A 274,593-nucleotide genomic window follows, 5' to 3' on the forward strand; every position below is an offset into this window, starting at 1 on the left:
TGAAAGCCCCTGTAGAAAGATAAAGGATATGGATGGGATATTAAAACAGCAATCTTTACTTTATCTGGGATTTAAAGTTAATATGTCGCTTTTATTAATTCAGCGGGAGCTATTAGTTAGTATGTCAAATAAGGGATTTACAATTAAAATACTATATAATAGAGGTATCTTTAGTAAACAGTGAAGCAGCAATTCTTCATTAATCTTCCAAGCGTGAGGTATACCCCTGCAAAGAATAAATCCTGCATTTACAGTTTCTTTATTGCCTAGCTTGCTACATAGAAACAATAAAAGTCAGAGCTGATAACACCCCTGATTATCATCAGCAGTTTCCACTGCTGTGGGGTAATGGTGAATCAGATCTTAGCCAGCCACCATATCTTATTTCCAAAGACTCAATTGAACAACCTTTGGAAGATGTTGCTGAATGTAACGTGTTTGTAATATTTAAAAATTACATGGAAATATAATTTCCTTTCTTGACTTTAAACTACTCAGTGCTTTTCATGGTGTTCTGATTTCTAACACATTTAGGACAAATTTCCCTTGTCTCTTTTAATTTGGAATAACAGGAAACATTTAGGAGAAATGAATATTGAGGAGGAACAATCTTAATAATGATCCTATTAGAAAAACAAATGGAATGAACTTTAAAGCAGCAATTTGCATGGGTGCATTCTTCAGTTTTGCTTTCTTTTCAAAAGGGAAACAGAGGTTGTGTTAGAAGGAAGACCATCTTGGGAACTTTGTCAAACACAGCATTTAAGGTGAAATCCCTTAGGTAAACTTGCAAAGAAATTCAAGTTGATGAAATTATATTGATGAAACTATTGCAGATTCAGAGACCAAGGGAGTGTGACAAAGCATAATAGCAGTCAATATGGAGATTAAAAGAAATAGCCTGATCAGGAAAGTGACAAGCCAGACATAGTAGAAGAGCACCCAGCTGGTAATAGAAGCCACTGCTTATTTATTCTGGATTTCAAATGTCTGAAGATTAAAAAAAATATAGGTAGCAAAGCCCAGGTATGAATTAGGTTAAATAGAAATTAAGTGTAATGCAAACTGAAGAAGGATATTGCCTACTACATGGACATGATACAAGGACAGTAAATTTTTTTTCAACATTCTGTATTGTTATGACGGAAAGGAAGATTAGCTTTTAACTCAGCCTAAGGATGTGTTGTCATCTTATTGCAAAGCTCCCATAGTTTCTCTGTGATTTCTCACGTGCAGCTCCTCACAGCACTAACAACTTCTTCTTCACAGCTCAGCCAACAAACCCCAACCCTCTCCTCACCCAGCTGACCCACTCTTTTGTGGCACTCATCCTCTTATTGGACACAGCTGTGGCCTATTCAGGGCAGGTCTGTTCCTACTCTTTGGTGATTAGTACAACTGCAACTCCTCAGGTTGTGCTATTTTCTTACATTCTATCCCTCCACAAGGACAAACACTAGTTCTTGAACTGAGGAAAGCTGGAGAGGAAAATGGAAAGGTTGTAAAGAATTAAAGGATTAAAGATTCTGTAAGACGAGACAATATTCCTATGGATTGGTGGTTCAAACTTTCATATCAGGTCTGGGGCCTGGAAAACAAGATGTAATAGAAAACTACAGGGATATTATCACACGACTCATAATTCAGTGAATAATTTAGATTGCTAGACAAATAGCAGGAAATTCTCTCATCAAGAAACTTCTGGAATTTTGGTCTCTGGGTTTGCCAGTCAGTCTAGAAATTCCTTACATTTTGCATTAAATAATACATATTGAAAATTTTAGATTTATTTAATAAATGGTAGTTGTAATGATTAACTCAATAGGATGCATTTTACACATCAAAACAAAATTGACTTTGCTGAAATGATAAATATTGATGTTAAGCCAGTCAAAAATCTATATGTTCTATGAATAATTTTAATTCTTCAGACCATGATTTCCTGGCAGAAAGCACAACTATGCTAATAAATATTCCACCACTTCAAGTAACTACATGAAAAAAAAGTTATTTATAAAGAAGAAACATTGATTCCTGAGTGACAAAAGCCATAGTAGAAATATCAAAAATATAAACATGTAATTTTGAATATACTTACAATAAAACTCCTTAAAAGTTCACCCTCAATTATCATTCAGTGTTCTTAACTTTTGAAATATTTAACTGCTTTTATCTACCATCAATAACCAAACTTTCATTTGTGAGCAAACACAGGTTACCTACAATCTTCACCCTCTGGTGTATTTGTGATTCAGAAGTTTGGAGGATGATGAGGAGGATGAAAATGAAGAAAAATTACCACAAGTCTTTTGAGAATAATCAAAGTAAGAGGAAAAGCCAGTTACAAATTCCCTAGGCAAATAAAATGACAGCCTTATGATGTCATGTATCTAAAAAAAATAAATCCTTAACCTTCTATATTTTACATTTAAAAGTCTGTTGTTTAAGATTTGATAATTTCAGAGTTGTGTTATATACATGTACTGGTTATAACTGAGTTAAAAAGATCCCTGCACAGAAAGACAGCTACATGCATAAGCATCGATGCAGGCAACCCCCAAATGTGCAATGACTCCAATGATTTCAGAAGGCTGTCCAATTGCTTTATTAAGCTATGTATATATTACACTACATACTATACTAATACTAAAGAAAAAACCCATGACATTTTTCAGACAGTCATGATATAGCTTTGACCTAATTGGTCAATCAGTGAAAACAGCCATCACCAGTGTCCAATTAAGAAATCCCTTCTTTGGTAAACAATCTCCATAACACATTCCGCACGTGCCAAACAACAGGAGCAGCAAATAGAGATAAGAATTGTTTATTATTCCCTTCTCTGAGCTTTCTCACTGCCTTCCCCAGGAAAAATCTGGGAAGATCGTGTCTGCTGCTTTCTGTGAAGAGAGCTGCAGCCACACATAAGTTTTCACTTGGTAATGTGGGAATGTAGATTTATAGAATTTTTGCTATACTCTAACAACAGTCTGAGTGCTTGCTCTCATTTTGCAGTAAAAGTAAGACAGCTTATTCCACACTGAAGAAGAAAACTACCTATGTTTACCATAGCATAAGTACAGGCAGTTATTGCAGAGTACCTGATATCATAAATTCAAACTATAACTTAGACCTTATTGACCTGTTGAAAGATTGGGAGTCCAGTACGCTAACCACTGGACAAACACACAGGAATAAGTATCTTTTGTCAGGCAGAAAAAAGAAAACAAATGACTGAATCATAGAAATCAGATGACTTGCTCAAGGACAAGATGTGAAATCACAGACCTAGGACTTGGATATTTATCTTTGAAATTTCAGTCATAAGACCGTCTTTCCTAACCTCAGTAGTAAAAATTTTCTTCTGCAAACAAAGTGTGCATTTAAAATATACACATGTTCTTTTAATTCAGCACTTCCATTGTTTGCTGAAGTCACATCCCTACCTAGATCTGAAAAAGAAAGTGTTGGAAAAGAACCCATTCAGTGTAGTCACCCAAGGGTCACTGTAACAACCCTGAGGGATGTTCTCTTGCTATGCTGCTCTACAAGACTTAAGAGCTTCTTGGTCAGGTCCCAGATGCACTACTTACCTGAGGCACTGCTTAGGAATGTGAAATTCATCTTTTTTTTTAGTTTTTTTTTGAAGAGCAGGATTCTTAAACTGGTCTAATGCATACATATACAGCACGAGGTATTGCTCTACAGCATGCTGCAAAAAAATACCTCGAAGTCCAAATAATTACAAGAGCCACTACATTAATGCATTGCCTTTATGACAGAGATCTGTGAGGTTTTTCTGTTATGCCATAGACTATAACAGTGATTTTGCAGATTTGTGCTCCCTTTCCTGTATTGTATTAATCTTATGGCTTCCTGGACATAGAGATGGATCTGGGTCTTCCAAAATTATGGCAAAAAGGGATAATTCTACTTTTTTCTTTTTGCTGTTTAGTATGCTTATACAATCGTCCTAATAGCAGCCTCTATTTTTATTGAAAACTGGCATGAAAGCCTAATTTCAGACATACATTGGACATTCAACAGAAACTTCACTTTGGCATTACAAAGCAAATCAGCATCCTCTTGTAATTAAAATAATAACCTAGTGCTGACTCTTGGCAGTTCTTAATGGCTCTCTCTATTTTTCTCAAATTTTTTCCCCTGCAGTTACCATAGTGAAGGTATGGTCATATATACAATACACCTGGCAGCTTCGAATGTCCAGATGTCAAGTTTACCTTTCCACTGTTGGCATTAGTTTATAAATCTGAAGTGATTTGAAGTGTGAGCTGTGCTAGAAAATATGTTCCAAGCAAGAATTGTCAGAGAGGAGAAGCTGAGCAGCAATAATTAATTTCCCATTTTAAATTTATTTTGGGTGATCACAGGTATCACAATTAAAAGTACAAATGAATTACAGCAGTAGAAGAATATTTTTCTACTTGAAATTAATGAATGAAGGATTTAATAGTTAATGTTGAACATTTAGGTAAATCCTCAACTGAGCTTTTCATGCACCTCCCTTTGCAAGTGCTAAGGCCTCTGATCCCATCTTCACTGATGGCTGATAGATAGAAGTGGGCTAAAAGGTAATAAGATTTGCTTTTCTAGAGCACTCAATTTCATCTAAAAGTGCCAGAAGGTACCCTTCTGACACCTTTGCGAGACAGACTGTATCATTTTCCCCCCAGTTTCCTGCAAAATAAATTGAGGATCAAAAAGGTTAACCTACTTGCCCATGGATTCATACAGAAGCCTGGGGCACAGCCAGGATTAGAATATGAACTTCCTCACTCCCACGCTCTGTTTTGCTACAAGACCATTCTACACTTGGTAAACATCAGATTTGTAACTCAGCCATGGAGAAAATACTGCAGTAAAGTGATTTGTGCTTTTCCATCTCACAGTATGAGCAAGGAAGCTCTCAAGTCAAAGAAATGGCAGTACTTCATACAAGGAAGGAATGCAAATCTTAAATTTTTCTAAAGTTCTTCAGTGCTCTGGGACTATCAAGTGCTGCTCATTTATAGATCATATAAAATTATATATGTTGGATGATTAAATAATTGAAAAATTCGTAAACTCCAACAGTAGGGCTCACAGTGTTTAAAATAGCAAAGTCTATGCCTAAATTATTGCAAAATGGAAATATTAAGTCTAAAAATATTAGCTTCTTTGCTGTATTTTTTTTCCTGTGGCCTATTAATCTCTGATATTTTCTTTTAATATGTCAAAAATTTTTTTAATTCATTCCCTTCTTTAAATTATACATTTTCCCCTGTAAACTACGGCATTGCTTCTCTCTCCTTGTCAAGGTAGAAAGAGGCTATGCATATCCTTTTCCACCTATGGCATAAAGAAATTGTTTTGCATTGTTTAATTTATTTTAATGTGCCATCTTAACCAACATCAAAATCCAGAAGAACACAATATATAACCAGTATGCTCCAGATTTCCCAAACTGCAATGAAATAAAATATTTGCTCTAAAAATGAAAAGCCCAAGTCATTCTTTTCATTGGAAAGTCAATATTTTATGGAAAATTGAGATGCTAAGAAATGCATTTCACAAATTCAAATTATTTCCCCATTGTTTTTTTTGTATGTTTTATCTGAATTGTAATGAAAGTAATCTGGATCCTAATTCTGTACTGTCCTTTAGTTTTTTCTTTGTGAATTCAAAGAAAAGAATACTAGAAAACTCACTAAAGAAAATATAAACAAATTTTAGCAATTAGAATCTACAAATAATATTTAAGAAAGTGAAGTGCATATTACTTGTTTTCATTTTAAGTTCAATTTCAGAATCTTGGTTATCCTCCAGTGACTTCCTTTGCCAGTGTTTATTGTGAGTTGCTGCAGCTGCATGCTGTGAGAGAAGTACTAAATCACAAACTGGGAACTTCATCTAGATGCATAGTCCCAGGCATTCTGTTTCACTTATTCATCATTTTGGGGCATGGAGTAAAAATTATGAAGTATAGTGGAGAGGATTTTTTTTTCCAGGCAAATAATGGCCTACTCATGAGCTCCCAATAATAAGCAAGTATTATTGCAAGAATTGAATGAAAACTTTTGAAATATTTCTTAGTGGAGGTGCAAAATTATCAAAGGCATAAAATGTCACAAAACAAGGCAGAACCTTATGAAACAGAATATGCAAAACTGATTTGCTAATTTACCTTGGAAATGCAAGGAATTTCTCTGAGATACTCTTTTAAACATTTCCTATGGTCCTTTGGGAGAACAAATTGGTTAAACATGGACATGTTTAGAACTAGTATAGAAGTTAGACAAAGAGTAAGAGAAAGGGAGAAAATAGTTGAAGATGCTGAAGGAAGCTTACCAGTAACACATCATTTCTGGAAACTAGATAACACTTCTTTCAGGGACCTTGTTGCAAAAGGATAGCTTGTTTAAATGGAATTTACTGATGTCATGACATTGGGAAAACACCCCCAATACAAAAGAGGTTTGGAAGACCTGATGACCTTAGAGACTTGCATTATAGTAATGAGATAAAAATTCAATCAAGCAAAGGGCAATGCCATACACTTAAGGGCTATCATTAAGAACTTATAAGATCAAAAGATTAGAAAAGAAGAGAATCTATGTTTACCAATAATGCCTATGAACCATAGTGATACTCTTAAAAAGGCAAAGGTAATTCATACTTGTATCAGGCAAGGCATTTCCAGAAGGATCCATGGCAACTAAGTGTTTTTACACAAGGTACTGCTGGTTGCTTTTGGAGAACTGTGCAATATTTAGGATCGCTCAGCAAAGAACAGGGGAAGAAAATGGCTCTTGGAGTATCAGAGAACTATGAGTCTTAGAAGAAGAATAAAACTGGGTTTGTTTGAGGTAATCTAATAAAACAGAAGCTGGATGATATTGAATTACTTTCTATAAATACACAGACAGGGAAACACCAGGGCAAGAAAGGATCTGCTTAGACTAAAGGACAGCATTGGCACAAAATCAAATGGATGGAAACTGGCCATAAATAATTCTAGTGTGGAAATCAGAAGAAGGTTTCTAGTTGTTAGGAGAATGATATTCCATGTAATATATTTCCAGTAGACTTTTTGCTTCGCCCACTCCATAAGTTTGTAGAAGGGATTGCAAAGAGCAAATCTCTGCAGCAGCAAAGATCCAAGAATTTCCACACTAGGTTAAATGCCCATTCCCTTCTTGCTAAAGAAAGGAAACATGTCACACATTAAATGTCATGCCACAAACCAAAATACATTCAATCTCTTAATGGGCAAAAATGGGTTAATGGGTCAAAATGGGTTAATGGGTCAAAATGTGAAGGGGAGGTACTAAGTAAAAACCAAATATTTAGCAAAAAGGTAAAGATGCCCAGCTGCAAAATGCTTTTTTAATTCCCTTCTTAATTAAAGAGATTGTGCAGAAGGGCAAATCCTGCTGTGTAACCTGTTTAAAAAATACCCAATGATGTAAAGTTCCTACATGGCTCCTTTAAACTTTATTAGAGAGTTATGTCAGACTGGAAAAGGATGCTGCCTGAACCTTTAGATCATTATTTATTTATTTGTATTTGGATTTATGTCAAAGTTAGACAGGAAGAAACACTAAACTTTTTACTGTAATGAACCTTGGCGTTTGACTTCCATTATAAACAATGTGAACTAAAAATGCCTGGAGGCACAATACCTTGTGCATCTGGCATTTATACAGCAGATTACCAGCACTCTCACTGACCTTGGCAGCTCTGCAGGGGACACAGTGTATATTCATTGAGCTGAGTTGATTTAAAAAAATCTCTTGCCTATGCACATCCGTATCAGGGTGAGGCACAACTTCTCTCCATCATTGTGTCAAAGGGATTCATGTGAAGTTCATCATGCTTTCAGCAAAGCACATTTGTGAAGGTGTGAAATCAGATGGTGAGTGTATTTAAAAGCCCTCAGTTCCAAGACCCTTCAGCTCTTACATGTGTGTGCAACCCACTGTGTTCAGTGCAAATAAAAAATGTATTCGTTACATACGTTCAAGGGCCTACGAGATCAGAGGGTCTAAACCTTAAGGGCCAAGATTTCCATAGACTGTTTGCAATTGTGTGCAATAGCTGTACACAAGGAGTTTTCTACTTACATGTTCTTTGGAAAAGTCATCTCCAGCACTTCAAAGGAATAAAGTTTGAAAAGCAGGCCACTGCCATCAGACATGCTGGATGGTAATCAAAGGCTAACTAACATGAAAGGTTTGGAAGAACAGATGTAGCACTCAAAAGCAAACAGAGACTGTGCTCACTTTCTTTACTCATCATTTCGCTGCACATTTAGGAACCAAGTCTCCAAAAATTTCTAGCATATTAGGCACAACCAAGCCATCTAATCTCAGAAACACTTTAAAACCAGAGTTTGGGCTTTCCTGAAATGCATTACTTTACCTGAAGTTATAATAGTGGTAGCTGTAGCAATTCTTAGTCTCAATTTCCCTCACTCTTAAGTCCTACTTATAAGAAGACTTCAAATAATAAAAATGCAAAGAGTGAAAATTAGTTCTTCTGGCAATCCATTTTCTGCATGTTTACTTCCAGAAAGGTTTAAAATGGAAAATTAATGGGTGCTTAGAATCCAAACTCTTTGAATTACTGTGAAGTAAAACACTTATTTCTGAGAAATAAAGGGCCAAAGTTATCCATACTGTTCTAAGTATGAAATTATTTATGACCAATGCATATTACTACATATAAATATATTCATATATATGTAAGCCATTTGATATATATTAACTTTCAAAGCCTCTCAGAAGATATTTTTCATTACACATTAAAAGGAATATCTGCCAAAACACGTTATTTAGACATAATGGAGTCTATAACATTTCTTTTGAGTTTCCCATTCTTAAAACAGATCTGGTCACTGCACATACTGAATTTCTGAAGAGCTTTATTTCATGAATTTAAAGAATAGAAGAATCTTTTTACAGAATAATCTTTTCTTTCATTGAATAATGCAGTAGTCCAAAGTGTTTGCTAAATAGGTATAGCTATCTAAAGTGTCTTCTAAAAATGGCTAAAAGAATTACATATCCACATTTTGAAGTAGTATGTCAGGTGAAAAATGAACACATTTTCTGAGAAGTGTTTACCAATCAATTATTCTTACTTTTTTCTATTTTTTTCAGAATTTGTCATAAATATTTTGTCACAAGCAGAAATACCCAAACCCAACATTCTGTAGCTATATTCTTGCAGTAGAAAAATACAAACTAACCTCTCTTCCAGTCCTAACAAGAGAAAAAATGAGAAAATGTTGGCTTTTCATTTACAACATCATTTCAGCAGTCAAAAATTTATCAAAATATTCCCTAAAACTAATTAACCAATTGAAATTAATAGCAGTCCTTAGTATTTCACTAATTTAAGCAGGCTTTGTTCATTTGACACGTTTAATTTTGGCTGCCAACCACAAAATGAGCTTCCTAGTCATTTAATTACCTGAAATTATGAATATCTTCCTGATAGAGAATGCCAGTTAGATAGTCAGGACTTTATTCCAGACAGGCTTTTATTCCAGAATTTTTGTGTTGTTGATGTGACACAAAGCTGACCCACTTGCTTCAGTTCCCAGTGCTCAGACTTTCTAAAAAGTATTCTTGAGGGGAAAAGCATAGGAGCAAAATGGGGATTGGAAAAGATAGAATGCCATATGCAATGACCCAGTTGATCCTTGTCCATGAGTGAAACATTGTAAATTAGTGTATCCTAAAAATAATCCTAAATTACGGAGCAGATTTTCTTCACTAAACAGGAATTATAAAATCATAGGAAAATGGCAGAAAAAACCCGCCCCCTAGACTTTTTTCAGATACTTTGAAAGAATTAATTCTCTGCTGACACCAGTATAAGCATTTAAAATATCAGATTACCCACATATTTAAAAGCGTGAAAAAAATGAATGCCTCTTTTTAAAAAATTATTTCCTATTTAATGGCAAGAAGGGCAGGGTTATTTGAAGAAAGGTTATATTTCAGTTCTCCCTTTGGAGTAATATTTTCTACAAAGTTAACAATTCAAATAGTCTCCTATTTTTCTACAAAAACCAGGCCTGTCATGCTTATTGACACGAAGGGATTAGAGCCCGGGTAGGGGAGGTATTGTAGAGTATAGCAATGTCAATTAGCATGTATATTAACACTTAAAGGGCCTGTAGAAGAAACGAGGCATTCTTTGCTGTATTCGTGTTCTTTCTGTACTGCAACAGCTCCTTCAGGTCACACAGTGAGGCAGCATCCTGTATAAAATGCAAGGACAAACAAGGAGACATTGTTTCCTTCTGTCTTGTTATTTCAAATAAAATGTTAGTTCTTGGAAGAACATTTATACCATTTCATTTCTCTCTCCAACCTAGGAAATTTTAAAAGATGCTTATTCATTTTTCCTACATATTTCTGAGTGTATTCACTCTAGGTGCTTTGAACTTGAGCACTTTTGCAAGTTCAAAACACCTGTCTCATGCAGCTTGATATGTAATTAATCACACTAGAGTAGGATTGTATGTTTAACACTTTCTCTGTATTTTGGAAAAAATCACACTCTCCAGAGGTTTCTCCAATTTCAATGTAGTAATGTATATAAGGAACTTTCCATCAGCAAACATGTTTAAGCAGATATAAATTGCTTTACAGCATTTCATTGACTTCAGAATACAGAAAAAAAAACCCCAGCCAAATGATAAAAACCCCTACAAATTGTTTCCACTAATGAAATAGAGTAACTTGCTTTATAGAAGTTTTTGAGGGGTAAAAATTAATGAATGTGTGCTAAAATATATTCATGGTAAAGCTCTGATTTAGTTTAGGATGGCTGATATGTGATACACATTCACAGCAGAGAGAAAAAAAATGTAATGAATTTTAGCAGGAAAAAAACAGCAAGTGAAACCCTTGAAGATTATTCCTTTTTTTCTGCAGAAAATCCAAGCACCAGCTACTGCTCAGCAAATCAGGATGAAGATACCCTTCAATGCTCTGCCATAGCAGACACTCTGCATGAGATTCATCTGAACAAAAAGGCTTTTAGTCCCACAAAAAAATAGGCATTTCTGTGCTGAAAATCCTATCTTTTGAACTAAGCAGCTACATTTGGCCAGATGAATCAGTCTCTCTCCACTGTGCTGCTCTCTCCCAGAGTCTATGCAGATGCCCGTGCTGTACTTTCTGACTTTCTGTGATAAAAGTCCCATCCTAGTTACCACCTCAGCATTGGTGGCTGAGCACACCTGCAGCTGCTTGCAATGATCCCTTACCGTGGTAGTAATTTAGCTCTATATTCTTGGGCAGCTGTGCACAAAAAACTCTCTCTGATGACCTTTCTGAGCCCATGGGTACTGTAGCTGTGGTCTCTGTTGTCAGGCAAATTCTGCTAGATAGTGGTACATCATTTCCAGTATAGAAGAATAAGAAAAATTACAAGCTAAGATCTTCATGATAAACAGAAGAGGGAATTCAGTAAAAAAAAAAAAAACAACAAAAAAACAAAAAAAACCACCACATTTAAAAGGCTCAGAAAATGCTTCAGTTCAGTCCATAGCAAATAACAGAAAATTACAGTGTAAGGTGGAAAACTATAAATAATTTTGGTGACTTTTATAAGCCATAGACCTTCTCTTTTGTACTCTGAGAAGAAATCATCACAAGGCTGACATGTACAATCCTTCTATGGGTACCCTGAGCTCTCACTAATCACCATTTCTCTGTAGGTATTAACTGCATTTCTCATATTCTCCTTTGAACTCTGTGTTCAAGAGGATACTACTCAGCCTGGTGTTTTAATTATTTTTCACATACTTCACTCAATCTTCTTCCTCTCTCATTCCTCACAGAAATTGATAAAAATGATAAATTGACCTTTTTCTTTGACTCAAATATAGGAACTTCCTGATACTGCTGATGCAGCCCTTTGTCTTCTCTCCTGTTTTCAGTTCCACTTGTGCTATGGACACTAATTGAGATGGAAGAGCACAGCTGTTCATTAAAACACAATGTGTACAGCAGCTAAGTCTCCTAAAGGAGTCATTCCTTCAATCTGTTTCAATATGCATTGTTCTGTATATATTTATAGAGAGAAAAAAAAATAATAAAGTGAGACCACTAGTCTAAAGGTACTACATTTTGCTAGGAAAAATAAATTAATTTATAATTTCCATATGGTAATTTCTATCAAAATTACACTGGAAGGTACTCTCCTAGATAACAATGGCATTTCAGAGAGAAATATACAACAAATGAAATATGCAACAACAGCTGCAAGCAGTTTATACATCAAACATGCATTTTGCTGGAGTATCTTTTCAAGAATTTCTTGCTTTGGTAGCACCAGCTGAGTATGCTCTCTCCAGCAGCAACCCAAACCAGAGGGGCAGAGGGGAATTAAGAACTAGTAACCATTGTTTCTCCCAACTGATCCCCTAGACTTCAAAAGTTTTTGGCTCAGGCCATTTCCTGAATCATAGAGAGTTTGTCTGTTTAGTAGCCTACAATGGATATTTCTTCAAATTTTCTAGTATCCCATGAAACCAGGCATCCACAACATCTTTTGGTGAGGAGCTTGTCATGTCCGCTACCTAAAAATCAGGCAACTGTGAATGCACCACTTGGAAGGTAGAATCAGGACAGAATAGTAAGGCAAAATTAACTAAGAGCCATCCATCTTTAATTCTCATACCATATACCATATACCACAATAAGAAAAATTATTGAGTTTTTTTACAAAACTGTTGCACTTTCAGATACAACGTATTTATAAAGTATTTATTATGCAGCAGTGTACAGATTGCTGAAAATTTTCTGCTTCTCTCTCCAAATGGCTCCTTTGCATTACTACTAACAGTCATTCTGTAAAGCTTTGTCTCTTTTTGGATAGATGTAATCATTTGATGTTAGAGTCAATGTCATTTGTCCAGGACTTTACAACCACTGCAACACTTCTCAATTTGTCTGCTTAGTTTTGGCAGAATACCATAGGTGGAACTTTAATTTTGCTGCCTCATCCCTGTAAACTACTTCTTGCATCCTTTATCAAGACTTTTCCATTGAGACTATTTCTTTTCCTCTGAAGAGCAACCAAATTGTGTTTTAACAATTTGTAACCTGTATGAGGGGCGACCTACCAAATCAAAGTTTTAGGCCTGAACTGTACCTTTTTAGGTCAGTTTTGTTATTTGCTGTGATCTTTTTTCATTTTGAATCCTTTTACTTGCAAGAGAATCCGCAGCTTATAAATCACTCTTCAGAAATATCCACAACAGTATCTAACAGAAAAGTAGAGATCTTTGTGTTTCAATTTTAAAAGGAATCCTTTTCAGAAGGATACTATAAGAGCTAGTAGAAGAAATGATGAATCACTTGAAATTATTTTTTTTAAGAATAACAACTTAATAAAGACATTTTTAAGAAGCAGTGAAAGCATAATGCTCTAATTTCCTGAATGAGCTGTAAATTGTCAACAGCTTTCACTTTAATAAATATTATTTTTTACTCACATGAAGTTTAAGTCTCAGATGCCTAGCCTTCAAGGACTATAGTGTGAGGAAGAACACAGAGGCAGTGCCTTTGCATCTTAATTATAGCAGCCCTATTCTTTCCAGCACTGAGCCAAGCTACACCCAGAGGATGGGGAGATAAATGTGGGAGCTGTGAGGTTGACGTCTAATATCTGCTACTGAAGATTTGGGATTTGATTTAGTGCCTCTATTGGAAGGTTTGAAAAAAACAGGTCTTCCATCTTCTTTTAATAAATTCATTTTCAGACCTGCAATTTACCTTTTTGGCAGTTTTACGATTCAGAACAATGGGCCTTTTTTCAGTCGTGTAATTTTTTTGGGCTGTTTTCTCTCACATTTATAAACAGAAAAACAGTGTTCACTAATTTGCAGAATAGGGAAGAAGGAGACATTCATAGTTTCCTAGCTGGAGAAACTTTACCATGATTCCTGACTGCAAAAAGGCTTGGAGAGTATTTGCCAATTTTTATCAGTGATAAAATGATGCTTGTAAATTACCAGATCACATTATATTAGCTCCATGTAAACCTGCTCTACTGGAATATCTGAAAAGTAAAAATTCTGAGGTGACCTAATAACTCCTAGCAGAAGGGGAAAGAGATTTTCTTCAAGAAGGAAAAGAATACCATGATAATGCAACTTTGCTTTTATTTCCTATTAATCTTAAAATAAAAGGCTATGAGGGCAGGAAGGGAGGTAGTGGGCAGGAAATGCTTAAAAGGACATATATAAGTTTGGAGTCTAGTGTTCCTGATGAATCTGAGACCTGACAAATTTATAAAAAACCAACACACACCTGAACAACAGATTGTGCGATGGCAGACCACATGGAAGAGTGTGGTGGCTGCTATGGGCAAAGACAACAGGATTACATGTTCATCACACCTTAGGGGACTTTCTGAGCTTGCACCAAGAGACCACTGGTGCTTCAGTGTGACCTTCTGCTTCTCTTGGCCTCACTTTTCATTGGCCTCCTCCTTGTGGCTTCCACTGGGTGACTGTGGGTGACTGTGAACTGTGATGAAACAAGTAAATGTACCGTGCAAACAGCTATCTGATGTCAATGCCAACAGCAAGGTTATTTTAATAACAAAATCTTAATAAAAAATGGCTGTTCTGATAAATCTTGGTTATGATCTGCCCCTCTGTCTCAAGAACTAGTTGGGGAAAAAGGAGGTGACAATAGCAGCTTAACCCCTCTGCATACATGCACTGCATCCTGCCTAGTGGTTGTTTTGAGTAACATATATACTGTAATTGCATATTCTTGAAGAAACCTACAATCTAACTCAGAAAATTAAAAAGAGTGACTGAGATTTTGGTCAAACACAACAGTTTCTGTATTGTACTGACCTGTCACAAACCTGGATGTCTTGAACACCTGGGTCAACCAGCTTTTAGATAAATTTTTAATTGCTTTTAAATAATCTATAAAGGAGGAAGAAGATAATCTGTATCCTATACAGATATAGATAGAATCACACAATCTGTCCTCTGTCGACCAAAAGAAAATAAACTGCCAAGATAGATGCAGTGATTCACTTGCTTGTATCACCACAAAACTGAAATAGCATCCTAGTAAATCAGTCCTGCTATCTATGCAAACCAAAGTAGATATTCTGTGCTCCAAGTTCCATTTATTTGGTAGGAAGTAGCTGCTGGAAATGTCTCTTGGTGAGAAACCAATTCCAGCTCCACAATGCTTTTGGTCCCTGCTTGGACGTAGATCTAGACAGGGTCACAGGGTGTGACTGATCCATTACACATACCTGCTCTGACTTCACTCTTTCTTGCCATTCGTACTTCAGATAGAATGAGTAGGGCAACGGCATAACAGAGGCTTATAGGCTTTTTCATCAGGGAAAATAGCTTCCATGCATGTAGGACTAGTGACAAGAAAAAAGACTGATAAGTCCTTATTCAGGTTGCTCACAGGTCAATAAAAAGAATGTGGTTTTAGCTACATTATACCTTTATTTTTATTTATATCCTTTTCTGCAGACTGTTAAAAAGATTTTGGAATGATGTTGTGTTAAACATTTATTTAAGTAATTAAATGACAGCATTATTCATATAATAAAACATTTGTATTCACTTGCTTCAAATTTCCTCTGAATTAACCACATTAAGGGAAGCACAACTGCTTTTGTATTTGCATTAAATTTTGTTGATTCACAGTTAGAATCAGGGTTGTATTCTTGTTCTTTCGATTCTTGCTGTCAACATCCTTTTCAGTAAGTGAAAGTCCCATAGGGCGCCATTGCCCTTCCTTTTTATACATTTGTCTAAATCCAGTAAGAATGGAAGAAACACTTAGGCTTTTAAAAGAAAAAAACCCCACAAAATAAGAAAATAAAATTAAAAAAAACAGAAAGCACCAAAATACCTCACTACAAACAGTATCATTAGGACAATTAAGGTTTTAGCCTCCACTCAGCATGCATACATTACTCTGATTAACGTTATCAGGAAATACAGGCTCACAGACTGGAGAATAGGTCCCTTAGCTCAGAAGAGAGCATTACTCTTGTATCTGAATGTGTCCTTTTAAAAAATGACCCTTAAGTTTATCCCACAGCAACTATTTTCCCTTTTACTGTATATTTGAAACTATTTTAGTTTGAAGTGCTGTCAGGAAACTAAAATCTTGTTATAGAATTCCCTACAGAGTTTGAACCGCATGTTTAAAGAAGCACTTGGTATTAATTGCAAGATATGTGGAAATAAATTCTGTGATACCCGTCTCACAGATGGAAAGGGCCCTATATGGATGTAACAGGGAACAGAGTCTATCCAATTTATTCTACTTAATGCAATACCATATAGGAGAGTTTTTGGAGAGAGAAAAAAAAAAAGAGGAAGAGGAATTGTAAACTCATTTTGTCCCCTTGTATCTTTTAAAGGTCATTATGACTAATGGTCTATGGATAATTTCCAGGTCTACATTATGCAGTAATAATAAGAAAAATGGAAACTTCTATGTGCAGATATGGTATCTAGTTTAAAAAAAAAAAAAAAAAAAAAAAAAAAAAAAAAAAAAAACACCAAAAAACCCCCAAAACCAAACAACTCAAATCTCACAGAAGCTTTACAGAACCTTACTCCTGTTCCAATTTTTCATATTGTATATGGGAGGAAACCTGTTTTAGCAAGCTGTTTACTGAAGCAATCTCGAGACTTATTTCATTATCTCATGTTCCTCATATCAGCTGACAAGGAAAATATTCAAGGTTTTGCTTTCTCAGCTGTTTTGATGGGCAAAATATTATACCTCCCTCACAGTTGTGCCATCATGCAGAGCTACTTTCCAAACAAGTTTAAAGAAGATATCTTGGACTGGCAATTAAAATTAATTACTCTGTTTAGCTAACAGATACTGAACCACAATGTCTTTTTCCAGCAGAATTCAGACTTGTTTCTGACTTACTGTACAACTAACTTGAAGGCCATCAATTCATTTCCTCCTGTGTATGCTAGAGATTGTCCATTGATTGGATACAGATGCTGTAATTCACTTGTGTATATATACAGTTCAATATCTCTTGTATTCCTCTCTGTGAAATCTCTTATCTCTTCACTAAAAAATAGATGTGTTTAATCCTGGTAGAATGTGTTTCTTCTGGAAAGTTTACTGAGAATAGAAAGCAATTAAATAATTGGTGTGTGGCCTAAGAAGGTTAATGCTCTTCATTATTCTTACAGAAAAAAAAATCTACTTAGGTCAACTAGAGTATTTTAGTTGGCTTCACAGACTTTTATGGCCAAAATGAATCATTATAGCTTCTACTCTGAATGCCTTCATATTACATTTCATCCAATTAGCTTTCCAGTGTCTTCACTAACCTGTTTTGGCTAAAGCTTATCTTTCAAAAAGGCATCCAACCTTGATTTTATAACCTTAGAAGTTGGAGGACTAGTCACATTGATATGGGTGTTGTTTCAGAGAATAAAATCTGTGAGAAAATGACATTTGCAAATTTACGCTTTTCAAGCATCAATTCCCTTGATTTATGTTTCTAGAAACTGGCTGGTTATTTTCCTTTTTTCTTATCATTGATAAGTTTTAGGCTTTTACAATCCATTATCTCCCTCGGAAACTTATTCATGAAAACACCTAATTTTTCAGTCCTCCTTTTAACAAACAAAACATCTTTCTCTGTCTTCATTGATCCCCAGCTAATTCTAGTTAATTAGAAGCTACTTTAAACTACTTTCTCTAGTTTAGAATCACATAGCTGTAGAAGACAAAAAATATCTAATTCTTTTTCCTCCACAGTTTTTAACATAGATTTAGAAACCATGGCAAAAGAGCAGATTGCAGCTGACACTCACATTCAGATGTAGATTTACCTAAATGTATCCTGAATATGAGTCATTCTTTCCGAATCTATACATCTAAAATTAATTTTTCCCTTTTAATATACCACCACACAGGACAGTTTCTTGCCTGCCATAACCACCTCTTGGAACTGTTACTTTCCAGAGTTGCAGCCCCTCCTGTACTAATAGGGACATACTTCAGTTTTGGATTCCGTGATTTAGACCTATGCAAATATGATTCTAACTTATGATACTGCTGTGGATTTCAAGCTTTTTCTACTGATCTTCAGCTGTCTCTCTCCTTCATTTAATAATGAACTGCTGCACAGGGTACTAGCAAGGCACTAGTACCTAACACTAGCTCCTTTTCACTCTGCACAGAGTTAAATAGAAGATAAGGGCTAGTGACTGGCACGGGTGAGCTCCAAGCTAGTAAGCCTGTACATTTGACTGAAAAGAGTAGGAAGTGCTGCAATAGAAGATGTATTACATCATTCTCAAATGCAACTATGCCAGCAACAGCAGCTGGGAAGAGTATGGAGTTCTAATTACAGATTGCATCAATCTCTGTGAACAGAAGCAAATCTCCTTCCTAAGTTTCAGGGTTGCAGCTTGCTTGGAGAGGCATAATGAGTTAGGATTAAATGTTCACTTACAATAGGATGACATTATAGGATGTAAGCAGATGTTGCATGCAAGAGCTTTAATGATGTATATTTCAGTGCATCAAAACTTCAAACTTCTAAAATTAAGTCTTTATAAACCCAACTCTAAGTGTAAGGATGCCTGCATTTATTTTGGGATGCAGAATCAGTGATTGGAAGGTGTTCTCTGTGCATGTTAAGTAAGATTATAAACCAGCTAGAAACTTCTTAAAAGAAATATTGAGAGAAAGCGACAGTAAATATTTAAATATGAACAGAAATAGTGGCTTTACAATGCTAAAAGTCAAAGATTACCAGACAATACAGAGGAGCAAACATATTATATTGTATTATTTCTCCCATCACAACATTAATCCCCAAAGTTTCCAAATTATGATGGCACTGTACTAGTCTGTTCAACTGGGACTGTTACTAACAATGCAATTGTAGTTTTGGGATATTAATGACACAATATTATATAAATCTGACTTCAAAGTGTACATATTAAAGGCCAAGAGTTGGTTTCAACCACATCTTCATTTTGTTTTTTATTGCTGTTACTATGACTTCATCACTGCTTCTGGCTTCAGAAAAAAGAATATATTTTTTACTTTATCAGGAAGATTATTAAGCAAAAAAGGACCCACTGAAAACCCCTTTAAAGGTTTAGTCAGAAATAGGTGCTAGATAGATTACCTCTGCATCATCTGTACCGTGAAACCAGGTATATTGACGCACTTGTTCTCCCCTCTGGTGCTTGAAAACTTACATCAAAACACAGGACTTTTCAGGTATGGGGAAATCTAAGCAGAATTACAATAAATGGTGACAAGGGAATTATTTAGAGGCAGAAGACTAGACACCTAGGCCAGGCTTCTTCTTCAACTAGACGGCAAACCTGAGGGACCCTTACACCAGAAAATCATTAGAGTCAATGCATCTGAGCTTCCTTTGATGCCCAGGTATCAATTCTTCCTCTCATAGCAGGACACACTGCTACACCAGCCTGGAAAGGACATCTGAGACTTGGAACTGCCTGGCACTAAGTGTGGCCTTCAGAACCAGGAGCTGCAATCAGACACTGACAAACCCTTCCTCTTATGATAAGAAAAGGTCTAGTGCAAGACTACTGACAGTGTCAACTGCTTGAAAAAACATTGTTTGGATTTTCAAATGAGATGGTTCTAGAAGACAAATGAAATGCAAGGACTAGAAGGCCAAAATAAATCCCTTTCTCCTGTTTGATGAAAAGGAGTTAAAAAGGGATCTGAAACCATGTTTGTTTGATATTCCTATTCATTCCTCATGGAGCAGATATCTATGAGCAGAAAATAGCATCTTGCTTAATAAGTTTTTTTTTGTTGCTAACAATAAAGGGAATCATGAATCTACAAAATTTTAAAATGGCAAATAAAGCTTATAAAATATTCTTTATGGAACTATTTAGCAAAGTTTTGTGGTAAAACCCATGGTGCTCTATAGAAACATGTCCAAAATAAAAGAAGCGCAGATAAATCATGAGTGCTATCAACAACTGCTGCTTTCTTCAGCAATTACAGTGCTTCAGAACAGACTTTTGCTTCCACATTGCTCTACTAGTGAGATAACACCCATATATTCATCCTTATGAATGCACTGCCTTGAGTACCATTCAGGTCGATAAGGAGTTTTAAGGAGTGTTGGTGTCAGGGAGCAGCAGGAGCTGCTCTGTGAAGGAGGAGGATGAGCAGGATGTGAGGGGGACTCCAGGACAGGCTGAGCTCATCGACAGCCATCACCCTGGAACGAGCTGAGCAGGCCAGCAGGGCAGGGCTGTCACTGCAGTGCATCCTACCAACAGTCCAGTGGCAATGAGGCAAACATGACGTGACGAGTCGGGTGACTCCAAGGTCAAGTCAGCACAGCCAACATCAGCTGGGGACAAGGCTCAGACTCATCTAAATCTTAGCTCAGCAACAACTGCAGGCTGAGCAGAAAAGAGGTGCCCAGGCCCATGTGTACAGTGTGGGAGAGGGTGCCAGAGGGTCCCAGGTGAGGCTAGTCAGAAACACCATGCACCACTCATGTCCTTGCGGCATTGACACAGAGATCCTCTTTTCTTTTTTCTTTTTTTTTTTTTTTTTTTAATGCTAAGTAAGCTGCTTCTGGCATGTGCTTATAATTACTTTTCTTATATTTTGACAGACATGTACAGCTGTGCTCTTCAAGTACTTAAAATTCTTATTAACACGGGTTTTTTCATTTCAAAAAGAGCAATATGCAATACCTATTCATAAATAAATATGAAATTGGGTCATATTAGTTCAGTGACAGCAGTTTAATTGTGCTTCAAACCTTCCTACACAAAATTAGCTGGAAAATAAGAAGGAAAATTCTCTAAGCGGCTTCCTAAGATCTATGTACAGAAGGTGGAGGGTTTCTTAGCCACCCACAACAAAGACCAAATTACTGACCCACAAAGTCTCCAGGAACTACAAAAAAGTCCAATGCTTTCTGAGGGTTCCTCTCTCCCTGCTTGCCATTTGTATGCACACACCTGCTTCCAGCAGCATGGCTCCATCCCTACAGGCACTTCCCAGGCACAGTATGTTATTTTCATTGCTGTGGCATGGAGAGCTTGAATTTAACACTGAGATTACTTTTATTTAAACACTGCACAACTCAAGCAGTGAGAGTTTGGCTTCAACTGCCGACCAGAGCCTTGGGCTTCGAAAATAGAAGCCAAACTTTTTCTCTGTAGCTTCAACCCACTTCCTGGCTGAAAAATAGCAACTACTACATGCAGAACCTGTGCAGAAGTTGTACAGCTTCACAAAGATAAATTTTATTGAGAAAAGTCACTGCACAGAAAAAAAATCTTATTATTACTGAATAAACAGGGTGACAAAGAGCAAGGACAATTAACTAAATTTAGAGCACAGATTCAAATCCCTTCACCTTACATTGCTGATTATATCTATTTTAGGACCATAGTTGTCAACAGAGAAAGACATTTCCACAGATAAATTAGAACATTAGTGGCCTTGAGGTGCTGTGTTTTTTGTCTGTTGTCCATGCAAAAATCTAAGCAACTAAGAGGTCTATGCTAGGTGATTTAACCAGAGTCTAGAATAGCAACTGGTAGAAATATAATTTCTGCAAATGTTTCCTTTTTTTCACCCATGTGTGCTGAGTTTAGAATAAGATACTCCTTTTTTACCTATATTTCACTTGGATTAATTATTATTCTTTCCCATATTAAGGCTGCTCAGGAGTTTTTCATCTGACAAGCATAGGTTTCTCTATGGCTGGGAACGGTACTGGGAAGAGATGCAGCTGGTGGGATAGGGATCATTTGGGTAGTCTAGCCCTGTTGTGAACCCAAGAGCTTGGAGGGATCTGCATTGTCATGTATTTATTCTTCATTTTACATTTCCTTTGCATAGTAGTAACAAAATGCATAATACCGCCTCAAAAGAAAATTTTTTACTTCTTCTCCTAGACAAGTAATTTATCTAACAAACACTGCTTTTCTTTGTTCTCCCTCTTAATTAGCCCTCTTGGAGTCTTATTTCCTATTTTGTTTCACAGGCATGCCCACCTTCCTTTGATGTTTTCTGCTCCATGGTCACCCTTCTTGAAGAGCACTTTTTCCCCTGCCACCCATTTATTCTTATCTCACCAACCAGAATATGTATTTTTCTTTGTGTTTGCTTTGGCATACTTGCTTTTTAGTTTTATATCTAAATACCATTTTTCTTACTTCCTGTCTTTAAGGATTCAGGTGACACAGAGAAAGCACAAGTTTCATTATACCAGATTTCTTCTTTTGGATTACTTATGTCAGACCTTTGAAATCAGTTAATCCAATACCCCTCAAGTCAAGTAGGTTTACTCTTCTCCTGACTGATTTTATCATCTTGTCAGTATAGTAAATGTACTGCCTGGTTGCTCAGTCAACATCTCAATTGGAAATACTATTCTTATATCCCAATCATTTCAAATTAAAATTGCACCAAAAGCTGGCCTATAAGTACTGGCCCACCTACACTGCTTTGTTCTTGTCTGAAAAGGAAAAACAAGGACCATGTGAAAGCTCTTACTTTTCTGAATTAAAGTGAAATACTGACATGGTAATGGCCAGACAAAAGCTACTGCTATGCTGCTTTCCTTTCCCATTCCAAGGTAATATTGCTTCAAAAAACCAGTGCTGTTCTGGTACTTCATCTTTAATTTAGACTTCCCTAGAATTTGTCAGCTTAAACCAGAGACTTAATACTATTTTCATGCAGCTTTTTTGTACTTAATGACAGACAATCCATTCTGCTGTGGAGCAGTAAACAAGCTCACTGCAAGATGCCAATTGGGAATCACAATGGGAAATAACTGATCTCCTGAGTGATATCAGCTAAAACGGTGTGTCCTACAGCCAACCTTGAGACTTGGTAAAGCATTGTTGTGTGAGGGTTTAACTCACACTTAATGCATGATGGAACAAACACCATACATTATCAGATAATACAGAGGCATTTTTAAACAATTTTAGTTTGTTGAGAGGCGATTAAAACTAGCAATCATATATACCTGTCAAGAGATATCTGTGTATTAATAGTTCACATGTGCACGTATGTGTGAGTATGAAGCTTAAAGGAAGTTAAAAGCAACTTGACATCTCACCTCTACTTTTTTTTTTTTTTTTTTTTGCTACTAATACTGAAATAGTACTGAAGTTGGTTATTTTAGATAAAAATACACAGGGTCAAATTCACCTGTTTTCTCACATGTCTATGGGGCTCTATAGCTCAAGCCAAAACAAAAAAATTGTAAATCTGAAATAGCTAGCAAGGGATTGGGGTTAGTGGTGGTGTTGAGTTTCTGACTATTTTGATTTATAGAAATAGTTTAAAGAATTTAAAAAGTGCTGATGATATTTGAAAGTAACTTTAGTGAAACACTTTCATTACACAGCAGTAAGATTTAAGAAGAGTAACTTTAGGAAAAGCCATCTCTTTACAACTACAAAATACTCGACTTCTCCCAAAAAACAACAACAACAACAACAACCAAAAAAACCCATAAAAAACAAAGAAAGAAAAAAACCCCACAAAAAAAAAAAAAAAAAAAAAAAAAAAAAAAACCAAATCAACCCCCACCATGGCATTGTAATATAAGCTCAGATCTAAGTCTAACTGTGGTTCTGATTTTGTTTAGTGGTGAAAAAGTATGAGATAGAGGACTTATTTTAAGCTTAACAGCTAAGAAACTAAGGATAATGCACCAACCATAAGTTATTTTTAACTTATTCAGGTCATGGAGAAGGTAAAAGAAATTGTGACAAAGAGAAAATTATATAAAAAGGGAACCATGACTCAGGATGCCTGAAAAATACCTTCTTCCTTTAAGCAGATTAGTTGGAGCCACATGTTCAGAATCTAATGATTGTTCTTTTGTGAGCAGATAAGGAAAAACTTGCTGTTCTCAGTTGCTTAAAGTTATCCCAAATGTTCCTGAGCAAAGTGTGATTGTATTCAGTGGGAAACAATAATGCAAGGAAAATAAAGGAACTCCAATAGGGAGAAAATAAAAATTATCAACATTAGCAATCCAAGTCTCTCCCAATGTCCTATTTCACACAGTCAGGATGCTGTAACTGGAGAGATATCAGCTTACACCAGTCAGCATTACTTCATTTTCTCTTGCTACCCTCTGGCTGAAAATTTCTATCTTGTACTGTTCAAGTTGCTCTGCCACCTGTCAGTGTTATCTTGATAAGTACCTTTCCTCTCCCAGTTAAAATGCATGGTGGGTCATGCATATGTAAAGCATTTCTATTTCTTGTAGGTGATCAGAGCCCACATTATGTCCTGGGGTTATCAAAAAACCCCTGCAAATATGTCCAGCTGTTCCACAGCTGAGGTGATGCTTAAAGTTGCACAGTATGGGCTTCAGTTATTGCTGTGTTAAATTTTTTCTTTGACTGGGAAACTTTTATCAGGGAAAGCTATTATCTACCTTACCTCCTGAACGCCACCTCCCAAAGCACAAGATTCTTTGCTGCTATTTTTACAAAGGACTTGCTACATTTTAGTTACTTGCTCTTCCCTTTGTGTGTGTGGATAGACATAGATACACATTAAGTTCCCCCATTCATTCTGCAAGTGAAAAATTAACAATAACAACTATCTCAATTTCTTACTTAATTGCCCTTATAGGCACAAATCCCTTTTTAAATAGCATTTAAACAAAATGTGCTATTTGAATATTGATATTATATATCTCCAAACCTCACTTGAGGGGAAAAATTATAGCAGAAATACTATTTCCAGACAACAAATTCACATGCAATATTCACTCTCCTAGTCCAGTTGGTTTGGAGACAACCTGTTTCCTAGACTTTCATGGTAGGTGGGACAGCAACTTCTGTGTAAGGTCAGTACTAACTCTTACATGTCTTGAGAAAGGAAAAGGCAAAGTCAGCCAAGGTAAGAAAGTCAACATATGATGGAAAAGCCCTTCCCTTCCCTTCCCTTCCCTTCCCTTCCCTTCCCTTCCCTTCCCTTCCCTTCCCTTCCCTTCCCTTCCCTTCCCTTCCCTTCCCTTCCCTTCCCTTCCCTTCCCTTCCCTTCCCTTCCCTTCCCTTCCCTTCCCTTCCCTTCCCTTCCCTTCCCTTCCCTTCCCTTCCCTTCCCTTCCCTTCCCTTCCCTTCCCTTCCCTTCCCTTCCCTTCCCTTCCCTTCCCTTCCCTTCCCTTCCCTTCCCTTCCCCTTTTTTGGTAATGCTAAGGCCATGGGAAGCTGCTTCACCAAGTGTTTCATGCTGGAGCTTCATGGTAATTGTGCAGTCTGGGACTCAGATGTGTTTCAAGGAGATCCCAAAATGCAGCAAATACTGACAGGCTGTGACCATCTCATATTTTCTCTGTCTAGTGTCAGACATGATTCACTGTGTTGTAAGATGAGTAAGCTTATAAAAATAATGATATTTCCTCCACAACACAGTTTTGTTAGGCTCTACATGCAGACTAACTGTGGGCAAGTGGGACAGTTTGCCCCAAGGCCACCACTAGGAAGGATCAGAGAGTCGGAACTTCTTACAGTAGGATATATCATCATACACGTAAGAGAGACACAGAGGCTAAATAGTTGTGAATATAGTGGAGAAAGTAAAATCTGGGCCTGTAACTTTGATCCTTTGTAAATCCTTACCTTCATGGAAATGCCTCACAAAGAAGAAAAACATGTCCTCAAACTGAAGTCTGTTGGAAGAAGATTATGGGTCAATTTAAACCAAATCAAACCAACAAACAAAAATGGAGCAAAATTAAAATCCACAACCATCACACTTTTTTTTAGCATACGTTGAATATTTGTAAGGGCCAGAGCAAGGGACTCTGCCTAATTTCCATAATTTCATCAGGAGTCAAGAGTGAGTTCATTGCTATCTCTCATATCTCCTATTCTGAAAAATGTATGCTTCAGAAGAAACAGCCTAAGGAATTTGTATTCTGTGTCTCTAATTTTCTAGAATATTAACAGTGAAGCCTAAAGCAACTTGGCTCATATTATGAACATGTTTAAAGTTAACCCAGGGCCCTAAGTGCCACCCAGAGGGGATTCTTTGAAGCCAGAAATTCTTAGCCAAAAATGCAGACTTACATTGTTCAAGCCAAGCAGTGTAGCAAAATGAGGTCAAATAATATGTACTGAGTTATTGACATTCCTGTGGTTTCTCTGTGAAAGCATCGGGTAGCATAGCCTGGCTGATAATTAAAGTTTGTACATTTTGTAGAGCTTTCCAATATCAATATGATTTTCTTTCAGATAAAGCTTGAATGAGAAGGTTAGAGGTTGTGTCCAACGTACGTTTGAACAAATCTGTCAATGTTTGCCCATGTGCAGATTAAAAGCCTTGTAACAGTGTGCTAGGTGTGTGTGGGGGGGGGTTGTTTATGTTTTTCTCTTCATTGACTACAAGTCACATATTTTATAGGGAAGCTGTCTAAACTAAATCTGATATCCAGTATGACTTTAGTTTGCTATGTGATTGAAAGAATTTTCTAACCCATGTGTTGCCTTAGCATTGGGCTTTCATAGTAACTATGGTAGAACTTTTAATTTTTCTGAACTCTCGGATGTGTGTATGAAACACTTTGTACTTGATTCTGCTCATCAGCACCCTAGCTGATTTCTCTTGAACTACTAAATAAAATGACACTCAAAAGTAGAGCAGCAAAACCATGTTTGTCATCCTCAGCAGCAAGAGGTGTTATCTCTTGCAGGTAATAAAACATAAAAGTTCTTATCAGAACAAATCAACAATCAAGTGCCAAGAGCTGTACCATAGGAAATAAAAGCCTCTTACATTTTAAGCGGCCTGGATGGAATCAAAAAAGAAAAAAAATAAGGCAGTGGAAAAATCCCACAAAAGAGAGAATTCAAGGCAAGAGGCACATCCAATATGATCAGTAGCAGTCATAGTACACTCATTATCTAACCAGGTATCTTTCACTGGAATCCCAAGTCATTACATGTGCAAATATTTTGCCTTTTGAAAAACTCTAAATGATCTGATAATGGGCACATGGCAGGGTATAATTGTCTCATGCTTTATTCCTGGCTTGTTTCACTGAATAGCTCAGGACAAATCACTTTTTACCCCTCACCATCATCTAAGTGTGAATAATTATAGCTATCCTACTTCACAAAAGTGGTATTAGGAACAATTTAATTGATGCCTGTGCAGTGCTTTAAGAAACTTGGGTGGGTAGATCAATGCTAAATTAGAGCAGGCAATTATATTCAGCCCGAGGGGGAGAAATCAATATCCATATGGCAAGGCAGGAGGAATACTTTCATGAGCCTCTTTTAAGTCTCCCTTATCCCACTCTCACATGCCTGTATTTTGTTTACTTCCTCGGAATTAGTTCTGGACAGCACTGGAAAAGGAGAGAGCACAGTTGGAATCCATGAGTCCATATCTGTGGGGAACCACAGCCAAAATGAGAGTTTGGAAGAGAAGGGAAACAGTAAAGGTGGTCAGAGCTGAGCTCTTCTGTATTATGCAAAATATTTAGACTTCTCCACTTTTACACACACATTTGGATTTTTAATCAAGTTTTATCTTTTAGGGCAGTATTATAGTTCTAGAGGAAATCTGAAAATGCTGACATTTTGGTTTTGCATTTTATGGCAGAATCTTTTTCTTCTCCTTTCTTTGGAATAATGACTGAAATTTTTTTCATATTTACATTTCTGTAAAATTATTTCTTACATGAAATGAGATAATAAATAATTCACTGGTTTTATCTTAACGGGTAAAAAAAATTTCTTAAGATAATTTTTATGTCTATAAACATAAATTCAACTAATAAATGTTTTCAAAATATCAGATTTATCTCAAAGCAATGCTGAAACATGAAAACATTGAAATAAAATTTTATAGTGTTTTTCTCATGAATGAGATGGGTAAAAATTCCAACAAATGTTATGAAAAAGCACACTTTCTGCAAAAAGAAACTAGTATATAGTTATATATGTGTATGTGTGTGTTTTCTTGTATATATAAACAAATTTATTACATTCACAGAATTTGAATCTTAATTTTGCTGTGATCTCTGCACCACTCCAAAGGGTTCAGAGCTCTGTTTTTCCAAGAGGTGAGAACTGTTCTGGGGAGAGGGTGAGAAATAGCAAATGCAGTAATCCATAGTTATTAGCACAATTCCTTTGGGTAAAAGGGAGGAGTTGGCAGCTGAAATCATGTTAGGCCAGCCCTGAAGCTTGAGTCTGCCTCCACTTCTCAGATCCAGGGCCAGAATTAAACAGCAGCTCAGATTTAGGCCTGGATAACACTTGATATGAATACAGGCAGATGTATTCTTGGAAAATGCATATACACTTGGTTGTTGCACTTTGTGTTCCTGGGGACCACTAGGGAGATTTTCAGTTCAAGACTGGATCATATTTGAACACTGGTCTTTTGGTCTATTTTTTTTTTCCTGACTTTTGTTGCTAATGAAATACATGTTTTGCAAACTTGGTGGAAAAACATCTTGAATTTCCACAAACTTATAAGGCTGAATCCTTTCACAAAAAAGTGTTTTTATCTGAAATCTTTCTCTTTACTGTTGTTAATGCTGCTGATGGTTTTGGGGACTTGCAATTAAAAGTTAAGTGGAAGTTTTTGTTTATTTTGCAATAGAATTCTTAAATATTTATGAAGGACCTTAAGTCTAACTCGCCTTGAGGAAATATAGATGAATTAATAATTTATGTGGTTGTTTTGCAGAAAATTAAAGGTTGGGAACAAGTGTTTAAAAATTAAATCATCCACAATATAAGAGAGCAGATGTTATTTTGTTAAAATCTTGCTAACAACAAAGTACAATGAGGTGCTATCTTCTCCTTGGTCCAACTGAAATCTTAACGATTCATTACAATTGAGCAGATTCTGGAGCCTGAGGCTAGCTAATGTCAGAATAATGAAGAGGAACTTCAATTATGTAGACCAGATTTTTTTATTTGTTTTTGTTTTATTTTATTGCCTTCAGTGAGAAAGAGTCTGTATCTCTGTATTGCATGGTGATTTGTAAGATGCTACACTCCCACAAAAATCACTGCATATTTCAATAGTAATCCTACAATGGAATCTCCTGCAACCAAAATGTGTGTGCATCTACCTGTGTTAATAATAATAATAGTCATCATCGTCGATATAATGAGATTTTAGATGGAAAAGAGACACTGAAATTGCATAGCTTAATAACTTCAAGGTTCTTACTCCTTTTGTCCCAAATTACTTAATTTTTCTTCTTTCTTTCTTATAAACGAAACAGTCTCACTTACTCAGGACAGTATAGTTAGCCAATTTCTGGCCATCATCAAGTCATACAGGTTCTATAATGAGTTTTCTTCTTGTTTTTGATTAGCTAAGGCCAAGCATGCAGTCTTTTGGCGCTAAAATTCTCTTCACAAGTACATTACCTGGATCCTAAGCACAGCCCAGCTGTTAATCCTACTTCTACATCTGTTTGCAGTGCAAGGCTTCTACTAAGATCAAGGCAAATCCCACAAAACAAACCAAACAATCAAACAAAAAGTGTATCAGATCAGAACTTGAACCAAGATTCATTCTGTAAATGCAAATTCTAAGAGGTCTGTATCTGCAGAAATATAAACCAGGATCTGGAAAATGCATGCATTATTTTCTCCTCTCATTTCCTTGCTGGTTTGAGAGTGACTGCAACTGCATATACAAAACTCTGTCATTTTGGCAAAGACATAAGCATATCAATCTGCAACCACAACTGCAAATATAAAAGAGATTTCTTTACCCTTCGAAGATCTGTACAGCACAGCAGATGAGAGAATTTTTTGTTTAGATTCCATCTAATAAGAACCCAAAGGATTTCATTGCTATTAAAAATGTAAGTTGAGACAACTTCAATTTAAATAAAAAGTATATGTAGGAAAAATATAGTCATAAAGGAGTTCTCTTTCAAGATACTCTGTGAAGATTTAGCAATGTGATTCTTGAGATGCAAATAAAGACAGAAAAACTGAAAAATTGTACATTGCTTGACAGTATAATTCAGCTCAGGAGTTGTGTATTTTTTACTCGGAGGAAGTCAAGTATTGGCAATTCATCTACACTGATGCTAAATTATGGTTGGTATATATATATATAAGACTGTAATTGCACAGTAATAATAAATGAAAAACTTTCACAAAAACTACATACATAGCAGTTCATAGACTCAGCCAGCTCCATTTTCCATCTAAATGTTTATCTTCAATCAGCATTGCAAAAAATCAATCTTTTTTTCTTTCATGTTTTTATTTTTCCTGTTCTGAATTGCTGTTCATGAGATTTACTATTCCGAGTGATTTCAGAGGAAGCTAGGTTTGCCTAGCACACATATCTAAATAAAATGGCAGCAGTCTGAATAAACTGAAATATTTAAAATTAGAGTTACTTTTCTAAATATTAAATGTAAGGGACATAATGAGCAGGTTGATTTGGTAGCATCAGAAGTTTTTTCCTAGGTGTATATTTCCATATATGTAACCTTTCAATTTTCAAGTGTTCTTTCTTCTGACCGAATGAATCTCATATTCCCATTGCTGGGGTTATTTTCATCATTTATCTTGTTAGTATCAATCAAAACAGCCAAAACATAAGTCCAGTGCCTAGTTCTTAAGGGTTCATTACCAACCATTTTGTTCCCCCTTAGCAGACAAAAAAAGTATGGATGTGATCAAGATTAGGGGTTTCCTGCATGAGGCAGTGTATTTATGTGATAAGGAGTATTGCTGCAAAGGTAAAATATTAAAAATGTTCGGACTTTGAAACTGCTGGTTTGACTTGCTGTGTGATATAGCTGAAACCCAGAATTATAGCACACAAACTCATTTCAGACCACAAACAGTGGTCTGAAATGAGTTCTTGTTTTCTAGTGGTTGAGTGGGGAAAAGAAAGAAAACCTTTTGTTATTTGTCATGGAACAGAGAACATCTAACGTGCCTCAGAATATCTGGCAACTCAATAGCTAGCATGCCTCACACGTTGAAGTTCAAGAGTCAGATTTTCATTCAGCTCGTTACTCAAAATAACTGGAAATTAAAATTTTCACTTTCCTTTTTCCTGATAAAATTTCTCTGAAGTCTTTTTATGAAGTATTTTAGTTTCAATTAAGCATCATCTCATAACATGGTAAAAATACTTTTGGAGAAAGATTGCTGACTGCTGCATTGCTAAGTATTGTGAAACTTTATGCCACTGAACCCTTAAAGCAGAGTAGATTTAAAGTTGTACAAATGTCTGAAGCTCTGCTGACATCAATAAAATAAACCCCCTTATGATTGATTCAATTGAAGTTCGGACCTAAAGGATGTAAGAAAACTGTCAAGTGTTAAATGAAGATAACTTATAATTATAGTTCTCAAAACCCTGTTGTTATCTAGAAACAAAAAGTAAGATACAGAAATATTTTGAGAAGCTGATAATGTATCTGACACTTCTTCCAATTTCCAAATGATCTGGAATTCACAAACAGCTGGTTTGCATAATATCTACAAGCATTGCAGATTAGATGTGAGCTATCACTTTCAACAGGACTAGCCAATCTGAAAGTGCATTCTCCTTTACATTTTAGCAGTCATGTCTCATTACACAGCTAATGTTCTATTACTCTGTCTAATGTAACATGGCATGACTGGTAAAATTTATGGAAGCAGACAATTTTTCATATTAGAAATCCCCTCTTCCTCTCTCTGAACTGGTTGTCAATTCCATTTGGAGTGCATCACACTGTAATCTTGCATAAACCACTAATATGGGAGAGCTGTAGATCTTAGCAGCTATCCTATTACCAGAGGAATGGAAAGCCAAATTTGAACAGCTTGGCATGTCATTAAAAAAGAAAAAAAATCATGACATATGATGTTTGTTTCTTTGAATTTGCTTTGAAAGCCTGTTATGATTGAATACAACGTTTTTCTCTTCTGTTTATGTTTTCATCTACCCACACACACAAAATATAATCAGGTTGTACTTTTTTAATTAAGAAAAACATCACTTAGATAGATATTAAGGAAGATATATTGCAAAGCTTGATAATTTTTTGAAAGTGAGTACTTAGGATTGAGAGGAGATGGAAACATCTTAGTCCTGCATATATCTTATGTATACAGTCCTCAGAAAAAAATGCAATTCCATTAACTTTGGTGAGTGATCTGTTTCAGTAATGATTTTGTACCAAAAGTAACAAATACTTCTTTGGCACATCTACCTGGAGTATGAGAAGGGCTGTGTCCCAACCTGAATGGCAGCTACACCATAATCCTAAAGTGGACAGATTGATTCTACCTGTGGTCTTCAGCAAAGCCAATATGGACACAAGAAGTTATGGTAGTTTTCAGGTTTGGGACCAATACACAGACTTAGGTCTGTGGGATGTCCATGTTTCCTGTGCTCTGTATGAGGACAACATTTAGGAAGAAAACTCCCAAACTTTATATCTGAACCTAATTAATTTGGTCATCAGAAACATTTTGAGGCAGTGAAACACATCATGATTTTACTTTAAGGAACATGGAAAATAACCAGATTCCTGTAGAATATTGCTAGTCATAACAATCATTAGTTAACACCTCAGGACATTTTCATTATTTCATTAGACCAGGCCTAACTAAGTCATTGACAATAATAGGAGAGGGATTACAGGAACAGAAATGCAAATTAGGCTAGGAAGGAGTAGCAACAGTCTTACAAAACCAAGTTGTCCCAAGATGATGGCAATCGGGTTGGCTAGATCTCAGGAATTCTAGTCTCTCTAATCAGTGGCGCCAACACCTTTACTTGTACATTATTGGAAACAAAACTATTAATAATATTGTTTAACAAAGCCCTATCACAGAAAAAAAGGCCTTAATGAAACAAGTTTCTGCTCTACTTTGTTGTCAGTTTCTTTCTTTCTCTACTTTTTCAAACAGTGTCTTTAGAGACAAATTTCTTGGCAGTAGTTGGGTTAGGTATGAATTGGGCAAAGGTATTTTACATGATAGAACTCATCCATGCTGCTTCAAAACTGCACAGTCACGAAGGAGGACAGTAACAGCTGTGTCTTTCTCTACAGAGATTTTGAAAAGCTTCTGAAAATCAGAAGAGGAAACATAGCAAAGAAATTCTTTTTATTCAATGGCTTTAGATATATAGTTAACATTTTTGATAGCCATAATATTTTCTTAATTTAAGTGGGCATAAACTATTTGCAGCATATATACTTGGCACCAGGAAATCATTAATTACTATTTTTTATTAAAAATCTGCTATTAAATTTAATTTTGGTCTATGGACCTTGTATAAAGAAAGACAGTTTATTCAGTTTATAAATGTTACTTTATAAAAAGGAACATTTCATGCTGTAGTACTAAATATTATGCAATTAATAACAATAACATAATGTTGATAAAATAAAAATGAACATATTGTATTGCAATAACCAAAATGTTAGGAATTTTAATAAAGTGTCAAGTTAAATATTCACCAAAATTATTACTTGCTATATTTTATTCAGGTAAAAATTCCCCCAAAAACCAGTGATTTATTATTAAATCTTCTACATGTAATTCGATGGGGTTTTTTCAGTTGCAGCACCATTTTGAAAGAGTGACATTAAAGAATACTCTTAAATTTTATCCCAGTGTAAATAAAATAGATTTTATGGCAAACTTCTCACTCAGGAAGAGTACATCCTTAAACTACATGTATTTTTCATACTTAGACAGTAAAAAAAGATGATGCAGGAGTGTGACAGAACTTTGTTTTTCTTAGTCATACTGCAACTAGAAACAAATAGAGGAAAAGAAAGAGAGCTACATTAAATATATGCAATAGCAATGCTTTCTTTACTAAGCACTAAGTTTTTTTGCATTTCTGAAAACTGTAGATTTGAGCTCATCAAAAGTGCATTGGCATTCCACCTGTTTTTTTCTGACCATTTTAATTTTTAGCTTCCCAGCTTTCTCTAGACTTCTTTTTAAATCATTTAAATCTCCTGTTTTGTTTTTTTTTTTTTAATAAGGTATGATAATGAAATATCTATACGTCATAATAATAACAAATATATATTTCAAGTCCTTTCTATTTCATTCTCAACCCATATCACTAATATGACATGGGTTTTTGTGGATAAAAAGCTGGACATGGGCCCACAGTGTGGGCTCACAGCTCAGAAGTACATCCTGGACTGCATCAAAAGAGGAGTGGCCAGCAGGTGGAGGGACATGGTTCTCCTCACCTACTCTGCCCTCGTGAAATCCCACCTGGAAAGCTGCATACAGCTCTGGAAGCCCTAGCACAAGAAAATTGACCTGTTAGAATCCAGAGGAAGCCAAAAGGATGATCAGAGTGCTGGGACATCTATCCTACAAAGACAGGCTGAGAGAGCGGGGGTTGTTCATCTCTGGAGAAGAGAAGGCTCTGGGGAGACCTCCAGTACCTTAAGGAGGCTTATAAAAAGGAGGGAGAGGGACTTTTTATACAGGCAGATCGTGAGAGGACAAGGGACAATGATTTTAAAATGAAGGAGAGCAGATTTAGATCAATTGTTAGGAGGAAATTCTTTAGTGTGAACATGGTGAACACTGGAACAGGTTGGGGATGCCCCATCTAGAGAAGCTGGGGATGCCCCACCTCTGGTAGAGTTCAAGGCCAGGTTGGAGGAGGCCCTGAGCAATCCCATCTAGTGAGGGACTTGGAACTAGATAATGTTTAAGGTCCCTTCCAACCCTATCCCTATTCTGTGACTCTATAATATGCACTCAGAATACAGTATTTATTGTGTAATGTACCTCTCTTGCATTGAGCAGACACTAAAACTATGGACAGGTCCTTGAGACATCCATACTCAAAAACCTATAGCCTTTACAAATGGCTATAAGGTGACTTTAGATAAACAGAGACATAAATATTGTATTGTTCTTAAATCAAAGTGGTTTTGATGAACAGTTTTCAGGTGTTTTTGCTTAGCAGCATGATCTCATAGGGAACTTTTTAAAAAAGGGGGAAAGACTATAACAAACCATTTAGCTTAACTACTTCCCAAAGCAGAATTAGCTGCACCTAAAAAATTCCTGACAAATATTTCTCCACACACGTCTCCAAATTTCAGTGAAAGTAACTGCCTATTCTTCACAAGAATTCTGTGTCCATATGTAACCACCATAACTACACCTTTTCTCTTCTGGGCTGTAAGCCTTACAAAGTGATAGTTCCTTGCAGAAGAGAAAAAGAAAAGGAAAATTGTCTTTTGAAAATGTGTGTTTAGGAGAAATGAAAAGCAATAGCGCAAGTGTTATCTGTTGTGGATTTCATCAGGAAGAAAAGTGTTCTCTTCTTCTGAACGACAGAGATTTGTCACTCAGTGAGGGGATAAGTTTATATTCTTCATTCTCCCAGAAATATTATTCTTAAAATAGACCATGTTTTTGATAGTCATCTCCTTTTCTACACCTCAAATTTACTAGCTTCCTAGCTATATGTACATATGTGCACATATGTGTCTGCATGTACACACACACACACACACATTCCAATCCCACACGTATTTTAACTCTGTGAAAGAATATACTCTTGCTCTCATGTCAGTGTGCCAGCTGAATTGGTATCTTTTTTACTTTGTTGCCAGGACTATTACAATGAAATTGTCTCCACTTTTGATCTCATATTATAAAGATTCCTGAATCTCTGACAACTCAAGGCGTTATGATATACTCTTCGTACCCTCTTAAAGCAGACACAGAGAGCAGAGTTCTCTGTAGAGCATAAGTAAAGATTTATAGACATGCTGAAAGAACACTTTGCCTGCTGCCTTCTTAAAATAATTATGACTTTCCATGAATCTCTTTATAAATCAAATGTAGAATGACAAAAGCATGAGGAAGTAAGCCACAAAAATACCATTTACAATAAGCTTGAGTGGACTTATTTAAGCAGCATATCACTTTGCTGATGAAAACTCTATATAATTATTTCAAGAAAACATACATGCCATAATATGAAAAATAAGAATTTATTGTGCCTGTCACTATGTTTCAAAACCTTGCTTTCTGCCTTGATTTTTGTCTTACTAAAATACTTTCATATGATGGTACTAAATATTAAAGGAATCAACAGATACATACTGAGAGACACATAAAAGGACACTATATGACACAAAATAAACATAATAGGTTGACAGTTTCTAACAGTCATGAAGAAATATTATTATTTAGAATGAAAGTGAACACCCTTGAAATTTTACTGAATTCAGGCTGCAAGAGAAAGCCCTCTGATTTGTTTGATCGAGCAGCAGTAGCTACCTGGCCTTATCGATAGGTGGGGTTAGGTATCTGCCGTGTGCTCAAGGGTATCAGTGACTTTCCAAGCCACCATTTCTGCCTGAGCTTCATAAGCATTGCAGTACCAGCACAGGACGCTGAATTTATACCCTTCATTCCTTGCGCTAATTACACAGAATAAACCTATTCAGTATTAGTTGTTAAATTGTCAAGAAACGGTGGGGACAAAACCACCCTTCTGTTATATGGATTGCAAATGCAGAATTTTGCTTCCGGGTGCTCTCTGGCAGCCTCTCTCAGCTGAGCAGTGCCTTGTCAGGCTGTAAAACCATCCTCACATCTGGCTGCTCAAGTGCCTCAGCTCACCTCCTCAGCCCTCACCCTGCTGGCAGGGTTTCCTCTCAGCCTCACAAGCAGGGGACAACACACACAACCCTCTCATAACAACAGGGTTTTTCCATTCAGTGAAGAGCATCCTACTCTTCAGGGTGAAGTGTCATCAGGAACCCTTTCAAATGAGCTGTCTTCATTCACAGCCACCCATAACCAACTCTTTCCCTCAGCACTCACATCTCCCTGACTGTGTGGCTCCACACAGGTAGGTGGGCTGGGTTATCCCAATCTCCTTGGGTTCATAACTTCCATTTTTCTGACCTTCAAACACTGGCTTGATTTCTTGATTTCAAATGCTGTCTGTGGTTTTCATGGCATGAATCTGATCCCTGCATTTTAGAGATTGCTAAAGCCATTCACACACACTCCTGCTGTTATGTAGTAGTACATTCACTTTAATATACTCAGATCCAGTTAAAATCATTAAACATAGGCACTAAAAGATGATATGGACACACAAAAGAAGGGAATTAGAACAAGCAATCAAAAGGATTTTTTTTATTAAATTGCATTAAGCCAAAATATACCAATTTGTGTGATGACTTCAAATAAAGTTATAACATAAATCCAAAAGATTTATGAACTACAGAGGGTCAGCACTCAGAACACAGTTCATATAGAAGATATGGATGACAAAGCACTTTAAATATAGAACCCTGAACAATAAAATAGAAAAAGGTTGCTTTCTGCAAAGAAAGTGAAGTAACTGCCAGAAGAAAGCAAGGGCTCTAGACCTATTAAATTGTTTTATTTTTGCTAAGCCAAACCTTTCACATTCTGATTAAGTTCTGTGCCAGTGGATCTTGATGGATAGTAAAGCTTTCTAACAGCTTGATTCTTTGAGAAGAGGTAATTTTATTCTCCAAAATAAAGCATTTCAGATGTTTGTACGTGCAAGACAGGCATCCAGGTAGTACTTAAAATCCTGTGCAAGCTTGTGCATGCAGGGAGTAAAAAAAGTATTTAAATGACACTTGCTTTGCAAATGTTGTCATGTTAGCTTCAGTTTCATTTAAGCTAACTAGTCTGTGAAGTAGTAGTGCCCTATAAACCTTACAATTATGAGAGTCTTTAAACAAGACAAAGCAGAGGGAAGAAACATGATGGAAAAGAAAATGCTTTCAGATACAAACAAGGCTGTTAGCAAGACCTGTGAACACATCTGTTTAGATTAAGGCAGCAATGAAAGTTGGGCTCTTATGTTGGTAATGTTGTCACTGCAATACAGCTGCTCCTCCCTTGTCAGTGAGGCAAAACATAATAGCTAGAAATAAACTCCTGAAAAAAGAATAAAAATCTCCTGAATATGGGGCAAAAATTCTCCATAAAAACAGTAGATTAATAGTGCTCTATGCATCCTACCAAAATTTCACTCTGCAACAAAATGGCCTAAGAGGATTGCAGACTCAGTGGCTCCCCAGTGATCTCACTAAGCCACAGGTAGGTGTGTGTCCTGAAGTCTCAGTGCCCTTTACAAAAACCTTAGCTTAGATAAAGAAGAAAACTAACCAATCATACAAGAAACAATTTTGTTTCCTTATTCCTTGACATATAAAGAAAAGCAAGGAAAAAAATTGAAGCATATTGAAATGCTGTCATACAGAGGTGTATAAACTGCAGATGAGGAGGACATTTAATTTATTTGTTGCTTTTTTTAAATACTGTATTTATTTCAAAGTTCATAGAAACTGAGCTTTGTTGCATTATGTATGGCAATTTTCACTCCCAGTTGGACATAACCACAATAAAAATTGTGCCATGCTCAATGAAATCAAATAAGAAAATGTTATATGTAACACTCCTAACTGTGCTTTAACTATTGAAATCTACCCTATATTTTGACTTTATTTCAACTTAGCTTGCTGATAAAAGATAGATATCAAATATCTGTAACTGCATGTAGCATAGAAAAACTGTGCTTTCCTTTTCTATATTTATTCATATGAGCCTGTTTTTTTACTGAACGAGCAATGCTAATGGCTGTCACTTTTCTTTAGAACAAGTAACATGGCAAATTATGAAGTTTCACAGTGAGCTTCTAGACAAGAATTAAAATAGGCAAGGATAAATTCATGTCCATTTTATTTTCTTCAAATTCAGTGAAGAATTGATGTATTTTACTATGTGTTTAAAAACAGATTGAATATTTTATATTCAAATTGAGAACAATGAACAGTCTAGATATATTATCAACAAAGTATCATTATATACTATTATATTACACAGAATATATCATTTAAAAATATTAGGTATGGATATTTCTGCACACCAGTCTCTAATTTGTAATGACAGCAAAATGTTAAATCCTACGGGATAGAAGAAAAGCTCAAGACAGAGTCTTTATATAATTTTTCCACCTTTTAGAAGAAAAAAAAATCTCAGTGCTTTCAAACACCAGAGAAGCTTCTTTTGAATTGTAGGCTCCTTTAACACTTTATTCCACAGTACTTTTCTCTTGCTCTTCATATTATATTCTCAACATATGACACATGGCTTTTATGTAATTAAATGGGTTACTCTGGATGGGATGCTCACACATCCAGAGTAAAAAATATTCACATTTTAATGGGAAGCGCTGTGCAGGTGAAAAAGAAAAGACCTATTTGTCATCCTTCATTATGTGAATTCACCATAATAAATTATCAGGGAAGAAATATTCTCCATATTTCCACAGCACATTCTATAACTCTTCCCCTTCAGAGTGTTAAGAGACCAATCTTTGTATGGAAATAGTGCAGAAGTACTTAAAAGCACTTTGCAATCTGGTGTCTGAATTTCTTTCTTATAAACTCTGTTTGGCACTGGATTAATATCTAATTTTGCTCTGACACGAATAAGCAAAACTTATGCCTGCTAAAAGGCTTATTTAGGCTGCATATGAGAACATTTGTTTCTCTGTGGGAAATATATATATATATATATATATAAAGCTAAAAAAGAGAGTTTGGGCTGTGGAAAAAAGACAGCACTTGAAGATTTGGTAATGCTGGCAGTTCACACAGCTGTGTACAAAAGAAATTATACAAAGTACATGAGTATTTTAATAATCCATCTCAAACTCTATGCAATATATATGAACACTCACAAATGAAATACAGTCATATGAATTATGTTGGCAGAAAACATAATGGAAACAGGTAGGAAACAACATATACCCTTTATTATATGGAAAGTATGTTCTGGGATGCAAAATTAACTGGGAAAAAGATCTTATGGGAACATTGTATAATGACTGTCTGCCATAGTGATGGTTCTTACATGACTTCAGAGAACATTTATGATGTTACTGCATATTGTAGACCAATTCTTGGACCTAATTCTATTACTTTTTTTTTATTTATTATTTTATTCTTTGTGTCACCACTCCTTTAGAGCTCTTACTGGTTTTTTATTAAATGCCTGTAGAAATTATTCTTTTCCTGTCTCATCATAAGACCACCTCTGTCTTAGGATGAGACATATTTTGATTTGGTCTCTTTTCAGAAGGTGCCTTACCTATCACTGCTAATTGATTTTGATTCTAATTTAACCAAAGAGAAAATCACCCTGGGATTTCAGTGAAAAACTTGGGGTCACCTAACTCATTGAAAAGTTCAGCTCAAAAGGTAAGTTTTTGAGAAAGCTACAGTCATTCGCAGAGAGAAAACTAGAAACAATCACCTTGATTTCATAAAATACCACATATCATTAAGTATTTACGTATTCTAGCATCCAGATTGTAGAGTTTTGTATGAAAATTTAAGCAGCCACAAATAGGTCTGGTGATTTATTTGTTGGGGTTTTTTTTCAAGTAGTTTAAAAAGCATTCTCTTGGCAATAAAAAAATATGACAACCATTCCTTCTCTCCTAAAGAATTATTATAAATTTTTTTCCTTATCTGTGTATTTATTTGATAAGATAGCATTTTTTTCCCCCGATGTTGTAGTGGATTTTTCTATTAAGTCATTGGTTAGATATATTTGGTATTGGACCACACGACATATTATTAATATATCTGGAAAAAAGGATTACAAGTAAGATAGACATTGTAAAATTGTCAAAGACATTTTTAAGGGAGAGCAGCATACAAAGGTTTCAGAAAATATTATCAAGGTGGTTCCTAGTTGAGTTCTGCAGAATGCATTCCAGGAACTCATCTGGTTTATTGCTTTGAATCAGGCACAGGTTTAGATCCATAATGATAGCCATGCACGAGGAAGGTAGGACAGAGGAGATCAGAAATGAATACCAAAAGATGTAGATGAACAGAAATAGGAGTAGATTGAAATGCAAGGTCATGCACATGGAGATAATAATAAAAAGTTCTCTGATATGCTGGAGGCTTATCAGATGGAAATGTTTTGTAGAAATGTGACAGTCAGTTTCTCAATGAATGAACTGACAGTGTGATGGAGCATAAAAATCTCAAACAGAAACTGAAAACTTGTTGCAAAAGGTGAATCTGTCAGAGACAGGCAAGCACTGGTATCATTGTACTAGGCCCTGGTTAAACCTCACTGCAATCCAGCATTGAGATTTCTAGTCAGGCAGGTAACCTTGAGAGAGAAAATGTAGAGAGAAGGTAAAGAGAAAGTAGGAGAAAAGGAACAGTTTTAATGGTGAACCTGAAAATGGTTTTCTGGTATGAAAATATATAGAAAAATGAAGCAGATAGGGAGGTGATTGAGCTCTATAAATATGTCAGTGAATAAAGAAGAAAGAGCTCATTAAATCATAATACTGAAACAGAGAACATTCTATGGACATTCACATGGACATAAATGTGCTGAAGTGGAAATTGAAAACTCTTCTAGCCATTACACCAAGCAAATTTTACAGTGTTTTTTTCGGTTATGTTAAATACAAAGAAAGTTTTTGAAAGAGTCATTTGTAGCCTCTTATGAATGGGATTATTTGGCATATGCTTGAGCATGAGGGAAGTGAGATACATGGCACATGTCCCTTCCACTCTCACCAGCAAGACTTCAGGTGCATCAGTGCTTCTAAATGACTCTCAAAGTGTAATAAACCGTCCCATATTACCTAAATATATTGAGACTGAACCCATTTATTTATGTGTTTCTCATAAAAAAAAATTGAGTAAAAGAAAAAATCAGATTACCAAAGCTGGACCTGAAAGATTAAAATTAATTTGTACATCAGCTTCTAAATATGGAATCTAGAAGGACTTTGCCCAATTTATATGATGTAACCTGCAATACAGTTGCCACTTATCTTTCTCTAGTTTTGCCAGCTACAATGTAAATTTACTAAGCATGTGGTTACAAGTGTTTATATTTGTTCCCTAAAAAAACTGTTCAATATGTCAGTAAACAGTCACGCTCACAGGCAATACTCAAAATATGTTATTCAACACATACTTGTATACATTTACTGTTTTTTCTTCTGGAAATTAGGGTCTGAGTTAAAGAAATTCAGCTGTTTCCATTGTCCAAAGCTTGTTGTGGATCAACAGTTCAAGGAGGAAAACACAGCAGCAAGGAGAGAGTGCCAAGATGTGCATGATGCATTTTCTGAATTCTGTGGAGAAGAGCAGAGGCCTCATCTCTGCAGCACCTCTCCACTGTGAAGGAGATGTGTGGATTCAGGCAGGCACCTGGATCAGTCAAAGTTCAGAGTAGCAGTCTGTAGTAAGGCTTCAAAAGAACTGGTAACTCAGAAAACTGCTGATGATTACAGACATGGTGAAAAAAACAGGGCTTTCAACTTTATTCTTCACAAGCCTGACCTTAAGTAACCTGGTTTTGGAGTACAGATTAATCAGATGATTTTTTATCTAGCAAAGCAATTCCTTGCCAAAAAAAAAAAAAAAAAAAAAAAAAACCAAAAAAAACCCAAAAAAAACCACAAAAAGATATCAATTCAGAGGAAATAGTCACTGGGTGATTTTTACAAATAGAAGTTCCCACATGAGGTTTTAAGCAAAGAAATTGACACCCCTCCCCCCTTCCTATTGTATATCAATCCTTGTTAAGGTAAAGGGATTTGGTTTCCAGGTGCCTTCAAAAATGGGTATGAAAATAACTGTAACATTTTATGTCCCATTAAAATCCCCATAAGACATAATTTAGCAAGAGAATTTTCTTGTTGTGGACAATAAAGAAAGAAATTGACAATTTTACTTTTTCTTCAGTGCTTCTTCCAAACCAGAAAACTGGAAAGGTAATCCTGGCATTGCTGTTAGAAAATGTCAAAAGAGAAGGAAATGCTTCCAGCCCCCACCAATTCTGAGCAATTTCCCTCTCCTCTAGCTCTGCTTGGATCCTTTCTCCTCCTATAAGTGCAATATCTTAAGTGTTCAAAAAAAATGAGATCACAGCACCAAAAGGGAAGTAAGCTGTCAATTTCAAAGCTGGAAAATTTACAGGCACTTCTAGACAGTAGACAAACTTTTCCAGTTTGGCTCAAAAATAAATGTTCAGCAAACTTTTCAGTAACACATTATTCTGGGACCTAGAGTTTCATTATGCTTGAAGAACCTACACTCAGTTATGACCTCAGTCTTAAGCATAAGTGGGTTCCAGGGTGGCTTGCATGCAGATTGTGAAAATATCTTATTTTTTTCTGCAAGACCTCTCATCCTCACCTCTGTGAAGAAAGTGGGATGAGTTTTGTAACAATGCTGTCATCTTTGTTCTCGCTGCCTTTTATTACTATTGCTATTTTTGGCCCATATACAGTGAAAGAAGTTTCAGTATGCATTTCAATTAATGTTTCATTCTTAAAGCATTTGAATTTTTATATGAAATGCAGGATATTATCCCCTTGAAGTGCTAGAAAATTCTAGTGATAAGCTTGAAAATTCACCAAAAATTAGCTGGTCACTTCTCAAAAGCTATTTTGATTTTGAATGCCCTACTTCAAAGCCTGTGTCTCATTTGTAGAAGTGGTCCCCTCTCAGCTGAAGCGAGTGCACAGTAACCTTTCAAAGAATAAAATGAAAATTTCTAGATAATTTACATTTACACTCAAAAGTGGTGGATACTCATTCTTTAATTGGTTATGTCTCAGTTTCATCTCTGCAATGGGAGTGGTGGAAGTGCTGTAAAGTAAATTAATAATTTGTGAAATATGCAGATGTCATATTGACTGGTTTCACAGAAAATCTTCTGAAAAGGCAATTAATACATTTTCTCAATAGAGTTTAAATAAATTGGTAAAAAGTGTCTGATTTGCCCAAAAGCCAATGAAAATAAAATAAAGGTGTTTAGCCATAAAGCAGGACTTATCTTTTGCAGTGATGTCCAGTGTTGATGAAAGATGAAACAGTATGTTTTTGCAATTTTAAACTGTGTTATAATGTATATCCACAAATAGGGAAGAAGTTGAGTAGAGTTAGTAAAGGCAATCTTAGTTCTAACGTGGCCTAGTACATGACAGCAGCATTTTACTGCAATAAGAATTAAGAGGTTCCATTCTTCCCTTTCATTTTTCTCCTTCTCTTTCTCTTCTTTTCCACTTTCTTTTCTACTTTTCAAAGAAGGATGAACACAAGTATCTCAACAAGTGGCCTGACACCAAGAAGATTCATCATTGAGGTTGGGAAGTTTAGACCTGCAGGGTATGTTTCTGCATGTCGAGCTGCTGTCAGGCCTGACAATGGCAACAGATGGTCACCTCTTGTGTGGAGCTTCACCAGAGGAGACTGAGGGGCACACTTTGCCAACAGCTCTCACAGATAGTTATTGATAACAGTAAAATGCTGAGGTTTGGGATGGCTGGTTAATTTCCAAGATCTGCATGGCAGTATGCTTCAGTACTACAGAATTTCTGTCTCTTGTTCTGCTTTTATGTCTTATTCTAGTTCTCTCTCTCTCTCTCTCTCCCCCACTTCTGTGACTTCATTCACATCTTCACATCTTCACTGGCTTTTTTCCACCTGACTTTTCACTTAGCCAGCTACGGTCTTCACTATTTTGATTTCTTCTTTTTCCTTGTCAGCATATCCAAAATTTTAAGCTTCTCACTTAGTTTTCCCATCTGAGTGCCACACAGGCAGATCCCTTGTCTCTTCCCATGCTCCTTCTCTGCACCTAGCAGTCAGTCATCTGAATTCAGCCTCTTCCTTACCACTTCCTCACAGGTCTCAGAACTTTCTCCCGTATTTTTTACCATTGAAGTCCCCGTCACTTTATCCTTGCCAGCTTCCTAGTCCCAAGAAATCCAGGGAAGAAGGCTTTTATTCCAGAAACACTGAAACAGCCTACTTCTCAGTGCATCTTGGGCTCTACACAAAATTAAGAGCGGAGGAAAAGCGGACCCTCTTGCTTAAGAGCAACAGCATAGGGAGACACAATTCAAGACCATTTCTGAATGTACCTTGGTGGAGAATAGCTAAACATATGCATTAAATTGCATATCCCTAACAAACCACTATTTCACCTGTGTCAACTAAGCTTCCAAATGTTCATGAACTGGAAAAATGTAAATGAATTTTCATGGAGATACCAAGTCATCCTCAACTAAATCCTGCCAACTGTAAGTCTCTTCTCTGTTACCTGAAGGTGCTAGAATTCTTTTAAAAATAGGCCTTGAAATGAATATATTAACAAGAAATATAACAAAATATTCTTCCTCAATCTCATTCTCAGGTATAGCTGAGCCGTTTTGGTTGGGTAGGCTAAAAACATGCAGCCTGAGACAGAACTTCAGTGCACAGAATTTCAGGTTGAATCACTGAAGTTTACCAAACTTACAGTAAGCTGGAAGAAGTGTAAGTGTCAGGCAGAAACATGGAGTGGACAGAAAAATAGTTGAGAATTATTCCTCTTATGTGCAAACCTCAGCTATTCTGTCAATACTTATCTGAATGGAAAACAAGAGTCAATAGGCCTTGTATGTTAGTTTTTACCTGAACAAAATAGAAAAAACATCATAAACCTCTGTGAAAATGATGCCTAGTGTGGGTGCCCAATGACCAAATAGCTCTGCACATACCCATAGATCTCCCACTAAAATTAATGCTATGTCTTTGTATATAATCTTTTTTTCCTCCTAAATGGAATCATGCATGGACATTTGAAGGCAGAATTTGATTCTAAGCCTAGTATTTTTGAATTTATTTTCCCCAAAATGAAAGTCTCTCCTTAACATGCTAGTCACATTTTAAATAAGCTGCCTCTCAGCCTATTATTGTTTAGTATGTTTTCCTATATATTCAGAAAGAGTTGTCAAAACTCTCAGGTGCTGAAGATAAGCCTGCAAAGCAGAGCTTCAACAAAATAAAGAAGGAGATTGTATAAATTCTGAAATATATCAAGGTTAGATTACCTTTGTTGCTTTGTATATCTAAGATTTGAATTGATTTTTCTGGTATGAAAACAAAGGGGGGGAAGGGATTTCTGAGGTAATGCTTTGCAGAAACCAGAAAAGTCAATAATATGCAGACAGCTCAACATATAGTATTTACTGATTCAGTGAAGCATGTTTTTAATGGGTTATGAAGGCAAATTCCAACCTAATAGATGTACATTGGTTATAAATTCTAAGAAATCTATTATTTTGATGCACAAGTTTACATAATCCTATGAGATTCTCAAAAACCTTAAGTTTTTAAAAAGTTCTGGAAAAGAACTTTTTTTTTCCAAAAAGTAAGTCAACCTGCCATAAGTTAAAAAAAAAAAAAAGTTGGCATATGAGACATTTCACATGGAACAGAATGCAAGTTTTAAAATTTGGGAGAAAATTACATAAAACATACATTTATGACAGACCAGATGTTTAAAAAGTAAAGAAACACTCTAGTCCAGTTCCCAGAACTATTAGTGAAACTTGTATTTTAGACTAAAAATCTTGGTGCCCTGGTGTTATATATAGAAGAGTAGACATCCTGTACCAATCTGTGCACTTTCTCTGACATTTTTGCTTTTTAGAAAATCCTCTTGAGTGTCAAAACCTTACTTGGTTTCAAGTTGTTAATGAGATTTCAAGCCAATGCAGCCATACAGAAAGTGTAATAAAGGGCATTTTAGTCTTGCCATTTTTATCTAATTTTGCAGAGAACAAATTTTGCTTATTATTTATTATCAATGTCTGTTTGTAAAAAAAGGTACATACTTCTTCAAGTTAGAGTAGTGAAAAGGAATACAATAAAGCTGTTGGATAATAGGCTTTGTAGTAGAAAAATATACAAAAGAAACAAACAGAGCCTTATTGAAGAATAGTGGTCTCAATTTTCTATTTCCTTAAAATTCTGGCTGCCGAATACCTGTTACTTCTATACCACATGAAAGTTGGGAATCTTGGATAGACAGAAACTTCACAGTTTTACATGAGCTAATGTCAATGTGATTATCCTACACAACATATGAGAAGATGGAGCAGTGTGTGTGATACCTTATTACTCTTCCCTGCCACATTAGATGGCTCTTAAGTAAGGAGAAAATACTGGATTTAGTGAAGAGAACTGAGAAAAAAAGCAAACAGAATACATGCTTTCAATAATTTGACATATTGTCTACAGTAGAAGTAATCATTCATTAATTTTAGGGCTATTTATGATTAGTCTTGCTGCAACAGGTGGAAATATAGCCTAAATTTGACACTACAGTGTAGATTTCCCTTTCTTTCCCATCCCTAACATCTGCTCTTGAGGCCAGGAAGTCTCATACACCCAAAACTTTATGCTAATGTACCAGTCACTTCTTAATTTTATTACTGATCTTAATGAAAATGGGATCAAGACTACCTTTTTGTGAATTAAATAAAGAGACTTGGGCCTTTCTCTCCTTGGGCTAGGATAGAATGGTGCCTGATGCCTATGTCTGAGGAGCTTGTTAAGGTGACAAAAAATACACCACTAAAACTTTCCTCAAGTGGGTGAGCCCTATTAACTTAGATCTTTTATAACTTCCCAGAATCTCACATTTGGTGTATTTGAGAGGACTCTTCCTAAACCACAGAGGATTTAGAAACAGTGTGTTGAGGTCTTGAGAAGGTGTAGGTGTTATCTTACACTCTGCATTTCTAATGAGCAGTAGGATGTGTTTTACAGCACAGCCTGACCATGGCAAAAGGAATAAAGGTCTTCTTTCCTGCTGCCTCCTCCATATGAGATTGCATTTGTTTGCAGGTCCAACCATGTCTGTAACATACAGAGGTATCTCTATAACATTCTTGAATTCACTCTTGTTACCCAGCTAGCCCTTCTCCCCATTCCCACCACATATCCCATTCTTTTTTCCCCAGGTCCTCATGTGATCAGTCATCCCTTTTGCTCATACTACCTATCCTCCTCCTTGATTTAGCAATGACAGATTCAACCTCTCTGAATGTAGACTTTCCAAAACAAATATTTTGGCTATTAGGACCACAGCCTAATGTCCTACACAAAAAAAAAGAGAAACACAGAAAACATTGTATACTTCCTTTTTATTTTTTTTCCACAGATGTATTTCTACTACTTAAGTTGTTTGTGTGAAAAATAAAGTGCAAGGTATAACTTTCATATTCTTTCTGTATCAGTGATTCTATGACTTCTCCTCCAAGTGGTAGCACTTTTTAATAGCACTCAGAAGGATGTTGAGAGCTGTGTTTTTAGCTTTACCTCTTTTTATTCTAATTTTTCAGTGATTTTGAAATATTTTATTTATATAATTGTTATATATAGAGCATGTATACATGCGCAAACATTTATGTATGAATATATAGCTTCACAAAGAATGTTTTTGATTAAAGGGCATATATGCATATATATATTTACCACACATGAAAGGGAGAAAAAGACCCTTTATATCCTCTTTTCATACTTTTATTTTGATTACATAGGGTTTTGCTTGGTTTCTCTCCATAAAGAGGACTGGAACTAAAACTCTGAATTCTAGACAGTCTAAGTAGTATTTAATCCAGTGATGAAGGTAAAAATTATCCAAAATCCTTCTTATAAAATAAGAATTTTTAATATGCCTCTGTCCACCTTTATGCATATTGCCTTAAGCATAGTACAATGTTTTTGCCCATAAAAATGAACACAAAGCAGCTAAAAACTCACAGTATTATTTCTTTCTCAAAATTTTTATTGTTGATACTCTATTTTTAATTGCAGCATAGAAGAGGGGAGTTTACTGTGAAAAGAAAATGGCTTGTCTTTAAAATGTAAGAATTTATTCGTGTGCTATTGTTGCCTGCCAACAATGAGCTAAAGAGGTTAATGGATCATAGGTCTGGCAAACAGCCACGCTGCCTCAAGCTCCATACATTTAACTGCATAATCTCGGTTAAGATTTGGTGCTATATTTTTTTAAATCAGAGCATGAACCGTTGATAAATAAAAATTAGGTTTTATCCAGTCTTTTAATTTTTTTTTTAATTTATTTTGCCCCCGAAAACAGAGCCACTTATCACTGATCTCGAATGGCACGGCGGGAGGAGCGAGGGGAAGCAGGCGGGGGCTCCCTGCCGCCCTGTGCCCCGGGATAGGGCGCTGCCCCCGTTGGCAGCCGCCGGGCACTCCCTGCATCCCTCCGGCCGGGCATCAGCGCCTGCTCCCCCCTCTCCCCGGGCTGCCAAACTCCAGGGCCCAAAGTCCCACAGGAGCACTTTCACGGGTCCTCTACACACTGCCCTTTCCCCAGGAAACTCCTTTTGGAGCTCCGAAACCACCACCGGCAGCCACCTCTCCATCAAAGGAGTGGGGCGTGCGGGATTGCGTTTTGGTTTGGGTCGGTTTTTTTTAAGAAAGAGATCACAGAAAAAGTACATAGCTCCCCCTCTCCCATATTGCATGTTCTTTGGGCACACTGGTGGAGGAGCCAAGCAGCAGCGGCAGCGTTATAATGCAAATCACTAAGCGAGCAACTTTCAATGCTGTTGTGGCTATTTTTGATTTCTCTCCCGAGAACGGGCTTTTTTTAGTGTGCGTGTTGCTTTTTTCCCCCCTTTCCATTCGATTCCTATAATCATGCCCTCCCTCCCTTCTCCGCTTGCTCCCCCCTCCTCCCCCAAAACATCCAGCAGCTATGATGCACCATCCTCGGTCCTCTGCAGCGGGTCACTCCGCTCGGGCGGGAGGTGAGCAGCCGAGCGAGGCAGCGGCGTTTGCAGAGATGCTCTGGGGCCCCGCACCGCTGCCCGGCAGAGGCGGGCCCTCGCCGCTGCTGCTTCATTCCTCCGCTTCTGGGCCCCGCCGGCAGCTCCTGGGGGCAGCCGTCTTCCCCTCCGCGCCCCTCGCTCTGCCCCTCCGGCCGCGTCCCGGCGGCGGCAGCCTCCCAGCGCCAGCCCGGTGCCTGCGGGAGCGCGGCCGCTTCCCGCGGAGGAGCCAGCGCCGGCGGAGGGCCCTGCCCGGCTCTTCCTCGGCCGCAGGGCGAGCCGGCAGCACCTGGCTGCGTCGCCCGCCGTAGCGGACTGGGAGAGGGCGAGGGAGGGAAGGATGGAAAAAAGGGAGGGAAGGAGGGAGGGAGGGAAAGAGGGAGGCTCCTGCGTGCGCGGGGAGCGGCTCTGGCTCTCAGCTGGGCGCTCCCGGCAGCGGCAGCCTCTGCCGTGCTGCGCCGCGGGCGGTGACGGCTCCGGCGCGGCGGGAGCGCTCCGCTGCCGCGGGACCGCAGCTCCAGGGCGGGGGGCTCAAACCTTGCCCGGGAAGTAGAGCCAGAGTTTTGCGGTTTTTTCTTTTTTTTTCCCCCCTAGTGATTGGGCTTTTTTTATTACCCTTTTTTTAAATCCCTCCCCCCGCTCCCCCCATTCACCCGGCGGTGCGTGTGGCGGCGGGGAGGATGCGCGCCTCCCCCGAGCCGTTCCCCGGCAGCTCCCGCCGCGGCTGCGGGGCGCTGGGGGCCGCGGGGCCGGGGGCGCGCTGGGCCGCACCTGGCGGCACCGCCATGCCCGGGCTGCGCCCCCTGATCGCCCCCGCCGCTCCCCGCCGCCCTTCCGTGCCTGAGTCTCCTTTCGCTTGTGTCCAGCATCGCGCACACACGCACACGCCGTCACGCACGGAGGCACTCACTCACTGACTCTGCCGAGCTGCCCAGGCTGCCGAACAGCACAGCGCAGCGCAGCGCCGCGCAGCCCGCCCGGAGCCCCCTCCCTCCCTCCTTCCTCCCTCCCTCCTTCAATCCCTCCCTCCCTCTCTCCTCCTCCTCCCTCGCTCCCGCCCGCCCGCCCGCCGCTCTGAAGGATGCCCGGTAAGTAGCGACGAGGACCGGCACCTCTGCCGGTGCGTGATGTGAGGGGTGAGGGACTGCTTACACTGCTGCCGCCCGCCGGGGGGGCGCAGGGCGGGGGGCGAGGGGCGGGGAGGTGACAGCGATCCGAGGCAGGAGGCGGCGGGGCTCGCTGTGTGCTCCTCAGAAGGACTTTTAGCTGCTCGACCGGGGCTTGGATGTGGGCGCCGAGGGACGGGGTCTGTGCACCGCAGCGGGCACCGGCCGGGGCGGGGGCGCTTCGCCTGCGCTGCGGGTTGCTGCCTGCAGCACCGCGGTGAGTACGGGGCTCCGCGCCTCGCCGGGGTCCCCCGGGGGCGGGTAAGGTGTGGAGGGTGCCCTGCCGCGCTTGGGGCTCCCTCCTTGGCGGCTCCGAGCTGGGACCGGGGCACGGAGGGCGCGGTGCCCCCCGTACGCCCCGGGCACTGCCCGCTGCTACTGCTCGGGTTTGGCCACGTCTGTAGGGGCTGCCAGCGCCGTCCGGTGTTTGGGGCGCCGCGGCGGCACCGGTCGGACGCGGAGACGGAGCTCCGCCGGGCGCCTCACCTGCGGAGAGGAGCAGCCAGGTGCCGCGCACCGGGGGAGCGGAGCGCAGCCCCGGCCGGTGCCCAGCAGCGCAGAGAGAGCGGGGCCGCCGCTCCTGCCCGCTCCCCGTCCTGCGCGCTCCGTCCTCCTGCGCTGCAGAGGGCTCCGGTGCGAAAACGCTCGTCCCTCAGGGAAGCGTAGTGTTTGTGAAATGTTTGCTATCAATTAGCGGGGGGCTCCGCTCTGCTCGGGTTTGCGCACGGCTAACTCCGCTCAGGCAGGGGCTCAGCTCCGGCTACCAAATGCTTGGAACACCGTGCAAGGGGCTTTTTGTTCTCCTACACTGCCTGGTGCGATTTGTGGGAAACACATAGGAAAGCGCACAGTTGCTGGCGATTTTTAGGTGGACTTTGGTAAATCATTGAAATCTTTTTACTCACTTCTACCGTGTGTACTTTGGCAACGATCTCACTCTGTTTTTCATCCTGGGTATGATAACTCCGCCATTGAAGTCAATGGCAAAACTCCCAATTGACTTCAGAGGAAGGCAATTATGGTCGATACGGAATGAAAGGGACTGGGCAGAAGATGGAGAGATGGCAAAGCAGAAGAGATGTATCAAAGAAACTTCCTCTTAGAAGCTAGCTCTCTAACCCAAGAGTTTTAGCAGTGTCAGGATTGTCTTCTAGAATTTCATTGCCATTTTTTGCACTGGAGAATACTGGAATGATTTCTTGGTATGTTGGAAATCAAGTGGGCTGAATCCCATTTTTTCACCCATAGACATAATAACATATTACTTAGTAACTGATACTTTTTCCAGTATATCGTTTTTCTCACTAAAAAGTTGAAAGCAGTTGGAGACAATTAGATGGGCTCTCATTGACTTCAGTGGCCTGTGGATCAGGCCCAGAAAGGCTCAATAGAGAAGTAACAAGAGAACTGTAGTACAGTTTGTAAGGAAAGGTGTTGCATAAGCATTTAACTCATGAACTCCCTCCCTCTAGAGAGGAGAAAAATCTAAATGTACATTAATTTTTTATCCCATTTTATCCAACTCTTTCACAGCACAGATACAAATAAGAAAGAATGCTTCTGATTAATAATTAAAATGCCCATATTCATATGGATTACAAAGAAGATTTTATGCAAAAAAAAAAATCCATTAGCAAATGGAAGTTCTAGTTCACAGAACGTCCTCTGTTCAGTGCAGTATTTAGATTGGGAGCAGTCAGATATATAATGAAGCACCAAATACAAATATTGATATTCAAATGGCAAAAGCTAGACTTATTCCTGTAACCTGACTAACCACTCTCAACTCCTTGGAATGTCTTAAAGATGAAAATGTGATTTTTAATTTTTTTTCCAAATCTGAGTGTTGAAAGAACCCCCAAGCATCCCTACATGCTGAATTTAGTCAAAAATCTTATCAAGTATCAGAAATATGTTCATGCTCATGAACAATGTAACTATTACAGTGATAGCTGTGCTGGGATGCCCTGGGTGGATGCCAGGAATTCACCAAAACTGTGTTATCACTGTCCTCCTCAGCCAAACAGGGAAGAGAAAATGTAACAAAAAGCTCATGGGTTGAGATAAGGACAGGGGAATCAATCAGCAGCTACTGTCACATGGAAAACAAATACGTATTGGGGAAATTTGTTTAATTTATTACCAGAGTAGAAAAACAAGAAATAAAAGCTAAATCTTAAACATCCATCCTTCCCCTTCCCCTCTCAGCCCCCTCTCTCAGCCCTCCATTCGTCTCAGGCTTGACTTGGCACCTTAATTATCTACCTCCTCCCTGCCAATGGTTCTGGGGGATAAGGAACGAGAGTTAGGGTCAGTTCATCACAGGTTGTCTCTGCCTCTCCTTCCTTCTCAGTAGGAGGACTCCTCACACTCTTCCCCTGCTTTGGTGTGGTGTTCATGGCGTGGGAGACGGTCTGCCATGAACTTTGCCAACAAGTGCTTCCATGGGCTGCAGTTCTTCATGAGCTGCTCCAGCGTGGGGCCCTTCCACAAGGTGCACTCCTTCAGGTGCAGGCTGTTCCCATGTGGGTCTCCTGAAGAGGGACACTACTCCAGTGTGGAATCCTCCCTCCACAGGGCCACAAGCCTGCTCCAGCATGAGCTTCTCAAGGGGTCACAGCCTCATCTGAGCATCCATCTGCTCTGGTGTGGGTTCCTCCAGGGGCTGCAGGTGGATCTCTGCTCCACCATGGAGCTCCATGGGCTGAAGGGGCACAGCTGCCTCCCCATGGTCTGCACCAGGGACTGAAGGGGAATCTCTGCTCTGGCACCTGGAGCAGCTCCTCTGTGGTATTGCACTAAACAGTTTATTTAGTTGTTTTGCACTGGGGTCAATCTTACACTCCTCCCACTCCCTATTCACTGACCTTGGTGTCTGCAGAACTGTTGCTTTCACATGTTCTCAGTCCTCTCTGTGAATGCAGTTTCTATTGCTCACTCCTCTCTCTGGCTGCAATTTCTGTTGCTCAGGGTCTTTTTTCTCCCTTCTTAAACCTGTTATCCCAGAGGTGCTGCCACCATTGCTGATGGTTCCCAGCCTTGGTCAGTGGCAAGTCCATCTTGGAGCTGGCTGACATCAGCTCTGTAGGACACGGGGAAGCTTCTGGCAGCTTCTCACAGAGCACCCTTGTAGCCTCCGCCACTTACACAATCCAAGAAGAAAAATTCTTTCTCATGGTCCAATAATGATGTTTCCCTTTTAAGTACAACTTTGTGATTAAGAGGCAAATATAAAAGCAAAGTTTGAAGTGCTGCATCTCTTGTGCAGCTTTTTTTTTGCAGGCATTTGGTAGAATTGTCATTGAAATGAACTGAATGTGTCACTAATACTTAACTGTGAAAAGATTAAGATGTTCATGCTACAGTGGGAAAAAAACCAGCAAAATGGACAAATGCTTCACTGATTATCTCTTCTCTCCTTGCAAATCCATAGGCAAGACAGACATCTCATTCTTAAAATGTCATATTGCAGGTTTCTTTCTAATTTTCCTGTGAATTCTAATGTTTCTTTTATCATGTGCCATATATGGAAGTGGAGGGTACATATTTTATGGGACTCTACACAGAGTAAAATTTTATTTGAGCTACTTTGTTGCTTCCTCTATTCTCCAATCTATCTGCTGTTTGCAAACATGTTGTAATGTCACAACATATTTTTGTTGACAAAACTTCTATTTCGAGTCAAATGTGAAAAATATGGTAATTACTTCAATATTAAGAGGTTTGGATTTTTTTTTTACTGAGGTGTATGGTGGGGTGTGATGATGGTGCTTTTTTTAAGATCCAAAGCAATGCTCCTCTTCTTTCTGTCAGCAGTTTCAAAAATGAAGATATTATTTGAATAAATATTTGGGTTTATCTGAGAGCCATTATTTGTAATTATTTGGTTTTTTTTCATTTTGATGTTGTAGTACTTATTCTTCAAAGATGTGTATGGACAATCAGACAGATCCTGTGGACAGCATCTCCAAAACAGAAGTTTAGGTTTTTTAGGCTCACCTGTAACTAAAGACTTTATAAGATCTGAGTATTTAAGGCAGAGTTGAATGAAGCCAGATAATGAAGTACCAGGAAGCTCCAGAACATGATTCTGAATAACCATTACTCACTTTCAGCAACAATATAAACCTAATCCTGTTTTGAGGAGTAAATGCTGTTCATCTTTATTCAGATGAATATATCAAGATTATTTTTGCTGTCCCTTGCCTGACTCTGAAACATGTTTATGCCCTTGTATTGCTATGGTTGTTAAGTGAATGGTAGCAAGCATTTACAGGTCTCTTGGTATTTGAATCTAAGAAACAACATTACTGGGATTCTTGAAAGTCACCTAAATTTTGTCATTACTCCACCTTTAAGAACACATTCAAAATAAATTTTATTGTTTGTTAGACTCAGAACACATTCATTGGATAATTTATTTAGGACTATATTCTTCTATTCAACAATTTAGGAACAAAAGCCTCCACTGTAGCTCAAATCATTCAAAATATTGGTTTTAGGTTATACATTGTACATATGGAACCTGGCATGTAAAGCAGATGGTATGTAAAATTATGCATAGCATGTCTGGAGAGCCATACAATATCTAAATGCAGTGCAATAGAACAAGGAAAGAGTATCATGTGCAACTTAAAATACCAATCACTGGACTATGTCTAGTCTCAGCTGTGCTTTGCTTTCACATGTGTGTGTGTATTTGTGTGTGTGTGTGTGTGTTCGATTTTTTCTTATGGCAACCAGGATATTTCCTTGATAGAATGATCTTCCTTAGAAAAGCATGCAGACTGAAATGATATGCTACTGGCTAAACTAAATAAAAAGATGGATATACAAGAAAAACTAGCTTAGTTCCATTTGGGTGCAGAGCACAAATGTATGGAAAAAAAAAAATAAAATCAAGAACAGAAATTTCAAACTTTTAATGCAAATGGCCAGACATCACTTACTACCAGGACTGTGTTTTTCTCTGTTATTTATGCTCTTGGTTTGCCCAGCACAGCAATAGCTCTTAAATGTACTTCTATCCTGTTGCATAAATGCTGTGTTAGATTCATCCCTCTCTCTCTCAAGTATTACAAGTCTGTATGCACAAATTTTTTTTCCTGAACAAACAAGCATTACTGTGTATTGTTAACACAATCAGATGAAATGGTAATTGCAGAAAGACTCACATCAGCAAAACCCTTAAATAAATATTAGTCTTTAAGCATGTGCTGACCTCAAGGGGACCTAATCACATTTTGTTGAACAGAGATGCTTTTGTGGTCAATGACCATGAAAGGTAATAGTTTTCCCAAGTTTATTCAAATATGTAAATCTGTGGTTATAAAATTTTGTCAGCACTAGACAACTTTAACTTTCAGGGGAAAATCTTCAAATATTGCTACTTTTTCTTTTAATGTTTTATATACTTTAGAAGTACTGGAAGCAATTAACTGTTTTAAAATGGGTTGCACAGCTGTACTCTTTCATATTTCTAGCCAAAATGAACTTTTGTAGATAAGATGTGAAGGATGAGGTTTATAATGAAGGACTACTGCAAAGTGAACTTTACATATAAAAATGAACTAACACTGCACAAGGTAGACTTTAATAGCTAATTCTGTTAGATTCAGACATTTTTCAAGGAGACAAATTGAAGGAATGTCTCCATGGGTAAACTGTTGAATATGCCCAAACAAAGAATTTTTAAGGTACTTGAGTTGATATACAACATTTCACGCTACAAAATAAGTAAATAAATAGATAATTCCTCTACTTTTTGTTCACTAATCCTCTTAGTCCTTAGGCATTTTATTTTTTGCAACAGGGTTGCTTGAGAAAAGACAGATCTGTGTCTAGGGGACTAAAGGAACACGTTTGTCCTCATACATTACAGAGCAGTGTCTAACAATTTATTTCCCTTTTGGAAATGAAAGAACTTTTATCCATTCAAATCACTGTAATACAATCTTGTATTATAATGGCTTGAACAATCTTGACTGCGCACAGTTGCTGGAGTCTCTAAAGGACTGTCATAAATAAAGCTATTAGACTCTATTATAGAAGACACATATTCAGAGTCTACCAAGGGATGACAGGATTTTACATTACAGCAGAAAATGGTAAAAAGTGTCTGCAAATTACCAAAAATTATTGGTAAAAGGACTTAATAAACTGATTTATAGCACATATATATGTGTTAGTTTTCTTTTAGAGTGTGAAAATGCAACATTAATATTAATGAATTAATTCTATGTAGAAGTAAGTGAAAAATGAGATGGCAAATAAGGGATTTGTCCTCTACAACAAGTGTTTAAGCTTGCTCAGCAGCGTGTGAACTTTCTGCACTAGCTGATGGACATTCAACTTACATCAAAACCTCCCTTTCCAACCTGACATTGCTGCTGTGATGACAGCCTGAGAAAACTGGCATCTCTTGGGAGATAAGTCACTTTACATCAAGGGAAATGGATTTACACTGCATCCTGCATTCTTTGCAGACAGGTTTGTTTTTATTTTTCCTCTTACTTTTATAGAAGGCATGACATTTGCCAGGTATGAAGACAAAAATGAGTTTGGCAAAACCCTGAATGAACTTAGAAACAAATTTGGAAATGGTGAAGACATAGCAAAATGAAGTAAAAATATATATATAAGGATGTGTTATGTTGTTGGTTTGGTTTTTTTTCAAGAGAGGGAAAAGTGCACTATTTAGTGAAAAGATTCCTAAGACAGAAGTAAGACATAAAAGGAGTGCAACTGAGGTTAAAAATAAAATTATGAAAGTTGAGTTACCTAACATGTTCTGGCCATGGGAGAAGTAACTAAAGCTGACATAACGACAGGATGGGAGCCTCAAAAGAAGACTAAAGCCAGAAAATAACCACTTCCCATGCTGCAAATCCAGATGGCCCTAACAGATTTTGTGTGCATTTGTATACCCATTTATCTGTGTGTATACATGTGCATACGTATATACTTTTTTAATATCCAAATCTGTATAATCTTTGTTACTGACTGACTTCCTCATCCCAGCAGGGATTTGCTGTTTCTTCTTTCTATCTGACCATGAAGTTACAGAGGAAGATTTGACAACACAGTAAATAGATGAGAGTGGTTAAATTGTTTCCTGAAGGTAGAACAGTAGGGTCCAATGGTTCTCCTGCAGAATGTTTTAAACCCAAGGCTATAAATAAGAGGCAATGCTGTCAAAGCAAAACTAAAAAACAAGCAAACACAAAACAACAACCAAAAAAAAAAAAAACTTCAGCAAAACCCCCCCCAACCAACCAAGCAACCAACCAAAGAAAAGAAAAAAAACCAAAATGTATTCAAATCCTGAAAAAAGAGAAAACAAAAAGAATCTTTACTTCAGTGTCTGAAGCCAGTGTTACATTTTGTCCTGAAAAACATGAATCTGAAAGATATTTTGCCAACTACAGGCTAGTGTCACCTACAATCACATTCAAGGTTTTCCTGTTTAAACTTGAAAAATCAACTACAGTCTCATACTGGAGAATTGGAAAAATATTTTCTCTGAATGTAATGTGGAGCTTTTGGGTAAACTGAAGATGACAGTGGAGCAGAGGAGTATTTCATACAGCATTTTATTTAATACAGTAAATAGATATACCATTTCTTCATATAAAATTTTGATGCTGAAAAGACTGTTGAATGGATTGAGTGGAGCTAACTTTGTCATGATGTCAAAGGAAGATCTGAGGAAAAATATTTTAGATAATTTGCTGCTGCATGTCCTTGCCTTTGTGAGTGCCATGTAAGTATAAATAGTGTCAGAAGTGGCAGCAAATCCTTCCTCTTTATAATTTCACATTCCTGCCTCTTGTAAAAGGATTAATCTCAAATCTAAAGTAAACCAGATTTGCAGCAGGAAAAAAATCTGCCAATGTAGAATCTATCAGTATAGTCAAACAACATGTCTTTATTTGTCTTCTGGTGGAAAATTACATTCCTGAATGATGATGCAGAATCTCCATATATTCTATTATGATCTTTTTGGCAAATAATTCTGAAAAAGAAAATATGACTGATAAGTTTTTACCAACCACAGAGTTTCACTCAGAAGTAGAAAACTTTTGAGGAGAACTAGTGAAAAATTTGTCCTGGTATCAGAAATTCTCAGTTCACATATGAAAAAATTCTGGTTACCAATGACATTGCTAGCTATTCTTTTGGGGCTTTCTGAACTGAGAACGAAATTCGCTTCCTTCAGGTATGGCAAAATACACGGGCTTCCAAAAGTCAAAGTGCAACTGCAGGAAATGGAACTCAGGCCTTTGTTCTGATGTGCCTGAAATCATATTTCATTTCTCTGGTTGCTTTCCCAGCAGCTCCTTCAGGACTGCTCCCTGGCTGCTAGTGAAGTGGATTTAGGTGAGCACGAAGCAACAGCTCTTTCCTCCCTTGTATATTGGATGTACAGTGCTGTAACTGCCCTTCCTCCCTCCTGGTGGCAAACAAAAGACAATTTATGGTGCAGATGCCTCAGAGATGTTTTTGTAAACCTCCACCTTCCACAACTTAATAGCAAGGAACAACAAAGGATGCATTTCATGACAGAAGCTTTACTTGTGAGCATTAACATTGAACAGAAATTATTTTCTTTAGCAAAAATGAGTTGCAAAGGTTTATCTGTCATTAAGATTCGTCATTTCTTCTTTTGTAACAAAACAAACTAGAAACTTTTGCTTTGTTTGTTTCAGAAACAGAGAGTATATAAGTAGTTTTAATGATAGTGTGTAATTTTCTTTTATTTTCCACTACTCTTTTTTTGTGGAAGCAGGAAAGTATTTCAATTAGAAAAAGAAGAGAAAGATGACAAAGGGATAAAAATATTTTCTAAACTTTCAAATGATTTCTCTTTTACACCAAGCAAACATATCTGAAAAATGCCTCTTTGTCATTCACCACTTTGAAAGAATCTGTATCCAGTTTTAAAAATCAATTTTTAAATGTCAATTCAGAATGGATCAAAACTTCTTATCACAAAAGTTTTGTCTTTGAAGATATTTAAGCCAGGTCTCAAGTAAAACTTGAAGCTGGCTCAAATTTCTTTGAAATGTAGGTTTTTCTGACATATAAGTTAATTTAAAATTAACCTGTCCATAAAAATGACATATTTTCCTATATTTCCTGTGCACTGTGATAATATATTAATTAAAAGGTATATTTTTCATTTTTCTTAATCTATAAGGTGATTTTCTTGTGAAAATAAGAAAAAATAAAAATCTGCAAGAAGTCCCCAAAATATTGCCACAAAGTTCTTGATCTGCCCCTAATAAAAATTCTTTTCTTCTGAGATTTTGAAGACTTTAAACTTACTTTTTCAACTTCAGAAAAAAGCATTTGAAAAGATCCAAATATTTTTCCGGATGGGGAGAATAATCCCTGCCCCATTTCTGAGCAGACACAATGTTGTGTAGATCATGGTTTTAGGCTAATGGACAAAGGAGAAGAATTAGGAAGGTAACTAGGGGATTTCTTTGAAAGGTACTTGTTTAGTGGAGGTTGATTATTTTATTCCTGGTAATACAGCTCATACATTAAGGAAGACTTCAGGTGAGATGAGAAAGAAAGAAAGAGAGGAAAGAAAGAGAGAAAGAGAGAAAGAGCGAAAGAGAGAGAAAGATGCGAAAGAGAGAGAAAGAGAGAAAGAGAGAAAGAGAGAAAGAAAGAGAGAGAGAGAGAGAGAGATAGAGAGAGAGAAAGAAAGAAAGAAAGAAAGAAAGAAAGAAAGAAAGAAAGAAAGAAAGAAAGAAAGAAAGAAAGAAAGAAAGAAAGAAAGAAAGAAAGAAAGAAAGAAAGAAAGAAAGAAAGAAAGAAAGAAAAAGAAAGAAAGAGAAAGAAAGAAATTGTCTCCTTGGCATAACTAAAGACAGCAGTGAGTGGGAAATTGTGTCTTTTTAAAAACTTCGATGAGGAAAATGCCCTGCAGCTGAACAATATATAGGCTCAGGATGTACATTCAAAATGTGGCTGAAAGCTTAGTGCGCAGCTGGGAGAAAGAAATCTGCCTTCCTTGGCGTGGTGTTTGAGCACCTGAAGCTGCATGGGTGTTGTTGATGTGAGCTGACACGTGTCAGTAAGGGGTGCTTAGGGGCCAGGCAGCCTGCAGAGCCGGCTGTGCACAGCACCAGCGTGCTGGGTCAGCGAGGGACGCGCAGCGCGGAGAGGCAGCGCAAATCCCCAGCTCGCTGGTGGGCAGGAGCCGGCCACTCGCGTCTGTTTATCCCCCAGGGACACGAGAGAACAGATTTGTCAGGGTTCGTCTCCTTTATTCCAGTAATTATGGGAGATTAATTGGGAATGTTTACTGTTGGGAGAATAATTGGGAATGCTTGTTGTTTACATGTTTGTTTGGTTGGGGCTTTTTCCTATTACAGCTGCGTTTCTGCTCCTTGCCTGTAATTTTTATGAATAAACTGAATGATGCAAGGCCTCCCTCTAGCCTGGAGGCCAGCTAGGCACGGCCAGTTCCATATGGTTAAGCTCCCTTAGCCTCCCAAGCACAGGCTGCATCCAGCCTGCCTCTTGGGAACAGCCCCAGAGCTGGGCTAGTGCCCTAGCTGTGCCCAGGAGGCCCTGGGGAGACAGCTGGTCAAGTAGCCAAGATCAAAAGAGTGTCAGGGCCTGCCCTGACATTTTATGTTCTAGGAAAAAAAGTAGTTTCAGGGCATGAATTCATGCCCTACTATAATTTAACTCATTTCCATAGATGTAATCTTAGTATTATTTAGGTCAGTGTGACTCCAAACGCATAGATGCTGTTTATTCACTTTGCTCGCTAGGAATGAATGAACTAGGTTGATTTAAATGGTGCTATTACAGCATAGCATAATATTTATACAAATAGTGTAACGGGGGTTTAATATTTATTTGTAACCAGCCATTAACTGTGAAATATATAATAATATTCTGGAAGTAGAGGAAGATTTGAATGTGGTAAAATATTTTAGATAATGGTTGCTACTCTTCTACATACTTTTCTGCATTAATTATAGTTAAATTTCTTATCAAATGCTGAGGTCATTTTATCCAGAAATTGTTGTTATAGGAAAGCTATTATCTATTTACAGTGAGTTTGTTTTCAGAAATTTATATAGTGCTGAAAAAATTTGTTTTTTTCAGAGGTACAAAAAATTGAGGGCACTAGCACTTCTTTTAAAAGATGCATTACTAATTTTTGTCAAGAAGGCAAACAGACACAAGAATCTTCATTTGGTGATTATCAGTATTCTTTGTGTCAAGAAAACAAAAATAATGACAAATTTAGGGCAGAGTCTCAGAAATCAAACTCCTTTAAGCTTTAAAATATACACTTTTTAGCTAGCTGTAAATTATGCTTTGGATATTTTAGACAGTTGTAATATGCAGTTGAATGACAGTGAGCTAATTTCATAACAAAAATAATATTTAATTTAGTTGGGGGAAAACACATTTAATTTAGAGTGACTTACAACAATTTTTTATTTCTTGATATTTAATGTCACTGCATTTTTTCCAACATCTATAAGTCATCTTCTCTAATCTTTTATTGGTGAGCTTTTGCAATGTTTTATTTTCTTTCTCTGATGCAAGATAGCAAAACTTCAAAACAGTGAATATTAGTCTGGGTATGGATACATTGAAATGCTGCCTGGAAGAGACTCTACTTCTCAGCATAGTCCTACAATATCAGTTTTGTGGTTCATGAGTTGCATATGTAAATTACAGTGCTCTTGGGGGAAAGGTACCTATCAGAGAGCTAATAATTTCCCATCAATGGTAAAATAATTGCTTTCAAATGCTGTGACCCCAGGTGTGTGGTAAGACTGAATCCCAGGGGGAAGGTCATGAGGTCCCAGTGCCTTCTCCGGACATTACTTCCAGTTAGGGTTTCAGCAAGCTGCATTTAATACCTCTGGAGGATTCAAATTAGGAGAAAGAACAAATCTAAATATTTTAGCCATTTCTTTCTCTAAGTGATGCTTTTAGTGGAATTTCAAGGAGTCTGATTTAATTATGGCACAAGCACATGTATAATGAACTTGATGTATCTAACTTAAGAAAAGCCCCTGTATCTGACTCTGATAAATGGGCAGTAGCCAAATATCAGTTTCATTATTCAGTAGGAGCTTTTAGGCTTGACCAACAAAGAAGTGAACATTATTTAGAAAATTGAAACTTAATGAAGCAGACCAGGATTTTTAGCTTAGCTTAGTTTGGAAGTTGAGATGATATATAAGTCACTTACTTTGTTTAGTGAAATCACTGAGTTCCCTAAAATTCTTCATACTTGAAAAATTATGTGTAGCTTGCAACTCCATTAATATATTTAGAAACAGTAGGGTAGGAGCAGAAATTGAAAGATCCCTTGTAAAATTTGAGAGAGGTACTGTATGATTATTCATGACATACATGTGCATATTGATTTCTGATTCATAATTTAATATATATTGTGCATACTCTCACCTAAATATAAATTACTTTTTTCTCTTTGTATGGCATATAATGATTAAGGAGATCTTAGAGTGTTCTAAAAAGTTTAAGTTATTTATCACTGATACTTAAAAAGGAATAGTTAAGTAAGTAGATCTAAAGCCGGCCTGGAGCTTCTTTGGTGTGTGTCTGAAGCACGTCTACTAACTACAACTGTAATTCATGATCTAAAGAGCATCCTGCTCCTTGCATCCTGCTGTAATGCCTCTGGTGCCTCTGCCTTTATCTCTTCCTTCCCTTCAGTTTGGTCTGCAGGGATGATAGCTCTCAGTGGATGAATGCAACTCATGCAGCCCAGAAAAAGAGGGATTCATACCAAGCAGTTGCTAATGGGGAGTGAAGTAGTAGCCAGCCTCAAATCTGGGTCAGACAAAGAATTTATCACAAGTTTGAGATTTCTTGAGGTGCCTTTCTTTCAAAGATGAAGCTTCTTTCTCCAGCCTGTTTCTTAGTAAAAGCTCCACATTAAGATCCAGCTTTGCAAATAATTTTGCAGATTGCTTCAATATCAAAAAATTGTATTTTTCAGCAATAAATTGTCTATTAAATATTTCAGTCCATTTGACAAAGGTCCTTTGAACAGATGTGAGCCTGAAACATTCAGGGAGAAAGATCATGACACATTTGGTGACAATGTGGTACCAGTGCCAATAGCTTCCTATAAGCTGTGAAAAAAACAGATGTTATTCTGGCCAAAATTGTGCCTTCCTCTTGACTGCTTTCAGCAGGGTGCAGGCCTGACTCTGACCCCCACTCCCTGAACTAACCTTGAAGCTGCTGTTGCAGTGATGGAGACCTCTCAATTAGCCTGATCCTGCGACTGTTTGACACATGCTACAGCAAAATTGTCCTTGCCTGCCTGTGGCAGCTGCCGCCTCCAAAGTGGCACTGTCTGCTTATAACTCAAAGTATAACTCTGTCATACATACACTTAGTGCAGAATGGCTCTTAAAAGGCATTTTAATCTGCTGGCATTTTAGTTCGTAGGCCTCTGGGGTCAGGTTGAAAAATTACACTAATGCTGAACTTACTCTGATATTCTGGGCAGCCTTCTGAATTTTAAATAACTATCCTCAGAAGGCTACCCTTTTCAAAAATTATCTTAAAGACTGCACACAGAATTTTAACTCTGTTCAGTAACCACACAGATATGCAGACTGAATTTTATAAAAATGTAGGGTAAGAATCTCTGAATTTATGGATAACAGCAGTTATTTTAGTTTTCATTATCAGAGTATCTGTTCCTACAGTGCTAACTATATGAGCTCTGTTTTACAGTAATTGTTAATATTTGCATCTGAATTAACTGTTCTGCATTGCTGGTTTTTGTCACTGACTGCCTATTCAAATACGTAGGATTATTTTGAAACCTACATAGGAACTGGTTCTTTTATAGTCTGGAAATGGGCAAGGCAAAAGATACTGGTCCATTTCTCAACCAATGGCTCTTCTTCATCCATTTCTTTTATGTATGTAGGGAAAAAAAAGTCTTTGGAAATATTTATGCAATTATTTAATATTTTACTTATTTAGCATTTGTTGCTTCTCCCAGTGATCTGCCTGGATTGTTGCTGACTCTCATCATACAGCTTCTTCTGCTGTGGCCTCTTCTGGTGCAAAATTGAGCTTGTCCAGCTCAACAATTTGGGCTCCTCTTCTGGTCCTCTACCACCCATCTCCTCTGATCTGACCCTGCCCTCAGACTCTTTCCAAAGTGCAGATTGCAGTGGGCACCCAGCCATGGAATGGGACCAGATTTTGGGCACAGAATAAACCCCACTGCTTCCAGGCAGGGACTGAAACCCGTTAGCCATCTGTTCTTCCTGATCATTAGGGATAAGGGCTGCCCAGAGGTAGATTTTAGCAAGGCTCTGAGCAAGTGTACCTTTCTGATTTATCCGAACCCTCTCTTGCTTGCAGCCTTAAAGACATGCTAAGTATTCTATATTCTCAGTATTGAAATTGGATTTTGAGAAGCTGTACGCTGTTCCCATTTCACAGCACATCTTCTTACTCAGCTTGACTGGAGCTGTTCTCCTTTGGGAGGAGGTCTTGCTGAGCCAGAGGGAAAGGAAGGATGAGCTCAATATATTCCTTGTTCTACCAGCTGCCACCAAACATATTCATCTTCCCTCCAAGGAGCTGTGAGTCCAGATCCATTCACACTGTGCACCCTGATGAGACAGAGTGACATCTTCCATGATAGGTGATGAGGCTGTGGTTCCAACCTCAGGGGGTTTTTTAGGTGGTTGGGTTTTTTTTGTCACATCTAATGAAGAATGCCAAAGCAGATGTGTTTCAGTGTTGTACTTTCAGGAGCAGAATGAAATAAAAAGCCTAGGATGGCAGCTACAGTGAACTTTTGCAGCATGCTGAATACCTGGATTGTGAGGAAAAGTAATTCTTTGGCTGCTCAAATAAGTCACAATCTTTTCTGAGTGCTCCAGCAAGCTGTAGGAAGAAGGTTTAATGACTTCTCATCTACACTGTGTTGGAAAAGCCTTTTTTTGCCATGTGTCCAGCCTTTTGCTAGTTAGCAAAGAGTTTCTAGAATGCTTCTTCAGCTCCTTTTAAGATCATGTATCTTATTTTTAGATTGACAGCAAACTGTGCCTGGCAGTGACATCTGCAAGCTATTCTTTCTGGGGCTGAATTGTGGCTTTTGTGTTAGATGTGTGATGCATAAACACACCAGTTCTGCTCTTTGAGTAGAAGGAGGGCACAGTTTGCTTCAGAGGGTTTATTTTTTCCTTGTCCTAGTCTAACATCATTGCCTCCATATGAACTGGGTGACTCTGATTGTTACTTGAGGTAGACAGTGGTTCTGATTATACACTGGAGACTTCTGGTACAAATACATCCCAAATAATACAAATAAGAAAGTAATGATAATGCTTCATATTATTTAAAAGTCAGGAGGAAATAAACTGTTACTTTAGTAAAAAAATTGTTCTGTTAATGTCTATAAGCACATGGTTGTATAGAAGATTTAAAGATATATCACAAAATCCCTGTCTTTTGATGCTTTGCAAGACTCCTCTTTCAAAAGTTTTGGTTGGGGTCCTTAGGAAGACAGAGTTTTGTTGTCAAAGTATTCTACTTGATTAGTAGTTAATTTTCTCATTTTGGGAAAATCTTTGCTGAAAAAAATATTTTAAAAAATGTAACTTCATCGCCCTTTGCTCCCTCTTGGGAAATACAATTACCTCCCTTTTTATGAACTGCAATTGTGATTTTTATCCAAAAGACTCAGGTCTTGAACAACACAATACTGTATTACTTGCTTTAATAATGCTAGTGAACCATGTCAATTTTTCATTAAAAGAGGAATGACCTATGCTTTCTTATCCTTTCCTCTCTCCCGGAATTTGACACAGAATTTCAATGTCACAGGAAACAAATAACATTAGATCTATGCAAAAATAATTTATTCCACCATATATCATTCTTAGCAGCATCACACTTTCACCTTTTTCAAAACTGGAAGGTGAATTAATAAATTGGTGTTTGTTTCAATCATAATGGAAAACTGTGACTACTTAAACAGGCTCATGCCCTCCCTGTAATTGAAATTTGCAAATATTAATGAGATTATGCCAGTGTTCTGTCAATAAATGTTATCAACTGAGTTCATTTGGGTGGAGGTCTTGGGATTTCTGCAGCATGATTTTGCATTGTCACTCTAAAGGTTTCATATTAAACCTAACAGATCATGACTACCTTTTTTAATTAACTCAAGCCCTCTCAAGCTTTATATAACATGTCAAGGGGTATAAAGTATACAGCCCTTGCACAGGTAAGCAAGCAGGAGGAATGCACACTGATGTGACTGCTGCTTATGAAGAGTTACAACTATTTGGAGAGGTGCAGTGGCATCCCTACCTGAAATAACCAAGTGACAGATAATCTAGGTCTGTCCCAAGAGTAATCTGTTCCTGAATGAAGGTATATATCTCTCCTGGCCAAAAAACATCCAGCACTGTCACTGGGAGGCACGGCTCTAAGCTCCTACCTCGTCCTTAGGTGGCAGCTTTGTGATAAAAAGTGACCCTGTAGTTATCCAACTCCTTGGATACTTGTAGGGAAAAGCTGCTGGAAGAGGCTGAATCCTTTTGCGCAGGGTCTGACGTTTGTGTACATGTGTGTACGTACACAGAGAGCAGGAACACTGTGACAGCACCACTTGGGTCACCTGCCATACAGATGTCACCACTGGGCAAGTTCCAACTACCTGAGCTATGTTTAATAACCCTGAGGAGTCAAAAGATGGGTTTCAAGGGGTTAGAATCTCTGAAAATGTCCCTGAACAGAAATTTCTGGGATCAGCCTACCTCAAAAGGTCAAGGAAAACAGTTTCTCTTTTTAACTCTGAGGAAAACTCCACAATCGTGCAAATCATAAAAAAGCATAATACTTGAATATTTTTAATGCCTGTGAAAACTGAAATTCCAGAGCTGAAAAACTGAAAAAGACAAATCCAAAATTGTCATACAAATAAGTATTTCTTAAAATGCATTTGTTCATTCCAGTGATATTTGACTGAACTCCAGGTTTTCAAAAAGTATATAGTGAAAAGATTTTTTTTTTCTAAATTTATTTATAAATGTAGCTCTCTCTGTATATTTTTTTGGTAATTGTTTGGAATGTTCTGAGCATTCAAAGGAATGAAAGAGATCACTTATCCTCTGTGTTTGGCATGAAGGGTGTCCTAATGCACATTTAAGCTTTTCATTGTAGAAGAATGCTATCCTGTGGCTTGCTTACACAAAATGGGAGAGGCTGTATCTGATACAAGCAGTCAAATGACATTGTGTAGTACACAGTCAGCACATTTCAAACTAAGAAATCCTTTTTTCTCTTGTTACCTTCAAGTTTTTCCTTGAAAATATTTCCAGATAAGTGTGGAAAAATCATACTAAAAGAACAACTACTGGGAGGAAACTTAAACTGTCACTGTGCAAAACTGTAAACTTAATAAAAATAACTTATTGCAGGTATTGCCTCCCAATTTTCTGTGTTCTGTGTTTTGAAAAAGGTCAGAATGAATTATCATATTTTTCCTCCTGACCTTAAAATCTATGTCAGCACGTTTTACTTTTTATTGGAACCTGGCACAGCATTTCTCTGGTGATTTTCTCAAAGTTATATCTTTTATTTTTAAATAAAAGCAGAAAATCAAGGTTGGGGTGAGGGCAAGGTGGAGGAGAGAAGCATAAATCTCTAGCTGTGACCATGACAAAGAAAACTTAATAAAACCCACAAAAAGTTAAGATTTTGCCTTTTTTTTTCTTTTTTTTTTTTAATGAAAGTGACTGGCATTGAATTTTACTATTTGATATAGTGTAATTTAAGGTGTGAATAGTCATATTGCAAAGCTCTTTGTATCTATGCTGGGCCTGAGATTGCCTTTGTGCTCTGCAAGGATTCTCAGACCATTTCTTACTGCATGAAGCCCACCACAAAACTAAGCCGCCCCATTTTTTTTCCAGTTAATTAAGAAAAAAATTCTATGCTGTAGGAGACTTTCTGAAGAAATATGACTTGAAGAGAATTTAAATAAGGAGAGATTCCAAAAATAATCAGTATCCCATCATTCATATACTTTTCCTAGTGATAGACATTCATGAACTCATGGCATGACTTTCAGTATCATCTCTGAATTTCTTTCACATGCAGGATACTTCCCTAGAATAATAATGTAATTTCCCAAAACTATATCTATGACTCCATAGTGTATTAGAAAAGAAACTAATACAAGAAAAATAATATTTGCCGCATTCATTTCAGAGAAATAGGTGTTATTAATTAATAAAATATATCAAAAAGTTATTGCAGAAACCATTACAGTTGATTTATCTGCCATATTCCAGAACCTCCCGTTTTTTTAATAAATTTTATATTTTAATTTAATTATTCTACAGATTACCAGATCTTATCACAGTGTTCAGTGTTGGATATGAAGAGGGTAAAGGGTGAAGCTCTCCAGACTGTATGTGCACAAGGTGCTTTTCACTGTGAACTTGGAAAAAACTTGGAAAAATACTTTTTTTTTTTTTTTTTTTTTTTTTTTTTTTTTTTTATTTGTCATGTATTCAGAAAATTATCACATCTGTTGATTTCATAAGATTTCACACTTGGCTATGTCAGTGTGAACATTCTTACATGAGATTAAATGCTTAGTCTCATATTTGAGTCTTTTCCTTTCTTTACATATATAAACCATATCATACAGGCATATATTCTATTTCAAAGGTGCAGAATTTTCAAAATATGCTGAACTATTGCTGCTTTAATATTTAATATTAGTCTACATATATATATGTTTATTTATTTATTTATTTATTTCAATTTAGACATTTCTAGTGTATAAATTTGAATAATTTTTTTTACACTTATCTATCAATAAAACTCATTATTGTTTACATTCCTGTAGATTGGGCAGCTGAGCAAATCAGGCTTTCATCTAGCTGAGTTATTGAATTTAACTTCCTTTTATATATTTGGTCATTTTCATTTTCCAAAATAAGGTGTTTACAACTATTTATAAGGAGAAAAAAGATAATGGGACTGAAAATGTTCAAATATCCAGTAAAAAAGCACACCATTCTACTAGTAAGATAGAGATATCTGTACTAGAAATGGCCAACACCTGTAATTTTTAATATGATTTAAACCACAGGCTTCTCTCTGACAAGATAGACTCTATTTTATAAAACTTTCTCATGAAACAAATTAATTTTATTGGAAATTATTAATAATTAAATGAAATTGCAATAATTTCCAAAGCAAGGAACTTGCTTTTCAGGATATTCTTTCGCAACATGAGCTTTAAAAAATATTTTAAAAGAAAACAAGAGGGACCCCCTTTCCACCCCAAGTTTTACTATATCCACCCTAAGGATTCTTCAGGTATTTCCTGCAATTAAAATAAGAGAACAAACTGTATACCTTTTCTATTATAGTGGTATTCCACAGTATTTTCTTGTTACAGCACAGGTAAACAAGAGTGTGCTGCAGATCCCATTCCCAGTGTGGTAAGAGGAGCGTGGTCCCATCATCAGACTATTGTTCTCACTAAACACAGAACCTCTGCCATGCTTTTGGAAGACCTTGAGATCTAAAGATTTGATTTATCATACAAACAGTTAATTGCAGCTTCTGCAGCGTCCATGACAGCAATTTCATATAGAAGCAAAGGTGAAGTCTAGGGCAATGTGTATAAGCTACTTTATAGGTTTTGGGCACAATCTGAACATTTGTGGTCAGGTGGGAGGACCTGCAGTGGACACCTTTCTCTGCAGCATTAATGTAAACATGTATAATCAAGGAAAAGTGTGGAAGGGCCCTGAGGATGCCAGAAAAAGGGCAGAGTGTCAACTCAAAGAAAAAGTAGTAATTCTTTTAATTCAAAATATCCTGTACGGCTGGCTGGACCTGTAGGTGCCAACTGACTAAGCATAATTTACCAAGCAGAGTTTGGGTCTGGATTGAAAGAGAGGCAGAGGAAAAGAAACCAGATCTGCAATCTGTTAGTGATAGCTGCATCATTCTTGCTGCCCAAGAGAGCCTGTGGCATTACAGGGGGGACTTTCAGCGTGTAACCAACAAGTGAACCCAGCTCGAGACTGTGGTATCCCCTGTACCAGTAAGGAAGCCAGCTCTGCTGCTGGGCCTCTCTCTGAGCACTGCCCTGGTGTCTGTGACCTGAGGTAGGTCCCACCTGGGGTGACGACACAGGAAGGCATCAGGCTCTCCAGGGTGACGACTCTCCTGCGTGTGATCCTGTGTGGGGCATGAGCTGGGCTCCCAGCACGGCTGAACTGCAGGAATCCCTTTGAGATGCTCAGGTAGGACAAATTTTCAACAGCTGCCTTGGTAGCTAATTAGCCCTATCCAGGCTTTGATATTTGGTTCAGTCAGTACATGATGAAAAGACTTATTTACATATTTTCCACCTGTCGCCTGTTTTTCTGTCATCCTAGGGTTTCTGAAAGTGTAATGTAATGCCAAGCTTTCCTGGAGTAATGGAGTGTTTAAAGGACTCCAAGTTCATACTAATATGACCCAAACTCGATGACTCTTAATTTTTAATTTTTTTAACTGTATTATATGTTCATCTTACTTTTTCATGAGTTTTCTTTCCTGGGAGGAATTCAAAGAAGTCCAGTGCAATAGCCGAAGAAATAAAAGCACATCATCCTAATGGAAGGGATTTTTTCTTTCAATTGATATTGAATGAGATATCCTGCCTTTGTTTAAAAAAAAATAGGACTAGGAAACTTAATATGTTTCTTATTCTTTTGGTGTCATTTGTACTAGACTGTTAATCTGATTTTAACCTCAGAAAAAGATCATGACAGCCAAGAACCCAGTTGCGTCCTTCTTTTCTTTACAAACTTTTGTACTTAGATTTCTTTTGCATATTTATAACTCTTCTGCAATTGTACACAAGTAACTGATATTCCTGCTAAATCTTGGCAGCAGATAAATTTGCATAGTGAGTTGGTACTTGAATTTGTGAAGGAAAAAATAAGAGGCAGGAAAGGACAGGAAATTGTTTTTGTGATGTATTAAAGTACTCTAAAATGACCCAAAACCAAATCATCCCCACAATGTGGAGCTTTCTTACAGTCAGCTACTAACTGTGTCACTTGACATGTCAGTGGACTGTAATTTACCACAGAAATGAAACCCACCATGCATTAATAAATAAAAATGCATAAAATATACTTTCTTTTCTGATTTTCTTCACCCTCTATAATAGTGCTGGGCTTCATTGTTTTGTGTACTGAATCTGCATACAGGGCTGATGGTTATGTCACTGGGAAGGAACTAAAGCTCTGCTTGTCCCTCCAGATGAATGCTGGATCTCTTCAGTATTTTGCACGTGTCTGCTCAGTTCATAATGTCATATGCCCCTGTGACTGACTGCAGCCTGCAGAGTGACTGTCACCATTATGTTATTGACATGTTCACCCTTTCTGGCACGGGAAGTGTGCACTAGCTGCATTTAAGGTGGGGAAGCTGGTAATTTTTCCAGCTCAGAAGCTAGTGGTGGAGGATCTCCTCCTATCTAAATATTGAGGGCAGACATAACTGCAGGGCAGCACAGGTCACCCAGCCCTGCAGCGCAGAATAACTTATCTCCCCAACTACCAGCAGCACATCTTCAGAGGGTGGCAGCAGAAACTCACCTGCTGTGGGTCTGTAGCAGGTCAGAATGGCCCATTTCCATGCAGTTGGTAGCATCTTCTGGGTGGAAAAGACTGTATTTTCTTGTCTGCCCTAGGAAATCCCAAACACTTCTTTTTAAGCTGTCAAGTCCTTCCCCACCAGTATGATGAGAAATGTGTGGGTTTGCCCTACAGAGCCCAGAAGCAGGGACTCCTGCTCACATCCAGGGACTCCTGCTCACATCCAGGGACTCCTGCTTCCACTTGTGTGGAAGTGCAGAGTGGGTGCACCAGGGGATGGGGGACGTTCCTGTCTCAGTGACTGGATGTGCATCAGACAAGAAACGCAAGAGAGCTAGTTAGCCAAAGAATCCCTAGGATGTTCCAAGTTTATGATTGAATTTGTAAGCCAGGAGTGGCTAATTTCTTAGTAACTAGTTTTCTAATTTTATGATTTCTATGGTAGACAATAGTTCCCCAATAAACCCATTAGTTGACCTTAAATGCCTAAATATGTATTTTAATAATTTCATTTCTTCTATAGATCTTCTTAGAAACAAGCAGAAGGGGTTTTTTTAGACATTAAGTTTTAATTTTTTAATTCATATATAACTTTCCATAATCATGTAAATGTAAGTTCTAATTAACAGTGTAGAAATCAAATTATTCTGTTAATCCATGACATACCATTAAATTTGATATTTTAACCATGATGAACTATAATTAGATGAAATATAATTAGATCAAAATACTGTCCTGAACATTTGATATAAAAAGAAAAATATATGGCTGTGTACATATGCTTTATCATACCATTATGATAAATTTATTGCAGAAAAAACAAAAGCTAGTTTATTCTAAGTTGGTTTAGTGGTCTTGTTCAGAATATGGCAGGAGTAATTTAAAAGAGTTCTCAGTTTTATCCACATTATACATAATGAAACTGTCAAATTGAATCATTAGTATACTATTTTTGGCTCTCTTAATAATCCTTTTTTGTATTGTATATTCTTACACAATCTTACAATGATGGGGAATGTATATAATTGTTGGGTGCACTAACAGCTTGTCTGTATAAAAGGAGAACAATTTTAAAAATAACCACTGCTTTCAGATGTGCAGTTTAAGAAACCTTATTTAGTCATCCAAAACGAGAAGAAATTAAAATCAAGGATCATGATGTCAAACCAGTAACCTACCTTTTTACCAAGCTGTAAAGAAAATAAGCATCCATATAACAAATGGCAAACTCTTAAAATTACTGGGAAGGCTTTGAAACCAAGAGCTCAAATGTTAGGAAATGTTACAACCAGAGCACTTTGTTTTCAGCCCTCTCACAAGGGTGCATTATGATTCAGACTTCAATAACATGAGTGTGCAGTAGTTTTTCTGAAGGAATCTTGACTCATCTGGCATGGTGATTAGAATGGGCTCTCCAGTGAGCAGTGCTTCAATTCTATTTTTTTTCTTTTTATTGTTTACCTAGTGCGCCCATGCCTTGTTCACTTCATGCTGTTATGGTCTTATTTTGAAGATAGAAATCCTGAGTTTCTCATTGGTTTTTTTCAGTGTTCATTGCTGATATTTGCAAAAGTCACTAATTTAATTATTAATTTTCATATATCCTGAAGAGTAAGCAGGTTATCATTAATACATTTTTGCAGTTCAGAACTGAAGTTCATGTAAATGTTAAGACATGAACTCACTTCTGCTGTTCAGCTTGAAATTCTACTATTCATACAGATATGAAGATCTCAGAGGGAAAACGAAAGAACAAGGTGGAGAAGATGCCTGGTTTCTTTCATATATATAAAAAAAATTCTCCTGAAGAAACATTCCAGCTGTTCAAATGTTTATTTCCAGAATATGACTCACTCAAACAAATTTCTTACTTTTAAAACCAGAACCAAAAAACTGATTTTCTTTTTAAAAAATACCCCAAATGAAAAAAATATTGAGATCTCTAGTTTATGAAAAGTGGGATTCTGGGATGGGGGAAGTTTGTGTATGTGTGTATGTTAGGAGAGTGCAATGGTACTTCTCCAGTCCTTGAGGAAGCAACAAACTCAGAAAATATGTGACAGCAGAAAATACGTGGAACCATGGCTGGGTGATATGCTAACACTACTGGAGTGGTGGTCTAAATTTTAAATACAGATTGGCTCATTTATTTGGGGTTTTTTGGTTTGTTTTCATTTTTTAATGCATTTCTATATGTCCATAAAAATACTAACAAATAACAAATATAGAGGTTTATATAAGATCTATATTGAAGATCTGTTATCAGTTCAAAATTTTTGGAATTAAAATGACAGGCCTTTTTTCTCTACATTTGAAGGGTGTATTTCATCAATAAGCTGGATATATGCAATACATGTTTGCAAAAATTGTTTGTGATTCCCTTGTTTCCACATATCACATATTAGAAATGGCTACTGTATAGGGGTTTTCTCCTACCAGAAGTTCTTAGTTTGAAAAGAGGCTTTTTTTTTATTATTATTATTTACAATATCAAAACCCATTTATTACTCAATTGGATGCAATTAAAGAACTTTTTTCAAATACAGTATCTTTGAGTACTATTGTTTCTAGTAGTTCATATTTGTGGTTTGGTTTGGTTTGTTTTGGTTTGGTTTGGTTTGGTTTGGTTTGGTTTGGTTTGGTTTGGTTTCCTACCACCATCCCCAAAAGGAACTAGTGAAACTAAGCCCCAGTATGGCACTTTGTTTTGTATTCATATGGACGTTCTTTTACAAGATCCTTAGCTTCCAGTGTCATAGGAAAAATATGCTTTGCTACTTTTTACAAGAGCAAGGGTGTTAAACTCTGGAGTCTTGGCTATGTTCCAGATTGACTAATTAATATTCTCCATAGTTTCTCTAAAATTTCAAATTAAAAGATTGTTTTTTTTAATTTAGACTAGTAGCAAGCAGAGTGTCATACATTGCCCTGCAGAAAACCTTGCATTTCTTACTGCAACTTAGTATCACAAAGCATCATCAACTCTGAAGAAAATTAATTGTGGAAGTGTTAGTGTGTTCCAAGAAGATAAGTTTGTCTATTCAGAGCAGTGCTTACCTGTTGCAGGATATCAGATCTTTGATTGCAAATTCTAATTCATGTAAAAAACAAGTTGTAAATGAATCACGTGTGGTACATATGGTACAGTAACACGACAATATTATTCCATAAAGATGAACCAAAATGGATGTGAAGATTCCTGCGACCTTACTGACCCCTAGGAGGACAGAAGTAATCAGAGTCCTTGGGAACAGATGTGCTCAGGGTTGTTAAGTGGCGCTCTTGACTTGAGGGGAGATGGGGTGATGCACACACTTGCCTTTCTATTGAATGTCACAGCTGGCCGGGGCAGATGAGAGCATCTGGTGCTCCCCCTGCCAGCCTGCTCTGCAGTCCCCTTACCACAAGCTCTGTGTTCTGCTTGATTCCCACACCTGTCACTTGCATAATAGAACTGAGAATGACCCCAGTGCAATACAGAAACTAAATTATGCAATCCGTAGCAGCAAATTTACAGTTTCAAAATCCAACCATATAATTGCATAAATAGAGATGGAACTAAAAATACAGTACTGCAGCTGTGTTTCATCTTGTGTTTTAGGAGACTACAAAGGATGAGTATGCCCTTAATGAACCAGCTCTCTCTTTTCCCACTCTCTTTTATCTCTCAACTATAAGTACTCAGTAATCTCACTGTGAAGGTGTTGAAAATCAATGTTATATTTGATTATATTCAATGTTATTGAGTCTTTTCCACTGGTATGAGTAAGATGAAGAAAATAGTGGCTCAAGGATCTTTATGGAAAGAAGTCTTGCAATGTGATTTTGGGAGAAGGTGTTTCTGATACATCTCAGGATCATAAAATGCTAACCAAGCCAACCTGTGGACATATCATGTGTTTCTAAATTACACAGTAACACACATCAGGAAACCAGGATCAAATTGAAGTCAGATACTGAGTACTGGCTTCTGAATTTGGGATGGAATGTGACTGGGAGATTTCAGATGATCTCTTTAGGACATCTGCTTCCTCCCTCTTATTGTGTTCTGTGCTTCCAAGAGGTTACTGTATCTTTCCTTGTCATACTTAAGCCAGAACAATCAATCATCCTGGATATATGTAAAAAATATTCCTGGCAGCTTGGGCTGCCAACCCATTGGCACCTGAATTTTCAGAGCTTTTGATATACTCATTTTATCTGAGCCAGTCTCCAAATGGCAAGGTCTAGTCTTAAATCAAAATCACATAATCCTGGGGAAACTGAGTGTCTCACCTGCTTTAGCACAACTAGATGGCTTGGTCCTTGTCTGTCACCTCCCCTTTAAAGAACACTGAGAAGACATTGATTTGAGGAGTGAATATCACTGGGAGAAAGAGTTTGAAAACAGCCTTGTAAGAAAAAGGGATAAGATAAGAAAGTCAGGAGGCCATTTCTTGTCTGGGCAACACAGCCTGCCATGAGCTAATTGCTTCTCTATTTGGAGAATGAAATGAAGTAGAAAATAACAAAACTTGGGTAAAATAGCACTTTTCTGGGCTTGTAGTGGTCTTTTGAGCAGGGCTAAAAACCTGATGGTGGAGGAAAAGCACAGGTACTGTTGCCACATTATACTGCAGCTGGCTCCTGTCCTAGCCTGCAGCAAGGCAGGATTATCAGCAGGATCAGTGAGGCAAGGACAGACCACTGCTCCTACACATTATCTCCCCAAATCCCAATGACTCTTGTCAAAAAGTTTCAGTAGCTTCAGGATTCCTGATGATACTGTGCCTTTTTAATATCAGGGTTTTGAGACACCCAGGTGCATTACCTTGTAGTTATTAGCCATTGGTCAGAGCTGCTGTCTGGAATTCATCAAAGCAATGTTCATGCTTGGAAAAGCCAAAAAAAAAAGTATCTACTACAGCATGTTGTCCTTTGGAAGGGTCATTTATTCAGTGCAAGTGTCACAGAACTCTCTCTAAATTCTGTCAGGATAGCAAGAGAGAGAACAATATATTCTTCCAGTGTAGACATAAGTACCTTGTGTCACCAAGTCCCCATATTGTTACTGAGTCTCTTAAAAACTCCAGCCTCTTGGAGTTTTAAAAATAATAAACAGGTTACAGGGAAGAGTCTGGTGTGGATGGCTGCTGGAGCCCTGCTGCAGAACGTGGTGCACAGGGAAGCTGGGATAGAGCCAGCCTGTGGTGGCTGCATGGGAGCCTGTCTTTTGGGTCACAGAGCCTGTGTAACTGATAGCAGGAATGATCTACCAGAGCAGGGCTCTGCCACTGGAATCAGACTGTGCCAGAGTCTCTGGTGGGTCTGGAGACAGATGCACAATTTAAGGATGCCTGTCACAAGGTATAAGGTTCAAAAGGATTGGCTCCAGTGCTCTGACACAACTCACTCCTCTCCTTTCTGTTTGGAAGAGTATAATTATCTGGGTCATATGCCACCATCATGTAGAGGAGATTTGCTGTGGTGGTTAGATTTTTTTCTGTTGTATACCCAGTATTTGACGTTATGTAGACTTTTGACTATTTTTCCTTTCATTTTTAATTCTTTTCTCTCGATCTAGAGGTTATGGTAGGTGAATGGTAGTGCTATGGGTCAGGCTATCTTTTCCAGGCCAGAACAGAAAAGGACAGACAGTCAACATTTTTTATGTGCCATAACTATTAGTTTTTAACTGTAAAACCAATTCATTTCAATTAGCCTTTTTAAAGTTTACAATAACAGATATATTTGCAAAAAACACAAAGGGTATCACTCTCTAGAACTTTTATGGGCTAACTTCACTCCTTTGACATCCCCTTCCATTGCCCCAGTTTCTAAAATACATGATATTTAGGTATGCTCATTAAGAAAAAAGAAAGATGCACTCATTGTCAATGAGGCAAATGATCTTACTGTAAAGAAAAAACAGATTTTCAAACCATAAGTCCTTACATAAAAGTATGTTTTTATCATAGTGAAAGTATTATGGGCTAATGTCTAATGAAAATGTAGTTAAAAAATCAATAAAATGTGTCTACAGTTTTGAAAGTTTCATAAAGTATTTCACATTCTTTTTTATATGATGCTAACTCCAAGAATTTTACAAGTTACTTTAGTGATAGCAGTGATCATTGTATTCCATTATGTATTCAGAAACAGTAGTAGAATTTTGTGTATTAGTCAGAATAACTGAAAGCTTGTAGAGACATTTATGCAGTCCACAAATGCATTATGAAAGTACTTAATCTGAGGCAAACACAATTGTATATGCTTTATTATGTACTCTTTTAAATTCAGGTATAACAGAATATCTTCCCAAGCATTTAAAGATATTAGACAAAATTGAATATATTGCCTTAGTTCATCCTAATTTAAAGTACCAGTGGGGTTTTTTTTTTAAGAAATAACATTGAAGGGGTTTTTTGTAAAAAATTACTGGATTTTTTTAATAAGAAAACTTTTGCCAGTGAATGCAGGAACTGTCATGAGGTGGTACATTAAGCCACAGCTTCTTTTAGCAAACAGCTATTTTCTGAATGGCAATTTATTTTTTCCCTCTGAGTTTGCTTAATGATGTTATTCATAGAGTGATAATTTGTCTCAGTGTGGGGCTGTCTGCTCCAGGGGAACTCAGCAGGGGCTGGGAGCTGCTGCCTCTCTCAGGTCACTCCACTGTGAGGCAGCAACTTCTTTGCCTATGGAAACTCAAAAACATCCAACACCTTCCCAAAAGGAATATCACCCCTCAGTTCCTGTTGTGTTGCTTGGTTGTTTGTTTTGTATTTCAATACCAGGTAGCATCTCGAAACAGTGCAAAAAAAAAAAATACAAAGAAAACTTCTATACATGGATATTTCCAGTTAAATATGGACTTTATGAGTGAAGAGAGTGTCTTCTGGCTTTTATGAATGCATTAAGTAGTTTTTTGACACTTCAATATAAATCTGTCAACAGGTAACTAAAATATTAAGGAAGAGGACATTTTTGTTGACCAAGGTGTGTAGAGGCCCAGAAGGCTGGTTCATCACAAGCTGACAGTACAAAAGTCAAAAGGGATTATGTTCATTATTGAACTAAAGAAGTCTGAATTGTGTCCGCAAAATAAAACAAGCAAAAGAATTAATAAATACAAAGCTTTAAATATCTTTTGACGTGTCTCTTCAAGGTCTGCCTTGTGTACCTGGAGGCAGTGATCACATGTATGTGACAGCTTCTTGATGCTGACACAAATATTACTTGAAGTGTTATGGCCAAACACGTCTTCACGTCTACAATTTCACTTCATTTCTCTGATTTTTAACCCTTGGAGCTTAATTTTTAGTGGCTATTATTAAAAAAAAATGTGGACTATGATTTCACTGTTCTATCAGTCCTAGTTATTACAAGATTATTAAGGGATAAATATTTTCCTCTGACATTATGGAATAATTTGTATGTGGCTCAGTGGTTCATCCTGTAAAGTGGACATTGTAATACAGCCATTGATTTTTTTCTAATGACTTTGAAGAGCCCACAAACATAATGCTTTATTAAGAGGATGTCCTGGTTTTGTCTGGGGTAGAGCTAATTTTTCTTCTTACTCAGATGGTAGAGTGCTGAGTTTTGGATTCAGTATGAGAATAATGTTGACAAAATATTGCTGCTTTGGTTGTTGTTCAGTAGTGCTTACCCCAAGTCCAGGACTTTTCCTGTGCTCTCTCAGTGAGCAGGTACACAAGAAGCCAGAAGGGAGCATGGATGGGACAGCTGAGGAGCTGAACTGAAAAAGCCAAAGGGATATTTCACACCATAGAACACTCTGATCAGTGTATAAACTGGAGAGATTTGGCCAGAAGCTGCTGATCACTGTCCTGGGATGGTTTAAGCCTTAGCCAGTGGGTGGTGAGAAATTATCTGTATTAATATTATTAATATATTTTACTTTATTTCAGTCATTGAACTGTTCTCACCTCAACCCACAAGTTTTACTTCTTTTCTTCTGTCTCTCCTCCACATCCCATCTTGTGGCAGGGCTTGAGTGACTGTGGCACGTAGCTGATGGTTGGGGTTAAACCATTACAGGGGAGCTGCAAGAAGATATGAAATACAAAACTGAATAGTCTTGTTGGGAGAATCAAAATTGTCTCTCAATCTCTTCTGCCTTGTAAGGCCCTTTGGAATTTACCATCTCCATGTATAATCCTCCTTCTTCTACTCTCTCATTTTTAACTATTACCTCTGTTTACCTACTGAAACCTTCAACAAAATAGTAGTACAGAGAATTTCACCAGTGTCTTAGCAATAGGCTTTAATTAATTTCTTTTTTTTTTAAATTACACTTCTGCATCATTGTTCCTTTGGATTTTCTAGAGCACAGATATCTGCTAATTTAGGTGGAAATGGCGTAGATATCCATAGAGATAGGGGCAGGGGGACTGGATCATAGACAGTTTTTTGAATGTAAATGTTTAGGAGACATCCTGGACCTATGGGTTTGCTTGCAGTTGCACCACGAAGATGAATGGGAGATGTATAGGTTCACTGACTTTGACAATGAGGTTATATAATCTCTGCAGGGGTCCTTGCTTTTGTTCGTGCTCTCATCCCCAGTGCCAAGCAGAAGCCACATGTGTCGAAGAGATTATAGTTTCCTTCTAATGCTTTGTGTCTTGCACCCTTTCTTGTTTTGAAATCTGGAGTTCACCCATTGCCTGGATTCTTCAGGCACTATGTTGATTATACAGTTACTTTTAGGCAGAAACAAATACATCTCTTGGGGGAGAAGAGTGACAGAAGTGTGAACTATAGCTTGTTCTGCTCAGCACTGAGGTTGTCTATAATGTTATCCAATGTAGCAATATTTTATAGAATCTCAGAAAGCTGCAGTTTTTCCTTATTTTCCTATGTAAGGAAAAAAAAGTCAAATTACATTATTTCTAGCATAGAATTGTTGGGAAAGGCATTTTTCCTTTTTTATTTATTGGTTTAGTTGAAAGCATTTCTGCAATAATTAATAATTTAGACTAATTTTAACTTGGTGCTTAAAACCGATTGTTAGTTTCTCTTTATCGCAATAATTGCTCAAATGAATGAAAATTTCACAATGAATCTTCAAGTTTATTATAGATCAAGGACATACAGATAAATAGATGCATTTGTTACTTCTGGAAAAGGAAATTCTTATAGAAAATTATTTCAATGTAGTTGTATAAAACGAAATTTAACAGTGGTAGTCCAATAAAGAAGCTTTAATAATTAAAGGAAATGTGAAGAGTTAAAATCAAGAATTATCTTTTTCCTGGTACTGCTGTAGACCAATTTAGGGAATATGGAGTGAGTTGATCTCCATTTTCTTCCCTACCAGAATTATATACTTAAGTTCCAGTCAATTATATCTATGTAATGTCATTGCAGTCTTTAAAAGACAGTGGGGTGGCTCAGAGTTGTCTTGGGGTTTAATTTTGCCTTTGGAATCTTTATTAGCAGTGATGATGTGAAAAGGAAAGAACACAGCTTGGCTTTTGGAAGCTAGGGTAAGTTTTTGGCTGATGCTTAGGAGCAATAACATGCAAAGCCTTTGTAAACTGATCACAGATGATGTGCAAATCCCTAGAAATCAATAAAATATATTTATTACATTTTAGAATCAAAACCCAGTTTAACTTGTAGGTACTGCAGAGTTTGTGTTGTGAAGTGATTCTAAAATATTTATTTACACTCCTTAAGCTAAAAAATTTATGGCTACAAAGAGCAAGATCATATTAAACAAAGCAACATGTTTCAAGTATTCTACTGTTCCTCACTGAACTCAGCAGTAAGAACTTTACCAAGAGCTAGATCCACAAAGAATAATTGGTGACAGGATATTTTCTAACAAAAGATTAATTAATTTTCCTAAGAAAATTAGAAGTCCTTAAAATAAAGCTGAAGATTTACTCTACTGAAATTGGACCAGTGTATTTTATGTGCACTTAAATAAACTCCTTAATTACTGAGAGGACACTGTAGTTGACAGTTGATAATGATATAATTAGACACTCATAAATCCTCTTAAAAAGTACCAAAAAAGTTGGTGTACTGTCCTGAAAACGAAAAGCCACACAGTTTGGATTGCCACCTGTCTTTGAAGAAATATATTAAGTGCACAGTGTCATTAACATTTTTTAAGATAAATATGCTAAAGCTAAATTATCTGCTTGATATTGAGCTAAAGATTTAACAGTAGACATGTCCTATGAAAACCCTGAGCCACGGCAGAAAAACGTGTCCTCTTCAAACTCTGTTTGGAAAGCATTTACGCTTGTGACTTCGTGTTTTGTCCCTAACAGATGTGAGCTCTGTGAACTGGTCAACATCCCCTTTCTGTTTCAGAGGCTCTGTAGTCCACTCATCACTTTTTGCTTGCTTGTCCCTATAGACATTGATCGCACTTTGCTTTTCATTGCTTCCCATCCTAGGTTTCCACTTTTGAACACTTGATGTGATTCCCCGTACATTCCACTCCCCTTTTTCTTCCCCAAGTTTTCTTTACCTTTACTAATATTCCCAGTGTCTCTGCTATCCTCACGCCAGGATTGGTCATACCGGTTCTCATGTACCCGCAGCTTTGCGTCCCCATGGACAGCCAGGGGACTGTTTTCCTTATTTCCATGGAAGCTTCAATTTCTAATAATACCTGAAAGTTACCCTCTCCACTGTGGCTCTTTCACCTTCTAGTCCCTCTTTCCTTTTCTTTTAAAACTTATTTTTGCCTCTGAGAGATGTATCATTTAGAGCATTAGCCAACAAATTCTGCAGGGAAGATGGTTAGACCCAAGGTGGGAGTAGTTTTGCTGCAAAGTATTAATTTGTTATTAGTTCTGTTTTTTGAGCTGAAAATAATTGGGAAGATGCTTCTAGCTGCTTAGGTAAATAGATGGCAAAGACTCAAATTTTTTTATTATTTTTATTTATTTCTTCTGAGAAATCAATAAATTTTTGCCCACTGATTCTAGAAAGGGATCTCATGGGATATGCAAAAGTGCATGGACAAAGAAATGCATTAGGTTCAACCAGATTTCTTATAAACATAGTTGGTCAGTAAGCAAAAGTAAATATTCCTGTCTACCTTCCTCCATTCATGAGTAAAGAAATAGGATGTAATTTAATTTCATTTTTATAGGTAGTTATGGTTATCTACTGAGGCTTAGCTCTCTACGATGGATTTATGAAGTTTACTCAGATTATTTTACTTTCTATGACCAGGTGTGTCTTTCATTTTTTGTTCTTTTATCTTGTCATGGTTATAGACAATAAGATTGAAATTGATTTAATGTAACTCTCAACAACTACAGTATTTTAGATGGTTTTTAGAGTTGAAGAAAGGAAAGAGGCATTTTTAGGGTATGATTCATTTCACCCTTTTCAGATGTCTACTTCAGGAATGGATGAAGCGTACCAAAGAAGGTCTTCCACCACAAAGAAAACCTAGAGGGACTAGATCAGATGTGAAACTCTCATTGTTGTCTTTGCACTAACTTAAATTAGGAATGTCAACTTTGTGATTAGAATTGAATAATGAAATCCACTTCTTTATAGAGATAATATACAAGTAATCACTGTCATCTAAGCCTTTAAACATATGTAGTCCAACACCCCTGCCAAGGGCTTGGACATCTTTCACTAGATTAGATTGCTCAAATCCTCATCCAGTCTGACTTGAACACTTTCAGGGATCATCCACAGTTTCTCTGAACAACTTGTTTCAGTATCTCATCACATTCATTGTAAAGATAGGTTTCCTTGCAGCCAATCTAAATCTACATTCCTTCAATTTAAAATTATGGTGTGCTGTCATGAGAGGCCTTAGTTAAAAGTTTTTCTCTTTCTTTCTTATAAGTCATCTTTAAATATTGAAAGGCCATAATAAGGTCTCCCTGGACCTTTCTCTTCTCCAGGCTGGACTCCAGCTCTCTCTTTTTTGTATTCCTAGGAGAGGTGCTCCAGCCCTCCGATCATCTTAGGGCTCTCCTCTGGACTCACTCCAGCAGGTCCATATCCTTCCTATGCTGGGGACTCCAGAGCTGGACACAGCACTCCAAATGGGGTTTCACAAGAGCAAATTAGAGGAGGAGAATCACCTCTCTCAGCCTGCTGGTCATGCTTTGTATGCAGCCCAGGAAGTAGATAGATTTCTTGTACAATCTTGAACATTATTTTTTGTGTCTTTTCCCAAAAATGAATGCTACTTCCAGTGACAGCATGTTATTGTCTAGGGGGAAAATGTTAGAAAAAGAATGAAGGATGAAGCAGAAAGAGACTAGTAGGAATCTTCTAAAATCCAAAATATTATTCATAAAGATACCTTGTAAATAAAATCTAATACAATAAATCCAAAATAATTTCCAACGTGTCTTACTAAAACAAGCAGAACTTTTCAAAAAATGGCCTATGACAGTTTCTTTACTTAGACCACATTTGCCCTTAAAACAATTTGCTGACAGAGCTGGGCTAGGAAGAAGTGAGATGTTTTCACCATGCAGAATGACATAAGTATGATAGCAACTTCCTGGCTGTAGAAATGTTTCTTAAAGAGCAAAAAAAGCCAATTTGCAAGTACAGCTTATTCTATTCCTGGAATTAAACTCCTTTTGCTGTTGCTCTATCTCCATGGTCAGGATTTACCAATATAAACAAATGTTAGGATCTGATCATTGTGAGATGCCTCTGCCTGAATTAAGGTGCAAGGGAGAACATATGCCAAAATCAACACTACAGATTTTATTTGACAGTAAATGTGAGGTAGAGAGAGAGATCAAAATAGGAAGGGGATGTGGAGAGAGGAGAGGGGGAGAGAAAGAGAGAGAGAGAGGGAGAGCTAGATTAAGCAAAGATGTCACCACCACATGGATTCCAATAGTGGCCTATTGGTCTTCTTCTGGTCTTCTTGAAAGTGGGGGGTCCTAAGTTGTTCTTCTGGAGGTTCAGCTCTATACAGTTCAAGCCCCAGGTATCCAAGGGGTGGTCACAGAAGTTCCCACAATTTGGGCTGGCATGGGTTTAAGTCGTTATTTCCTTTCTCACAGCTTCCCACAGCAGGAATTTTTGTCCAGATGCTACACAAAACTTCACCTCAATTAGGCCTGGAATTAGCTCCTTCCTGCTGTGCTGTCTGCACACATCTAAAATTCTGTTGTGGAGGCTTATCCTGTGGGGATAGTGTTTTGAGACATGTAACTTTGTTCTTTAGGTCCTCACAAGACAGTATAATGCTTTTCCAGAGAACCCTTGTAAATCGAGTGAATGCCTTCTGCCTTTCAGAACCATCAATCCTTAAATTCTTGCTTTTGATAACCTTATGAATCAGTTCCAATGAAAAACCCTTTTCTTAATTGACCACATAAAAATATCTCCAAGTCATATTTGGAACAAGTTCATTTGACCTTTTGTTGAGGACCTTTTCTGCTATACAGCCAATTTATACTGGTCTCTGGAGTGGTCACTTATCAGATATGTATATTCATTCAATAAAGATATGCTGTCTAGCTGAATGTGTGCCAAAATGTTATGACTCCCTTTCTTCATTTCTGCCAAACAGTAAGAAGATTACTTAGTAATCTTTGGCATATTGTGTTTTGTCACTATGCACGACCTGAATGTATCCAGACATATGTTATACAGAGCCTTTATCTCTTCCTTTTCAGTGGGTGGGAGAAAGTCAATTACTTATCAAGAAACTGCTATGTTTAATTCTTGAGGGTATTTAGTTCAAGAAGATAGAAAAATTTGCATATTCAAGACATTCTTTTCGTGCAATCCAGGCAATACCTGGTTCCATAATCTTCTGAAAAGTTCACAGAAATTATTCCTAGCACTGAGAGAGGAAGGTGCATGCTGCTTTGTGCACTGGAAAAGAGTGCAGCACCTTTCCCACATAATTTTGAGTACATCAGCTTTTGCTGGAGTCAGAGCACAGCTGGGTTGTTGAACAATATGATCTTGTCAGCTTTGGGAAAGCAAACTAGTATAAGCAAAGACGGGATTTTCAATGGTCTAAGTATACAGATCTAAATTCAATTTTTAAATTATCTCATTTTAATAACTTTAAATTTGGTTGAGTCTTTTATATTGCTGTTCAATTTAAACAGACATTATGAAACTATGTGAAAAAATAAACCAGAACCATTTTTAATGCGAACATTCATATGAGACAGTGTACCTATATGACTTATAAATAAAAACATCTGTGTCCAGACAAGCCCCTTCAGACAAGGAATATTTTATAGCTTACCAAGCCATCCCTCATCTTCTGAGTGTGTTAAAGCTGTGCTGCTGTGCTTGGGGGAATCCTGATTTATACTTGGTGTTAACAAAATGCCCACTGGAGATGTGGTTCCCCCAGAGTTTTCTGTGCATGAAATTGTCCTAATGACTACCTTTACTCTATCAAACCAACAAATATCTCTGCCAGTAAAACAATCTCTCTGCTTCTAGCTCATTTATGGGAGGTCTGTGAAAAAGAAAAAGCCTGCTTCCAACTGCCTGGACACTCTCTTCCACCAGATTACACTGTCTCCCCAGCTACTCCAGTATGACCATTTTATTATTCTTTATATCTATAAAAATGATCCAGTCTAAAGTCAGAGCGAGAGACATAGTTTGTGTGACAGAAACATGATACTATTCCATCTGAAGTGATATCTCCCTAGGATTCAGCACAGCAAACTCAGTGTGATGAGAGTGCCTCCTAGCAAAAAACAAGATCCCATTCAATTGAGTCTAATAGATATTTTTATGAGAGGTGTGAGAAAATCTCATCTTTTGCCAAGCCCTTAATGCTGTTTGCTCTTACAATTAAGTATTGCAAAATTTCTTTGGGAGGTTTCTAATACATAACTAACATAACGTCACATACATTATCCTGGAGATTCCTCATAACTTGCCACCTCTGTTCTTTCACTTTATGTGTTATCTCAGAGTTAACTCTTTCCATAGACAGGAGGGTATGAGGAAAAACAAATTTATTACACTCTTACCATGTTAGGTTATTGATGACTGTCAAGTTCTGTGTCATTTAAGTCACACAGTGTAATGCACACTATTAACTGTTACAAACCATGGTCTGAAGAGAGAAGTTCCTGCATGTATCGAAGGTTTCTTTAGGCAATGAAAATGGCAGGACCTAGAGATATTCCATGCCACTTATGCTGATTCAAATGGAAGGTTTAATTACCTCTAATTTTGTTATACTGTAGTACAGCAATGGAAAGAAGTATCTGTTGCTTTGCTGTTGGCTAGCAGAGCTGAGGAACTGACCAAAACATGATAAGTTATTGCAAACAAGGTTCTGTCTGGCACCTGGGGCTATTTAATTAGCCAGAGACTGAACTCCAATAAGAACAAATCACTAGAGGAGAGAGTTTTCTTTTTTTTCTTGTTTCCTTCTGAGCAAGGATAAAGCGAAAAGGTAAATGAGGTAAAAGTTCAGATAAGAGCTTATGATTTTTCCATAAGAATAGGAACAATCTTTTTTGCTTTCTTTCTTTTCCTGCTGTCTCTGTGGTGCTGAAACCTTTGGACCAGAAAGAAATGAGATGACAGCTGGGTTCTTCCTCATGCAGGGTGAACACTTTGCAGCACTCACTGCTCCGCACTTGTCACGGCCCTGCTGAGTGGCATGGGTATGAGAAGTCCCTCACCAGCTTCCAGCAGAATGAAAGAGGCTATTTAAACAGTTTAAACTGCTAGTCTGAACTAAGCTGATTTTATTGCCATTGGATTAGGGAAGCAATTGTATGAATAGTGCTGTTGGCTCTGCAGGAGGATCAGACTTTTCAGCTTTTCACCAAAGTTGAAAAATCAGCAAAAAGGAACAGGATGTTTGGGTGGCCCTACAGCGTCCATTAGGCATTTTTTTCCCAAGTATGCTTCAAGACTGAGTTATGGACTAGTTCTGTATCCTTTGGTAGTGCTTAGTAAACATGACAGATCCAAAATATCTGTTAACAGGAGAGTCAGTAGGAGGGGCAGCCAGTTGTTTTGGGAAGTATTAAACAAGAGCTAATTTAAGGCATGAGCAAACTGATCCACAGTCAGAGGAAGAGGGAGAACAGTCCTCCCACAGGTCCTCTGAGTTAGATTTCTAATCTGAGCCACCAACATAGGCAGTCACTTACCTAGGAATCCCAATGAATCAGACACTCATTCATACTGGTCTTTTTTGTGGGAGAAGATTATGGAAGGAGTGGGGCTGAAATGTCTTAGCAGCACAGATCAGACTCTGGTTAAGCTGGGTTTAAAACGATGTTGGTTCTGAGCTTGTTCTGGCTGCTGTAAATGCTCTTCTGTTTGATGACAATCAAGTGCTCATGCTGACATTAGGGTGTCTACTATTACTTTACTTAAAATTGGCACACTTCTTTTCTGAAAAGATCCAAATGTATCACTGAATGATTGCCCTTTATAGCTGCTGTACACATGTACACATAGAAATAAAATAGTTGGTGAGACTGTTGTTTCTCTATTCCTTTATAGAACATAAAGTTCATAGAACTTTATAGAACATTTAGTTCATAAAACACAAAAGTATTTGGAAAAAATGCACATTTGTTCCCCTTTCTGAATTCACTTCTTATTCAGACAGCAGTTCAAATTGCCAAAAATAAGAACAATATAGCTTTCAAAATACTGATGTAATAACAATACATTTTTCAGCCACTGTCCCAGTATAAAGAATTCTATGAAATACAGAGTAAGCACATAGAATGAGCCCAACAGTGAGTAGAAAAACCTACAGGTACTCTAGCTGCACATCCACTGTGTACATCCTGGACATATCAGTAAGGTAAAAAAGTTCATTTTGGATAATTTCTTCTCCGATACATACTTGCAACTCAGCTTTACAGAAGGCCTCTGTGCCTGAGCCAGCATAACTTCCATCTTTAAAATAGGATTTCAGTGCCTATGGCCAAGAAGGTTCCCTCTTGAAGCATCAGAAATCATTCAACTCCTTTACAAGTTCAAGAACTTCAGACTTAGCTCACTCCTTTGGAGACAAAAAAAATATTATAATTCCCTCAACATGCTTAGCTAAGAAATACATTCTCTGTGAAAAAAGCTAAAAGAATGATCTGGAATTGTGCTTCTGGGCTTAGTGTATCTGAGCAAGTTTTCCTTTTGCCTTGAGAATGATTCAACCCCAAGTGATTAGATACAGTTTGGCTTACTTTTCCATTTCAGAACTTTAGTCAGATGAGAAAAGTAACCTTACTGTTAGACAAGGACTAGACCCATTACACTGATGAATCACTTAATTAGATCTTTACATCAAGTAATATATCTGTAATATGGTTGGATTGATAGATAAAAATCCCATAAAAGGCTAATTTTTTTCTTATTTACATTATAAATACATTAGTACCAGAGTTCAGACATGGAAGCTTGATCTATCATTCTGTGCCTGAATTTCAAGTGCAAACAATATTTAGTTATTCTAGTATTTGTCTAACATTTCATTAATTAGATTTTTACATAAGGAGCAATGCATGAAAAGTATTTGTCTGAAACAGGCCAGCCTTCTTTTCCTTTTATCTGTAATTATCAGCTGAGAATCTTTTCAGGCTGGATGGCATGCAGTGTGCTAGTTATTCACTGCTTGAGGTTTGAGCTTAGTTCTGACTGAAACTATGAATAAAATTAGCTTAATTTATTTTGATTGTAGTAAGTATTTATCCGTATGACAAGGCTATCAAAGACCTAGGCATAATTTACAACATTTCCCAAGGTAGCACTTGTAAAACAACAAAGGTGTTGATAGACCCATTTTATGCCTTTTGGCAGGCTTTTGTGAGGAAACTTGCCATGTTGTGTCTGCATTATGTTGTTCTCACATCCAGTTAATGGGTTTCCTACCACTGCAACAAGAGACCTTGAAAATCTCCAAAATCACTCAGAAGTCCAAATTTAAACAGAATATTCAACTGGAAATATGGAAGGCCAAGTAAATAAACTTGTTTTTTCTTTTAAGTAAACTATAGTGTAACAATTTTAAATAAACTAGAAGAACTTATGTAGAGACTCCAGTACATTTCTTTTTTCCAAGTTTGTGTTTCCTTTTTTTTTACTCTCAATATTATTGTGGTCTCTTATATATTCTTTATTCTTATTGTCATTATTGACAACTTCATTTTACTACTACAGTGAAATGTCCAGTGGAGCTGCTAAGAAACTAAGCTTCTTTTGGCAGACTCTCTAGTCCCAGTTTCCAATTTAAATTTGAGTCATAACAAATTTTTTAACAATATCTCATATTAAAGGAATTCCACAAACTTGAGATGCACGAAAATCGTCCAGCTTGACACCAGACTAGTTTGCCTTTTGATAGTGTGAGTCAGCACTATATGTATTGATTCCAAACAACACAGGCATTGGAGAAGTATGGTGACCCAGTTTTAAAATGCATATTGTTGATTAGAATAGTCATTTCATTTTGGTGGTAGAATGAACAGTACTGGACCACATCCAGGCCCTTAAAACAGTTAATGGCTGCCCTTCTCCAACAGATGGCCACGGTGTTTGTTTTATGGGATGGTTTGGATCCATGCAGCTTTCTGCATCACCATCTTATTGCAACTAGTTGTGCTGCAATTGGAGGAGCCACTTCCACAAGCAGATATGATGGTGTAATTTATACAAATAATTATCAGCATGGAGTCAAACAACTGTAACAAAAGGATTAATTTCTAGTGATTTGAAGAAAGCGTTGGAGTTAAAGAAGGGAGGTTATTACCAGTTGTTCATTCACTGATGGACTAATTTGCTTTATATTATAATAAATTTGGTAAATTTTGATAGAAAAAAGTAATACACACATGCCTACTACTATTTATCTTAATGGTACTGTGACATTAGATTGCAGCATGAATGAAATGCTGATGTGTTTCAATGCCTTGGCAGCTTGCAGTGACCTTCAGGAGAAATGAAATGCTCTGTTGGCTGAGGAAACAATTGAGCTGAAACCAGTCAGGCGCAGTAAACTCTGAGATAGTCTTTCCAAATTAAAAGCTGCTACTAGCAGCTCAAAACAAGGCAAAAAGTCAGAATATAACATCTTGCTGCAAGGTGATTTTTTGCTCAGAATAAAGGGGAAGGAAAAAAAAAGCTAAGTTCAGATCTAAAGGAATTCCCATTAACTTGAAGAATCTGGAGATTAGAATGAGCATTAACATCCAAAGGTAGCTGATATATGAACACACTGTAGAAGCCATAATCTATTGGAAATCATAGAGATAAATTTAGGCACTGACCTTTTAGTGCATTAGGGCATGAAATAAATCACTGGCTGCAAGTAGTAAATTTGCTACAATCTAAATGCTTTCCAAGTACTTCTAGCTGTAGGATTCTGCAGTCGAGGGCACTACATATCAGGAATAACTTTTTAATATTTCAATTATGCCTGAGTATTCCTGACCCAATCTTGCCTGTTGTATACCCCAAATTTTTGTTACTATCAATGGGTATTTCAGGGAATCAGAAAGTCAGGCTTTAAATCAGTCAGCACTGCCCTCATAAATTAATGATTATTTACATACTGATAAAAATTTCAGCTGAATCTCTAATAAATTTCTACAGATTTCAGCTGCACTGCTTATAAATATATTCAGTATTAAAATTCACTTCATTGGATCCCTTTCTTTACTGGATGTGTGCTGCTTTACAGGTGGGTACCCTGAGGAAGTGAGCCCATAGTGTGAGAACTAACCAGCTGCAGCTGGAAGTTTCCAGTCCATGCTTCAAACACACATAACAGTGTTTCAGGAGCAGTTGTTGTAGTCCTACTTATTGTGCCCTGCTGACAGAGAAGAATTTTTCGTCTGTTCTAGCAACACCATTGTAAGTAGTCTCCTGAACTGCAGACAACATTGTCACCTTCTTTCTGTCCATTCCAGAGCCTTCACTTAAACACTTTTAAAGAAAAAGAGAGACTTGATGACTTATGTTTGGAGGAAAAAGTTATATCTTCTTCTGTTCTTCTGCATTTTCCTGACTCTAATGTCACTTACACATGTTTCTCTTTGCAGAAGAAATAATAACATAATCCACATAGCACACATCTATCTGTAAATGTTAAAGTGAATTCCTCAAGGTGTCAAAGCTTCATTCTTTCCCCTGATAATTGAGTTGGGTAGAGCATTGACTGGGGAAGCATGGGCTTTTTCTGAGGACCTTAGAAACCATTGTTGCCTTGAAAACTCAGAGGAGTTATTTGGGTTCAGCACTTTTCAGTATAAGATTTTGGAAAAGATAAAGACAAGTGCTGTATCTCTGCAGCATGACATAATGTTGGTTTTATTTTGCTAGGCCTCATTACCCTCTTTGTGAGGGGAACTGGAAAATTGTATGAAAGGAGAAAATTTTTTCTTTGTCTGCTGGAACTCAAAGCTCATTTACTTCACCAGGTCAGCAGCAGTTCCGTGGCTCCTACCTTGGCTGGGGTAGTGAATAGTTCCTCTTCTCTTCCAACTGACAAAGATTTTAGGAGGGTGGGGATGAGCTTTTAGTAAAACAAATTGATTTATGGAGTGTTATTCAGGGAAGGGTCCTGTATGTTAAAGATTTCAACAAATAACTGCAATTAGGTAATTATCAGATCATTTTTATAGGTTGGGTTTTTTTTCTCTTTAAAATCCAAGGGATTTAGCCAGTTATGCCTGCTTTGCCGTATTGCATACTTATGGCATCTCCCCTTCCCTGAAATGACTCTTCAAAGCATAAACTTTTATATTGTTCAGGGGAATAGAGCTTCCCAGACAACTCTCTTGTGAGACTTTCAGGGAATAACGTGGAGCAAGTTATTTCCTGCACAAATTTCTTAGCAAAACCAGAGACATGAAAATTCCAGGTTTCCTTCAATTCTGACATTTCCTTCAATTCTGACTAGCATCTAAAGAGACAAGAGAGGTCAGGCATCATAGACTGGTTGCTCCTTAAAAATGCATGCATACATACATGCATACATAAATATATACATAAAGCTACTCAGATTAACAACAGTAAGGATAATATGAATAGTCACATGTGCCCTATGATCTGCCCTTTATTCTTCATAATCTTGCTTGCAGTTGAGATGCCATCTTCTACTATGCCTATTGTCATCCAGACCTCTTAAATTTTACACTAAGATGGCATGCAATGAAGGGTTCTTTATTCCACAATGTCAATTCAGAAAAAAAGAAAGAAAAGAAAAAAAAACCCAACACCTTCATGTCTCTTATTCTTTAGTTGACTTCTAGTCTTTTTTTACCTCTCCAACTTTCAAAATCTGCTCATGAAGCTCTTATATTGGGCCTTTCTTCAGTGTTTGACTTACACTATGTCCACAGGAGTTTGGAATCTAAAACCATAATGCTCCTGCCCTCTCAGCATATTGCTGAGCTCTATACAGCTTACTTGGCTCTCTGCATAATGCCCTGTTTGGCAAAGATATCCAGATAGCATATCCTATTTGTACGGTGTTCTCAGAGTTTGGTGAAGTACAGAGTGGGAGGATCAGGAGCATGCTATTATATTAGTTGACCTTGCATGCAGCAATCAAGGCAATAAACAAGTTACAAGAATTGTAACTTACATAGAAATAGTAACACAAAAGAGGAGAGGGAAAGCTAAAAACTGAAAGAGGCTCTGAAACCCCAAAAGTTGAAGATCATTCTCATTGACAGCAATCACCAAATATGTATATACCTTTTATTTCATGCATATTTTTTCAAGGATAAAGAAGAGTTTTTTCATCTTAGCCTCCCTTGTTACTGATTTTTTGTTTGTTTCCAGTATGCTTCTCATCTTATATTTTGTTTCTTTATTTTTAATCCTCTTACTCCTCAACTTTTGGGGATATTTTTGAAACTATGTGTAACATAATCCTTTCATATGTGGCTGTCCAACTTGGTAAGCTGCACAACTATCAAAACTTTATCAAGGTTTGAGATTACCAGGTATTGATTCTAGGTGAGTATAACATTACAGGAAAGCAACTGGTTTATCTGCAATTTTTCAGAAATATATGTATCCTTATCTAGCAATGCATGAGAGACAAAGAAGTGATTGCCTGCTAAAGGATCATGTGCTAGTCTTCCTGGGGAAAATGTTTACATTTATATGACATTTAGAAAGTCATCATAAACAGGAGGATTGGTAGTCAGTATATTATTTATTGGACAAAAAATCACTACTAAGCATACAAGGTTTGCAATAGAAAAGAGACACATCACTCTCTGTGTTATTTAGTTTCTCTTAAGCAATTTTGCAAGCATTCTGTTTGAAAACACAGGATACAGCCAATAGAAGAAGGCCATAAACTGTGATACAGGTCAATACAAACTGAAAGTCCACTAAAGATTCAAAAGCATTTTTGTCCTAAAAAATTGTATCAATAATCTATAATTTTTTTCTGACATTGAAAATGTCAGAAACAACTATGCACAGCAGCTGGAAGAGCACAACTTGAATAATGACTGATTTTTTCTGTACGCCCAGCTTGACATAATCCTAAAACTCCAAATTTTGTGCAGTCCTGAACACAGGCCTTTTCAAATTGATATCTCAATGTGTGCCAGTTTGCATAAAGAAAAATTTAGGTATATAAATTTTGATGGGTTGAAAATCTTCATGTAGACGTTTCTGCTATATAAACTATGAAAGAACCTTATAAAGAACACTACTAACACAATCTTGAATAATTTTATAAAGAAGAACACCACTAACACAAATGCTGATGCTGTCTTTGTTCTTGCCCACAGACAGTAAGTGAGTCACATGAACGGTGTAGTCCATGCTCCAAGGGGACATCAAATGCATCCAGTATGCCTTTAAAATACTTGCTTTATTTATTGATGAAAATGCATTATTTTTATAACAGTGTTTATTAATTTAAATAAAAGTCCTTCCATGTATGCATTGCAAGTGTCCTTTTGAAATCACAGCAGAGGCTGCTGCACACTCCATTATTTAAACCTGTTCTACTTTTGCTTTGGGCTCTTTGTTGTCTTTCATGAATTCTTTCTCCATCTATCATTTGTTGTATTCACTTTCTTTTCTGGAGGAGACTTACACATTTGCTCTTACTGATCTGGAAATAAGGAATCAGTAATGCAAATTCAAAAAGCTCAATTAAAATCAAGGCATTTTGCTTCACTGTGTTGACTGCACACTGCTATTTGCTCTTCAATGTAAAGCATGGCTGGATTCATTTAGCGCTGAGAAGGGAAACAGGAGATTCCAGTTTTAATACAAGCCAAGGAATTGTGGTAAAGCAGTTGGCAGAAGTCAATCTACAAAAACTGGAGGAACAGAAAGGCTTAATTTAGTCCTTTTGTCACTATAAAAAAAATAGTGGGATTCCAAGAAAAACGCAGCCACCTTCAGCCAAAACCAATCTTTCATTTCAGAAGAAGAGAAAGAGAACAAGATGCTGTCTTTTTCTCTCCTGTCAGCCAGAACCCTTCCCGAAAACGTCACAAGTCCTTCCTGGAGTCACTCTTACCTACTGCCTTCATCAGTGACCCTTCTTTCCCATGCAGATAGTCCTTCTAGTCACTCTTTGAAGCTCAAATGTGACCTTTGAAGCTCCAGCTCATGACAACAGAGAGCTAATTTATTTATTTTTAATTTCCAGTTCTTTAAGCTCTGCCTCTGTTTTAGATGCAGTAGTTAAAAACCTACATTTCCTTGAATCCAAAATGAGCAGTGGGAAGCATCCAAAAGGGTTCTAAATATGAAAAGAAAATTGAATTCATCATTTAGCTGCACTAATTAAAATTTTTTATTTGTTCAAGTGCCTTCATTGTTTATTTTAATATCAATATTTTATTAGGCATTGAGAAAAGAAACTGCAGTTCTTGGAAAAATGCAAATTCACTTTTGTTGCTTTAAATAAAAATGCAAATTCCTTCTTCCCACTTATCGCTTCAAAAAGAGAACACAGCAAAAAAAAAAGAAAAAATTCTTTCTACCACATGCATTTCCTTCTGTAGCCTTGGCCACACAGAACAGCTACCTAGGTACAAACCAAAAGCATTAATTAAAATGACCTTGGTAAATAGGTGAAAATCTATCTGTCGATATTGTTTTCATCTTAGCTGTGTATTTTATGATCCAGCAGGGGTCAGATTTATGAATGAAATCACCCTTTCACTGATATAAAATGATGGACATATGAACACAGACACAGAGGTCAAGGCATATACTAAATCACTTTGACCTCATGAAAAAAATTCTTATATTAACCATTATTTAAGGCAGTGTTGGGGCCTATCTCTTCATGAAGCTGCTTTATAACTCTAAAGAATTTGAAGCTCTTCAGGGAAAAGCTGTCATCCCTTATCAGAAATTAATATATTCTTATGCTTGAAGCATAAAGGATATGACCATAGCGCAGCTACAGAGACAATTCCAGTGTACCATGTAGGCACAGATCTAGGATTAAACTTTATAGACTACTACTAAATTGCATTGGTAATGGCAACATAAACCTTGGGACAGGGTAATTTACCCTACTTGTGTGAAGCATTTAGGCATACTCTGTTTTAATGTCCATGCAGGTGCCTATCTCAATATAACTATCAGCTTTGACATATTAGCGAGTGGCCGGGTGACAATATGTTACCAGGCATCAGTGGCTCCATGATAACAGTGCATTGTGCATGCTCCATTTCCTCATGATAAATGGGAGGTATTTGATATGGGTTACCCTCCTTAAGGAGAGTAAGCTTCTTGACATGTTCGGAGGATGCTGCTGCTGCAGAGTAAGATAATGCGTAGGAACGCCGGAGCAGCTGATTCCCAGGACTTCATTTTTGTGTTAAAGGTTTATGTGAGATTTAAATCCAATTTAAGTTAAATCAGTGCAATTCTTCGCTGCAGGTGGAATGTTAAGATTACTGCATTAGTGCACACTAAAATCTGTATTGGTACAATCTATGGTTTAAACAGTCACCCAGTGGTAAATCTAAGTGGGCATGTATTAGTTCTATCCTTCATGGAAAGGAAATAAGTCACATCAGTCTAAGGCCAAATTTGCATTACAGGTTTTACTGGCATATCTATATTAGCCAAAAGCCTGACAGTGTACAATCTGGTAGACACAACTGTAGAAGTGAAGGTACCTGAAAATATGTAAAAAAGGTGTTAAGAATCTTAAGATTTTGTCAGCAATAATCTACATTCAAAGTTGTTACTCTTCTGGTCATTCTAGATATAACACCCTTGATCAAAACAGTAAAGAAGGCAGAAGTTTTAGTTATAAAATCAACAAAAACTATTTTGACAGTATATGTTATTCTGTTCAAGGAGCTGGCTTAAGTTGTACTGGCAAAGAAAGCTATTTTATCAATGATCCATTTCTGTACTACAAATGAGTGACTGCTGTAATTCTATCAGTGCAGCTCTTATCACCAACCCTGCTAAGTGCAGCCAGGCTCTCAAGGTAACTTATTTATCCTAGGAAGAGGAAACGTGTTCTGGAGTAAAGTATACTCGCTGGAATACAGTTTTACTGATTTAAATTGCCTTGTCAAGAGAAGTATTTTGCTTGTCATATTCTATCACAAACAACTCTTACACTGCCCCTGACCTGAAAAAAGTTTTTACTGTGTAAGTGGTCTTATCACGTCTTATACCAATATATCTCTTACTCTAAAAAAGTTAAAGTAATAACTGCAGTGTCTATGTAAAGTTCTATTAAAAAAAAAAAGTTCTAAAAAAAAATCCATTCAAAGAATTCTGTCTAAGCCAATATTTAGGTTCCAAATTTTTTCTTTGGAAGTTGTAACTGGTTGCCTTTTTTTTTTTTTTTTTTTTTTTTTTTTACGTAAGCACTTACCTTTCTGATCTGGTTAACTTGTGATGCCATATAGGTTTGCTTTGAGGTTTTGTTTTGGTTTTTAGCTGGAATAAATAAAGATTTTATTTTGACTGCACCCAAGGTTCTGATCCCCTCTGCTATATCCTCCTTTGCCTGAGGTCATATCCATGTGCTGCATCCTGAAAACTCCAAATTTATACTCAAATTGTCTGCAAAGCAAGTTTCACATAGCTGTATTAACAGATAAAGGTATAGTACAGATAAAACTCAAAAATTAGTTGAGTTTTTAAGTTTGATTTGGTTTGGTTTGGTTTGGTTTGTGAATGGATTTTTTTAATAGCATAATCTACGGGCTTAATATAATTGCAACAGTTGATGAAAATGCTCAAAGCAAACCTGTCTCTTAGACAAGTTTATTTTGGGATTTTAGCAATTCCCTTTGCTACACTGTGTATTTCTTCCATGTTTCTATCCAGAATTTATCAACTATTGCTTTCAGGATCCTCAGGACTCTTGTCCTTCACTGTTTTTACCTTAGCTGGGGTGCGTCAGACTCTGCTAACAGTGTTATTATTCCACATAGTTTTATTTCATTTTTCTGAAAGATAAGCTACTTTATCTCACGTTTATCAAATTCAAAAGAGATACATCCTCTATCTTCACAATGCAACAAAAAGACAGGACTCTATATAGTTATTGTATCATGTTGAAAATTAGCATCCAATACAAAGATTCACTGATCTTGACATTGCTAATACACACCTGAAATGTATTTATAATCAACTATGTAACAGGGAAATGTTACTGTGTTCTCACTTCCCATATCTCAGAAAACCTGCATACCAACAAAAGATTCAACAATTTGATGCTTATCTTTGCATGACCTGTACAAAATTAGAAGTGTAGCTGGGGTACTTTTCAGAAAGTGGGAAAAGTCAGTAGTAGTCGTCTTTTCCTATTATAAGTTCAGATGTATGAAGGTGCTGTGACTTGGCAGCCACCTTTGTTTCAGTAGTTGGTAGTACAGATAGACAGCATTCACACGATGATAACAGCATCAGAAGAAAAGTAAATTTAATATTTTTATAGATGCAGGAACTATTTGAACTTTGATATTCTTAAAAACTCTTCGTAGACAGTAAGCATTTTTTAAACAGCTAGTCTTCATATGAGTTTTCTGCTGAGTAGGCAACCTTTTCTCCTGAAGGGAAGTATGGAAAATATGGAAAAAATAGTTCACAGACAGCTGTCCAGGATCCCTAGTTCAAGGGGAGAAAATATAACATGCTTAAAACTTATATGAGAATTTAATGGTTTCATTTTTAATTCAAGTTCCATAGAATTAGTAGCAGCATACTTTATATGAGCACACTTAAAGCATAATCCCTTATCTCTTAGAAGTGTTTTAACAGTCTAGAGAGATTAATGGTATCAGTTTCCCTCAGCTATTTTGGTTCAACCAAATCATTAATGTGTTTTTGGCCATACAAGTAAATTTTATGCTAATGGCATTGGAGAGACACAAATGCCCTATAATTATAGGGTTCTATGACATCAGTATTGTAAAAAGCCAAAATGCCACTAATAGAAAGAATTTTGGCAGACTACATTAGCTAAGAAAAAACCTAATTTTATTTGAAGATACTGTCTATAAGATCAACCTTTGGAGTCCTCTTAGGCCAACATCTCCCAGTTGAGACTGAAGGCAAGTCTGACAATGTAGTGGCAGTATAACTTGTTCAAGAGAAGGACAGATTTTATGAATTGCAAAACTCAAGATATTGCATGGAGATCAGATTTGTAGTAAATGCTGTATACATATTTGTAGTGAAAGCTGTATACATATTACAGTAGATTTGTAGTAAAAGCTGTATACATATTACAGTCATTATTAAAGTATGTTTAATTTAAAGGAATCTCTTTATAGAGAGTTCTAGTTATTGTGAGCTGCAAATTGTTTGAATAAACTAACCAATGCAAACTGTTTTAACTGCAGGCAGTTTTTCATCTACCTTCCTACTCTGCTGAAAAATTCACCTTGTTCAGTGAGTTCAAGGAAGTCACTGGGGGGCAAACCAAATAGTCCTTAGGCTAAAGAAGACAGGGCTTCCTCATGGGTACAACCACTCTGCTGTATGAAGCACAGAAATAAACTTGTAGATGAGTTCAAGTACATCCTCATGCTCTGAGCCTGAGCAAGCCTCGCTTGTTTCTTCCTATAACGAGGACCTGCCACTACACTGGCAGTGCTGCTGCTGCTGTCACAGAATGCACTTGGCAGGGCAGCCTCACCTGAACTTCTCAAAAGCCACAGGATAGTGTCCCATCAATAAATTCGTTTGATTTGGTGGCTACTTGGTTCTCATGTATGCCAGTCAAAGATCTCTGTCATTCTTCTACAGTAAGAGTCAATCTCTTGATTTCTAGTTAAGATTTTGATGGTAACACTTTGTACAATGGCCACCACGCACAATGAACCCCCATTTCTATTATCATATCCTAAAATAACTTCAGTATTTAAGGTCTAGCCTGTTAACTGTCTTTTCTCCCTTCTTAAAAATACTCGATTTTAAAATTATGATTATTTATGGAGTCTGTGGAAAACACCGAACACTGGAAATGTGTTTTTTTTTGAAAGCAGGAGAGGGATTTAATCAAAATATAAAAGCAGTTTCTTTTGAGATACAGTTCTGACATGCAAATTGTCCTGTCATTACAGTCTGAAGGAGAGAGTAGAAGCATATTTATGTCAGTCATTGCACTATTACAAAACTGCCAACTCTGGCATTTACACCAAAATCACAATGCAAAGAAACATGGACATACCAATATATGCACTCAAAACACCCGTACTGTGGGAGTGCCATCCCAGGAAATGCCAGAATCAAGGTGTTTATGACATCTGCATTCAGTTCCCCAGGGTGTGTATCAGGATACAGGATCACACAGTCACAGTCTGGTTTCTGTGCACTTTTCCAGGGCACAGAAGACCACCATGTGCAGCTGCACAGGGTAGTTCTTTGTCCTCATTGTCCAGCATGTCTTTACCCAGAACTGTGTACAAGTTATTTTCATTTTGAATTTAATAGTGTGTTTTTTCTTGTGCTTTTCCCTACTCAGATATTCATTACCATTTTGCCTGAGTGATTTGCAAATATTAACAGTCCTTCTTCACAAAGATTTCTAAAATGTGAAGTATTAGATCCAATTTACAGGTCAAAAATTTATACATAGGGAGATTGAAATTAAAATTTTCCACTTATTTAGGAAGTCCTGTTTGAGATGAAAAAATGGACCTTTTGCAGCACTATATAGTGGTTTGGTTAATCAAAACTCAACATTTTTTTGCACCTGCTACTGCCAGATCTGCAAATCTGACACCAAAATAACATGAGTAAGGGAAAAAAGAGCAAAGATTAATCTGATTTAAACAATTCTCAGATATTTACATACAAATTCTGTGACTTAATCATATCTCCAGCTTGGCTTTGCCATTAAAGTATGTTCTATAGCATAGAACCTGCTATCTTCCATAGGAGGTGAAACAAAAGCAGCTCTCAGTCTTCTCCTCTGAGTATTCCAGAGTCATTTGTACAGCATGGCTGTCACAAACCAGACCAGGCTCTTGTTAAAACATAGAAATAAAATTTGAAGATAATATGTTTCATCCCTCAAAAATTGATCCTACAGCATCATAAATACACTTAAGCATTCCTCAACAGACCTGAGACACTTCCTATTCCCTTGTTGCTTGTGAATATATTAATTTATATAAAGATAGTGAGACCACTTAGAGTTCTATAGCACTCTAGAACATACAGCTATGATCATTATAGATCAGCATTACAAAAGAAAGAAGCACTTCAGATTGCCAGGTGATTTCACAAATCACCTTGACAGCCTCCTCCCAGACTTCTGAATGCTATTGCCTAGGTCATCTCATTCTCTTTCTTTTAAGGCAACTTGTTAGTCTTTCTTGTCCGGATATGCTCCCATGTCTTACCACATTGTGGTGTGTCTTTCTCTGACTCTCTTCCATAGCAGTTTCCCTGACCACATGCACATCTACCTCTTCACCCATCTAGTTTTTCTTTTTCTTATTTCATTTTGCCCTTTCTTTCTTCTTCCTCAGCATCTTCAACTTGAAGGTTGTCATGGACACCCCATTCCAATTTTTTTTATCTTGTTACTCTCTTAACTTAGATTCCTGGCCCCACATCTGCTTCAGGCTTGGTTTACCACCTATTCTTGTGAATATACCCCTGAGGCCCATTGATACACAGTAAATCCTGGCCACTCAATGGATCCAAATCTGGAACCCTCTCCTCATCCTGTCTCCTTCCCCTCTGGCTGAGCTGTCCTGTTGACATCTTGCTGTTCCATTTGCTCAGCATTTGTTCAGGTTCCCTCCTCAACCCCAGACATTCAAAAATTCCTCCTGCTACACAGCTGCTCCTCCATCACCACATGCCCAAGCACAGGGTGTACCTATCTTTTGCCTGCTTGTCACCTGAGCTAGGTGACTTTCTCCCACCAAGCTGACTGCTCATGTCACAGGCTCAGATCTGTGCTTGGGATAAGCCACACCACAGTGTAAACCTGGTTCATGCCAAATGAGAACAAGATAAAGAAAAAAAACCACCAACTAAAAGTCTAACCTGCTCAATATGAGTATTGATTTTGGTTTTTCCCATGAAAATGTTTGTTTTCATGTGAGAAAAACCACTCTCCCAAACCACTGGGGACTCTAAAATCCAAAAACTTATTTGTCCCCACAGGCATTCATTATTTGTTGTTTTTTTTTTTTTTTTTTAATTTGTTTGTTTAGTGTTTATTTTAGCATTGGTATTTCCAAAGTCTCTTTCTTTGAAAGGACTGGAATTTATGGAAATGTTTCATGCTGAGACAGATACTTAGGATGAATGCTCTAAGCCTCTATTATTCAAATCTGGGGAGGTTACAAACAACAGAAGTTAAAAGATTTTTCGATGGAAAGCATTAGGCAACTTTACATTTTCTGATATTGAAGTGAATTTCAGACTATGACCTGATTAATAGCTGTAGAGTTAATAAGTATGCAGAAGACATAAAAAGAATCGATCAGCTCTCTATGGAATCTTTTGAGCAGCTTAGTAGCTTTAGCACAAATTTATAAAATGTTGCTGCTTTTTAAAATGCTGTACACACAAGAGAAGACTGAAAAAACAATCCTGTTTCACTTATGATATTTTTTACTTTCTTTCCCTTCCTTCCTTCCTTCCTTCCTTCCTTCCTTCCTTCCTTCCTTCCTTCCTTCCTTCCTTCCTTCCTTCCTTCCTTCCTTCCTTCCTTCCTTCCTTCCTTCCTTCCTTCCTTCCTTCCTTCCTTCCTTCCTTCCTTCCTTCCTTCCTTCCTTCCTTCCTGTCTTTTTTTTCCTCCCCTTGGCATCCAATACCTGAGGAGTAGTATTCAGGCTTTTTTCCTTTATGAATCTTTTGCCTTTTGGCTTTCATCCCTTCAATCTCTGACGTTGTACAAACTTTTTCAGTAAACAAAAGACGATACTGCAAGTGAAAGTCCGTATTTTAGGTTAGATATAAGCAATATGAAAAATAGAGGAAGCTTGCACAGTTCTAAAATCTGGAGAGTAGTTTTTTTCATCACCTAATTTATCACTAACATTCAATTTATTTTTCTGTTTATGTTTCTAATATCTAAAAGGACATGAAATCATATCCATAATTTATATGGAAAAAGTCCAAACTTAAAAAGTTGGCTGATTTGATATTCATATATGACTCCTAAACACCTAGCATTCCTGAAACAGTGCTTTAGCAATTCAAAGCAGCCTGAAGTGACCAGATTGGCTTTACCTGTATAATAATCATAGAATCATAGAGTATCTCAAGCTGGAAGGGATCCAGCTAGGATCATGGAGCCCAACTGTTCCTCAAAGAACTTCCTAAAACTAAACCATATGATTTACAGCATCCTGAAGATTCTCCTTGAACTCTGACAGGCTTGTGCTGTGACTTCCCTGGGGAACCTGTTCCAGTGACTGACCAGTGAGAAACCTTTTTCTCATGTTCAATGTGGACATCACCTGCTGCACCATCATTCTATTTCCACATTCCTAAATAGCTTCTGTTTAAAAAAAATATATACATATTTGAATGCCTAAAAATTTGGTCCCTAGGGAAAAAATCTAACTGGAAAAGGTTTAACTTTTCAAACAAGGCATTCTCATCTGCTTCATAATCTCCTATATGACATCTGTGAAAGGTGGAGTATGCATCCAAATTAGCACAAACCTCTCTAGATGAAACATTAAAATGTCTGGTGTTCATTTTGAATATTTCAAGTACAGATATCTTTGAGTCTCCAAACTACCTTGATTTTTCAGGAGCTGCCTGTCTCCACTTTGAGTCTTTAATTCAGCTCCAAGCCATCTGGAGTGAGCACCCAGTGTAACACCTAACATTTGCAGTGCACTCAGCTCTGTAAAGCTGCTGTTTGACAGCCTATAGCAGATTGCCTGCTTAATTACAACAAGGTTCTGCAATTCAATACTACTGACATTGACATAAGCCAAGTACACATAGATATGGATATTCAAGTTCAACACATTTCAGATTCTCTTGATTTTAGTAGCTCTTGCTTAATGGCTTTATTATCCCTTTGCTAAAAGGAGTCTTCATGAAGATACAGAATCCATAAAAAATGCAACATTCTAACACACTTTTATAACTTCCAACAAAGCTGCATCAAAAACCTTTTTTTAATTTTTTTTGTGTTTTATTTTGAAGATGTTCTGGGAAATAGATACAACTAGACATTGACAATATTTCAGAACATTCCACCAGCTAGTAGAAAACAAAGCTATAGTACCCAAGCTCCCAAGCTCAGATAAGCTGTGCACATCCTGACAGCTCATGTCTAATCTGTTCTTAGAAACCTTCAGCAAAGAAAGCTACACAACCTCCCTAAGTGGTCTAATCTGCCGCCTGTCTACACCATTCATAAGTCTAAACTAAGGCCTGAATTAAGCCTGCAGTTTCTTCATGCTCCTATTCTGTCAGGAGCATATCATGTGCAAGATGTCTCCCTCCCTCCCTCCCCACAAGTGGCCCATACTTTCCTGCCTCCCTTTGAGCCCTGACATTTATTTATGCCAATTCTGCACTTTTTTGCTCTGACTATAAATCAGACTGATGAAATAGCATGTTTTTATTTAAAGACTAGACTTTTTTGTTTGAGTGCTTCATTTTGCAAGTCCAGTTTAGAGGTCAGCCATGTGAAGAGCTAAATCAGCATAACTGAGAAGAGACAAATCTCCTAGGGGGAACTAGAATGAATGGCTAAATGTAGAAAAGATGAATCATGTTTGGGCTTTTAGAAATGGCACAGTTAATGTTAAACCACAGTCTGCAGGTCATCATCACAGGATCAACTCCTTGCTTGCTTTCCTGTCCCAAGTGGGTTCCTGATCAGAAATTGAATTTAAGGAAGAAAGTAGTCGGGATATCATATTATAATGGATGAAAGATGGCAGAAAGATGATGGGGCTGAAGCAGTGGAACCACATAGACATCATGAAAGGTGTGGCTCCCAGACTATCTGCTTGCTCTGTTTTCCTGCTCTTTTGTCACTTCTTGCCCCCTTTTCCACTTGTTTTCCCCCCTCCCTTGGACAAGTCTCCAGCCTTCCAGTGTTTTTACTATGCTCAGTACCCTGTCAAAAATGTACTTGCCCTTTTTGCTGGGATGATGGGCTGCCCTGGTTCAGCAAAATGCCAGATGAGCAGCAGCAGCTGAATCTGTGCCACAGGTGGGAGTAGGAGAAGGAAACTGCACGGTCACTGTGTGTAGCTGTCCCATCAGAGGGGTTTAATGTCCCTTACGCCATAGGAAATATCAAGATGGTATTCATTCCTTGTGATAAGTAAAGCATGTGCCAGGGATGGTGTCTTATCTGCATGACTTTTCACAAGCAGAACCTCAGGACTTGTAAAGCTGTGGCTGCTGGGGTTGCAGTGTAGTTCAGTTGTTCTCTGTTCTCGTTTGTTTGACTAGACCCATTGAAATCAAGTAAACTCAGCACTGTTAATAAGTATTCACACTGGAAAAAAGGACTCTATAAAGGATCATTATTTTAATCAATAGAATGATCTTCATTTTCCTAAAGTCTCACAGAAACAAAATGACTGCAAAACAGGCAAAACCAAAATACAGTTCAAGAAAACAAGAGAACATAAGAAATATACAGGAGTGTTTGAAAAAAAAAAAAAAAAAACAAAACCATGGGGCAAATCTTGCCTTATTTTTTTCCCTGAAGGCAGTGACAGATTTGGGTTTGAGCCCAAGTCTCTCCCTGAGGTAAGGTCAGCATAGCCTTGCTCTCTACCTGGGGTCTAGGTAGTTGGGTGGCCTCCCTCATCCTGTTAACCTATTTAGAGACAGGAGACCAAGTCATGACCAACCCAAGCCATCAGGAGCCCCACTCATGACCAACGCAAGCCATCAGGAAAGGACAAGTGCCAAGAAGAAAACCTCAATCAGAGTATAATTAAAGCATCCTACTGTAAGAACGCCTTAGCAGGCTAGATCTGGACTTTGATGCTGGAGCTTTTAAACAGTTTGTTGTGCTAAAAAGGGAAGTAATTTGCAGCCAATGTTGTTTGAGGCCAACACTGGAAATTCTCATTCCCCTTAATTCCATCTTTAAGTGTTCTTTACTTCACTAGTGCTCTAAAGTTTTTTTCATATATTCCTAAACATCTGGAACCATAACCTCTGTCCAGGTGTTTAGACTACTTAATTTTAACCAAAACAAGACAAATGCATATACCAGAGGATACATATAATTTTATGTTGGCTATAATCTTGCATGAATGATTAATGAAGTGCTCTTTTCTTCCTACTATTTAGCTCCATGTTGGCAGCCTCAACAGCAAAAGGTTATGGTCATTATTTATGTGGCTGATACTTCACATTTGTTTTCAAGCTTGGGAAGAGTGGATTGAACATTTGAAAAATAATAGCTGGCCATAGTCACTGATTTATTCTTTCTCCCCTTTGAAGTTTTTGTTAAAATTAGATTGGTATTACGGTTTGCTTATCCTACAGAATTATTGCCTTCTATAAGACCAATTATACATACAATAATATTTTTAAAAATGTGTAGCTTGTAGAAATATTGATAATATAGACATTTTTTCTGAATTTACAAAAAGGCATCTGTACTTACATTGTACTTTTCTATGGTAATGTCTCATTGTGTAGTAAGAAAAAAAAATCAGTTTCAAATCCAGTTGTATATTCTATAGAAATATTTCCAGTAGGATTTATACTGAAACAATCACAATTTTTCTGTAGTGAAGAATTGCTCATTTAAAATCCCTCAGTCAGCTTTTAACTTCCAGAAAAAAAGTCGACTTCTACTTAGGATTGTCATATTATTCTGACTAAATTCAAAGTTTGAATTTTACCCTTAAAGCAACAAATTGCTCCAATGACTCTATTATTATTATTATATGTCCTAAAAAATTAATCAATACAAGAACATTCCTTCTCAGAAATGTTCTTGTTTTTAATGGCTATTTATAAATTTTGAAGGTTTACCCCTCAATGCAAATGTGTGTCACTGTCACTTTTTCAAACTACCCTTCGTGGTCTATTTGAAGAGAAATGTTACTTTCAGTGATGCTGATCAGTAAGATCCCTTCTTCTTAATTGCTGCAATAGGGTTGTTGAAACAAGTACAGAAGTCAGCTGTAACCATTGTGATTGCATGGTCATAAAAGTGGATTCCTAGTTAATCTGCACAACCAAAGAGTACTGATATATTGTCTCTAATTTACATTTTATACTGTAAAATACCAATCATGTGAGAGTGTAAATTTCCTTGGATATTGAACAATATACAACACATGCATTTTCTTAATTAAGTTGATTTTCTGAAGTCTGAGTATCAGTATATAAAGGGCTGGCTAAAATATATTTTTCTTTATTTATCAAATCTGATTGGGTTTTTCTTAATGCAGGACCAGCTTTATCCAAAATTCAGGGTAACAGTTATAGTTTGTAGAGGGTCTTTAGCATTATACTCTATTTCTTCAATATTTTTCTGTTATCTGTATCTGGAAGAAATCTTTGAACCTTCCTTTTTAAGTCTAACCAGCTACTAATTATTCTGAGCCTACAAAAGAACAATAACAAAGTATTTGTCATTTTCAGCCCACAGCATGATGTACAGCAGTTATTGTTTTGGGTACAGTGACACTTTTAAAAGCTGATTCATGTAGTGTTTAGCATATCTTTTTTGACTGCTCTTTTGAATGTCAATTAGATTGAACCAGAAAATTTAAAAGCAATAGCTAAGTACAAGAAAGGATTTATGTGTATTATATATATATATATATATTATATCAACATGCCATTGCCCATGTATGACAGAGAGAAGAGAATGAAGGTTAAAGGGAAGAATTATTTGCAATTGTCAACTGAGATTTAGTAAGAAATAAGAGTAAACTAGAAAGCTACACCACTACAGAGATTGAATTCAATAATTTATGTAGTCATGAAGACTGACAAAAAGTTTACTTTTTATAATTTTAACACAAGTTGATCTCTTCTATTTTATACTGAAAGCCACAAAGTGTTCTGAACAGAAAAAATAATGAAAACAGAAGACACTGAAACAGGATTGAAAACTGGAGACAATAACAGTAAATTTAATATTATTTATTCCATTTCAGTTTAGTACTCCTTGTAGCAGTACAGAGGAAAATTGCTACTTACAAGGAGTCCATTTTACATTACCCATTACAAGATCTGCAACAAGACTCTGCTACGCTAAATGAGAGAAGAGGGCCTTTCTGTGATTCAGATCCAATCCATCTTCAAGAAGTTCTCAGTCTGTTTCTTGTGTATTTGACTCAGGGAGGTGCCTTTTCCTGCTGGCAATCACTGCACTGCACACAGTTGTTGAGAAAGGAAGGCACAGCAGAGTCTACTGCTCACTTCACCAGCAGTGGGGCTGGGATAAGATTCTGAGGAAAAGTAATCAGAATCCCTGTAATTTGTCAGATACTCGCTCTGATATCTGAATTTTCAAAGTTGTCTCAAGATAAAGATCCATGTAGGGAAAGGTACAATTTTTTAAAGGCAAACAATTTAATTTGAAGAAAATGCATGTTCGAATTTACTCAATCGGACTGGTTGATGTCTCTAGTCTTTACAAATAGTTTACAATATAGGTGAAATTAAACAAACAAGCAAAAAACTCAGAGCAGTATGAAAATTTGGAGTACAAGTAAGAATATTTACAGAATTAAGAAATCTTAGCGTCTTTTCTGATTCTGATAATTAGTAACATCCACTCCAGAGTTTCATACATAACTCAATATTTAATTGTTTTAAAACTTTAGGTGATACAACAAATCTCACAGTACAGTTAGATACAGTATCATCACAAATGTACTGATGGACCAGCTTCTGAACTCAGTATTTCTTCTTCAAACCTGTAGAAGACTTCAGAATTTGGTCTATGCTTTAAAAAAACCTCACCTTTAAAGTGTTAGTTATTGCTGACATATGGTTAGGGGAATGATAAATCACATTAAATACACCAAAACTTTGCAACTTTTTCTGGGAATTCTCTTCAAAATTTATGATGATCATATTGAATGTGTTAGTTTTAGAATGTGCATATGCTTTGGCATTTCAAACAATCAATACTAAGCCTAGCAATGCTAATATTTTTTTTATTGATGATCCAATGACTACTCAGTTGACTTTAGATCTTCCAATAAAATGTATTGTTTGGATTATCTCAGAGTTCAGAAGACTGTGAGCATGCCAAAAAACCACAAATATAATCAAATTTAAAGGTCATAAAAGGATATAATTGTGGCTGAAATGGTTGTCTAGTGTATAAAAATATGAGACCATTCGAACTACAGAGTGTATTAAAATCAATCTACAAGGGATTACACTTTATCTTGTCTCAGAAATCAAATATTTCATCAGGGCAGAAAACTGAAATGCTTTCTGAGAGAAATTAACTAATGTATATAATCTGAAAGGGAAAGTGACAAGCTTCCACATTAAGGGGCATAAAAACCTAGATCTGTTGAAAATATGTGAAAGCCAACATATAATCTAATGCTATGCAGACACCTGCAGACTGGATGTGTCCTGGAAACTCCAGACTGGTGTGTGGCTGGACAGAAGATGCTACTCAGGGGACTTCACTTTGCCTTATCTGAGATGAAGTCCCAAGAGCAGTGGGGCAGAGAAGAAAAAGAAAAAAAGAACATTTTTGCAAAGCTTTTGAAAAGAGGTTTACAGGTTAAAGGACAGAGTGCATGAGGAATGGAAGCTTAAAGGTAAAATCAAAATGCAGGAAAGAAAAAATTAATGAAAATGCATTCATAAGAAGAGCATGAGGGATGATAATAGTTCAGTTTACTGAAATTCAAAGATACATAAAAATATACTGGAGCAGATAATACAGGAATAAAGGAAAACAGCTGGGAGCCCCATTAAAAGAACAAAATATGATTTAAATTGTACAAGAGAGACATACCAATTACCCCTTTTAATTCAAATTGCTTAAATATTACATAAAAAGATTTGTTTGTCCAAGTGCAGACACTGGAAAAAGAGATATATTCTTTGCCTAGTACCTCACATTTTTACTTCAGATTTAGATCCCTAGAACACTGTAGACTGAATACAGACCAGATGGATAAAACATTTTGAGAGTATTTTTTTATAAGTATGTAGCAGGATTACCCACTGGCAATTGAGGGTTTTGACTGTGGGTAGAGAGTGCTGCAGGGAAATGATGTCCAGCGGTTTCTAAGAACGTGTCTGTGAGAAGACTACAGTACAAAACTTCAAGAAAATATTTGAGGGAGACATTTTTCTGGACAGATTCCAGCCAACAGAAAGATATTCTCTGGTACTATGAGGGCTGAAGACAACATGAATGAGAATGACAGTGAATTGACAGAGTTCACAGCTTTTCAGAAAAGAGCCCAGAGAGCAGAATAACAAGCAACAAATGAGGAGGCAGTGAGCAAACACTGAGATTTGAGAAGTAAGCCTAATGGGAAAGGAGGGAGGTGGAACAGGCAGCTTTCAACAGGTAGTTTTAAAAGTATAGGTTCAAATTGTTCCACTCTTATGGAAATAGAACAAGGGACAAGTATGGCTTGATCCAGTGCTGTTTAATGACTGCCAGATAAGCAGAAAATAAAGGAAAGGGAAAAATAGATGGGATTGCCATGAAAAACAAATGGAAGTAAAGCAAAGACCACAGAGACACTGTACATGGAGCTAGGAAGAGCACAAAACCTCTCGCTCTCAGAAAAAAAAAATATTTGCAATAAAGTTGACAAGTATAAGCTGAACTTCAAAAGGAGAGAAAACTTACTAGTAGATAGCTCTTGGAAGGTCAAAGAGGGTAATATTGTGACAAATACATTGACTGATATGAGGTCAGTCTCTAGAGATGAGATGCAAGTAATTTAAATCAAGGCTTTGCAGATTTTAGATCCATATTGGACCATGTATTTGATTTGTTGTAGATGTAGTCAAAGTCAAGCAACATCAAAATCTGACCACGTTTCCCCAATCTTTTTTTTCAGCCTGATCTCTAAAGCCTTTTCTATAATATCTTGATATCTCTGATGACATAAATACAAGTCAGAATAATGAGTTGAGCCAATGTATTGACAGCAGAAAATTTCTTTCATCATCTGAAAGACGAATCATCTGTTTGGGATGATTGGAGGCACTTTTTTTTTTAAATTTTCCTTTAACTTTACAAACATTGTTCTTGGGAAAAATGTGCAAGGAAACGAAACTGGAATGGTTTATTTTTATGTATTTGACAGTTGTATATTCATTAGCAATCTATATTTACCACTACCTGCTAATCAAACTCATAACAAACATTGAAATGAATCATGAAATTAAATGAAAATGTAAAAATTCACAGTGACATGTGAAAGACAGATTGTTCTGTGTTGTGGTTATATCACAAGCACTAACAGAGGAAAATGGAGCAGAAAAGTAAGGCAAATCCCATGAGGAAGTATCTGACTTTCCTATTCATCCTGTTTACTTGTTAGAACTTATTTAATTTGCTATATACAAATGAAATTTAAATTATATTACCTATAGCCTAAAGCAATAAGCATTTATTTTAGTTTGCAAAAGGGTAAACCATATTTTGCTGTCTGATTAGGACTGCATTATTTCATTTTTTGGCAAGTATTGACTAAAGGAAGAATTCTGTCTTCTTCCATTCTTCTACAACATTCTTCACCTCTGACAGAAATAGAGATAAAAGAATATTAAACTTTTAGTCTTTCATATAAAATCCACTGCATGTTCAAAATGGAGTCTGTGGGGCAGAGCATACATTTCAGGTTTCTGGCTGTATCTGGAAAATTACCCATTGATTTGTCTGACAAATAATTTCCAAAAGATAACTACAGTTACACAGACAAAGTCTTTTCTGCAACTATTGGTATCCTGCATTCATAACATACTCATAGAAATTACTTGGGCAGGTTTTACTTCTATATGGAATGCAAAGTAATAAAATAGTTTTGATAAGGACTCACTAATTCTGAAGCAAATTGCACTTTTCTTCCTGTGAAAGAGAGTTGAGAAAAGTGTGCATTGCAGAGATTGTTGTAAGTCCTTGATTTCTCCTAAGACCATGAACAACAGTTGGTGCTCTCTATGAATGGTAATCTCTATTACTCTGATCAATTTTTTTCCCTAATCATTGAGGGAATGGAAATCCAAAACTTTTAAATATTCTGAGGTTTGTAAAGTTTTGTAATTGTAATTACCTCTAGCCACCTGTCCTCCCCATAGGAAGAGTTTTTACCCTATTAGTCTTCAAATGCAGTTAGATTATCCAGTTACATTTGGCAGGAAAATGGTGCTCAAAGTTTTACACATTAGAAAATTAGCAGTTTTCAACTAAGTCTGTGTGCCACTTGAAATAATTTTTGTTGGATTCTACACTCCAAGAGTTGCATTTTTTAGTATGTTTGTTTCCTGGGTACATTGAATTTCTGGTGTTGTGTGATCTGTTGGATAAGTGAAAATCTCACAGCTGAGAAAGGCATCAAACCAGAGAGTACCAAGTAAGGCATAAATTAAGGGGTCAGATATTACTGGTGTTGTTACATATTACTATGTAACAGTCTCTAGCAAGAGAAAGCAGTTCCTTGTTTCATTTGAAATTATGCTTAAAGCAGCTTGGAAAAGATTTAAAAGAGAGGTTTCGTATTTTAAAATGTTATTGGAATTATTAAACAATAAAAGAACATGTGCTTGCTACTAAAACATCCCAAACTGTAATATAGAATTACCAAACCAAGCCAACAAAAACCACAAACTAACAAACAAAAGCCAAACAAAGCAGGGGAAGGGGGGAGGGGGGAGGGGGGGGGCAGAAATAAACAGCAAAACACCAAAGTCCTGGACATTGCACTAGAGAATCTCAATATCCACACATTTTACTGAGGGCTCAAAGATCCCCAGTATTATTGAGCCTAGAGTGCTGTAGGATAGTGTGTTCAGTCCAGTCAGTTTCTGTTTTCACAGCTTTCCCTTCTGCTGCTTTAAAGAAGACCATGCACGGAGTGTTTGTAAACAACAACACTAATTACTAATTTGAAGTTAAAGAACAGATCTCCTCAATGTATTTTATCTTTAGCCAAAGCTTGGAACATCTCAAAAATGATCTTGCAAACCCATGCCCTACCCAAGAGATTATGTAATATGCATCTGTGCAAACCTTTAACAAGGTTTCAGAGTCAGGAGACTATAGAGACTGAATCAAATTTCTCTGTATTCTCCCTGGGGTCAGTGACAAATCAGCAGCTGTTTGTTTCCATCGATATAGTCCGTCTGCTGCTGATGCAAAAAAAAAGACAAGTTTGAATTCTTGTGACTCAGCTCAGGCGAGACAGTGGGCTGGTGGGTGACTGGGTTTACAGATTTCAGACCAGGTGTGTTGTTGTCAGATAAGCAGAATGGAAAATGCTGATGCTTAATTGCTGTGTACTTGCATTGAGAGGGATCACACAGTAAAACGAGGAACAAAAGACTTACAAGGTAAGTAATTCTGTTTAAAATTGTTGTATAGTATAGCAACATTGTTTTGAGATTAGAAAGTTTGTAAAATAGGCTAGATTTGTGCTTTCTTATGAAAGCCTTCTTTTAGCTACCGCAGCAACTAATTTTTATACCATTTTCCCCAATGTGGTTGTATTTTTAAAAGGTAAAGAATAATGCAGTAAAAATTTTCACTGGTGATGGTAATGCGATTCATTGATATCTCCTCTTTCTTTTGTGGGAAGTGAAACAGTGGAGCTTACAAAAACCTAGTTTAGTCTTCCAATTCTCAAGGGCCACCTCCAGCTTTAATAATTTATATTAATGTAAAGAGTAGCCTGTTGGAGTCGAAGTACTTTACTTTCCATTCTTTTCCCTGTCCTTTGAGCAGCTGCCTGCTGGGAGCTGTCAGGGGGGGTGCTTGTTCCCTGAGACACTTCTGTATCAGTGACCTTTATGCGTGGAGAGCCCAAAGTGATTCTAGTAATACTAAAACACTCCAACAAAGGAAATAACATTATAAATAGTCTTCTGCTGATATTTTTCATAGCTCAGATGGCTGGGACAGATTAAAAAGATGATGATTTCTTAAATGTGCCGTTTCCGGTTACAAGTACCTTAGTGCAAAGATTTGTTTTTTAGAAACAACCTCCTCTATAAAGCCAGCCTAAAGCCTCTTGAACTAGACAGCTTCAAAGACTTGAAATAAGAAGTTCAATGAGCTTCAGATCAGGTTATGAATTTCACCCCGATTTCCACTGTGGTGGAAAGCTGCAGGTCTACAAGCCATAGGTTTGCAAACATTTGTGTGTAAACCAGAGGCATTTCTGACTTGACTAGATCACTCTTATTGTCATTTAGAATCTAACAAAGTTTAAAGATTTATAAAGAAAGATCTTTTTTTAAGTAATTATATATTTTAAAAAATTTAGAAGGCAATTACATAGGTCATCTCCACATTGAACAGATTGGCTTGGTAAAAATTTTTTTTATGTATGATATAATTTATGTCTTTGATAATATTTCCACAGTTTAAAAAACTGCATAATTTTGTATGGTAAAAAACCAAAACTCAATAATGAGTCCAAGATTGAGCAGTTCTAAATACTATTGTTGCTGATATATAGCTCAGCTTTAACAGACTCACACTGTCCTAGGTCTACTTACAATTTATAGAGAGACAGTTTACCTAGATCTAAATAATAAAGATATTAAAAGTTCAAATGCATCTCTTAAATTAACAGCCAGTGTATTTTTTGAACTATTATAATTGTGTGTTCACATTAGGATTTGCCTCATAATATTCATGGAATGGCATTCACAACTTGTTTTTAGCTTCAAAATTATCTCACAAATATGTGATTTCACAGTGTCTGTTTTGGCAGCCTTGTCTCAAGGTGACAAAGGCACAGATAACAGAAGTAACACTCCTATCTGAAAGAAATGTTTTTACCTCACCATACAGAGGTGGAAGAACTCAATTTTACTTAGATGCTGTGTGAACACTTAATAGAAATGAAAAAAAATCTATTTGGTTAGTTAGCCTTATGTAGCATGTACATAAGGTTACGTAAGGTGTATACATAGCAGGTGTGGTGCAATCTGTATTTCCAATGTTTTTCTTTACCAATTAATACCAGTGCTCATCCAAGTTCTGGTGCCTGCATGAGTATCCTGAACATGTTACTGACCATACATTTCCTTTTCCCTGTTCCTTTGAGAAACCTCATGACCCGTACGGTGAATAATAAAGCCATTTATTGCACAATTAATAATCCATGGTTGTTTTAATGTCTAACATTCCACAGTCTTTAAAATATAGGTAGGTATATCTCAAAGGCATTTCAACACCTATGTTTTTTTAAACTTTCACAACAAAAACTAGAACAGCAGCTAAGCAAGCTCATGAATAGACAACTTTTCAATAGACAATCATTTTTTTCACCGTTCTTTTTAAGTAACTTCCCCTCCACAAGCAAAAAGTCTGACTAGAGGGCAAGCTGGAACCTGGGAAGATATTTACTCAGCCATAGCTAAAGAACTTGGAAGGGACATGCTAAAAATCAGTCCCTGACACTTAAAAGATTGGCCCTGGGTTATTTTTGAGGATGGTCAGCAATGTGCTGCTTGAGTCAGCTCTGTGCTAGTGAGGCAATGAAGGCTAACCTCTATCACCGAGTTATTTGCAGTCATTCAAGTGAAGTGACCGTGTCCCTCATGTTGGTGAGGCTTGTGAGGCTTCCTCTGGAGAAAGGTGTCCAGTTTTGGGCTCCCAACACATGAAAGATGGTGACATGGTAGAACAAGTCCAGAGGATGACCACCAAAATGAAAAAGGGAATGAAGCAGATGAGCTGTATGGAAAGGCAGATAGAAGGAAAGGTGGAGCCAGGCTCCTCTGAAAGATGGAAAACAAAAGGGCATGAGTTATAATAATTGATATTTCAGTCAAATACTGTGACAATCATTTTTTGATTCTTTTACAGTAACAAGGGTCAAGCCCATTGAGAGACTGCCCAGGGAAGCTGGGAGAGGATTCTTCTCTGATGATATTTAAAACTTGACACCATATTACCCTCAGCAACATGATCTAAATTCAAAGTAAGATCTAAATCTAACAATGGCCCTGCTTTGAGCAGGGAGTCAAACCAGGTGACCTCCATAGGTCTTTTTAAATCTAAGCTATTTTATGATTCCGGTAAAAACCTGCATGCTTCCCAACTTCATAATCTTTCCCTACCAGAACACTCAAATCTTTCTTCTCTGTTGAGTTAAAAAAGAGCTCTTTGTTTCCTACACCAGTAACTCATAGCAATCAAAAGTTTTGGATTTTTCTCTCAAAAAAATTCCCCAAATTACTTTCTTTATTACTTATGGATTTACTGAAATATATACAAATTTGAAATTCTCAGTCATCGTGTCAGTGAAAATGTCTACAAGCTATACTCAATTTGTTTCCAGATACTCTCTTTGATTCCAGACAAACCAGCTACCCAGGCTGCCTTTTTGACCTAATTATGTGCTCGAAAATCCAGAGTGCATTTTTTTCTAAAGCACAGTTGATGTGATATGGATTTATTATCCGCTCCACATACAGAACAGCAGGAAATCAATGGGGACACAACTTATTCATCTTCCAAGAGCTGATATTAAAAAAATAAAAGTCAAAGTACTGACCATACATTCATATTTACTCTCCAAAATGTGGTATGTACAGTGTGGAAGACTAATAGAAGGGAAATGAAAGTGGTTTGTGAATTTTGAAGGCAAACCTTCTGCTAGTATAAATTATTTAAACATTCTCAAAGTCAATAGAGCTATGAAACTTTATAGCAGCTACAAAACTGTCCCTTAATCTTCACATTCTAGTTAGATTTTGAATCAAAATACTTTAATAATCTCCTTTACATCTCAGTCAAAGCTCACCAAGGTCAATGAAAATGTTCCCAGCAAAAGCAAGGGAATTTTGATCACAACTATTACAATTTAAGTCGTTCGCATTGCAATGTCTACCTTGGTCCTGTCAAAATGACTTTATTTATCTGGGGGAAAAAACTGACAAACTCTGGGATATGCAGAGAGATTATTTGAGTGTATATTAATGAAACAAACTAGTGTTAAGGTTGCTTCAAATGCCTTTGCAATTGAAAGAAGGAAGTGCCATTAGTCAAGTTTGATACCTTCTGGACACCACTTTTATGAGAGATACCTCTTTTTCCACTCTTGACTGCATTATGCCAATCTCTCATTCTTTCCCCTCACTCCATTTTTAAGGTTTACACACACACACTCACCTCCTTCAATCTCAGTTTGTTCAATGAAGTTCTGATGGATATATCAGAAAAGCACTACAGTGGTGACTGAGAGGCAGTTCAAGTGTCTCACTCAAAGCAGTGTCTCAGAGAGGGATAAAATGTTCTGTTACATAAACCACAATATTTTGTATATGGATAATGGAAGAAACATACCACCAAATATCTGTATCTCCTTTGTCTTGCCACAGCAGACAGATCTAAAAAGCGATCTCATTCTTTTATTTGTTTCCTTAGAGAGTCAAACTTGAATAGTTTCCCACATAACCATGAGAGAAGAAAGAATTGGATTGGAGAAGAGGGAGTATTTTGGGCTTTGGGGTTTTTTTCAAGACCAATTACCCTTTTGATCATATTTTAAAGTGTTAAGTAATAGAATTGCCTCATTTGGATATGATACCACATAGAAGCTGCTCAAACAAACCCGTATTTGTTGCTAGAAAAACATTTGACACTAATTTCAGATTAAGTAGCTGAGTCGTGAAAGAATTCGAATTAATGCTCAATTGGTGTTGCTCTGATATGTAATTGTTAAGAGAATAATAGTCACTCAAAACAGCATGAAGGGAAACCCAACACTTGTTTTAAAAAATATTTTTGCAGCCCTGCTCAGTATCATTATTCATACTATTAGCAAATTTTACATAAATGAAGGCATTTTTAAACTTCAAAAGACAATTTTGAATACTCTTCTGATAGAATGAATTTTATATGGAAGCAGCAATTTTGTCCCACAATTATTTTAGATATTGGAATGATTTCAAAGTTGCTTTTTCTTAAAAAAAAAAAAATCAAACCTTTTTAAGCATAATTCAAGAAGAACATTTGAGGTTTTGAATTTCAATGGGACCATTCCCAAGAACTAATGTCTGCAGTATTGGGGTGACAGTTTATTAGTCCCTATGTAGGGATGTGAAAGAAGTCTTTTGGCTGCTATACTTCTTCCTGCTAGTAAAATTCCCCAGCAATAGATAATAGGCATCTTTTTAAATCATTATAAACATTTTTAGCCATTTATGTTGCCCACGTTTCTGTGGCATTGCACTACAGTCTTGAATTACAGTCTGCAATGAACACCTATTTTATACATATTAAGCTCCTTGCTCTAGTATTGATAAGTATTTAGATTACCAAATTAATTAAAATAATTAATTCAATTAATTTTTAAAGTACCCATTCAGGATAATTATGAAAAAGAAAGAAGTAACAGCTTTAGCTTTTTAAAAAACTTTTCTTCATTTAATCTTTTCAGATAGCATACAGCTTCTTCAGGTATGATTTCAGGCAGATTTTGTTTGGTATGATTTCAGGCAGATTTTGTTTATGGGGAACCTTGTAGGGACATTTGATGCAGTCTGTTGTCAGTCTTCAGTGCTGTTAGCAGAAGTGATTCATTTTAACTGACTTGATCTTTTTGTCAGGAGAGTTCAATATTCTGGGTTTGTAGGGATTGAGCTATGGTTATAATGGTTTCTTTTTCAGCAGATTAGGACAGATTGAGATAGATTCCCTTTAAAGGGCTTTAAACTCTGATTTCTCTGCTAGAAGAACAACAAAAATGGGAAGATGATGCTGAGTGACTGGTGTTTAAGTGGATAATATTCTGGGTTTAAAAATGAGCAAATAAGAAAACTCTGTGTTTTCCAGTTGTGGCAAAGCCTGCCACATGCAGGAACACAGCAACAAACAGAGTTACAGGTCTGATTTGTACACATTGATCCAGAGAAAGATTTGAATCCGACTATTAAAACTAATGCCAGCTGTCTGCAGCACCCCTGGGACACATATGCCAGATGGAGTTTGCCAGAACAGTATAACCATGTCCCTTCCCTGCCAATATGTTCCTTTACACCAGTGGGACTTGGGGAAAGCACTTGAGCTAACTGTGACACAGGGGAACTCCTTGGCGAGGGCTTTCCGCTTTCTTTGTCCAGAAGATGCAATGAAAAAACAAGAGAGGGAAAAAAACAAATAGTGACTCCATCTTATCAGCTATTGTAGCTTTTCAGTATGTTTCTTCTGTGTTGTTTATTTTGCCATTATGGGCTCAGTACCACAGCCTGTTATTTGATTGCTGTTTAAATCCTTTATGAGTGATTTTTCCAAGGACGGTTTTCTGAATTTTAAAAAAGTTGCACTTGAATTGAACTTGATTTCCAGCTCATCAGGCAGTGTGTTGTATAAATCCACTGCTAAACATGACCATTCTCTACTCATTTCCACTTGCATGAACTGCATTCATTCCTTTGTAAAGGTAGTGGAGCTCTTCTGCAGGCTGAAGAACCAGGGACGTCCAAGTCTCTTTAATCTCTTAACCAGTGATGGGCTAGGATCATACTGGTGGTCATTTTAGCTGATTTAATAGAGTCAGCAGTTAACACAGCCAGAACTAAATCAGTGGTTAAAATGCTTCAGACAAGCTCTTTTCTACTCTGTCTTTCTGGGACCTTGGATTTCCCTATTTCTAGAAGGGTTTTTCTAAGTTTGCAGCTATTTAAAAAGCACAGATGTGGTTTCTTCTCTTTCCTGTCACTGGTGCATGGAAAGTGGAAATCTAACAGTGAGTTATTATGCTAAAAAATTCTGCTGTCTGCTTCTTAGGTGTACATCACAAAAAGACTAATTTTAAATGGATTTTCCTGTTTGTTATCAGAGGCAAAATAAGACTGATATTCAGGTATACAAGAGAGGGTTTTTTTAAAATTTCATTTTCACTTCTTTTCTTTCCTTTATTGTGTACAGGGAGAGAGAGGGATAGTTGCAATAATTTACATCAGAAAACATATGTTATAGTGCCCTTATTGTAAGCCAATAATTTAAAGAAGTCAATGAATTTGCTTTTGAATAGGGAATTTATGTGGCTTGGGAATTAACTGTACCACAGGTGACACGAGGCTTTGTTCTGCAATACAGAGCACCATGTCACCTGTGGTACAGTTAACACAAGTAGCCATTTTCACATCACTTTGGATATCTGTGGTGCACAAAGCTGTGTTTTTTCATTTCCCTTAAGTTTACTATGTTGTTTTTTCCCCACCTACTTTTTGAATATTTATACTTACACATCCTCTGTGCTCTTCATATTTTTTCCATTTTCTGGGGCCCTCCAGAAATTACCCCAGAAGATCAGGGGCTGTTTATAACATGCCTGTGCATGTGTGCTGAAAGCTATAATAACAGGGCTCCTACCAGGAGTGTTTTTGCAGGAGGTTGGAACAGCAAACAGCAATGAATTCCCAGTGAGTCTGTCCAACACAAGAGCTGTTGCCTGGTGAACCTGCCTTCACCCTGTGTTACTGTGAGCAGGCATGGAAACCATGAGGAACAGAAGCCTCTGTGAGGAGAACAAGTCCCCACTGCTCCATTCATGGTGGAAACAAAACTGGGAGCTACTGGCTCAGGGCAATGCACAGGCAGAGCTTCAAAGCTTCCCAGAGACCCACAGGCACCCGCTGACCTCCAAGTAGTGAGGAATGGTCAGAGGTGGTGTATTTGTGTGTTTACCTGCTCCTGTGCAGTTTCCTATTGCTATGAAAGGTTCTGCTGAAGTTCTACTCTCTCAAAATCAACCCAGCTGCTGTTGCAAGGCAAGAGGCAGTGTAGCACACTCGCTCCCTGCTGCAGGCTCCTTTTAGCTGATTAGTCATTACTGCAAGCACTATTCAGTTGCACAGCTAGTGTCTCACCCCAGCACAATGAGCTTTCCTTCCTTCTTGTAAAGGGAAATTAATAATCCCAGTGTCAAATACTACACTCTATTGTGGTGAGCAAATTTTGCTTGCTGTTGTTTTTGGGGTTTTTTTCCTTCCCTGCCCTCCTAGTCCCTGAATGGTAAGCTGGTAAGCTACTGGTGAGCGATCTGGACTGCCTGGCTCTCTGCAGGCTATTTCCTTTTCTTCACTTTTCATTTTGAAAAATATGCAAACTTCCATCTGTTTCTTGAATACAATCCTTCTGAGATCTATGTATGCATGAGCTTTTTGTGCTGAAGAGGCAGGTTTCTTAGGACTGTAACATTTTACATGAATGCATTTTGACATTGGTTTTCTGCTTCCGCATACTCACTCTACCTGCATATTGTGTTTTAGGTGCCACTCAGTGTAATCATTAAACTTCTATCATGCTTGCAATGCAATTGGGCACCAATATTAAGTAGGAGCAATGGCAAAGCTGATAAACAGTAAAATCTCAGGTTTCTGTTTTTAGCCAGGGTGTATGTGCTTCTGCTCTGCAGCAGATGTTTCTGCCTTTGAGGCAATTTCAATGCTGAGCTATTTTAAAGACAGATTATTCTACATGAACAAGTAAATTCATAATTAATTCTGCTTTCAACTTTTAAAGATTTTTTTTTTTTGCCACTGAGAGAAAAAATGAAACTGCCTAAAATGAAAGTTTATATAATTCTTGTTCCATCAGATGGTGTTCGAGTGACAAAGGATAATTCGTTCTGACCAGGGATGGATTTGATTCATACCTAACACTGAGAGGTAGGATGTGAGTCAGATAACTAAAGGCTGTCATTATATAACTGAAGAGATGAACATAAACCAGACCCCATTAGAGCACATTGCCTCAAAAATCTTACCTCGCTAAGACAGGTGATGTTGAAAGCACTTTTTTTGCCTCCTATCTTCCCATACAAACTGCATTTATTAATTAAACTTGGGACAAAATTCATTTAGTTTGGAGACCCCAACTATGCAACCTCTCCTCAGAACTGTCTGCCAAATTTACTGCAGTTTCTGGATACCTTCTTTAGGGTAAGAAAGGTCATTTTGCTGAGCAAAAAATAAACAACGTTAACATTGTTTATTTCTAATGTTTATTTCTAATGTTTATTTATTTCTAATGTTTTATTTATGTTTGTTTATTTGTTTATTTATTTATACACTGTTGTGTGCACCGGTATGTTTTCTGAAGGAATATTTTTATGTCTTCTTGTGTTGTAAATGCAAGGTACTGTGATGATTTCTGGCCTCCTGGAAGGAATTTGGGGAAAATTGGAATTGCAAAAGGTGTTTTCAGTGGTGTGTCCTTGCTGCAAAAGGAGAGGTGCTGTTCCAAATAAAACCCTCTAGTTTTTAGGCAGTCCTATTAAGTCACTCAGATAACAAAGGCTTACACATCAGTGAAATTGGATGTTTCAGTGGATAATATTTTAGGTTCCAGACAGACAAAAATGGATGGAAAAAGCCACAAAGGAAAGTGCAGACTGAGCTGCTCTTTCAGCAAAAACTGCTGAGATTCATCAATGCCGGGTGAGCTGAGATGTCTCTATGGCTCTGTTCAGGGCTGTGTACCAGGAGTGGTACAGCTGCTCTGGAATGGCACAGGGAGGTGTGGGGCCAGTTGCCCTCTGCATCCTGCCTTAGTGACTCAACCACATCCCTCTCCCAGAGGATGTGACCCATGGGTCTTCCCTCATGTATCTGAGTGCAGCAGAAGAACACTACACAAATATTCCTTTGATGTGAGGTGCTCTGTTCACATTCTTACAACTCTTGCAGCTTTGACTTTACCATTTTATTTACTGTTTCAATGTCTGTGGTTTTTGTGAATGTTTTTTATATGTGTGTGTGTGTGTGCATGTGTGTGTGTGTGCGTGTGTGGGTTTTCAAAATGATGTGATTGTATTTGCTTTCCTTTTAAGGGTTGTTGGTGTTCAGACTGTAGTGTTTTGGGGGGGAAAAAAAGATATTGTAATGCAAAAGTTACCAGAAAACATTTAATTTGAAGAATGTGATCTTGTAGATACAACTCTGAGCGGGGCACTGTAAGTTTTGGGTCTTGGAATAGCTTCTTTTTTCATCACATTGATGGAAGCCTCTAGTGCTGTACAGTGTTAGCAATCAACCCTTAGGGAAGAAAGGAAAAAAGCATTAATTCTGACAGCAGAAGCAGTGGCTCTGAATGGCCTTATGGATTTCAATTTCTTTTTCTCATTCCAGTGTGCATATTTATAGTGCATATTTTTGAGAATTTCTGTTTTGAAGTGCACATGCAGCTTCAGACAATACAACATCCTCCAAATATCTCTCTCTTGCTAAAACTTTCTTTGGTTAATATAATACTTTAATTTTTATAGTCTGCCAAAATTTCTATCTTCCATAAGGGAAGCAAAGTGTGGGAATTTTGGACTTTTAGTTCCAGTCCTCTTTTATGTAGGTACAAGTTCTTTTTCAGATAGATATATCATCTTCCATAAATACTAAGGCAATGTTGGTCCTAACAGTCAAATAAAATTATATAAACTAATTGAAGACACAGAATTGGAGTTTTGGTACCATTGTTTCCCTCCCTCCATTCATCTCACAGAATAGAAACTGGCATGTGAGGAGAAGATGGGGGTTGGTGGAATAAAGAAGCAGGATTAGTTTTTGGAAAACAGAAACTATGTGTCGCTTGGCTAAAAGAGGAAGTGACAATCAACCATATTTTATTAAATATACATGGAAGAGAACAACTTGCTGTGTTCACATACCCCAAGTCTATGGGGGTTGAGCCAACACTCAGTGTCAAAGAGTCTGTTATTCATTTTAAAAACTGGTATTTAAGATACAGGTAATTCCTGGAGGCACCCATTCATGCAAATGAAACTTGTAGATCAAAATTAATGGATTTTAGTCCTTAACAGGAGAGAAAGATGAAAAAAAATATATGAAAATAGCAGGTTCTTTCACTTGCCTTCCCCTTGTAAGAAGCAGCTTTTGCTTTCAGTTGCCTTTATTAATTTTGTGTTGAACCAAGTATACTGTCAGATTTTTTGTCCAGATTGCTAAAAACAGTACTTGGCCAAACTGACAGCAATTACAAAAGCCTTTATTTGAGCCCAAATTATCTTTTCATAGCTACTCAAGTGAATCAGATAATATGAAACAAAACTGAATAGGTTGCATTTTTACAACTATAAATGAACCTTCATTCTAGGTATATAAACTGTCAAAAATCGTAAAACAGTATAAAAAAAATCTCTTGCCTATTTAATATTTCTTAACATTGCCAGATACCATCAGTTTTTGACAATCATTCATGTTATGTCAGTTTTAATACTGTTGAACATGGTACATATTTCCCTTGGCTTTAACTGACATTTACTATTTATGTGAAGTGAGTTTTCTTTAATATAAATGAAGGCTACTTTTTCCCTATATACTTTGTAGATTTTTTTTCCAGACACATACTATACTGTAACATTGATTAATTGTATTTCTTGACTTGTTCACTAATTATTTTCAAACACATTGAATAAATTAATATGTTGCTGAGTTGTGTTTTAGCAAAGTAGAATCTAAATTAGCTCATACAAAAGGCAGATCAAGTCCCAATTCCAGAAAGCCCTTAGTTTTCAAGCCTTAAGTCCTACTTGTCTCCTATTCACACCTCTTCTCTTTTCTGCTTTACACGAGACATCAACTCAAGTTTAGCAAAACATATAAGCATGTGCTTAATCCTTGCTGCTCAAAAATCACAATGTAAAAATAAGTCCAAACAAGCCAATAACACTTGTTTTTATTTGCCTTCTGGTTTTATATTGTCTGATAATATTTTCAAAATTTAGCACAGCTATTGAGGCCAGAAATATGCCTAACAATTATAACTCAACAATTTAGTAAAAATAACTCCTAGAAGCTAGTTCTTTAGGAAAAGCACATTAGGACACTCACAAAAAGTTATGAGCACTCTCAACACTGAGTTGTCTCGAGCAAAGTACTTAATGCTCAATTATGGATTATATCTAATAACAAAATGAGTAAGCAAATGTTTTAACAGACTACTTCTGCCAGGCTAGCCTTTTCCCTAGGCTTCTCTCAGACTGAATATGAATCAGCTCTGCTCCAGAAACTACATAACTATGTCTGTGTGTTCCTAATTTCCTCTGCTGTGTCTCACTTACTGTCTGCCTGCTTTGGAAGGCTGGAGGGTCAGGCATCTCTCAGAATGCCTTAACAGAAGACTTTTGTGTTTTGTGTACTTAAATGGGAACTTTTTTTCATTTCAGATTTCTTTCTTATTCTTTTAAAGACGTAATATTTTTCATTACAAACTGTACCCTCTGCTGTGGTGGATATCTTTGCAGCAGTGACTGCTTTGAATTGGCTTCATTTTCATTAGACAATAGGTAACAATTCATTATTCTGAGGAGCCTCACTAACAGTTAATATTTTATAAATACTTGGTCATTATGTATTGCAGCATGTTATTTTTAAAACAGTTCTTTTTATATAATTCTTATGGGAGAAAAGGGAGAATAAAAGGTAATTGTGTAATACTTCACAAATCTATATTTAAAGTGATTAAAAATTGGGATGATGCTGTAGTGAATCTTCTTAGTTATGACAATTGATAATAAAAATACACAAAGGAATTGAATTAAGTATTCCACATCCTTTTACATTTCCTGTGGGTTTTTTATCCAATTGTCTAAATAATAGACAATTTGTTTTTACATTAAATTTTTTGAAATTTTTTTTATGTTCCAGTTAATTACCTTTATATTGATCAAAGCATCTTGTGAGTCTTGAGTTACAAGTACTAAACTTGAGAGTTTACTTCTCACAGTTCCAATTCTTCTGTGATTATTAATGGTACCACATACTTAAAAGTGCTTGTGAGGCTGAGGCTTACTTTTGAACAGAAGCTGTAGGAAATATTGGAGAGACTGAGCATGAACAACTAAGTTCTTCTACCAGCACAGGCTGTAATCCTATTGCTCACAGTCTTCAGGACTCTGCACATAAGCTAAGTATTTAAAAGTCAGATGTCAGGAAAGGGCTTCTGCCAGCTCCCTCCATCTTAGCACTGCCTGAGGGTGGGATTTGTTTGACCTAACTCCAGCTGCCAGAAAATTAGGTGTTTGGAAGGTATCAGTCACCTATTCTGGCACAAAGGAGACAGATTTATATGCACAAAGATTTATCAGCAGGCTGCATAGCTGGTGGCATATATGGGCAGTTAGAGTAGTTTTTGGGCAAAGACAAAAACGGGAGAGAAAGAAAAGGGAAAATGAAAAATTTCTCCGGGGAAAAGTGGGGACAAGTGACAAGATCCACAGCTGAGCATGCTCAGGTCCTGATTCCATCAGCATCAGGGGATTTACCAGCACACATGCACACAAGTTCCCGTAGTACCTGGAACTTGTCTTCATGTCTTCAAGACATGCTCAAGCTCAGCTTTTCTGGGCACAGTGCTGTTGGTCCATTGAGTAAGCAAAATGTTGGGAAAGGATGGAAGAAGGGTGCCTCTCACAATGGTGGTGGTCATTCACACAACAATGAGAAAATATTGTCATGAGAAAATATTGTCATAACAAAATGCAAAAACACTTCTGTTGTGACTTCAATGAGAGAATTGAGCTGCAAGTGAAAGGGTGTAGAATTGCAAGTAGAAAGCCCTTTGTGACAGAAAGCACAGAGACTGTGCAACACTACCTTGGGAATGGATGGATCACCCCAGGGAAATGCATGTCTCCACTGCTGCAGAGGGATTCCCACCGAAGTTTGTTGTTTAACTTTTTGTTAATATGACTTGAATCCTACTCCATATACACACATCTGACAGCATGATACTTTTAATGTGAAGTTCTTTATTTGCCTTCAGGAATCCTCATAGGCCGTGCTCTTGGTAATACTATATTTTTCTTGGTTATACTTATATCTATCTTTAGTTTAGCAGCTTTTAATAAAATACTATTATTTATATCAAAATGACATATTCTCTGAGAAACTGACACTCTTCTAAAATTATCTGAGAAAATGGTCTTGTTCACACTCAGCAGTTGCAGCACTTCAAGTGTGCTACGAAGCCAAAAAAGTCCAGTATGCAATAACTGAAAATTATGCCTAAATATTTCAGCAGCTCAAGTTGTTATGTCATCAGTTATATCTAGTTTAACCAGGCCTATTCCCATTGGGTTTAATGAACTGCATAGAGTGGTAGTACTTCAGACCCATTAGCAGCTGGAGATGTAAAACAATTTCAGTAGAAGGAATCCCTTCCATCACAGAAATAGTTACACAGGCACAATATGTCATGTAGAGCAAGGCTAAGAAACCATTGTACAATGATTTACTGACTACAGCACTGGGTTTTTATTCTCCTTTCTGCTTTCTACCACCTGCTGTACCCAGTTTTTAAGTTAGATTCTTCTTTTGACAGAGCATCATTCATGCAGATCACTGTCCTGTTAAGGTTATTTTGATATATTTCCTTTGTGTGACTCCCTCTGTGAAGATCAGGCTCTTCACCCAAGTCCACAAGGCTGAAGAACTGCCTGCTCTTCTGGCTGTGATCTCTAGTTCAGGAGTGAAAGGACTAGTAGGAGCAAAACTAGGCCCCAGGGCTCTTTAACATATAGTACCTCGAGTATAGTGAGCTGGCTTACCTGATTCCAGCTCTTGTACTGCTCACCTGTGCTTCATTCAAAGTGGCCACTCTCAGCTTTTGATGGATGCATTGATTACTTTATATCACCCATCACAAACCTACAAACACACCGATGAAGTTACACCCAGGAATTAAGCTCTGACACTCAGAATGACATAATCTGTGATCCAAATATCAATGGTGGGATTCTGTGGCAGCTTCTCTTCCCAAGGAGTATAAATGCTATTTCTACCAACAGTGAGAAGTGTTTGAGGACCAGCAGTGAGTTTGGCTGATTTGTTTGAAATGTGTAGATGGCACCTTCATCAGTCATGTAGTAGCACCTTTTAAAACAATTTTGTTAAATAGTTATCAGTTTTGCAAGTATATGTGTTTAACAGAATAACAATTTCTGACAGCTACACTAAGTTTGAAAGCGTCAAGCACTGGCACTCAGATAATGACAGTGGCAGGAATGTTTTTACTGCATTAGATGCCAATTAAATTACTGATTTCATAATTATAAATCAGCATGTTACAGTGGATAATTAATGTTGTCACACTCAAGCTGAGACACTTTATATAAGCATAACCCTTTCCTCTGTTGATTTGCTTATTCCGGAAAGAGAAAATATTGCATATAATTTTTTAATATTTGAATACATATCTTTTAGGATTTCTGTTCCTGCCTGCAGCCATAGCAGCATTCTGTCCTATACAATGGTTCAATTTAATGAGTGTGGACAGTGTTCAGAAGGGACACAATGACCTCCAGGAAGAGAATGTCATTTAAAATTAAGACTAGTTTGGTGTGGAAAAGAAGAAAAACAAAATACTTAGAAATAATTGCCAGGTATAGCATTTTACTAGTAAGAAACTGTGTTTAAAAAAGGTTGTTTGGAAACTCACAGTAACAAGGATTTGGCATAGAAGGTTTGTTTGCTAGTGTAGAGTTGCTCTAAATTATAAAGGAAGTCATGGAGAGGTAGTATTAGAATAAGATCTTCCATTCTATAACACAACAATATCCCCAATCTTTTCGTCACTTTAAGCTTAGTTGTGGTCAAGGTGGTTCACTTGAAATTGGGAAGTCATAAAAATAAATATATGAGAACCTGACCAATAAACACAGGACAAACCATAGATTAAAACACTATTGTCCATCTATGAGAGGAAAATAGGGTTTTGGGTTTTTTTCTCAAAAATAAGAAAAATCACTGATAGTTGACCATGTATCAGCACAAAAATTCTACTTTTAACCAAGGATGAGTCCTACTGATTTGTGCTGGGAATTTGGAAGCTAAATCTCAAGTCCATTCCCATCTTCTAGAAGTTTAAAATCATAGCTCCCTTCCTCAGGAGAGCAAGGCAGACTACTAGAACATTTTCCAGCTCTCTCTTCCAATTGAGCCACACTGAAACCAGGAAAGCAGAAATGATGGGACCAGAAGTACCTATACAAGACACCAATTTCTGGTTTAAAATGGAAACAGTGCTGCTATTAACCAGACATGGGGTTTCAGCTTCTGCTGTCGGAACTCTTTGTGCTTCTGTTATATTGAAAAGAGACCACAGTTTCTTTCAGCATGGTCTTAAAAAGGGTGACCTTGACATGGGCCTATCCTTAGATGCACATTCTGATTTTTAAGGAGATCAGGCATGCATGGGAGTCAAATATAATCAGAATTTGCTTTATTATTGTCTTCACCATCCATAGCATCTAATGCCATCACTCTGCAGCATACCTATCAATGTGCTTTCCTTTCCAGCTCTATGATTTCTTTAGGTTTGTTTTCTTTACCAAATCACAAAATTCTGGTCATAGAGTAGAGCTGCTTTCCTGGCTGCTCTACAGGATCTTGTGTCCTGCAAACAAACCCTCTTCCTCCCCCGTGGAGCCAAGAGACTGCCCAGTGTACACAACAGTAGAGAGTGGCACCTGCCGACACAAACATTCTTATTTACACTAAAAAGAATCAAAGGAAATACTTTGTGGTGTTATAGATCTAAAAAGACTTCTTTTTTTTTTCAGCTTATGGTGTTCTAATAAAAGTGTATGAATTTAAAGAGGTAAAAAATTGAAAACCAGTCTATTTTAATCTAATTGTTCAGGATTAAAGTACAGAAAATTTTATATTGTAAAATGTCTTTATCTTATAGTAGAAAGATAATTGTGGTGCTTTTATGAGTAGACAGGAATGATACAATGACTGATCAATCCCAGTTTTCTATATACATACACATTTTCTATTTTTAACATCAATACAGCTTTCAAACATTTACTTGAAAGAATTAGTCCTGGGTTGGGTTTTTTGTGCCATTACTACTTTTGTAGTGCACAACTTTTAAAATTGAAACTAAACCTAGTTTTGATTATTGAGACAAAAGCAACACCCTCTTTATAAATATGTATACACGCCCTGAGTTAATCAGTTCACTGCTCTGGAATTAGCTGACTTGTTTGCCTTGGTGTGTCGCCAATTAGCAGGAACTCAGGGATCCTGGCAGTTGACAGCTGGAAAGAGATCCCAAGTTCTGCGGCATACGGTTTGCTGTGTTGTACAAAACCCTGAGCTCATGGTATTAATTCTTTAATTTGCTTATTAGAACCTTCGTCAGCAAGCTGTCTGCTACTTTCTAATGAGCAAAATATTCCTCTAGAACCCTGCAAGGAGCTGATTTCCTCAATATAAGGCTCTTGTGATGTTTGAAAAAGTGGCTTTTTGCTTGGTATTACTAAAAGGAGCTGGTGAATAGAAAAAAATAAAACAAGAAAACCACAACAGATAAACAGAATAAGGGAAGAGGAGTGGAAGGCAGTTCTTTGTCCAGGAAATTGCATAAATCAGAATTATTTCAAAATAGAACACATTTAGAGGATAATTAGGTGCTTGTTTATGGGACTCCAGCTTTAAAATAAAAATACACACTCTAAGAACTAAATGTTAATTATTATTTAATAGGGCGCAACAAATAGTAGGATTCACATGGTCTTCAATACATGATTGTGAATGGTTGACTTTTTTATAACATAAAATACCCACACACAAATATAGTCTACTAACATAACAGGTACAATAAAGAAAAACAGTTTACTTCCTTCAAGAATTAGTATAAGCCATAGTTGTTTTCTAAGTCTGTTTATTCTTGAGAAGTTGGATAAATAAAACACAATCACCCAACACAATAGGATCAGAAAGTTAAGTCCCACAGTAGTGAGCAATACTAGAGTTAATTATTCTACATCTTTAACTTCATTCTTCTCTAGAAAATAATATATTCTAGAGATTATATCCCATATATCCTTATATATATTTAGAGAATGAGAATGCAATTCTCCTTGCATTTCACATATGATCTGTTAGAGCAGTGCTGATGCTGCATACTCCTGCCACAGCTTGGGAATGAGCAGCCAGTCACATCCATGGCACAGGATGTGGCTGGAGTCATAAGAGCTCTGTGAGAATTACACACAAACAAGTCAAGATTAGTATTGATCTATTTCTGCATTATTTACAGTTACCCTTGAGTCCATATGCATGGTTTTGATGGAGCTTAGCTGCATTAGGATTCAAGCTAAATATCACATTAGAAGCCCCCCCAGGGAGAAAAGCTTTCTGAGTACACATATCTGGAAAACACATATCTGCAGAGTGCTAAAGATGACTACATAACCTCCTGTGCTGGCTGCTATAGAGATTAACACATGACTGTACAAAGTAATACATATTTGTTTATAAGGTAGAAGTAACATATGTAGCTAAGGAACTAAAATGAAAATTGCCACATTTCATCCTTTCTTTGGAGGAGTTTCATCAGTGGATGGAAACATCAGGAGAATGATAATAGAAATGAAGAAAACTTCTTTACACCGAGAAGTTTGAAAACAAAACTTTGACAGGAGTGAAATGACCTTGCCTGTATAATAAGCTTAAACAGGCTCCTGCTGGCAGTGCTCCTATCTGTTGAAGGACAGATAACAATCCTGCTGTTTATGTCAGGGTTTACAATCACTGTCACAGAGCTCGTCCGGTATTGTCTATGGGAGCAGCAGCAGCAGCGAAAAGTGCAGAGTAGAAATCAGTGTTATTTGTGAAGAAATAAATTTCACTGTGAGTTAGAGCATTTGAAATGTATATATCCCTCATCGGAGTTCTGGCAGACTGAGCAGATCTACAAGTGGAACTGCTGAGTCAGCATTATCCCTGATAAAGCCACACAGCATCAGCTTTGCAGTGTTAGGAAAAATGTATCTGTCTTACCCACATCTGTAGGTACCAGCCAGTGATCCACAGAGAAAACAGGGTTGTGTGGAGCACCAGTTTAAGTGTTAACATTGGTGTCAGCAAATTGTGCTGGGGCAACATGAGATGTGGGGCTGGTACCTCAGAGAACCACTTTTTTTCTGGATTTGGTCTGTTTTCCTGCAAGTCAGCTGAAAGGATAGCAGTCAGCAGAACAGCCATAATAATGTTCTCCCTTACCTGGGATAATTTTCTTTCTCAAGGCTTTAGAGGGCAATATCTGTTGCAGTATCTCTAAGAGCAGCTCCAGTTTCCTGGTGAGTTTAATACCTTGAGTAATAGATACAGGAAAACGGCAAGTTCCCTACTGCATAAGAGCACTGGACTTGATAGCATAGGATTGATTAATATTTTTTTAATTCTTGATCAGAAACTATAGCAATAAGACAAAGAATAAAGAATTCACACAGAAAGAGGGAAAATTTAGGTAGGTATGCAGAATTGTGAGGTTGGTGAGGTGCTGGAACAGACTGTCCAGAGATGATGTGCATGCCCCATCCCTTGCAGTGTTCAAGGCCAGGTTGGATGGGGCATTTAGCAACCTGGTCAAGTAGGATATGTCCCTGTCAATGGCAGAAGACTTGGAACTAGATAATTTTTTAGGGCCCTCTCAACTTAAATCATTCTATGATTTTTTACCCATGATTGTTGCTGAACAAATTCACATAGTGGAAAAGAGTGAGATTGATAGCTGTCATGGTTTAGGAATAGCAGTCTCCAATTTAATTCTTCTGGTAAAACCACAGTTCTGCTTGCTCCTCCCTGCCCCCAGAGCTGGAGGCATAAGGAGTAAACATCACAGATTGGGATGTCCTAGAGAGCTACCAGTAGGAGTTTACAGGAGTCAAAAGCACCACCACTGGTGAAAAAATAACCTCTCTGTTGTTGCTTGGCCTGTTGTAATGTTGTTTTTAAAAGATTTCCTGCAAGGCTTCACACTGTATCAAAGGCCAAAGAAAATAGTCCTTGTCTTTTAGGTCTCATAGGTTGTTTTTTTATTTTCCAGAGCCAAAAGAAATTATTAATAAAACTCCTTCTTAAACAGAAGTTATTATGTGTCAATTTCTGAGAAGCGCTATGTTACTGAGGTACACTGGTGGAGGAAAGAACACCATTAGACGTAAGGGCTCAAGAAAAATAGTGTTTTATTCTAAATAAGCTTGTATTGAACCAAAACAAAAACAAGGGAAGTTTTTTTCCATATTAAAAATTGCCTAACTCCTCATAAAGTTTTGTCACATTTTGTGAGGTTTCAGTGTTCTCTGACCTGCAAATCTTCAACACATCACCTTCAAAGAAGTTAGAAGTCATTTCATCCAGGACGGGTAACAAGAGTTCTGGGGAAAATGTGTTCCCAGTGTGTATATTCCTGGAGGGATGTGGAGGAAGGATAGGAGAGCCACAATAGGAAAGAAGTGCGAAAAAATAGGAGTCTACCCTTCTGTTTGGATGAATTCTGATCCCAGGTGCTTAAGACAGTGAAGGATAAAAAAGCTGTAGAATGTGTATGTCATGGTGATCCCCTTGACTTGAGATGATTCATTCACTTCCAACAACTTGGAGGACATGAGATGGAACAGCACCTTTGTGCCTAAAATAAGAGTCTACTGAGAAAACCTGAGAGCATGGCCAGGGTTATGATGCTCCTTCAGCTCAAATGTCTCTACATTGTGTTGCCCAACACACACAGTTCCAAAATCCTTTTCAGCCAGAAAATAAAGCAAAGAAGATTTCTGTCTGTACCATCTGCTTAGACAAGTCCCTTTCTGCAGACTTCCTGCAGGTTTTCTTTCCTGGAAGTCCCATCAGGGTCTTGCTAGTTGCTCTTGAAGAGATATGACAAGAGAACCAGTTAAAAATCCTTAGAATGTCACAGAGTGATGATGGAGGACTAATAAAGTCCTATCATTATCAGCACAGCCCACGTAAGCCAGGAGAGTTGAGAGTGCTTTCTGCTGACCCAACTGTTCTGCAAGGCAGTAAAATCTGTCAGATTTCACAGAATGGCCCTCACCCACCTCCCAGAGCACATGCTCACCATCAGCATTCATTTCTGTATGCATTCCCTGAATGTGATGTGAAAGTTCAGTTGAAGTTCAGCTTTCCCTCATCAAGCAGAGCAGTCACATTGCTGAGAAATCAGAAGGGTCTAGCTGGACATGGTGGGAAAATGCATCTCACAGGTATAGGACACTCATTCTTTAGATAGGAGAAACAAGAAAGAGTTGATACAATAGAGAGTTGAGTACAAAATTATACTATAGTGACATAAAATTTGTGGCAGAAATTATTGTAAAATCAATTTTCACACCCCAGCCTATGCAGATATCAGTTCCATTTTCTATTTGGTTTTCTGATCTCAATGCCTTTTCCTGGTCTTTTTTTTGGTTTGATAACATCCTCGATCAATCTTACATCTGTTGAGTGTTTTTCCCCTTCTTCCTCAGTGCTCACTCCCTTGTGGGTTCATTACAATTTATTTTTCATATGACTGAGCTTTGTACACATCTGTGCCCAGTGCAGGAGCTTCTTGGTATGGTTGTTGGCCAAAGATTGTCTTCACACAGGTAAATCTTTGGCTCTAACCAGTTTTTCATCAGTGGGGAATGCTAAAGCTCTAAACTATCTTCTTCCCTGTTTAATCCTTGGAGCTTTGTATAAGAATTATTTCACTTATTCCTAAAATGGGTGTTAAAGGTTCAGTATTATTGGGAGAACTCACAGCTACTAGTCAACTGTTGGAGTGTTTTTGGTACTGAAACTCATTTACAATCACACACATATACAGAAACAGTATAAATTCTTATTAAGTGGTATTCTTTTCTAGGAATAGGTCATAGATGCAAAACACCCAAAAAGTATCCTTGTATCCCTTCAGAGCAGGTTTTCTATACTGTATTTATTGTTTTCTAAATATGCAGTAACGCTTGCCAAGTATTGCATAAGACATGAGGGATGCTAAAGATCTGTCAAAACCATCTTTCACTGAGGTATTTTTTTAAATTAATCTTTAAGCTCTAAGCTTAAAGCTTGGTAAAGCAGCTCAGTTCAAGGAGGTGTCTTTTTTAGGAAATGGACTCCCTTGTGTTAGATGATTAACTGTCATCATAGATTTTGAGGTTTTACACTTACCATATTCCAAGCTCCATAGAAACTCTTCGAAGAATTAATCTTAATGTGTTTTCAGATTACATTGAAAACCTATAATGTTATCTTCTGTCTTTAAAAGTCATTGGGTTATGGATTCTTTTCTATGAATTTTTGATAAAGTGGTCCAGAACAAGAAAAAGAAGTAATTATTTGTCAAATAATCTCATGAAATTTGTATTGGCTGTTTAAATGCTTGTTTTGAAGAGCTAACCAAGATCATGCAAAAACTGCCAGCAGATCCATGAATAAGAAATAATTTTGTCTTATGTATTTACTGCTGCAAGACTTCTACAATTTTATAAGACAATAGATCCCAGTTTATTCCAAGAAAAAAAATTCAATAATGGAAAGAAATTTCACTGCTTAGTTTCATCATTCAGTTCTGTCCCTAATGCGATTTTCATATTAGAAAAACCAAACTTGCAAAGCTGAATGTTTCTAGCAGCTGGTATTGGAGCTGAGGTTTCCCTTGGGACAGTGGGGAAGAAATCCTTGGTGTCCTGCACGCAGCTACAGATGCACCTGCTAAATCAGCTGTGCTCCCCTGCTCCAACAATTGCATGTCTGCGCCACCACTCAGCTCTGTTCCGTGCCACCCAGCCTCTTTGGAGCACCACCTCCTCTTTAAAATATGTATAAATCAGTTTTGTGTGTGGTGCAGCCTGAGTGCTGAGCAAAGCAGAAGGCTGTGTATGGGAGCAGAGCACACCATTTGTCTGATTTACCTGCACCAGTCGCATTTCCCCTCACCATGGGAAGCCCGATGTGCTGTGTCCCTGCAGCCCACCTATCCCACACAAAAGTGTCTGTCTTCCTGATGGCAAAAGCTGAGATAACTACAATACTGTTTCCCTACTAAATATCCCCCTTCTGGAGATATGAAAGCATGTTCTGAGAAAATAACAAAAAGGTAGATAAAATGCAAGTGATAATATGAAACCACAAAAAAAAAAAAATCCTATTCAATGGATACTAACCTTCCAATCAATCAAAATACTGGGGTGATTTTAGTCTTGATATTATCTCAAATATTCATAGCTACCTCAAAGAAAAAGAGAAAAATTATATTTCTTTTGAGGGAATGTACAATAGGGCACTAGAAAGCGAAAATTAGTTTTCTGTGTTGTGTAATATTATTCTGATAGGGGGGAAAATGATAAAAGAAGTTAAATGGTTTGGGGTTTAGTTTTGGGATTTTTTAAATATATGATTCACTAAAGAATGTCTTACAAAGTTTTGTATTACTTGTAACAGCAGTTTTTTATGATGATTCATAGCTGTGACAATTCAGCCTATTGATATCAAAACCACTTTGTGCAATTGCTCTCTGCTCTTTTGTTCCACTGACAATATGCAAAACTCTACTTATATCACTTGGGATGTTTCAGTATTTGAAATTTCTAACTTGAGTCAACTGTTTAATCAATATATTTCATAAACCAACAAAGTTTAAAGATTGTTTTCCGCTGTTCCAGGCATCAGTAGGATAAGGAATGACAGTGGTTTTGTAGGTTTAAGTTTAAAACAGTGATTTTACTAGCTGTTGGGGAAAACTGCAATTACATTTCCTTTGTGTTTACATTCTGGATATGTTACAAAATTACTGTAATTATGTAGAATAGAACGTGATGATTATATGGTTGTCTTTTTGCATTTCAAAACTATAAAGATATTATAATAACATTACATGTCTAAGTTGCTCTCATAGGAAAGTAAAGGGTGCAAGTTTCCTTCTGGCCTTAAATCAAGCTGTTTGTGGTATATTTCAGGTCAACATGTGCAGGCTGTAGCCACTGCAGTAAGCCCTCCAGAACAAGTCGTCCCTGAACAAAAGGTATTCAATTATTCAATTTGCAAACAGCCTTTGAAACACTGAAATGAGAGCGAATCTGTTTATCTGGCCTGGCAAACAACATCTCATTCAAGTCTCATTCCCAGCTAGACTTAGGTTACTGAAAAATTCAAACAAGGACCCTCTTTGTAATATTGATCAAGAAAGAAATACATGTGAGCAAAATGGGTATGTTTTTAACTGATGCCTGGATTGGTAAATTAATTTTTCTCGCATAAATTACTTTTATACTTTCTTGGATAACAATAATTTTGTGTCTGTGACACTGGTGAAAGAATATTTTTTTAATGAAAGAACTCTGTGACCTGACCATGATGTGGGTTCCAGTTCTATCAAGGTGCAAGAATAAAATGGTTTCTTTAAATAGTCACAGCCCTGACTCTCATCTTTGGTATACTCCCAGCTTCTAAACCAAAGTGAGTACTTCTGACAAGTGGCAGGAAAGTACACTGGGTGCCTGGGGCTTTGCTCTTTTCTGTGGGGAGAACAAGTGTCCTACTTAAAATTGCTGCAACCTAAGGAGCCTCCCTGTGCATAACTTTTGAGTTCTGGATAGGGGATAATATCAAATAAGTCATCCCACAAGTGCTTTTGGAGGGGGGAGGAGGAAAGAAATAGAATCCAAAAGGAAATTGCAGAAATGTGTATCTTTAAAAGGGTTTGGGCTTTTTTAATGGAACTCTTGTTTGGAAACCTTTTTTTCTTCTCTCTTCTCAGCTTAGCTTTCCCTGTAAATGCAGAGTCCAAAACTTAACTGGGAAAAATACAGTAAAGCTTCTTTACTAATGTCAAGATAATCTTTTAAACATAAAACCCAGAGGATAACAGTATGAATGCTACCTCTAAAACTGGGTCACTCATCACTCTTCTTAAGAAAAGTTATACTTCCGTTCTTCACTTTATCAGAAAAAACATAGTACTCTGATAGGACTAAAAAATACTGCTAAAACAGCAGCACATTTTTTTAATTATTTTTATTATTCCAACCTATTTTGTTTCACTGAAGTTTTCTTCTTTAAATTTTTTGAGGGGTTGCCCAATTAAACTTTTTTCTACTATTCCTTCTTCTTAAATGCTATAACTGTAATTATATCTGGAGTCCTAAAACTACCTAACTTGTTTCCCAATTACTGCCATGGGTTTCCTAGACAACTGAAAACTTTCCCAGAACACCTTCTGTGTTGCCCTTTCATCATCTCTATGACAGTGATTATCTCAATCTATTCTAAGACTGAGACACAGTGGTGAATTTCTTGTTCCCTCCTTGAACTTATGGCGTACTTAGCTCTGGGTGAGGATGCTGAATGTATTTAATGCTAATTCAGCATTTCTGCACCCCTGGAGAAAAGCTAAATAAAGTTTGAACATGGTGGGGAGGGGGGGGAAATGCTTTTTTTAGGTGAATGAATGCAGCAATTTTTTTGGTCAGACCCTCATTAGTGGAAATCAATGTATCATCATTGACTTCCATGGAGGTATGGCAAATGACATCAGCTCAGAGCCTATATGCAGTGATGATATTTGCATTTGTTGAAGCTTTGAACAAGATCTATAAAGCTTTCATATGGAACAGATTTGTTGCACTGGGAGTTCTTAAGAATTTCTCTTTGGAGTGTTTGAAATTTGCTGGTTTTCAGCCTTTTGACAGTTCTATGAGGTATCATATTTCTTGTTTTCCTGGGATTTCCTAATTAGCAATGCTGAGCAGGAATTGTTTGAAATGCAGTGTAAATTGCTGCATCTCTGTCCATATTGCACATTTTAAAATTAATCTGTTTCATCAGAAATGTGTCTGTAGAAATTAAATGACCACAGCTGCTACACCTGGGTTCTTGAACCTGAAAGTTTGTCTATACAAGTTCACATTTGAGAGCTACAATTCATTTGCATACACATATTTGCAAATAAGATTACTCTTGAGACTTTCAGCAAAGCTAGTTGGAAAAGTTTAAAATTTGTTCCCCAAAATAATAAGATAAATTTTTGCATAATTTTTCTATTTTATTTTATTTTATTTTATTTTATTTTATTTTATTTTATTTTATTTTATTTTATTTTATTTTTTATTGCTTTTTTGCTATGTATAATTTTAAGCTTATTTGATGACAAATAATCATTGTCCATATGAGTCACCACAGGGCCTACAACTGGTGGGCAAGCTCAGCTTCAGAAAAAGAGAAATGGAGGTTATATGCATGCTGTGACAGCAATAAGCCCAAGGGCAAAGCCTTCTGTTCTGGAGAAATGAGGGTTAGGTTCTTTGAACCATCTGTCTCACAGGTCTCCAGAGAAGATTATGAAGAAAGGAGTAAGCACTTACTCGACATAGATCTTCTCAGATATTGATTTAAGAATGATTCTTTCTTTGTAGTTCTGAAAGTAGTCCTAAATGGAAGAAACTTGGTAGATTAAACCCTTCCTCAGCCATGCGTCAGTCCCTATCTGTACTGAAATTGTACCTGTTTAGGGCAGGGGGTAGAGAGCATTGCTGAAAATATGTCTGTATGTTTATTTCAACTCTGCCTGGTGCCTTTTTCATTGCCTTGCTGTTGATCCCTTAAGAAAACCAGACGTAGAATTTATGAGGATTTATTAACATCAGAAGTCACGTCAGCCTTAGTGCAAGGGGATGTAAGGGGCTGAGCCAACATCAGCATTTTGGTAGATCCACAAAACTATTTCCATTTTCTGGCATCCAGCTGCCTCTGATAGACATTTCAGTCTCTGCTGCTGTATGCAGAGAGCACCTTAAGTTTCAGAGAATGGCCATTGATGATCTTTTTGGGTCACACTATGTCAGATCCACCCAATCTGCCGCTTAACCATAGCTGTTATGCAAAATTAAGGGGGGATTGTAAGAAAGCAAGAGAGCTCCTTTTCCATAAACACCTGATTTTAAAAGATGATGTTTTGCTGGTGAGTATTTTGTTTTGTGGGGTTTTTTTCAGTCTTTCAGTATTTTTCAGTACTTTTTAGGATTTCAGAGTTCTTCAGGTACAATGATATTTTGTTGCAGTTTTGTAAAGTCCAGAGTCAAGGGAGCACATAAGAACCTCAATTTTCATTGTGAAATGAATTAAAATAAGCCTCAAGTTATAGGAAAAGTAAAACCTAGAATGCATGCCCTAATTGCACAGGGAAGATCACCACAAAAGAATAGAAAATATGGCTCTGTTATCAGAGGAGGGGGAAATACTCTGCTTATATTTTAATTCAAAAGAGGTTTTTCAGCTGCAAAAGATTTTTGTGCTCCAGCACTGCGGGAACTCCTAAGAAAATTTTTAATCTGCATGTCTTTGAAACTCATGGATTGAGTAGTACACGTGCGTAGCTAAATCAATATTGTTCATGTCCAGCTTGTTATGTCAGGATGAAGAGCTAACAGAGCCTCTGCTTAACTTTTTGAACCCTATTTTCAAGCTCTCTATGCAAATTATACGCATTAATGTCAGTGGAAGTCCCAACTGAGAAGGAGGTTGCCTTTAAGTCTTCTTGGCTGCATTGTGTAACTCATAGGTTCATAGATAATTAGGACATGCTAGGGCTGCAAACTAGTGCTGCAAGAGAAGATGTATTGGCCAAGGTTTGTGGCTAAACAAACTTTCTGTGCATCCACAGAAGCTCTGTCACTCTTCTCCACAGCCTTTTGAAACATTATCACAAGTAGCATTATTTCAATATGTCTATATATTGAGCAGTTTCTACTCATTTCAAGGTCTTATTACGACTCTGGTGTCTGAGCACCATAAGGATGTACACTTAATTTCCAAAACTGATATGCATGAGAAGTAAAGTGGTTATTCACTAATGCTAATTGGCTTCTAAAAAGCCAATTCATTTTTCAGATAGCTCTAATCTTGATATGTTAAATAGAAATAGTGGAAGATATTCACCAATGTGAAAAGAAAGTTTTTGAAGCATTCATCTTCCTTTCTCAATGAAGCATCTTCTGTCACTAGCTTGCCTATCCTTGACAATCTTCATTTATCAAATCAATCTTTTTTTAGTTGTTTTCCCCAGCCATCCTATTTGCTTAGCTGATGAAACTCCACAAGCCAAAGACAGCAATCCTTGGTGATCTGTTCTAGAGGAACTGCTGGTGTTTTGCTAAAGCTGGACAACACTTGAGTGTAGAAATAAACAACATGAGTTGTTGTTTGAGTGTAGAAATAAACAACATGAGCTTACACTATTTTCATTTCAATTACTTTCTCAATTTGTAATGAAAGTTGCCTCCATTTTTGTGAGGAAAGATTTTTTTCAGGCCTGATTGTTTCTTAAGCAGTATTAGACAAAGAATATTGTGACTACATGCAAAACATCAGAGATATTTTGCTGGATTGATACTGTGCTCATTCTTCCAGGTAACCACAAAAAGCAGCAGTTCACCTTAGAGCAGCCTGTAATTATATTTTTCCTTTTCTTTTTCCCCTATGAGAAAAGATGGTATATTGAAACTGTCTGAGAAATACTTTTTTTTGGTAGTCTTAAGTAAAGTAAATATGACCATGGGGAGGAACTATCTTATCCCAGTAGACATGATGCTGATCTCTTTTGTGCCAAAGTAAATCAAGAATAATTTTACCAATGTCAGTACAGCCACATCAGTACAATTCTAGTGGGAATATGGAATATGGCACAGTATCTCTGTAAAGAATAATGAAAGATTGCAATGGGAATTGTTGTGCCTGTGTATCTCTGCAGGAAGTCTGTGGAATTTGGTATTTTAGAAGGTGGAATAAAATAAACTTTGAGTTTAAATTAATCGGGGCTGAGTTAATTAATCTGACATGTGACAGGAGAACACTGTGAAACTTTAACCAAGTCATCTGAGACTGGACTGAATATCTCTGCTCTGTAAAGGAAAAACGTATTTCAAATCTACTGTAATATGATAATGGTTGACAGGATTTGGGCAGGATGGGGACTGACATAAAAGCAAATTGGAAATAAAGACTTCTGCTCTATCTCAAATGTGGCTGTTACGTGGTGCAGACCAACTCTTGCTGTGTGTGTGTTTATGTGGAAACCAGGAAACCAGCAAGATAATTTTGTTAGCACAGGCAAGTTTTTTGGATTCTTCATGGCTGACAGTGTCTTCACTCAAAGTACAGAACCAGTTTCTGAAAAAAAACCAGCCTTTACTCTGCTTAAACAACTGACTGGGTAGCGATAGGCTGCTTTTTTAGTTTGTACAGACTGATACGCAATGAAGCCAGACCCAGAGTGCTGCCTCCTGCACCTGGCAGCTGTCCCTCTGCGTGCCTGTGGAAAACTCCCATTTCCACACCAGCTGCAGGTGTCACATGAGGCTGCTGCTGCTGCAGCCAGGAGAGAGAAGGGGTCCAGATTTAAGGTACTGAGATCAAAGTATGCTGCCTTTGAGGAGGGCGTTTAATCAGATACCAGGATGTTCAGTGCAGCATTACATTGATACATTGCCTGCCTGGAAACATGCTAAACCCCTTCACATTGAGAAGATGTGAAGCTCCTATAAACATAGATTAAATAAATAAGCTGTCCAGTCAAAGAAATTAGAACTGAAAAGTATTAATTCATCTAATTTATACGCTTATCAATTTCGGAAGTGAAAGTGATCAAGGGGAGACATTTAACTGATTTTACAATTGGCCTGTACTTCATTCCCCAGAAGAATTTACTTTAATGGGCAAACACACTGAAAAGATAAGTCATGGTGATATTTGCATTCAGATTATATTTACTGCTCTCTACAATCTGTGCATCTTTGTAAGTCAGCTCAGGTCTGTGAAGTTATGTTTGCGTGGGACTGTACTTCCCCTGGAAAGCTGATGAGGCTGAGACTCTCTGGGTCTCGTGCATAAAATCTGATTTGGGATTCAGAGTACTGCTGTGTAGATTTCACTCAGAAAGATAAGCTCTTTCCTCTGAGCAATGGCTAGCATTTTTGTGGGAAGCAGTGTTTGATCTGTCAGGGGAGCCAGGACTCCTGCTCTGCAGAGTCACCTGGGGGCAAGAGGCCTCAGGGTGCCTCAGGTCCAAACTCTCACTGCAAAGAGCCCAGTCACACAGCAAATACTCAATGCCATCCCAGTGCTTCTCATCCTCCCACTGTGGACCCTTGAGGAGAGTCCTTTTGGAAGTGTTTCCATCTATTCCACATCCTCCTCTCAGGTGGCTGCAGACCAGCTCTCTTCCTTTGTTAAGCTGAACAAACCCAGTTCCCTCATCTCCCTCCCTTGCATCTCATAGGCTGCAGTAATGGGTATTCCTGTGGATTTTCTTGCCTTTGTTTAAAAATATGGATAACTGGAATATTTGGAAGCTGCATTTGAGAGGGCAGGAAACAAGATCAAAAATATAGCTGTCCTCCCACTGCCTAACACCAAAATAAAGAAAAGCTTGCCTTTGAATTGGAATAGGAAAGACAGTACCCATTACATAGAAGAGAAGAATTCTTTATTATGGTTTTTCAGCTGGTCATTTACAGATTGTATCAGGCATGCCATGGTAAAATGTAGTAAGCAGCTGTGAAGAGATGAAGCAGATGATATTAATACATACACAGATGTGGAAGGTAAAAAATACATAGCAGTTATCATAATATATGCTGATTTTACCCACTTCATTTTGTTCAAAATTAATTTTTGTTATGAATACTTGTATTTAAATATATTTGAACATAAAATTACATATATTATGAGAAATAAATTCATAACAAATGTCTTCTTTTTAGATATGGGTACCTTAACTGCATTCATGAAATCTTTGGACAGGGTTGTCAGCTTGTAACGTGCTGATGAGCATGTGTGAGTCCCACTGGCCCTTGTCATTTTCTCACTGTCACACAAAGCTGTTGAGGGTCACTATGTGTTGTAGCCTTCCCTTCCCAGTGAGCAGAGTGTATCCCTGCTGCCAGGGCTGTGATATGAGTGCTGTCACAGCCCCATCCTCTCCTTGTACCCTTTTGCACTGTGCCTCCTGTAAGTGTGATGAAAGGCATCTCTGCACCCAGGCAGGGATGCTGGGCCACTGGCTGTTCCTTTTTCTGACTCTCAGATAAAACAGGTTTCCTGCCAAGAAAATTCACATTGGCTTCGCCTCTGCAAGGGGGTCTCTCCCCAAGTGGAAATTCATTATTTATTTCCTCCAAGAACAAGTGATTTCCTCACAAAGCTGACCTATTTCTGTAGATCATGCTCCAGTTTCCGCTGCTGTAGCTGTCTGTACAGTTGTGCTAATGTGCTGGATTTACATCAGTAAAGCAGCCACTCCTGTCACAGGTGGCAATTTGTACTGAATAATTGTAGCAGAGCTCGTGCACAAGAACCCATGTAAAGTATATATTGTACATATTTATTGTACATATGAAATATAGTGGGTTATAGGAAAATACATGCACTTTTGTGGTACTTTGAACAGTACTCAGGCATAAATGAGATTTTGTGTGCTATACATACCCCTGTTCTAGGTTACTTTGAGAATATTTGTTCATTATTATTTTATTCTTGTTTTTCTTATTAAATATTAACTGCAACACAGCCTTGTTATTTAAGACTACTACCCCCAGAGATTTACTGCACATTTCACACCTTTTTTAAATGTAATTTTAGTCCGATAATTTTTTGACTCGTTATAAATTTCTCAGTGTAGACTCACTGCACTAGGTTTACACCATAGTAACACATTACTCAGTGTGTGGAATGCTGATCTCACCTTTTGCCTGACAGTTAAATAGAGGAAAAAGAGGAGATTTGTGCGTATTTTGAAATGTGGACACACTAGCACAGTGTTTACCAACTTTTATTATCTTGATGCAAATTTTCTCAGCCATGTTTTATCACTCTGAAATTCGGGTTCAAAAGGAAAAATATATATTTTTAAAAATGCAGCTTGCTAGTGTTCACCTTTTTGGTGGCAAATCATTGATCTGCTTGAAATTCATTCTATCATGCAACCAGAACTGGAACTGGTTTGGACCTGAAAAGCTGATGATGAGCACAGTGGTGGGGTGGCCATTGTGGCTTGCCATGGCTTCACACACCTTTAAAACATTTTGAATAACAGCTGAAAAGGTAATATGTGGCATGTCAAAATTTGCAAGCATGGAGGGTTGTTTCCCTGAGGGTAAGTATGCTTCATATTTATGGAGCAGGTGGAAAAAACAATCTGTAAAAATTCCTCCCATATTCCATCAGGAGCTCCTGGACTATGTGCGGCCATCTCTGAAGGACTGTGCTGGAGGGCTTCCCAATGCTACTGCCCCAAGGCTGTCTGTCAGAAAGATTTATCCCAGAGACACAAACACTAGAAGCTCTGGCTTCTTAGAGGTTGGGGCAGTCTGATTATCAAGGTTGAACAGATGCCATAGGCTCAGAAATTTGGGAGTTTCCTGAAAATTATTTTTATGAAGGAGAGGGAAGTCAGGGGAAGCCTGAAAATTATAATATGTGTAAGTGACTGATCATTGATTTTATTTTCTTTTTCTTTGTCCTGAGTCACGCAATTATGGCTCTCTGTATCTATTTTCATGACATTATGGTAAATTCATTTTTTGTAGGGAATCTGACGGTGATCTGAACGTTCCAGAGTAGCCTTGACAATTTGAGAGTTAATGTCTTCTGTCTAACTCTGTAGAAGTCTTAAGTGTGATTCATAGTTTAATCTAACTTTTTTTATTTTTCATTGAAATGGACATGGTGTAGGCAGGTGACCAGATTTTTTGTATGATTTGAAGAGTAACTTTCATGCATATAAAGAGAAGGTCACATACAATGTCCAAGCTAAGTGTTTAGCTGTTTGCATTTTTCTAGACTAGAAAAAAAAATTAAAAACCAAACCAAAATAAAATATTTGAAAATTTATTTTTAAATTTTTCCTTTACAGGATCAGGAGAGTCTTGTCATCTGTTTTTATAACATCTCCTGCACGATGCTTCCTTTTGCAAAACTCCCCTGCAGCTAACAGATTCAGAAAAGGAAACCTGCAAATCAACTCAAGTCCATTATTTAAAATAAACAAACATAATCTTCAGCCAATCTTATTTTGGCATGGACAAAGACTCTAGTCTTAGAGTGGATAAACACACTTTGAAAATAGATAGTTCACATTAGCACAAACAGAAACAGTTAAATTAGAAATCAGATCAGAAAAAAGTATTATCCTATTTAATTTGATTTTTCACTTCATATGTATTCTTTTAAACTGTTTACAATAAATAAACTGATTATGTTTGTGATCATTTATATAAAATTATATATATTGATGTTCACGCATATTCCACATTGAATTGTGGCTTTTATTGGTAGATCTGTCATTCCTGAAATTCATTGTATATAATTAATGAGTCTTCATCAAATAATGGAAGATAAATTCCGTCTAAGTTTGAAAACAATCTATTCCTTGTAGAATATAAACAGTATCCATTTTATAAATAAATCTACATACTGTCAACACATTATTGACTAATCTCCTCAAGCCTGCTGGGAAACCAGTCCTTTCTGCAGATACAGAATGCCCTTAAAATGACAGGACTTTTAACAACATTATTCTCAGGGAGCTTGACTACTGCCTTGGAAAAATTTTAGTCATTTAATTCATGAAATACACCTTAAAAAGAGGGAAAATACTAATATGCAGCTTTTCTCCAAAAGTGTTTTCAAATCTCTCTTCTTTTCTCTGAAACCTCAAAGGTGGTGATGATTGCCATGGCACAGCCCTTAGAATGCATTTTATTTTCCTTGTGAACAACTCAGCTGAAAATCCTGTAACTGAGAGCAGGTCTTATTCATGATACATTAGGAACCCTTGAGAGCTCCCTCTTAAGGGATTTATCACATTTGTTTCCCTCACTGTCTCTGGTGCACATAGGAGTAATAACAAACATTTTTTTGGATGTAATGCTACAATCTATATCTCTAAATATCACTGGCATCAAAGAATCAGACCATTATGATTTTCAAAGCCTCATTCACACAACTGAGACAAGTTCATTGTCTTCTTGATGTGACTATTAATATCCCCCAGGGAGAGCTTATAGGTTCACAGAGGCGTTTTCTAGGGTTTGCTTGTTTGTTTGCTTTCCAAAGCCAACTTATTAGCTCTCAAAGATACTATACATGATACTGGCATGATTTCTCAGAGCAGTAGTTGAGATGTTTTATTAGGTATTTCAGCTGAACATTTACTCTCTGAAACTGAGGTATCCAAAGAGGGCTTTTGGGACACTATCAATTCGGTCTAATGTATGAGCTCGAATTATTGTATCATTATAATATGCTGCTTGGTGTCTTTTGCCATTGATTTGCCTACATTTTTTAAATTGCTCAATCAGAAGCCATTTATCTGATAAATTATTAATGAATAAATGTTTGTGATGGAAAAACAAAACACTCAGCATTGCAAATCATGTGCAATGTAGTCCTACAGGCAACAACAGTCAGAAGTAAACTGCTCTTGAGCCATGTAAGTGGTTTATGTAATGTGGATGGAAACTATATGTTGAAATAAACACTTCATTGCAAAGAAAGGATGGCTGCTATTCTCCTAGTCTTTTACAAGACTCTTGAGCATTTATACGTTCTTTCATAGGTACAAAATTTAGTTTCAAGTGTGCAAAGGCATCTGCAATTTTTAGACTCCAACCATACTGCAAAGGTGTTCAGACTGGTTGTTCTTTGCAATATTTTTGTAGAAACCTTTTGATTTGATGTTGATCCTCTACTCACAAGTATTTTTTTCCAGCTAACAGAATAATTGCAGAGTTAATGTCTTTTGGCAGGTCACATTGACATTGATGATTTTAAGGGCTTAACTGTATTCTAAATTCCTTGGGACTTGATTTACTTTGAATGAAAGTAGATATGTTCATGCCCGAAGCTAGAAATTGTAGTATAGGGTTTGTAATTAAATACCAGATTCACATTTGTCTCTGTGACCCATGTCTTCAATATGGAGAAATAGTCAGATTATTAAAAAAACCTTAAAAAACCACAGAAAAAAAAAAAAAAAGACAAGATCATCTAAACAATTCTCATTAAATGCTGTTACCATTTTCTCCAGATGTGTTTTGCATTGTTCCCAGTGTAAAAGCAGTTTTTCCAGTGATTTACAAAATGGCTGCAAAATACATCTCTGGTCAATGTCAAGGGTGAAATGTAGCAGAGTAGCAGTAGCATGAGCAATGTATTACCTCTCTCCAGTAAATATCTAACATTCCTTTTCTTGTAACTCATTTAAAGTAAGCCTAATTAGCCATTTTCAGTCATTAGGTATGACTTTTGTTTGGGACTTAGTATTATGAAATGCATTTGTTGTAATTTTCCTTCCCCCTTCCCCTTCCTTTCTAACCTGTGCTCCAGATTCCAGGCTGCCAATGTTTACAAGACACTGACACAGTACTTCCAGAAACATGACCTGACATGCACTACCTCTGGGGCCCTACTGCAAAAATTTCTTTTCATTCTTAAACAGGGAAACTGAGGGTTTGGGTTCTTTCATTTCTTTGGTTTATTGAGTGTTTTTTTTATTTTTTTTATTTTCAAACATGCAGCAAGTGTCTTCTCTTTTTGTACAGGCTCAGCAAGTTGTACACCATTTCGGCAGAGATGTCTGATCTTTCCATCTGCTTTCCTGGAGGTGCTTTATTCCCTGAATGGTCTTTTCAGTAACCACTAAAGACTTCTTGGGACTGAACACTGGAACAGATGAGTTAAGTCCTTCTGGAATGTTCTTCATGAGACACAGACATATTAGACTTTCTGGATGTGCCTAAGGACACAAAGGTCAGTGTCTTCCTTAAAAGCCTCAGGTTTCAGGACTCTTTCATTTCATCTTTAGCACCAGGGACTATGTTTCAATTTGTTGCTTGAACAGGGACAGAGATGAGTAAAATGGTGATTAACACAATATTTATATAGATGTGATCATGCTTTTAACTGCCTCATAATAAATGTGCTTAGTGAGCTCAGGCAACCTAAAGGCTTCTAAATGACTAGCTGGCCACGAAGACAAAGCTGTGCCTCTGCTCTGAGCTTGATTGCCATTAACCATTTGTGTGGCATTTCTTCTAGACTTGTGTTTAGTGCATTTCAACCACTCTTACTTGATTTACAACCTGTAAAAAGGGGAACATGTTCTATTTTGTTCATGAGATGGTTCTTCTTTACAGTCAGTGGGGGTCAGAGAATTTGTTCAACTGTGTGCTTGATTGCTCTAGATGGCATGAAGGCTACAAGGGAATGCCAAAGATATTCACAGCATGTTGAAAAAAATAATTTCTTCTTAATGGCAGCTATTCATATTCCAGAAACTGAGATTTTGATAATATGCTTCATCTACCCTTTGGTTTCTCCTAAAATATTATATAATCTGCTGATATTATTCTGACATTACTTTAACACCTCAGGAAATCAACCTTGACCAGAACAATTCACTGACATAATTTTTCTGTGGTATGATTGAAAACATAGAAGAAATAATTTTGTAAGCAGATACATGCTCAGAAAGGTGGTAGAATGTGTGTGGGCATATGTGCTCATCAAGTCATGTCTCAGACACATAACTGACAAGGAAAGTAGCAGGATCATAAAGATACATCAGGATTTTCAGCACTAATCATAACACTATAAAAACCACTATGCTTATAATGATGTGGATCATGCTATGAGCAGTAGAGAAGAAAAGTGAACAATCCTAACCTTGATTTTATTCTATGATTTCCATCTGTTTTTCATTTTTTGCAGAATATTCTTCAGGATTAATGCTCTATCTCGGTTTGGGGGAAGAGGGGGGAAAAGTTTTTTTCAGTTTCATTCTGTCAACATCTTATTTCATATGGACATTGAAAAAAAAAAACCTTAGTCTTACAGATACTACTTTTTCTTATTAAGCATCTCCAATTAAATCTATTTAAATCTATTAAAATAATTTCAGGAAACTTATTGGCTAAATCAGACAGAACTCAAACTTGATGTAATTCAACTATATAAATTGATTTCTGCTTTTTCTTTTTTGTGGAGGGATTCTAGTGCTATCATCTGAATAATAGCTTTCTAATCAACCTTCTTCTGTCTGCTACTCTAGCTAGCATTTGAGTTTGTATTCTAAACACCAACTCCCTGTATAAAATAAACAAAAGATAAAAATATCATCCCTCATCAAAAAGAATTTTGCCCATTGGCGCCAAATATCTATTCCAGATAGGAGGAGGAAAAAAAAAAAAACAAAACCAAAAAATGAATACAGTTTTATTTTATCTAAGTTCTATTGAAGTTACAGAGAATCTTTGTAACAACAGACTTCAGCAGAAACAAGAAGATGAATATAAAAATACAAACTCTATTTAAAAGCAGAAGGTTAGATTGTACAAAGTTTGTTGTATGCAGGAGAGCAGTGTTAGTTCTATGAGGTGCCCTCAATGTGATACCTTAATATTTTCCAACAAAGTAAAATTTATATAAGAGCATATGTTGTAACTTTAATATGTAGACTTTTTAAATAATATTACATCTTTTATACCCATGTGTATACTATGAGGTGAATGAATACCTCAAATGCGTTGTAAACTTCATCTTCCTTCACTGAATGTTCGTGTGTGGGAGGTTTGTGTAATAGATCTGTGTGTGACTGATAAATAAACATAAAGGATAGGATTATGGGTTTGGCTAGCTCAGCATAGTTGTTGATGGAACCTTGCTGTTTTAGGACAGATAATGCTGGAAGATAGGATCATAGACTGGTTTAGGATGGAAGGGATCTTATAGATCATAAGTTACAACTCCCCTGCCATGGGCCAGGACGCCTTCCACTAGACCAGGCTGCCAAAGCCTCATCCAGCCTGGCCTTGAATATATCCAGGGCATCCACTTCTCTGGGCAACCTCTGCCACTACTTCACCACTGTGAATAAAGAATTTCTTCCCAACATCTCATCTAAACCTATCCTCTTTCAGGTTAAAGCCACTGCCCCTTGTCCTATCACTATCTGTCAATATGAAAAGTCCCTCATCCTCCTTTTTATAAACCCTCTTAAGGTACTGGAAAGCTGCTGTAAGGTCTCCCAGAAGCCTTCTCTTCTTCAAGCTGAACAATACTAAGTTCTCTTAGCCTGTCTCCAAGGGGAGGTTCTCCATCCCTGTAATTATCTTTGTGGCTCTCTTCTGGACCTGCCCCAGCAGCTCCATATCTTTCTTGTGCTGAGGGCTCCGGACCTGGATGCAGCACTCAGGTGGGGCCCCACAAGGGCAGAGCTGAGGAAGAGAACCACCCCCCTCAACCTGCGGCTGACCTTTCTCTTTTGGAGCAGTCACAGGATGTGTTTGGCCCTCTGGGCAGTGAGAGCACACTGTTGGCTCATGTCCAGTTTTTCCTCCCTGAGAACCCCCAAGCCCTTGTCCGCAGGGCTGCTCTCAATGAGTTTGTCTCCCAGTACTCATACCCAGAACTTGCACTTGGACTTGTACTTCGTGAGCTTAAGTATCCTCCCTATCTTTCACTTTGCTTACAGGATTGCTACTAAAGCATACATTCATTAACACAAATATTTGGTATTTTGGATATAAATTTGGATATAAAATGGTGTAAAAAATTTTGCTTTATTTTTCATTTTTGTGGATTTCATGGCTAATGCCACAAATATGTTGTATGTTGCAAACTTTATTTGATAGATTGGAGAACAAATTGTCTTTGACAGGTAATAGACATGTTTGTTTAAACAGTGCAAATCAAAATGAATAAGCTAAATTATCTGACTGACTGTAAAACTGGTGGAGTTCCACCTGTCCAAATTTTCCATGGTTAATTTTTGTTACTGGCTGAATTTTATCAAAGATGTGCAACTAGATTTATACACAAGGCTTGCAAAAGCTTAGGTAGCAAAATTAAAACTTATCCTGATGTAAGTGAATAAATGATGGTTATACTGAATTGAGTACCTATAATGTTCATTTGGGGGGGGGGGGGAAGGTGGGTAGGAAAGGCTTGTGAACTGGGAACATTTGGCATAACCTGAGATTTAAAACTGATCCTGGAGATTCTGTGCTAAGCTTACAGCATACAGACTATATCCTGGAGGCTACAACTTCCTCCCAGAGGTTGGAAGGAGAGTCCCCTGACACAGGAAACACTGAATTCTGCCCTTCCATGTTCTAGGAGGTTGAATTAATGTGTGGAAACAAAAATGTCTTCTGTCAAATATATTTTGTGACAAAAACCCCCAGAAGTGATCTATCCACCATTTCAGAAGTAGGTCAGAGCTGTGAATCCTAATCTAAAGCAACAAGACTGAAACTCAGCATAAGGTCCCTTAAGATCCAGAAAAACAGGTTGTGTTTAAGATATGTCTGTACCCTTGTCATCACCTTTGCCTTTCTCCTTGGTCCTCCTGAGAACCACCTTTCACTCGAGAGTGATCTCATCTTCCTCTCAGACAGTGCTTCTTATCAGAAAGCATAAAGCTGCACACAAACAATGTAACAGCAAAACAGGGCCTGGGCATGAGTTTGATCCCTGGCTCCTGCTCATCCATCCAATCTATTCACTTGTTTCCTTGGTTTTGCCCCACAGTCCCATGAAATGCATGGTAGATTTCAAGAAGCAGGCAGAGAAGGGACAGTTTCCAAGAAGCAGCTGAGAATACAGACACCTTTTTTGGGGGGTAGAGAGACAGGGTCACCCAAACTCTGGGCAAGAGAATTAGTCCTGGTTTGTTCAACTTAGAAACACACACCCTGCCAAGTGTTGCAAAGCCCAGACCCACACTGCCTCCAGTGGGAGCACAGATATCTTTTATTGTGAATGTTTCCACTGGTCACCACCTAAAACGCAGAGAATTTGAGGAGAATGAGCTGAGACACCACCTCTTCCATTTTGAACTCTTAAAGAGGATGTAATGAAAAGTATTTGCAGTATGTATTGCTTTCACACAGTAGAAAATGATTGCTCAAACAACCACAGTGGCCTCTAATCCTTATCCCCAGGGCCTTTTTTTTTTCTTTTTTTTTTCTTTCATGTCATTTCTGGCTTTAATGAGATAAAGAACTCACATAAATGAAGTTATATTTGCCATGCTACTCCTGTGGAAGAAGCTTATCCCCTGTGTCTTCTTGTAAACTCATGATCTTTTGCTCTCTTTTGTATATAATCTTTTCTGGAAACTTTCAATATGATTTTACCTTAGTAGCATGTTAGAAATCACACCTACTGATATCTGATCACGTAGTTGATTCTGATATCTGTCATAAAATTTCCTCCCATGCAAATTAAAAAACTTGTAAACACAGATTTTTTTCAGTAAAAAATTATGAGAGAGATATGATGATAAGCTTTAACAATATAATAATTAAATAATTAAAGCATAAACCCATAAATTCTAGACACTTTGTCCCTTTTATTAAAAATGTGAATATCAAACAGTTTTTACAAGAGGCAGCAAAGCACTTATGGCTTTCCCTCTCTCAATAATTTAATTCATGTAATATTTAAAAAATATTTGACTTAAGAAAATGTGGGCATTTTTACTTACTTGGAAAAAAAGGCATTTTAAACAGCAGGATGTAATTTCAGACTATTTGCAGTCAAGAGGCCTCTGCTGAGCAAAATACTCATTCAATTTAGGAATGCAGATTATAATAATTTTCCTATCTCCCTCACAGCAGGATTCCTGCCATCGCTTTGCAAACCCACAGGTTGCAGTATTGAAAGACTAGCTAACTTCAGTTTCAGGTAACACACGCTTTAAACATATTCTCATTAGCTCAACTTAGTTATAATGCAAAGCTGCTTAGTTTCACCAAGTGAAATGGGACACACTTAAATTGCCTCATCTAATATAATACTCCTTAATACATGCAAAGTGGTTTATGATGGCAAAGCTTGTAGAGCATGACAATCGGCAGGGAAAGTAAGGTTTTCTGGCTAAAATTGTCAAAAAGAAGTCCTATTTTATATCATTTCTATTTAAAGAGGTTAAGAATGAGGAAAGACAGATTGGAGTAAAAAATAATCAATCTAGAAAAATGCAAATTTAGCACATTAACCTTTTAATATATCAGCTCTACCAAACAAGAAAATTATCAACTAAAGCTGTTCTTTCAGTAATATCCTTTGCACTGTAAAATTAAATGTAAAATACACAGTGTCCAAAATGTATTGCAATAAGAAACAATATTCTTCATTCTATTTTACACAGGGAGTTTTATATTGTGCACCATGTTTCCATTTGCTAGCCTTACAGCAATACCCAGCTTGGTGTGGCTGTATTAATTTACAAAGACTTTTTAATTTCAGGCAAGGAATTACTTATCTCTCTTCTCCCTTTAACTGCTGAGTGAATATGCACCAATCTTGTATACTTTGCAGACACAAAGTCTGGTTTCAATGGGACCCCAGAAAAACTGGTAACATAATTTCCTTTTTTCCCAATATCCTGCACCTGCAGTCTGACCATAAGACTATAAATCCTTTTCCTACATCCCTTTCCAATACTTCCAGAAAACTCCAGAGAGGTGCTAAGCTGCTGCAGGCTTTGCAGATGACACCCAAGTGTATATCTCACTTTCTGCAGATGTAACCAGAGCCATCATAAAGATGTTGCACTGCCTAGAGGAAAATGGCTCCTGGAGAAGAGCATCTGGCTGAGAATAAATTTGGGTGAGATCCAGACAATACTGGTTGAAAGACAGAAATGATCCAGACAGCCAGTTGAGCAAGATTCCTATGTTCATGCCTTAAGCATTAGTTTGCAATGAGGCTGCTCATATCCTTGGAAAAAGGCAGGATAAGCACATTGCTCAGCTGTGGCCCCAGAGAATGAACCAAGAACTCTTCACAGTCCAGTTAAAAGCATCTGCAACACATTTTGGTTTTTTTCAGTCTGTGTTAGTTTTCACTTTGGTTTACAATATGAGGCAGCAAAAACAACAAAATCTAGAAAATGCTCACACACCTCCAAGAAGAAGGCCTAGCCACAAAGATCTCTCTGCTTCATTTATACAACTCCCTGTATCCAGGGCTGTTTGGCTCTTCTCAGTAAGAGAACATTGCTCCTGCAGTGCAGTGTCTTCAAGGCTCCTATTTACATCAGGATAGTAAGCACTATTCTTGTTCTCAAAGGTACAGCCATTTTAGTTCTCTTTATATCCACAATTGCTTTTTCATTTTCTGTAAATGGACATCTTCTACGTGAAAAAATCTGAAACCTTCTGAGCAAAGAGGGGTCCTGAGGGAGGTTTAATGATTCTCTTCTGGTTATGCAGTGAGCTTTTAGGATCTGTACATACTGCAGAAGCCTTTCAGCAAAGAATTTACTTCCAGAGGTCCTGTACGTCTGCTTAAATTACGACTTCTACTGTTGGTGGCAAAAAGGTTAAAGACAGATGATTTAAACTCTGGGAGGTCATACAAACATCCTTCATCAGGGATATTTCAGGATACAACAGCTCTTAACAGTAACAAATAACTGGCAAGTAGAGATGAAAGCATACATGAAAACTATAAACAAGTAACATTCCATGAAAATACACAGCTGGAGAAGCCACACACAATACTTCTGGGGAAGATGGGATCCAATTTCAGGATGGACCATGTCATTGAACCAGGTCCCAAGCCTTGATGAAAAATTATGAATGTCTTTATGAAGGAGAAGTAACTTTAAAACTCTTGGTAGTCACTGTAAAAACCTTGAACCTTCTACCTGAAAGCATTATCCTTTTTTTTACTCAGTTTCCACAACAGGGAGTAGAAAAAGGCATCCTGGGGTCTTTTTCTTGAGGAGTTTCTTGGTGTAAGCAGTCACCTACAGTTTAGTCCCCTAGATTTTCTGAGGTCACAATATGACCAAGTAAGATGTGCTCCTCTAAATACTTCCCTTGTATTTCTTCCAGTTCACATTCAGGAGTAAGAAAGAATAAAATAATAATACAGATCTTCAGCTTTTTACCTTTCTTACTGATGACTGCATAGTTTTGGTTTTTGTGGGATACTTCTCAGAAATTTCTGTCTCAAAAGCAAAGATGTATTCAGAGAGTGTTCAAGTCATCCTGTTAATTTTCCATGTATGTTTTGCGTATATGAACTGGAGCATTGATCTTGATTGGTTAATCTTTGGGCCTCACAAGGAAAATACATTCCTAGAACATTTTCCTCCTGGTAATGCCTTCCTTGTAGTCTCTTGTTGGCTTGCCAGCTGTGCTGCTTATCACAGTTTCATTCACTTTTTTAAAACTCTTTAAAATGTTCTCCTTTAAAAGCTGTGTAGAAAACTGAGTGCATGCCTGTGAAACACTTGTAGGAACATGTAGTTATTGGGAGGAATAAAATAAAAAATGCAAAGCTACTATTCAATTGGTATGTGCACAGCCATGCTGTACTTATTGCCATCATGAATAAAGCATTTGTTTTGCTAAATTGTACGTGTATTCCTAGAGGGGTACTTAAAAGACAGAGCTTGTTAGAGAAGTCATGTAAATGCAGAATTTCTCCTGTTTCAGTGTTCAAATCATAAGGTATAATCATAAATCCTGACAGCAGTCAGACCAGCTAAAAGGGCACACGGGACTCCACTAGAAATCTGGGAATTTCTTTTCCATGACCACTTGTATAACCCAGCTCCTTAAGGAATGAACAACCAGGCAATCCATGTCACGCTCTAGTGGTGTTGTCCCTCTCCAAATGCCCTGTCACTGCAAGAAGTCCCAGCAGAGACAGGGCAGTGAACACTCCAAAACACTTTCGTGACCAGCCTCTGCCTCCTGCAGCCTTTGCAAATCACTAGCTGCAGTGTGAACAGTTTGCTCTCGAGGGGATCTAATGAAAGCCGACATGCTTTGATCTGCTAGGAGACTCACAGGAAATATTGCCATAAAAATACTGGGTTCCCTGGGGACTTTCTGCTTGTTGATTTGGTTGGTGCTTTTTTCTATATTTTGAACTGTTACTTGAAAGCTTAAATCATTCTTCCTTCCATAAAAGAGAGTTACCAGCCCAATAACAAGATGTGTATACTAAGCTTGCCAAATGCCTTCTGTGTCCTTTCTCATTGTTCTGGTAGAGGGTGGCATTTTCTCTCCTTTATTAGTCTGCTGGTATCTTGATGAAGATCAAGAAAACTACTGTTTTAATGGGCTTGACAATGAGATTCCTACTTTAACAGCTTTTGTTTCAAATACTTTTTAATATTTCAAATATACCACAACTATATTTATTAAAATTTAATCAGAAGTTTCTTTTAACTTACTAATGCAAAAGGGAAAAAAAACCTAAATAGCTTCCCTTTCCTTATTGTTTTTGATTTACTGTTCTTTTTACTGTAGCACAGTACTGTAGTACCATGCTACAAAACTTTTATGTTTTGTAGCACAAATACTAGTCTCTGATTTTTCCTCATTGAAGGTTAATGTGCATTGAAATGAAGTAGTAATGGCATTTTCTTTCCATAAAGCACTTGCTTTTACAGCTGTTTAAATTGTGTGATTCCATCACATGATAATATATACATATTTCTATGTAGATATCTGTTGGAACTTTGAGAATGTCAGCTACACCTTCATGAAATCAAAAGGCTTACCATAAACAAAGTTTGGATGTTTGCTATTTTAACAAGTTGTGGATGTAGCATTCTAAAACTATGCAAATTCATACAATGGATAGAACTTTCTGATGTAATTTTTTTTGTCCAATGTTTTGTAACACTGAGTTATTCCTAAATTATCTCCTTAAGAACAAAAGTCAGTGTTCTCATATATGCTTCAGGATTATTGTCATGGTCCTAGAAGGATGCAAATACCTGAGGTATAATACAAGCAGAATCTGAATAGAGAAACCCACCAGTTGAAGATTCACAAGCATCTTAGCTTGCAAGAAAGCCTGTCACTTCAAATTCTGTCATCACCCAACCCAGAAGCATTGCTGTATGGGCTGTGTTGTATATCCGGCTAATTCTTGCCTTCCACAGGCAGTTCAGATTTCACAAGACAAGTACTCCAAAAACTTGTGTTCTACATTGTTTGGATAGTGACAGTTTCCTAGTAATCTTGTGATTCTCACCTGAGTGAGTGGGCAAGTTTTTCTTGGTTTAAGTATTTAGACTTTTAATTAGGAAAAAAGTTGAATGAAGACTGAATTGTAAAATTTATTTCTCATTTCTAGAGGCAATTCACACCCAAGTCTGCTTCCCAACACCAAGTCAGCAGGGATTGTGAAGCCATAGTGTGACCGTGTTCACAGTGGTCTGAGGATGAGGGAAGAGATGAGGATCTGACTCCATGTTTAAGAAGGCTTGATTTATTATTTTGTGATATATATATTATATTAAAACTATACTAAAAGAATAGAAGAAAGGATTTCATCAGGAGGCTAGCTAAGAATAGAAAAAGACAGAATTATAACAAAGGCTTGTGTCTCAGACAGAGAGTCAGAGCCAGCTCACTGTGATTGGCCATTAATTAAAAAAACTGCATGAGACCAAGCATAGCTCCACCTGTTGCATTCCACAGCAGCAGATAATTATTGTTTACATTTTATTCCTGAGGCCTCTCAGCTTCTCAGGAGAAAAAAATCCTAACAAAAGGATTTTTCATAAAAGATGTCTGCGACACCATAGGATAATATATAGAAAGTGTATTCATCAAAATACTTCAGTTTTCACTGACTTGTGCTCATGCATTTGCATTCTTATGTTATCATGGATAGAAATAATGTTCAGTAGTAAATGGAAGAAAAACATGGAAAATAAATGGGCCATGCAATTTATCCACTCCTACTTGCTGTTCCATATCAAAAATGCTTATTTAATATTTCAGCTCCCTGAACATCTTAAATCTGTGTATGTTTAGAAAAAAGGCTTTTCTACTTTGGCAAAATTCAAAATGTCACAGGAAAATCACCCCATTTGTGATTCAGATTAAAAGATTTGGTACTTTTCAATTTCATGTTCTAAAAATGGCATGGATCTGAAGTTTATTTTCTTCATATCTTCTCTTGAAAAACCCTCCAAACAACTGGAAAAATTGCCCAACCTAAATAGCTATTCCTTTCCTCACACATATCAGAGATTTTAAGTCATTTTCAGAAGTTATTATAGCTTCCTCCAATCCTCTTATTCTCAGTAACTCTTGGAACCTGGCAGCTCAATCAGGTGTGAAAAATAATCTAATTTTCATAAGCACACTAAATATGTTGGAATTTGGGTTTTCAGTAAATAGATGACATCAAATATCCCTTTTTTTTTTTTTTAATCAACGTTCTTTCCAAGATAGTTGCACTACCTACAAATGGCAGTGAACTAACATAGAGGATTGGAGCGTTTTTGTGCTTATACAAACTGTGCAAACTGTGCTGGAGACTTGAAGACATGCATTTGGAATCTTTGTCCCTGTTTCTGAATATCATGACTCTTTATTTAGAATATGACTATATCTCAAACTAAAAATAAAATAAGGAAACATTTTCCCATCTTTTTTTTTCCCTCACAAACTGCATAGATCTCACAGGCCCAAACTTGAATTGTACAATCTGTTCCTTGGCCTCATTGGAGGGACCAAGGAGTTTTCCTGCCTACAAGCATAAGCATGTAGCAGAAGTCTCTAAATTGAGAACTTGCTCATTTTAAGCTGATTTTGTAATCAGAAGCCCAGATCTGAATCACATTCTGGAAACATTTGTCTCTTGGCACTGATCACAGGGAGAGTTTAAGGTGACTGCAGCTCCCAACTTAGGCATTTTGCTGAGAAAGTCATCATGATGGAGAGTGAATCCACACCCTAATGCTGCCACATTCCCAATCCAGATTCCACATGAAACCTGGTTGTAGCCAAAGGAGATAGAAGCTGTGTATTTGACCCCAAGCACATAGATACTCTCTTCAGACCCTTTGTCAAAACTTGCCAGAATGTTTAGCCTTGGAAAATAAGGACATATGGAAATATTGACACAGCCTTGAAAGCTGTAGCTCAAACGTGTCTGCAGTAAAATGTATTAAGCTTGTAGCTTTGACACAGGAATGGGATGATGCATAACTCAATGAATACAAGAGATCTTTTCCTTTGAAACTCCAGACAGCAATGCTCGATCTCTGCAAAGCTTAACAATATATAAATAGCTCTTTGTCACTTTCATGAATGTTTGTTTACAAACCCCTCAATCCCACTGAGTGCAAATAAAAATTGACAGGTAACACTGTAATTGAAGGTGCATGTGTATACGGTGCAGTGCTTGTTTATTTGTGCAATGTTGTGCTGGGCTATGCCAAACACAATGGAAAAAAAGGAACCATTGCAGTCATTTTAGCAAATTATTTGGCTGCATGCATGATGTGATCTACTTCTGGGTCTCGTGAATGCATTCAGTTTTACTTGTTAACAAGCAGAACATTATTTATTAATGACTTCTTCATGCTTTATTAAGCCTAATGTCAAAACACCTCTGTGGGACTCTAGGCATGTTCTCTCTTTGTATTAACCCGTCTAAAGAAAATGAAAAATTATGCATCAAAGCTACAGATAAAACCTAGTAGATATCCTTTCAATTTCTCTTGATCCTGGCAGATGATGTTTCTGAATATTTGTGAAAGCACAGCACTTGATTGTATGCTGGCTTAAATTGAAGCATTCTGCAATCTCAGATGTGTGTAATTAGGGTGCCTTAGAAACCTAACAAGACTACTGTGGCCTCCAAATCTGCAGAGTGCTCAGATGGCAAAAACTGACAAGTTCACCACAGAAGTAGAATTCTTTCTTATTTCGATAAACTGATGTTCCATATTACAGGGAAAGGCTACTTCATGAGAACATTGAAATTAAGCAAAGAGGAACAGGTTGAATTACCTGTGACTTCTGTGGTTTGAGATGGTTGGTGTGGCTCAGGAAACTAAAACTGCAGTTCAACAAACTTTTCCACCTTCATCTGACAGAACACCTTGTTGTTTAACACGTGAGATTCAAATCCAACACATCTTAACCAATAGCAACATCTGAAGACATATTTCATGGTTCTTCTATATGTGTTAGTATTTAACATTGATTAAGCAACACCAGCTTTTAGACTATAGAAATATAAACAGAATGGAATAAACTTAGGATTTTATGTAGTTGGAAGAAATGGTCATTCCAATAAAGTCAGCATGTTCATCAATTTTTACATGAAAGAGAAGCCTTCAGATAAAACTCCAAGTTTTCTCTCATCTTACATTTGTAAAGGAACCTTTCGTACATGTAGTTTTTAAAAACGATTTTGCTTAACAGACTTAATAATGACCAATCAGAATTGCCTGAGTTTTAAAAATAAGCAGAAATCATATTAGAAAAACTTAAAAAGTAAGAAATTTTCTGAATTAGAGGTCAGTTCCTTTTACAAAACCACAATATTTAACATCTGAAGTGATAACACAACAGTTTAGTTGTTGAAATCCAAAGTTTTGCACAGTAGAAATGCTGTTTTGTTTTTACTGAAGACAGAGATTCATCATAGATTTTATTGGAGAGCAGAAATAAGGTGTAGAGCCTTAATTTTACTCTCAACTAACCCTGGCCTATGTTTATGTATCAGATAAAAAAGGTAGTAAAGTTTGACCAAAGACACAGGCCAAAAATATGGGGTCAATTTCCAACTCCAGCGGCAGAAATCTAAGGAGAAAAATTCCTGGAGGGAGTTGTAGATAGATGATTTGGACACTGCATAATCACTACTACTTTCTTTCCTACTTTCTGTTTGTAATTACTACCAGTTATGAATATTTAATGTGAGCTTGTTTTGTGCTTTTCCTTTTTCTTTCATCTTGCTACTTTCATCATCTTTCACGACATCTGAGAGATCAATGTAAGGCAATGGGATGGTTGGGGAATGTTCCATATCGTTACCATATCACAGCAAACATAAATAATTGGGAAAGCAGATCCTCAGCTGGTGCCTGTGAACGGAGCTGACCCAGTTTTGGTAGAAGCTGTCCAGTTACAGGCTGTCATTCAGAGACCTCTTGGCATGGAGGTTTCAGTATCACAAACTGAAGAGTGCCAGGCGTCCCTGCTGGAGTGCTTTGTTCCCTTTTCTGCCAAGTAGACACTGGAGCCTGGTTTGTCTCTTTCCAAGTGGGTGCCTCATCATCAGAGAAAGAGTCCTGCCTGTCTGGTGCATGGTTTTTGTCTGGTACTAGCTATAAAGCTGTGAAATAAGCCAGGGGTAGTAGAATAGGGCTCTGCTCTTTCTCCTCTGGTTATCTTTTGTGATAAATAATTGATCCTGCTAGAGATGTTAGCCTGTAAATGCAATGGGAAGGAAGAACCCCTGCTAGCCCAGGAAAAAATTCTAAAATGACACAGAGGCAGGATCAAAATTAAAGTCGCATCCTTTCCATTGGTGCTCCCTAATATTTAGCATGGTTAAGTGCAGAAGGTTTCTCTTTCAGGGTGTGGGTTTTTTCCCCCCACATTATTCAGCCACCATAGTTATTACCGATTTTCCTCTTCCCAGCCTTCCTAATGCATTGCCTATGCTACATACAACACAGTGTGTAGATGGTGGAGGGGTGTTAAGTGTGGCACTGTAGTGCTATTTCCAGCAGCTGTCTGCTCTAGATCCAGCTCAAGAAGCCTTGCACTGCCTAAAGGCCAAAGAAAACAGATAATCTGCCTTTCTAAGGAGTGTAAGGCAGTGCAGGCTGGTCACTGATACCATGGCACTTGGGCGTGTTACAGGTATCATCTTAATGGCTGCTATTTGCTGCTTTTACACTGCTGTTTGTGTATGCTCAGAGATTTATGCTAATAAGAAAGATGTCACATGGGACATTTATGTATTTGGTTACTTTTTCTTTTAGTACAAAAAAGATGTCAATAAAATTTCATCTGTTTTGGAACCAGGTAAACATTATTCACCACTAAGATTAACTAGAGTCCAGAAACCCAGCAGTAACTCAGTTTAGACCAAAGGGAAGCTGTTGAGAGCTTGTCAGGTCCCTCTAGATTACAAGGGAAGCAAGCGAGTCTGTATTGTACAGATTTCCCAGGAGGACACAATTAAAAATCATCCTGTTCAGGAACTACTTTATATGCTTTTGTTTTTAATAAAGCCCTTTGAGACCAGCAGTGGTGTAATATTCATACTGCTTTTGGTCTGTGTATGGTCTTCATGCTGCTCGTTGTCAATCCACCACACTTTCTTCTCAACTGTTTGCTGTTTAATGAGAAACTCAGGATTAGATGGAAGGTCACCCACTTCTTTACACAGATTCAGTCCAAGCTCAGTTTCATTATTTGATTTCCAGAAATGCAATTTCAGATGATTGCTGTGATGTGGTGATATTACCATTCCCGTGAACGCATCATTTCTTCAGAGCACAAGCTGTCAGTTTATAACTTACACTGGTTCACACTGTGGCATTCACCCCTCTGTGAGGACAGCAGAGCTGTGACAAGCTTCACTGGCCTTGTCCATGAGCTGACTTTGGTGCACACTGTCACGGGCATTGATGCCTGGTGCACTGTCACATCACCTGAGCCCTGCCTGTGGGAGAGCTCATGGGCAGGGGTGAGGCACGTTTCCACCTGTAGCGCTGCTCAGAGGAACTTGCTATGGATGGAACCATCAGCTGGGACAGGACTCTGGTGAAATTTGGGTTCAGCCCTCCCCTATGAACTTATGAAGCCAAGGACACAAGGATATTTGTGTCTTAAATCGATGCAGTTACTGGCAGGTTTGCTCTGGAAAACAAAAAGAGAACAAATGTGCCCATAGAGCTGGGTTCTCTGCATTGTCTTCAAGGCTATTTCACTTAGTCATGTGATTTTTACCCTTTGTTGTACACACGCACCTCCCATCATTCCCTATCACACGGTGGAATATAACCTACTGCATATGAAGTAATGAGAAGGGAGAATCATGCAAAATTTATGTTTTAATGATTGGACTTTCACTTTGCTTTGCTTATGTTTGTGGGTAAAGCATGTGCAGAAAGCTCTTCTGTATCCTCAATTACTGCTGCTCCAGGCTATTTCTGCTTTTGCAGCAGTTCTGATAAGCCTACAGAAGAGAATCACTTTTCTGTTGACAGGACATTTTCTGGTATTTCTGCAGCAGTTCAGTAATGTCTTTATTGTGTAATGTTGTGTTTTAATAGTCAATTAAAATTCCCATTGAATTGACAAAATGGACTTAAGAACTTCTGAAGACTATTTGGCTAAAAGTACACATGAGACTGTTCTGATAATCACTGCTATGACACTTCTACATTCAAACTTACTCAAAAGCCTCACCTTATCACAACAGGAAAAGTACTGAGGCAAGAGAAAACATAAATGCATTCCATTATAAAGGAGTCCATTATTGAATTGACTCTCATTTCTCTGCCACGACCATGTCTCCTCTTTTTTCCCTCCAACACCATCAGCATCTCTCTTCTGCCTTTGTTCATTTTCCCAGCTCCTTTCTGTGTTGCCTTTTCTCCTTTTTTTTTTTTTTTTGTTTTTGTTTGTTTCCTCTCATCCTCATGCTCTCTACTAATAACAAATCGTGCAGTGTCTTTGTGATGAGGATAGGAAGGTGATGAATAGTCCAGTAGTTAGTTTTCAGAGGCTTCACACAGGGTTTGTGTGAATTCTTTTTTTGTTTTGTTTATGCCTTTCATAACAAATGTGTTTACAGCCTGCAGGGTAAAATGAATGAAGGTAGCAAATACCTTAGACAAGCTCTGTATGAGTAAGTACACCACTAACAGGCAGCAAGGCTTGCAAACACAAGTCATTCCCACTCACTCATTACTCACTTCTGCCTTCCTTACAACTGTATCTACAGTCCCATGATACTTGGTGGGTTTCTCAACACCCCAGCTGCTGGAATCACTCAGTGCATGAAGAACTATTCTTCCACTCAGCCTTTCCCAGTTCTCCCAGTTTCATTAGAGGATATTTTGTTTCCAGACATCGTCAGTAGATATTTTTTCAGCATTTTTAAGATGATCTCCTCAGGACCTTACCTCATACAAAAGGGTAACAGGCTTATGCTAATAAATGCACTGCCAGATGTGTTGTGGGATGGTGTTTGTAATATTTAGCAACTCTTGCAATTGCTCCAGAGAGGAAGCTTTTTCCAGCTTCCACAGTCAAACACTGCAAGCAAGGCAAATTACAGAACTTGGGAAAAGCCATAAATAGGAACCACACAATTCAATATACAAGTAAATCCATAGGGTTACTGTTTGAGAGAATAATAATAATAATAATTTTAGTCTTTTGGAAAGACAAGGACAGACAACAACAACATTTCATTGCAAACAACATTTCAGTATTTCCCATTCTATTACCTCTGGCCTTTTGGTTTTCCACTACAGTGTGCAAACAAAAGTGAAATGGCACTTTCAAACATACTTCTGTGACTCTACAGATGTGTTATTAATGTGGATTTTTCAAGGCAGAAATTGACTGTGATTAAATTATATGAAAAAATACAGTGGGCATCTGCTTGCAGGTCATTCTTCCTATTGTTTACTGCACATGGTGAGGAATCATTTTGAACAAAGATGAATATTTGGAGAATGCACAAACAACCTTTTACAAGGACTAAAATCTGGGGCATGATAGGCTGTGGAAAATGAAAGGGGTATATTTTAAAAATTGAAAAAGTAGTAAAGCCCATGAGAATTGTCAGAGTGAGGCAAGAGCTTGCTGGAGGCAGGTGTATGGGTCAGTAACAGAAGGACAATCAGCAAGAACTAAAACTGGCATTTTTTATTTCAGTATTTCTCTGTACTTGAATCATTCATTCCACCTATTGAAATATTTGCTTCTTCTTCCCTGGTGAGACCTTCACAAAGGTCTGGTGCACAGTCTGGTTTCAGCTGCACGCATAGAGCAAGGAGAAAAGATTGAGGCCACATGGAAACCTTGTCCTTGTTTGCAGTGGCCCAGAGATGCTGCTGTGTGCTCCCATGCACCTCTCAGCACTCCCACACAGGGGAGAATACTACAGCATGCTTTTTTACGTGCAAGCTGAACTCTCTGCCATGAAAAGCAAGAGTGCATAGAGAACTGGCAGGTTTTTGCCCTGAAATGCAGCCAAGGTAAGCACCTAGGGACTAGTGTAGCCTATTTAAGCATTCATTTCTTTTATTTGCATGTGTTATGACAAAGTTTTCAGTTAATGATTACATATAGGTTTTTTCAGACCTCTGCTTTGCTCTCTGCACAAGGAGGGACTATGCACTGAGAAGAACCAGCAATACACAGAAGAAATATGCCAATCTCTGTAAGATGCCTGTCTTGTATAGTAGAAATGGAAATTATGTCAGTTAAGGAAGAAAAATGCAGAAAGAAAAAATTAAAACACCTGAGACTTCAAAAGTGGATATCGTAATTTTAGCAGTTACTGCCCACCAGCTGTTCATTACTGTGCTTTAGCTAAAGGTTTCTGCCTTCACAACTGAGTTGTATTCATGGTTAACAGCTTAAAACAAGCGCACGGCTTTTTGCTGAAGCCGACTCAATCTCTTGGTGAGGGCATTAGGTGGCTGTGGATGTTGTAACAGCAAGGGAGGGCAACTCCTTAGATTACATCAACTCTATCCCAAAGACATACATAGAGACAACACTCTGTGTTGGCCTCTGCCACTGGCTTCCTGGTAACAGTGGGCAGGTGAATAAAATTTTTTCACAGTTGTCCCCTAAGATTCCTTCTTACAATTAATTTCATTTGGTTAAGCAAGAGGAAATATTTGGGGCCTATTGGCAGAAATACTGAACAAGTCTCAGCTGCAGTTGAAGGCCCTGGGTAGGCTCCTTCAGGCATGACATTGGAAAGGAGTCGGGTTAAAGGCTTCTCAGACTGACTTTCAAGTTCACTGTTATATTTTACAATTCATCTTGAACACCTGTGGCCAGTTCCCTGTCTTGTGGGGGAACACTAGCAATTCTCTCATCTCACACAAGCATTGTTAAGACACATTTTTTGAGCTTTGAAAAGAACGTCACTAGAGAAAAATCTTCATTTAAGGAAGCTGTCATTCCTATTAGAGGTAGAAAGTGAAATTTAGCCCATCTGTTGTGTACCGCTGTCCGATTTCAGCTTTTTCTCTCATACTTATAAAACTCTTGAATGTGACAAAAAATATGACAATTTTTTTTTTTTTAAAGTTGCTCTTCAGAGCATGTGGCAAATGATTCTTGGATATCCTTTTCACACTTCCAATGTGTGAGCAAAAGGATGTATGAAGAGAGTTGTCTGCCTTTTCTTTCCTTTTCTTTTTCTTCATTTGAGCGTGTAATGACTCCTTTCCCAATATTACCCAGAGCCTTTCTGTGTGTACCCTTTCTGTTGTCTGCATTGGTAAGCTTTACTCTGTCAACTCAAAGTAGTGTTGATTAGGAAGCTGATATGGTTGCTAACAAGCTGTATCTAATGTGTTGATTTCAGTCCACAAGACAAGTTTTCTTGGTACTATTTAAGTACCAAGAGAAAGTTGTTAGCTTAATAAAATACAGGGTTGATTTTTTTTTTGGAAATTTGCCTTACATCATCACTAGATGTAAGAATTGTTTGCATTCCTATGATGCCATCATCAAACAATGAACCAGTCAAGACCCACCAGCTCAGTTATCTTTTTGTGTGCTGCTTAATAGTGACACTGCATTTGTGATGAAGAAACAGCAGTTTGAAATATCCCCTACTGATAGTGCCAGAAGAAAGCTGGAAAATCTCCAAAACTCACTCATTTTGAAAACATTGCTGAATTTCTTTGTGAATACATGAATATACATATCTTGCTTATTTGAGCAATGAGATTTTTTTTCTCACTTGACTGTGTTTTCTACTTGTGGTACATATTGGTTCAGAAAGAGACTAAAGCTTACCTCATGTATCAAGGAGGGTGAGAGGTGGGAATTTCAGTGTTATGTGTATTAAAATTAGGAATTTATATTTTTTATCTATAATCCATTTTGCAAATAAGGGGGAAGTTAGAGAAGAGCATACACTCCATGTTAAGCACAACTTAATTGTCATGTGTAATGGAATTGTTCCAGAATTGAAGGATACAGCTTAGAAACACCAGGATACTGATTAGAAAACACAGTAATAAGTCAGTAAAATCAAAAGGCCTGATTTCTATAGGAATTGCAGCCCCTTTTGTGGGAATAGAAGCAGGAACAAATTAGGAAATATGCTTTTGTATGTGGCCGTATGTGGAGGAATGAGTATTTATGCTTTATTTTAGATGACATTCTGCATCTTTGCTTCTGATGTTGGTGGGCAAACCACAGAGATAACTTGGGCTTAGGAAAGGAAATATCAGCTTCCCAGATCCTGCTGCCACCTTCCAACAAAGAGGCAGGTACCCACCAGAGCAGTGTCTAACCCGGCCTTACCCATGCCAGCGACTTCTTTTCAACCTTTGTCACTGCTCAGGAAGGACAATCACAACCAAAATTACAGAAGGACACAGAATGAAATAAGTTTGAAGGCAATGGTGAATTCATGGATGGGTGAATGGAGAAAGGCTTCCTCTCTTTCCTCCACATCTGCGCTGTCAGTCAGCCAAAACAAATTAGAAAGTGAAAATTATGGCCCATGTGAAGCCAAGAGAAGGCAGTACATCAGAAAAGCCCACGACTGCGAACCCAGGTGAACTGGATGCAAATTTAACAATGTTATTATTGCTCAGTGAGGAGGATTTCTCAGGGAAAAAAAAGGCAATAAGCACAGAAATATCCTAGGGCAAGTGTTAGTCTCTAGTGTGACCTGAGCAAACTCAGCTTTATTGTGAGCCATGTTAACAAGGAGCTGAGCCTATAAGTCTTGTAATAGTAACAAAAAAGCAATTTATGCAAAATGGGGGCAATCTTCATCTCATAGTATCTAGAGAATATGCAGTTCTATAGGTGATTAATTTAAAAAAAAAGACAAACGCAAAAATGGGTTTCATAAGTTATTTAAAAGCTTTTTAGGAAGCTGTGACTGGGAAAGTATTAAGAAAACTAGAAAGGGTATGGCACTTGAGGAAAAGGCAAGGCATTGTGGGAATACAGTGTGATATAAAGCAGGAGTCATTTATGTAATTATTACAGAGACACTGTAGTCATACAGTAGTTAAAAATTATGCCACAATTCCCCAAAATAAACCTCTCTTCATGGAGGCAAGTCTTTATCTTTTCTACTTGGTGTTTTTATTGAAATCACAATAAATCTAAACATATAAAGAAATTAATAACTATTTCTAAAATGCTGTAACACTGTTCTGGGTTTGTTATGTCTTGGGTTTGTTGTCATTTCTTCTTTTTTTTTTAATTCATAACATCTTCAAAATGATTTAATCTAGGCATTGCAAGCATAGCCACTCTGAACAGAATTGCATACTGCTACCTGTATGTGTATTAATCAAAATTGAAAGACATATAGCTCTACACTTTAGAAAGCAGTCAGTAACTCACACTGAGTGGTCCATTTGATATGCATAGAAAGAAAACACAAAGTATTAAATCAGCATTTAATATCACATTTCTTTAAGTGTGTAAACTTAGCTACCTGATATCATTAATCAAATTTAGTATATTAGGTCATAAACATTTACATTTCTTTTTAAAGTAATAAACAGCCATATTTGCTTTTACTCTACAAACTATTAATTATGGTAGAGACCTTCAAAATAACTACAGCAAAATGGACACCTTGGGTTAAATCAACCTAGTTATGAAAGCCAGAAACAATAAAGAATTTTGAATGGATTCCAGAAAGTAGTCATGGGGACTTCCACATCAATTTTTTTTTAAAACAGATGTCCACATTCATATTGCCACTTCTGAGGTGCTGAAAACCTTTAATCACTTGTCGTTTATTTCAGTTTTTAAAATTCATTATCCATTTTTTATGTTTCTGTAGAGGCACCAAAGGATTTTTGCCTAAGGGAATTTAAAAATTTCCTCTATTCAGAGAGAACCACTAAACACAACTATTACTTTGCTGCAGCCACAATACAGTCAGCAGACTCTTATAAACATTAAAGTTAGAAAAGTCAACCTTTAGATCTGAAATAAATCAGTATCTTTCAAACTTATTAGTAAGATCAGGCCTAATGGATACACAGTGGTTATTGGTTTGGGCCTCATTAACTCTGGATCATTTTCTTAGCTTTGGGTTCTCAGTCTCAGGGTCATGGAGGTACCTCTCCATCCCATAAACCAGAGCCCTAATCCAGGTCTGCGACTGAGATTTTTCACCTACCTCATATGCTTGGTGTTTCCTTCTGTTTTGCTCAAGCAAAAGTGGCACCAAAGTGTGTGGTATGAAGGGGGGAGGAAAAGGGTGTGAGAGGAAAAGGGTGTGAAAAAGACCTGCAGGTATCAAGGCCAAAGTCTGCTGCTCTCAGCTCCAAAGCAGCTTTGGCCCCTGCAAAAGTAGGGACTGGAGGATCATTGGCTGCATTTAAGCACTGAGAAAACAACCACCATATTTTAACTAATCTCTCAGATTTATGCCTGATTAGCAAGACATTCCTGGTGATTAAATGCTTTCAGAATATATACGTAACCAACTTTTCACCCAAATTTTATAGTTGGCAGAGAAGGTGGCAATTGGAAAATGTTAGGAATTCTTCAAAACACTACTATCACCAATAGTAGCAGCTTTTTAAAAGTTGCTCCTGTTTAAAGGCTTTTTTTTTCCAGTCTAAAATATTTATTCCAGATTTCAGTTTTAGAACAAGAGCAAATTATTTCTGCAACTAAGTAGTTTATAGTTTCCTTTAATTTATTCCATCTCTGTCATTATATTGTCCTTGAAACTATTTTCTGTCACTGTCAAACATGATAGCCTCAGGACAGAAATGAAAGTGAGATAATATATCTCTATGAGCTTTTCTGGTGAAATGTTTTTAAAAGTTTTCAAATGCAGCCATTTGGATTTAAGCAGAAGATGAAAGAACAATGAAACTAGGAGATTAAACGAACAAAAGCAATTATTTTAAATGTTATTATTGTAACATTCCAATATTAATCCTTGAACACTGTTATAATTGCACCAAATGATTTATATAAGTAACAGAAAAATTATTTTATTTTACTTCTTCTAGTCCTCTGTGAAGAATAATGTCTTCTATCAGTGTCTTTTCTTGTAATTAAGATGCCCAAAAATATGTCACTGTGACATTTTTCCAAATATGATCTTAATAAGAGGCTTAACTTTAATGTTTCATAAGATTATCCGACCAATTCCTAAAAACATAAAATACGATCATTTTCAGAAACCAGTGTAAGTTCTATTTGTGTTGCTTTTCCATTTCAGAGATTACCTAAATAAAACAGGAAAATCCAAAAGTAAGGCTTTCATTGTTGCAATAGTGTGGGAGGAAGAGTGAGGAGCAGAGATTAGAAGATTTATGCTTTCCCTGTATTTTTTCAATATGTGTGTTATAGGATTTATCATTTATTTCTCATATGCTAGTGTTTTAAGAGATTTTTTTAAACTCTTTTTAACCTCTATTACATTTTCTAGATTGGAATACTTGTCATTGAAGCTTTGAATTTCCATAGACTGGCATCCTTAGAGGTAGATTGACTGGCTGATTCAGGGAAGCTATGTCTTGCATTTCAGGAAATGTGATTCAGGCATCCTTGAATTGGTCTGAGTGTTGAAATGTTTTCTTTACACAAAATTGGTCTTACATGTTTGTTGGCCTTTTTATTTTCTCCTTCCTTAGAACTAGCTACTTCATCAACACCTTGCACAAAAGCAAATAAGCATGTTTTCTCCTTCAAAGAGACACAAAGGAGGGCTGGATCAATAAAGTTAGTAAGAATATTGAGAGGTTTTACTGTTTTAACTCACCTCAAGTTGGCCATGGCCTTTTTTCATCCCTGTTTTGATAGCATTGCTGATGAGCCAGAAATTAATATGTGATAAATGGTTCATTTAAGATTGGCACTTTTGTGTGTGGGAGCTGAGAGCACAAGTCCTCATCTCCACCCCTGGGACTTGGCAGTCATTTTGTGCAAACAGGATGGAAGACCCTGTTTATTTGGTTGGTCTTATCACATTACGTTTTCCTCAGCCAAATGAAAGTTTGCTATGCAGTGCTTCTTTTAAATTGCCACTTCAGCCACTTGACAATTTCCCTACCAGTGATTACTGTCATTACAGAACAAGAACTCTGGTGGGCTTCAATCTTTTCCAGAAGAATACTGGTTTGTTAATGTGAAACAAAAAAAGCAGTTCAGTTTACCTGCTCTTCTACGAAGACACACAAGAAGGGATATTATATGAGTGTATGAGCATGCATGCATGTATGCTCATACCTTTAAAGAGAAGGAAATTCCAGCGGTGCTCAAATTTTTTCAGTCATAGCTGGTCTGCTTGCTTTACAGAAACACATGGACAAGCAAACATCCACATCTATCTTTATATAATTACATGCATTTCCATATTCATGCACAGACATGTATTTTTTAACATATTCACAAAAAAATGTAACTGCAAGGGCATATGGTTAAAATTGCAAATGACTGCCATATTAATAAAGTGATTGAAAAGACCTAAAATGTAGTCTTGAAAGTGCAGTTGTACATTTGGTAAAAGGCATGCCTTTTTCAATGTTTCTTTATTGTCAAGAGATTTTATAAATTATAAAACCATAGAATGGTTTTGGTTGGGTTGGAGGAACCCTTAAATACCAGCTAGTTCTAAGGGCCCTGCCATGAGCCCTAAACATTTTCATATCAAAACCCCACTGAATCACATGGAAATAAAATATTTGTCATGAATGATAACTAGTATTAAAATGCTTTTCCTAGTTAAATGAGAAGTAGTTATTCCAACATTATTGAAAAATATGCTTCAAAGAGAACAAAATTCAGACAAAGTGCCCAGTAAATGTGATCAGTGCAGCATCTGGACATCCTGCTAGGGAGATGCTGCCTTTTAGGGACACCAGTAACTTGTGCCTGACCTCAGCAGTACTTGGAGTGCTTTGTGTCACTTGGAGGAACAAGGGAGAGGCCACAAAACAAAAATGTGCTTATAAGAGGTTTGGAAAATGCCAGCAGATGGCATGCATGAGTCCTCAGCAATGGGGTTTGCGTGGAGGGGGGAGGAGAGTTCTGAAACAACAAAACTTCCTTGAGTGCCCCAAACGACTTACTGTGAACAGCCTTTGAACATGATTCTAAATATCAAGATTTCTGAAGAGGTTATGCTAGGTAAGGAAAAAGTAAAAGACCCCAAACTAATGAATATACTTAGGAAAGGATTTGTCTGAGTCATTAAAAATACATATCTCTGCAATTCTCAGAAAGCTCAGTTCCTATTACAGATACAGATTAAGGATTCTATTTGTATGCACTTTTTGATCTGCACACTTGTCTTTGTTGCAGTTTTTAAAAAACACATTAAAAACATCAGCATTGCAAAAAAGGTTTAAAAGGAATTTGTCTTCTGAAAGATGTTTGATGTTTGAGTTTGCACAGAAGTAGTTATAAAAACTGCATCTCTGATCACCACAAAATGGATTCTAGTCAAAGGCACCAACTGTCCTGACAATGTGATGTGATGTCTTGCTCTCTCTCACTGCCAGATTCAGCTACAGAAACAGCATAATTATATGAGTAGCAACAATTCCCCTTATCTAATATGAACACTTGCTACTGTTAACCGCATTTCAATGTGCTAAAGAAGAAATAGAGAGTTAAAATGTATGCTAAGGTTCTTGGGTCATTTAATCCAAGGGAGGATGTTTTCCTCCTGGGTTTGTGGTAGATCGTTTTGTACATTTTGTTGGGGCATTTTTTAATTCTACACATCTGAAAATATGCCAGCTAGCCCAAGTGCAGGTGATGATGGCAGAGCCAGGCAATCCTGCTGCCCAGGACATGCCTCCTGCCCTCCTCTGAGCATTTTTTGCTTCCCTGAGAGTAAAACTTCCGTTCTGTCTGACTCCTTGTGCCACTGCCATTACCACAACCTTCTGACTGTGGCATTTGAGAACTAATTTTCAAATAAATTCAGCAATAAATTCTCCATTTCTATCTTTCATTGTCGCATAAATAGATTTCCTAAGTGTAGACACTACCAACAGATCAGTCCAGATATCCTCATGCTGTTCATAAAGACAACCAATTAACAGTCCAAAATTCCTCACCTAAAGATAATTAACACCAAGGAAGGTTCTTATAGAGAAAACTCTGAATGGCATGTGAAGCAAGCAGAATAACCATTTTTGAACTGCTCAAACCCACGAAACTATATGGATATTCAGGTCACAAAAGTGAAGTAGTTGTAATGATATTAAGAATTAGAGGGATTTTGATATTAAAATATCTAGCTGGTTCAGTATGACCACAGTTACTTCCAAATCACCTCACAGAATCACTGAAACAACAAAAATGTCTGGAGGAAAAAAAAAAGATGTATTTGAGTTAGAGTAGGGAGAACTGGAGAAAATACAGCTAAGTAGGATGAATCAAAATTTGTTGTATATTGAACAACCTAATTACAGTGATTATGGTTTTTGTCATTGCAGAGTTGATGAATGTTTTCTGGAGCAAATGGAAATTTCCATCCCACAGTCATTGTAGTTGTCTAATATTGCTGTACGTTAGTATCTTGGAGGATCGTGATAGTATCAAATATAAACAGATTACTGTGGACAATCACCAGCCAAAAACAACAAAGAGGCCAGATTACATCTAGGCCTTTTGATCATCAAAGCTTTAATATGCTTTATAAGCTGTTTCATAAATTATGAATGTGAAATGGTTGTGGCAATAAGATCAAGGCTTACATATTGCTGTAGTAATTATTTCAAAATTAAATATAAGTAAACATATTTAAAATTAATGTATTTATTATATATAATGCCGAATGAGCCAAACACAAAGAAATATCTAGGAGGAGATTTATTATCTGTAGGTCACTTGTATCCTATTTGTAATGATTTCTTTCCTGCACTAAAGAGAAAAGCTAAAACAATTTCATAAAAGTGTCATATAGTAAAAGATAACCTTTTCTTTGGAATTATTTCTAATTTGTTGCAGAACTTCAGAAGGAAATGTGACAGCACCAGGATTTATTTTTCCCTTTTTGTTTCACACATGCTGATTTACATATTTTGCTGGTCTTGTTGAAATAGCATACCATCTTCTGTGAACTGAAGAGACTTCATTAGCAGCAATGATACCAGCAGTTCAAATTAGAATACATAAAATTCCTTATTATTTCACATTACCACAAAATAGGCATCTTTGTCTCTACTAATAAGTAAAAAATCATCAAGGTTTGAACACTCATTATCTGTACCTGGACTTCTAAAGAAAAACACAAAAATAGAGATCAATTTTTAATGCCCTGCCAAAGAAATTCAGGTGAAGGTTCAATGAAGTTAATCATCCTTTCCACAATAATGAGGAATTAATACTCAAATCATCTACCTTTGATACACTTTATATTCAGCAATGTCATTTAAATGTTAAAACTGCAAGAATTATGGGACCTCTCAAGCTAATATTGATCTAATGGCTACAAATCAATGACAGTGTCAATTACTTTCTATGTATATTTAACATGAGAAGTATTGATGGTGTTAGAAACTGTACAAGACAGATAGGTCCTCCTTCCAAAACTGAAAAAAAAAATTCCTGACCACTTTTCCTTGTAGCTGAATTGGGTTTTAATACAAAACATTTACAGGCATTTGTTACAGAAAATTATGGAACATCTTACCTGTGTAAACTTTAGACTATTTAAGAAAATTGGTTTAAGTGTTATTTAAAAATCTACTACAATTTTCTTTCCATTTTTATGGTTGTAACTATTGTTCCCTACCCAATTGTTTCCTTTTTGAGGATACTGTAACTTACCGATCATCAGCTGTCCAATATCTGCATTGTTCCATTCAAATTCACCCCATGAAAACGCTTATGCTTGTTATTCCTTCTCTCAGTCCTTGCAGAAAAGTGAAAGAAACCTGGTGTTCTGCTCATTGTTTGCACTGTCTAATTTTACCTCTTCATTAAATATGTCCTTGCTATCTTATGCCAGGCCTTTGCCAAACAAAATTATCTTTGGGTGTAGATCACATCCCAGTTTATCACAGAGTGGCGTTAGGGAATAGTCAGGCAGTGGTCCAATACACTCACCTACATTTAAAGCTATACTGTGTTTACTCTCAGTGAAACCTGGGCCAAAGAAGCACAGGTTAAAGGTATACCAAATGTCTCCCCAAGCATCCCACTACTGCTTGGAGGCTTTTGCCTCCAGCTTTCTCAGCAGGAATGCCCCATAAGGCAAGTCAGGTGTTGCTCCAAGAGTGCACAGCCTATTATGGATACCAGAGAAAAATCTGTAGCAGATCAGCTACAGAAAACAGGGGTTTAAATTCCAGATGTTCATTACAACAAAGAAAAAACATGTTGATTGACCCCAGACTGTTCCCTTGGAGCCAAGAAAGTTCTGAACATTTTCTTGTCAGCACTCTGAGGGTAGTGTCTAAAACAAGCCCTCTGGGATGCAGCTGCTTTAAATTGATTACACACTTTTAGTAAAGTACTTGTAATAGTAATGTCAATCCTGAATGGAAGGACAGTTCAACAGAAGTCTTTTCTACAAACCCAAATTGAATCTCAATCTTTCTCCACAAAAATCAGAACAGAAACAGGAATATTGCCTTATTGGGATGTGACAAATTTTTCACTGTGAAGGTCTGAAGATTTTTCCATTTTGGGAGTGGTTGGTGCCGTGGAATTACACCTCCAGAACTCCCTGATGCTTTGGAAGATGTGTGGGGATTTCTCATAGTGGTTCACAGAGTACCCTAACTATTACTACCAGTGACTCTTTATATCAATTTCTGATTTCTGTTGAGCTTCAGTGTGCCCTGGAAGTAACTCCAGAGTTGATTTGTCCACACCTTGGGTAAAACTTCTTCCTTTGTGCCTGTCATTTAGCTCCTTGTGGTTTAAAATGTTACTTTTTTTATGAGAACCACTGAAGGACAGCACCCAGCCTGTCTTCACATCCTGGAAAATGGTGATTGAAAAGAAGCCATACATCACAGTCTCTGACATACTTATAGGTATTTAAAGATGCATGGAAACGTTGGTCCTTCTTGAGGAAAGGGGCCTGTCCTGTCTCTTCCACCTCATGTGTGGGAACATGCTGGATCTGTCTGACAAGAGGATGAAAGAAGGCGGCTGGTCCTTGTTGCCTGTTCAGTAGCAATATGGAGAAGATATGGAATTGGCTTTGTATTTCTGCCATCACTTATTTTCCTGTACACAGACATGCATATTTCTTTCAAAACCCCACAGCTCTTGTCTCCCTGTGATGCATTACCCTCCATTTCATCAGTACAGGGAAGAACAGTTCCAACCAATGTGAAAATGCCAAGGCACTGAGAAATGTCACAAACTGGAAACCCTTCTCTACAGGACACATTCTAAAATTTGTTCCCAAAACATACCAGGGCAACAAGAAAAGAAGGTGCCTCACAAAACACAGTAAAGCAGAGCATACATGTGAGGACACCTTCAAAAGGACAACCTAGCTACTTAAATACTGAAGTCCTTAAAATCTCTGATAATAGATATTGCTGCAAGCTTCTAAGACCCATAGCAATACCTTCTACTGCCACTTGCTAGTCAACCAGACAAGTTGTCTCTTAGTTTCCCTTCTCTCCCTTGTATGGGTTAGAAGAAAAAAAGCATTATTGCATCTGGTCTTTACTTCTAGTCTTCTAATGACTCTAATTCTTTTGAAAGAAACCTGTTGCATTTAATGTGTGGCATAAAGCACCACAAAAATTACATCATGGGAGATTCCCCTGTGAAAGAAAATGATCTTGAGAGATGTGATATAACATTAAGCATTACTGGAGAAACCTAACAGCTCTTATACAAGACATTAAGTGTTAAGTCTTCATTAAAGTCTGAGGAATCCACCCTATATTGAATAATGTCCTTGTTACCTTGAAGAAAATAATACTGTAATCACTGCAAGTGGAGGAATGGACTTGCTTGGACATAAACTTTTCTCTAGCTGATGACTCAAATAATAACTTGTAGGTTTGCTGATGACTGGCCAGAACCTGTCCTGAAATCAGGGAGTAGGGTATAATTAATAAATTTTTTGATTCTCCCATCCATTGATATGTTGGGGTCAAGCCCATACAACAAAGATCAAGTTTCTTTTATCTAATTAAAGAAGGATTTAATGGGTTTCTTTTCTCTCTAGGTTGCTACAGAAGTCACTGCTTTTAAGCAAACATTTCATTCATATCCAGTTATTTACTCAATGGGTTGTAAATAAGAGAACCCGGGGTCCTGGAGCTCATAGTGAGAAGTGCTCCTGAATGCAATGTCCTGGGTACTGAGTGGTAGCTACTCTGTGCACCAGGGATTCAGCAGTAAAGCCATCATTTGTCTTAAAAATTGCTGTAAGAGGGCTTCATGCTTCTCAGAACCCAGGTTCTAGAGAATAACTGATAATCCAACACAATCCAAAAAGGGTTTTTAATCTATAATATAAAACTCAAAGAAACTGATGCCATCTTTTGTTACATGAAAGTGTAGGCTTGACAAAAATTACAAAGAAGCAGATGTGATCAACAAAGACAACCTAAACACTCATTTTGATTTTTTTTCATACAAAGCCAAAATATTGAAGGAAACAATGGCAAAAGTGATTTATAATTCTAGTAATCATGCTATCGTACCTTTTCCCTACACAATTAATTCATATATATTTGTTCCTTACAAATAACTCACACCCCATTGCTGTGTCAAGCACAGTATTTTTCACGGCATATCAGCATGTTGTCATCATAGTGCATGAGTTCTATTGTCATTACATTGCAAAGATTCCATATTGCTAGAGTTTCATACCTCCTTGATGTTTCTTGGAGGCATCTCCTCTAGGCACTGACTCTTCCCTGTCCTCACAGCAGCCAACTGACTCCAGTTCCCCTGAACCAACCAATCCACTCTTTTATAACACTCTTCTTATTTCCTACAGCTGTGGCCTGTTAACATCAGGCTGGCTCCTAATCTTTAATGATTGGCTCAGCTGCAACTCTTTAGGGGGTAAGATTACTTTCTATACTACCTTTATTTACTTATATTCTCTCCCCCTACACCAGCAGCCTTACTTTCTACTACCACATGTAAGTTAGTATCTCTTCCTTTAAAAATTTTTCAGCTGAGTAATACATGAGGTATTAAAAAGGCAGCAAGAGCTACTGAATCTATAATGATAGTCTGTGACAGTGATAGTGTCTTCTACCAAGTCTGTGATAGAATCTTCTGTAATACATTATCCAAAAAACTGCCCTAATCTATGGAATGTATACTTGTGTTCTTTTATTATGCTGTTTTGCTTACTATGTCTTAGTAGAAATAGAACACATAAATCCATGTCTGACATTACCTCTTTAATGAGTTTATAATCTAGACATGCTCAGAAATGGATTTATAATCCTTATTTTCCTTAAGTGAACCCTCACAGATGAGTAACTAGGGTATATCAGTTCAGCTTCTTCGTAGAAAGTGTGGGTGAGTCCTTTGAAGAGTAACGCCAACCAGAGTGCCATATTCTGTGGAAGGATGTGGCTGATCAGTCAAAGCTTAAAACAATTCACCCTCCTTTACAGCAAGTTTTTCCCCTTACCGTTGTATCAGTCCTGAAAAATCTTGTCAAGCTTGTTGTCACAGACATCTTTTTGTGAAAATCCTTTTCTTGGGATTTTTTCTTCCTGAGAAGCTGAGAGACTTCAGGAACAAAATGTAAACAATGGTTATCTGCTGCTGTGGAATGCAACAGGTGCATCTGTGATTGGTCTCATGTTTGTAATTAATGGCCAGTCACAGCAGAGCTGACTCGGACAGAGAGTCTGAGGCAGCTGCCTTTGTTATTATTCTTGTTTTTTCTATTCTTAGCTTGGCTAGCCTTCTGAACTTTTTCTTCTATTCTTTTTATTATAGTTTTAATGTAATATATATCATAAAATAATAAATCAAGCCTTCTGAACATGGAGTCAACATTCTCGTCTCTTCCCTCACCTGAAAAACCCTGTGAACACCGTCACAGCTAGTCTCATTTTCATTGATTTTATTTCAAAATTCTGCCCAATCTTCATTTGCATGCCATATCCTACCTAACACCTTGTATGCTCCTTGCCACAGACTGACCTTTATTTCAGATCTTGCCTTTTCACTGGGGATGCTACAGTGTTCCAGACTCATATTTTTGTTAGTTCTTGTGCCAAACAACGCTGAGAATTTACTGCTTCATTGATAGTCTCTTCTTTACATGTATCTTGCACATTAGCTCACTAATTCATGGGTATCAGAAACACATACACCAGCCTTGCAGGAAATTTTGGGTTCTTCCAAACACTGTGTTGACCTGTATCATTCTTCTCACACCATTAAGTGTATTGAATTTCTTTTAAGCCTGAAAGTTCCTTCTAGCTATATCAGCTGGTTTAAAAAACTCAAAACCTTATGCTACATAAAAGCCTCCTCTAGTCTTTAATCAGCAATGCTAACTATGCCAGGGACTGTTTGAACCTTTTAAATCTAAAAGCTTTGGAAGCCATATGTACCAAACTTATTTAAACAGGTCCTGCATTATTACAGTTTACAAGTTGTGTGTCTTTCACTCCCTCTGAGATTAGCATTTTTCCTCCTATTTTTAGTGATGCTTTTGGAGAAGGAAGAGCCTTCAAAATGTCCATAATATTTTAACTTCTTCCTGTAGTCAGAGTAATGAGTGCTGAGAGAGATAAGTTATAGCAGAAATGATCATTTTTATCAGTGGTGCAATTTCATCTCTCCTACATACATTGGATTTTGTTTTCCTGGCATTTTCTCACTCTGTCTTTTAATGCCCTATTATCTTCTACCAAGAATTCCATGTTTTTTCAGTGTAATATATTAAGTGCTGCAGAAAGAAAAAATATATATTCCATTCTATTACAAATTCATCCCCTTTCACTCTCGAGGAATGTAATTTTCATAACATTTCAACACTTTCAACCTACAAGTATGCTAAGTGTATTTTGTTTGGGAGGTTTCTTATATATTTATTTATTTTTTAGATTAAAAAAAAAAAAGAGGAGAGAAGGAAATGCTGCTTCATGCAATATGGCCTGTGAAGCTGAACTGTTGTCATAGCTGGTATCTCATTTTAACTTTGCAGGTCTTGATGAAAAAGGATCTGAGTTCAGGCAGTTATTGAGCGTATGCTCCAGTGACTGCCAGATTGATGCTTCTGTCATACAAGAATGTGACAATAGTTGCTATGGGTTTCCTGGTTCGGTTAATTAGATTTTTCCCTGTATAATTAGCACATCTTTAGACTGAACTTCAAACTATGTCACCAATTTATTTTAAAATTAGAGAAAGTGTTGGAGAGGATTTTATTCCTCTCATTGCTTGTAAATGTCTGTGCTAAGACCCACTAGGAATATCACAGAGCAAAATTGTTAAGAGGTCAGTATGTGATGTGGAAACGGGCTGTTTGACCTAGTTTTGGCTGTGGCTCAGACATCTGAGCTCACTGAAGAGCGGCTGTGAGGAGAATCTCTCTTTGTTTCATTTCTCAGGATTGAGGTGAAGCTAGTGGGAAAGAGTGGGGTAGCTTTGCAATTATATGAAACAGCTATTCAGTTCCAGAGGTCAGAGCAGACACAAAAGTATTATCATAGCACAAGGAGGACTGGCTCACTGTACAGGGAGGGAAGGAGGAAAGCAGCACTGCAGAGCAAAGAAAGGTACGCACACGGTATGAAACCTTCTAAGTCATCTAATTCATATGGGTAACCACAGGAGTTCAAAAGCCTTTGCTTTGTCCAGCAAAGTTTCTATCCTTTCATGGGCTCTTACAGAACTATTGTAAAACTATCAAAAATTTAATTTAAAGAAGCGCTGTGTTCATACTACACAATATGACACAGTTATGACAGTAATGCTGTGGGGAATATTTGGCTGAGGTGGCATAGTTAAGCTGGAGTTCACTCCATAAATCCTCAAACCTTTATTTCAAATTATTTTTAACATAAGGTCTGTTGCTCTTTAAGGTTAAAGAGTACAATTTATGCAAAGAGAAATTTCTCATTTTGAGAAGCTTCTGAAAAACATGTCAGCAGTTTGCATTACCTGAAGCTTTGCTTTGTGCTCTGCAGCAGCTCCTGAAAAATTTCTGATAGGCTGTGGCACACCAATACAGAATTGTTTAAAAGTGTATTAGTATAAGGATACATTTCAGTGAAGTAGAAAGGGGACAGTGGGAAGGGTATCATGGGACTGTGACATCCCTGTGCACGACATGAAGCAAATCACATCAAGGGTTGAAGCTTCATGTGCTGGAGCATGTCTGGAGAAGAGCAATGAAGCTGGTGAAGGGTCATGAGCACAAGTCCTGTGAGGAGCAGCGGAGGGAAAAAGGATTGTTCAGCCTGGAGAAAAGGAGGCTCAGGGGAGCCCTTTTATCCTTCAAGTTGCACCAGGGAAGATTTAGGTTGGATTTTAGGAACCATTACTTCACCAAAAAGTTGGTAAATCATTGGAACAGGCTTTCTAGGCAAGTGGTGTAATAACCATCCCTGGAAATGTTCAAATGTTGTGTGGATGTGGCACTTGGAGGTACGGCTTAGTGGTAAATCTGGAAGAGCTGGGTTAATGATTGGACTCAGCAATCCTAGAGGTGTTTTCCAACCTAAACAATTTTACAATTCTCCAATCCTTGGTGCTCCCTCTGGCACCATGGCACCCATGGACTAGGTGGTGTCCCTACAGCAGTTGCTGTCTGCACTGTGCCACTCAATGAGCCTCCTCAAACCCTCCTGCTTTCCCTGCCATTCTAAAAACACAGAGTATTGAGCATGACTTCTCTGCCTTTATGGCAATAGAAGTTCAAGTAAGCAGCATTGAAGACAGCGCTCTGTAACACACCATCAGTCCAGACTTTCCAGTGGTAAGTGACAGGGAGCTCTGCTTAAATGCAGATAGCACAAAAGAGGCCAGGTCATATATATAAACCTTGCCTACACTTTTTTTTTTTTTTTAATGTAAATTAATATTTGTTACTGTTGGAACACAGATTTTGTATTGTCATCCAAAGGGATCACAATAAAGACAATAAAGAACTTCCTGTCATTTCAAGACATCAGATTGTTTATAACTATTCCTTCTCTCTCCGAGAAAACAAAACACTAAAATCACTTTTGTAGCACAGTTTTATGCCACTAGTGGCTGCTTTTATAAACCTAACTGACTAAACTTTACTTAATCAAAAACTATGACTTCAAAGAAGGCACACTGGAACTAACAGTGCTTATGTAAACGCAGATGGTTTTGAGAAAAAATGACAAGAGATTTTGTGAAAGGCAAAAGGTAAAAGAAGTTGACAGACTTAAGATGTATTACTTTCCTTTAAGAAGCTGTTTTGCATGTGTGCCTTGAAACATATTGACATCTTCTATTCTCATGTTATTTATTTAGTTTCATTGCATACACTGCACTGTAATGGGGAGAAACTTGTGTTAGCCCTTATTCCTATGAACTACAACTTCCAATTATGTTCTTCTGCTATTTGGTTCCTAAGAATATCTTTAAAGTTTGATAATAATTTATGTTGTGTGTCTATTAAGTCACTTTTATAGGCTCCAACACAACCAACATCTGCTTATGTGAAGCCTGAAGATACTCTGGGTTTCTGTGAAGGCCATTTGATATCTGCCTTCTTTTATGGGTGACCTTGAAGGGGAGTTCAGTTTGGTAATTTATGGCAAACAGCATCCAGGAAGACCCATTTGCAAGATTCACTGTCACTTAGTGCTAAACGATCGCTCCTGACTCTGAAGACAATCTGAGTCCCTGACAGGGCAATCCCATAAAAAATATTGCTTGGCCACCCAGGTGTCTTTTCCAATTATCTGGAGTAGAAATTAATACTTTTAAAAGCTGCTAGTTTTTGAAAGGTTATTCCAATTTATTTCAGTAGTTTCTTTTGCACATTATGATAAATTGGTTTATTACACCGTTATTTTGAATGTCAGCTTTTTAGAAGATTGAATCATAATGTTGAAACATTAGAGTGAATGGCAAACATATTATTTTACAGCTGAGTAATATATTCATTCTAAAAAAATTCTGCTCTGTTTTTAATAACAGGTAATTTTATGATTGTATTGCTTAATGCTGTTTCCCCACAATATTTATTTCTATGTAGTAAGGACTGGAGGACTTTCTCTCCTGTTGTCAGTGACAGCTTGGACAGGACACAAAATCTATGGAAGTAAAATAATCCAAGTTGTGAGCTGTGCTTTTAAGTATAAGAATTCATGATTTCTCTGTATCAGTTTAATATATGGAGCAGCTCCAGGGAGAATAAATGGGTAGGCTCACTTTAGAGGGCTTCTAAATTTAGAAGTAAGTTTTTTTAATGTCATGTTTTTTTCTTTGATTTTTTTTTTCTTTCGGTGATAATCTCTGGGTGCTATTTTTGTTCCCCAAATCCTCTCCAACGGATCTATAAAAGGACTGTAATTAGCATTTTAATGGGAATAGTTGAATCTCACTGTTTCCCTACAGCGAGCATATTCCTATTTATGTAGAGCTCAGCAATACTCAAAGACATAAGAAATTCATAATTTCTTTTTTTCTTTCTTTTTTTTTTCTTCTTTTTTTTTTTTTTTTGTTTTGTTTTGGAAGCTGAGAGAGGAGGAGATGGGGTGGGGGAGGAGAAGAAACAAAGCTAAAACCCTCATCCTTTTCAGCACTGTATCTGCTTGTAGAACAGTTTCTTTTTCCAGCATGAATTACAAATTTTTTGGCTCTCTATCATCAGTTCTGCAGGTGGCTGAATACTTTGAACTCCTATTGACTTCTTTCACAGCACAATAAAGTTTCCATCCTGAGGTGCACAGCAATGCCCCATGTATTTTTTAATTGGAACAATTATCTCAGAATGGTTCAGTACAAAGTACTATTTCAAAAAGACAATTTCCTGTAGGTAAATGGTGTCAATTTCAAAAGTAGTAGGTTACTGCTAATGAGTGTCTGACACTATTTTTCAAGCAGGCACATGTAAAGATAAAGATTTGGATCTCAGCCCAAATGTTTAGAGAGTAAGACACCTACAGCTCAAATAGCCAGATAATGGCATCAGAAATAATCTTCCCTCAAGCCCAGAACTTCTTCCCCTTTACAATCAGAAATTTCTGTTGGCTGTGAGTAAGGAAACCTACCATAAAACCTGAGCACCTCACAGATATTGCATTCTTGTTTCCACAGGCTGATTTCCATGGCAGTGTGGAAAGTAAAGCCCTGATGAATTTATCTTCATAATGTGTGATGTGGAAAAATAATTAAAGTCCATAATATGTAATATTTGGATCCTTGCATCACGTCTTAGCCACAGGTCCAATATAAGCAATAGTTTACAAATGGAGTGATTTAATGTATAAGAAAAAAGTTTTAGTGCAGGAGAACAGGCTTGGCTCCTGTTGTAGCTGGGACAAGTTGGTGGCACTGTTTGTGTGAAATTGTGGATCCCATGTGCCCCAGCTTTGTCCAGGAACTCACGGGTGTGCTGACCTCTTCACCCCCACAAGATTCACATGCAGCCTTTGTGGATACCCTCAGGAGGCTGCTGAACAGTGCTGAGCTGTGCCTGCACTTCAAGATTTAGCAGACCACCAATCAGTAAATCTGTAGCTATGTTGACTAGCCTGCTCATTCTTAAAAGTAAATTCTTTCTGACTCTATTCCCTAGAAATGTTGTTCGTGGGTAAGAGTTAGAAAAGATGTTTTCTCCAGCCCTATCAATATTTTTTCCTACTTTATCATATTAATATCAATGAAAAGGTCATATACTTGAAATTCAAATCCATGAAGGAGTGATATCCACATATTTCTGGTTAGAACTCCAATAATAAATAACAGTATATACATAGCAGCTTCTTGTTTTCCTGAATAGCAGGATTTATCTCCCAGCACAATAAATATTGAAGTTGGCTTTAAATTGGTCAGAATTAGTCTTTCTGGTCAATAAATCTTGATATTTCCCTCCATGGAGATCAATATCTGTTTAATATATCAGATTATTGAATGAGATTAATAAATGTAGCTCTGCATGAAGACTCTCATAAATGGAGAACAGTCCAAGTTTAGGAGGCACCACATAGACTCACAACATACTGTATGGACTATTTCAGTTGAATGTTAAGAAACTGCTGAACTGTGCATTAAATAAATTACTGTATTGCTCAGAGAGTTACAGTAAGGTCTATTAAGTACTTATTTAAAGACTTGGCAACAGTGAACAACAATAAATAATTCAAGTAGCACCTCTAATCTTGTTTTCTTTCTCCTTAATTGGTTTTACAGCATTGTTTTGACATTTACCCTTGAATTAAAAAAAAAAAAAATACTCAGAAAGAAGAAAATGCATGCTGTGCACTAATCCAGCTGTCAATGGAGTACTTACATATTGATGCATCAGAACAGCACAGGAGCTCCACTCTGTCTTCAGAGCTGGCAAAGCCCATTACTGGTGTGCAGCCCTATGGGCTTCTGGGCTTGCAGAAAAACTGAGTTTAAGAAGTGTGTGTTTGTACAAATGTGAATGTATAAACATGAAATTACTTTAAAAATAGAGAAATATTTCATTACCATCTCCAGAGGCATAAGAATCCGTGTCTGATCTATCACCCAGGGAGGCATCTAAATGCCAAACATTTGCCAAGAAGGACAGATGGATCCAGAAGAGCTCAACAGCTGGAAAACTCAAGAAGTAAAGGACAGCCAACACTTTTGCTGTTCAGATTTTCCCAGCCTGTTGGGAACTCTGGGTGATTCAAGCCTTCAGGTTTTAAACTCAAAAGGACTATGTCAGGTCATATTTCAACTCAGCTTTTAGAACTGGAGAAATTGATTTGGTTTTAGTTTTAATTAAGTTTACAGAATATAGGACATAGTTTGGCTTCTCCAGAAGTTTTCCAAATTTTTTAATCTAAACCATTTTGTATTGCCTGACTATTCAAAAATATTAAGTTTATAAAAAGGATTTTTTTTCCTGAAGAGAGAAGGGAATAGGGAAATAAAAGACACGTGTTTTCCTTTCCATGAGTTTTAATTTTACGACATAATTTTCTTCAATGATATATAAGCTTGCACTTCTGAGCACAGGTAAATAAAAACATACATAGACATATGAGAAATGAGAATATACTGTCATTTTTTGAGCAATGTATTAATCTATTCAAAGAATACATTTAGTGAATGCCAAATTGGTAAAAATATGGCACATACTGCATTTAGATATCGTATTGACACCTCTTGGAACTTCAGATGGAAGTATTAACACTTTTGTCATGTACATATCACCTCCATGCATATTCATATTGAAACTTCTATGCATAGTAAATAATTTTTTTCTGTTACAGAGTATGTGTTTGTATGTGCACCAATGTTTAAAAATTATGTTTTCCAACATATCCTATTTCTTTTCTTCTAAAAAATAAAGAGATTTTTTCAAAACATCTTTCTTATATGTCCTAAAACACAAAAGTTCAAAGACACCATTAATCAATGTAAAACTGAATAATATATGTTTTTTACTCAGAGAAATATAGAAATACTCTTCTCACTCCTACTTATCTCACTCATTATAATAGGATGTAATTTAAAAACAAAAACAAACCCCAAAACAAAAACAAACCAAAACATTTTCCTTTGTACTTGGGCCATCAAAGTATTCCCAGAGTGCAGAAATCCTCCATACCTCCTCATAAAGATATTCTACGGAGTGGTAAAAGACTGCAGTAAAGTTAATAAAATCCCTTCTGACAATAATGAATTTTCTTTCTTGTGACATGTGGTTGAGGTGGCTTGTATTGACTCCTCCCCAGTAAGTCCAGACAATAAAGGTAAAACCCACTGCTCTTATTTCCCATTCAATTTCCTGAATTTGTCTATAATAAACATCTTTGTGAATCTTATTTCATTCACCTATATCCGTTATAGGTAATATTTGACTAACAAAACACGAAACAAATCTAATTATCTTCATCTCTGTTTTGAGCAGATTACTAACCAGTCACTATTAGGATAAAGTAGCTTTTGTACACCCCGTTTAGCTGTTCTCAAGCAAAGACTGCATTGCTAGCTCTGCTGATAACCTATCAAGGGGGCTGGGTTAAGTCACTTCAGTCCCCTAACTCCGTTCCCACATCAAAAAAAGAGAAATATTTCACAATAAGTCCTTAGACCTCGTTATGAGTCAGGGAACAAAACCTCATTACACCATTAGTATTTGCTTTATAATAGTGTAATGCCCCCCCTGCAGGATTGATCTCTCTTGGAACTGGCTGAAGAAGAACTGGGAGTCAAGCCTGAATTAGTAGTTACACATTAAAATCTTCTTTGTACAGAGAAAAGCAGCAGTCCACAAGTGGCAGGTGTGACCTGTGTGGAAATGATGCCACAGGCTGAGATGAACTGCCTTTTGAACATGCCTGTTACTCTCCATTGAAAGAGCCCTTGCAGCTTTTACTTGAAACCTAGGGGAGTAATTAAATACCTGAATATATGTCCTTAGTGCATTTTGTGGTGCCCCAGAGTATTGCAGCTCTGTAAAGTGGGAGTCCTCCATCAATCCTGTCAAAGCTGCTAGCACCAGGCATGTATCCTGAATTACCATATAGCATCCCAATTGGTGCTAAATGTCTAGGCTAGGTACCTGCATTGCTCTTCACATTTTAGGGCACTGCAGTGGAAGGAATTTTTTCCTCCTCCCCACGTAGCATAAAGTGGATCTCATGAAGAAGTGCAATGTTACAGCCCTTGAATGAGAGTTGTCTTGAGAATGTGCTTGCATATGCAAAGCAACATTTCCTGGAAATTTGAAATATTGTTCTTTCAAATAATATTTTTTTATCAGACAATTATACATTTATATATGCTAGTACACCACTGGTATTGAATTTGTCTTGAGTAACAAACTTATTTATGGTAGTATGACTGAAGCTGTAACTTTGTGGGCTGCACTCTTAAAATATTCTGGTCTGGTTTCATTTTCTTTCTTTGTTAAGGACACATTCTGCCTGCAGATACATGACTTGTGTTCCAAAAGAGTGCTTTCTCTAAAAGTAAAGAAAACCAAATAATATTGATCTAATTATGCACTTGCTAATGAGTGTCTCAGGAAAGCAAATAATTTGGGAGGTGACATGTTTGTAGTCTGGCCATATCTATTATCATCTTAATTCCATAAAACTATAGGCTGACCTTGAACTGACTGTGCATTTTACAAGCTCAGATGAACAGTCATGCAAACAGACTGGCTACCACTCAAGAGAGCAAAAGTAGTCAGCTGACCAGTCACTTAAATTCAAGGATAGATCAATCACAAACTTAGAGATTTTGCACACAGTTTTGAAATAAATCCCTACAGTGGTCTCTCTTTGCAGCTGAACTCCACATGCTCCATGGTTTGGGCAACTGTCAGTTCCTTTGAATTTGCATTTACCAATCTAACAAGTTTAGTTTTCACATCCTTAGCAAAACATGGGACTGGAAGGCTTATTCTCTCAGATGGCCTAATTCAGCTCCCATTAAAATCAATAAAATTACCCTGTTGGCTTAAGTGAAATCTGAGTTATATACTACACACAGAACAGCTGTGCAGGATCAGCTCAAAAGTGCATTTATTCCAGCATCCCATTTCTGACAAGAATAAATAAAGTGCGCTTATGGAAGAAGTCATGGAAACAGGGCAAATACAGAAGGATACTTTAACTTGTACTCTTGCTACTCCCAGCAATCTGCATTTCAGAGATTTTGTGAGCTGTATGCTATAATCACTTCACTGTGTTTAATAGCTTTTGATGGATTTTTCATTGAAAGTCTTCAATCTGCTTTTGAATCCACTTATAGTTTTGACATTCGCAAAGGGTTCCACAACTGAATTATGCCTTACTTGAAAAAGTACTTCCTTTTGTTTATTTTAAACTGCCTAATAATAATAATCTCATTTGGTTCTTCCTAGTTCTTACATCCTGAAAAAATAACGAATAATCAGTGTCATGTTCAGCATCCACATGCAATTCACAATTTTATAGACTTAAATAATATTTTCCTTTTACCAACATTCCTTTTTCAACCTGAAGAGCTCCAGTTTATGTAATTACCTCTCACAGGAAGGGCATTGCCCAGCTTCTTTGAAAAACTTGTAATTCTTCTTGGTCTCATTTGAAGTGACACAGCAAGAACTATTTGCAGAATTAAAATGTAGGTACACACAGTGGCACACAGTTTCCTCTCTTATTATCCCTTTTTTCCTACAATTTCTTTGCTATTTCAACTGCCCTGAGCACTAAGATAATGCCAGCATTTGGCACACAGTTATTTGCATCCATTTGTCTTGTTGAGCAAGAGCTGATTCTCATGACTGTGTAATGCTTTAGTGTAAACTACAAGTATAATACAAATGTAGCAGTTTGTCTTTTTAACCACTGAATTTTGTCTGCCATCTCATTTTCCTGTCATTTGGTACCATGAAATAACAGAATCACAGAATGGTTTGGAAGGGACCTTAAAGATCACCTGGTTCCAACACCCCAGTCATGGGCATGTGCAGTTTCCACTAGACTAGCTTGATCAAAAATTCCTTCTGCAACTCTTCTTAGTCAGGGTTTTTTTTTTGCACTAACATGAAATTTTTGTTTCCAACAGTTCCAGAAATTTTTGAAACCAACAGTTTCACTCTTCAGCCTCACAATTCAACACCGTTTCTAAGACAGTTTTATCTGTGTGTAATGACAAATCAGAATAAAGTCTCCTCAGAGAGATTGATTGTTTATTAAACCTCTTCTTCAGAAAGAACTAGAATTTTAATGTAGTAATTGAGCTGCAGTTTTACAGTGCTCTATCTTCCCACCTGTCTGTGATGGGTTTCTCTGTGAATTCCAAATTTCCTTTCTCTGACACATCCTCACCTATTCACTCACCCCAGGCAGATTATATTCTTCACATTATTAATTTGGGATTAAACCAGTGTTAATTTCTTTCAGTGGCAATTGTGGGCATTCAGGGGCGATGCCCTTCAATCACTCCAGGTAGCCTCATGCCAATCCAAGTGGCCATAGCCCCACTCTCCAGTGAAGCTGGACTCTGTTTGCTGCACTCACCATGAAAATTTTTGTGCCTCTAAGACCCTATAGTACTGCCAGAAAATCTTGTCTGAGCATGGCATTTGACACATTCTGGACTAGGTGGCACATTTTGGGGGTCGTGCAAAACTGTACCTAGTAACCATTTGAACAAAAATAGGAAAAGATATATGAAAAAACAACAGCAAGAGAGTTAGTGTACCATATACAATACTTGGTGAAAAAGCACAGCTGCATTAGGGGCATCCCTGTGGGGATCTGTGACAACAACCAAACCCTTGAAGATAAAGTTAGATAAAACACTATCTAACACACTTTAATCAAAAGCCATGTGGACTTTTTGGATGCTCTCTTCCATCATTGCTTTGATTAACATCATCTGTTCTTTCTGGCAAGCAAATAGATAACTAAAACATGGTCAGATACTCTTGCCTGAAATGTGACAAATATGCCTTGCCAGCAGATGAGAAACACCTCTTTCTCAGGGGTCCACCAAAGTCAGAAACTTGTGAGGCATTTTTCAGTTTATTTGACGTGTGAAATTTGGGAAGTACACTTCTTCAGTAAAAAGCTGTCCTGTATGTGAATATGTCTCCTGAATAAGAACTGACACCAAACACAACAGGCTATGTGAGTTACTGCTTAAGATAAATGAAATCTGCTTTTTAATCCCTTTCTTTCTGAAGACGAGGTGATTTACTTAAATATGCTGTCCATATTTGTCTGTCAGGCTCTTATGCCTTCCTATATATTTTTGAAACCCTTAACCAAACTTGACAGAAGGTAAAGGAGTCTGTAATAAATACAAAGGGAAAATAATTTGAGTATAGAAAGTGACTATTTTTGTTATTAGAATATTTTCTTCTACTATGTGGAAAGGTTGTGTGCCTGAATCAAAATGGAAAATATTAGAAGTCATATTTAGGGTTAAACATCAAAGTTTTATTGAATTTTGTTACCTTCTTTACAAAGATACTTAGAGCGATGTATTGAAAAAAAACAAAACCATGAATGAGGAAAACAAAATGTTTAATTTTTCTTCAAACAAATCTGTCTGTATCTGGAGGTGAACATGGAAAACAAGATGCAGACTGCATTGATTAAATTTCTGTGAATTTTTTACATCTAAAGAAAAGCTTTTTGTCCCAGGTGTGTTGTATCATATAGTCTGGGTCAGCTTATCTTTCTCTCCAACAAATCACAAGACTGTACTGCATACTTCACCTTGTAGGTGCAAGAAGCAACATCTGCAAAATAAGGAAAGTAAAAACGTTTCAAGCTGTTGAAACTGTAATGGACATTACATTTAGGAACAGCCTTTATTAAAGGCTTCCACATCCTTTTTCCTGTTAGAAATACTGGATTGCTAAGAACTGAAAACTGTATTTTTTCATGTAATTTTTCATGTAAAATATGAAACACAACTAGCCCTAGATGCCAATGAAAAGAGCTGTCATTTTCTTGATAGCATGAACCATGATATGTGTGAGTTTGTGTTTGTATTAAAAAGGAACGGTTTCTTTCAAGAGGCTTTTATATTTAAAAATGTGTACATTAAGGTATCTTCCCAAAAAACATTGGTTGTTCACATGTTGACTTTCATTTCAAAGAAAGAGGTCACAGTTCTTATCCAATTTGTTTTACAGTTAGACATCAACTTTCCATGGAAGAAAAGTTACCTAAAGATTGTGGATTATCTAATACCTTTTGCTGGCAATGAATTACATAGAGCTCTGATTTTATCTGCCTTGGCAATTTCTATGACCCTGTGTTTCTTCTAATCTCTTCAATGTACCTTCACATCAATAGAAATCCTGAGAGTGGTGTCAGGAAAAGCAAATTTATATTTGTAGGATGTCTAGCTGACATAGAAACAATGAAAAGTGAAGGAAGAGAGTTTCTTATTTTAGATTTGTTGATGTGCTGCCCACAATGAGAGAGCACATTAACAGTATAGTTAACAGTCATCACTTAATTACTCTGCTTTCACAGGTGTTTTTACAGGTGCTTTCACAGCAATCTTTCCAAATATCCTTTCAGATAACCTTCATTCTTATAAAAAGCTTTTCTTTGAAAGCAAATATTTAGATAATTTTCTTTCTCAAAAATCCTTCATTGAGTGAAATGACTTTGTTCAATGCCGTGAGGGATTAAAAAAAAAGTTTTCATACTAAGAGAAAGGACTTTGTGCTAAGGTGAAGTCATGAAAATACTCCAAAGTAAGTAAAATATGATGAACATAAACAAGAGGAATTTCCTCTGTAATGAGGGAAGGGACTCAACTTTTTCTACCCATAAAAGCTCTACTATTAATATGTAGAGCACACATAAAATATGGTAGTAAACGGGAGGAAAAAGATTTTAAGAGAAAATACTAATCTAAAAACTGCTATTGACAGTTGTCAAGAATATATTGTAGAGTAAAAACTGGTACAAGCTTCCAGATTAAAATTTTGAGCTTAATATTTGAGAAAATGGCAAACAATTAAAAAATTAAAAAAACTAGCATAAGTTTTTTTTTTTCAGTCAGAAAAAAGAAATCAATCTATCTTCAGTACTTTTTTTCAATAGAATTTGTCAATCTTCCATGTGATTGTTCCCTCTTTTTCAAATCTTGTAGGTGGTCTGCATATTGAGTTGTTCTCAAGATGTCTGAAGTCATGTAAAACAAAATTAATAGTTAGCACACCTATAATGACTTTTACTATCAAAAAGCAAGTAGCCATTGCCACTTAAACATTGAATATATTTAGAGCAGATATGTGTTTTACTAGCAAAAGAAACAATTATTTAATATTCCCTCAAATGCAATCAGGAGGCAATGATGATGAGACAATGCTCTTTATTGCCTACCCCTTTGTGTCTGCAAGTCACCTTGCATGAGTCTAAAAAAAAGACTGCATGAAATAACTCCTAGACATATACTAGAAAACTGGCAACACAATTTATTTTCACTTTATGAGCATGCTAGCACTCAGATCCTCTGCTCTGTATCTGGGCATGCATATTTCTTTTATACGCACTTTTCTACTTACTCTCCTGGCTGGCTCCTATACTTCTGCCCATTTCTTTGTATCATAACTTCCCCATGCTTTTTCCAATTTTATTCTATTTTCAATGCTGGTTCTCATTTTCTGAAACTCATGAATTATTTTGATTATGAAATTTCCATGTCCAAAAGTAAGGCTAAGACATCAGACAGAAACCTCAAGCCTGCTCATTTAAAATCTAGGAGAGTTTGAAGATACAAAAAGCATCCTCTGCTGTTAGGAAACATCAAGAAATTTTTTGTTGGATCAGCAATTTCTACCCCACCTCTAAGTCCTTCTGTTCTAGTGGATGAGGGGATGTGCCTAAAGAGGCAAGAACAGAGAAGGTTCCTGTTCAGGTGGTAAAATTGTGCATCAATTGGACAAAAGACCCAATAACAACCCATTCATCTAATTGCCTGAAATATGCCAGGATTTCACTCAAAATCATCTCAGGCTTGTGATGCTGAATTATTTTCATTCATAGTGAGTTCAAAGGGAGCTAATGACTCTCAGCCCCTTCTACAAGTGAACATTAACAAACAAGATGGCCAGGCAGAGATAGGACCAAAGGCAGAAAACCCTACGGACGTAGAGGTCTGGCTCCCTGCAGATAAAAGGTTTGTCTCAGGGTTGGCACCCTGGAAAGCAGCTGTTGGGAAAGCTGAAAATTCCTTTGTCAGCACATTTGGCAACAGGCTGGCTGTGCAGCTTGAGGTAGCTTTACCCTCACCAGCAGTTGTCCCAGCTGCTGAGGGCTGCCTTCAGTCCTTTGGATCCTGCTGCACAGCACTCCAGTTCCCAAAACAAAAGGGACAAAACCAATCCAGCCTCTTATCCCCAGCACCACCTTGGACCGTTTACTGTGAAAACCAACATCAGCAGGCAGGTGGGGAATAGGCCAGGTGCCTTGTCCTGAGCTGGGCAGTGTGTTTCCCTAGAACATATTCCTGGTCTGTGCTAGAGCACCATCACCTCATCCCCTGCCACAGCACTCAGCACAGCCACCTGTAGCACACCTCCTGGGTGACATCTGGGGTGGTGCTCTGCAGCTTTGTGTGACACGGCACAGGACTGAGACACCGGGCTTCACTCTTGGGTGTCATGAGAGGGAGCAGTTTCAAAGGTGTGACATCTTGTGCCAATAAAATTTGCTGGATGAATTTCTCTGATTAGTTCAGAGTATTTTTTTTTTCCTGATAACTATCTGAAGATAAGGTAATTTTTATTCTGGCAAACAACAAATCACTTTCTTTTGGCAAACAAAAACCCCTCATATAATGTATTTTAGATTTGTCTGTTTTCCATAAGCTGAAATTTTGAAAAATATTTAGAGGCTTAAATCCCCAAAATTATCTGTCTTATCACTCCACTGTAAAAGGCAGTTTGAAACAGAGGTTCATATATTATTTAAAGCTTTGTAGATTTGTTAGCTCCTGACGGCCATTCTAATTTCATGAAACAGTTCAGTGTGCTGGAATTTTCTCAGCAAAGCTGTCTTCGAGATTTAGGTTATTTATAAAAATATATCATTAAAATAGTATAAATGTCACAAATTGGTAAAAGAAATTCAGAGAATTTTAAAAAGCAGTGTGAAGTACTGGTGCACAGCAGAGACACTAATTTTCAGAGACTTCAAAAGTGGCTTTCACTGGTTTGGGTTACTGGCAACATTCTTAAATGAGTGCCTTATCTATCAATTGCTATTTTTAAAATCTTCATTAGGTAGACTGGTAAAACAGTCCTTTATATCTCCACACAACCTTGTTGTTGTCATTAATAGTGCATGAGTTCTATTGTCATTACATTGCAAGGGTTCCTTGTTGCTAGAGTTTCACACCTCCTTGATGTTTCTTGCAGGCAGTTCCTCTAAGCACTGACTCCTCCCTGTCCCCACAGCAGCCAACTGACTCCAGTTCCCCTCAACCAACCAACCCACTCTTTTATAACACTCCTCTGATTGGCTACAGCTGTGGCTTGTTAACATCAGGCCTGCTCCTAATCTCTAGTAATTGGCTCAGCTGCAACTCTTTAGGGGGTAAGATTACTTTCTATACTACCTTTATTTACTTATGTTCTATCCCCCTACACCTCTTTTTGCAAGGAATCTAATAAGAAACAACACAGTTATAGTCCAGATTTCCATGACTGCAAATGCTTTTCTGCTAACAAAGAATCTTGGACTCCCTGGAAGAATGCTGCAGAAGTGGAGGAAGTTTCCCTTGGTCTTGCAGCAACACAGCAATCTGTGGGAGGATTCTCACACTTCACTGCTGCACCAAGGCAGTCCCTGACCATGATGAGTGTCACATTGCATGAAATGATGCAGAAACCACAGCTACAGGAGCTACAGGTTGCTCTGCCCAGTGTTGTTTCTTATCTGAGATTCCAGTCCAGTATACAGGGAATTTGTTTCATGGAAAGTCCCATGCTAGAGTTTTTATAGGAGCTAGGCTTGCCTAGTGTGGACGAAAAGAATATGTCCTCCCTTTATAAGGAGGGCATCATGTACCCCAAATAACAATTACAGAATTACCAGAGCCAGGGAAGGAATCTAGAAATCATGCTGCCTAATGCAATTCAACCTCAGGGTTAATTTTCTTTCATTATTAAAAAAATAAAAAATGCATTAAAATTTTACCTTGATGCAGGGCAAGTGAAAGGCACCTACCCCTCAGGCCACACTGCTGGCCACAAACATCAATGTCTTAGAAAACAGAGGTGCAACCAGAGCTGCTACAGTCCCCTCTGACATCAGAGAAGTGCAGCCAAGGACTCCCTGCAGAGACTGAGAGTAGCCAATGATGTAAAGGGGAGCTTCCCAGCATGAGTTCCTCCAGCTGCTCACTATGCCACTGCTCTTCCTTCCTTCTAAAGCTTTCTTTCTGGTCTATATATAGAAGAAATGCAGATGTCTGCTGTGAGGGGGTGGAAGGCACTGTGGAATAGCTGCTTTCCAAAGCTACAGAAGTTTAGGCAACTGCAATAATGAATTTGACTCATCCTTTACTTGGCACTGAGTCAGCATCTTAGAGCAAAGGAGGGATTGCATGCTGCAAGGTCACACATGACTTGTGACAATCAGCCTTACAGGAATAAGAAGCAAAAGCAGCTTATTTCAGTCACTTTGGTAAAATCATTATAGAAAATGGTTACCCAAGACTAAAGGGATTCTAAACACTGCTCCATAAGCAAATTGATGCCATGCAGCTGGAAGAGGCTGAAAGCTGGCATGTGCCCCTCCACACTGTGCCTGACTCACGCTCTCACTGACATGACTTGCTTGAATGAAACAATCAATGCTGTCCTGTGGATGCCACCCAGAGCTGCAGCAGACAGATCTGTATCGGGGCTAATATCAGATGCTATCAGCTGCCTGTGTGTAAATGCAGGAGAGAAAGGGATCTCTCACTGTTGCCAGCATGCAACTCTCAGTTTTGCCTTGGTGAGGGTGCTATGGTGTGGATGGGAGAAGTCTTATGGCTTTCCTCCTTAATTCCTCCCCACCCTGCTGTGGAAGGGGACGTTAGCTAGGCACGGGTCAGATAGGGGCAGCCTCTTCCCACTATGGACTGAATGGAAAGCAAGGACACAAATTTTGTTTGCACATATCTTGACTTTCTGTAAACCAGTTGATGATTTTCTTAATTTAATAGCTCATAGAATTTTTCTGTCTTTGGGACTGAGTTTGTTTGTTCCTGAAAACTGGTCTCCCTCTTCAGCTGTTACCTGGGGGGTTGGAAGTGAGGAGAAATTATAAAATTGCCATTAAAGAAAGATTACTATGCCTTTGCTTCCTTTTTTGCTCATATTCATACCTGAACATTCATTTGTCTTGTTGTCGTACATCAGAAGAATTTTTAAAAGGCTGCCGCTAATGAGGAATTTCATATATTAACCCCCAAGCTGATGTAGTAGCATACAACAGACATCCAGCTTAGTTTTACCCAAGGCAACTAGAGTTCCACAGAAAAATTTCACCAGAATACAGGGAAAATCAGGCACTCAACATTATATTTAGAGTTTGCTGGAAATTTTTCAACTGAAAAGATTTTCAATATAAACCAGGAGCATTATTGATGAAAATATGATTACAAACTACATTATGAACTGCCTCTTGATATGATTGTTTATTTAGATTTGCTGGTACCTGTCCAGCTGGCTAGAGAAAAATAATTGTCTTCCAGCTTTTCTTTCTATGTTTTTTTTGGTCAGTCTTCTGATGGAAAATATTGAGGGAGAAAAAGGCAACAATGCAAAAAAAGCAGCATTTTTCAAAATACTGTTTGTTTAGAAAAAATGTCCAATTCTCACTCCTTGAAATTTTAACAGCTCTATTTCTTATGTATACATGAAAGGAAGAGAAGAATTGTTTCACTAACTTGTCCCCTTAAGCAGAAAACTTGCCCATATGTCTTGCCTGCCTGTGGCTGCTAGCAGTTTTTCATCATATTTTGCCCATTTACATCCTTTCCCCACCCCTTCCATAGCCCCATGCCGTTTGCAGAGCACTTGCAGGTGCTGTTTTTCCCTGGCATTCCCTGAGCTGCCCCTGCACCAGGGTGAGTGTTTAATGCAGCATGTTGGCAGTGCTCCACGTGGGGCACTCGCCAAGATTTCCCCTCTCTCCCCCTTGGTGTATGAATGAGTGCAAAATAAACTCAGCAGAAATTTGCATTCAGGCTTACATGGACTGAGCATGGAGTTTTGATGGACTGACCAAACTTATCAGAAGTTTTTCCTTTTATTTCAGTCACGGGAAGAAGGGTTGTCACATCTTCAGTTTACTCTGTATATGAAAAGAGCTGCACAGAGTTAATAAAAGTCACAGGAGCAGCTCAACTGTGCTGCTAGGTCCAGAGCATGAGAGATCATATATCACTGTAACCTACCTAACCTTCCCTGTATAAATGACAAACTGCTGCAAATAGCCTTTGGGTCAGGTCTCGCATTCACTAAAATACTTGTCCTTCAGCTGAGGACTCTGTTGCACTCATATATCACACAGCCTCTTAAATCACACAGACTTGCATAAATGCTAAATGCTAATTAGGATTGGAAAAATTACTGAAAGATAAAGTCCGTGGAACAGGTCAAATCAAGGCTTAATTGTATTCAGAATTTATCTTTTTAGATGACCTCAGAAAGATAGAAGACTGCGATTTTCTATGTGTTTATTAAGTTCTTACTGTACTTCGTGCTGCAACTCATGTCACCCTCAGAAACCACTTAGACTACAGCTTGTGCTCAGCCAGAAAAGGATTTCCAGTTGGACACTTCAAGAAGCAGGATGTGGCAGCCTTGTTGAGCTCACAGCCTTGTTGGCTGTGCTGAGCTTTTCAAAGTGTCTTTCTATAGGACATGTCTGCTGATTAATGGATCCTAACAAGCAGTTCTTAAAAGGTTTTATTTGAAAGATTTTCACAGAGCATTTTTGGTTGTGAAAAGGTTATTTGAAACCTTTCAAGGACTGATCTAAAAACACATTTTGGAATAAAACCGGAGTTATAAATGTTGGCTTTGTGCAGCCACACAATGTAGTAGTCATGACTTAAACGCTTTACCATGCATGCTAAATTCTTTCTGAGCAATGTTTCTGCCCTGAGGAACAATCATGTTAAGAAGAAATAGCTAAATAATCAGCAAACACTGAAGAAAGGGATCAAAATTTTATATATCGAATCAGTCAATTCCTTGAAAGTACCACGACAGCAGTGTTGGGGGTTTTTATGTGACAGAAGGCAGGAAGGTAGCAGATATGCTCAGGGAGGTCAGTCAGTGAATATAGAGCTTTTAGGTGATGGAGAAGCTGACAAACTGGCTGATTTGATGTGAATTGAATTGCACTGAGGTTCTCAGAACTGAGTAGCACGATTTTGTGTAGGGCACACAGTATAAATAATGAAAAAGAGAAGGAGACATCGTACTGAGTCATATGTTTTGAGATAAGATATGAGTTGCTGGCAGGGAGATGCAGGACCTATTCTGAGCACAGCTGCAGAGGAGAGGACTCAGAAGAGAGAGGTGACAAGGGAGGAGAGAAGGAGATACAGCACAGGAGGTCAGGAGGAGTCACACACACATGACAAGCACTTGTCTTCTGCATTTCAAAATATGACGTAAGCACAGTAGCCATATTTGATAATAACAGTATAAACAACTTTGTTCCAGCCCTTTCTCCATTCCTAGAAATCAGACAAAAAGGGTGGCACAGCACTATCTCGATTTAGAGCCTGTCATTTTCCCTTTTGCTCCTGGGCTGTCACCAGTGTGTTATTACTGCTGGCCTCTCACTGAGCAGCCCTGGGTGCAAAAGTGCAATCCCCCTTCAGCAGCTGAGCTCTGGCCTGTGCTCTGCTGCCCGCAGTTCTGGGTTAGCCCCTAGAAAACTGTTACCAGCTGGTGGAATTTAAAGAAGGTCCAAAGCTGCTTTGAATTACACCCCAGCTGTGATGAATGTAGGAATGTAGTGGGAACTGAGTTTCTGTGAAAACTGCATGACAATGTTGGGCAAGGCAAGGAGAGAAAGAACCCAGCACATTTGTTTAAAAAGGCACAATATATCTGCAGCTTTTAAAATGAACATTTGAAAGGAATTCAGACAAAATTGTGATTGTTAGGTGTTTGATACATTTTATGATTAGCCTTTGTTGGAATTATCTGTACTGCAGAATAATTATCTATACACAATTCCCTGCATTAGCATTATAACCTAATCACATCTCTATAGCTTTCTGTATGACTTTTTAAATTGGTTTTGTAATAGCCTCAGTGTAAAAACAGTAACCTGAAGTGATTAGTCATTCATTATTTCCCCTGTCCCGGATTCAAAAGAAAAGAGATGAGCGAATCAAATCCATACCACTACACAGTTTTTTCCAGAAGTAGATAGAAGTACTAGAAGCTGCTTTTAGGGCGCAGAAATAATTTCAATTCTTTCCCCAAATGACTGCACAAAGTTTGGTGTGGAGTTCATACAATATCTTCCTTGAAACCGCTCTGGGTTTATTTACATCAGAGGGAGTCTTCTTGTAATTGTGTGTAAGTCAAAGACTTATATAACACAAAGAAGAAACATATTCCTTTTATGTCCAGAACTATCTTATTGATAGAAAAATTTTCACTAGATTAATAAATATTAAACAGCAAAACACAATTCCTATCAAACCATATATATGAAAGTACCATATGTAGAAGTTATAACTTGCAGCTAATTATTCTGGTTTAGAGTCTGGAGTGAGATTAACTGGCACTGTCTTATAAATCTTTAAAGCATAAGGGCTAAACAGCTAGTTTTACATCTTGAGACAGGAAAAAAGAGGTTGTATATAAGGCGTATTTTTTCACAGTCTTAATTTAATATAAAATTCTTTACATATATATGTATATAATATGTAGTTATATACCAAAAACTATAACAAAAATGTACAAAAGTGTAGCAATAGTGAGCAAAAATATAAGTATACTATACAGTCTTATGACAATACTTCATCTTATATATGATTTCTGTAGATGGCGACAATGCAGTTTTATGTTAGGCATTTTTTAAAGTCTTAAATTAAGTCTGCACATGTGACCACTACTAGAAGAACACAAGCCCTATGAGGAATGACTTAGGGAGCTGGGGATGTTTAGCCTGGAGAAAAGGAGACTCAGGGGTGACCTTATCACTGTCTACAACTCCCTGAAAGGTGACTGCAGTCAGGTGGGGTTGGTCCCTTTCTCCAGGCAGCAACTGACAGAACCGGAGGATACAGTCTCAAGCTGCATCAATGGAAATACAGGTTGGATATTAGGAAAACGTTTTTTATAGAAAGGATGATAAAGTACTGGAATTGTCTGCCCAGGAGGTGGTGGAGTCACCATCCCTGGATGTGTTTTAAAAGAGACTGGACTTGGCACTCAGTGCCATGATTTAGTTGAGGTGTTGGGGCATGGATTGGACTCAATGATCTTGAAGGTCTCTTCCAACCTAGTGATTCTGTGATTCTGTGAAGATAGTATTATTAAAGATGTAGATGTCACTATTTAATTTACTAGTGCATATGTGGCCAATGCACTCAGTACAACACATCTTTTCATGTTAATCACTGTTCATTGCTAGAGAATGACCCTAACTTGAACAGATTAGATGAAATTAGATGAAATGACGAAAGAACATATTTTAAGACAGGGAGCTGGGGCACAGATATTCTTAAACACTTTACTCTCAGCAAATAGTCATTAAATCAAAGGGAAACTCATTTGGACATTCTGAGTCCTGATGAAGTATCCTAAATTCAGTGACCATCCCTCTCTGCTAATGACCACCTTATTCTGTTATTCCCTTTTTTATCTCATTTTATCCTGCTCTGTACTTATTTTTTCAGCCAGACTACATAATGGTGAAAGATATACCAGAAGTGCCAGAGGATAGAACTTCCATTAACAAGCTGATAATGTCAGGTGCTGTTACCAATTTATTTACTTAAGACTGCAGATCTGGCAGCAGAAAACTAAGAGGGAACTTATATTTCCCTGATTCATCCTCAAAAGCTGTAACAACAAGCCCAGGGCATCAAGCTGGCTGATGTTATATGAAGGCTAAAGTGCTGTTGCTCAGCACTGTAATGACCCCAGTGCTCTGCAAGTTTGAATTTTGTGGGATGCCTTCCAACGATCTGCTCTGTCTCCCATGCTGCAGTCTCTCAGATGTGCACTGGAGAGGTAACCTTGGGCACCAGCACCTAGGAAGAAGATTTAAAGCACCACCACAAGCCTTTGACAGTCTTCCTCAGGTCAATAGCAGCCTTCTGACACTGGATATGCTTGGACTCAGCATGATCAGCCAGAATATCTAGTCAGGTCACAAAAATCATGATTTGCTAAAAAAATATTGGAAAAAAAATTGGCTTTCTATCAGATTTGAGCTTATCTTTTGGACAACACATCAATACTGTCTGCAAGCTGTTCTCCATGGCCATCAAAGCTGGTCAATTGGTTGCTGATACATGAGTAGGGTGGGGTTTTTTTTTCATTCTGTTTTTCCTCTTTAATCACATGGATCTAGAAAATTAGGATTTGTAAAAGAAATTAGTCACTGAATATGCACTGTAAAAAGATGAAGGTGGGATAGAGAGAGAAAAATCAGCTCTTACAAACAGCAATTTTATGCTTGTATGACCAGAAGGTATAATTCAGATGGAGCTGAAATTTGAAAAATATTTTTATGCTAATTTTTTGAGAGAAGGACCTTATTTTCTGTCTACGTTTTAAGCAAATACCCTGTTCCACACAAATGTTCACAGTTCTACCAGACAGAACAAGGTTTCTTTGTCCTGTAATTAAAACACCTCTTTTCTCTCTCATCTGCACATTAATTGTCATTTCACGTGGTGACATTTGGCATTTTTGGAAGGCAGAGCTTACAGCATGTAAATTTTTTACTCTGATTTTGATATTCAATTAGTGTAAGCACATGTTGTATCAGGAAGTACAGGGCAAAACAATTATTGGGAGAGGGTAGAATAAAAAATACCTTTTAATTGTGTTGGCAGAAGCTAAGTCTGTGACTTTATTTTCTAAATATATATATTTATAAATGGTTTACAATTTTAAATGGCATGAGAGAGTAAGAGCAAAATAGGACATGTTAAAATATTTGAGCAGGAATTCAGGAGAAAGTTTCACATAAACCCAAATATAGGAATTTTTCTTATGTTCCTAAGTACTGCAACATGCTTAAAATGTTATATATCCACATTGAATGATACTTTTGAAACAAATCTTGATAGTAAATAGGAATAAGATGTCTCCAGAATTTAATAGAAACAGATATAATTTTTCAGGCAAATATTTTTAAGATATATACAGACCTTTCTTCATATATGTGTGTATATATGTGTGTATATGATGTCCTCTGTGACCTCCCTATTTTTCACAAGGAAAAATCTGGGAATTTAATGCATTACAAAATCCTAATATCACCCTCCCACTACACACTAGTTTATCAAAATATTTTTTCTAGAAAATTGCTGTCCTCCAAAAATTCAAAGCTTTGGGTTACATTCTGCCTGTGTATTTCAGTTTCCTTTAAGGTGGGATGCAAGGGAAGCATGGGACTCACTGAGTTCCTAGCAACAGCAGGATGGGGGATCATTTGCTCTCAGGGAAAGTGACAGCACCTTAAAGACAGGACAGTAGAAACTGGACACTTGATTTCTTCAGAGCACATTTCCAAGTTCTCAACCTAGTTTCAGGACCTTAGTGGAAAAATTGAGGTTTCAGACACTGTTGTAGAAAAATAGCATGGTTATCCTGCTTGGAGGACTTGTAGTTGTGACAGGTAAAAGAATCCTTGTGTACCAAGGGAAAAACAAAGAAAGTAGAGAGCAGAGTGCTGCTGGTGGAGCTGCTTTTGTTGCCTCCAGTAGCTACACTCTGCTTGAGAAAAAGGGAGATTCCTTGAGAAAAAAGGAGATGCTGCGTCAGTTCTGGCAGTGCCCTGGCCCTGCAGCTGGAGCACTTCTGGGCACCCATCAATGTGCAGCCTTCACTCAGCAGCCTCTGCAGCAGCTTGTCCTGACAGCCCCACAGCCCTCAGTGCCTTCTACACATCTCTGGCAGCCTGGTAACTTCAGCATGATAACATCAGTTTGCAAGGTTTACTGTCAGTGTGCAGGGAATGATCCCTCACTTATATCATTCTGCAGACAAGGATCATCTCTTGTTAGGACAAGGAAAAATGACCTTAAGTTCTGCCAGGGGAAGTTTAAATTGGATATTTGGGGAAATCTTTAGTGGAATGCACTGTCAAACCACAGAACAGGCTTCACAGAGAACTAGCAGAGTCAGTATCTGAAAGATGTGTACAGATGGCACTTGGGGACATGGCTTAGTTGTGGACTTGGCAGTGCTGCACTGACAGCTGGACTCCATGATCTTAAATCTCTTCCAACAGAAATTGTTCAGTAACTCTGTGATTCCGTGATTCTATATTTTCTGCAACAAGGCTATGTTCACACAACTCTGTAAATAGCTAATCATAATATTGATGACAAAAAACATCTTTGCCTGAAATGATCAGTATCTGCACCAACAGTGACAATGTCAGATACAACAGAAATTGTACAAGACCTAGGGTATACCTAGTAAAATAATTGTTTTACACACATCTTACTTTTTAAAATTATCCACCTCTGGACTGAGACAGCAGCAAGAACTGAAAAACAACAGGTAATTCTTACACAAATGCACCTTCCTCTGGAACAGCTGGGCAAATCTGATTAGAGATTTTTGAAACTAAATTGGACGCTTCATCAAAAAGTGATTGTTAGGAGAAAGCCTGCATGGAAAAACCACAAGATAACACACCACTTTAATCTTTCCCTCCTGGAGTATGACTACATTGAATTAAAATTATCCTTGTTTTTCGCAAATCTATTTCCTATATGAATATATTTGATGGTCCTCAACAAGTTTGTTTCTAGGCCTGCTAAACACAGGAGAAATTTTATTTGTTTTGCAGTAGTACTGCAAAATCATAACCTTGTTTTTTACAAAAGGATGTTTTTTATGTATATTTGTGTTTATATAATGAATATAAATACCTGATGCTCATAAACCAAGCAACCATCTGCATAAGTTACTGTCAGGCAACACAACATGAGTCTTTCACTAAATCAATTTCAAAAAGTGATAAAAGTGTTGTAGTACCTGGTAGTCATTATGTAACTTCTCCAGGCAAGAAATGAGTGGAGATTTTGATGAAGAGTTGATTTCTTTTTCTTACTTCCACCTGTCCTATACCCTAGATAATTTGATCTCAGTACAGGTCCAAGGTTACTACATCTTCTGATTTTATATCATCTCTCAGGATCACAAGAACCAAGGGCTGCACCCACTCTGGTAAGACAGTGCCAGGACAGATGCTACAACACTGTCCTATGGGTGTCCAGTAACAGGGAACATTCTCCCTGACATGCAGTTGGGTTCATGTCACCTAGAATTCCCTAAGCCAGTGTTCCAGCACTCCTCAGGAGGTTGTAAGTAAAATAGCTGTGTCACCCTGTTTTAAAAGGTATTTAGCCTTCAGGTTGCAAACTTCTTTTAAGATAAGAGAGCAGGCTATAGAGCAGGCTATGGACTTCTTAATTTACCAGTCCCAATGTAGTGTTGGATACTGCGATAGCAATGACACTTCATGGCTTTAACACCTCCTGGCACCATGTGCATTCTGCCTTGTAGTGTTACCACATGGTGAAATATCAGCCTTTAACATGAAGAAATTGTGTTTCCAGTGATTCCACGTGATTGTGCATGTGACTGCTATGGGCATATACCGGGAGAAATGCTCATGTAAAACAAGCAAGCATGTGCACCTTTTAGTGGAAAATCCATCTGCCTTAAATTGTATCTCCAGAGGGCTATTTTAAATGGTTTTTAGCAGCATAAAGATGCAATATTGTGCTCGGTAATTCTTAGTACCCTTTGTGGCAGGGAAATTGTTCTCCTAATCTCGTACTCCTGAGAAGCATAAAGGAAATAAAGCTATTGATATTAGTTCCTGGACTCTGAAGAGATGCCATTGCAATTTTGTCACTATACTACAGAGACTTGTTCATCAGCATTAGACTTTTAATTGCTGCAAACCAATACAGAATTCAGTTAATTGTGTCTTTTAAAAATTCTCTTTCTGCATAAAAGTAGGTTTAACTATTACCCCAATATCTTTACCTTATAGATGTTTACATTGCTGGGTATGTATGCTGGGATGTTTGTTATCCTTATTTTGCTTTGTAAGTTTTACTTGAGATCAAAGGGTTTAGATATCAGCAGACACAGGATGTGCAACATTCATTGGTACCTTTGCATGCCCTTACCTATTTATGTCCCTGCCTGTGACACTCACATAGCCCTGCTTGCCATTGTGTGCCTGGGCCAGGATTATACATATAAATAGGCAAGCACTTGCACACTGGTGCTGTGCCAGCCTGGCTGCGGAGGAACAAGTGGCAGACACCAGTGATGAGAACTGGACACCCAGGCCAGCAAAACTGTTGAATGTCCAATATCTTCACACAAAACATTCTAGTTTCTAACACCAATACAACATAAAAATTTGCAAGATGAAATTTGTTTAATGATGATAAAGAATGGAAAAGAAGATGCTCCTCAAATACTTTTCTTCTGGCTGTAACTTGATTGTCCTTGCATTCTATGGTCAGGATCAGAATTGTTGCAATTCTGAACTTCACAAAAAGCCAAAGCAGGGAATGAGTCATGAGCAGGATTTTGTCCTGGGTTCTCTGATGTTCCTGCTGAGGCCAGAATTTCTCAGCTCTGTGGGGGTTTCATTTCAATCCACATCCACATTTTTGCTGGAATTAGTCTGGTTGAGGCAGGGGAATGCTTTTTCAGTTGCATTTCACCATTAATGAATACAAAAGCCGATCTGATTAATAACCAGGGTGTTGCAAGCCACAGCCGACTCAGGAATAAATGATTAGCAATGGATCTTGCTGTCAAAAGAAATGATTGAGGACACAAACCGAATAGGATTAAATTTGACACCAGACTTTTAAATAATGAAAGCAGAAAAGAACCGTATCCTGAGCACAACCCAATCACTGACTGAGAGGGTCAGAAACTAATTTCCCATTAAGCAAGTTCATCAACAAATGAACATTTTGATCACATTTTCCCACGTTCTTTCTTAATCATTTTGTGCCATTCAGTTCAGGGAGAGGGAGAAGTAGGGAGAAGGAAGGGGCCAGCAGAATTTGGTCTCCCATGGAAACTGCCAGGTATAACTTGCTCAGATTCTCTCAGTACAGGGGGAAAGAGCAGTCCTGAGAAAAGGGGTCTGACACTGTGTGCCCAGAGGCAGCAGAGTTAGCACCAGGTCAGGCACACCTTATGAAGGGACATAGTATTTATTGGGCACTTTTGTCCAAACTTGGGCTGAACTTTCCAACCTGCCCAGAGGACAGCTCTTCCCTGACCACAGATAGACAACCCCTCCCTAGGCAAGCTGTCAGTTTGGCTTAGACTGATAAGATCCCTGGTCCTAATGGCAGTTTCTGGGATTTTTAATGATGTAATTTTGAGAATCCTAATTCATGAACACATGCAGAGATTTGTTGCTTAACAATTATAAAACTTTTATGCCTGTAAACAGGTGTAAAAAAATACTCAGAAAACCACTTGATTTTTATTTGGTGTCACATCAGCCTTTACTCTCTGATTTCAGAAAACATTATATGAAAAAGCAGGACAATTTATAGTGGAGTATCATATTGGAAACCAGCCTAAGCATTGTATTGATATTGGTCTTTTTCAAATATTGGACCGAATACATTGTGCCAAATGTTGTACACCAATTAGCAACACATTCAAAGAGTTGTGCCATGCACAGAAATCATTTGCCTCCATGAATGATCATAAGGTGTTAAAAAAATTTAATACTTGAATCCTGGAAGTAAATCCTAGAACTGCATCCCCAAAAGAGAATTATCTTTTGCAGATTGCATGCCAAGCTTTTTCTGAGTTATTATCACAGATGGTGAAAAATTCCCATGGCCTTATACTCATGTTCTTTTTCATTCCAAATGGAGTCCTTTGTGAAATAGCAGCATGATTGCATATGTTTGAACTCTGACTGTCCACTTAAACGTATGCTGCACTTCAGTGGTGTGGTCTCTGGGAGGGAGTGCTAGGCTCTGTTACAGGAGGTTTAGGACAATTTATTTTCACCCCAAGGCCACTGAAACCCTGCCTAGCATTATCTCTGCTAGACTGTGCTGCTAAACTGGAACAGTCAGAGCTGAAACACAGTCTGTCATGCTATTCTTAATCCAACAGAGATGCAAGGTTCACAAAGGCAAGTCTGGTTTCTCCCTACGCTCTACACCCAGCTCCATGTATCCATCACTTCCCTCAGCTCTCCGCAGTGACTTCTCAGCTCCAGAATTACAGATTTTCTCACAGACCTAGTGGAAAAATGAGGCATGGTTGGCTCTGTGATCTCTTGGTCATTGGGCTGATGGATGGACTCAGACAAGATGCTTCAACTCCATTTCCCTTCTGCCTGTGCCCCCTATACAATTGGGAAATGATAAAGGTGAGGTCCGCTATCTTGGTGAAAGATCTTCAGTAGTAATCTCAGTAATTAGGATGAGCCTATTTATTGACAAGAAAATCATATTTAAGGTTATTCAAGTGACCTTTCCTCTTAGACCTCAGATTTTCTTGTAATTATATCAACTGCTATATAGTGCCTGTTTTTACTTGGTCTAGTAGGTATTCAGAATAGTGTGAAAGTACATAGTATCAGAGATCTACAAAAGAAATCAAGAGCTGCAAGTATTCTTACAGTGAGTGTGAAATTTTATATCTGCTACAAGTTTGGGGATGAAGATACTGCTCACATTTTGCACCTAAGTAGCTGGTGAATTTTAGATGGGATGTAGGGGCAGCTGGTCAGCCTTGCTGCAACTTTTCTGGTGTGCCCACTGTTTGTCATCTGATAGGGACAGAGCTGACTTCCCAGCAGCCCTGCCCTCATCCTTCACCCTCCTGCTGCTCCATGGAGCTGGCTGCTGTGCCTGTGTGCCGCCTACATTCACAGCTTCTGGGCAGCAGCCCATGACACCATACAGGGTAATTTCCCTCAGTTCCCACTGGTGGAGCAGTAGAGATCAGCTGGAGCATGCTTGGGGACTTGGCATTTAATGGGCTTTTTGGTGAGTAGTGATACAAGCCTTATGTATCTGGTACAGTACATGGAGTACGAACCGTAATGAAATGGATCCGTTCCACGAGAAATACAATTTTATGCTTCCTAATTGAGCAATTAATTTAGTTTTGCCTACTATTTCACAAATGTCAGGGGATAAACTTGAGAACAAGTGGTTGCTGTGTTTGCATCAGGAACTGAGGGCTAAAGAGTTGTGCAAAATTGGTAGTATACAGAATTGTATACTACCACTATATATTAATGTTTGGATGGATTTGAATAGAGAGTTAATTTTACTTTTTCACTTACTGATCTGATTTGAATGCCCTCCCAACAGAATAAGAATACAGATTTAAATTCTTGTCTTCTTTGACTGATCTCTGTGAATGTCCTTGAAAGTCCTTCTTTATTCTGACTATGACTGTACTCTTTTCCTCTGGGAAACACATATTTTCCTGTAACTCTAAACTAGTAGGAAACAAGTGTCAAGAAAACTTGGATGTTTAAATCAAAATCGATTTGCCTATCTAAGATAACATCTATTTCATGTGTGGGCCAAACTATGGAAATTTTGAAAAACTAATAACCAGAAAAATCTGTCTAAAATATTCTCAGTGTGTTTCATCAAAATGATATTAATTTTATCCACTTAAAACAGTCTTGAATAAACTTTATTTCAGTCATAGAAAAGAAACCAATGTTTTTGCTGGATAAAGGGATAGCAAACTTGTTTAATATGAACATGTACTCATTTACTATACATTATTTTAATATTACTTGCATCTATTTGTGTAGAAAATTAGAAATCTAATCCAGAAAAGCCCAGAGAAGATGAGACTGCATTTTGCTTGGTGTTACATCAGTTCCACACTACTGAGGAGTCCATTTTATTTAGGGAGAATCCCCATGAAAGCAATGAAGGCAGTCAACGAGATGCTTTACACAAGTGGGAGGACTCTGGTCATGCGTGTCTAAAATGTGCCATAGAAAAGACATAATTGCCCATTTTATGGCATGTTGGACTTCACACAGAGTCTGCTTCTAGCAAAGAACATTTCTAAGGAATCACATCCAATAAATGAATCCTCCAGGCCCTTGTTCTCAATGTTGTGTGCACTTCTTTGGTGTGAAAACTTCTGTGGAGGCTTCATGAACTAAAAATTCTCTGAGGTGATATGCTGAGACTCCAGGAAACAAAACTGATAATGTTGTACCTCCTGGGCATCTACACTCCCTCTTGTCTATATTCAAAAATCAATATGTGATGATGTGGTTTTAGAAGGCTCACTGTAAGCAAGTGGCTATTAAAATGGCATTAATAGTGCCTTAGGCAAATTGGTATTTGTTAAGCACATGGATAGTATTATTAGCATGACATATGCCTGGCATCTGAGTAAGAGTCACCAGTATATCTCAGGCAGAAGGTTCCCACTTCATGGGTCAGTTCTCTGGTGAAATATATAGAGAGTTAAATTGGAAAAAAATGATTGCTGAACCCCATGCAATTTAGAGAAACTATTTGGTCCCTAGACCTTCCATGTAACCCTGAGACTGAAGGAAAAGCTGCAGTTTGCTGAGGGGGCCTACTGAACAAAAGGTGATGAGGGTGCCTTCATCACACAAATGAAACCATGCCACAGCATCACACCTGTGCTGTGATGAAGTGCCCAATATGTGTGTGTCAGTGGCTCCACAGGCTGTGTTTTCTGTGTTTTGAAACTAAATCTTTCTTCCTCCTATTGACTTCTTGCCCTCTGGTACATTGAGTTGGCTGCCTGAGACGCTTTCACTAAGTACAAAGTCAATTGACTGTAAGTAGTGATGAAGAAAATGTTGTGTGATTAATATTACAGTTCAAGCTCCTCTGATCAGTCACAGAAAGAGCAGTCAAATAAACTCAACTTCATTTCAGAGAATCACACACTGTTAATGGTGGAGAGTCTGTCTGGAGCCCAAAGGGGAAAAACAAGCCACTTGAGGCAAATCTCTCTTCTTTTACATAGAACAAACTGGTTGAGCAGTGTTAAAAGCTGCTTATTGATTTGTGCCCAGTCTGAAAGCCATGCAGTGATGTAAATGAAAATGTGTCAAGAATCAATATTGATTCTTTTTCTTTTTCTTCTTCTCTTTTTTTAAAGCAAGGCCACCTCACTTGGGAAATACTGTTAGCTATACCACTAGGTTTGTCAGTAAGTGAAGTAAGATTCTTTTCCACAAGACTACATATGTCCAGAAATCAAATTTACTTCTTTTACTGAGGTAATATGGACAGCATGCTGAGAGCAGCTATGTTCACAAAACTCATTTTTTTGAGAAAATTGTTAGGTGAAGAAAAAGAAATGACAGAGAAGAAATCAAATCTTAGAGAAGATAAATTTCCTGGGCTGAGCTTGCAGTCTAATACTTGTGTAGTAGACCAACTTTTTCATTTTTAAATCTTTCCTGCAATAGATTTGTGTAGCAATATAAATTATGTTCAGCAAGCACCAAGGACAAGGAAAGGGTAGAAAGGGAATCCTGCTGTCCCTAGAGGGGTGTGCACTCAGCTGGAGGAAACCTGACAAGAGTTCCCTTCAGAAAGAGGGTGTTTGCAGGTGGAAGACTTTCAAGAGTCTCTCTTTCACATGAACACTAGCAGAAGAGAAATGGGTGATCCCTGAAGGGTAATCCAAATACATTATTTGTTGACTTCACACCATGCTTAGTGAGGGATGTGCAAAGCAGTTTAAGAAAATACAGCCAGCTGTTGCCTATGTTTTCTTCCCTGAAGAATCAGATGCAAACTGTAATAACTGCTGCGCTCAAAATCAATGCTATAGCTTTTTCTATTAGATTATAAACTGCAACCAGGCTCTTTTAAGTAAAATTTCTATCTTGTTAACTCTTAGCAAGTAATATTCTTCCAGGTCTTTGACAAAAGCTCCTTCTCTCTAGCCAAGATAATCTTTTTTCAATCTGTGCCACAGAATCTGGCAACTAATTTCTTACACCTCAATTAGAGGTGACAAGAGGATGTGGCAGACAGCCCATTGCAGCTCTGATCTTCTAAGAATGAGCAGTTACCCACAAGGGAGGGTCATATTTAGTATGGAGTAAGGCTTGTTGAGATTTTTTTTTAATTTATTGGCACCTTTTAGGGTTTTGGATACTTCCACAGCTTCTAGCTTTTCTTCCTGGGCAGAAAAAATGTGCTTCATTTATGGTGGTGGCTCTCTTCTCTTCATTCACCCATCTCTGCTTGCCTCTTTCCCTAAAAGAGAAACATTTCTCCCGTCTCTTTATCTACCCACGAGAAATCATCACCTCAACTATAGTCTTTCTGAGGTGACAAAAGAGCTATTTCAAACTAAAAATAAATAAACGAGAAACTAAATTCTAACTTGGAGAAGAAATCAGAGTAAGTATCACACAGGCAAAATGGCAGTCTTCCAGCTACTGGCAGAAAAAGGTGCCCAAACTAACTGGTGGCAAATCAAAAGTGCAACTCCAAACATATTAAGTGTGTGGAAATGCTCCTATCAATTTCATGTTGCTAAGGTTCAGCTGATTAAAATAGAAGTTCATTTTCAAGCTCCAGCAAATTGAATTTGGGCTTCTGTTAAAGACTGCAACTTTATAAATGTTATAAATGGATCCCTCGGCTGATGAACTGAAAGTTGTTCAGTGAGAGACGTACACATGGCTCACACTTTATTTTTCATCTCTCGGATAGGTTTGTGATCCTTTTATTTGCTTTTTACTTTTTCTTTTTTTTTTAACATTTTGTTGCCAAGCAGAATGATAACTATAATGTAATTTTTTTTTTTTGTGTGTGTTTTGAAGAAGCACAAGGGTAATAACATCGTCTGTATAGACTAAATGTAATTTGCCACAAATCTGGAAAGTAAGGCAATACTGATGTTGTTCATCTATTCTGCCTGCTTTGTCAGGCAACTTGATTTCAATTTTGTGTTATAACCATTCAGATTTATTGTTATTAAAATTCAGGCAGAGCGAGACAGAAGAAGATATAAAACTATTCCACTGCTCGGCTCTGTTCTGTACATAATGTTCAGAGATATTCACTCAGTGGAATTCCATAACAGAAGAAACTAACAAGAAATATGAAAGGCAAAAGACTCACAAAATGGATGTATTTTATCAATCTGTTTTAAAAATGTATGAATGGGAGCGATCTGGCATTAACTACTTTCCAAACATTTTACTTGTCTCACAATAATGTTCTCCGTGAAAATGATTTTATTTTGTTGGCACCACAATTTCCAGTGCTGTCTCACACTTTTCTATTCTGGGAACAACAACTGAATACAAGTGTCTTCAGCCAGCTTTGGAAACACCTACTTCTTCTGTACATTTTAAGAATTAAACTGGAGAGGGGCTGTAAGTTAGACCCTCTTAGGTGCTCTGGTATTTGGAAGATAGGTACTGACATGCAGAGGATTTAGCTATCATCTCCTGGACTCCCAACTCCCTGGTGTGGTGCTCCACTTTGGAATTGTGCAGGAACCACCAGAACTAATAAGAAATTAAATGAATGGGAAAGAAGCATCTGCCTCTGGCCAGACAAACATCTTTCTCTTGACATGCTTGACTGTAAACTCTGCTTTACAGATTGGTGCCAAGCCTTCTTTCTGTATTTTATGAATGAGACACGTTATTTCTCATTTTTCCTTGATATTTCTTTCATTCATCCATTCATTTATTCACCTGGTGTGAATAGAGGCTTGTGATTTATTATTTGTTCTGGAGAAGGACTTGAATCTTGATCGCCTAGCTGAGTGACCTACTTGTTGGCAGTAATTAAACACAGCCTTAGACATGTTCTGAAGGCACTTCTCTGAACCAGCATGACTAGAAAAATGGGTAGAGAGTTGTCTTGTTTGAGAATTCAGCTTTAGGAACTGGGGATATTTGGTTTGTGCTAGGACTCACCTGAGGTGCTATCACTTGTCTTTAAGCCTACCCAAAGATTTGTCTTTTCACTGTCACACTTCTGGCATCTCCTCCAACCCATGGAAGGAGAAGTCAGTCTAACACCAGAACAGCATAAAAGCAACAGTTGTAGCTGAGTTCTGTCTGAGCTTTCTGAGACGCTGTTTGGCTTTTTGGGGTATTTGTCAAGACAGTGACCTGACCACATGATGACCTAACATCCACTCAGTATCAGAAGCTGCCCCAATGCAGACACAAGCCTCAGCAAACAAAGGAAGATCTCTTTTCCTGGGAATCCTGCTGGTTCACCTAACCAGTCACCTGGAAGGTGAGGGCTTGCTCGCTTCACCAGGCAGGGCAGAGGGAAGAACTCAGGGCAGGCACTGGTTTAAATGGCAAGTAGTTTTTGAAGCAGAGAGCAGAAAACAGTCCTCTTTCCCAGCTGAGTGCCCTAATTGCTGCCCTATGGTTGTGCTCTGTCCTGCTCTCTGGTCCAAGGAATACTTAATTATTTAATGTAAAACAAAAGAGCTTCCTCAGGAGCTGAACAAAGTGCTCTGTCCATCTCTCTGTCTCTGGGTACTGGCATATGCATGTGAATACATAGAGACACCAGCACACAGATGAAGAGGTTGCAATTCTCTTGGGAGGTGAGATATGTGAGTTTGAATCCTCTTAGGCTGGAGGGCAAGGGAGGATTAATTTTGTTTTGTTCATAGTCTTATACTAGAGGAGGATTTCAGTGTGGGTCTTGAAGAAGGGTTAGTAGAGTGACCTTGGGAATGCTCTATGTCTGGTAGTATTTTGTTAAATGCTAAATTGTTTAACAGGATAGAGCATGATAAGTACGGGAAAAGAGGCAAATCAATTTATCTCAAATCTGTATTGGTTAAATTAATCATTTAAATGATCCCATCTTGGGGCTTTATAAGACGCACACTTTTATGTGTAAGCCACTTGTCTTTTTTACAGATTAAATGCTTTGAAGTCAGTATAATGATATGTTCCATTTCTCAGCATAGGACACAGAGGATAGACATGATAATAGCTTATCTGCTTTTATTTTTGGATTAATCTTTTTGAAATGTCTCCAATATGCAAAAAATGATGAAATAATAGTATGGTTGAAATAGTAGCTGTTCATTTTCTCTGAGAAATCTCTCTGAAAAACAATATAAATAAACCCATTTTTTAATGTTTTCTTTGTTTCTTCAGGTGATACATTCAGGGGTAAATTTGGAGTGTAAAAGAAGAGTTTTTGCATGAGTTTGAGAAAATAGCATAGTATGTGACTCACATAAAAAGAAAGGGGAAAAAAATTACTCATTTTCCTCTCTCTAACCCAACACTTTAACCTTCTTTAGCACTTTCAAGGAGATGCTTCTGACCTCTTGAATCCAACACAAACTCCTTAGTCATGTATCTGTAAAACAGAAGAGTCTGAGTCCCATTGCTTCAGGTGTGTGACAGAGGGAAGAGGCAGAAGGGAAAGTCTTGTGTTTTGTTTAGAAGACAAGGAGACAGACATATGCAAGCATATATTGTGTGAATAGGAATATGGATCACACATTCAAAAGCCTTTAGAAATCCAGCCCTTCTTCCTTTTCCCTCTAACCTCCCCATGAAATTATTCTGGCTTTAATCCCGTCCCTCTCCCTTTTATGTTCGGTGGCACAGAATTATGTGACCCTTAATGGTATCAATTGACATTTCCTTTCCTGCCCAACTCAGATCAGGAGAAGGAACTGTTTGAAAAGTAATGATTATTAAATGCATTTTTAATGTATGCTCAGAATTTTTTGTGAGTGTTCGTGACAAAAGAATTTAACCTGCCTGATTACTTAGGGAAAAAAAAAGCAAATAAATGTAGGTTGGAAACAAGTTAAAATGTGATTTCTAATTTATTGTAGTGCTTAGGAGCATATTTTAACTCAATTTGCCACACTCTTCATGATTACTGTAGACTTGTCAGTGAGAAAAACTCTTTGCAGTGAACTACTTGGATCCTTGCCCTTAAATAAAACAGGATTTTTATGTCTTCTAATCAAGGACATTGTTTACAGGGCAGATAACTGTTAAGTCTTCTTTCCATTATTGACTACATGATTTGTTTCCTTTTTGCAACTGAATTTAGATGTGCTAAAACCTCTCTTGGCTGTTTCTCATCTTCTCAGTGCCTTGCTCTAATATGTGATTGCAGCTCAGTTATAGCAGAAGAGCTGAGTACAGAGCTCAAGCTGCTGGTCACCCATGCCAAAGAGCTGTGGCAGTTGTTTTTGCTGTTTGTTTTCTGCTCTCTAACAGAGCACCAAAACACGCTTAGGGAATAGTGTATTATTGGATACTGATATAAAGACTTCATCAGCTTAATGGAACAATTAACTCAACCATTCTGCCGCTCTTGATCTGCAGAATTTTGCTTTAAGATTAGAGTGATAAGGTGAAGATTAACACCTCTGGGTCAGTGGGGCTGATGAGACATGATTTATTAATCCTCAAAGAAAACCTTAATTGGACACTGGAGCACTCTCTTCTTCATTGTTAAACTCTGCCAATTCCCTGGATAGTCAGAAGAGATGGTGAGGATGATAGACTTACTGTAATTAGATGCACCAAAACTAAAGTAATGATTTTTTCCCCTGGGAACACCATGTGTTATTTTATTCAAATAAATCAGTGCTGATATTTATGAACACCTGAGAAACATCCCCTACACATGGTCATTCACTACTCAAACATAACTTATAGAAGGGAGCTACAGAAGAGGATTCATAAGAATCCTTTGATATAGAGGAACTGTCTTAAATCCTGGCCTTCAGAGCGCAGAGAATTTACTGTGCAAGCAGGTTAATGATCAGGTTGATTTATCCTTATTTTTTTACCAACCATTACTCATTCTTTCATCATGTTCTTTCCATTAAGAGGCACTGATTTATGGGAGGAAGCACTCCTCTAAGGAGTTTGGTAGGTTTTGAAACTAAGTCTCCAAAATACTTTTTTTTTATAAAAGAAATGTCTTTTTTGCAGGCTGTATAATAAATAGGTTCATTACAATGCAGCAAGCAGCTAAAGACAGGAGAAAAGTCCACAGGCATACAATTCTAGCTGCTGTACCTCGGGCTCAGGAAACGGAGCTTTGTGACTTGAGGATTCATTAAGACGCTTGGCGTAGTGCAACCCTGATGAAATAAGTTAGCAGTCTCATTAGGGGGTTGGAGCAATCATTTGGAAAAAAGCCTCCTTTGCTGCATTTGTTTACTCTGTCACAGGAAGCATGTCCTCAGTCAACTGGGATAATCATTGTCAGCATTTTACATAGTTACAAAGCAGGCTAATAAGCCAGATTGTCGAATTATGTCAATCATGTCTAAATATCAACAAACAAATTGCTCTATGCAGATGGGAAATTTGTGAGAAAGCTTAAATATTCAGTTCAGTGGGAACAGTGCACACTGCAAGGTCACGGTTTAAGACTAATATCTGGAAGTATTAGTAAGAAAGTAACTTTCTACAGTGTGGCTCTGAAGTAAGATTTCTGTCTCTATGAAATTATTTGGTGAGGCTTTTCACATTTAGGGCACTGACTGAGGAGACACTTGCATCATTAAGCATTGCATCCTGCTTTTCCTACCCTGACTCCGTAGTCACCACATTATCACACTGGTATATTCGTTGTCTCCCCCTTGCCTCTGCTGAAGTCCTCAGGTTTTATTGCAGCTTCACACCCAGACTGTCTTCCAAAAGCTCTAGACAAAGAAGAGATGAGAGCTGAGGAGTCAGAATTTTTTCTGCTATAAAAAGAAGAAAAATTTATGTATTCTTATTCATCCCCGATGGGGTTTGGAATCAACTTTTAGCCCAGCAGTCCTGATGTCAGCTCTCTGAGTGACAAGTGCTTTTGGCACTTGTCATCTTTGCACCAGACACCACCCTAGGGGGAAGGGCCCTGTTTGTGGCTGGTGGTTGCTGAGTGTTTGTGTGATTTCACCCCTGTCCAGGGTGATACCTAAGGGACAAAAGCATGAAGAGTTTAAAAATGCTATAAAGCTTTCTGAGTACTTAAATAGACTGAAGTGAAGACTGCACCAAAAAAGTAAGATAAAAAGATGTTAATCTGTAGAGAGAGCAAAAGATCTATTAAATTAATCAATAGGTCTTTTACAGTGGCAAATATGATTTAGTTAAAGAAAACAGAGAGAGTGCAAGAAGAATATAATGAGTTTTCCACTTCTCCTAAAAGCAAGGGTTGAGAAGAGCACTTATTGACTGACAAGTATGCGCTTCAGAGAGGAAAATCATATTCTGGAGGGTGAGTCTTGGAGCTGCACTGAAGTTAGAGAATGTCTGCACTGTAGTGTCCCTCAGAAGCATGGCCTCCAACTCACAGTGTTCACCTGGTTAGTAACACTGAAACATAACACACCAAAACCAGTTTCTGTCCTTCCTTCTATTTAGAAGGAAATAACAAAAAGGAGATATACATTGATTCTCCAGCAACTCCAACTGTGTTTTGACAACATGAAGAATAATGATAAGAAAATAAAATTTACATTGTGGACAGAGACATCTGTCCAGGGTCCCAGGTAATGTGACCTCTCCATTATTGTACATACCAGTGTAAGATACTCTTTACATTAGCTAAGTCCCAAAGGGTTTGATATTGGTTATGCCCAAGACATAAATTTGATTTTTCAGTCTCAGTGAAATGTAGACTTGTTTGTTTGGGGCTTCTTTACTAATATAACGTGTCTTTAACCAAAATCTTTGTCTTCTGATACTGAACCCCATCACTTTTATGGTTATTCCATATTGATGAATGATTGGCTCAATATTGACCTGTTTTTCCAAAGGCTCACTCAGTGACATGTTTACCTGCATTGCTGTTGTATGTCATACGTATGTCATATGTCATCAGACTTCCTCTAATCCATGGTCGTTATCATTTGGAATTCGTTCCTTCATCCTTCATGATACAAAGTGCTTATTCCACATTATATTCTTTCTTTAGTAACCTTTCTGAAATACAGTCATAATCTACCCAGAGTCCAGGAATTTGGGGACTTAGATTATTCTAATAGCTTTCCCCTGTAGCATCAAAGATTTAACTCCAATAATATTAGGTATTCCCAAGACTGTCAATGTCACAGTCTGGATCAAGGTGCTCCATAGAATGCCCCTCCTCCTAATTCTGAATGTTCATGGGCAATTGCAGGTAACTGCTATTCAACAACTATTCCCTGAATGCTGGTGGGAGGAAAGCCAGAAGCACTAAATTAAACTATTAATATAACACACAGAAGGGATGGGGGTGAGCCAACTCAACTGTATCATGCCTCATTTGACTGGAGTGCTGATGTTATTGGTTTAAAATTTGACCAACCCTCTCGGCTCTTTAGCACCCATAAATGTTATGTTGGAGCCTGATTCTCAAAGAGAGGGAACCAGGGAAAACTTAATCTGCCATCATGAAGAGAGGTGATGAAATTTTCTTTTCTCAGTGTGAAGCAGCCTTGGCTGAGCAGGAATTTAGGAGGCCCATGGGGTCTGTATGTGCTAGCAGGCACAGAGGTTCATTTTAACTTCAGCTGGCCTTTTGGGAGAGAATAAATACATAGAGCATCTTTCTTTCCACATAGCTTCATAATAAACTTCCAGAGAAACTTGAGCTTGACAAATCTCACTGCAAAATTTTAATTAAAATAGATCTTCCATTTAAAAAGTCAATTCCACTTTAAGAAAAAGAAACCTCAGTTCCACTTGAATCTCAGCTCCCCTAAAAAGACAAGCATCAGTAAGCTGTTGAATTTTGTGAAGAAAACACACAGAACCCAACTGATTGATTTTAAAATACAATCAATTAGAAATCACAGCTGACTTTTTTGATTGGAACTTAATTTGATCTGGAATGGGTTTGTGTCCTTGCCTACTATTAATTAGCAGTAATAATAGTATTGTTCTTCTATGGGAATTTGAAACAGATCTGCCTTCTTATAAGGCAGATGGTTGGTACAGCTCAAAGCACTCTGAGTCACAGCAGAGGTCTCAGCTCCATTACTCCTGTTAGCTGGCAAGGGAAGGCTTTGGTAGAATAAAATGGTTATCCTGAACAAAGGAAGAATAAGGAAGAAGTTGCCAGTGGAACGAGTTTGTCTTTTCAAAGCTGCCACCTGAGAGACATTTACAAGCAGGAGAGGTTGCAGCATTCTCACAGCATTGCAGCTCTCAAGGCTTGGACACTGGGGCACTGCAGGGGAAATGTGTAGGAATGCAGCAGCGTAGTGGCTAGAGCCTACTGTAGAATTCCAGGTGTTAAACTGGTGTGAAATATCTGATCCACATTTCTGTCTAAAGCATTAAGCCAGACCTTTCTTGGCCAAAAGCAAACTCAATTGCATTATCTTCTGTTTGTTCAAGGGATAAGCCCAGCAGCTGTTCTTGTTGTGTAACATTTATATCTTTACAGAGGCTGCAACAACAGATATAACATTTGCAGAGGCTCTGTGTGCCAGGGCTGGCCCCTTCAGTGACCTTGGAAGGAGCAGGATGCTCAGCAGGATGCAGACCCATCTCTCACTGGCTGGAAACAATGGAGCAATGGCTCAATTATTCTTCCTTTTACATTTACACTGCAGACTAAATGCTAGTCACATTTTAGTATTTCAATAATATTCAGCTTACAGACTTAATTTCAAAGCAAGTTTTGATATTTTCATAGATGGACAAAAACTGTTAACATTCCTAGAGATAAAAGAGATTGTTTTTTCCTCTTTTTTTTCCTTTTTTTCCTTTTTTTTCCTTTTTTTTTTTTTTTTCTGCCTGGCACATCAAAGGGTGCAAAAACATTCATACATCTGGTTTCTCTAATAGACCTTGCTAGAGCTGTGAGTGTTTAGGATAAGGAGTGTGAATGTACATGGAGTGCTGGTATCTTTTTAGTCAGATCTGCTCTTCACACAGCAGCGTGAATAAAGCCTGAAGTTGGGCACTGTGTAAACTGATGTGGAATGGCACCTTTTGGGATAAGTCAGGCAGAATGAGACTTAGTGCCAGTTTTATGTAATACTAGCCTAGGAGTCCATGTAGAAATCCGTGAACTGTGGATATGAATAGCACAGGGAGCCCCTAGGGATCTCAAGGTGGGCAGGTGCAGGGAAATGCCGTCTCCCTGGGTCTTACCAACTGTATGGCTTGTGCCTGGTCTTACCAGCTGTATGGCTCGTCCCTGGTGACCCAGGAGCATGGGTGGATTGAGCAGGAGTCTCCCATCTTCTCCATAGGACAGGCTTCCTATCAGCAGGAAACTGGGGAGAAGCAGAGAGCAGCAGGGAGCAGTCACCCCATAGCAGGGAATCAGCAGGACACCTTGTACTTGCCTGAATGCCTTGCTCCAGGAGTCACAGCAGCACCATGGGAATGGCTCCTCTGATATGGGATACTTTGATAAATCTGCTGCTGTTGATACTATTTTGGCTTGTTTTCTGCTAGCTTGGTTGGTGAGGGTACTGAAACAGCAACTGTTAGAGATAAAAAACTAACTTCTAGGGAAAATAAAAAACTTCTACAAACACAAAGAGGAAGGACAAAAGTGCATACATTAAACTTCAACTCCACAGTACTTTTATTTACTTACTACATACATATGCTTTATAAAATAGAATTTAGTGACTTCCTTCCTTCACCTAATACAACTCAAAGACATCTGCAAATACAGTCTGTCAGACAACTATTAAATAGACAGCATTAGAACCATTAACTTGGAGATAAGAGATGTTTTATCTTATTGCACACTCTCCAAAAGTCTGGTTCTGTTGATAATAACAGCATGGACACTGACATCATTACACCTGCTTGGATTCTTAGTTGTGATCTGTACTGCAGAACTATTAAATACATTAAATTTAACCAAACACAGAAAAGTGCCTGCCATTCTCAAGAATGAGGATTACCCAAGAAAGTAATACAGGGCGTTAGTATATTAATGCACACAACCCCCACAAATATAGTTAGAAACAAGCAAAGTGGTTAGTTAGCAGCAGGAATGTTCATAGGGTTCCGAGAGAAGCATCTTCAAAGACTTAAGGATTAAAGTGAACCTGCAGAGAGGACAGAAATTTGAAAGACATCAGTGAATTAATCTGCAGCTGACATTAGCAAAATAGAGTTAGGTAATGCTGTAACATCGTTTCCTTTTTCTAGGCTGTGATCTTGTGTTTGCAGAAAATGGGGCCTGTTGCAGAGATGCCAGGAGGCAGATTGTTTGCCTGAGTGGCTGTCAGCACAGGGGAAGGAGCTGTGGCACTGCCATCCATCCTCCATCCTGACAGGAGCCCAGGTGGGGATGTGCCACTGCCCTGAAGCACAGGCAGCTCCATCAAGTGTCTCCCAGCCAGATGTTCAGTGTGGTTACCTCCTCACAGACTGGAACTATTGACCAGATATCACCAGGTCCTGTTTTGCACAGCTGGACAAAAACTATCATCAGCCCACTCCCACTAGAACATCCTCCTTTTTTGCAAGAGGGCTTCAGTCAAGGAGCCCTGAGAAGGAGCAGGAAAGGGATGAACTCCAGTGTAAAGTAAAATTATTTTGGACTGATGTAATTGAGTCTGCTCTTATATCAAAGAGTGAGGACAAAGTTTTCCACCAGGCTAAGCTATGATCTGGCTCCAGTGTATTATCACATTTTTTTACCTGTAAAGCTACCTATATAAATTGTTAAATGGGAATTTCCCTGGTAGCCTGCTACCTGGTAATTATATCAGCAGAGCAGGGTAAGAGATGGCAGGAGAGAATGTAAGTGTGTTATGGGAATAACAAAGGAGGAATTCAATAATAACAAACATTTGCTTAAGAACATATTGTACATTTGGGTGTGAAGAAGGACTAGTTTCTGTTTTATACATGGTAGGGGAAGTAATTGAGAAGGTGTTCCATTCAGATGTTATTGCAACTGGGAAGTTATGAGACAGCCTCAAAAATTAACTCAAAGGTAACAGACTTCTAATATATAAAAAAAGAACCTTCTTTGAATTTACTTAGCAAAGCACATAATTCACTGAGATCTAATGGTGTTAAAAAATTTGTTTCCTATTCCTTCTTCTATGACAGAGACAGAGACAGAGAAGAAAATAGAAATATTTCTTAAATTTACATCCTCTTGTGAAATGGCAGGACGAAAACAGTAATGAGGATTCAAGGTCAAAAAGAATTCTGTCCACATCTCAGTCCTTCTCAAATCATTTTGAAGAATGAGAACTGAATAGAGGAAGAATGAACTGATTTCTTTTAAGTTTAGTCATTGCAGATGCAAAATGAGTATCATTCTGCAGATATGGTGCCAGAGGACAACACAAGCTAACAAAATAATGGTAGTCCAAATAAATAATTTATGCACCATATCAAAAACTGAATGAGATAAAGACATAGAGAACACATTTGAAAATTTGGAAATTGCTCAAAGCTTTTCCTCCAGTGTCTCCCAGGAGGATGAGCATGGAGGACTAATACACTGTGACTGTGTATAATTCATAAACTTTCCCTCATTTTTTGATTTTCAGTAGTTACAGTTTATAGCTAACAAAGGAACAGAGTGGAAAAATCCTGGTGAGAGTTGAGAGGAGAACATAAACCAGCTGATTCCTCCACTTAGTCTATTCATAAAGGGCATCTGTTCTCATCCCAAACTGCACATATATTTGCCATTAAACTTAGCACATTGAGAACAGACAAAAAGCCTTCTACTCACATCCTTATGTCTACTTTATATTTATATTTTTATGACAGCTATTGCAATGTGAAATTATAACACAAAAATCCATTTCAAGGTGATTTGTTTTAAAATTATTCTGTTGTGACTGTTGGTTAATGTTCAGACTGGATTTCTTAGGGATTCATTCAATGGCAGCAGAGCAAACTCAGAGCAAACTAGTGAATGCTATCAGAAGGCAGTGGGATGTTTCTGGATGAATTATACAGAATAAAACCTCCCCCACCTACAGCCACATTGGAAAGATGTTTCTAAGTTAAAGAAATCTAAAAGTTACGTTCAGATAAGATTTGCCTTGAAAAGATTTTGATGGTCGCAGAAATGTGAAGTCACATTCTGAAGAGATAGGGCAGGCATATCCAGTTGAAAAGGGTTGTTTTCAACTCAGCATGTCAGCAATTTGTAACAGATTTTATACACAGAACAATTAAGTTACACAACCAATATTGCTTTCTATAAGATTCCTTGGAGTTTTAATTTTTAACCAAAACCAGAAGATAGCATCCTGTGGCTTCCTGAGGGAAACCCTTTGCCTCCTACTCCAAGTAAACAAGCAGAGCCCAGCACATTTCTCAGCTGCATGACAAGTTCCAAGCTGCTGGGAGGCTGAGAGGCCCCCAGCCTCTGCTGCCATATGTCAGAGCAAGCAGTGTCTGCCCTGAGCCGTCACAGCAGACGTGGTGGAACACCAGAGCAGGAATTTCCACGCGGCTTCCCACCATCACCAAACACTAAAGAAACCACACGGTGCTCTCAGGGCACCTCTGCAGATCTATTGTTCTGGAGGTGGGTAAATGAGAAAGAAGGTCACTGCTACCAGCAAGCTGCAGAAGTGACTGAGGGGAAGCTGCCCTCTGATTATCCCCTGTGCTCTGAGCCCAACAAAAGGGATCCATTCTCCCAGCTCCTCCCTGTGGTATTTTCTGGGGTCCCCTGTGGCAGGAAAGATGAATCTGACTCCATGTTCTTAGAAGGCTAGTTTATTCTTCTATGATACTAAATTATAGTACACAAAAGAAAGCTACACTAAAACTGTACTAAAGAATAGAGAAAGGATACCTACAGCAGGCTTAACAAGATACTAATGAAAACTCGTGACTCCTTCCAGAGTCCCGACACAGCCTGACTGTGATTGGTCAATGAGTAAAAACAATTCACACATTGGATAAACAATCTCCAACCACATTCCAAAGCAGCAAAACACAGGAGAAGCAAATGAGATAATATTGCTTTCCTTTTTCTCTGAGGCTTCTGAGCTTCCCAGGAGAGAAATCCTGGGCAAAGAGATTCTTCAGAAGGTATGACAGTGACACCTCCCTGCCTGTCCTGTCTGCCTCTGAGAGCCTGTTGTTATGTGAATGTTGTTTACTTCATTAATTTCCTCCTGCCATCAATTGATGAATGAATTATTCATAAGTAAATTTATAAATTATTCTACTAGTTCTATTGATGATTGAATAATATTGACCATATAAATTATTCACTCTTCTTTTTCTCCACCAAATGACAAATAAATTATTTGTGAGTATTGTTTTCTTCATTATTAGATCAACTCTTCCATCTGTTGAGACATCCATAAGATGTCACTCACTATGATAGCTGTAAAATTTGTAATCAGGACCCTTTAGGAACTATGCTTTCATGGACAAACAGAACTAGTTTAACTTTATTGTATACTTATATGACAGTTTCTTTATGTACAAGGTCCTTTCTTTACATATAAGGTCCTGTGCCTTTAAATATAAGGTCCTTTAGAGCATGAGGTAGTGTCTTGTATGTTTCACAGCCAAGTAGACAACGTGCTGAGATATTTTGGGTTAATTCTCACCCAACCAAGACATTTTTTAATTGTGAAGTACTGTACTGTAATTTTACAGTTGTTACAATTTGTACTGTAATTTTACAGTTTTCCATATTTGGACTTAATAGTCAGGGTTGAGGCCTTAGCCTTCCCTTGATCCCAAAAGTTGTAGGTTCTGTAAAGGAGCATCAGGAGCAAAGCCAAACCAGAGATACCTTGACTAATTACCATTACAAATGTGAACTGCATAGGCCAGTTATTTCAAGTTCCTGGATAAACTACATGAGTTTTCCATCAAGATAGATCCATGCCTTCTGTCTCTTTCACTGATTCACCAGTAACTATTTGGCAATCAAGTGACAGCCTCTTCTAGTGGCAGCATTTCTAGCATATTTTACCATGCAGACAAAATATGTCTATATCCAAAAATATGAACAGTCCATGTGGTTATGATGGGTTAGGGAAAAAATCAAAATCAATTTTAAAAAATGCATTTCTAGGAAAGTGATGCTAAGCCACAAGCACCCACAAAGAAAGGACTGTGTCCTCTCTGTTCCATGAAGCCCAGGTTGAATTAAGTTCATCAAGACAATCAAGCTGCATTAACATGAAATCAGTATAAGGATCATGAATAGTATGCTGAAAAGTAATCTCTAAGAAGTTGCTCGGAAAGAGACAGAGAGAGGAGGTATCTCATGCCAGAAGAGGAGCAGCCCTTCAATAATTTTCCTGGTGTGAGGGCCAGCAAAGATCAGAATCACATACCTCTCTGCTGGCATTTGCTTGAGCCCGAAACCTGTCAGTAAAGTATGTGCAAAGATGTTTTGGTTGACTTTTTATGTTCTTTTTTTAGAATTTAAAACCATGAAGCAGACTGGCATATTTGCCAGTCTGAGTACATGTAAGAGAGTGAACGGAGACCAAAACTACAGTTCAGGCTGCCCAAGGGGAGGAAAATGAATAAACAGGCCATGCCAGAACAAGAGGACTGCCTAGTGAGCAGAGAGCTCATTTATGGGGAGCTCTCCAGCACTGGGCAGGTCTGTAACATCATAGCACTGTAAAAGCTGTTTCTTCTTGTTTTCCCTTTCTTTTCCACCCAAATGATCTGTGATCTATCACAGGTTGTCCCTTAGAACACGTGCACAGCAGAAAATCCCAGCTCTTTCATTTTCAGAAAAAGCTGTTAATAGTTCTGCCTCTCTCACTGAGGCACACTAACAAGTTCTTGTCTAAACTGTCATTAATGTTTTCACTTAGATTTCCACATTAAAATTGTCAGCACTTCAGACTGAAGTGTTGTGGTCAGGGCTTACAGGGGAAGCACTGAGACTTTGCATTCTGAAAAACAATGATCTTCAGGGTCAAGTTTTTTAAAATCTGTTTGTCCCTGTTCTCCCAGCAGAAGCCCCATGGGATATCCAGACACAGAAATAGACAGAAAGGTATGACAGAGAAAATGGGAAGGTGGTAAAAGTGTGCCTGGACAGAAGTGGTGTATTGAGAGAGCTGGAATGGAAGAATGCCTTTAGCAGCTCTGTTCAGAATGGATATGAACAAAGCACAGTTACATTGTTCAAGGGCAGAGAAAAGACCACTGCAGTAGTTGGGATAAAATGGTGAAGGGAGCACACAGGAAAAACTTAGAGTTATATAGGTGGGTAATGGACTGAATCTTTGGGACAATTATGACAAAGAAGTTATGAAATTTAGTCTGCATATGAGATTACAGAGAGCAGTCTGAGCTGATCATGTTTCAATTAAGGGTCTGAGCAAATGACAGAGATGCTACTGATCAGAACAAGTGTAGGTGCTCCATATTAGACAGCATGATGTCTATTCATCAGCAATGGGATAGTTCAGAATATGAGTTTGGATAGGAGAAAAGAGATGAGTAAGTGTACAATATAAAGATATGAGCTGCACAGAGGCTTAGGGGGTACTCTCATGCAATGATATTTTTTCTCACTGGGAGTAAAAGCCAGGAGCAAAAATCTACTGAGATGGATTTACTGTAAATGCAGTGTACTGTCAAAATATATTTGCAGCTCAGTTAGGTTTTTCTGTTAGTTTCCCATCAATGCTTTTGACTTCTATTAATGTTCCGAATTTATTTTGCTGCTTTTCTGAAAGTAAGTCACCAGAAAACAGAGCTGCAAAAAGCTGCAGAAGGCCACATATATTTTGCCCTATATCTAAGAGAAATTTAATTTAAATTATCTGTCAGAGTCAGTTAATTAGGAAACATTCAAACAACCTTCATATGTCTTATTTCAGATGTGATATTATTTAGGAAAGGGTAATTTTTCCAAGGAAAAAAAAGGAGCAAGTCTGTGGACATGATTCTTAGTGAAAGAGAGCATGTCAAAATTACTAGTATGTGACAAAAGGTAATTTTATTTCACACTAAATCATATTAAGCAATAACTCTCTGCCTTATCCTGTTCAATGTAGTGAAACTGTTCATGATGAGGACTGTACCCTCAAGGAAGGACTAAATAAGAAAGCTCTGGATATCTACTTGCTTACCTTTTTCTCAGAAGACTCATAATCTTCTTCTCTAAGACTTTCCCAGAGCTGAAAAGCAAACTGCTTATTCCTAACATTACACTAGTATTGGCCTCTCTTTATGATTTCTTCTATAACTTTTGCAATCATTGCTTCCCTCTTCCATGTCATTGAATTTTTTCCTCAACTTCTTTTTTCCTGTATTATTGTTACTTTTGGTTGCAGTTGATTTAGCGCCATCTTGAAGAAACAAGGGTGGTATTTTCTTTTAAAAAAACTGTGAAATTATTGTGTTGTAATCTCTGTACAACCATAACTGCATTTCCACAGGTATTCTACCTTAGTGTCATCAGCTCCACCATTCCTGAGAAACGGAGCAGACAAGGAAGGTGATCATGTCAGGAAGGTGATCATTTCATGAAGATGATCACTTCAGAAGAAGAGGAGGGAATTAGGTGGGGAAGTACCATTAATCCGAAGAAAAGGGCCAACCCTATCAGATTAATCTCACACTCTATGAAGAGCAGTATTAGGTAATATACTCAGGATGCTGGCAAGGAGACAGGCATCTGTATTTTGGACTAATGAAGTCCTATGAAGATCTATGTGCTTGGAAATGTTCCTGGAGCGCTGTAGCTAAGTGTGGATCGTGGCAAGCCAGCCATCGTCGAGCAGAACGCGGCCGCCCGCCTCGGCGGCTCGGGTGCAATAAGGCAGCTTTCCTGAGCAGATGTGCCTGAGACCTCAAGGGCATCAAAGCGCCTGAGATTCCTAGCTGCTCTGACAATCTGGCAGCAGATCTGTTTGGCACAGGCCATCACAAAGTCAATAGCAAGCTTTTGGAGTTGTTTCTCTCTTCCCAACACCATATTGCTCAATGTCTTTCAGTGAGATGCAAAAGGAAAAAAAAAAAAAAAAAAAGAGAACCGGTCAGAGCCGGTTATGGCCTTCTGTACTGTTGTCACTTGACCACTTGACACAGCAGCTTCCTGGAGATAGCACAGTTATGGGTAGATGAGTCTCTAACGTGTCTGGAGTGAAATGTCCTGTGGGCAGTGGACTAAATAAATAGTCATTACCACTCCATAGACTCAAGAGAACACAGATATCTGGCTTTCCAAGCCAGCCCCGATGGGGGATTATGAGATACAAATACTCTTTCAGCACTGATAGTGTGCTGACTTCTGAGAAATGAACATAAATGAACATGTTTTCTTATCTAGTATCCATATACAGATGCTGATTTTTTGGGTGGTCTCAGAGTCTAGGAACTTTTCTGGAGAAAGGCTTTCACCACTTCTTTACACAAAGAACTGGCTTCAAAGGGAGCTTAAAGACAGTCCTAAATCTCAAAATCTACAGTAGCTGACCAAAAAAAAAAAGAGTATTTTAGGTTATTGTCACAGCTGTGGCATAACAGGAGAGGAAATGTTTATGTTGGAGTTTATCTGCATTATTTATTGTTTTCTGTCAGCTTTGCTGACATTTTCTTCTCCACTCTTTCAGTCAATATGAGTCATGAGAATAAAAGGACAGGTCTACACAGGGACACTTATATGAATCTGTGAACTTCTTCCATGTTATACTTCCTTCTTTTCTTTATTTGAAACCTGAGTCAAGCAAGTGTGCATTAATCTTACTTCATCCCATTTCAGTCTTATGCTATAGAGAAAAAATTGAAAACTCTAATTACTCATGAGAATTAAATTTCTTTTTCATATTAAAATATGAACCATTAAGGAAAATATTAAAAAAAAAATCCAAGTTCCTTTTCTGCAGGGTCAGCACTTTATCATTCCCTAAAATATATGGTATTTTCAATTCTTTCAGTTCCCATTATCCATTTCATTTTACTGTGTCAAAAAATTGAAGCATTTTGTCTCTCCTTAGACTATTCCATGCTATTAGGAATGAAAAATCCTCTCTCTAATGAAAAATCATGTTCTGTTTTATCATGATCATTCTAGTTCTTTAATACTGTTCACGCGTTGCAATAGTTCCGTTGCAATTAAGGAAGCCACCGAAGCATAGGCTACAGGGGAAAAAGCACAGCAGCACTGTGTCTTTTCCTTGCTGCTAGCCCAGACCTTCCTCAGCAGTGAGACAGAGAACGGGGAGTGGGGAGGACCTGGAGGAGAAGCAGGAGCAGTAACACGACTGGCTCTTCCAGGCAGACCATGACTAAGATCATGAGCTGGTGAGAGTGCACACAGTTTGAGGCACAAAGTCCCTCCTTTCCCAATCACCATATGATTTCACACCCCAGAAAAACTCCAGGTGCTTGATTTGTATGAATTTTAGTGACAGTGAGAAATGGAAGAAACTGTAGGTAACATTCAAGAGACATAATGCAAACGTTCCCAGTGATAAGTTCCCTGACTTGTTTCCTGTCACTGTATTTAAATCTCCTACAAATTCAAAAGATCTTTCTGCAGTGTACGACAACAAATATTTGTTGGTCAACAGCTGACCCCTGCTGGTGTGAAAAATAATAGTAAAAAAAAAACACACCAAACAATAAATTCTAATAAAAACTACATCCTATTTATTATTTTTACAGCCTCCTTTGTGCATATTTGCCTTTTGCTTGTACTTCATTTTGATTAATCACTTAACTCTATCAGGACTCTCTCTCTTCAGCCTGTTTGCAAAAAGAAAGGATGTTGTTGTTGTTGTTTCTTATACTTCCATCCATAATCAACCACATGCTATTCATTTATCTATTACATCTTCTCATGTCTGCTCTATGTGTCCAAAAATTTCCCTTTGATCATTTGCAAACAAGTTCCTGGCAATTTCTTGTTTCATTGTCTGTTTATTTGGAAGTGATGATGGCAGCATATTCTCTTTTCTGTGCTTCTGCACAATTCAGATTTTTATCAGTAATGCCATCATTACTAGTATGCTTCTTCTCCAGTTTTCTCCTACTCATTTGACTTTCCCCTAACTTGAACCAAAAACTAACTTTTACAACAGCTCACAAAAAATTTACACTATTTGTCCTGCATACCCACTATCTACCTTTATACATGATCCCTTAATCTTGTCATGAACAGTCCATCTATTTTTCAGTTATTATTATCATCAGAGTTCTGTATAACTGTACTGTCTTCTCTTGGCAATTCACTCAATAACCTTGGTCCTCTCCCCAGCAAAATGGGAATGTAGGGAAAGGGGTTAAATGAGGCATTCACATCAACACACTGGTAAGGCTACTTTCTAATGTTTCTTTATTGAACTGTATCATGATAGTCTAACACTTCAGATCAGATGTACATCTGAAATCACAAACCACATTTTACTTTTCATTTACACAGGATTTACAAACTACATTTTAAAATCTACGTGATGCTTCACACAGTTTTATAAAGCATGCATTCAGTAATTTGTGTTGCTCTTTGTGCATTGTGACTCTCTCAGATAGCCAGGAATGAACTCTCTTGTATGCATATTTAACTAAATTGTCCAAGACAGATATTTCTAATGTAAGCCCACTGGAGCTGTGCAACAGTGTCTTGTCATCTCTTTGGGTGGGAGGCTCCACATTCAGCATCCAGCTACTGAGAAAGTTCTGCCTGCAGCTTTCTCCCAACCCCCCTCCCACTGGTCAGCAACTTTTGTGACAGTTCAGCTCTTGTCCCTAAAAGAGAATAAAATTTTTTAAAAACACCCTTATTTGCCTCAAATAACTGCTAAAAGTCTTGTCACTTTGGATTATATTTTATCTTGCCTTCCAGCTTCTTGTAAAGTTTAAAAGTATGCACTCCTAACAGAAAACTTTGTACACCTGATAATACTTCCCAGAATTTTAATTTCTTTCTTTTCATTTCTTCTTTCCATTTCATTTAAGTGTTGCTGTGTTAGTCTCCAGCAACATTTTCGCCTTAGGGAGCTTCACCTTAATCACATTCTGGTTGTATTAACTCTGTGTCTTAAATAGAAATGTTTTTTCAGTCCTCTCCTCTGGCACACAGAGCTGTCTCAGTACATCCATTGAAAGGTGTAGCCTTTTCTGGAGTCAAGATATAATTTTTCTATGTTTTTTTCAAGAAAAATTTAACATCTAGGGAAAGTTTTATTGAAATCATCTCTCTGGAATAAAACTCCTTCCATGGCCTTTAAATTACATGCTAAAAATGAAAACAAAAATGAAACAAACAAATAAATAATGCCATCTTTACATTTCTAGTGTGTGCCTAATACTTGTCCTTCTGTGGGAAAGTTTTCTGTACTTAGGCACGTGCAAATATAAAACTTGGGAACTGGTTTGGGCTTTTTTGGTTGGTGGATTTGTTTGATTTGCTTTGTTTGTGTTTGTTTTGTGGTTTGGTTGGTTGGTTGTTTTTTGTATTGACTCTAATTTCAAACACTAATACTGAAGTCATGAGGCCTTGTAGAACATATTTCAGGAAACAGCTTGTCATTAATTTGATTTTGTTGTGGCCTGATGACCTCCACAGCCTCACTAAGGCTTGCAGGCAGGACTGAGGTGGGCTCCAAGAGCCTGTACAAAGGAGAACATATGGAAACAACTTTAGTTTAATGTATATGTATATGTTTTCTGAGAGACAAAGTTCATTGCTGTAGCACTGAAGTGAAACCTTCATTTGGAGGGAGCAACACTGAAATACTTAAAACTTGGTACCTATGAAAATTCATCCCCTTCTTCATGTCCTTCTCTTTCATCTTTTTAAGCTAAATAGTTAAAAGAGTAATTAGCAGTAACATATCAACACAGAGGTTCAGCATTTGTGCATTTTTCTTAATAGTTCAACTTTGGCTACATATTTTCTGCCTTGCTCAATGTACAGGATTCCTAACTTATGCATGATTTTTATGGAAAAAAAAAGGTATATTACAAAAAGGCAAAAGTTTACCATGTAGTTAAAGCACCAGAAAGGAATTATTTCAGACTTAATCTCACTGGTGCTATAGGTTTTCTTGAGAAAAATCACATAATCTCTCTGTACCTCTGCTTTTCATGTATTTGTTAAAGGATGGTAACACTTCTTCTTTCTCTCTATTTACATTGCAAACTCCTTTTACTCTGTGTTTTATATTAATCTTGTTGCACTAAAGATCTTATCTAAGAATTCTTATGATAGAGTTGCTTTTACCTACATAAAAAACAATATATTCCAATATATTCTGTATGATTAGTTATCCTGCATGATAAGTTATCCTGATCTGTGACCTGAGTGTAAAAGGAGTTATTATTGCAGCAAAGTGCTTTAGAGACCAAGTCAGATCAGAATTTCAGTGTTGCATGGCTCTTTTATCAAGAGATGGTGGGTTGTAATTAGAAAGCTTTCTCTATAACAGTAAAATAAATGTGCTTCAGAATGGCTTTTCAACCACACTTGAAGAAAACCAGTTTGGAATGATCTGCATCTGCACCTTTAAACCAGCCAGCACTGGGGCAGGCAGGCTACATGAGTGCTGCCTGCTGGGAAGGGTTTCCAGCTTGTATTATCTCCCTGACTATATCCTGGATTCTAAAGAGAGATTTCTGGGCCAAAAATTTAACATCATGAACAGAAAAGGAAAAAGATGTTTCCAGAAATGGAAAGAAAGGTTTTCAGGCTGTGTTTAGGAATGGCCAGTCAAACCTTGCAATCTCACTGAAAATTCTGCCTCTGTATATAGTTTCATGCTTATAATAATGTATCCCACTCTTGCTTTATGTAAATCCCAAGGCTGGGAAAGAAGAAAATGTGCTGCAAAAGAAACTTTGCTGGAGTAAAACCTAAGAAACTTGACATCAAAAATTGCTCATAATAAGTCCAGACAAAATTTGGGAAAAAAGTTTTTGTTCAAACTACTGCATAATACAGTAAATATTCCCTGATAAAGGGAATGAGACTTTTGATCAATATTTCAGTGATCACAATTTATATTTATGATTTTTGCACCATTTCATGATGAAGACATTTTTTTAGGTAGGTAGGTAGATGGTATGGCTTTATCCCTTGTGAAACAGTGAGAGGATTGAAACTTAATTCTCCTGCATGTCTACAAGAAAGCTCAGAACTGGTACAGAATGAAGAACCATGTCATCTTTGACTGTTCTCTGAAAGGAGGAGCTGATCTTGCTCCTCAGTTCATGTAAGAATGTATTAGGAATCCAGGTCTGAGTCCCGTAAAGAGATCTTCACAGATCACACACATAATCCAGCCCAGAACATAAATGTAATGTTTGAGGAAGAGTCAAACTGAAGATAGTGTTACTCAGCACTTCTTTCTACCCTGGCTGGGAACCTCCTGGTTAAATCCTCTTGGCATAAGGTCATGTCTTTTTACTCCTCACCGCCTCGATAACTATAGTATTTGAGTACATCAGAAAAAGAAATTAAAATATATGCTTTACTATTGCTAAAAACTGGAGATGTAGGCATGCTTGATTCCAAGGTGACAGTTTGTGTCCCAGCAGGTCTTGAGGTGACAGTCAAGGCTGGTGTCATGCAGGTGAGGAGCTTAAATGGCTCTCCACAGAACAGACCAGACTGATGCCCAGCACAGACACAGCTGATAGAATACACTAATGCTGAAAAAACATTATTGTGCCCACTCCAGCTACCTGCTTCCCAGTTCTGTCACAGTTGACTTGCTGGCATGGATCAAGACATCTTTTTTTTGATTTCTCTCCAGTATACACTCTAATAACCATAGAGACAGAGTAAACGTGCTTCCATAAACTGTACACAGGATCTGCAAGCCTAACTCCTGGTTACTTCAGCTTTACTTCACATCAAGGCATTTAAATCTCTGTTGAAATCTAATTCTGCCTGATTCCAAAAGGTTTAAAATTTAAACATATGTACCTAACAAGATGTCTTATTATAGTATGAGCTTCTACAGTAAAGACCTTCATTGTGTCTATCCAACAGTCCTAGTAATGGTGGATGCAGCTGAACTATCACTTCCAGAATTACCATCCTACTCCAGATACATTGCCATGTGGGACTGAAAAACAGTAGCAAAAAAAACCCCAAAAACAAAAGTAAGTTGTTTAACTACTTATTTTGCAGTTTTGCAAAGATTTTCAAGTGTGACCTAATCAGCTGCAGCACCTGATTAAACACTACCCTGCACATACTATGCTTTCTGATGAGTATTTTATGTGTTCTTGTCTCTGCAGACTGAAGAAGTCCTGAAGATTGATGGAGGGCCATGCTATTCAAACAGCAGGCGTTGCTGAGACAGAAGCTCTTTGTGCTAGGCAGCCTTGCTATTGGAAGTCTCCTATATCTAGTTGCCAGAGTTGGGAGTTTGGATAGGTAAGTCATTAAGTAGCTGCTCTCTTGTGTGGAATGGGCTAAGATTGTCTGAGTTTCTGCTTCAAGGGTTTGATTGCTTTCATGCTCTGTTTTTTGGTTTGCCTTTTTTTTTTTTTTTCTTAGAGTCTACTTGTACAGGAAGACAGAAAGACTGGCTATTTTAATGTGGTTTTCACTATTTATTCCTACCCTTTGGAGAAGAGAGTAGGAAAATAGTCACAGTCATCCCTGTCAAAGTTTTTCTGTTTGTCCATTTGTATTCTGAACACACTGACACTTGTTTTCAGAGAAGAAATAAACTAGCATCCAGTAAAAATGTCATTACAGTAGCTCATTTTGCCTGTGTACATCTGTGTGTTGACCTCTAGTTTCAGCAAAACAGTTATGATGTATTTATACATCTCCTTTTCTAAATTTGTGAGCAAGCAATTAATGTGCTGCAGTGGTAGTTAAAATTAAGTATGAGCCTGCAGAGCAGCTCGTCAAATTTTGAATACTATTTCATTTGAAAGATTGCTTCAGGGTTTGAGAATTTTAACTATGTTAATTAGCTGGTATTTTCTGTAGCTGAATGTGCTAAATAAGTGGGTTTTCTCTGCAAATGATTTCCTGGAGAGCAGTAGAAAGCACAGTAGAGAAAATCAAAGAGTGCTTGGCACTTCTGACCAGGCTGACTTTTGACTGGTTTTTGACAGTGCAACAGTAGTGCTACCTGCACTGACACTGCTGTTCCTGTCAGCTTTGAAATGGCCTGGGACTGCTGTGGTAGGTGCTACACAAATTCACAACATATTAAAAACAACAACAACAACAACAACAACAAAAACAACAAAGAAAAGAAAAAAAGCTGATTTAGAAACATGAATGTAAAAAACCTACACGATTTCCAGAATCAGGTAGACAGTTTACAAGTGTTAATGCTGTATTCTTGTCCTTCTTTTTAATGATGCAACATATTAGGTGGTTTCAAAACAGTCACACAATGCTGTGTGAATATGTGGTGCTTGGAAAGTGAAAACTGCTACCTATGGTCCACTGCTAGGTAACAGTGGGCTCCATTGGCAGTCACTGGGTGCCTTCTTCCACTCCTCAAATCCACTCCAGAAGAAGGAGACCATGTACTCAGCTAGGATCAAGTGCATTGCAAATTGAGCCCTGGAACTTCTTTCCCCTGATGGTCAAACCATCTCTGATACTTCGGAAGTAGAAATTTCACTGAGACTAATGTGATTCTGTAAATGGAGGCAGAAATCCTTACTGGTCCCTGCAAAAGTATATTTTATGCTCAGAGGCATGAAGTCTAATTAACCTTCTCCTATTATCTATGCTTGCACATCTACAGAATTTACTGATGGCTATAAAATTATCTTGCCACAGTATTTGACTCGCTGACCTCCTGCGGCAATGAATTCTGCTGGTTTCATACATAGTGTTGCCAATGGCAGTAAAATTCAGTTTTGTTCTCTTGCTTTACCCAGAGTGAAGCATAGCACACTGCTAAAAAGAAGTCCTGTGTATGGACTTGTTATGAAATAGAGAGAGAAAGAAGTACTAGAAAGGACAAGGCACAGATGAATTAACTGGAAATATTCTTCTGCCTGATCATTGTTGAATCTCTCAGTTAAAGGATGCTAAGTGGCTTCAACAGACTTTGGAATAACTAATTGTTCAGGAAGAAATCCAGATTCATTTATACTTAATTTATGCTGATCTAATTTGAACAAGTGAGCTGGGGGTGGCTCATGTTTAATAGCCTCAGATTAGGCTTTCCAATGGCAGTGTCTTGAGTTTCCTCAGGCCCAAAGGGAAATTACCACTAGTTTATATGATTCATTGAGTCATAAAATCTGATAAGATGAGCACTTCCCTCCAGGGGAGGCCACCTTCCTTCAGCTCCTGAGAGCACAGGTCTGCTTCACATGTAGAAGCTCAAATAGATTCTGTGGCAATTTTGAGCATGTCTGGATTAGTCTTTGAGTTACCTGACTCCCTGACTGGCAGTGCCAGGGGCCTCCACATCTGATTTCCATGCTACAAAATACTCCTGCTGGAACCAGGCTTATAATCTTTTGCTGCTGTGACACCTCCATTGGAAGAAAATTAGCAAGTATTCTGGATCAGGTGAGACAGCTCATTAAGACTGCCCAGATCTACTCCAGCTGTTTTGAAACTTCTCAGAAATACAGGTCCTGGAGATTAATTGGTTTATGGTGGGTTCTCTAAAGAAGAATTATTGTGGAGTTTTACTGTAGCAGCTTGAGAAATTACCTGTTTTGGGAGAGCAACTCAGTGATATAATAAGTGCCATATACTCTTTCTTAGCAGAGAACTGTTATTTAATGGGAAAGTTACTCAGACAATTAAGAATATCAGCATGTTGCAATATAAGAGTTAATAGTTACATCTTGGATTAAACTATGAGGATCTGCCCTTTACTTTCCACCAGCAAGATCTTTTAAGTGTTACTTTTTCATTGTTAGAGAAAGTAGAATCAGGGGGAAAGAGTAAAAGAGCCTGAAATACAAAGGCTGAGGAAGGACTTCTAACAACATTGAATCTTTTCCCCTAGGCTAGAGGATATCTTGAGTATTTATTTATTTTCAAAGGAAACCACCCTGTTTGACAAGCTGTTGTGTTACACTGAAGGCAGTGCTAGCTGTCTTTTTGAGCAAGAGATAAAATTAGTTGAGATGGGTCTGGAACTGCTGTTGTGGAATCCTCTTTGCTTGAAAACAAATAACAAATATGCAGAAGGAGAGGGAAGAGAACAGAGACAACAATTGCAGTTTCTGTTTCTTATGTTTTTAACTGCCACTTTGCTGATGCATTAAGGCTCCCACCAGCCACACCACAGTCTGACCAAACTGTAGCATTGCTAAGATATTTCTTCTTTTTTTTTTTTTTTCTCAATATGGGCTGGTTTGCATCAGCATTTCAACAATTCAACAAAAAACTTGGTCTTTGCCACCAAGTCAGGCTTTTTCAGTAGATGGCAGAGAGCAAAGGGATAGAAGAAGCTAGACACTTGAGAAAAGAGATAACAGGAACTCACTTTTCATCACACTTTCTAATTAGTCTGCAGGACTTAGCTAGAGCTCATGTGAACCCAGCAATGTCATATGGATTGTTTCCCTGGCTCTGTCTGGACAGGCTATATCTCTCAGCATCTGGATAATCAAGGAAGCAGCTAACAGGTCAGCCAGGGAGATCAGACTTACTTTGTCCCAACCATCCATTGTCCTAGAATCAGTGTCAAATTAGAGACCCCAACAAGCAGTGATGGATGGAAAACCTGCAAAGAAATAAATAATTATGTCCTGAAAGCAGGGTTTGAATAATATATAGTAAATGAGTGAGGGACCACATGCTGAGAAACTAGAATAAATACTGAATACCTAAACAGCTATTAATGAGCATTGCCCATCTGGTATACTGGCTAAGGCAGGGGTCCTGTGAAAAATAATAGCATGTGGCTATGTAATTTAAGAACTGTATCATAATATATGTGCACAGCAAGCTCACACTAAAATTGCCTAGGCAACCTTTGTTCTTACATATCCTTAAATTCAGAGAGCATATCTCAAAAAAATTAGTAAAAATATTTTTTTGTAGTGCCTTGGAAGCTCTCTGTACACACCAAGCTAATCTTCAGTGAAACATTGGCCTGTAAAATGTCCAAAGTGCTGATTAGAGAGTGGACATGAGAGTTTTTTCAAGGTTGTGTAAAGTTTTAACATTTTTCTGACTGAACCCCTTCTTGGATCCAGTGGTATCAGATACAAGAACAAAGAATGAGAAAGTGGAAAAGAAGGGAAATAATTGTAGCTGAATATAAAAGAATGATACAAAAATGCACTTGCAAAAGAAGAAATAATAAAACACAAAATAAGTGGGAGGAGTCCCTTCAGCGGAAGAATACAAGAGTGATTATAAGAAAATCATTGATGTAACAATGTAATAAATGCATTTTTAAAAACTCTTTTTGCCATTCTTTTTGTACCTTGCTAATCTTGTCTGGATCAGAACCTTGAACTTTCTGGTTCTGACTGGCAGACAAACACTGGGCATATTTTAAAGAGGAAGAAAAATACTGAAAGGTGATGCTTACAAATCTGGTTTTCATCCCTTTTCCTCCTCTCCATTAAAAAAGCCATTGCTGGATCAACACAATGGAAGGACTTCAGGCTAGATTGAGAAAAATGTGGGAAAGAGATTACTTAAATCAACTGGATTTTCAGATCAAAATGTCCAAATATAATTCATCTTAGAATGCCTTAAAAACTGCCAAACCATCACAAAATAATGAGGAATGTGAAGTTTAGGCAAGGTTCAAGAAGACCCAAGAACAGTAATCATAGTTCCTATGCTGGCAAAGGGCAGATTGGTCAAGTTAGGAATTTCCCAGCTAAATCAGAGCAAAAAAAAAAAAAAAACACCCAGATTGAATAATAAAAAAAATTTGCAAATTATTTAAGCATTGGCATAATAAAATAAGAGTTGAAAGATGGGCACATCACATTACATTTGAATATGATCCCAAGAGCATGATTCCTTTGTACATAAAACTTGTCTTGAGAGATATCCTCTTTTTACAAGTACCTCTTATTTTGCTTGCAGACTGCAGCCCCTCTGCCCCATTGATGGTCGTTTTGGACCCCGCGGCCAGGACGAAATCCCCTTGCGAGCCCTGCAGTTCAAGCGAGGTCTGCTCCATGAATTTCGGAAGGGCAATGCCACCAAGGAACAAATCCGACTGCACAATCTGGTTCAGCAGCTTCCCAAGGCCATTATCATTGGGGTGCGGAAAGGAGGCACCCGAGCACTACTGGAGATGCTGAACCTTCACCCCGCAGTGGTCAAAGCTTCTCAAGAGATTCACTTCTTTGACAATGATGAAAACTATGCCAAGGGAATTGAGTGGTACCGGAAAAAAATGCCTTTTTCTTACCCTCATCAAATAACAATTGAGAAAAGCCCCGCGTATTTTATCACCGAGGAAGTACCTGAAAGGATTTACAAAATGAACTCATCTATCAAATTATTGATCATTGTCAGGGAACCTACCACAAGAGCTATTTCTGATTACACTCAGGTGCTGGAAGGCAAGGAAAGAAAGAACAAAACTTACTACAAATTTGAGAAGCTGGCGATTGATCCTAATACCTGTGAAGTGAACACTAAGTACAAGGCAGTGAGAACCAGCATCTACACAAAACATCTGGAGAGGTGGTTAAAATACTTCCCAATTGAGCAGTTTCATATTGTGGACGGAGACCGGCTCATCACAGAACCACTGCCAGAACTCCAGCTGGTTGAGAAGTTCCTAAATCTTCCTCCAAGGATAAGTCAGTACAATTTATACTTCAATGCCACCAGAGGGTTTTACTGCTTGCGATTTAACATTGTCTTTAACAAGTGCCTGGCGGGTAGCAAGGGACGCATCCATCCAGAGGTGGACACCTCTGTCATTACCAAATTGCGCAAGTTCTTCCATCCTTTTAATCAAAAATTTTACCAGATCACGGGGAGGACATTTAACTGGCCCTAAACTAAACTTCATACAACATTTTCTGTTGCACCTGAGGCATGCAATAGGATGCCTCCGCTGAAATATGCACTTTTCATAGATACGACTAGCAAAGTAACTTTTTTCATGCATACGTGTACATAATGCAGTGTGTGACCAAATATACGGTGGGATCGATTTTTTCTACAGAGTAGTAACTAACATAAATTTACTGTCAATATAGTTGCATCTTTTAAGATATAATAATAAAGGGAAAGGAAGTATTTAGGGAAACAAAGTCAGACACTGTTAAAAGGGTCAGTGTTCCTCTCGCTTAGTGAAGTGTTTATGTGACATACTTATTGATCTAAGCAGAACATTATTTTATGCCATAAAAATTCTTGTTAAAAGTCTGTAAAGCTGTGAGAAAGCATAATCTTGAGGCTATATTTGGTATGTGTATTGCTAAAGGAATACTGACACTTTAAACAGAGTGCTGAATTTTTACAATGAGAGTGAATAGTACTATTTTCTTATTATTTTAAATGAATATCTTATCTCATACAAACTACATTGTTTTAGAGTTCCTGTGGTGAGTTTGCACTATTGTTTTATTGTATGGACCATAGTGTCACTTGTAGCATGTCAATCATGTGTCAAGAAAAAGGTCAAATAATTTTTTCTTCTATACTTGTGCGTCAGCAAAGCTAAACATGGTGTACATAGTGTACAATGTTTGTAAATACTGGTTTCACACTAAGTAATTCTATTTTGTAAACTGAATATGGCTATTTAATTTATTGTGAAAATTAAATTTATTGTGGTATTTAAAAATGGAATGGATTAAAATTACCTATATGTGCAATGGCTTTTCACCTTTGCTTGATGTATGTCAGTGTGGTCCCTTAGCTTAGGTCATAAGTATGTGTGAGATTTGCTCAGGTAAGCTTGGTTTATAGACTGTTGAGGAAAGTGATACATGAGGCGAGGCAGAGTTTGTTAAAAAGCTCACCCTTCTAGGAATCTAGTGTAATGTACACCTCAAAAAACATTGCTGCTCTTTGTTGTGGCACTTTGCAAAAATTAATGCAGCGGCTCGTGAGGTTAAAGCATGACTGCAAAAGCCTACTGTAACCAGGTACATCAAAAAAGCAGAGTCCCCATTAAAATCAAAAAAACAGACAGATGAACAAAATCAGAAGAAAGGTTTTGGTGATTTCATTACCAAAAGGTGGTGATGCTTCAGGAGTCATAGAAAACAGTTGTGACACCTTTGCTTTCATCTGGTAATGCATGTGTCTACTCTGAAGAAAACAATCAGAGTATTGTTATTAATGGGATAAACATATAGCTCATGTTGTCATTAAATAAGTGACAAGAAATTAGTTCAGGAAATTATTATTTTCATGCATTATATGTTTTATGGCTCTTAGAGATTCATAAGAAAAAAACAATGAAAGCAAATTTAAAAATATTTTAAAACAAGAAGAAAAAAAACGAAAGAAGTGAAGGAAAAAAAAAAAAAACAAAAAAAAAAAACAATCACTTTAAACCACCATCTAGAGATTGATGGAGACAAAAATTTTGGAAGGTGTCCAGAACATCTGAATGTTCTGGGCTACGGCAGCAAAGTGGCTGGTAGCTCAGATTATAAGATCAAGTGTTCCCCATGGGCTGTTTATTTTGTTCAGCGATTTGGAAGCATTGGTTTTTCTAAATAAGTGGTTTTTAAAACTCTTCCGAGAGACTGCTTCTTGTCTTGCTGTATCTTTAATCATATGTGCTAACACTGTGAGCAATGTGCTCTTTCTTCATGCTGCATCACAGCCGTGCCAGCACAACACGGCAGAGCATATGTGAAATTCTCTGCAGTAGCTACAATACAACTCACTGTTTCCCTGTATAAGAGCCATTTATCTTGCCTACTTCCAGATAAAAAATATAAATATTTAACTTATCTAATAGTGTTGAACAGGGAGTTTTTATCCAATTTAACATTTTCATGGTCTTCAGGTGGGCAGACAGATTCCAGGCAGTTTTGGGTGATACCTTGAGTGATACTTCATATGGTCCTGGCTATAAACTGACTGAAGGCTGAGATGTATTTTCAATGAAAGGGAAAAATTAGTTAGGTCAAAGTTACTTCCAAGCACAAAATATGCATTTGAAATTAATATCTCTCTGCATTGATCAGAAGAGTCACAGAGAGTGTGATCTACCAAGCACGACTACGCACTTTCCTGTTAAAGTAACCTGGCTTAACTCCAGCTTATCATTTGCAATTTTGGAGAGACGTGGATAAATTTAGGCTATATCTTAGACAAATCTGGTTGACAAATCCTGTTCAAAAATGCACAGAAGAATAGTCAGGAACAGCAGGGGAGGAAAGAGGGTTCAAAGGCATTATATTGTATATTAAGAAGACTATAAGAGCAAGTGTCTGATTCACTTTCACTAAGACTTCAATGCAATGTTGTCAAGTCTATTTGACACAACCCAGTGAAGAGAAAATTTCAAAATTGATTCATAATATATAGATACAACACATTACCCAAAGCATTCTCCTGGGTTAATGGGGATTTTGCCTCAGTGTTCATAACCAGTTTGTGAAGTCCTGACCTTATTGTACTTTCCTCTTCAGGAGCAATTTCTGAATAGTTCACTTCAACCTTTTTGCTTTGCTTCCCAAATTCTGAGTGAATAATTTCTATTCAAATTGATCATGAGTGTTCAGTCTGGGAAGTGCATTCTTATCTTGAGATTATGATTTCAGAGTGATGCACAGCTACATGAAGTTGCAGCTGTTAACTTGTGGCATTTAAGTTCTCTAAAGACATTGCATCTTTCCTATTTTCTGTACTCTAAAATTATAGGCTCACAGCTCCGGTAAATGTTGGAATTAAAACAGATAATATTTCTGTGTATTTTTATCAGATTGTCCCAGCTGCTACTTAAAATACATAGGACAATAACTTGCAGCATAACAGATTATCAGAGATGAATTTGAAATTGTATTTTTGGAAATTATTACATAGATAAATAAAGGACTGATAATTGGAGATAAGAGATTCATTTACCATTAACCAGCTATACATCATTTTCTTTAGGAAAGTGGAATAGATATGAGGGAAATACATATACCCTATGTAAATGGATTTTTTCCCTTTTTTTTTGCCACAACCGCTTCGAATAAAAAAGACACATAATTTTTAGCAACATGTTTCATTATAATAGTCCAAGATTTTTAAAAGGCAATAAGCTAAAAACACAGGGCCACCATCTGAACACCAGGAAACACTTTTATACTGTGCAGGTAAAGCACAGGCATGGGTTGCCCAGAGAAGTTGCAGCTTTTCCATCACTGGAGATATTCAAAAACCATTTGCACACTGTCCTGGGCAGGTGGTTTTGGGTGTTTCTGCTTGGGCAGTGGGGGTTCCATTTCCCTTCCAACCTCAACTATGCTGTGACGCTGTGAAAAATTTCTCTATACCATTTAGTTCTTATTGAATACTGCCCATTGGTTCAGTGTTGTACAGACCATAAAGAAAGAGAAGCCCAGTGTCACAAGCCAGTCCAGCCACTTTTCAAACCCAGGGTATGGAAACACTACAAGGCACATATTTACTCCCTGGATAGCTGATCTAACTCGTGGTTGAAGCCTGTTCAACTTACTGGAACCCTGTAATAGGAGAGATTTTTCAATAATGGCAGTGCTACAGATCACTGCTGCTAGTTTCAGTACAGACTGAGACGACCACAGAGACCAAGGAGTTCACAAAGGACCCTTCTTCATGAAGGGGAAGACAGAAGTTGAATATTACAGGGAGTGGTGTCTTTACTTTCATTTAAAATGGGATAAAATGCTATTTCTTTCCTATGTAAAAATAAATTTAGAAACCAGGTGTGTAGAAGGAGTCTACAATCCCATGGCAGTTTCAGTCAACCCAGCTCATACCTGCCAAGGTCTCAGTCTCCATCCTCAATGTGTTCCTTCCCACTCCTTTGCACTGACTCTCATGATTACCTGCCCCTTCCATGTGGAGCTACTTCAGTTCACTAGGCAGGCAGAAGACTAACCTGTTTAAAAAGATGAGTAATGTCGCTAAATCTCTTCTGGATTAGACCAAACATCTTTTCAAATCAGGATCTGTCACTAGTAGTGGCCCCAGTAATTAATGCTTTGTGCAGGACTTTGTAACAAAGAAAACACAAAGACATTTCCATGTTTGCATGAATGGTTGGCAGTCATTGGATGTCTCCAGTGGGAGAGGATAGGCTTCAGAGGAAACAGCACTGAGTGCCTTCCTCTTCTTTGTACTTAGCCAAAAATACCTTGAACCCACTGAAGAGGTGTTCCCAAGCCGTCCTCTAAGCTCTCTTATGTTGTCATTTTGCTAGAATAGATTGCAAAGTGAATCAGAGAAATTTTGATAGTACCTGTAAAGTCTGATAGTAAGCATAAAGATATGGAACAGAAGTTTTATCTTCCTCCCTAACTCACCTCAAAAATGTTATGGACAATCTAATTCGTTTCTTGAAAAAATACTCGCCACAAGACTTTATACTTATTGAAGGCCCCTGAGCAGGTCCTCAGATTTGTTAAAGACTGCAGAAGCAGAATAAATGATGATAAATTTCATTTTTGAAAGAGCTTAATTACAGAGACAAGAACTTCAGGTAAATTCTTAAAAGTGATTTTAATAATAATCTGACATTTTTTGTTGTTGTAGTCCTCAATTCTGAGGACACCAACTGTCTACTTAGCTACATTGTTATTAGTTTTCTATTTAATTTAGAGTCTGCCACATAAAATTTACTTCACAAAGAAAAAAACAATTTAAAACTCAATAATATAGATCCAGTGAGTCTCAGGTTGCATTATAAAGACTTAATTTTGTTACTGAAGGCTCATGCATGCTAGTGAAACAGGCATGTGCCCAGACTAACCATCATCGGTGCCTATAAGTTGATATTTCCTTTGTTTATTAGTTTCTTTGAGGAGATACTTTAAGTGTGATATTCCATAGCAGTCTCCTACCAGCTGATCAGCTCTGGCTAATCTGTTCTTTAAAGACTGACTTACCTTCTGACAACTTTGAGACAGACATAATAAACCATCTTCAGAGCCACCAACTCTCCCTAACTTCATTTATATTTATAGAGAAAGGATTTTCAGTCCTTTCTGCAATAATGCACTGATGAAAGAGTCAAGCCCTTAGAGAACATCCATGTGTTATCAATCTGGATACCAGCCTTTTTCCCAGGGCTTGAATTGACAAGTGCAAGGAAAGCACAGAAAAGACTAGAATGCCATGGTCCATCTGCTGCACCGTGCTTAGCATATGGTAAATAAGATTACCTGCTGTTCTGAGATTTTTAGTAAAACTGGCAGCAGCGTGGCATGACTTTAGGAGCTGATGGTGACCAAATTACTGGACTCTTTTTAGTTTATGTTGAGCTTACTTTCATTCCAACTTTGACTCCATTAACTTCTTATTAGTTTCAAAGTTTTTTCTCATGGTGCACAGTGATCTGCAGCTCTCCCTGAAATGTATGGCTTGTGAGACAGAAAGAGAAATATCAGCACAGGCAGTCATTGTCTTTGCCACTGTGACCACAGAAAAGGGCTGTGGTACAAGGAAATTAGCTCTTCTGACATCCTTGTGATTCCTACATGAGTCCTTAACAACCTCCAAAATAATTTCCCCTCAGCAGCAGTGCTCACTGCTTTAGAATGTTAATGCTTTTATGAAAGTGTCCTGATTATTGATCAGGATATGAAACATCTATATTTTGAACAGATTGTAGTCCTTTGATACAGTATATATACAGTACACATAATATACAGAAAAGCATAGCATATGACAAGGAAACAATGCTACTTCAAGCCATCTGATGTTATGCCTCAGGCTGATTAAATAGACAAAAGGAAACATGACAGAATCATGCACATCTTACCCCTGGCCTTAATTGCAAACAACTGTTTTGTAATGTATGAGGTCTTTGCCATCCAATTCCTTGGCTGATTTTCTTCTGATGAAAGACTTTCCACTTCACTGAACTGTGAAGGCTTCGTTTTCATTTGAAACCCACGGAGACATAAGAATTCATTTACAATTCCCTACTATATGGAAAAGAAGTTATAGGCATTTCATAAGGGGTGGAACTAAAAGCAGCACTGTTACTAACTTCATCTTCAGAAAATTGTTCCAGTTGTTGCCAGCTCCTCAGTAAAGCTCCACTAGTAATCCAGCTTTATAGGAACAGAGAAAAAGCCTTTTTACTCTGGATGGCTGTATAGCAACAGAGTGTCTTGCAAAGATGCAGCCCAAACCTATAAGGTTAGTGAAGTGAAATCATCATTTGTCTTAAAAACTCCACATATTGAAACAGCCAGCCTGCTCCAAAGAGATGAAGGAAATAACAATGTCTTTTTTCTTTTTTTTTTTTTAATGAATGGTAAGTCTACTCTTCCAAGAGGTAGCCACAAGTAATTATCATTTCCATCAGGAGTAATTAGCAATGCATATCCCATACAATGGGCAGCTACTATTACACCTTCGGGCTCATTTTAATCAATTTGCTCTGAAGTGCCCCGAGAATTAACTGGAGAAGAAACTTCCACTTAGTGCTGATGAGATAAAAAGTCTGACTATATTTCTTTCCTGGGCTCTAAAGTTTCCACTTTTATGCAAGTGGTCTTCCCTGTCACAGAGGGCTGCCATTCTGTCCACTGATAACAAAAGAGGAACAAGCAGAGCTAGTTATACAGGTTCATTTATATTCAAGATTCAGCAAAATTTCCTTTGCGAAGCCATACAGGCTTTATTTTAAAATGCTGTCAATTGATGTTGAGTATTTCACAGCTGTCATGTTCATTTTGACTTTTGACACCTAGATATTAAAAAAAAATACAGAATATAACTATGCAGACATCTTCTCAAGACTTGGAGCTACCTAACCAATTCAGAATTCTATTTTTAATCCATTTTAGTGGATTTGAATAACAATTGCACAAAATATTAAGTAACTTGATAAATAAAAGTAGTTGCAATGCATTTTTATTTTGCATAAAATAGTAAAAATAATCACAGGAGTAGATTAAAACGGTAGTGTAAGCCTACAAGACTCTTCTTAACAGCTTTCTTCTTCAACCTCAAAAGTGCACTGAGTTACACCCAGAGGCTGCTTGCACCATAATTAGGATATTCTTTGAGCACAGGAGACAAGTATTCAAATTTCCTTAAGTTGAGGAAACTCAGCCCTTAAACACAGACAAAACAGGGGCAAATGAAGGTTGAATGCTATGACTCTTTGCTAGGCTTGCTTAGCACCAGCTGATCTTGTACAGTGTCTTCCAGAAGCCTAATGGATGGATGCCACAAACTCTTGGAGAGGTAAGAGGCTATACTCATATATCTGGCATGATTACTGAATCCTTAGAAGGCACTACACTTACTCATGTAGAAGTAAGCTAGCAGCTACTCCTGTGTTACAAAATCTTTGAGGTGGTTAAAAGTTTAGGCATTGCACAAATGATCCCCACTTACCCCAAATGTCTTGGAGTGACACCCCTGAACTTGCAAATCTCTCATGTGAAACCATGTCTAGGTCTGCAAGTTAGCAGCCAACTTAAAACCCTCTAAGCCTGCACAGGGAAACCAACACTGCCACTGTTTCCTGCCCAGAGATGAGACCAGGTCCTCTGCAATATTTCATCTCTGAATAGAGAATTACAGGGTGCAATCATTTTGTAGGTGTTCACATGGCATAGGGAAACCTGAGCACTATAACTAGTTTGGTCAAGAGCTTGGGTGCTGAAATTGCTCTATTAGCCACCAAGCAATCGCCCAACCTGATAATGCATCATGAGAACAGCTTTAGATTTCATTTGAGTAACACTGGTGATCTCATTTCATTTCCTTTATGTCACGTTAATAGTTATAATCCAACAGTTCTGATGTCCTTTTAACTTGTACAGCTCTGTGTGTAATCAAGCTGAAGGTTTATTAGCACTTGGTATTCAATTAATTCCAGTTTTTCTGCTGCAGCCTTTTGTAAGTGCATTCTGAGAACCTAAAAGGAGCTAATTTTCTCCCACGTAAATGAAAGTCAAACTCAGGACAGAATCAGACCTCACAAAGATAAAACTCTGCTGCCTCTAATGTAAGAGACCACATCTGCCACTTGTTTAGCCAAGTCATTGGGAAATAGCTCTGTTAAAGCAAATTTTGTGATTGTCTTCTGAGGAAAGTTTCAGGTGTGAGAAAGAGGAGACCATGACACTGGCTGGAGCCATTGTTCAAAATAACATATCTGAAAGGCAAGCCAAGGCTGTGTAGTAAATATACTTTTTCTGTACTGATTGGGTCCTAGCATATCCAGTCTATCCCAGCAAATTTTCTGCTTGCACCCAGATTGGGAAAAGTCCTTTGGTGTTGAACAGCCTGAGTATTGACAGAAACCTTTCCTGGGGGACTTACATAGCGCCTGTGGGAACACATGTGCAGCCATTCTCCTCCTCCTCTGCCCAATCTATCCCATCACCTTTCCACTCTAGGTCCCACACCATTAGGCTCCCCATAATCTCTACAGAAAGGAAGCAGAAATCCAGAATAATGACAAATCCAGTGTCTCTGTGTGGGTGATTGTAGAGGGTGCTGACATGTACCAAGCAGACGAAAGCAGGGAAGCTCCTGAGCTAAGAAGCAGCCTCAGTGCAGCTCTGTGGGTGCAGTGTGGCTGCACTCCCCAGCCAGCAGAGGGGCTTGATCTTCAGGCAGGAGCCAAAATCTGCAATGGTGGGAGACCAAGGGCAAAGCAGGCTTGTTTGCTGATGCACTTTGTCCCATTGTTCAGTAAAGAGCTGTGATTCCTGGGGGAACAGCTCTCATCTTCTTTTTAGGGATATCAGGCAAGTCTCTCCCTTGCTACATAACCTTTCTGTATATGTACATGCAGAGCAAGCCTTATTCTGTCTTTCATGTACACCTGGGAGACAGACACTGGTGTGGGTCTTTTGCTCTCTCACCTTAAGGCTATTTTAAAAATCTCTTGCTTTGATAAGAGTTTGTTCACATATTTTGTTGTCGCTTTGCAGTACAGAAGGGACTCTGTGACTTTTGTGTGCTGGGTAAAGAAGTAGTTATGGATTGGCTAAGACTTCTCACATGAGAGAAATCTTGCCCTTTTTCTCGGTTTCTCACTGGATGAGTTACCAGATTTCCAGGGGAGCAGAAAAGGCAGCTCTGTATGTCAAGTCAAAGGTACTATGAGCATGACTAACAGTTTATTATCCTCCTTATCAAAGCACAGGAAAAATAAACCATGTAACAAGAAACTTGTTTCAATTGTCAGCTAAATGTTTCAAGTGAAGGAAGATGTCCCCACATATTTTGAGCTATTATAAAGCAGGAATGGTCAAGCTGTGATTCCTGACCTACATGAATTTTACTCAGGTACAGTTAATGCATGCCTTTCAGGCAAGGATTTTGTTATTTCTCCAACATAGGAAACCTGTCAGACGGCAGGAGGCAAGGGAGGCTGCAAAAGATGTGGGTGAGAAATTTTATGTGTGGAGATAACCAACTTGAATAGTCCAAATGAATCTTTGCTACAGTCCTGTAGATTGTACAGATACAATCTTGGAAGGAAAAACAGGTTCTGTCTCTCAGAATAAAAGCCACTTTAAAATAAAAAAAAAGGAAACTTGGAGAAAAATAAAAGTAATAGAAAAAAGGCACTAGATTTTTGAGAAGAAAGAATACATAGAAGCAAGCACAGATGCAACTTGGAAAGAAATGAGAATAAAAGTCTATGGCTGCAAATATGAAAAATATATATTTACTATAGGAAGGGAAAATAAATCAATTTCCATATTTGAGAGTATAATGTATGAACTGGAAATAAGCAAAACTAATAAATGACAGACAAAGTATTTAGGAGGAAGACTTTACAGGTATATGAGAGAAATGAAACGACAGAGAAAATAATATGATAAGTAAATAAGAATTACATACCTGAAGTGGACTTCAGTTTAATACTGGAGATTTCTTTTTCAATTTTCCCTCTATAAGTCATAGAGGATAATTTCAAAGAATCTGCTCAACATGTGAGAGCTGGGCTTTCTGCCCTGTTCCCAGCAATTTCCAAGCAATCCTACCCTCAGCCTACCTCTTACAGAGAGACCAAAACAGCACCTTCCACAGCAGCTGGGTACTCAGCTTTTGGGATCTGGACTCTTGGTCTCCACCTGCAGACTTCATGATCAGGGTTTCACAGAAATGGTAATTGTGGCCAAGCTGAACACGGGTCTCTCTGGAATAACCTTTGGGTCTTGCTTCTCTGCTTTGAAAGTGCTTCTAAGGTGGGTTCATAGCTAGGTCACTTTAAGTTCTTACAAAGGCATTAGTCCTCATTCTGAAGAACTAATACAACTATCATTCTAACAATAAAAGCAACAAAAACAATAATAGTGACTAAAATGAGAATGTAAGCGCTGGATTATCCAACAGAGCTGGTGGGAGACATCTCTGCTCACCACTCAGAAGCAGAGGTGTCAGTTTTCTACTCAAAGACCAGAGTCATAACTAAAATGACAATCTATATGTATATATTATGAGTAGCACTGCAGTTCATCATTTTGTCCAAGGGCATGTCTGCTGTAAAGCTCATCAAATTGAACATAACTCCTGTGGTGCATCTTTTTAATATGATATCTTAAATACATAATTATTTAATAATTAATTTCATTTTTAAACACAGAAAATGCAATGGCTCTAAGATATTTAATATTTTATCAACACTGATGATCATAAAAGTCATTCCCCAGCTATTTCCAGATAGCAGAAAAATTGGTGACAGAATGCATAACCAGAAAGTCAGCTGCTGCTGCTACCCAATGATCGTATTTTATTGTCATTTTGGCCAAAAGTACATCACTGGTTTATTGAACTTGACACACAAAAAAAAAGATCAGTATCAGCTTCTATGCAGAATTTCTCCATCAGTGTCAAGACCATTTAGATTCTGTCTCCTTCAGTTTCACCATTCCTCCTGCCAACTTTGTTATGTGATACTGAGCAAGTCCCTTCTATATCATCTGCAGGATGAGTTATAAGGATGCAGGGCAGTTTTCATGGCTGTCTGGGGGTTACTATATTTCTGTTCTTTTGCAAATGTCTTCAGCATATGAGCTATTCCATTATGTACAGCAGTTAGGCTGGCAAGGCTAGGATTTCCAAACTTCTGGCAGCTCAGCTGGCTTAGGCCCAACAGCTTCACTTGAGATGCTGAATATCAGGAACCCCCATCCCAACCGCCAAGATTCTTATTTCATGGATGAGTCAAAAATTGTTTGTACTGGATTGAAATTTCTAGGGAAAAAAATAAGGGCACATGCTCCAGAAGAGCAAGATCATCTATTTCATGAAGAAGCATCAGAACATATCACACACAGCACAACAAAGTGGTTTGTTTGACAGCTCTGTCTGCTGCTGTGAATAGCACCAAATGGCCAAGAGTAGAGTGAATTTCTCTACAATAAGTTACAATAACTGCAGGATAAAACAGGACAAGAGGAGAGGGGCTGATCTAGTCTTCATATTCCTTTCAAATCCTTTGCTTTTCAGCTGCTTCATGTGACAGGATCTCCTGTTCATAGACAATAGCTCTTTAAAACCTCAAACATTCTATTACAGTAAAATGAGCCAGGAATAAGGGCATGTTCCGTTACAGAAAAGGTTTCTAAAGGCAGCTGTAGTAACTATCCAATGAAAATTTTAGTGGAAGTTTTTTTAAAAGAGACCACTGAATCAACATTCAACAGAGACTTCTGATGACTGAGTTTAATGTCTTAATTAAGGCAAAATCCTATGAGTATTACAGAGATTACAGAACAATTAGCCTAACTTATTTTTAAGTAAAGCATTAGATACCATTTTTTAGAGATCAGATGGGAATGCTTTAAAAAAAGACAAATGTCTTGATTTAAAAGTAGCCACCCTTCCTGAATGAAGCATAATCATGTCTCACTTAGAAAGGTGATAAGACAGTTGACTTCCATTTATCTTCAGTAGATCAAAAGGATATAGATAGCATAATAAAATTTCAGTGACTGAATAACAGAGTTTCGCAATTGTTGTAAAGAGTAATGAGTTGGAAGAAAAGTGGAAGAAATTTTTCTGGTATTTATATACTATAAGATTTTTACGACAATAATACTATGACTATCCATATGTGTTTGCCTATTTAAGGTTAAAAACTAACTGTTCCAAGAAACTGATATTCATGCCAGTTCATAAATTGCAAAGTAAAACATAGGAAGATTATTTTTACAAGTGGTATTGCCACTTTCAGGAATGTATTTTATAATGCAGAGAAAACATCAACAAAAGTCTCAAAAGAAGTATCAAGTCAGCAGATGAAGAAGTGGCTGAAAAGCAAATATTTATGAAAGAACTCACAAGTACAGATTTATGTTTCAAACCTTAAATATTCCAGCTAGAAATTACTGACTTTTAAAAGAGATACATGATCTGAAAAAAGGAAAAGCTCATCTTTCTATTAAAGCTCTCTCTGAAAAGTCAGGCACTATGGGTTGAATTTCTGGCTCTGCCTCACTCTCCCTGTATGACCTTTGGCAGGTCACTTATGTCTCAGTTTCTTCTCAACAAAGTGGTAATCAAGTTTCTATGCTCTGTAGAGGTTATGCCAGGTAAATTCATTAACATCTGAGCCTGACAATGCACAGCAGTAAGGAGATAAGAAATTAGACGCGTAATCAGAGAAGTTGGTGGCTACAAAAATCTGTGTTAGTGTTACAGAAAAACAATTTCCTAAGTACATTTTATATTTTTTTCCCTTGACATTTAGAGTTGCTGGACTTTTACCAAAATCCAAAATGCCTTCCAGCTTCAGTAGCTGAACTTCAGTCTGATAAGGAAGCAGATGCCAAATGAGAGAAGGCACCTGTTCTGCACCCTTACTGTATTAGGAAATTACGTGCAAAACAACTTAGATGTGCAGGCCCTGAAATTAAAACCATTGGCTCTATCAAAATCTTGAGCTACTCATAGAAGCAGTGAGAGTGTGTTGAATGAATTCAAAGTGAAGTATGCCTTACCTCCTCAATTAAATTGTGTGTGTGCATGTATGTGTGTGTGTGTGTGTGTATGTGTGTGTGTGTGTGGTGTGTGTGTGTATGTGTGTGTGTGTGGTGTGTGTGTGTATGGGTGTGTACGTGTCCACAAGAGTGTGTGCATTCATTCCTGTGTGAATCTGTAGATAATTTTCTTTTTCTTCAAGAAAGTGGTTGATAAAGCAGTAACAGAAAGCTTGTTTGTGTAAATTAATTGGAGCCAGCTGGTGAAATATAAACTGAACAGCTCATAAGGTCAAACAGACATGTGGTTGGAATGCCAACATGTCACATTAGGTCAGAAAATGTCATCACAAAAGAAATACACAGGAGAATTCATACTTTAAAAAGGGGCTCGGAAAGAGATAATGATCCTTCTCTGATATGGATGATGAATGGTGCTGCATCCACTTGACATCCAGTCACATCCATCCCAATGGTGTCTCCCAGAGATCAGCCCAGTATTCTTCAATATCTTTATTGATGATCTGCATGAGGGGGTTGAGTCTACCACTAGCAAATTGACAGAGGACACCAACTTGGGTTGGGATGCTGGATGGCAGAAAGGCTGTGCAGAGAGGAATGGACAGGCTGGATTGATGGGTCAGGACCAACAGCAGGAGGTACAACAAGACAAATTCTGGTTCCTACACAACCCCAGGCACTTCTACAGGCTGAGGGAAGAGTGGCTGGAAAGCTGACCTGTGGAAAAGGACCTGGGAATGTTGGTCAACAGCTGGCTGGACGTGAGCCAGCAGTGTGCCCAGATGTCCAAGGAAGCCAATAGCATCCAGACCTGTGTCAAGAATAACGTCATCAGCAGCACTAGGGAAGAGATTTTCCCCCACTACTCGGCACTGGTGAGGCCACACCCTGAATCTTGTGTTCAGTTCTGGGCCCCTCACTACACAAAGGACATTGAGGGGCTGGAGCAAGTTCAGAGAAGGGCAATGAAACTGGTGAAGGGTCTGGAGCACAAGTGCTGTGTGGAGCAGCTGAGGGAGCTGGGGGTGTTTAGCCTGGAGAAAAGGAGCCTCAGGGGTGACCTTATTACTTCCTAAAACTGAAAGGATGCTGTAGCCAGTTGGAGGTGGATGCCTTCTCCCAGGTAGCAAGGGACAGGACAGGAGGACATTGCCTCAAGCTGCATCAGGGAAGGTTTAGGCTGAACATTAGGAAGATTTTCTTCATAGGAAAGGTGAGTAGACGTTGGAATGGGCTGCAGGGAGGTGGTAGAGTCACTGGAGGTGTTTAAGGAAAGACTGGATATAGCACTTGGTGCCATGGTCTAGTTGACATGGTGATGTTCAGTCATAAATTTGACTCGATTATCACTGAGGTATTTTGCAACCTAAGTGATTATGTGATTCTCTTATCTTTGAGCATCATGCTAATAGCTAAATTTGAAGATTGGCAGTACTTATAAGACAAAGAAAAACAGCCAAATATTTTTTAGAAGTTTTTTACATGTGAACAGTGCATACTTTCATGAAGAAGCTACTAATTCACAGAAACAGTATAGATTTATATTTAAAATAAAAATATATTTTTACATTTGTCATATTTACACATTTAAAATTTATTTGGACAATATGCCTAATGAACCATACATCTACAGAGATAAGGAAAAATTCAGCTGTGTTTGCTTCCTTTTGTTCCTGTTTAATTTATGTTTGTTTGCAAATTATTCAAGATTCCCAGTTTCTAGGTTTATTGTTTATCAATTTTCACTATTACTGCATTATACATAAATAAAGGAATTCATTATTTTTACTAACTGCAAAGTGGGAATTTTTTGCAGGGACATTTTACATCAAAGTCAGTGAAATACAAGGAAGCAGGGCCAGATTCTAGGTACATTTAGCACTTTGGGACTGAAGGTGCTCAAAGGTCTCATTGGTGGGGTGTCCTGGTTTAGGACAAATTAGGGGAAATCTCCAAAAGGGAGCCCCCCAAAACAAAACAAACCTCCAACCACCCCTCCCCCAACACCGGGTTCGGGAAGGAATTTCTCGGAGGAGCAAAGTGGAAAACAAAACCTATTTATTTACAAGTAACACAAGAACACTCCCCAACACAAGAAAAGGAAAGAAACAGACTTTGTGTATGGTGAGGGCGTCAAGCTTCTCTTGCAAGCTCCAGATGTCCTGGACGTCTCAGGTCAGGTCCGGAACCGGTCCAGTATCTTCGGGGAGGGTAAGAAAGAGGGAACAAAAGAAAAGAAAAAAAAACAGCGCAAAAAGCAGAAAGCAAGCAAGCAAAGCGGCTAGCCAAGCCAAGCAGCCAAAAAGCCAAAAAAAGCCTGGTCAAACACTCCCCCCCTCTCTTCCCCGCCCCGCCACAGCAAGACGGCCGGGGGGGGAAGAGAGAAAAGGCACAGCTGCCAGACACAACACACGATATTGGGATAAAGGCTGTCAACCCACGACACTCCACCCCTTATCCCATATCGTGAATATACAATAAAACTTTCATTTCACTTGCTCACACCTTTGACACTTACGCATTCCTCTCATCTTACTTGCTCAGACCTTTGACACTTACAGTTTCCTTCTGTCTCACATTCAACAAACAATGACATTCATATATGAGTCTCATCCCACAATCAGGTCTCCCTGAGGTACACACCGTGTTGTTCCATCTTTCTGCATTATCCACCATGTATAACCTGGTCCTTGAGCAAAGACAATCCCACGGATGGGTTTGTCTGTACTCGAGGCAGGGTTGATCCATACTGTCTTTCCCAACAAACCTCTGACATGGGCCACTGGGGCTTTATCCCCATCTACTATATTAAGGAGCTCAGACTGAGCAGGACCTGCTCGGTTGGTGGAACCTCGAGTGTTAACTAACCAGGTAGCCTTTGCTAAATGCTGCTCCCAGTTTTTAAAAGACCCCCCACCCAATGCTTTTAAGGTGGTTTTTAACAATCCATTATACCTTTCCACCTTCCCTGCAGCTGGTGCATGATAGGGGATATGGTATATCCACTCGATGCCATGTTCCCTAGCCCAAGTATTAATAAGATTGTTTTTAAAATGAGTCCCATTATCCGACTCAATTCTCTCAGGAGTACCGTGCCTCCAAAGGACCTGCTTTTCAAGGCCCAAGATAGTGTTACGGGCTGTGGCATGAGACACAGGGTAGGTTTCCAACCATCCCGTGGTGGCTTCTACCATGGTCAGTACATAGCGTTTGCCCTGGCGGGTTTGAGGCAGTGTGATGTAATCAATCTGCCAGGCCTCCCCATATTTGTACTTAGACCACCGCCCCCCATACCAGAGGGGCTTCACCCGCTTGGCCTGCTTAATGGCAGCACACGTCTCACAGTCACGAATAACCTGAGAGATACTGTCCATGGTTAGATCCACCCCTCGGTCTCGTGCCCACTTATAGGTGGCATCTCTACCCTGGTGGCCTGAGGCATCATGGGCCCATCGTGCTAAGAATAACTCTCCCTTATGCTCCCAGTCGAGATCTATCTTCAACTCCCCTATCTTTGCAGCCTGATGTACTTGCTGGTTGTTTTGCTGCTCTTCATTAGCTCTACTTCTGGGGACATGGGCATCTACATGGCGAACCTTCACAGGTAACTTCTCTAACCGAGTAGCGATATCTTTCCACTCTTCCGCAGCCCAAATTGGTTTTCCTCTGCGCTGCCAGTTCGCCTCTTTCCATCTCTTCAGCCATCCCCATAGAGCGTTGGCTACCATCCAAGAATCGGTATACAAATAGAGCCTTGGCCACTTCTCTCTCTCTGCAATACCTAGGGCCAGTTGAATAGCTTTGATTTCAGCAAATTGACTGGATTCGCCTTCTCCTTCAGTAGCCTCTGCAACCCGTCGAGTGGGACTCCATACAGCTGCTTTCCACCTCCGTTTCATCCCTATGACGCGACAAGAACCATCGGTGAATAGAGCGTAACGCGTTTCTTCTGCTGGTAACTGATTGTATGGCGGAGCTTCCTCAACCCGGGTCACTGGCTCTTGTTCCTCATCCGCGACACTAAAGCTTTCACCTTCGGGCCAATTTGTAATTATTTCCAGGATCCCAGGGCGATTTAACTTCCCAATTCGAGCGCGCTGCGTAATGAGGGCAATCCACTTACTCCAAGTAGCATTGGTGGCATGGTGGGTAGAGGGGACCTTTCCTCTGAACATCCATCCCAGCACCGGTAGTCGGGGTGCCAGAAGGAGTTGTGCCTCTGATTTTGGTGAGGGTCCTTCTCCTGCATCATCATCATCATCCTCCACCTTTCGATCAGTCTTGCCTTTACACTTTCCACCTCTTGTATTAGCTGCAACAGCCATGGGTTGGGGCCTATTGTCTGATTCAGCTGCTAGCCTGGAGCCTGGGATGTTAGCTGCAGCCTGGGTCACTGGGATAGTAACTAACTTATCTCCCTGTTCCCTTTCTGCTATCTGCTGCTCCACAGTATCTAGCAGAGTACGGTAAACAAACGCCAAGGCCCAGCTCACTGCAGTAACCCTTTCCTCCTTAGTATTACCATGGCACTTCTCCCTCAAATACTTTGCCACCTCGACTGGATCCTGAATTTGATCAGATGGAAAGTCCCAATCTATAGGATCGGAAAATTCCTTTAAAGTCTGGCCCATGTCCTCCCATTTCCCGCTCCAGTCAAGATTTTTCCTGCTTTGTTTTACTCCTAAGTCAGGAGTGTCTCTAACCCCTCTAGAAATCTCAGTCTTCATTTTATACACACTCCAGACAGTATAGAAAAGGCTTAATAAATTAAATGCCAGAAAGATGGTTTCTTTCAAACTCAGGGGAAATTCAGTATTTTCTAATAGAGATGTCAACAATTTGGACGACAAGAAGGAGGACAAAGGCTGAAAAGCCCCTTCCCCTTCTTCTCCCCAAACAAACTGAGTAAACAACCATAACAGCAACCCATACATTCCTGAAATAAAGTTCAGCATTTTTATCCGACACATCATCACACATAAGACCAGCACAATGACTATTCTGGTTAGTGCCCCCCGCTTACAAAAGCTACTTATTAGGGACAACATCAGAGCTATTTTTGGGTAAGGAAATAACCCCAGGGACCACAAAAGTATTAAAACTTCAAAAACCCCTAGGGACCAGAAATACCGGCAAGCTTCCACTCCAAATGACATTATGAATCACCAATATGCCCACCAAAATAGCCAAAACCAAAATATGATTGTTATAGGTTTTTTTCCACTGTTTTTTTTTTTTTGGCCTCCGTTTCCCGGCCAATGCACCAAAAAGTATATTGTCCTGGTTTAGGACAAATTAGGGGAAATCTCCAAAAGGGAGCCCCCCAAAACAAAACAAACCTCCAACCACCCCTCCCCCAACACCGGGTTCGGGAAGGAATTTTTCGGAGGAGCAAAGTGGAAAACAAAACCTATTTATTTACAAGTAACACAAGAACACTCCCCAACACAAGAAAAGGAAAGAAACAGACTTTGTGTATGGTGAGGGCGTCAAGCTTCTCTTGCAAGCTCCAGATGTCCTGGACGTCTCAGGTCAGGTCCGGAACCGGTCCAGTATCTTCGGGGAGGGTAAGAAAGAGGGAACAAAAGAAAAGAAAAAAAAACAGCGCAAAAAGCAGAAAGCAAGCAAGCAAAGCGGCTAGCCAAGCCAAGCAGCCAAAAAGCCAAAAAAAGCCTGGTCAAACACTCCCCCCCTCTCTTCCCCGCCCCGCCACAGCAAGACGGCCGGGGGGGGAAGAGAGAAAAGGCACAGCTGCCAGACACAACACACGATATTGGGATAAAGGCTGTCAACCCACGACACTCCACCCCTTATCCCATATCGTGAATATACAATAAAACTTTCATTTCACTTGCTCACACCTTTGACACTTACGCATTCCTCTCATCTTACTTGCTCAGACCTTTGACACTTACAGTTTCCTTCTGTCTCACATTCAACAAACAATGACATTCATATATGAGTCTCATCCCACAATCAGGTCTCCCTGAGGTACACACCGTGTTGTTCCATCTTTCTGCATTATCCACCATGTATAACCTGGTCCTTGAGCAAAGACAATCCCACGGATGGGTTTGTCTGTACTCGAGGCAGGGTTGATCCATACTGTCTTTCCCAACAAACCTCTGACATGGGCCACTGGGGCTTTATCCCCATCTACTATATTAAGGAGCTCAGACTGAGCAGGACCTGCTCGGTTGGTGGAACCTCGAGTGTTAACTAACCAGGTAGCCTTTGCTAAATGCTGCTCCCAGTTTTTAAAAGACCCCCCACCCAATGCTTTTAAGGTGGTTTTTAACAATCCATTATACCTTTCCACCTTCCCTGCAGCTGGTGCATGATAGGGGATATGGTATATCCACTCGATGCCATGTTCCCTAGCCCAAGTATTAATAAGATTGTTTTTAAAATGAGTCCCATTATCCGACTCAATTCTCTCAGGAGTACCGTGCCTCCAAAGGACCTGCTTTTCAAGGCCCAAGATAGTGTTACGGGCTGTGGCATGAGACACAGGGTAGGTTTCCAACCATCCCGTGGTGGCTTCTACCATGGTCAGTACATAGCGTTTGCCCTGGCGGGTTTGAGGCAGTGTGATGTAATCAATCTGCCAGGCCTCCCCATATTTGTACTTAGACCACCGCCCCCCATACCAGAGGGGCTTCACCCGCTTGGCCTGCTTAATGGCAGCACACGTCTCACAGTCACGAATAACCTGAGAGATACTGTCCATGGTTAGATCCACCCCTCGGTCTCGTGCCCACTTATAGGTGGCATCTCTACCCTGGTGGCCTGAGGCATCATGGGCCCATCGTGCTAAGAATAACTCTCCCTTATGCTCCCAGTCGAGATCTATCTTCAACTCCCCTATCTTTGCAGCCTGATGTACTTGCTGGTTGTTTTGCTGCTCTTCATTAGCTCTACTTCTGGGGACATGGGCATCTACATGGCGAACCTTCACAGGTAACTTCTCTAACCGAGTAGCGATATCTTTCCACTCTTCCGCAGCCCAAATTGGTTTTCCTCTGCGCTGCCAGTTCGCCTCTTTCCATCTCTTCAGCCATCCCCATAGAGCGTTGGCTACCATCCAAGAATCGGTATACAAATAGAGCCTTGGCCACTTCTCTCTCTCTGCAATACCTAGGGCCAGTTGAATAGCTTTGATTTCAGCAAATTGACTGGATTCGCCTTCTCCTTCAGTAGCCTCTGCAACCCGTCGAGTGGGACTCCATACAGCTGCTTTCCACCTCCGTTTCATCCCTATGACGCGACAAGAACCATCGGTGAATAGAGCGTAACGCGTTTCTTCTGCTGGTAACTGATTGTATGGCGGAGCTTCCTCAACCCGGGTCACTGGCTCTTGTTCCTCATCCGCGACACTAAAGCTTTCACCTTCGGGCCAATTTGTAATTATTTCCAGGATCCCAGGGCGATTTAACTTCCCAATTCGAGCGCGCTGCGTAATGAGGGCAATCCACTTACTCCAAGTAGCATTGGTGGCATGGTGGGTAGAGGGGACCTTTCCTCTGAACATCCATCCCAGCACCGGTAGTCGGGGTGCCAGAAGGAGTTGTGCCTCTGATTTTGGTGAGGGTCCTTCTCCTGCATCATCATCATCATCCTCCACCTTTCGATCAGTCTTGCCTTTACACTTTCCACCTCTTGTATTAGCTGCAACAGCCATGGGTTGAGGCCTATTGTCTGATTCAGCTGCTAGCCTGGAGCCTGGGATGTTAGCTGCAGCCTGGGTCACTGGGATAGTAACTAACTTATCTCCCTGTTCCCTTTCTGCTATCTGCTGCTCCACAGTATCTAGCAGAGTACGGTAAACAAACGCCAAGGCCCAGCTCACTGCAGTAACCCTTTCCTCCTTAGTATTACCATGGCACTTCTCCCTCAAATACTTTGCCACCTCGACTGGATCCTGAATTTGATCAGATGGAAAGTCCCAATCTATAGGATCGGAAAATTCCTTTAAAGTCTGGCCCATGTCCTCCCATTTCCCGCTCCAGTCAAGATTTTTCCTGCTTTGTTTTACTCCTAAGTCAGGAGTGTCTCTAACCCCTCTAGAAATCTCAGTCTTCATTTTATACACACTCCAGACAGTATAGAAAAGGCTTAATAAATTAAATGCCAGAAAGATGGTTTCTTTCAAACTCAGGGGAAATTCAGTATTTTCTAATAGAGATGTCAACAATTTGGACGACAAGAAGGAGGACAAAGGCTGAAAAGCCCCTTCCCCTTCTTCTCCCCAAACAAACTGAGTAAACAACCATAACAGCAACCCATACATTCCTGAAATAAAGTTCAGCATTTTTATCCGACACATCATCACACATAAGACCAGCACAATGACTATTCTGGTTAGTGCCCCCCGCTTACAAAAGCTACTTATTAGGGACAACATCAGAGCTATTTTTGGGTAAGGAAATAACCCCAGGGACCACAAAAGTATTAAAACTTCAAAAACCCCTAGGGACCAGAAATACCGGCAAGCTTCCACTCCAAATGACATTATGAATCACCAATATGCCCACCAAAATAGCCAAAACCAAAATATGATTGTTATAGGTTTTTTTCCACTGTTTTTTTTTTTTTGGCCTCCGTTTCCCGGCCAATGCACCAAAAAGTATATTGTCCTGGTTTAGGACAAATTAGGGGAAATCTCCAAAAGGGAGCCCCCCAAAACAAAACAAACCTCCAACCACCCCTCCCCCAACACCGGGTTCGGGAAGGAATTTCTCGGAGGAGCAAAGTGGAAAACAAAACCTATTTATTTACAAGTAACACAAGAACACTCCCCAACACAAGAAAAGGAAAGAAACAGACTTTGTGTATGGTGAGGGCGTCAAGCTTCTCTTGCAAGCTCCAGATGTCCTGGACGTCTCAGGTCAGGTCCGGAACCGGTCCAGTATCTTCGGGGAGGGTAAGAAAGAGGGAACAAAAGAAAAGAAAAAAAAACAGCGCAAAAAGCAGAAAGCAAGCAAGCAAAGCGGCTAGCCAAGCCAAGCAGCCAAAAAGCCAAAAAAAGCCTGGTCAAACACTCCCCCCCTCTCTTCCCCGCCCCGCCACAGCAAGACGGCCGGGGGGGGAAGAGAGAAAAGGCACAGCTGCCAGACACAACACACGATATTGGGATAAAGGCTGTCAACCCACGACACTCCACCCCTTATCCCATATCGTGAATATACAATAAAACTTTCATTTCACTTGCTCACACCTTTGACACTTACGCATTCCTCTCATCTTACTTGCTCAGACCTTTGACACTTACAGTTTCCTTCTGTCTCACATTCAACAAACAATGACATTCATATATGAGTCTCATCCCACAATCAGGTCTCCCTGAGGTACACACCGTGTTGTTCCATCTTTCTGCATTATCCACCATGTATAACCTGGTCCTTGAGCAAAGACAATCCCACGGATGGGTTTGTCTGTACTCGAGGCAGGGTTGATCCATACTGTCTTTCCCAACAAACCTCTGACATGGGCCACTGGGGCTTTATCCCCATCTACTATATTAAGGAGCTCAGACTGAGCAGGACCTGCTCGGTTGGTGGAACCTCGAGTGTTAACTAACCAGGTAGCCTTTGCTAAATGCTGCTCCCAGTTTTTAAAAGACCCCCCACCCAATGCTTTTAAGGTGGTTTTTAACAATCCATTATACCTTTCCACCTTCCCTGCAGCTGGTGCATGATAGGGGATATGGTATATCCACTCGATGCCATGTTCCCTAGCCCAAGTATTAATAAGATTGTTTTTAAAATGAGTCCCATTATCCGACTCAATTCTCTCAGGAGTACCGTGCCTCCAAAGGACCTGCTTTTCAAGGCCCAAGATAGTGTTACGGGCTGTGGCATGAGACACAGGGTAGGTTTCCAACCATCCCGTGGTGGCTTCTACCATGGTCAGTACATAGCGTTTGCCCTGGCGGGTTTGAGGCAGTGTGATGTAATCAATCTGCCAGGCCTCCCCATATTTGTACTTAGACCACCGCCCCCCATACCAGAGGGGCTTCACCCGCTTGGCCTGCTTAATGGCAGCACACGTCTCACAGTCACGAATAACCTGAGAGATACTGTCCATGGTTAGATCCACCCCTCGGTCTCGTGCCCACTTATAGGTGGCATCTCTACCCTGGTGGCCTGAGGCATCATGGGCCCATCGTGCTAAGAATAACTCTCCCTTATGCTCCCAGTCGAGATCTATCTTCAACTCCCCTATCTTTGCAGCCTGATGTACTTGCTGGTTGTTTTGCTGCTCTTCATTAGCTCTACTTCTGGGGACATGGGCATCTACATGGCGAACCTTCACAGGTAACTTCTCTAACCGAGTAGCGATATCTTTCCACTCTTCCGCAGCCCAAATTGGTTTTCCTCTGCGCTGCCAGTTCGCCTCTTTCCATCTCTTCAGCCATCCCCATAGAGCGTTGGCTACCATCCAAGAATCGGTATACAAATAGAGCCTTGGCCACTTCTCTCTCTCTGCAATACCTAGGGCCAGTTGAATAGCTTTGATTTCAGCAAATTGACTGGATTCGCCTTCTCCTTCAGTAGCCTCTGCAACCCGTCGAGTGGGACTCCATACAGCTGCTTTCCACCTCCGTTTCATCCCTATGACGCGACAAGAACCATCGGTGAATAGAGCGTAACGCGTTTCTTCTGCTGGTAACTGATTGTATGGCGGAGCTTCCTCAACCCGGGTCACTGGCTCTTGTTCCTCATCCGCGACACTAAAGCTTTCACCTTCGGGCCAATTTGTAATTATTTCCAGGATCCCAGGGCGATTTAACTTCCCAATTCGAGCGCGCTGCGTAATGAGGGCAATCCACTTACTCCAAGTAGCATTGGTGGCATGGTGGGTAGAGGGGACCTTTCCTCTGAACATCCATCCCAGCACCGGTAGTCGGGGTGCCAGAAGGAGTTGTGCCTCTGATTTTGGTGAGGGTCCTTCTCCTGCATCATCATCATCATCCTCCACCTTTCGATCAGTCTTGCCTTTACACTTTCCACCTCTTGTATTAGCTGCAACAGCCATGGGTTGGGGCCTATTGTCTGATTCAGCTGCTAGCCTGGAGCCTGGGATGTTAGCTGCAGCCTGGGTCACTGGGATAGTAACTAACTTATCTCCCTGTTCCCTTTCTGCTATCTGCTGCTCCACAGTATCTAGCAGAGTACGGTAAACAAACGCCAAGGCCCAGCTCACTGCAGTAACCCTTTCCTCCTTAGTATTACCATGGCACTTCTCCCTCAAATACTTTGCCACCTCGACTGGATCCTGAATTTGATCAGATGGAAAGTCCCAATCTATAGGATCGGAAAATTCCTTTAAAGTCTGGCCCATGTCCTCCCATTTCCCGCTCCAGTCAAGATTTTTCCTGCTTTGTTTTACTCCTAAGTCAGGAGTGTCTCTAACCCCTCTAGAAATCTCAGTCTTCATTTTATACACACTCCAGACAGTATAGAAAAGGCTTAATAAATTAAATGCCAGAAAGATGGTTTCTTTCAAACTCAGGGGAAATTCAGTATTTTCTAATAGAGATGTCAACAATTTGGACGACAAGAAGGAGGACAAAGGCTGAAAAGCCCCTTCCCCTTCTTCTCCCCAAACAAACTGAGTAAACAACCATAACAGCAACCCATACATTCCTGAAATAAAGTTCAGCATTTTTATCCGACACATCATCACACATAAGACCAGCACAATGACTATTCTGGTTAGTGCCCCCCGCTTACAAAAGCTACTTATTAGGGACAACATCAGAGCTATTTTTGGGTAAGGAAATAACCCCAGGGACCACAAAAGTATTAAAACTTCAAAAACCCCTAGGGACCAGAAATACCGGCAAGCTTCCACTCCAAATGACATTATGAATCACCAATATGCCCACCAAAATAGCCAAAACCAAAATATGATTGTTATAGGTTTTTTTCCACTGTTTTTTTTTTTTTGGCCTCCGTTTCCCGGCCAATGCACCAAAAAGTATATTGTCCTGGTTTAGGACAAATTAGGGGAAATCTCCAAAAGGGAGCCCCCCAAAACAAAACAAACCTCCAACCACCCCTCCCCCAACACCGGGTTCGGGAAGGAATTTCTCGGAGGAGCAAAGTGGAAAACAAAACCTATTTATTTACAAGTAACACAAGAACACTCCCCAACACAAGAAAAGGAAAGAAACAGACTTTGTGTATGGTGAGGGCGTCAAGCTTCTCTTGCAAGCTCCAGATGTCCTGGACGTCTCAGGTCAGGTCCGGAACCGGTCCAGTATCTTCGGGGAGGGTAAGAAAGAGGGAACAAAAGAAAAGAAAAAAAAACAGCGCAAAAAGCAGAAAGCAAGCAAGCAAAGCGGCTAGCCAAGCCAAGCAGCCAAAAAGCCAAAAAAAGCCTGGTCAAACACTCCCCCCCTCTCTTCCCCGCCCCGCCACAGCAAGACGGCCGGGGGGGGAAGAGAGAAAAGGCACAGCTGCCAGACACAACACACGATATTGGGATAAAGGCTGTCAACCCACGACACTCCACCCCTTATCCCATATCGTGAATATACAATAAAACTTTCATTTCACTTGCTCACACCTTTGACACTTACGCATTCCTCTCATCTTACTTGCTCAGACCTTTGACACTTACAGTTTCCTTCTGTCTCACATTCAACAAACAATGACATTCATATATGAGTCTCATCCCACAATCAGGTCTCCCTGAGGTACACACCGTGTTGTTCCATCTTTCTGCATTATCCACCATGTATAACCTGGTCCTTGAGCAAAGACAATCCCACGGATGGGTTTGTCTGTACTCGAGGCAGGGTTGATCCATACTGTCTTTCCCAACAAACCTCTGACATGGGCCACTGGGGCTTTATCCCCATCTACTATATTAAGGAGCTCAGACTGAGCAGGACCTGCTCGGTTGGTGGAACCTCGAGTGTTAACTAACCAGGTAGCCTTTGCTAAATGCTGCTCCCAGTTTTTAAAAGACCCCCCACCCAATGCTTTTAAGGTGGTTTTTAACAATCCATTATACCTTTCCACCTTCCCTGCAGCTGGTGCATGATAGGGGATATGGTATATCCACTCGATGCCATGTTCCCTAGCCCAAGTATTAATAAGATTGTTTTTAAAATGAGTCCCATTATCCGACTCAATTCTCTCAGGAGTACCGTGCCTCCAAAGGACCTGCTTTTCAAGGCCCAAGATAGTGTTACGGGCTGTGGCATGAGACACAGGGTAGGTTTCCAACCATCCCGTGGTGGCTTCTACCATGGTCAGTACATAGCGTTTGCCCTGGCGGGTTTGAGGCAGTGTGATGTAATCAATCTGCCAGGCCTCCCCATATTTGTACTTAGACCACCGCCCCCCATACCAGAGGGGCTTCACCCGCTTGGCCTGCTTAATGGCAGCACACGTCTCACAGTCACGAATAACCTGAGAGATACTGTCCATGGTTAGATCCACCCCTCGGTCTCGTGCCCACTTATAGGTGGCATCTCTACCCTGGTGGCCTGAGGCATCATGGGCCCATCGTGCTAAGAATAACTCTCCCTTATGCTCCCAGTCGAGATCTATCTTCAACTCCCCTATCTTTGCAGCCTGATGTACTTGCTGGTTGTTTTGCTGCTCTTCATTAGCTCTACTTCTGGGGACATGGGCATCTACATGGCGAACCTTCACAGGTAACTTCTCTAACCGAGTAGCGATATCTTTCCACTCTTCCGCAGCCCAAATTGGTTTTCCTCTGCGCTGCCAGTTCGCCTCTTTCCATCTCTTCAGCCATCCCCATAGAGCGTTGGCTACCATCCAAGAATCGGTATACAAATAGAGCCTTGGCCACTTCTCTCTCTCTGCAATACCTAGGGCCAGTTGAATAGCTTTGATTTCAGCAAATTGACTGGATTCGCCTTCTCCTTCAGTAGCCTCTGCAACCCGTCGAGTGGGACTCCATACAGCTGCTTTCCACCTCCGTTTCATCCCTATGACGCGACAAGAACCATCGGTGAATAGAGCGTAACGCGTTTCTTCTGCTGGTAACTGATTGTATGGCGGAGCTTCCTCAACCCGGGTCACTGGCTCTTGTTCCTCATCCGCGACACTAAAGCTTTCACCTTCGGGCCAATTTGTAATTATTTCCAGGATCCCAGGGCGATTTAACTTCCCAATTCGAGCGCGCTGCGTAATGAGGGCAATCCACTTACTCCAAGTAGCATTGGTGGCATGGTGGGTAGAGGGGACCTTTCCTCTGAACATCCATCCCAGCACCGGTAGTCGGGGTGCCAGAAGGAGTTGTGCCTCTGATTTTGGTGAGGGTCCTTCTCCTGCATCATCATCATCATCCTCCACCTTTCGATCAGTCTTGCCTTTACACTTTCCACCTCTTGTATTAGCTGCAACAGCCCATGGGTTGGGGCCTATTGTCTGATTCAGCTGCTAGCCTGGAGCCTGGGATGTTAGCTGCAGCCTGGGTCACTGGGATAGTAACTAACTTATCTCCCTGTTCCCTTTCTGCTATCTGCTGCTCCACAGTATCTAGCAGAGTACGGTAAACAAACGCCAAGGCCCAGCTCACTGCAGTAACCCTTTCCTCCTTAGTATTACCATGGCACTTCTCCCTCAAATACTTTGCCACCTCGACTGGATCCTGAATTTGATCAGATGGAAAGTCCCAATCTATAGGATCGGAAAATTCCTTTAAAGTCTGGCCCATGTCCTCCCATTTCCCGCTCCAGTCAAGATTTTTCCTGCTTTGTTTTACTCCTAAGTCAGGAGTGTCTCTAACCCCTCTAGAAATCTCAGTCTTCATTTTATACACACTCCAGACAGTATAGAAAAGGCTTAATAAATTAAATGCCAGAAAGATGGTTTCTTTCAAACTCAGGGGAAATTCAGTATTTTCTAATAGAGATGTCAACAATTTGGACGACAAGAAGGAGGACAAAGGCTGAAAAGCCCCTTCCCCTTCTTCTCCCCAAACAAACTGAGTAAACAACCATAACAGCAACCCATACATTCCTGAAATAAAGTTCAGCATTTTTATCCGACACATCATCACACATAAGACCAGCACAATGACTATTCTGGTTAGTGCCCCCCCGCTTACAAAAGCTACTTATTAGGGACAACATCAGAGCTATTTTTGGGTAAGGAAATAACCCCAGGGGACCACAAAAGTATTAAAACTTCAAAAACCCCTAGGGACCAGAAATACCGGCAAGCTTCCACTCCAAATGACATTATGAATCACCAATATGCCCACCAAAATAGCCAAAACCAAAATATGATTGTTATAGGTTTTTTTTCCACTGTTTTTTTTTTTTTGGCCTCCGTTTCCCGGCCAATGCACCAAAAAGTATATTGTCCTGGTTTAGGACAAATTAGGGGAAATCTCCAAAAGGGAGCCCCCCAAAACAAAACAAACCTCCAACCACCCCTCCCCCCAACACCGGGTTCGGGAAGGAATTTCTCGGAGGAGCAAAGTGGAAAACAAAACCTATTTATTTACAAGTAACACAAGAACACTCCCCAACACAAGAAAAGGAAAGAAACAGACTTTGTGTATGGTGAGGGCGTCAAGCTTCTCTTGCAAGCTCCAGATGTCCTGGACGTCTCAGGTCAGGTCCGGAACCGGTCCAGTATCTTCGGGGAGGGTAAGAAAGAGGGAACAAAAGAAAAGAAAAAAAAACAGCGCAAAAAGCAGAAAGCAAGCAAGCAAAGCGGCTAGCCAAGCCAAGCAGCCAAAAAGCCAAAAAAAGCCTGGTCAAACACTCCCCCCCCTCTCTTCCCCGCCCCGCCACAGCAAGACGGCCGGGGGGGGAAGAGAGAAAAGGCACAGCTGCCAGACACAACACACGATATTGGGATAAAGGCTGTCAACCCACGACACTCCACCCCTTATCCCATATCGTGAATATACAATAAAACTTTCATTTCACTTGCTCACACCTTTGACACTTACGCATTCCTCTCATCTTACTTGCTCAGACCTTTGACACTTACAGTTTCCTTCTGTCTCACATTCAACAAACAATGACATTCATATATGAGTCTCATCCCACAATCAGGTCTCCCTGAGGTACACACCGTGTTGTTCCATCTTTCTGCATTATCCACCATGTATAACCTGGTCCTTGAGCAAAGACAATCCCACGGATGGGTTTGTCTGTACTCGAGGCAGGGTTGATCCATACTGTCTTTCCCAACAAACCTCTGACATGGGCCACTGGGGGCTTTATCCCCATCTACTATATTAAGGAGCTCAGACTGAGCAGGACCTGCTCGGTTGGTGGAACCTCGAGTGTTAACTAACCAGGTAGCCTTTGCTAAATGCTGCTCCCAGTTTTTAAAAGACCCCCCACCCAATGCTTTTTAAGGTGGTTTTTAACAATCCATTATACCTTTCCACCTTCCCTGCAGCTGGTGCATGATAGGGGATATGGTATATCCACTCGATGCCATGTTCCCTAGCCCAAGTATTAATAAGATTGTTTTTAAAATGAGTCCCATTATCCGACTCAATTCTCTCAGGAGTACCGTGCCTCCAAAGGACCTGCTTTTCAAGGCCCAAGATAGTGTTACGGGCTGTGGCATGAGACACAGGGTAGGTTTCCAACCATCCCGTGGTGGCTTCTACCATGGTCAGTACATAGCGTTTGCCCTGGCGGGTTTGAGGCAGTGTGATGTAATCAATCTGCCAGGCCTCCCCATATTTGTACTTAGACCACCGCCCCCCCATACCAGAGGGGCTTCACCCGCTTGGCCTGCTTAATGGCAGCACACGTCTCACAGTCACGAATAACCTGAGAGATACTGTCCATGGTTAGATCCACCCCTCGGTCTCGTGCCCACTTATAGGTGGCATCTCTACCCTGGTGGCCTGAGGCATCATGGGCCCATCGTGCTAAGAATAACTCTCCCTTATGCTCCCAGTCGAGATCTATCTTCAACTCCCCTATCTTTGCAGCCTGATGTACTTGCTGGTTGTTTTGCTGCTCTTCATTAGCTCTACTTCTGGGGACATGGGCATCTACATGGCGAACCTTCACAGGTAACTTCTCTAACCGAGTAGCGATATCTTTCCACTCTTCCGCAGCCCAAATTGGTTTTCCTCTGCGCTGCCAGTTCGCCTCTTTCCATCTCTTCAGCCATCCCCATAGAGCGTTGGCTACCATCCAAGAATCGGTATACAAATAGAGCCTTGGCCACTTCTCTCTCTCTGCAATACCTAGGGCCAGTTGAATAGCTTTGATTTCAGCAAATTGACTGGATTCGCCTTCTCCTTCAGTAGCCTCTGCAACCCGTCGAGTGGGACTCCATACAGCTGCTTTCCACCTCCGTTTCATCCCTATGACGCGACAAGAACCATCGGTGAATAGAGCGTAACGCGTTTCTTCTGCTGGTAACTGATTGTATGGCGGAGCTTCCTCAACCCGGGTCACTGGCTCTTGTTCCTCATCCGCGACACTAAAGCTTTCACCTTCGGGCCAATTTGTAATTATTTCCAGGATCCCAGGGCGATTTAACTTCCCAATTCGAGCGCGCTGCGTAATGAGGGCAATCCACTTACTCCAAGTAGCATTGGTGGCATGGTGGGTAGAGGGGACCTTTCCTCTGAACATCCATCCCAGCACCGGTAGTCGGGGTGCCAGAAGGAGTTGTGCCTCTGATTTTGGTGAGGGTCCTTCTCCTGCATCATCATCATCATCCTCCACCTTTCGATCAGTCTTGCCTTTACACTTTCCACCTCTTGTATTAGCTGCAACAGCCATGGGTTGGGGCCTATTGTCTGATTCAGCTGCTAGCCTGGAGCCTGGGATGTTAGCTGCAGCCTGGGTCACTGGGATAGTAACTAACTTATCTCCCTGTTCCCTTTCTGCTATCTGCTGCTCCACAGTATCTAGCAGAGTACGGTAAACAAACGCCAAGGCCCAGCTCACTGCAGTAACCCTTTCCTCCTTAGTATTACCATGGCACTTCTCCCTCAAATACTTTGCCACCTCGTGAATTTGATCAGATGGAAAGTCCCAATCTATAGGATCGGAAAATTCCTTTAAAGTCTGGCCCATGTCCTCCCATTTCCCGCTCCAGTCAAGATTTTTCCTGCTTTGTTTTACTCCTAAGTCAGGAGTGTCTCTAACCCCTCTAGAAATCTCAGTCTTCATTTTATACACACTCCAGACAGTATAGAAAAGGCTTAATAAATTAAATGCCAGAAAGATGGTTTCTTTCAAACTCAGGGGAAATTCAGTATTTTCTAATAGAGATGTCAACAATTTGGACGACAAGAAGGAGGACAAAGGCTGAAAAGCCCCTTCCCCTTCTTCTCCCCAAACAAACTGAGTAAACAACCATAACAGCAACCCATACATTCCTGAAATAAAGTTCAGCATTTTTATCCGACACATCATCACACATAAGACCAGCACAATGACTATTCTGGTTAGTGCCCCCCGCTTACAAAAGCTACTTATTAGGGACAACATCAGAGCTATTTTTGGGTAAGGAAATAACCCCAGGGACCACAAAAGTATTAAAACTTCAAAAACCCCTAGGGACCAGAAATACCGGCAAGCTTCCACTCCAAATGACATTATGAATCACCAATATGCCCACCAAAATAGCCAAAACCAAAATATGATTGTTATAGGTTTTTTTCCACTGTTTTTTTTTTTTTGGCCTCCGTTTCCCGGCCAATGCACCAAAAAGTATATTGTCCTGGTTTAGGACAAATTAGGGGAAATCTCCAAAAGGGAGCCCCCCAAAACAAAACAAACCTCCAACCACCCCTCCCCCAACACCGGGTTCGGGAAGGAATTTCTCGGAGGAGCAAAGTGGAAAACAAAACCTATT

The 274,593-nt window shown here is 38.3% G+C and overlaps 1 protein-coding gene across 3 annotated transcripts; it reads left to right on the forward strand.

Annotated features, from left to right (window-relative positions):
• The first annotated feature begins 50,799 nt into the window (after nucleotides 1–50,799).
• HS3ST5 (heparan sulfate-glucosamine 3-sulfotransferase 5) lies at nucleotides 50,800–243,489 on the forward strand. 3 transcript variants are annotated; one of them, XM_058021249.1, is made up of 4 exons: nucleotides 50,800–50,830; nucleotides 149,541–149,748; nucleotides 236,984–237,122; nucleotides 241,740–243,489. In XM_058021249.1, the coding sequence occupies exons 3-4, from the start codon at nucleotides 237,016–237,018 to the stop codon at nucleotides 242,668–242,670; spliced, it is 1,038 nt and encodes a 345-aa protein (XP_057877232.1). In that variant the 5' UTR covers nucleotides 50,800–50,830; nucleotides 149,541–149,748; nucleotides 236,984–237,015; the 3' UTR covers nucleotides 242,671–243,489. The 3 variants fall into 3 exon arrangements, with proteins under 3 accessions (XP_057877232.1, XP_057877233.1, XP_057877234.1); XM_058021250.1 differs by lacking the exon at nucleotides 50,800–50,830 and adding an exon at nucleotides 51,012–51,125; XM_058021251.1 differs by lacking the exon at nucleotides 50,800–50,830 and adding an exon at nucleotides 122,764–122,805.
• Nucleotides 243,490–274,593: the final 31,104 nt, after the last annotated feature.

The sequence above is a fragment of the Melospiza georgiana genome, chromosome 3 (genome assembly GCF_028018845.1).
Source record: "Melospiza georgiana isolate bMelGeo1 chromosome 3, bMelGeo1.pri, whole genome shotgun sequence".
Lineage (NCBI taxonomy): Eukaryota > Metazoa > Chordata > Aves > Passeriformes > Passerellidae > Melospiza > Melospiza georgiana.

Coding starts and splice junctions, on each gene's coding strand:
- HS3ST5 (XM_058021249.1), top strand. CDS start 237,016: ATGCTATTCAAACAGCAGGCGTTGCTGAGACAGAAGCTCTTTGTGCTA. Junction 237,123..241,739: donor AGAGTTGGGAGTTTGGATAG/GTAAGTCATTAA, acceptor TTTTGCTTGCAG/ACTGCAGCCCCTCTGCCCCA.